General features: G+C 39.5%; 1 long non-coding RNA gene across 1 annotated transcript; it reads left to right on the top strand.

The window, feature by feature from the left end:
- Positions 1-70,433: 70,433 nt before the first annotated feature.
- LOC125099632 (uncharacterized) lies at positions 70,434-203,259 on the top strand. The gene is made up of 4 exons (XR_007127300.1): positions 70,434-70,580; positions 90,451-90,509; positions 174,444-174,985; positions 202,238-203,259. It is a non-coding gene; the product is annotated as an uncharacterized LOC125099632 (long non-coding RNA).
- The last annotated feature ends 85,099 nt before the right edge of the window (positions 203,260-288,358 follow it).

Below are 288,358 nucleotides of genomic sequence, written 5' to 3'. Positions count from 1 at the left end.
TTTGTTTTGAGCATACCTCCAAAAGTAGGTGGTGTATGCATGCTTTCTAGATTTCAAATGAAGTGCTGACTGGGTAAATCGGTAAACTCTCTTAAATCAACTTTGCCCCTCTTTGACTTCCCATTCCCTTCTCTGGGACAAATCATCACAGCCTCATCCCTGATCTTCATTCTTTTGTTGGCTTAAACCATTTAACAGCCTTTGCATTAATAGTAAGTGGTAGACCTCAGATTATACCTTTGATTTATGATTAAGATGACAAATGGAAGATGATTTTTCCACGTGTGGCACAGGAGTTTAATAAGACACTCTCCCCAACAATACCTCAAGACCCAACGCTGGGCAGAAAATACTATGCTACTGCTCTACTCACAGAACTGAAAATGTCGAACAGCTGGATTTGTTTGGACAGAATGTTCTATGTTGTGTCTTTGAACCAAACACAGTCTCAGAAAAGTTATTAAGAGCCTCACCTGTTCTTAATGCCAGGGACAGTTGGGAGCTGAAAGGATTTTCAGCTCTAATGTCTTTGCCAGGTTTGAAAAAGCAATTTAATAGTGCCTGAGACCTCTTTATGAATGTGAAGTTCCCCACTGCTTTTGAAGAGCAGCCTATTGCCCCCGAATCTTTGAACAATCACCAAAGACAGCGCACGAGGGGTGGGGCGGGGGAGGGGGAACGTGGTGCATATTACCCGCAGCAGTTGCGCACCATCCAAGATGAATGGTTCTTTCTCCTCTCCCCTCATCCCTTGTGATTAGAAATAAATTTGTTAGGTATGTCTAGGAGACTAATTACATCATCATGAGGAGTATCCCAGTGGGGAGATCTTTTCTTTGCAGATCAAAAGGATGGCCAGCGGCTACTGTGTTCAATCCAGCAATCTGCAGGAGACAGGGCCAGGGATGGCAAAGCAGCTCGGCTCCTCGGGAACATCTGCTCCCAGAAAATGATGGGAAATTAACCATGTACTGGAGAGGCAGCTGCAAAGCATCCAGGAAACAGAAATGAGGGAAAAGCTCGCCAGGTCGGAGGAGGGAAAACCGGAAAGGAGCTTACTAGATGCCCAGTGCATTTAGAAGGATCTCGTTTTGTGGGGAAACCACACAGAGGGGCAGGAGTCCTGAGTTGAAGGGTCAGCTCTGATCCTTACAGACCCATTTTTGCCCCCAGAGACTTCGCCAGGTTATTAGGAAGATTCAGTCAGCTATATACAAAGCACCAGATGGGGCTTGTTTTTAGAGAGTGATAGCCAATCTCCTTCCTGGTGTGTGAGCTAATGGCCATTCCTTTTTCTCGCACTCACCGTGTGGCATGCGGTCAATAGGCATATCAGTCTTAGGATGGAGCCCTCAACATGGAGCTCTCCCTGGGCACTGAATGTCATGAGCAGTCAAGGCTCCGTCGATTTTCGGATTCAGCACCAATGGAGTGATGGTCATTATCAAGAGAATACATGGGGGAATGATAATATACATTGAATGCTTAAAATAGCCTTAGAGAAAGTCACCTAGTAAAAGTAAAAATGTTCATGCCCTGAAAACTGAGTCCTAGAACTTTTCATGACCTGGGAATGTCTGGAGATCATCTAGTTCAATAGCCACAATTTCAAGAGAAAGGAAGGCAAAAAAAAAAAAGCCCACAAAAAAAAAAAAAAAAAAGGCTGTATGGTGTTGGTAGAGAAGGCTAGGCATAGATCAGAGATATTTTGTCCCCTTGCACAAGGTGGAACAATGGTCAGAAAGCGACAGCATGGCCAAAGGTGTGTCCCTGCTCTCTTAGCAAGTTGGGGCTGGTTCAGCCAAATCTTGCCAGTAGAATATGAGTCCATGATGTCAGTCAGTTGAGAGACAAAGCAGGTAGGGAGCTGGTGTGACTGTATTCCCTTCCTTGTCTATTTGGCTGGATTCCCAGGCCACGGATAGCTTTGGAAGCCATGTGTTGAAGATGACACAACCATCTTTGGGTTGTTGGATGGTTGTGTGAAGCAAGGCTTTCACTCTGCTCTGTGATTGCTTTTCCAGTGGTTGATATTTTGGAGTGAGACATACGCTTCTTTTGCGTGAAGCCAGGATTTCCTTGTTTGTAGTAGTTAGCTTTACCTTAATGATGTGCAACTGGGTCCCAGACTTAGCTAATTTACCTCTACAATGACTATTTTTTTCCCCAAATAGAAAACATGTCGCTAGCTATGTAAGCTATACCTCACTTTTTAGGCACAATTTTGGAGCTATGTGCCTTATGGAGAAAGTCTTTAAGAAATTAATGAAGGAAAGGAATGGATAGCTTCTAGATGGACCATGCCTATCTATTCAGCTCCTGAATAATTAGGTTAATCATTAAACCTCACTGTATGATTTTTTTTATCTTCTGTAAGAAGGAAAGTTTAGGGGCAATTTGTATAAGCATTATGGTATTTATTTGTATATATTTAGTGTGAATCATTTCTACCATCCATTTGTATATTTACTGTAGACAGTATGAGAAGCAAGGCAAAGTCAAAGGCAGGTTTTAGTGTGGCCAAACTGGTAATCATGTATACTTATTGGCTTAGGAGCCAGATTGTCAGTGGTAGATCTTGAAGATAGCACTTACCAACTCTGTGATATGGGAATATCCCACCTCAGTTCTGTGGCCTCAGTTGTTCCTTATCTGTAAAATGAGATTGTGATGTTTCATATTTAATAGAGCTTGGTAGGAGGGTGACATGAAAAAAAATCTCTATAAACTGCCCACATAGCATACTCAATAGATGTTCTCTTGGGGTGGAAAACAATGAGGCAGCACCCTATTTGATTAATGGCTTTCATTAAATCATCAAATATAAAAAGCTAAGAATGCTTATCACCAAGTATATGAGGCTTACCAGAAGCCAGTCCACATGTTGATACTTGCGTTCCTTCTTTGAACATTAGAGATATCAAGGGGATGTCCTTACACTTTCTTGAAGGTAAAAAACAATAAATGGCTTACCCTCAGCTTGTTGTAAGGCATAACTGAATCCAGGAGGTGGTTTTCTCTTCCTGCTTACCTCCATGATTTCCCACAGTGACTAAATGAGATCAGCTATGGGAAAGGCTCTTTATAAGCTGTAATATTCTATTACAAATTCAACCATTTCTTTTCCCATTTAATACAGAGTTATCAAGCCTCGATTAGATGCCCTACGTTGGGTTATGGACTTGAGTGGTATCTGAATGGCATAGTCAGGGGTTCTGCTGCCAAGCAACACCCGGTCTAGTGACAGGTTACAGACAGAGACGCAAGGTTTTATAATCGAATGTGCTATACTGCAGGAATATACAGAGCAGCATGAAAATAGGAGAAAGTGACCAATGATTTTATTACTGCTGAAATAACTTCACCTTCCTCTTCAGAATAATCGATCCTAAATCTAGATTTTCCTTCCACGAAATTTCAAGGTCAGGGTAGGGAGATTATAATATCTTTCTAAAACTATTAGTAATGCTTATAGCAGAAAACAAAATCTGGGCTTTCTGGATATCACAGTTTATTATATAGGATAAAATACTGGTTTGGGTTTTACTTGGGTCAGTATTTGGCCCTGTGTGGCTCAGTTGCTTGGTGTCATTACAGAAATGTCTTTAATCTCTTATTAACAAATGGTTGTTAAAGAAGCTTGGATTTTTTCTTGAGAATTTGTCTCTGGGTAATAAGGAGATGGGTAACAAAGAGTCTCCATGAGTTGTGCATCAAGTTTGGAATTCATATAGGGATCTTTGTGAGCTCAGGTGTACTATCCTCATGAGTGAGCTGTTGGAATTCCTTCAGAGTTTCCTGTGACCAGCTGGCCTCCCTTCTCCTGACTTGCTGTCATTGAGGTACACTCTCACTGCCAGGCCAACGACTAGATCTTTAGAACAAACCCAGAGACATGCAGCCAACAAGATCCATAGCCAGAGCAATTTGGGGACGAAACTGAAATGATTTTCCAGGGATGCATTTTCTGTCCTGTTGACCAGTATACTTCCTTCCCAGAGCGTATGACTAAAGTCACTGGGATCATGGATGCATTTGGAGAGTAATTCACTGGCAATAAAGTTTGATATTTTATTCTCATAACTTTTTTACTATATAAGTAATGCCCACCCATCTACCCATTATGGAAAAAAAAAACCCTATAAATGAAGAAAAACATGAACAAAAATTACCTACTTCTTGCCTCCAGTGGTTTTTAGTCTTTTTCTTTGCATATATACTACATATGTATGGAGACACACACACACACCATATATACAAATATACGTATACATTTATACCATACATACAAATATATATCTAAAACATATATATATTATTATATATACTATTATAACATATATATATATATATATTATTAATGTTGTATTCTAAGCCCCACATTATTAGCAGTGAGGAAAGATCTAGAACTAGAGAATTCTGTAAATAATCACAGTGTGCCTAGGATATATGATGTTCTAGGATACCTTTGATATATATTATGTCAAATATGGCTTTGAATGAACTCTGGGGTGAGATGTCTGCATATTTCTGTTCACCAAGTACTCTGTAGCACGGTGGTACAGTAGGAAGAACATGAGTTTTGGTATTAGAAAGAAATGACTCAAATTTGAGTTTGTATACGCTGTAGTTGTGTGATCTTGGCAAATGATATGGGTCACAATGGACAAGAGACTCCCAACATCTGACCCTTTTGACTTACAAATGGCTATTGCAGATGGTTCAGTCCAAATCTTCAACAGTTAAAAAGTAGCTTTCTTTTTTTTTTTTTTAAAGATTTTATTTATTTGACAGAGAGAGATCACAAGTGGGCAGAGAGGCAAGCAGAGAGAGAGAGAGGAGGAAGCAGGCTCCCCACAGAGCAGAGAGCCCGATGTGGGACTTGATCCCAGGACCCTGAGATCATGACCTGAGCTGAAGGCAGAGGCTTAACTCACTGAGCCACCCAGGTGCCCCTAAAGAGTAGCTTTCTTAACAATTAAATATAGAGTAACACTAGTGAACAGAGCTGATGCAGTAATTAAATCAGACCTATTTGTGAAATACCTATAGTAGATTTTCAACAGATATTAATGCCTTAACCTAAAAAATCTTCATTGGGAATACAAAATATCCTTGGGGGATGGGTGAGTGTGGGTCCTCACATGAGCAAATGCCAAAAATGGATTAAAGGTGCAAGAAATTTTTTGGGAGAATGGCTTTTCAGAGAAAGTGGGGATGTAGTCAGGAAAGGCTGGAGAACTGTCACACCATGATGGAGCTCTGACCTTGACTGAAGAAGAGAGAGAAGGGAAGGTTGGGTGCAAGTGTGTTAGACCCCTGTGCAATTCTGAGTGAAATCTGTCAAGGCTGTCAAGACAGGAACTAGGGATCCTTGGTCTGTTACACTTGATTGTTCCTTGGGACCAGCCCATGAGAAGCTTCTCATCCCATGAGAAGCACAGCTTTCACACAGAAGCCAGTGGAATTCTCAGAGGGCAGCTCCTGGAGCTTCCCCAGCAGAAATGAGGGGGGCACGTTCTTGTGGCCACCATTTGTGCATGCCAGACATTAGTCAGTGTACTGTGTTCCTCATTATTTTTAGAAAGATTGAAATTAGAATTTGGGAATGATGAGGATTTGGAGAATGTATAATTTAAATTTTTTCCAGCATAATTTATGCCATCTTGTTGCTATCTACCCCTCATTCCCCTTACACCTTGACTTGACTCTGACACTGTACTAGATCATGACCTGGACCCCTTCTGTTTTGGTTTCTCCTCCCATGTACATTCCTAGAGCTTTACAGATGGTAGAGAATGACAATGACAATAATCATTGGTAGACCATCTCTTTTTGTCTTGGTGTTTGTTCTTCCTTTTGAGTTTGGACACAAAATGATCATTATTTTGTCTCTGAGTAGAGGAATCCTGGAGAAAGTAAATAGAAAAGCTGTTGGGGATAACCCAGGAACCAGAATTACCACGACTCCCCAGTTATTGCCAGTGATATTACTGACTGGAGTAAAGATAATGATGTTATAGTTTCCTGAGTATTAATAAGCTGATGAGATCGTGTGATGACTCTGGATAGAGTCTCTGGCTTTATTTATTTATTTATTTGGGGGTGTTATATAAAGATACAGGAGGAACCCATAAGGAGTGACACAAAATTGTAGTTTTGGGCTGCTAGGAAATACTGCAATGTCATTTTTCTAGTTAAGAAGTCACATGGTAATGTCACATAATCAGAACAAGAGGTGATTGACAAACCTGTCACGCGTATGCATTTTTTTCCAGCTTCTCTAGAGATTTAATACATTTCGGCAGTCATCGTAATTGTGTTGGAATTTATTCTTTGCCAAACCATCAAAGTCAATGAGCTAATATCAAAGTTTATATTAACAACTCAAAATAGTCCCAGCCTTTAAATTGTTGACATGGAAACACATCTTTCTTCACCTTATCAGAACTCTGCACATGTGCCTATGTGGACAGGGTCCTGGATTAATCAGAAATGTACTTTTTGATCATGCCTTCAAGTCAGCAAGAGTTATGAGGAGAAAATTATTATTCATATATTCTGTATATCTACAGAAAACAATCAGTCTAATGGTGTTAATGTGTTGGCAGTTTCTCGGGCCTGTTTTATTAAACTGGTAAAATCCTTACACAACCTGAATGTTTCCAGCTCCAGCACTGGTGTAATTAACAAACATTTATGTTGACGAAGTAGAAACCCTAATACTCTGTTGATGTTATATTTAAAAGTTGAATTTTGTGTGTGTGTGTGTGTGTGTGTGTGTGTGTGTGTGTGAATTTAGTATACCTCATTGAGAAGAAAATAGGATGAGGGAGAAACCATATTCCAAACAGCAGATTCTTAAACCAGGTTAGAAAAAGATCATGAAGGGATTGGGGTTGACTGTGTAGCTTCAGGAATATAAATGTCTGATCTGTGGTTCCTTGTTGTGCTTTTTCCCCCTTTGAAATTTCCCATTTACTTTGGTTTTTATGTTTATTTGAGTTTCGTTGACACACAGCGTTACATTAGTTTCAATTATACAACACAGCGATTGGACAGATGTCTAGGTTATATTACACTCACTAGTAGTGCTGCTGTTATGTGTCCCCATTCAATGCTGTTATAATACCATTGACTATAGTCCCTGTGCTTTTCCTTTTATTGCTGTGACTTCCTCATCCCCCAACCGGAAGGCTGTGTCTCCTGCTCCCCTTCACCTATTTGGTCCACATCCCCCCTACCTGTCTTTCTCTATCAACCTTCAGGTTGTTTCCTGTATCCTGGTGCTTTATATGAACTGTTAGACCAATCATTTGGGAGGGAGAGTGAGAAATATGCTTGTCAGAGTTGCAACTTAGCTGTCATGGCCGGAGTGAGGATCTTAATGCCCTTGTGTAACTGTATTTCCCACCTGGTTTGCTGTGTCAGGATTGTTATTGTGCAGACAGTGTTTGGGAAGGGGTCTGGTGCAACTGTCTATTCAGTGTTGGACTGTTTTCCAGGTACCAATTAAGGAAGGTGGGATACCTTATTCAGAAGGAGGTGGGCAGATCAAGGGATGAGTCACCAGTTTACATAGGTCAAAATGCATTTTTGAGATTTTCTCTTCACTGTATCTAGGTGGATATGAAATTAAAGAGAGTGGAAGCAACTTCCGGCCCATGACCTTGGGACATAATGTAATTAATATTGCCACCTTTGTAGACCTTCAGAAATTTTGAATAGTGGACTCACTGTGATTCTACTCTAAGAACCTTATCCCTTTCAGAACAGAATGTAAGTTTCCTTTTTTTAAATTCATAAGAGTATCAGAGGAAGGATCATGACTGACGCCCCACGTCAATAAATACAGAGAAAGGATGAATAATTTTACACATGACCTGAAGTGGGGGTGTGGTCAAGGATTAATTTGAGTTGGGTTTCAACCTTTATTAATCAAATAAAAAGCTGCCTCCCCTTATTTTGTTAGCAGATAGGTCCACAGGCATTAATTCATCCATCCATCCATCCATCCAACCATCCATCCATCCATTCATTCAGTCATTTATTCAACCATCACATACTTATGAAGTATTTGCCATATGTCACATACTGTGCTTGATTTGGGGATGCAATAATTCTTCCTTTGATGGATTATAGGTGCTAATGGCTTGGGCTGTAGGGCCAACAGAATATTGAATCTCTGTCTCTTGTAACTATATTGCTAGGTTTTAGAAAATAGGGTTCATGTGTCCTCATTGCCTAGCCCAGGACTATGTGTTACTAAATGGTGTGTTGACTTGGATACACCTGGAGTATTTTTCCTTTCACTTAGAGCATGAAAAGTCTATTTATTTAGATTCTTGCTGCAGTAATAAGACAATCAATGTTATGGTAGTTGGCACAGATCACACTTCCCCAGTCACATTCCATCAACTCCTGCACACATTCACAGAGCCGGTGGCTAATCCAGAATTCATTCCACATAAGGCTTTCTGTGTGGGCCTAAAGAGTCACATAAAACCATGTGCTCCCATCAGCATTTTAGCAGCTGGAATGAATCTGAGTTGTTATTGTCAGCTCTGATAATAGCTTATAGACTTTAATTAATTAAATCAAGAATAAATCCCCATACAATTATCTTGACTCAAAAGGCATTTATTTAATTTTGGGGAAAGTATGTAAATCACCCCATTTTAGGTGTGTTTGGTTCACTAGGTCCATGTGGTTAGCTTCATATTAGTCTGTTTTTTGTGATAAATTTCTTATTTTTGTTGTAAAAATTACTGTTGGCCAACAAAAAGATAGCTGTCTGATTTTATTTCATGGGGTAGAACTGAGTAAGCAAAAACATGTGAAGAATCAAATCAAAAGTTCACATATTTTAATGTGAATCTCCACATTATTTAATATTGGCCATATATAGATATTTTAAAGACACTGCTGTGGCAGAAATTAAAAAAAAAATGAAAGCTTGCAAACTTGGCTTAGACAATTCAGGTATATTTATAATATTAGTAGCCATCTTCTGGAAACATATACTTAATGGAACCAAATACCTGGTTCTTAAGAATTACCTAAAGGTTGAAGACTTCTGTTGCCTTTGGCAAAGGGAAAGCTAGGCACCAATGTAAGAAATTCACTTGCTGTTCCTTCTGCCTTGGACTTCTGGCAAGGAGCCAAGTGGCTTAACAGAAAACAAGAAGTCATTTTAATTTCCGAGAAATTTGGGACCAAAGGATATTGCAGTGAAGCCACCAGCTTCCAGTGCTAGAGTTTGACAGGTGACAAGTAATTATACATTACCAATCTTTCTCTGAGGTGTCTTCGAACCCCAACCTTTCTGTTGTCTTAGTAATTCAAAAAATTCTTCCACAGGCATTGGTTTGTCCATTAGTTTCTCCTCTAGAAGGGGAAGCATCATTATCTCTGTATTACAAACAAGTAAACTGAGAATACCAAAGTGAACTCATGAGGCATTTTCTCAAAACAGATAAGTAATGACATGGAAAGCCAAGGGACTTTGCATCAAATCACTCAATGTCTTTCTGTCTTCCTGGACACACACGACCCAGTTCTCTGTGGCTAATCTCCCACTAGGCCACGCAGAGGGAAACCATTCAGGGTCATAACTCCAGAGATGCTGACTTATTAAAAGTTGGTATTTTCCCAGCCAAATGACTATTTTTGACAGTTGTCACCATATGTGTTCCCTGGCAGAGTACAAAATTAAAAATGAGATTATTAAGAAACAGCAAAGTCATTCAATGACACACTGGGACTTCACAAATACTTCACAGAATATAAGATATTAAAGTCCCAAGAACGTAAACATTGATGTTAATATTATTGATTAGGGGGCTACTTTATGATTAACAAATCACTATATTATTCTGGCAAAAAAGTAATTAAATGATAAGAACTTAAGAGGTTTATTATTTTTTTGCTCCTGCGTGTCTTCAGGGCTGCAAAGGCAGGCAAGCACTCCTCTTTTCTTTTAGTGGTTTTCAGACCTGAATGTGCATGTATGTTACCAAGGGATATGTTGAAATACACAGTCTGACAAGTAGGTCTGGGATGGGGCCTGAGACCGTATTTCTCACACGCCTCCGGGGATGACTACTGCTCTTGTTGCTGCCTCAAGGGCTATGCTGAGAGTGACACATCACCCTAGCTTTCTGGGCTGGACTGACCACTAACGTTTGAGCAAGCTCCTTCCACATTACCTATGAACTTTGCAATCGTTTTAAATAAATGGTTAAAAATGAAGTCTTCTGTAGAGGTTTTGTGTAGTTTTTTTTGCATGCTTTGTTGTGATAATATATGACTTCATTCAAAATGGGTTGGTATCATTTCCACTCAACTTGCATGCCAAATGAACTGACAACTCATCTCCCCATTATGTATGAATGTCTTCTATAGCTGGTGATGCATATTCTCTTATTTCTTACCTTCAGAAATGTTCTTCTTCTGGTCTGAAGTGTTCATTCCGAAATGTGATGCAATTTCGCCTTGCCTAGGCATTTCCTCCTATGGTAAGAAAGTCCCTGTTTCACATATACGGTTGTCTGGAAGACATTTATGGACTGTAATCACATTCCCTGCTGAGTCTCCTCTTTTCTAGGCCATAAAGACATAGTCTCAGACTTTATATTCTTTGTTTCTCTTCCTAGTCCTCGTTACATGTGTTCAGTCTTTTCTGTATTTTTATGTTCGTTCCCTGTTTCCTCCCTAAATTGGGGGTGGGAAAAGTGAAGAGAAGTTTCTGTATAATTGAGAGGCTGTGCTGATTTAGTCCTTAGAAGGACTCTTTCCCAGGGTTCTGAGGCATGGCAGGAAATGGGGCTGTAATTGAGTGGCTAGAGCTCTGGCCTCTTTTTGCAGTCCAGCCCCTGAATGCTACTCACATTGATTGTTCATATTCCCATAAAGCACATAGTAGACTCCTTGTACATAAAGATAGCTGTTTTATAGACTTCTTCTCCACTAAGATTCCTCAGGGTCTTAAAATCTCTCTCAGGCTATTTAGAATAAGGAAGTAAACACAAGTTTCGATGTTTGCCAATACTTTCCTTTGCATATGTAAAATAAAATCCAGTACAGAATGTCATATATATATACATAAGTCAGGGCTCAACTTAGAGAAACAAAACCAGTAAAAGATACATATTGCTAGGAATTGGCTTATGTGACTGTAGTGGTAGGCTAAGTGGTGACTCTGGAAGCCACGGGTAGACTGTCCAAGGTGTGAATCTCAAGTACGGGTGGAAGCTACAATCCACAGATAAAATTGTTTCTTCTAGAAGGAGGCCTTAGTTCTTCTCTTAACTCCCTTAAACAATTCTATTTGGTCCACCCAGATGATCTAGATCAGTCTTCCTTACATAGAGTCAACTGATGATAAACTTAAATCACATTTATAAAGTACCTTAGCAGTGACACCTGGGTTAGTGTTGGAATGATGGACTCTGTAGGCACACCAAGCTGACATAAAGCTGACCATCGTGGGACATGTGTAACTTGTAGCTATGTCTCTGTAATTTAAAGTGCCAAGCCACTTATCTACCGATGGGGAGACATTGAAGATACTCTGATGTAGTCTACAGATCCATTCCCTTTTGGTAAATAGTGGTTTTGGTCCTCTTTTTGTAGTTGAAATCCTTCACATGTGTGCAGAGACTCAATCCATGCACGATAGTGGTTTCCCATTTCTCAGTGGCTGTAGGTCTAGGCCATGGCAACAGATGAAACCATGACATAAAGGAATGTTTCTTGGACTTGAATCATTTTAATATAACCTTCATGATTTTTTTTTTCAAAGATTTTTTATTTATTTATTTGACAGAGAGAAATCACAAGTAAACAGAGAGGCAGGCAGAGAGGAGGAAGCAGGCTCCCCGCTGAGCAGAAAGCCCGATGCGGGGCTCGAACCCAGGACCTGGGATCATGACCTGAGCCGAAGGCAGCGGCTTAACCCACTGAGCCACCCAGGCGCCCCCATGATTTTTTTTTATGTCAAGATGAATTATAGCTTCTAAATATATTATATTCTAAATAGATTACTTCCAAGTATATTTTCTGTGTTTCCCGTTTTGGCAGATTGGGGTAATGTTAAATACTATTAATTTTATGCAGTGAGTTAAATACTGCATAAAATTCTGTATTCAAAAATAGTCAAGTTTGAAAGGGATTGATGAACATCAAGCATCTGACTTGCTGCTAGGGAAACTCAGAGTATATTGGGTCTGAATAGGATTTTCAAGAGTAAGAGATTAAGGGTATGCCAGTCTTAGAGGAGCAGTAGATGTGTCCTAGATCTGAAGGGGACAGGGAGCTTGACTGAGACTCTTTACTTAAGTTGAGATCCTAGAAGTCTTGCCCTCTCAGTGCAAGAAAAATAAGTATCTCCAACAGCCTAAGGTGAGAGACAGGAAAGCTGAAGTTAAAAAAAAAAAAAAAAAAAGAAAGAAAGAAAGAAAGAAAGAAAGAAAAGAAAAAAAATCCACTAAGAAATAAAAATTGAGCTTGGTTAAACACAGACACAGAATTCAAATGTATTTTACTTAAAATATTTGAAACTGAAACATTAGTGTATAATCTGGTCCCACCATGATGAAAAGCAAACAAAAGTCCTCTGGAAGGACACTTCAACAACATAGGGCACATAGGAATATTTCCAGAAGTATGTGTTGAGGGGCACGTAACAGTGAAGATGAGCTTGTAATAGTGGAAAAAAAGGAAACACACTCACAAACCACGCGAGGGAATGTATACAACCAAGAGTCAGAAGACAAGATATAATATCTTAAGAGCTTGAGTTAGTGGTCTGACTCTGTAAAATACAAAACTTTAAAGTGATTAAAGAGATAAAAGTAGGAATAGAAACTACAGTGCGAGAACTAGAATCTGTTGAAGGCAAAACATATTCGTAAAGATCCAAAAAACTTATGGAAACAAGAAAGAGACACTGAAACTTGAAAAACTGGTGGATAATTTAAAAATCCTTCCTATTTTAATGGTGTAGTGGTTTTCCTGTGTGGAGTGGGATATTTGCTACTACTTGGCATTGTTGAATATTCGGAATATTAGGCTTTTAAATCTCTCAAGCACAGATAACCTCTGAATATTTAAAATCACTAATGATGAGAAGGTAGATATTTGAAAAAAATTTTTTTTGATGAACATGGCTTTAATTCAAATTTCCCAAACCTTTAAAAAAGTTGACAAATCAGTTAAGTCATATTTTCTTCCATGCTTTAGACATTTTATAAATAACACATACACCTCTTTATTAATGGTTATAAAACATGGTGATAGGACAGGACTTCATTCCTGTACTTGTTATCTTGTGTGCCACTCATGAAGGGCTTTTAAAGATGTCATTCAGGTTACAAATCAGTTGCTTTTGAGTTAATAAAAAAGGAGTTTATCCTGATTGGACCATACTTAATTGTTGAAAGCTCATTAGTGATTTGAACCTTTCCTTAAGAGGGAGGTATTTTCCAGTAGGCTTTGCAGAAGCAAATGGCCATGTTATAAACTTCTTCCATTTTTGGGGGGAACTATGAGCAGCCTTGGGACTTAAGGGTGGATTCTAGTTTATATCTAGTAAGAAAAGAAGTTAGCCATCGAGATGCATGGAGAGGAATTCTACCAACCAACTGAGGGAGCTTGGGAATGAATTTTCCCTTAAGACTTTGATGTGACTTTCATCCAGTCCCAACAGGATTACAGCCTGATAAGACCCTGAAGCAAATAACCCTGTAGAACCACGCCTGGACTCCTGAGCCATGGAAACCATAGGATAAAAAAAATAGGTTGTTTTAGCCACTGAGCTTGTGGCAGTGTGTTACACAGCAGTGGCCAATGAATGCATTCATAGTGTTTGTGCCAGTGGTTTGCACACACTGGGACATCTCCTCTGAGGTTGAGGGCTGTTGTTATATTCTCCATCTCTTGACCTTTTTGGGTGTTGAAGTCAGAATGTACTGTACTTGACATGAGTGCTCTCTGCCAATCTTGAGTGACTCTCAAGGCTACCAGATTAGAATAGGACCTAAATTAAGAGGTCTCTACAGCAGGTGCATGTGTTTGCTTCTACGTCCGCATCTCCTAGCAGATCTGATGAAGTTAAAGCTATCTATGATTGATAAGGATGCCATGAGGCATCTCTGACAAATGCCCATAAGATAATTTTGGCAAGGTCATGCCTTGTGTAGGAGATAAGTACTTTATGTAGACCTAGTTACTGGGTTGCTTTACCATAGTAAAGACGGAAGGCCTAACTAGGAGATACCCACTGTCTATACAGCTAAAGCTACTTATCAGGGACTGTGTATTATTAGATGCACCAAGTCATGAGATCTGGCAAGGAAATAGCCATGTGTTGCTTAATAAAAATGACATAGCCTACTTAGGATCAGGCCTGGATAGAATCAAAAGACACTAATAAATAACATAATAGGTGAGCCAGACCTGTGTCTCCTATTAGAGCTGCCCCTCCATCAGCTCCCAGTGTGGCTTCTGAAGGGTTTCTCTACAGCCAACTCATGAAGCTGAAAACTCCAGAACAGTTCCCAGATGGATCCCTATGGTAGACAGGAGCTAGCCTGGAGTGAACCACTGTTACATTATAGTTCCACTCAAGGCTAGCCCTGCAGGCCATTGTAAAGATACATTCTTTTATTAGGCAGACATGTGAATGATACACTCAGTCATTCACTTCGGAAAGAGAATTGTCTAGAGATATGGTCATGTACTGAGAGCCTGGGTAGTGGCAAAAACTCGGTCCAGCTGGTAGAGAAATTGTGGAAAAGCATGAGGGTAAGCTAATTGGATCGGCACAGAGCGTATGGATCTTTGTGTTTCATCTTAGATGATGCTCTCAGAGACCAAGTGTGTGGGATGACTCATTCAACCCAGCTTCTCTCTTCAGTAACTTCTATATTGCTGTGGGCACATAGACAGTGACCATGATGGTAGGGAATGAAGGCTCTTCTTGTACCCAGTAAAAGGGCTTCCTCTTGCCAAGGCTGATGTAGCTCCTGCCACTGCTCAGTGTCCTATGGGCCATCAGCAGAGAGAGATATTGGGTCTTTGATCTTTGATCTTCCACCATTCTTTGGGTGGACCAGAGAGCTACCTGAACTAGAGTTGCCAGATAGAGCAAATAAAAATAAAGGATACCCAGTTGAATTTGAATTTCAGATTAACACTGAGTTACTGTTGAGTATAAGTATGTCCCACGCAATATTTGGGACATTGGCTTATGCTAAAACTTGCTCATTGTTGATCTGAAATTCAAACTTAAGTTGGGGTTGTATTTTATCTGGCAACCCTAACCGAGAGTCAGTCTGTTACACCAGATCTCTTCCATTTGGGAAGGGGACAGGAAGCAAGAATTGTTTTTCCTGGAATCTGTATCTATTTCTGGATATGGGTTGGATTTTCCCCACTCATAGTGTTCATAGAACACGCAATGTTTCAAAAGATATGCATACACATTGTCTTCGATCGATAAACTCATTTTATGGAAAAGGAAATAAGAGAAAAACTAAGGGATATACTAGTCTTACCTGTGCTGGATCTCCAATGAGTAATCAGATTCATAAAATGGCTTATTAATGTCTTACCTAAGGTACTAGTTTGGTGCTGATAATCTGGGGAGTTGAAAGCCCCGTCTTGTCAACATGTGTATATTCCCTCTTAGACGCCAGGAAAATTATTTGGTAAAATTCAGCCCTTGTTCGTTATTTCAAAAAATCCAAAAGCCTTGACAAAGGGAAAAACAGAAGAGAATTTCTTTAATTTGATAGAACGTATTTACCATGAATGTCTAGCTAGCATCATTTGGTGAAAAGGTAGACATGTTCTGTTACCAATAACGCCTTTCTTCCAACTTGTCGTCTTGGAGGTCCTCTCTGCCACAGAAAGAAAGGTCAAGTGAGGTATGGGCTGAATGTCAGACACCGGGGCTGCACTGGAGTGTTGGAGCAGAAAGTGAGATTTTGGGGGGCGGGGGAGTGAGTGGGTGTGAGACAGTTCATGCAGGAAATCCGGCTTTGAGGAAGAGGAAAGAGGATAATCCCTTGAGATGGGCATGACATTTAGGGAGATTTGAATGTTGAGGTAGGAAAGAGTAAGCTATATTCAACTATGAATAAGAAGGAACCAATAGGGGAAGGGAGAAGTAAAGGTGAATGAGATGGCCACACTAAGTGCCTAAGCTGGAGGAAAGAAAAGGGGCCCAAGAGGGAGGGATATGTTGAAATTCCAATCTTCCAGAGTTCTAAAACGTATGTCTTTCAATACACAGTAAGATTTTTTGGGAACTCATTTGTTATTCAGACTCCTTCAGAATTTGGGATTGTTCTAATGGGGGCAGAGCTACAGTTTATAGTTTTGTGGCATGTTTTATTATTATATTATAATTGGCTTTTCCAATGAAATCAATAGTGTAAAGAGAATGTGAGCGGAATGTTTATCCCACTGGAAAAAAAAATCTTAAACAATAGCGAAAACTTACAGCATTCTATTTGCATACCAGCAATGGTGTGCTAATTACAAATTGCTCTTTTGGACTACAGATATTAAATAGGCTCTTTGGTTAATAGCAATTGTTAGCCCGGGGCTATAAAGCAATACGATGGCTGTATTCCAAAAATATTGTGCAATTGTGCAATTCCTTATTTCAACTTGGAGAGCCTAACACCTTCCTTCTTCCAATTATTCCAAATTAATGAGGTTTTGCTGCAGTGCAAAGACGGGGACTGGGAGAACACGGCCCAATTTGCTGACCAGTCCTAGAAACTTGAAGCTCTGTTTCTCTTTTCCTTTGTTTCTTTTACCGCAAAGCACTTTTCCAGAGTCTAATTCAAGCTGAGCGCCTTTCACTCACACCTGGTACAACTGTTGGTCTCCACGCGGCTCCGTTAAGGGGACCTTGCCTGAGAGTATAATGTCCTTCCAGACTCAGGGCTCTGGATGCAGAAAGCCAATTTGCTTCTTGCTGCTCTGTCTTGGGCACCTCACAATGTGCTCTAATGACAGCTCAGCAGTTTTAATAGCCCTTTCTAATGGCTAAAAACAGACCCAGTCTGTCCAAACATAGCCTATTCACCAGCTCTCGTCAAAACAATTCAGTTTTGCTATATGATGATGCAGCCGACCATGGAAAGCAGCCACACAGACTCTATTCAAGTCCCAAGTTGGACCCCGGGGCAAAAGCAAGTCAACCCAAGCCACAGTCATATTAAATACCACACCCCCCCAACCTTTTTTTTTTTTTTTTTTTTTAAAACTCTCTGTTTCTGAAACAGGGCTTGTGTTTCAGGACGACAAGGCAGGCTCCATTTGCAAAAGCAACTCGGCGTGAGTTAAAAAACGAGTAGGGAAATTTCTTCCTTGAAGGAGGTGAGGGATTTTCATTTTGATGGTCATATATCGCTGATACACAAACACCTTCATTTCATAGCACAGAGAGGAAAATGGGAGGCTAGTTTGTAGGTACTTTAATTCTCCAGGCAAAGGATCAGTGACCACTCTGTTTTTCCTCTTAAACCAATATGTAAGTAAAGTATCTATCATCCTTATTATGACTTTTTGACTTTTACATTTTGGCCATCAGGTGGTTATCTTCTCAAGTTCTTCCCATTGTCCTGACCTACAAAAGGATAGCAATAAAGGGAATACCAAATGACACTTAAAATAAGAAATAAGTAGTTTCCCCAGGCTCCCTTAGGGATGTAATTTAAAAATGTAAATGTATTAATGATCCTTCCATGAAAAAGTTTCTTTCCCTTCAGTCCTCTAGGAATTGTCAAGCCATCGGAAAGTTATGGAGAGCGGAATGGTTGAGGCGAAGTCATCGCTGACAGTGGGGCCTACCTCTGGCTGCCTGCTAAGGGGAATGTGTCTCAGGGATCCGTGAAAAATGGGTTCTTGACCTCAACTTCTATGCTCATGGGACCATGCACTTCTGTTGGGTCTTCTTGTTAAACTGGGACTCCTGATGCTTGTAAGGACAAAGAGCAAAGGCAAGGAGCAAATCATGTGTCTAATTTAGAAATATCCAGAATCCCATGTATTAATACATCAGGGTTTTGGTGCTGGGGGAGGGTCTGGCAGAACGGAGGCAGATTATTCTATTTTGTCATGCCACGATCCTGCTGTTCTGTGCTTTGAAAGGGGGACAGCTCCCAGGTTCCCTAGCACTGGAAGGCTTCAGGCAATATATCAAGTTCACCTAGAATTGGTGGTAAAGCAAATAATTTATAGTATCTCTACTGCTTTGTCCTTGGTAGTGAGTTTTCCTTCAAGCTAGTTCTAAAATGTGAACAAGAATGTCCCAAATAGCACCTAATGGGGAAAGAGAGCAAGTGGGAAGGATCTGGAGCACATTTTATATTTTAGCACCTTTAATGAGATACTCAGAGCCTGTCATGTGATTGACTGGCTGCCTTCAGTATGCTTTGCGAGGCATTTAAGGACTGCAGTATTTTCTTTTCTCTGTTGCCTATATTACTGACACTAAATATTTAATCACTAACTAGGTCCACAGTAGCTGCTCCTCAGAAGTGATGAATAATGGGCCCCAGTACACTTGTGAACTCCCCGTTGTTGGCTGATTAGGTTGACTTTACATGGAGAGAGCGTACGCTGATGGCTCACTGCTTGTCATGAAAGACTGAAAATGTAATGCTGAGAACCTGGTGAAATTACTCTGGAGAAGGCTGCTTTGTCACTGCCATGTAATCACAACACTGGCCGGAAGAATTAGGTTCGTCGATTTTCTTTTTTCTTTCTCAGATCCAAATGTCTTTTAAATCCATTCTGAATTTATCATCTTCTGTTGCCCTGATCTCTTCTTGTACCCAGAGTTGTAATACCTTGTTTTTAACAAAGAGACGAACTACCTCATGGAGAAATGAAATTAGTAATCCTTAATTATACATGAGTAACAGTGTAAGATGAGCCTAGGGCAGTCTGATTTATTTTAAGAGGCGCGTGCCACAAACTGAAGATGTAAATCTCACTGCTCTGGTTGTATGTACAGAACAAGTGAGACCAAGAAAGTTAGCTACCTTCCTTAGCTTCTAGTCTTCTCATCCATAAACTCGGGACAGTAACACCTCTCACAAATGGAAATGTGTTACCATAACTGTAGATAATGCATGTCAGTTGCCTGCCTGGTGGCTGCACACAATGGGCATTGTATAGATAATCGTTTCTTTGCAGTTGCTGACATTAACTATGCATAGTTTACTTGTGCTTCCAATACAATGGTAATAGCAGTTTCTGACTGTGAGTTTGCTGGGGCTGCTTCAGCAACCTGTCACAGAGTGTGGGGCTTAAACAACATCATTACTTTCTCATCTTTCTGGAGGCATGGCGGCATTGGTTCCTTCTGAAGCACTGGCTCAGGTCTTGTCCTTGACTTGTCCTTGGCTTATGGATGGCCATTTTCTCCCTGTGTTGTCACATGGCCCTGACTCTACACAAGTTTGTGTCCAAATTTCTGATTCTTTTTTTTTTTTTAAAGACATTATTTATTTGAGATCGAGAGAGAGCATGAGTGAGAGGGGGAGGGTCAAAGGGAGAGGGAGAATCAGACTCCCCACTGAGCAAGGAACCCAACACAGACACACGGCTGGATCCCACAACCCTGAAATCATGTCCCGAGCCCAAGACAGATGCTTAACTGACTGAGTCACCCAGATGCCCACCAAATTTCTTGTTAAAAGGACACTAGTCATGTTGTTTCAGAGGCCACCCTAATGACTACATTATATCTTATTTACCTCTTTAAAGATCCTGTCTCTATATACAGTCACATTCTGAGATGTTGTGGTTCAGGCCTTCAGCATATGAATTTTTTTTTTTTTTTTGGAGGGGAGCAACACATTCAGCCCATAATATTAATTTTGCATAATAAGCAACACTAATCCAGTTTACTTCATTATCTTTTTGGCATATTTACCATACGGTGGGGGGGGGGGGAGTAAATAACTTATTTTTGTGGAATATGAAAAAGCAGTTTCTACTTTCTTGGTATGTATGAAATAAAGTTGGATCCTTAAACAAATAATTTCATCTTGTGGGGCAACTAAACCTAAACATTTTGAGCGGGGAGGTGATCCCAAGAAGTGTCAGTGAGGAACTGGAGAAGAAGGGTGCTGCTGATTCAAGGATAGCTCAGTTCCTGAGTAGGTCCTGGGTGGGCTGCTGGAGCTCATTCCTCCTGGGGAGACCTGGTGGGAAGGCTTAGAGAATGCCTCAGAGTTCTCTAATGGGGAGGGGTGGGGGAATGAGGAAACTAGGTGTTTACATGTGAACTCCTGGCTCCTCTTTTGAGAGTGACTCACGGAGGGATGGACATTGCTCACGATTCCTTCTATTCCTCCTTGACAGGGTTGAGGATAGTCTAGTGAGTGCAGGGAGACCGAGATGGTGGTTACAGTAAAAGTGGTGAATGCAGAGGGGACCTGAGCAGCTCAGTATTCTTTTGGATTGACTCTTATGCCTTGGCTTTATGACTGGGCTCTTTTTTTGGGAGGGGAGTCTCTGTTGGGTACAACTAGTAAATGTCAACATTGGTGGTTGATCAAAAAACCCCCACAGTATGAAGGATTCTAGTACTGCCATAAAACCTCTTCAATGTCAAGTACAACTACCTCTTTTGTCATGAATGGCAATACAGGATTCAAGCCACGTTGGATGGAGAGTAAAATGGGATAAACTGGCAAACCACAGTAAAACAGAGTCGTCAGGGCTACTGGCTTTGAAACCAAACCAACCCGAATTTATATTTTAGATTTCATACGTTTTAGCACTGTGAGCCTGAAGAAGACACTGCCTGAGTTTTCTCTTAAGTAGATGATTAGGGATTAAGGATGTCTCTTCTGATTTAGTGTCAGAGAATCTGCCTTCTAGTCCTCAATAACCCAATTGTGAGTCAAGTCATATGCTTTCTTCCTTTGTCAAAAATAAACAGCTTCAAAACCTGTGGATATTTGCCCTTTTGATCGAAGAGATTTTGTGAGGGTCAGTCATGTCGATGAAACTTTTGTACTGTAAGTGATGTATGAATACAAGCAGTTTCACAGTCACAGTGGAGGGACGCTAGCCTTTCCCTCCTCTTAAATTCATCAAATTGGTATTGAGATGCAACACTGAAGTCTTTCTAAGATCGTGTCCCTTCTTTGCCACAGATCCTGATTACATTCTGTTCCTAGCTACACGTTTAGAGAGCAAAAGCACGGAGTTTAAATTTGAGAAACCTGGGTGTTCACCTATGTCCGGGTAGATAATGTGTAAGTTCAAAGAATATCCACGGAATCTGATTTGCAAAATCTTAGCAGTCTGGTTCCCTACGTTCATCATCCGTGTTACCTTCCATCTCTGTGAAATCCTGTTCTTTTGTCTCTGTTGCAGGTATGACCTTGTGATAGCAGATGAAAATTTCACACTTGTGCGTACCATGAACAAATGTTTTGCCATTTTGTGAACTGCCCCCAGCTTTGTGTTAGGAAAAATCCCTTCTCCGGGCTGTTGTGTGCTCTCCCTCGCTTTCTCTGTCTCTCTCTCCCCACCTCTCCCTCCCTCTCACCCTCTCTCCCTTTCTCTCTCTTCCCCTGGGCACATTTCCTTTTTGCTTGGATAAAATCATTGTTCTTTTTGATCCACTCTACAGCACTTTTTTTTTTTTTAAACTATAACCACCTTCTGTGACCCACATTTTCCCACCAAATTCAATTTGCCTGTCAGTCAAACCCAGAATTAACCTTTCTAAAACAAACCTTTGTATTTGCTGAATGTAAGCTGCAGGAAAGTTGGGTGGTGGTTATATGATAGAAAGTGGTGCAGGGGTATTTCCTAACAACGATGAGGTTTATTTTTTAACAGAAGTACTATAGAGCTTGAGGTCATACGTGCCATCGTGCTTAATTGACTGAGTACAGCCCCCTTTTGTCCTTCCCTGAGACAAGAATTCCATTCTACTTGAGTCATTCTCTTTCGGTTAAATTGGCTTCCATCCCATTCCATCTCATCCCAGGCCACCCTGCGCCATCCCGTCTGATCCCTTCCTAATGTGTGCTGGGCACGAACCTCGAGCAAGGCATTTTTCTAGGTAAGAAAACTTGTGAAGTCAATCTGTAAGATTTCAAGCTCTCACAGGGGCACGAGGAGGTCTTTAACAGTAGGAGAGCAGGAATTTAAGTTCAAGTTTATTTTCCGTGCCAACCAGGTAATTCAAAGATGGCTCGTGTGAGTGTGGGTTAGGAAGAAGTACAACTCCTTCAAGGTTATTTCCAATGTTAACTCAAAGTGAGTATTTAGTCTCTGTTCTTCATGGGGGCGTGGAGAAGGCATTGGCGAGTTAGGTAGCTTTTCACTAAGATATAAAATTTGGTTGTGGAAATACGAACAAAGAACAAGAGCAACGAATAGAACACGGTAATGAATACGACTGAGTATCATGACACTTTAGCCAATGACCTGGGAAGCTGATGTTCTCTCCTTTAGGTCATGGGCTCTCCCTGGCTTATCTTCTCCTCCTCTTCTAGGATGCTCTCAGTCCCTAGGGCAGCCCAATACACTAAGCTGGGCTGTTGTATTCACGGACTGAGAATTGACACAATTTTTTTTTTTTTTTTTTGGGTTCCTAAGAAGTGAAGATAGAAAAGGATAGCAAAGGGTACCTGGGTGGCTCAGTGGTTTAAGCCTCTCCCTTGACTCAGGTCATGATTTTGGGGTTTTGGGATCGAGTCCCCGCATCAGGCTCTCTGCTCGGCAGGGAGCCTGCTTCTCTCTCTCTCTCTGCCTGCCTCTCTGCCTACTTGTGATCTCTCTCTCTGTCAAATAAATAAATAAAATCTTTAAAAAAAAAAGAAAAGGATAGCAAATATCTTTAAGTCTAGAAATCATTGAATAAATGAAAGCATAGTACTATGGGAAAAGGGAAAAATAATTTCAGGTTTGTTGTTGGAACTATTTTAATGAAAGAGATTAACACAGAACTGGTACTTGAAAGCCTTTACATATTTACTGAAAAGATTTAACAGCCCCTAGACTTAAGACAATTTAACTCAAAGCTCCATTATGTATTTGCAGAAATAAAGGTATGTATTCCATAAAAGGAAATAGCCTGCTGGCGAAATATGGCTGTGCTGTGTTATGATTTTCTGACTGAGTTTTTGATCACTCACAGTTCATTCCACATATAATACATATGTTACAAATGGAAAAAATTCCCTCATGTCAGTACATTTATTTTGGACCATGGTAAAAATTGCTAAGATCATCATAGTTAAGTTTACAGAGTTTATACTTTTGAGTTGATTTGTTTGCTTTGGGTTAATAATTTTATTTTGATTAAAGTCCAATTTAAATTTGTGAGAGAATGCAAAAACCCTAATAGATCCTTCATCCAGATTCATCAGTTCTGAACATTTGGCCCCATTTGATTTCTCATAATCTCACTCCACATACCAACATTATCTCTTTTCTCATCTACTTGAGAGTAAGTTGCAGATAACACTTCTCTTCCCCCACGTACTTTAAGACAGTACTCTTAATCAGTCGATGGAATCCATTCAGATTTTGCCAATTCTACAAATAAGCTCCTTAAAGATTTTTTTTTCTTTCTGCCTGTCCAGGACGTAATTCAAGATGATGCATGCATTTTGTTGTCATGCCCCTTTGGCCTCCAATCTAAAGAACTTCCCCAGCCTCACTTTGTGCTGAATGAAATTGACATTACTGAAGAATGCACATCTATTTCATACACCATCCCTCAAATTGGATTTGTGTCAAGTTTCCTTTTAATTACCTTCACGCATTTACTGAAAATGCAAAGCCCATGTGGTCACCTTTCCTGTTAATTTAGATCACTTGTCTAAGGTAGTTCATACTAGATTTCTCAACTCGAAAATGAATGTTCTACTTGTAGAACTTAAAGGTAATTTGAGAAGAGATACTTGACGGCATAGATGTGCCATACCTAGTCAAACACTGACTGACTAACTTTAGTGTCTGCTAGTAATTCTGGCTTGAATCCATGATTACAAGGGTGGTCGTGAAATGTAGTGCTATTTTAATTGTCATTTTATGTTTATCAAGGGACCTTCCACTGGCTTTTTAATTTTTTCCTTATTCATATCAATATACACTAATTTATTTTACTGAAGAGATTATAATCCATTACACTATCTTGTTTCAAATCTTAAAGCGTCCAGGCATTATGAAGCATGGTTGATACCATGGTTAGTCCACAACTTAATTTAAACTTTGTTATAAGATACCATGCAACTTGCAGGACTAAGTTGCTCTGCGTCTGTATTCCTCTCCACCTACTCTCTGTCTCGGGAACCCAAACTCTCTGTCCTGCAGCCCATAGGTTCTTTTTTTTCCTGTCATTTCCATGTGGGTTTGGCTCACCAGGTGGACTGCCTGTAGGTGGAGGGATGAAGCAGAAGGTGATTTCCTATTCATTCATTAAGTGTTACCATTAAAGACAATTTATAGAAGTATTTTTAATTTTGGACTAAAGGCTTTAGAATTCAGGCCTGCCAGTTACTTTCTCAGTTCTTCAAAAATATTTTTGTATGGTTCTCTGGCTTCTCCTGTTCCCGGTGAGAATTCTGTCAGTGTACATGACAGAATTTGTCTTCACAAGTAAATGTACAATTCTTAACTCTGGGTGACTCTGAGATATTGTAACTGTCCTTATTGTTATGCCATCTCTGCTGTGTCTAGGTATGGTTTCAAAATTGATCTCGGTGAGGATTTGTTCTGCCTTCTGGAATCAGTACTCTAAAAGAATTCAGGTATTTTCTCTTCAATATTGAGTTTTGCCATTCTCTTGAATGACTCCTTTTAGAAAGAGTTTGGAATTTCTCATGCTCTTCCTTGTGTCTCTCAGTAGCTTTTCCTTCTTGTGACTTGATTTCTCTCTACTTAATTCTAGACAATTTTCTCGTATCTACCTCTGGTTCACTGGTTTTAACTTCAGGCTTATTCAATTTGCTGGTGAATCCAGCCACTGCATTTAAACATTTTCATGACTGCTTTTCTAACTCAGAATTTCTTTATGGTTTCTTTAAAATCTAACTTGACTCATGTGAATATTCTAAACATGCTTTTTAAACATTTTTAACTTTTTTAGTAGGCTCCATGCCCAGCATGGAGCCCAATGTGCGTCATAAATTCAAGACCATGAGATCAAGACCTGAGCTGAGATCAAGAGTCAGACACTCAACAGACTCAGCCTCCTAGGTGCCCCCATTTTTTTTTTTTATAATAGTTGCTATCACATCTCTCAATTTTCTAATGATATCTAGACTAATAACTTGTTTTGCTGTTGATTATTTCCTCAGGGAAATTCTGTGGTGGTGTATTTTGTAACTTGAGGAGGTGAGCTTAACTTCAATGGTGATTTTGATGTGGGAAACCCTGGGAGGTCTCTTCGGTGTTGGGTTCTGCCAGGAGTCTAGGCTTCTCATGAGCCCGAGACAAATTTTTATGTCATTCCTCAGCTTGGAAATGACTAAACTAGATGAATAGTAGAAACTGGAATTCTAAAGTGACAAGAGGTAGGTCATTCTAAGGTGTTCTCCCTCAGTCCTGGATAAGACAGGCTGATGTGTTGGCAGATGCGTTGTTGTAGTCGACCTCTTCACTGCGAACCCCAAACAGCGTCTGATTTAATGCAGAGAGGCTTCCCTTTAATTCTGATTTTCTTTGGTCCATGGTCTTTTCTTGGTGCTTAAACACCCACGTGGAGAAGAGATTAAAAATCCTTTTGAGGGGAAATGGCACCCTCACACATTCACTGCTCTTATTCCTCATTGACCCCTTTCTTTCCTAATTTTTATCTACTACTTAGGTAAACTACACCTACCATAAGTTCACCAGTTTAAAGCAGACATTTCCATGGGTCATACAATGTTGAGTTCTTACTCTGACCACAAATTATTTTAGAATATCATCATCCCCTCAAGAATACACCCAAAATCATTTAGTAGAGTCTGCTGATTTCCCCAGGGTTCACAGCCTCAAGCCACTAATATACCTTCTGTCTCTATAGATTTACCTATGCTGAACTTTTCATGTAGATAGAATCACAGTATGCAGTCATTTGTGATAGATGTCTTTTCCTTAGTATAATGTTGTCAAGGTTCATCTGTTTCTAGCATGTTCTGGTACCTTCTTTTTGTTGCCAAGTAATAATATTCCATTGTGTAAGTATACCACATGTTAATTGTCCATTTATTAGTTTATGAGTGTTGAAGTAGTTAGTACTTTTTCGTTGTGATGAGTAATACTGATAGGAACATTCATGTACACATTTTTGTATGGATGTATGTTTTTTAAGATTTTAGAGTAAGTGAGAGAGACAGAGAGAGAATGAGCAGGGGAGGGGGTGAAGGGTGAGGGAGAAGCAGACTCCCTGCTGAGCAGAGAGCTCAATGTGGGACTCGATCCCAGGACCCTGGGATCATGACCTGAGTTGACAGCAGATGCTCAGTCGACTGAGCTACCCAGGTGCCCCTGGATGTATGTTTTTATTTCTTATGATTATATACAGAGGAGTAGAATTGCTGGATCTTATGCTAACTCTGTGTTTAACCTTGGGAAAACTGCCAGACTATTTGGATCACTATATGTTCCCACCAACAGGGCATGAGGGTTGTGCTTTTTTCACATCTTCTCCAGTACTTGTTATTTTTCTCTGATTTGTAGCTATCCTGGTGGGTGTGAAGTAATATCTCATTGTAGTTTTAATTTGCCTTTTCCTGATGGCTAATCATATGGAGCACTTTTTCATGTACTTATTGGTAACTTGCATATCATTTTTGGAGAAATACCTGTTTATATCCTTGGCCCATATGGGGATATTTTAATAGGATATTTGTCGTTCTAATAATGGAGTACTAAGAGTTGCTATGAGTCCAAGTTCCTTATGAAACATTTCACTTGCACAAATTCTCCCCCATTCTTTGGATTGACTTCACTTGATATTCCTTGACATCCAAAATTTTGTAATTTTGATGTCAAATTTACCTTTCTTTTTCTTGGACCATTATTAAAAAAAACCATTGCCCAATCCAAGATCACATGTTTTTTCTTCTAAGCATTCTGTAGGTTTAGCTTCTACAGTTTTGTATAATTTTTGTATATGATGTGAGGTAGGGGTCCAAATTCTTCAGCATTTGGACATCCAGTCTTCCCATCAGCACTTGTTGGAAAGACCATTCTTTCCACTTAGAATGGTCTTGGTAACCATGATAGAAATCATTTGACCATAAAAGTGAAGGCTTAGATTTGGACTCCCAATTTTGTCCTGTTTATCAACAGGTCTATACTTATGCCAATGTCACACAGTCATGTGTACTTGAGCTTGGTAGTCACATTTTTTTTAAGGTATTATTATTTTTAATTAATTAATTTATTTATTTATTATTTTTTATAAACATATATTTTTATCCCCAGGGGTACAGATCTGTGAATCGCCAGGTTTACACACTTCACAGCACTTACCATAGCACATACCCTCCCCAATGTCCATAACCCCACCCCCGCTCTCCCAACCCCCCTCCCCCCAGCAACCCTCAGTTTGTTTTGTGAGATTAAGAGTCACTTATGGTTTGTTTCCCTCCCAATCCCATCTTGTTTCATTTACTCTTCTCCTACCCTCTTAACCCCCCATGTTGCATCTCCTCTCCCTCATATCAGGGAGATCATACGATAGTTGTCTTTCTCCGATTGACTTATTTCGCTAAGCATGATACCCTCTAGTTCCATCCACGTCGTCGCAAATGGCAAGATTTCATTTCTTTTGATGGCTGCATAGTATTCCATTGTGTATATATACCACATGTTCTTTATCCATTCGTCTGTTGATGGACATCTAGATTCTTTCCATAGTTTGGCTATTGTAGACATTGCTGCTATAAACATTCGGGTGCACGTGCCCCTTCGGATCACTACGTTTGTATCTTTAGGGTAAATACCCAGCAGTGCAATTGCTGGGTCATAGGGTAGTTCTATTTTCAACATTTTGAGGAACCTCCATGCTGTTTTCCAGAGTGGTTGCACCAGCTTGCATTCCCACCAACAGTGTAGGAGGGTTCCCCTTTCTCTGCATCCTCGCCAGCATCTGTCATTTCCTGACTTGTTAATTTTAGCCATTCTGACTGGTGTGAGGTGATATCTCATGGTGGTTTTGATTTGTATTTCCCTGATGCCGAGTGATATGGAGCACTTTTTCATGTGTCTGTTGGCCATCTGGATGTCTTCTTTGCAGAAATGTCTGTTCATGTCCTCTGCCCATTTCTTGATTGGATTATTTGTTCTTTGGGTGTTGAGTTTGCTAAGTTCTTTATAGATTTTGGACACTAGCCCTTTATCTGATATGTCGTTTGCAAATATCTTCTCCCATTCTGTCAGTTGTCTTTTGGTTTTGTTCACTGTTTCCTTTGCTGTGCAAAAGCTTTTGATCTTGATAAAATCCCAAAAGTTCATTTTTGCCCTTGCTTCCCTTGCCTTTGGCGATGTTCTCAGGAAGATGTTGCTGCGGCTGAGGTCAAAGAGGTTGCTGCCTGTGTTCTCCTCAAGGATTTTGATGGATTCCTTTCTCACATTGAGGTCCTTCATCCATTTTGAGTCTATTTTCGTGTGTGGTGTAAGGAAATGGTCCAATTTCATTTTTCTGCATGTGGCTGTCCAATTTTCCCAACACCATTTATTGAAGAGGCTGTCTTTTTTCCATTGGACATTCTTTCCTGCTTTGTCGAAGATGAGTTGACCATAGAGTTGAGGGTCTATTTCTGGGCTCTCTATTCTGTTCCACTGATCTATATGTCTGTTTTTGTGCCAGTACCATGCTGTCTTGACGATGACAGCTTTGTAATAGAACTTGAAGTCCGGAATTGTGATGCCACCAACTTTGGCTTTCTTTTTCAATATTCCTTCAGCTATTCGAGGTCTTTTCTGGTTCCATATAAATTTTAGGATTATTTGTTCCATTTCTTTGAAAAAGATGGATGGTACTTTGATAGGAATTGCATTAAATGTGTAGATTGCTTTAGGTAGCATAAACATTTTCACAATATTTATTCTTCCAATCCAGGAGCTTGGAACATTTTTCCATTTCTTTGTGTCTTCCTCAATTTCTTTCATGAATACTTTATAGTTTTCCGAATATAGATTCTTAGCCTCTTTGGTTAGGTTTATTCCTAGGTATCTTATAGTTTTGGGTGCAATTGTAAATGGGATGGACTCCTTAATTTCTCTTTCTTCTGTCTTGTTGTTGGTGTAGAGAAATGCAACTGATTTCTGTGCATTGATTTTATATCCTGACACTTTACTGAATTCCTGTACAAGTTCCAGCAGTTTTGGAGTGGAGTCTTTTGGGTTTTCCACATATAGTATCGTATCATCTGCGAAGAGTGATAGTTTGACTTCTTCTTTGCTGATTTGGATGCCTTTAATTCCCTTTTGTTGTCTGATTGCTGAGGCTAGGACTTCTAGTACCATGTTGAATAGCAGTGGTGATAATGGACAACCCTGCCGTGTTCCTGACCTTAGCGGAAAAGCTTTCAGTTTTTCTCCATTGAGAATGATATTTGTGGTGGGTTTTTCATAGATGGCTTTGATAATATTGAGGTATGTGTATAGTCACTTTTGAAGTGAAGAAATGTGACTCTTTCAAGTTCATTCCTTTTCAAGGTTGTTTTGATTTGGGTTTCTTGTATTTCTGTATGATTTTTAGGATCAGCTTATCAACTGCTCCAAAATAGAAAAACCAAAACAAAAGAAAAAAACCAATATGTGAGGTTTTTTTGTGTGTGTGTGGGGGGACTTATTTACTTATTTTTATGGAAGTAAAAGAACATACAGTGTTATTAGTTTTAGGTATAATATATAATAATTCAGCACTTCTATACATTACTCATTTCTTATTAAGATAATTGTACTCTTAATCCCCTTGATCTATTTCACACATCTTCCCAACTACTACCTCTCTGGCACTGACCATTTCTCTATAGTGGAGTATTTTCTGGGTCTCTTTCCTTGTTCATTTGTTTTTTTTCCTTAAATTATACACATGAGTGAATCATATGGTATGTCTTTCTCTAACTTAGTTTACATAGCATTATACCCTCTATGTTCATCCATGTTGTTGCAAATGGCATGACCGCATTTTTTGTTATGACTGGATAATGTTCCATTGTGTGTATTTACCACTTCTTCTTTATCCATCCTCTGTGAATGGACACTCAGGGTGCTTCCATGTCTTGGTAATTGTAAATAGTGCTACAGTAAACATAGGGTGTCTATATCTCTTTGAATTAGTGTTTTCATTTTTTTGGGTAGACACCAAGTTGTGGAATCACTGGATTGTATGGTAATTCTATTTTTAACTATTTGATGACTATCTGTACTGTTTTTCACAGTAGCTGCATTTTGAACAAATGTGCATGAGGGTTCCTTTTTCTCCATATCCTTGCCAATACTTATTTCTTGTGTTTTTGATTCTAGCCATTCTGTCATGTGTAACATGGTATCTCATTGGATTTTGATTTGCATTTCACTGATGATGAGAGATGTTGAACATCTGTTCATTTGTCTGTTCGCCCTCTGCATGTCTTCTTGGAAAAATTGCCCATTCAGATCCTATGCCCATTTTATATAGATTATTTCTGATATTTATATAGATTATTTCTGGTGGGTGATTTGTTGTTGTTGTTGTTTGTATTCTTGGTGTTGAGTTATGTAAGTTCTTTATATATTTTGGATATGAACCCCTTACCAGATATATCACTTGCAAATATCTTGTCCCATTCAGTAGGTTACATTTTTGTCTCATTGATGCTTTCTTGGCTGTGCAGAAACTTATTTTGGTGTAGTCTCAACAGATTTACCTTTGCTTTTGTTTGCCTTGCCGGAGGAGACATCTCTAGAAAATAAACTTCAGTGACTGATATCACAGAAATTACTGCTTGTATTTTCTTTTAGGAGTTTTATGGTTTCAGGTTTCACATCTAGGTCTTCAATCCATTTTGAGTTTATTTTTCTGTATGGTGTAAGAAAGAGGTCCAGTTTCATTCTCGTCCATGTAGCTGTCTATTTTTCTCTATGCCATGTGTTGATGAGTATTTTACCCATTGTATATTCTTGCTCTCTTTGTCTTAGATTGAGCAAGTGAGATTTTAAATGGATTGTATAGAATCTGTAGATTAGTTTGGTGAATTTTGCCATCTTAACACTGAGAGGTCTTTCAATTAATGTGGCATGTCTTGGCATTTACTTACATCTTTACTTTCAACATTCTTTTGCAGTTTTCAGAGTAAAGTTTTTGTACTTGTTTTGTTAAATTCACAGTTTTTTGATACTTAAACGAGATGGTTGTCTTGATACTTACTACTATCAAGTGCAGCAGTACAGGAATAAAATTGATTTTTGTATACCTTAATTATTTTATTAATTTAATTCAAAGATACTTAAAATATTAGTATCCTGTAACCTTGCTGAACCAGTTTTTTAGTTCTGGTTTGAGTGAATTTCTTAGGTTTTTCTCTATATAACATCATTTCACCTACAAATAGAGATAGACTTAGACCTTTCCAAACTGGTTGTCTTTCATTTTTTCTTTTTGCCTAATTGCCCCGGATACAGCCTCCAGTGCAATGCTAAGTAGAATTGATGAGATCAGACATCCTTACTTGTTTGTGACCTGAATGTTAAAACCAACTTTTCACTCATGGGAAAAATCTCACTTAGTCATGGTATATAATCACTTCAATTAGGCTAGATTTTGTTTGCTTGTATTTTGGCGAGGATTTTTGCATCTGTAGTCATAAGAGTAATTGCTCTATAGTTGTTTTCCTTGCAATGTCTTTGTCTGTTTTGGGCATCAGAGAAACCATCCATCATGGCTCAAGCCCCACAGACTGCCTGTTGTAAATGACATTCTGTAAACTTTCTTAAATAAGTGTTCTTTTATTTGCCCTGTATATGTTCCATATTGCAGATGTAGCCAATTACCTGCAACCTGGTGGCTTAAAACAAAGAAAGTTACTGTGTTGGAGTTCTGGAGGCCAAACGACCTAAATCAGTCTCAGGGGACTAAATCAAGGTGTCAGCAGAGCTGTGCTGTTTGGGGGGCTTTGGGGGATTCTCCATTTTTTTGCTTCTTGAAGCTTCTGGTGGCTACTAGGTTTCCTTGGTTTGAATCCACATCACTGTGCTCTCTGTGCTCATAGGTCACAATACCTTGTCTGCCTTTGTCTTAACAGATCTTCTGGCTCACTGTTATAAAGATACTTCCAGTTGAAACTAGGACCCACCGAGAAGATCTAGGTTAAATTTTCCATTTTAACACAATCACATCTGCTTAAAACTTTCTCCTTATAACAGTTACAAGTTCTGAAGGTGAGGACATGGTGGCTTTGGGTGGCCATTATCCAGCCTACCACATGCTGTATGCTCTTAGGACAATTTCTAGAAACTTAAAATGTTTCTCTGTTTAAATGATTTTTTTTTTTTTTAAAGATTTTATTTATTTGTCAGAGAGAGAGAGGAGAGCGAGCGAGCACAGGCAGACAGAATGGCAGGCAGAGGCAGAGGGAGAAGCAGGCTCCCCGCCAAGCAAGGAGCCCGATGTGGGACTCGATCCCAGGACGCTGGGATCATGACCTGAGCCGAAGGCAGCTGCTTAACCAACTGAGCCACCCAGGCGTCCCTGTTTAAATGATTTTTTATTAGTTACGATTGTTTCTCAAAAACAGGTTGCAGGACTCTTCACATTGCCATTCCAAGAGCATTTGTTTTTTTTTTTTTTTTTTTTTTTTTTTTTTTTTTTTTTTTTTTTTTCCTTTCTATTCAAATTCCAGTTAATGTACAATGTCCTAGTACTTGCAGGTGTACAATTGAGTGAGTCAACACTTCTCTATCTTTTTACTCTAGTGTTTTCAACTGTTTTTAGTTTTTAGTTTGCATTGTCCGGCACCTTTGGGGAACTGGAACTCATTAATTTTATAAAACTCAGAGTCATGTAAGCTTAATTCAAAATGGAACAGTCCTTATGTAATGGCAACGTGGTGGCAGTAGGTATACATTCATTTATGTATAAACGGGTTATTTCAACTTTGCATTCTAAGAAATGGATGACGGTTTATCCTAATGGTTGATACAAGCATCTTACAGACCAATATTTTTACAGTGGGCGTAAACATTTCATTATAGGTAGGATTTCATAATGGTATTATGGGGAAAAACATACCATGAGATAAGCTATGACTATTGGAAGTTTGAAATCTATGGGTTGGAAGAGATCCTCGTGTTTGCATTCCCAACATGCATTTTCTTCTCTTTAGTTAATTAAAGCATAGTTCTCCTTTGAGGAGAGACTCCAACCTCATTCTGTGTTCTTATGGTATAAGATGGGCTTCTCTCTCTTTCGATCCTTGTTCCGGATGTTGGCACATAAATCAGCCATGGAATAATGGCATGCCACCCTTGGCTATGACATAAATTCGAACAAAGAGTGTTGCTGCTGTTGATGGCAGCAGTATTTGTGTGGCTTGCTTGTGTATGTGTGTGCAGTGTATGTGGATGTATGCATATGTATCTTTTCCTGGGAGATTTAAACTGGGAAGTTTTCCCTGGAACTATGTGAACAGAGATGCTCTTTTTGTTCTGTGATTGACAAGGTAAGAGGGTATAAATCTGTCAACTGCAGTCATTAGTTTGACTCCTATTTGAAAAGTCCTATGTGAAAATAAAGTCAAGAAATAAGATGGTGGATAGAGATGGTTCTACAGAACACCATGTGATAGGATCTAGCATTGTCCAATAGCCACAAAATTAGAGGCTTATCATTTATGCAAGGAAATACATCTTTCCCCATTTCCAACCTGCTTTTGTTTTCAGATTTTATTTATGTGACAGAGAGAGCACACGACAGGGGAGAAAGGGCAAAGGGAGAAGCAGACTCACTGCTGAGCAGGGAGCTCGATACAGGGCTTGATCCCAGAACCCTGGAATCATCACTTGAGCTAAAGGCAGACACTTAACCGACTGAGCCACCCAGGGGCCCACCAGCATGCTTCCACACACAGAGCCCTTCAGTCTCTTGCAACTGGGCCAGTTTGGGTTGAACCTCTGTCACTTGAAACCACAAAGTTCCCGGGAAATAAATGCATGAATATTAATTTCCTTGAAATGGATCAATCCTCGGTCTCGACCCAAGTAGGTATTGTGCAATTATATTACTCAGTGGTAACAAGTCCGAATCGCTTTCTTTGAGCTCTTAAAACACACCGGATCCAAATTATCCTGAGAGCTTCAGAGGATGTTGGATTAGGAATTGGCATAGAATAGGATATGATTGTAGCTGTATCACTATTAGAGACCAGTGATAGTTTTCTAGAGTCTATTTCTCCCAAGCAGAACCGCACCTCATTCGTCCCCATGCAGGAAAAGCATGCCCTTCATAAAACTAGGCACTCGGGTCATTTCTAGGGACACCAATTACAAAGACCCCTTGTCAGCAGGTTTCTTAACCTGTAGCAGCCAAAGCCAAGAATAGCTTAAAATCTTCTCTTGAGCCTTCATAACTACCAAGAATTCCACATACGAACACCTATGGAACCAGAGCAAAGATCTGAGTCCGGATTCCTACAGAGCAGCAGACACATTTATGAACAAGTTTGAGTTTCCTCCTGTAGGGCTCACTGGGAAAATAAGAGGCTGCGTGTCTACAGTGGAATTATTTTAATGCATCTTCGTATTGCATATTGTGGGCCCTCATGCTTCTGAAGTTTGGGGAGCAGAGCGGGAAAGGTGGGCCATTTGGCTTTGCAGGGACCCTGACACATCAGGGCAGAGCACACGGTTGCAAGCCCTCCCTGGGGAATATGAGGGAACTGGGCCACCAGAAAGTAAAGTTGGGCCCAAGTGCAGTGACCCTCCCTCCCCCTGGAAGTAGGCACAGTGGGAAGGCCCAGGGGTGTCGGTGGCACCAAAAGAGCTATCTGTGGGCAGCAGCTCATTTTGGGAGAGAGGAGGGAAGGATTATACTAAATTAGGAGATGAGAGAAAGAAAAGGACAAAATAACTCTCTTGTAACTCCCCCCAGCCCCCAGTGGGATAAGTCTTCTATAGTGTGGTATAAGATCTTAGATAGAGGTCATTTGTCTTTACTGTTGGAAACTCCCCCCCCCCCCCACCGCTTCTTTTCTTTCTCTTTCTCATTTCTGGAAAACATCCCTGGTACCTCAGTTATTACTTGTATATTAGAAATATTTTCTCCTGTTTATTTATAAATTAACTGCTTCTTACACAGATCCCCGAACACTTGCCCACCCCCACTACCTCCCCAACAAATCCCTGTGGATACCTGTGGATATTTGAGTGTTGCGATATTTCTGCTTAATTTGTGGGAAGTTGACTCCTTCAAGACAGATGAACAAGAGGTTAAAAAAAAAGTTTACGTGGCTTCACGAAGGTTTTATTGCTTCATAATTTCGAGTTCTCTAGGGACAGACTGTAGGGATAGTCACAGGAGTTGAGATTTTAAATGGTAAGATTTAACATAAAACACTTCAGCATAAACACCTTCAAAAAGAAAAGAAAAAGCTTAGCTTTTAATGACTCAGCAGCAAAGTTTGAGTCTCACTTGCTCTAACATTATTATTTTTCCTTTTGGGTCATATATGGCCCAGAAAAGCTTTTTTTTTTTTTTTTTAATCATTTTATTTAAATAGGCACTGATTAAAATAATCATTTTATTTAAATACAATTAACATAGAGTGTATCATTAGTTTCAGATGTAGAGTTCATCTGTAGTTCTCCATCGCCCTGACACCCAGTGCTCATCACATCACGTGTCCTCCTTAATGTCCGTCCCCCAGTTATCCTGTCCACCTACCCTGTCCCTTCCAGCAGCTCAGCTGGTTCCCTAGAGTCAATCATCTCTTAGGGTCTTAGTTTATATCATTAATCTGGTCATCAGCAATACGTCTTTGAGATAACAGTAACAGGGAAATCTCAGCCTCCTGTCTGAGAACGGGTCATCTGTTTGATGAGTTGAGCTAGAAAGTATGAGTTTTTTTAATTCTTTTCCCCTACCCTTTTCAATCTCCAGTCTTTTGGTTACAATTATTTCTGAAGCCTCTACATTCTTGGTTTCCTGCCTCTTTCTCGGTTCTGCGTATCTCTCTTCACTCTGCGTGCTCAAGACCTTGGAAATGTAATCTAGAAGGAATCCTACCACCTCAAAAGCGGGGAAGCGTTTCTTCTTCTATTACCTGTCCAAGTACTTGGATCATTAGTGCTACTCACGCTGTGATGACCCGGGCCTTAAATTGTTCCTTTGGTTTAACCTACACGATGTCTGTTACTTTTGCATTCGGCTTATTTTTGTTTCCTAAATGCTAGCACCTGGATTTCACTCGTAGTGCTTTCCTGGCATTATTTCTAGCATGTGTATCTTGTCTCACCTTGCGCCTTCCCTCTCTGCCTCTCAGGAGAAGGAGAAGTAAGAACGCCAAGAGAGAAGGCATCTCGGAATAGAGTCAAAAATCTTGACAAGTGCTACCTTCAAACTCCTCCGTGGGATACCATCCGAGAAAGAGGATTATGTCCATCTGACCAAGGGGGAGTCTGTATAAACAGAATCTGCCCTGCATTTTTCTGCCAGGCAAACTGTCATTTGACAAAGCTTTTTATCACATCACCCGTTGGTTCAAAACCCTACCCTGACCCCATTCTGTGTCACTTTGAGATTCCCAACTGACTCTGGGGAACTTTCTTGCCCAGCTATGTTCCCTGTGGGATCCAGCTGTGCCCTCCTGCCCCTCGGGGCCCAGACCTCCCTAGCTGGGCTCTGCTCTCTTCTTCGCCTCTCTTGCCTTTGTTCAAACTTGTCCCTCATGCGGCCAAGGGGTCTTTGCCTTCTCTCTCTGGCCTGACCCTGGATTTTATTCACAATTCTATTTAAAATTATTTTACCTCGAAAGACTTGGTGACTTGAGACAAGTTGCATGAATAGTTTACAGAGTTCCTGAATGCCCCCTCCTGCAGCTTCCGTGAATGATAACATCTTAGGTGACCGTCCTACCATGATCCAACTGGGGAAATAAATTGATCTAAAGACATTATTTAGATGTTGCCAATTGTCCCTCTTAATCTGTCTATCTTTGTCTGTCTGTCTGTCTCTCTTTTTTTTCCTTCCTGGTTTATTATCTAGAATCCCACTTTTCATTTTTTTACCTCTTCTTAGTTTCCTCCAATCTTGGGACAGTCTCTCATATTTCTTTTTCCATCCCTGACATCCTTCATGCTATTAAAGGGTCCTGGTGGTATACGTCATAGAATGTTCCCCAATTTGGATTTTTTGGATTTCTTATTAGATGGATGTTACATGGTTTTTGTCAAGGAAGTTGCAAAAGTGAAGTTGTAGCCTTCTCACGGCATCCTAATAGGAAGATGTCTTTTCACTATTGATACTCTCTTCAGTCACTTACTAAAAGTGGGGTCTTCTGTGTTTTCTTCCTGTGAAGTACCTGCATTGGTTTGTCAGGGCTGTGTGACAAAGTATCACAGGTTGAGTGGCTTAAAACAATAGAGACCTCCTCCCTCACACTTCTGAGAGGCGAGAAATCTGAGGGCCTTGCTCCCACCAGAGCCCCTCGGAAACAATCCTTCCTAGCCTCTTCCAGATTCTGGCAGTGTCATTCCAACCTTTTGTCTCCACCGACACATGGCATTCTCCTCGTTTCTGTCTCTGTGTCTTTCTCTTCTTACAAGGAGGCTGGTTAAATTATATTACGGGTCTCAGGAAGAGCATGAATGTGAGTTTTGGGGCAGACTGTCCAGTTCAGTAGTGTTACTGTTTCTCTTTCCATATCTTATGCAATTTGTGGGGAGTTAATTTGAGACGATGCAAATAGCCAGTCTCTCCTTAGACTTCTGCCCACTGGTTTTAGAATTCCAAAGTGATTCTTGCCTATAACATTGACCGCTGTGGTGTTGGCAAAGCAATGAATTTCATTTTCCACTGTCCCTTTTGCACTTATCAGTTAGAATTCTACCATAAATAAGGCTGTCTCTTTTTTCCCATGCGTGCATTTTTTAAAGGCTTTTATTTATTTATTTATTATTTATTTGGGGGGGGGAGAGAGAGAGAGAGTGTGCGTGTGTGTGTGTGTGTGTGTATTTGTATGTGTGTGTGAGAGACAGAGAGAGAGAGAGAGAAAGTGTACCTGTAAGTTGGGGGAGGGGCAGAGGGAGAGGCAGGGAATCGCAAGCAGTTGAGGACAGAGCGCCAGACAGGGTTTGATCTCATGACCCTGAGATTGTGACCTGCACCAAAACCAAGAGTTGGACGCTTAACTGACTGACCCAGGCACCTCTCCCATCATGTGTTTTAAAAAAAAATTACTTATTTGGATTAGTGTGGTCTGACCAGTTCCTATTAGGTTCATGGATTATAATACATTACTTATATATATATTACATATATATTTAAATATATATGTATATATATATTATTCTTTCTTTCTTTCTGTCTTTCTCTCTCTCTCTCTCTTTTTTTTTAATAGTTGCAGCTTTGGGCAGTGGGAACTCATTCCTGAAGTCTGGCAGTGTGCTGATGAGTGAAGCTTTCCTTGATGACTTGGCTGTTAAATTGACTGTCTCTTTCTGAATTTTTACCCTATTTTGAAGTTAGGACCATGTGTGCTAGCCCTTAGGTTTGTATACTTTTATTTTCCCTTAACTGTTTTTTTATCCTCTTATCTCATCTCTCAGACCAGAAATGTTTGTTTATATGCTTGGAATTTTATCTTCACTTTTAGGATTAAAAAGTGAGTCTTAGGATTAAGCACATAGTAGGTACTCAGATTTAATCCAGCTTGCCTGATGAGTTCTGTTGATTTGGGATATCATAGTCCTGTTTACTCAAAATCTAAGATTCTCGAGTTCTTCGAGAATCACTGAAGGGACTGGGTTTATGATGTTCCTTTCTGAATCTAACAACACTCTCTTTTTTTCCTGCCATCAATGTCTAAGCACCTGGGTTTCTTTGTGTTAAATACTAAATGCTACTGACAATGCTTGCTTGGTTTTAAATTTCCTACTAACTTTAATTAAATACACCAAGCAGCTTTTTGCCTACATCTCCAAAGCCTTAATTACGAGAGCACATCAGTACACAGAAACAATTACTAGTTCCTTCCTGTGACAGGGGTGGAGGAAGTGCATCTGGGTAAATGTTTGCTGAAGGATTAAACCAAAGAGAGCCAATTCTCATCTACGTTTTTGTGAGTAAGTGCGTTTGTGAGCAGCTTTTGCCAACTTCGTTTTAGATTCAACTCGTGAATCCCTGCATCCCCGCAATCACTTAAGGACGGGATTGTTTGCAAGCCTGGGGCGTCCCTTGCATGAAGCTGCTTAAGGAATGAACAGAATCGATCAATAGCGCAAATGCTAAGAAAAGTCACATTAAACCCTGGGTGTCCTTTCTATTGCATTTTGGGAAGACAGAACGTACCTCTATTGAAGACGATATAGGTGCCATGTAAAAAGGTAGAGCGTTTTGCCTCAGTCTCTGTCCTTCGCAAAGAAGTAACAGCACCAGTAGAATGAAAGAGGGATTACTTGTTACACATGGCCACCTGCTTATCCACATGGACGCATATTTTCATAAACACCGGAATACAGAGCCAACATACTGTGACCTACCGGACAGGATCTGTTTGTGAGCAGGAGGCTGGATGTATTCAACATTCTCTAACCTTATCTTTTTCTGTGCAGCTACCATAAAGTAAATCTTTAATAAGTGACAAACCTATTCAAAAATGAACTAAAAATTCCACTGACAGCGGCAATGGTTTTCTGGGGAGGAAGACCATTGTGGATTGGAATGTCATCTATATGTTGGGTACCTGATTAGGCTTTGCAGACTTAGGAGTCACAGTGGGGAGAGCTCAGTTGTTCAGAAGTTGGTGTTGGAAGGGCAACGTGGGAGACAGGACAGCACCCTCAGCTATGAGATGGGAGATAGGAAGCTGCTTGGGGAAGGAAGGGTCAGGAGAGGACCAGTGGGGGTAAAGACAGGCCAACAACCCCAAACCCATACAGATAAGAAATTCAGAGAAGAGGAACGTATGATGTGGATTTTGATTTTGTTTTTGTTTTTTTTTTTGTTTTTTTTTTTTTTTTTTTTTTGCGGGTTGTGCCATGAATGCTATACTGTCTGTTTTGCTCATTGGTTTCATGCCAACTATGACATTAAACACACCATGAAAAGCAATGTTTTCACACTTCTTTGTCATCTTGGAAATAATAGCAAACTCTAAAGGTATGACTCTGGGCTGCGGAGCTAGCCTTATAGCTAGGTTTATTTTATTATGGGGAATAGGGAGAAAATGCCTTAGCTGATACTTCATTTAACACAAAAGACTATGAATTAGGCATTCCTGTCCCCTTTTTTACATGTAAAAGAGCCCACACCTCGAAAAATTATATCCAGCGGGTAGCCAAGCCAGGCCTTGGACCCAGGCTATCAGACTCCCAAGCCACGCTGGCCTCCTAATTTCTAGGATCTATAACACAGGGAGTTTTTACTTAGTGTGAGCAGAGTTATATAAGAAACGTGTGAACAGCTCCCCTCAAGGTCTGATTTTCTGTCTTTGCAGTAGAATTCCTCTGAATTGTCGAAGTGAGGAAGAAAGCGAACAAACCATGGAGTGCCCCACCCTAGTTATGGAGGTGGACATAGCCCAGCTGTGAGGGAGTAAACCTCTTTTCGTGTGGATTGTAACCCTCCCATGGTCGTGCATTCCAACTGGCCTCTTCTCCATCCTTAGCCTCATTTCCTTATGAGAGCAACAGCCAACACAAAGATTCTCTTCCGAATGAGCTGGCAGGACTGTGAGTGCGCGGCTGACTCCTCTCACTGACAACTCTCCCAGTTGGGATTTTGGCAAGAAAACCCACCGCTCCTCCCCCGTTCCAGCCTAGCAGACGGTGTGAGGACTTGTTCATGGAGGATAGTAGACGGTCGCCTCTAGAAAAGCATGGGTGGCTTGGAAGGAGTTAACGCCAAATGGTGTTGCTTAAAACAATAGTGGGAAGGGTGTTGGTGATGGTGAAAACACACACCGTTGATTCTTGGGCTGTCTTATTTTACTTGGCTGCTGTCCGAAGCAATGAATCTTCTCTTTTGCGTGAGTGCTTGGTGTCGTCAGAAGTTGTGTCCTCTTCCTGGCTCTGCGCTGATTGGACACAGGAGCCAAACGCTTGACCACAGTGGCCTCTTGGCCTTCCCTTCTCCCAGAGAGCAAACATGCTGTCTGTCCTTGGGCACCTCTGTCGTATGTTTTTTATTCTGACTTAACGGCCTTGCAAACACAGGGCTCTGAATGGTGATAGAGAACAGGAGGCTAGTATCGGGCTGGCATGGAGGAGAGACTTCATTAAATGACTGAGTGAATTTAGTGTTCTACACTGGCCCGTTTGGGATGGATTCAGCCACTTCCAAGAGGCAGAAACCGGGGTCCTCTGAGGAGAGGGAGAGCTCTGAATTCAGGTCTTCCCTTCCCTGCACGAGTGGTATCAGCACACCATGGCGTGGTCCATCTGGTCAACAAGGAGGCCCAAGCAATTCGTTTTCCTTCCTCCCTCCCTTCCTTCCTTGATTTTATGTACGTATTACAGACAGAGATAGTGAGAGAGAGTACAAGCTTGGAGGAGAGGGAGAAGCAGGCTCAGCAGGGAGCCTGACATGGACTCAGCCCTGGGGCCCTGGGATCATGACCTGGGCCAAAGGCAGATGCGTAACCAGCTGAGCCACCAGGGGCCCTTCCCCCTCCCCCAAACAACTCTTTCTCCTCAGGGAGAAAGAGAAGTAGTAAAAGGACAAGCAGTTGGGAATAGATCACTCATTCATAGAACTTATAAGTACATATGGGAAACTGCCTACACAGATTCTGGCGGGATTAGAAAGTGTGCACTGTGGAGAGCTGTCACTTGAGAAATGCTTCTCCATCTGCTCCTTCCCATTTTAGGATGTGGTCCCCGGAATAGTTCACCTCAGCCACATTCCGTGCCATGTGGGAGTGATTCTGAGTGTGGGTCGGCAAGGAGGCGGGAGCCTGGTGTGCAAAGAGATGGTACGAAGGACTCCTAGAGTGACTCCTCCCTGTACCTTTCCATCTTTTCTAAAAGGGGTCAACAGGATAGGGCACTCCCTGAGGTGGCAAATGTCAGGAAGGAGTGGCATTTCCGTCTCCAGCAGGCTTGTCCCAGAAGAATATCTGCTCCTTTCCTAGAAGGACTATAGGCCTCTCATGATGAATGTGGCTGTGATATGACTACTAATGATGATGAGGTAGTAAAACAGAAGAGAGAATTAATTAAGACTTTACTTAAACAGCTGACTCTTGAACAATGCAGGGGTTGGGCCCCCTTGACAATTGAAAATGGACGTGGAACTTCAGATTCCCGCAAGACTTACTAGCAGCCTCCTGCTGACCAGAAGCTTTGCTGATAGTATAGCTAATGGGCACACATTTTGTATGTTACATGTATTAGACACTGCATTCTTAAAATAAGGTAAGCTAGAGGAAGGAAAACGTGGCTAAGAAAATCATAAGGAAGAGAAAAAAACATTTGCAGTACTTGACTGTATTTATCCGAAAAAATCCGCATGTAAGTGGATCTTATCCGGTTCAAGTCCATGTTGTTCAGGGGTCAACTGTGTGTGTGTGTGTGTGTGTGTGTGTGCGCGCACGCGCGCATGTGTACACTTATATGCATAGATACACAACACACATATGTATATGTAAATATATATGTGTATATACATATGCAGATATAATGAAACACATACCTGTGATATCTAAACCTTTAATATATTATACAGTGTACTGAATTCTGTTGTCACTGATATCTGTCATAATGGGCTTTCCTCATTACCTACCAAAAACCACGTTAGAAATAAAAGCCAGCTTTAAAAATGGACACGGTTATCAATGCCTCTGAAGATGTTTGAAGACCAATAAGGCTGACAGTCTTAACATGCTTGCCCTGTGTTTTTCTGAGGCTTTTATAGTCTAAAGACTCTTTACGGAAATCATTTGGAGCCTTAGTCAGCATTCCTTCATTAGGAAAGCAATGTTCCTTCAAAATAGCATTTTTTAGAGAAACAATGCTTCTGCCCACCCTTAGACAAACTGTGCGCTCTTGGCATGGGGTCTAGTTAAGGAAATGTCTGGATGCCTGTACCAGCATCACAGCCTGGCCACCGGCAGGAATTAGGGAAAGCTCGTTTAGTACCTGATCCAAAGAACTGTTGTCAGAACACGTATAAATCTACCAACCTTGGATTCGCTTTAGTCTGCTTCTGTTTTACTTGGTCTTGTTTTCCTAGTCTGTGAAAGGGAGAGAGATTCTTTTGATTTTTTTTCCCCCCTCATATTTGGTTCATTCCAGTCCACTTAGGTGACTTTCTGGAATCTTATATTGTTTTCTTATTTTCCTGACCTTTCTAGAAGCTCAAGGATTCAAACCCAACCTTTTTTCTTTTTTTTTCTTTTACCCACTGAGATCTATAAGTATTACCAGTGCAATGAGGTGTACGATTGCTACGCTACCTATTTAAACTCCCATTAGTTACAATCTTAGTTGTTAAGCGTCATTAAGTAAGCTTTCTCTGGCCTGAGCTTCTGACACCTCAAAGTCACACAAATGCTGGTTCACGAATTCTGATAGATACCTGTGAATGTTTTTGGGCACTGGCCACTATGGTTTTCAATCAGTGGGAGAACGTTTTAAGGAGAGCTGACTGAAGTCAGGCATAAATATTTAAAATGCCTTTTCCCCCCAATAATAACTGGGAAAAGGAAAATGTACCAAATACAGCCATCTTCAAACCCTGTTTTCAACAGTAGGAAGGGTACGTCTGGGTGATGGTCGGTACGTAGGATGCTCAGTCATCCTTTGGGGCTGTTCAAAGATACTACACTTGCTGGCAAATGATAGGTGAAGGTGTGTATGAACCGAGCTAGAAGAGACCAAGAGGTTCAAGACAGCACTCTTGCCTGTAAGGAATGAAGGATTTTTAAAAAAATTTTTTAAAGACCTTACTTATTTATTTGAGAGAGTGAGCAAGCAGGGGTAGGGGCAGAGGCAAAGGGAGAAGCAGACTTCCCACTGAGCAGAAAGCCTGATGCTGGACTTGATCCCAGGACCCCAAGATCATGACCTGAGCTGAAGGCAGACATTTAACTGACCGAGCCACCCAGGTGCCCCAGAAATGAATCCTCTTAATCATCCAAGGTACTGTAACAATTTTTGAAGCAGGAGACCAGCAGGATTGAAGAACTAGGTACAGAGAATCAAGAAACCAGTGTAAAGAAGACCATGATTTCTTCAAACCCAGGCAAAGGACTTTGAAGTCTTCCTATCCCTTAGCCTCAGAGCCTACATCAAGGTCATAGACCCTAAGTCTACCGATGACAACAGTGCTCGTTTCACTCATAGTAAAGACAGGTGGATTATTCTCCTTGTTTCTTTACTAGTTAGTCCCTTAGCAACCAGCATAGTGAATTAAATTTCTCTTCAGCTAGTGATGTTATTTCTAGTTTTGCAACAGCTTATCCTAAAACCCCCATTTTTATGTTTCCGTTAAGACAACCAGGGGCGGGGCGCCTGGGTGGCTCAGTGGGTTAAAGCCTCTGCCTTCGGCTCGGGTCGTGATCCCAGGGTCCTGGGATCGAGCCCCACATCGGGCTCTCTCCTCAGCGGGAAGCCTGCTTCTCCCTCTCTCTCTCTGCCTGCCTCTCTGCCTACTTGTGATTTCTGTCTGTCAAATAAATAAATAAAATCTTTAAAAAAAAAAAAAAAAAAAGACAACCAGGGGCTACTATGTTTACTTTTTCAAAAACAGTCTCCGTGTCTGTTTTCAAAACCTGTTAGGAAGGTGTGGAGCCGAAGACAATTTAGAGATTGACTCTAAATGACAGGCTGTGAGTAATTATTTGTATAATGCAATATAACAACATCTTATCATTAATCTGAATATTTAGCTGAAAGTGACATTTTTGGCTTTTATTATGCAAATTACTCTGCCTCAGACCTTTATTGCAACTTGGAGTACAAAGCCAATAGCTTACTTATTATGTAGTCAGGTGGTAGAAATTTAATTCTTTTCATCTGATCTCTTAAATCAATTAATTTCTGCCTTTTAATAATTTCCTTTCTGCCTTTCACCATTTCTTTTGTTCTTTTTCCTGTGGTGGTATCTTGGAGGATTGAGGCAAGTTTTTGAAAGTTGTTCTACTGAAAGCATGAAAGGAAAAAATAAAAGGGAATAGATAGCAAACATCAGTCTATGTAGGACAATTATCAGGAAAATAAATATAGCCAAATATGCAGCTCTCCTAGAAAGCCCTTCATAAACCACAGTACTGTCTCACATAAATTTAATAGAAACCAATCAATTTACTCTCATTATTTTTTAATGTCTATGCACTGCAAAAGTATACACATGATTCTAAACTAAATGTAATTGTGTCTAGAAACCAATAAAATAGGGCTCATTTAGCATCTAATTCCAGGGAGGATTATTACCCCTGGATGTAGTGTAAGTACAATGACCCTTTCCTGATCTATAAATGAGATTATCTCAGTTAAGTGTATGTAGTTGAGATGAGGAATTATAATTTAATAAATGTTCACCATCTCGTGTAATTTGTGGTCAGGAGTTTTATTGGAACCACATAGTTTAACTTAAAAAATTCCGGGGCACCTGGGAGGCTCAGTGGGTTAAGCCTCTGCCTTAGGCTCAGGTCAGGATCTCAGGGTCCTGGGATGGAGCCCCACATCAGTCTCTCTGCTCAGCAGGGAGCCTGCTTCACCCTCTCTCTCTGCCTGCTGCTCTGCCTACTTGTGATCTCTCTCTGTCAAATAAATATATAAAATTAAAAAAAAACAAAAACAAAAACACCAAACTCCATCACTGGGCAAATTTCAAATGGAGTTTATCTGATGAGAAATGGCAATAATTCAGTTTGTCAGAACGACCCCTCCCCCTATGACAAACAAAAGAATTAGGCATTTGGACTAAATATGACTTGCAGAAAATACCTGTTAAGCCCCCAAAGGTTCTTCTCACAAGTGGTTCCATAGAATTTTGATTTTAAAAAAGTGTTGAAAACGGAAGAGGAAAGAAATTGCCATGGCAATTTTTTTCTTTTTTTTTTCCCTGAAATTTAGGGAGTTGTGTGTAAAGACCTAGTGGATTCACCTGCAGAAATTTGCAAGCCGTGATGCTCCCTGGGAAATTATTTCAAGATGTTGAGAATAAACATTCTTCAACTTGAGTGACTACTTACTTACCTTTAGAAAAATTGAAAGGTCTCTAGAGCTCATTTTTCCTCCTTTCTCATCGGGGAAGACTCAAGTTAAACCAGGAAAAGAATCTGTCCTTTCAAATTAAAGCTGTGAAGATGTCACGGGCCCCTTCAAAACCATCTGAAGTGTCTCACACCTTGTATTGTTGGAGATCTAAAACTCTCTTTCGCATACTCTGGTTGTGGCAGGAGAGAGGTTTTGAAAGAGGCCTCTCATATTAGACCTGGTAGAAATTCAACAGTGTCAAGCTAACCAGCTAGCTGGAGAAAAGTAAAAAAAAAAAAAACATCGATAACGATAATGACTAAAATGAAATGTACAGCCAGTGAAGATTTTTCTTTTAAAACCCAGGTTCGCAGATTTTGAAACAGAACAATGTTTGCTTATGGACTGTCCCTGCTCCTGCCTTTTTTTTTTTTTTTTTAAAATTCTTAGGTCATTTTTCTGTAAAATTTTTCTGTGTAGCTTGGTTTGAATGACCCAGGTACCTCATCTCTGGGAAGGGAATAATAATAGGAATGAATTAGTTTGATTATTGTGATCTGTAAATGAGGACCTTTATGTCTTCAAAATGTTGATTGCAGTGCCTCGAACATAGTAGTACTTAGTACTTATTAGTAGACCATTTTATCTTATGCTGGGTCCCCAGCTGCAATTTCAGCTCACTTGTGCATTTCTACTGTGCTAGCATTGGTGTTTGACCTTGGCATTTCACGTCCGTGCTGAAGCTCCTGGGAGTAGCCTGGAAGATGGTGAAATAAAGATCTGTAGCTTTGACTCATTTCAAGGTGCATAGCAACAGTTGCAAACTGAATCTGAATCTGTTAATCCCATATATGCCTCCACCTAAGCACATGTGAGTCCTTCCTTCCCTGCAGTTTAAAAAAGTCTAGTGGCCCTCCTCCTGTGTAAGGCAAAACTCTTGAACATTTGCTCTTGAATTGATGGGCTCCCTCACCCTGATTCTCAGGGATCCTTGGTCATCTATCATCAAAGCTCTCACCTTGCGAATATACTCCACTCCTCCCATTCAGATAAAAGACAAGAAAAGTGTGTGCCACTTCATGGAAGGGGTAGGGGTGGGTGTGGAATTCTTGGTTCATGTATTCTGACTAGAGAATATTCACGTTAAATATCAGATATACCTTTAAAACGAGTCCCTGTCCTTTGTTTTTCTCAACTTCTGTTGATCCATTTCAGAGCACGAAAAGTGCCCCTCCCCCACCCACCCCCAAGTCCCCGGTGATCTTGAAATCTGTAAAGAAAATGGCTCCAGTTTTTACTTGACAGGAGACAACCACTGCCAGGATGATTTTGCCCACTCTGTCCTTGAAACTCCCACTTGCCTTTGGCTTCTCTAGTTCTGTCTCTCCTGGTGTTCCTCATTGCCTCTGAGACAGTCTTCCTTGGTCTCTTTCCTTGGTGACCTGGCATGTGTCAAAGTCTCTTGTCTGTGACCCTTTCTGATTGCAGTTCTGCTTAACACCCCTTCTTTGATTTCAGTCTTGTCTTTTAATCACTTTACATAATTGACTCCTGATGTAGACTTGCTTTCACTCCATGAGATCTTTACCAAGAAGTCCAACTTCTTCTTGGGCATCTCTCGTCAAAAAGTAGAGTGATCTTCAAGGCTGCATCTTCCTTTTGTTTTTATTTTTTGTATTCTCCTAGTTGATGGGACTGTCACGCCTCTAGTCACACACTGAAAAAAAATCTCCTTCTCTTGGCTGTGGAACCATTCAGTACAATTATGTTGATTTTTTTTTCCTTACAGATTTGCATTTAGTCAGTCTTTTCTCTCTTATCCCCTTCTATCTCTTCGTTATGTAAATCCCGATCATCTTTCACCTGTTACTTATAGTACCCTCTTTACTAGCATCTGAAGGGTGTCACAGGTTGTGGTACTCCAAAATATGCCCCTTTTGCATAGGGGTTATTTTGAGCTGAAGGTAATTGAGAAGAAGCAGGTATAAGAAAAACTCTCTGTCCTTCCCCCATGTGCAGTGCATAAATTTGTAAAGGTGTCTCTTCTTCCCCCCTTTACCAGGAAGCACAGAATTTAATCACAAGAAACAACTTGAGACCTTTCTCAACCAAGAGATAACACCTAGAAAGAGTCTCTATAAACCTTGTTAACTAGTTCTTACCTACCATTATTTCCTCATATTTTTGCTTTTCTACAGTTTATACCCCTAAAAGTCCAAAGTCCATTTGGCTCTGTCAATTCTCTGCAAAATTTTTGCTCTTAGCTAAGATGTTGTATACGTTCTAATCATCCCTTTGAGTTACTCATCACTGAGTACTTCTATGTGTATGAGCAATATACATGTCAGTAAACTTTTTGTTAGTCTTTTGTTCATTTCTTACCTGATTTACAAGGACGCAGCCAATAAATCTAATATGGGTAGAGGAAAAAGATTTTTTTTCTCCTTTACATATCTTTACCTTCAGTCTTTGCCTAAATTTTGTCACTAATGTGATTTATCCAAAATGCATATCTATTTATCCTATGATTTCTCGAAATCTGCAGATGAAGGTTCTGATTCCTTATCATGATGTCCTCGGTCCTTTACTACCAGGCCTTGCTCATGTCCCGAGTTCCATTACTTGTCTGAAGTTTATTCTCTGTAACTCCAAATTCCAGAAATGCTGACCATGTATTGTTGACTTTAAACATTATGCTGCTTCAAAACCTGGTGTTTTGTGTGAGCTATGTATTTTTTTTTTCCTGAAATATTCTTTACCCATTTTATTTACCTTGATAAGAATCTACTCATTCTTTAGGATTCAGTTCATGAGTTATTTCAGGCAATAGTTTCTTGACCTGCCCTCCTGCCCCATATATCCCAAATTTGATTCAGTCCTCCCCCGACACCCCCCATATTCCTTAGCACTCTGTAGAAACTGTGGTTAGAATTATCTGCTGTCTGTGGATTGCTCACAAGGCTACTGAGAAAGAGAACATTATCTTTTTCTATGTGTATTCCCATTGATTAGTTCCAGCATAAATAACTGTTGAAGTTATGTGAATTCTAGCCAGATAGAACATATTTGACTTGTCTTAAAGCAATTATCCCAGAGTATAAATTGTGCAAGTATTTTCAAAAAATATGGCATACATAAATCACTGTGGATATTTTTTCCCCAAGGTTTTTTTTTTTCCCCCTTTTTGTTCTTCTTGCTAATTTTTTTCCTGTGTAGCGAGAACAAAGTACTGATTGGGCAATTCTTAGATTGTTTATGGCCCTTTAAGGATGTATGGAATAAATTAGTCCATTTTGAAAGACCGCAGATCTTTCTCCAGTAAAAAGTACTCAGTCACTGTAGAAGTTCTCATCCCCCCAGCTGCACTCGTGAGGTCGGAATGAACTGTCAGGGTCTGAATAAAGTGTCTGTCCAACTGGTCAGTCCAAAATGCCATCGTGACACTTAAAAGAGGGGGTTTGTTTTATAAGACAGATTTGTGTTCTATAAATGCGGTAGGGTACAGATGCAAGGGTTAAAAATAAGCTTCTAAAAGTTGATAGCTAACAGAGTTGCCCTCATAGAAGAATGCTGTGGGAAAACAACTTGAGAGCAAGGAAGAAGAATAAAACAAGAAATCAGAAGTATGTGGTATGGAAGGCATAGACATTTCCAAACAGAAATACTTCAGGAATTCTCTGGAGCCTGTTAAATTTGTTTAAATATATGGTAGTCCAGTATGTGCTGTTAAAAGTTTGGTAGTTGTCTTTAGCAACAGTGTAAATGAATGCCATTGGAAATTTGTTTCACTATTTGAATTGAGTCAAGGTAGTTTTTTGGGTTTTTTTGGATTTTTTTTTTTAAACCAAAGTAGAAGATTTGTTTGTTGTTGTTGTTGTTTTCCTTTTGGTGTTTTTTGTTATAGTTGACTGGGAAAATGAGACTAGCACCATAAAATGCCATACTAATACCGTACAGAGAAACAGAAACACCATTTAATGCTTCTTTCAGTTTTTAAAATCCAGCATATGTGGTAAGGATTATATATAAAAAAGAAATTTAGCACCTTGTCTCCCAAAGCTTTTTTTTTTTTTTTTTTTTTTACCAAAAAAAAAGGACAAAGGAAGGCCACTGAAGTGATACAAATAAACTTGCTTTGTCGCTAATGAAATGGGCAGTCTCCTTTCAGAGTGGTGAAATGGGCCAGAAAGCAAGAACCTTATATAGGACAGACAATAAATAGCAAGGAAGAGACAAATAGCAATTATCTGATAGGCTGGGGTCCTGTAGTCAGTGTGTGGGGTGAGAAGGCCCAGAATTGGCTCCTTTTTGGAGAGTGGCTGACCCAGTTACACCCAGTTCCTGGTCAAGCAGAGATTTGATACAGGGACACAAAAGTTCTTGACGGTTCTGTTGGCCCTCTGGGACCTGGAATGTTACTTCAAAACCTTCAGTATCTGGGGGTGAAAAGACAGCTTTCTATGCATTTCTTTCTAAGATTGAAAGAAAATGAAGCTGCGTATTTAAGTTCAGAACGCGGCAATTAGTTTTAAGAAATAAGTCTGAGGAAGGTGGAAAATCGCTTCCAAATGTGCTTATCAAACCTGACATAGAATTGTAGAATTGGGAATCAAATCTCTGCACTCATTTCCGAACATCCTTTAGCAAGGTAATAATGTTCGCAGGCTTCCTATGTTATGAATGTCAACAGCCCCACTGGGAATCCCAGGCTCCCCTCCCAAACCTTACCCTCACCTCACGGACATTTGTCAAAGTTAATTATTTTGTAATCTAACTTGAAACATTTTCATCTGTGTTGATTATTTCTCTTGCCTGTGCTCTTAGGAGTCCGTATTCTTTGGCTCAGGAAAGAAGGTCTCAAAGCAGGTTAAGGGAAGTGTAGGGTGGGGAGAAAGCAGAGATATTCAGGGAGGAGTTTGGAATGCTACAGAGAATGTGCCAGAATCATGAAGCCACCCCTGACCCTCACAATTGGTTAGACAGCTTTAGCCTGGTTTCTGGGTATGTGTCCTCCCCTCTGCCCCCATAAAGCATGTGGTTCTATTGCTTTTCACCTTGCAATTAGTGTCCCCCACCAACCCTAAGGTTTCTTCTCCTCCTACCTCCCCCAAAATCAAAAGCAACAGCACTTGGCTTTCTGTATATTCTTCTGTTCTTCTCTCTCAGCAATGATTAAAAAAAAAAAAAAAAAAAAACCAACAACACAAAGAAAACATTGATTCAAAACTGAAGAAAGAACGAACGGTACTCTATTCTGTCCCTTCTTCTGCCCACCAATCATGACTTGTAAGTTAATGAGGTAGCTTAAAGGATCATTCTTTTCCGGACCTTTTAAAGACACATGCTTTATCATATGTTTGTCTTAACTTTTACTGTCTCCATTCAAATTCAAATATTTCGTATCTATTATCAATGCTGGATGATGAGAATTTTGTAGTGATTACTTTCTGTATGGCGTGAGGGTAGGGTTAACCCAGCCAAATGTCAGAGGATAATCAGGACAAGTTGAACAAGTTACACTTGGATGGATGTGTATCTTGTCTAAGCATCCTTCCTTTTTGCTGGCTCCCTCTTCATCCAGGCTCCTCACAAAGCTCATACAGAAGCCTAAATGCAGCTTTACTCAGACTCAAGTTTTCCTGGACACTTGACTCTGCCAAGCCAATCCTTGTCTTCTATGAGAAACCTCCCCCCACCAAAAAAAACCACCCCCCACAACCTGCTCTAATTATCATTTTCATTTATTTTGTAAGACACTGAATGGAGGAAGGCTTTTGAGTTTGACTTTCCAGAACATGGTGTTTGTCCTGTGATAGTATGTTCTTAAAAATATGCAAAGTTTGAGCCCTAAAGATGCTTAAATGATAGAATTTGAGGCAGTTCCAGGGGGATAGGGGCCATGAGAGTGAGGAAGGGATAGAAAATTGGGTGTAGTGGGGCAGCTGGGTGGCTCAGTTGGTTAAGTGTCTGCCTTCGGTTCAGGTCATGATTCCAGGGTCCTGGGATTGAGCCTTGTATCGGGCTCCCTGCTCAGTGGGGAGTCTGCTTCTCCTTCCCTCTGTCTCTGCCCCCACTTGTGTTCTCTCTTGCTCTCTATCTCTCTCTCAAATAGATAAAATCTTAAAAAAAAAAAAAAAAAAAAGCAAATTTGGTGTAGGGAGGTCTTTTCTGATGAATTTGCCCCTGAGGCTTCAGGATGCATTTTTAGGGGACAGGAAGTATGTGAGGAGTTAAATAATCTATTCCCAAGAGCTACATTCAGCCCTAAATCTCCACCAACCAGCCTTCAGGAACTTGTTGCATTTCGAAGTCGAGTTTGCTCTGAGCCTTCTTAAGTGTCTGTTATTAGAAGTATCAATCTTGACTTGGCTGAAGCACTTGTGTGTTGGCTAGAACTTCTCAGCTTATCATTTTCCGTCTTTACATAGAGAGCATGGAAAATGTCAAAATATTATCATAAACTGCATAGCCACCCTTTTCTCTATGAAAGAAAGTGATTTGGGGGGGGGTTGTTGTCTGCCCCCCCCACCCGCCCACCCCCATGAGGCAATGTGGGTTCCAACCTCTATCTGCAGCCTTACAATATGAAGTTCTTTGGGAGAAAGAAGTTCAGTAATAGTATCCTTCTGAGAATGAATAAATATGAGGATGCTCATAAAAATGCACACATTCTTCACTTCTACAGAGAAGCAGAATGTGGGAGAGTAGTACGCAGAGCATATGTATCAAGAAAGTTTTTGCCTTTTAGTAAAAAGGGAAAATGTGTTGAGGGATTTGGTGCCATGGTGCCTTCCTTTCTCGTGTTTGCCTACAGTTTTACCTGAGTTTTTCCTCTTGGTGTTCTCCAAAGTCCTTATTAGGATTTTACTTACTTTTTTTTTCTGTCATATTGTCTCTCAGGTTCAAATCTCTCTCTTCCCTCCTCCTCTAGATGACTTTCATTCACGACTCCCTTTCTTTGGGTGTTTCCCTTATGTTCACTTCTCTTCTGTTCCTATTTCTTGGTTGGAAGACTGCTTTGGGCTTCAAATCCTCTGCAAATTGTAAAATAATGACAAAGATGTCTTTGTCCTGCAGTGAAGGATGCTTCTAGTTTCCATTAACATTAGTCATTGTCTACATTAACTTCTTAGATTACATCAAGTTGGTTAGGCCGATGTAATCCTCTCTCTTTCTAGAAGAGGACAAACTTGGGGGCCTAAGACATTACCACTTGATTAAAATCACACACTTAGCAGTGCCCAGGAGGTCCTGGAGGTTAAACATCCAACTCTTGGTTTTGGCTCAGGTCGTGATCTCAGGGTCGTTGGATCGAGCCCCATGTTGGGCTCTGCCCTGGGTGTGAAGTATGCTTGAGATTCTCCCTCTCCCTCTGCCCCTTCCCTTCATGCACTCTGTTTTTTTTTTTTTTATTTTATTTTTTTCTCTCTCTCTCTAAAAAAAAGGAAAAATTAAAAAAAAACATAAAATTACACATTTGGTCAGCATGAAGATAAGAGCTGGGCATTCCTGACTCTGTATTCTGCTTGGCCCCTGAGCCTCGACTAGAACACAGCATCCGCTTTCAATGTATTCATTTTCAAATGTATTTCAAATGTAATTGATACATTTTCAAATGTATTTCAAGAATACATTTGGACAAAGTGTTCATCAGTATATTCAGGGAACGCACAGAGGATTTTCTCTTAGAGAAAATGAGAGGGAAACTGAGGCCAGTACCCTCTGTAGTTTATAAGTGAGCAAGTGTTGATCTGCAGATCTTAAAAACTTGCTGTGGAGTAGATTACTGCACCTTGACAACAGATGTCATGATTTTTCACACACACACTAGGGACTTCTTCCATGTCTATATTGTAGAAATTTAGACTGGAAGGGATGAAATATTTTCCAGTCATGAATATTAGAGTAGTGAGAGCTTACCCCCTCAGTTAAGCTTGTGATTTTCCATTTGTAGTGAATTTCCTTCTATATGACAAGTCCACTCAAGCCTAAGTAGCTTTGTCCTTGCTGTTACCCCAACTCAAATTCTTGTAACCTAGATTTTTGGGCTCTGATTTGTCAGGAAGTACCCAGTGCAGTTGTAATATGTCATCTTAGAGAGGGCTTTATTGAACAGCTGCCTCGTCATGATTGGTCTTTCAAAGTATTTATTCAAAGTATTCATCATCAAAAACTAAGTTACTCATTATTTGCTAACTAGTTAATTTTTTACTTATATTTATATTATATTTATTTTATTTTATTTTTATTTTTTAGAGTGCGTGAGAGAGCGTGTGCACCGGAGGTGGTGGGGGTAGTGGCAGAGAGAGGGAGGGAGCACAGGGCCTGGCTCAGGGCTTGACTCCGTGACTCTGGCTGGCACTTGGCACTTGATCCCAGGACCCCGAGATCATGACCTGAGCTGAAATCAATAGTGGGCCTTAACCGACTGAGCCACCCAGATGACCCAGCTTACTAGTCTATTTTTCACCCTCTCTCCAGAATGAGACTTTTTTTTTTTTTAAGATTTTATTTATTTATTTGACAGAGATCACAAGGGGTAGGGGGAGCAGGCGCCCCACCGAGCAGAGAGCCCGATGCGGGGCTCCATCCCAGGACCCCGGGATCACGACCCGAGCCGAAGGCAGAGGCTTTAACCCACTGAGCCACCCAGGCGCCCCCAGAATGGAACTTTAAGAGAAGAGTCCTGTCTCTTATTCAACACTGTGTTTTTTAGTCTTAAAATTCATTTTATAAATATGTGCCTTGTGTCTTGCCCGGCATGGCACTCTCAGCATGTCAAAGAATGTCTGACTCACAGTAGATGCTCAGCTCATCGATACCAAATAAATGAATAAGTCCAGGATAGCTATTTCTTATACAGATTCCCGAAAATTGACAGTCTAGCCACTGTTTGAGATGGAATTCAGAAAAGCCAGGAACATTTCTCAATAGTTTTAATTATAATGTCTGTTTACATATTAATGATTATTAATTATTAATGCATTAGTAATTTATTATTTATATATCAAATTATTTATGTACATAGTTATATGATACATAAAATAATATAAAATTATACATGATTTATTTTATAATAATACATTAATAATTTACATCCCATTTTTTTTTTTATACATTTCCCCCAGCAGAGATCAGCCTTCTGTATGGATTGAACACATCCAACCTCTCTTCCACTTTGTATCCCTTGGGTTGATGGACAATAATATCCTTGTCCTGGCTGTGTCTCCTCCATTCAGTGTAATCCCTTTTTTAAAATTATTATAATTATTAGAGAGAGAGTGAGAGAGGAAGATCACAAGTAGACAGAGAGGCAGGCAGAGAGGGAGAAGCAGACTCTGCCAAGCAGAGAGCCCGATGTGGGGCTCGATCCCAGGACCCTGAGACCATGACCTGAGCCAAAGGCAGAGGCTTAACCCACTGAGCCAGTGTAATCCTTTGCATTTCATTTTGTCACTACTCATACTGTATAGTCTAAAAATCCTATCATCCTGACCCCACGCTGCCCCACTTCCTTCTTCCCCGAGCGGACATTAGGTGGTTCATGCTCCTCTTAAAAAGAATTCCACCAAGTGTGGGAAGAATCCTAACCTCCCGCCTCTAGGAGGCATGGAAAAGTGTAGTTAATGGCATTGGATTTAAAGCCACTCAGATCCAGGCTCAAATTCTACCTTGGCTTACTGGCTGGCATTGGTAAGTAGGTCAAGTCTCAAAATCTCAGTTCTCTCATTTTATAAAATGAGAATAAGAAGAGAGGAAAAAACCACAATCAGGTATATCAACCATTTGTTTGGGTTGGATCAGAACTCTCTCCCCTATAACCTCTGATCCAGCTGAGAAACCAATACAAGTATAAACCAGGAATAAAAATAACAGCTTTGTGATGCCTGGGTGGCTTAGTTGATTAAGTGTCCAACTCCTGGTTGGCTTTTTGGCTTTTGGCTCTGGTTGTGATCTTAGGGTCATGGGATCCAGAATTGTGTTGGGCCCCACGCTCAGCAGGGGGTCTGCATGAGATTCTCTCTCCCTCTGCCACTTCCCCCACTTGGATGTGTGCACTCTCTCAAACAAATAAATCTTTAAAAAAATTAAAATTGTATGCTGATAAAGGTGCATTAGAGAGCTCTCAGATGGTGCAGATGTTAAAAGGACCTTCCTTATACTCTCTTCATTTGTCTAGATTGTAAAGTAATAGTTCATGGATTTTCTTACTTATTTTCTTTTTTTTTACTCTAATGGTCTTTATTTTTTCTTTTTTTAAAAGATTTTTATTTATTTATTTGGCAGACAGAGATCACAAGTAGGCAGAGAGGTAGGCAGAGAGAGAGAGGGGAAGCAGGCTCCCCGCTGAGCAGAGAGCCTGATGTGGGGCTCAATCCCTGGACTCTGGAATCATGACCTGAGCCTAAGGCAGAGGCTTAACCCACTGAGCCACCCAGGTGCCCCCTCTAATGGTCTTTAGACCAAGATTCCCACTCTTTTCTTTCATCGGTTAATTAGGCACATAATTTTATAAACCAGCTACAAGATTCTAGATACATCTACTTTATTTTTTTTTAAATAACCTTTTTAAAAAGATTTTATCTATTTATTTCACAGAGAGAGAGGCAGTGAGAGAAGGAACACAAGCAGCGGGAGTGGGAGAGGGAAAAGCAGGCTTCTCGCTGAGCGAGGAACCTGATGGGGGACTTGATCCCAGGACCCTGGGATCCTGGGACCATGAACTGAGCCAAAGGCAGATGCTTGACGACTGAGCCAACGAGGCGCCCCAAGATACACCTACTTTAAAACAAAGTTCGATCAATCCAGCCTGATTATTTCGTGGATTCAGGCATTCCACCAACAGTATTGTCCTCCATCAATTCAATAAGCTTAATTTCCAAGGGTTCTTTGATGCCATTGAATGTGAATGCCCGTCAAGACTACAGTCAGTAGAGGGCGCTTGGGGGGCTCAGTTGGTTAAGTGGCTGCCTTCGGCTCTGGGTCCTGGGATCAAGCCAGGTATTGGGCCCTCTGCTCAGCAGGGAGTCTGCTTCTCACTCTGCCCCTTGTGCTTGCTCTCTCTCTCTCTCTCAGAGAAATAAATGAATTCTTAAAAAAAAAAAAAAAAAGAATGCAGTCAGTAGAGTGACACGGCACATCAGGAGAGTTTTTGCTCTCCATCGACTTCTTGAGTAAGCTTAAGCTATGAGTTATGCTGATTTCATCTCAGCAGTGTTTCCTCAACCTGTAAAGAAGAATACTGTTGGAAATATTATGGGATTCTTGCTTTGAAGTACACTGCACCGTGTATAATTCTTTGCCTTGTTACAGCAGTAATTGTAGTTTTAAAGTTTTATTCCTTAATCACAGTATAGTTTGCTGTTCAATTCTTGAGTGCTGACTATGTCCCTTTCTAAATGCTCAGAAATAATTCTGGAACTTGGTTGGGATTCCTTATTAAGCTAATTAGTGGATCTAAAAACTGTTCCTCTGCATCAGGGAACATTTGCCCATAGAAGCCCTTTCACTTGATTCCTCAAACATAGTCAAGAGTAGGACAGCCAGACACATCTTCTAAGTCTTTTTCTATATTGTAAGAAGGAAGCTGTATGGGCTAGAGACTCAGCTTCACCAAAAGGTGGAGTATAAGTTTATCTACTATCCTTTTCCTTATCTTTGGCCCAATTTCCTTTTAACCGTGTGTGTTCTGCACACTTTGAAGGGCAGACATTGTTCTCTTTGATGGCCCACCTGGAAAAAAGTTAATTCTCCTTCCTGTGAGTCTTTAAACATTTACCCCAAGCCGTGGGCCAAATCCTTCCTCCTTTCTTGATTCAGGCTCTTCACACAGGAGCAAAATCTCTCTGTTCCTTAGCTCTAACTGTAGCTTAAGAAAAAAAAGCATTTTTTTAAATCTTTTTTATTTGTCTTTGAGTTTCATGTCAATATTTATCTTTCCTGGGTGTCCTGTCATTAGTACCATCCATCACGTTACACCAAGCCAAGCAGAACAAGGATGCTGGAGTTTTATGGAACATTCGCTGTGTTGCCAAATGCATCTTTTCGTAGATAGTTGTGATTGTATTAACATTATTTTAATTTTACTCAACTTTCTATCCCCACTAAGCCACGCTGCCTCTCTGGATCTCCAGAAATGGGTTTTTGTTAATCATTTATTTGTTTTAACATTAACTTCTATACAATTTTTTTTTAATATTTTATTTATTTATTTGACAGAGAGACTGAGATCACAAGTAGGCAGAGAGGCAGGCAGGGTGGGGGGGAAGCAGGCTCCCTGCTGAGCAGAGAGCCCGATTCGGGGCTCGATCCCAGGACCCTGAGATCATGACCTGAGCTGAAGGCAGAGACTTAACCCACTGCGCCACCCAGGCACCCCAACTTCTATACAATTTTAACACCATTCCAACGGTACCCAGAGTTTTCCCAGCACTGTTATAATTTCTAAGATATTGGAGTCGTTAAAAAAAAATTCTCTGCATTATCTCTTTTAGTTTTAGCTAGTACAACAGTACAAGTTGCCACAGTGATTTCATCCCTTTGTAAAATAGTACATGATTAGAAAAGTAATTGAATAATGTATGAAATCTCAGAAAGAGAGAAGGCAGATTACATATTGAACATTACATATATGATAGAAAGTTATGCAAACATTAAAATATTTATGAGAATGTTTAAATAATGTAATAACATATAATGAATGAAAATTATGTAAAGTGATATAATTGAAAGAGGGGAAGGTAACAAAATGTTTACTGGGTGTGTTTATGTGGGATTGAGGGATGGGGAGTGATGTATGTGCTTTTATCTCTATTACCCTAAGACAGGATTACTAGGATTGTTTTGTTTTTGCTTTTTTTTTTATTACAGAAACAATGAAGTAAATTCATTAACATTATAAATGATGCAATCAAAATTATACTTACTAAACTGTGAAACTATCTTCCTCATAATTACTCATTACTGTTAGTCCAATCAATGCCAGTGTTAGGTAGCTATGATTAAAATGTTAAGAGGTAGAGTTTTGAATGAAATTTTCAGTTTTGCTTATGTTCCTTGGTTTATTTAAGCTTTTAGCACGTGTAATTTGGTCTTTTATATTTTCCTGAACACATCACCTCTCATATCATTGATTTTGATATACAGGCTCTCTTTCTTTTTCTCTCCTCCTCTTTTTCTCTGTCTCTATCCACCTACCCACCTCTCTGTCTGTGATGAAGACTGATAGATGATAGATGATACATAGATAGTTAGATAGATATTTACACAATATACAATATCAATGCTTTACTTTTCCTATTAGAGACTTACTATTTGTCCCAAGTACAAACTTCTGGAACGATATTCTAATGCTATGGCCTAGGCCACTCAAAACTTATCTGAATGATACATATGGGATGTTAATATTAATCATGAAAATTTTTTTTCTGACCTTAATACCTTCTCTGGTAAGTCCGAAGGCAAGTATATGATGCTGTAACAAGTGTTCCTGGGTCTCAGTCTTGCATTCTCATGAGAATTTTTAGACTTGTGCACCCTTTTGCAATCTTGGTTTATAGTTTTATGAAGACCTTTCTCACCTTCTTTAATTTTCATTTTAACTCTTCTGGTGAAAGTGGTCAGACCCCCTCTTAAACATGCTTGATAGCCCCTGAAATTACACTTTTTAAAATAGGAAATTATCGCACAATCTTAAGTGGGTGTTTCTCAAAAGCTAGTCTGAGTACCAATTTACTGTCTTGAGTATCAATCTGAGTGTTCGTAGGAGCCCCCCTTCCTACCCCTCCCCACAAAACCCAAACATTAATTATTGGTGACAAGACCCAGGAGTCTGCATTCTAACCACTCTTCTGGGGGTTCACTGTAACCAACGAAGTTTGAGACCCGTGCATTCAGCTCTCATTCAGACAACTAAAGTCCATTCTCTAGTGCCGTTTAGAGGGCCAACTTGCTGTCCTTGTCCTCCTCTTCTTTCTTCTCTCTCTGTTGGCCTCTCTGACATGTTTTCATGCCCATACTCGTGGACTTGAGCTAAAGTGAAGACAGGAAAAATGCCCAGTCCCAATGCTGTCCAACCGGGCTTCACAGAAAGCAGAAACATTCCAGCTCTCATGTGGTATAATTATTTGGTTTCTTATGGATTAGTTGATACATAAATGTGTGGAATACTGAAGGGCGTGTCAAAACATGTTCTCACAAATACCCACCTCTTAATGAGTCATGTCATATTTTCAGAGAACAACTTGCACTGGATTCAGTATGATTCAAGTTCTTTTTTTTTTTTTAATTTTTTAATTTATTCTTTTTTTTTTTTTAGTATTTCTTATATTTCAGTTTCAGGAACTACGATAATTTTAGATTATCTATTTCACAGAATTTAGATCTCTTTAAAAACGGTTTTTAACTATGAGCTATGCCTGAAACAAATTGGATATTGTATGTCAAATATACTCCCATGAAGAAGGATGTGATGGTCCCTATAAAGGAACATAAAGAATTTTATAGAGAAAAACACAAAAAGTGAAGTTACACCTATAGTATGATTATAACTATATAATAAAAGAGGGAAAATGCACAGAAAAAAACCCAGATACATTATTAGTAAAAGTTGTCTTTCACTGATGGTACTATTATTTTTTCTTTCCCTTTCTCTCTCTTCCTTCTCTGTACTTCTGTCTATTCTTTACTGAAGACATATTATCATTTTATATCTATATATTTTATAGATATATATTTATATATTGTATATATAAATATATATTATATTTATTTATATATATTGATATATATATCAATATAGACATATTAGATGAAGACATAAACTTCACGATTTGAAAGGTCCTCTAAATCTCAGAATTAAATTAGGGAGTAACCACAATCTCCTGTTTTTTCTCTTCACCCTACTACGCCTAGAGAGCCTATGTCGAGAATTTGGAAAATTGTTAGCATATAAATAAACCAAATGTTAACCTGCAAATAGGTGTGGTTTTGTTTTTGTTTTTGTTGTTGTTGTTTTTAAGGAATACATCATTGTTTCAGGGTTTTTTGAAATTTGGGAGAAAGGAAAAAAAAATCATACCAGCTAATCAATAAGAATTATGAGCGCTAGCATACACTTTTCCAATTTATTTTTTGCACATATTCTGTATATTCAGTTTGATTTGATAAGGGGTTTTTAAAATTTAAATTTGCAGCGAATACTTTGCTGCTTTATCATAAACTTTTTATGGAGATACTTTGACTGGCTGCCTGTTCAACCTTTCTAGGATTTATGCTATGGGTTATATAGCCATTGTCCCCCTATGAATTTTGAGCTTGTATTGGTGTTTTTTTAAAATGTCATAAATTATTTTTTAAATTATTCTTAACATTATTTTAATTTTTATTTAATAAAAATATTTTTAATTAAATTAAATTTTAAAATTATTTTTAGGGGCGCTTGGGTGGCTCAGTGGGTTAAAGCCTCTGCTTTTGGCTCAGGTTATGATCCCAGTGTCCTGGGATCGAGTTCCGTGTTGGGCTCTCTGCCTGGCGAGGAGCCTGCTTCCTCCTCTCTCTGCCTGCCTCTCTGCCTGCTTGTGATCTCTGTCCGTCAAATAAATAAATAAAATCTTAAAAAAATTATTTTTAATGTCATAAATTATTCTAATTATTAAATTATTTATCTTTAAATTTACTTAATGTCATTAATTATTTTTAAAATTTTAATAATGTCATGTTATTTTTAAAATTTTAATTAAAAAAGTTGTTTTTTTTTTAATAGATCATGTCTATTTCTCTCTTGACCTCTCAGCTTCCTACCCCCATTCTTTCTCTTTCTTTTGTATCTTAAAGATTATTATCTTAGGCTAGTTTCTGAGTGGTGGCATTATGGAAGCAAAGGGAATTAACATTTTTTAAAGGCTCCTAACACACACTGAATTTTTTTTTTTTTTTAAGGAGTTTACAGATTGAAATTCCTACTGGTAGCATGGAAGAGTGATCTGGAAACTTAAAATTTTGAAATTGGAGATTCTTTTGCTGTGTCTGTTTTTTCTGAGTGTGTCATCATGTTGACTGGTACCTTGTTATAGACTTTTACATAAAATCTGAAAAGTTGGTCTTTTGGGGACATTTGCTAATAGATGACCCAACCTAAGAGATTTGGGAAATAATGATGTTTTCTTTTGTTGACGTTTCTGAGAGCCAATTCAGCCAGCCAGGATTTTTAAGGTACAGTGAATGTCAGATCAGAATGTCCATGTATGTTGTAAATTGAGGGTATGTTTTAAGGTCAAAGGGGCAGCCTAGCTAAATTTTATATAGCTATAATCATACCACAACTTTTTAATAGACACCACTGTAGTTGCCTGGCACCAACAGACAACTTTGAATAGCTCTGAGCCAAATACTATGAGAATTGTTGAATTTTTATTCCCAATAGTAAATGAAAATTGTATCCATTTATCAGCACCTGGCTGGCTCAGTCGGTCAAGTTTCATGGGCTCGAATCCCACATGGGGCTCCTTGCTCAGCGGGGAGTCTGCTTCTCCCTCTTCCCCCTGCTCATGCGCTCACTCTCTCTCTCTCCTGTTCTCTCTCAAATGACAACAATCTTAAAAAAAAAATTGTATCCATTTTTATGTTTTGTATTCTAAGACATCACAATTCAAATTTTCTTAAGTCTCAGAAATGTTAAGGCTGGTTTCTTCTCCTTGTGAAAATTCCTGGTGGGGTAGTTTTCCTGGTATCAGACATCAATCATTCTTTGCCATGACAACAGCTCATATCCCAGGGGATCATCCACTCAGCTCTGTCTCCTTTTCTGTAAAAAAAAACGAAGTCAGTACTTAAACTTGTTCTGCTGTGGACTTTTTTTTTTTTTTTAAAGATTTTATTTATTTATTTGACAGAGAGAGATCACAAGTAGACGGAGAGGCAGGCAGAGAGAGAGAGAGAGAGAGGGAAGCAGGCTCCCTGCTGAGCAGAGAGCCCGATGCGGGACTCGATCCCACGACCCCGAGATCATGACCTGAGCCGAAAGCAGCGGCTTAACCCACTGAGCCACCCAGGCGCCCCTCTGCTGTGGACTTTATGTATGGGTTTGGCTTTGGGTGCTTTTTGGGTGGACATTGCTCTGGATGGATCAGCCAGTTCATGGAAGATTCTACCACTGACCCATCCTCATGACCCTATAAAACAGGAAACTAAACCTGAGAGGCCTCAAGTGACTTTTTTTTTTTTTTTTAATGGCTTTTTCAACTCCTACAAAGAAGTACATAGCGGGGTCCAGAAAGGTCGTCCTTCTAACCACAAAGACAACCCATACCACAAACGGAGATAAGCCGGCACTCGCTCTTGAGAAAGATCATTCTAATCCACTAAGATGTGTTTCACAGAATCATTCACAGTTGAGGAAAAAAGGGGTTAGTACAGTCTTTAAGAAGATGAGCCTTGCTGTCAGACCTGAATTTGAATTTCGCGACCGAGCATGGTAACCTGGGGCAAATAACCACTCAAAGCACGGATTCCATCTGTCCAAAGAGCACAAAGTGACATCGTTCATATGAACTTGTAGAAGACTGTTTTTGCACATGACATGTGTTCAGTAAAGGATCTTATTTTTATATTAAATTTCTTATTTAAATTGCATGTTTTATTTTTATAACAGTAATCCAAAACAACTTCACATAAATATTACTGTAGGCAGATAACATTACTGTAATATTAACCTATTGCAAAGTATTTCAGACTATTGCGGTATGCTAAGAATTACTCCTTAGCCTTAGATTTTAGTTCCTACTAAAATTAGAATGTGTATCATAAGATTATTTATATTGTAAAACTCAACAGAAATCTTTTTCACTTAGGACTGTTTTCCAGTGTCTAGGTTAGAGTCTCAGGCACCAGATAATTTTTAGGAGAATATTTTTTTTTTAAGATTTTATTTATTTATTTGACAGAGAGAGATCACAAGTAGGCAGAGAGGCAGGCAGAGAGAGAGAGGAGGAAGCAGGCTCCCTGCTGAGCAGAAAGCCCAATGGAGGACTCGATCCCAGGACCCTGAGATCATGACCTGAGCTGAAGGCAGCGGCTTAAACCACTGAGCCACCCAGGTGCCCTTTTTAGGAGAATATTAAGATGGAGGGCCTTAGTCAGTCTTTGCTGACCTGGGGAATCATAGCAAAATGAAGCTGAGAATTAATGTTTTGTTGATGAGCTTGATCCCAGTGCTATGTAAGAATTAATAAAACCTAGGACGAGGAGGCTAAAAATAACTAAGGTATAACTTTTCAACTATTTACTGTGATTCAGACCTAATTAATACAATGAGGAACAAATTATCCTCTGTTTCTTTGTGAATGTGATGTTTAAAGGGAAGAAAAGGATAGAGGTCAAGTACATTTGAAATCCAAGGATTTCACTTGGAGACCTGAAAATCTTCATGCTCCCAGTCTGTTAGTCCATTAATTATAGGTGATGAACTTTAAAAGGAATTAAGCCAATTAGTTCTTATAGTGCCAATCTAAAAGGCTTTAGAGCGTAGCTGTTAGCTTGAGGAGAGTTTAGAAAACACTGTAATCAATTCTTAGATTATCTGAGATTTTATTTTTTTATTTCCTTAGGCCATGTGAGACCCCACATTGAAAACATTTCTTGTTTCTTGAAAGCTCTTCATCTTTTGTGGCTGAATATTGAACCCCCAGCAAAAGAATTTTCTGTTTATAGCATTCAACTAGTTTTTTGGCAAAGGTCATAAAGTAATAAATTGAGAATTTAACTTCTGTTGGACTAAAAACTAAGGAAATGAATTTCTATCTCTATAACCATAAATCTACTTTGGTACTGGCCATAGAGTCTAAAACAAATGACCACTTTCCATGTCACATGTGAAACATGGATTGTTCACAGGTGGCCGGAGTGAACATTTGGCTCTTGGTTGGATTAATAAGCAATCAGGGTTGCAGGGTTTTTTTTTTTTTTTTTTTTCTTTTCTTTTTTTCCTCCAGCCTACTTATCCCCATGGGATATTATTTGGCTCCTACATAGATTTTTGAAGGTAATCCAATGATGCTTTGATACGTAATTTAAAAAAAAAAAAAGTCTCTTAGTGAAAGTTTTAAAAGTCCTTTATTGTAGTTCTCATGGTATGATACTTAGTTTTTGGTCATAGATCACTCAAAATGGAAAAATAAAGTCACACCTGATTTATACTCTAAGGGACTGCTCACTCTTGCAGTGGTTCTTAAAAGTGCCTGAATTTAAAATCACCTGGAACCTTTGCTGAAAAACTGAAATTGTCTTCACTATGGATTCAGATGGATTCAGAATTACTAATCCTTGAATGGGACCAGGAATCCAAGCTTTTGCAAGGCAGCTCAGGGCTTACTTGGATAGGAGGAGTTTGAGCCATGTCTTAACTGACAGGCAGTGAAGTCTAAGTGGGTAGTTGATAGAAGTCAGTAACTTATATTTTATTATTATTTTTTTAAAATTTCAATTCAGTTAGCCAACAGACAGTACATCACTAGTTTCAGATGTAATGTTCAGTAATTCATCAGTTGTGTATAACTTCTATAACTTCTATTTTAGATGACAAAGTACATCCCTGATCCCTTGAGCTCAACGTGCTCACACTAATTGTGGTGAACGATGGCCGCCACGATAGACAGAACATTGGGCGTAAGGAGCCACCACCCAACTGCAAAACTTAAGGGAAGTGACACAAATGTCCTAACGCCTCATTCTTTTTGAGTAAGAAAACCCACCAAGCTCTGAAGCAGTTCCTTTAAAAAACCTGTGGCGTTCCTATTGCCAGAAGAAACATGCCTGTTTTTTTTTTTTCCTTTTCATGTAGAGCTGTGTGTAAGAGAAGCTGTGTTTCCACTCTGCTTCTCCTGAAGAAAGTAAAGCCCCAGAGATAAATATTGTGAAATTCCTCAGCTGGTAGAATAGCAGACTATGAAGGAGTAAATGCAAGCAGGTGAGAATACGAGAAATGGTTGTAGATACTCTTTTTCATGAAATATTTGAGCCTAGATTAAATTAGGATAATGTTTCAATTGACCAAAGAGGACATTTCTTCTTAACTATATTTTAAGCACAGATCGTCAGTTTTGTCACATTTCTTTCATTTTTGTCCCCTTTGAATTGTACCACAGTGCCTCTTTCATCCCTATTTCTCTCCTCTTTGTTTCTTTTTCTCTTTGCCATTTCTCCTCCCTCCACTCTTTCTTCATACTTGATTTTCTCATTTACGCTATTCTGGATATCTCTTCCCTTACCCTCTTTGGTTTTCTCTTTCAGATGATGCAACCATATGGCCCTAACCAGTCAGAGACCATCTTTCATTCAGAAGATCAGTTTAAGTGCCTAGGAAAGTGGTTATAAAAAAACTCATCTGGAAACCTGAGTTTGAAGATGCTTTCTGTGAATGTTGTTTTCTAGAGTTAACAGAAAGTGATTGAATGGATTGTTTAAAAGTTTTTATTAAAATTCCGGTCAGTTAACATACAGTATAATATTAGTTTCAGAGTAGAATTTAGCGATTCTTCACATTCATGCATCAGCAGGGGCTTACCACAAGTGCCCTCCTTAATCCCTATCACTTACTTCTTCCATCCCCTTGCCCACCTCCCATCTGGTAACCTTCAGTTTTTTTCTCTAGAGTTAAGAATCTGCTTCTTGGTTTTCCTTCCTTTCTAGTACCCCCTCATATGCTCATTTGATTCTTAAATTCCACATATGGGTGAAATCAGAATATTTGTCTTTCTCTGACTTACTTCTTTTACTATTATACTCTCTAGCTCCATTCATGTCTTTGCAAATGATAAGATTTCATTCTTTTTTTTTTTATGGCTGAGTAATATTCCTGTGTGTGTGTGTGTGTGTGTGTGTGTGTGTATGTGTGTGTGTGTACACACAGCCCACATCTTTTTTTTTTTTTTAAGATTTTATTTATTTGACAGAGACACAGTGAGAGAGGGAGCACAAGCAGGGAGAGTGGGAAGGGGAGAAGGAATTGGCTTCCTGCCAAGAGGGAGTCCAATGCGGGGCTCTATCCCAGGACCCCGGGATCATGACCCAAACCGAAGGCAGATTCTTAACTACTGAGCCACCCAGGAGCCCCCCACATCTTCTTCATCCATTCATTAGCCAATGGGGGACAGTTGGGCTATTTCCATAATTGGGCTATTGTAGAGAATACTGTTATAAACATCAGGGTACATGTATTCCTTTGAGATTGTGTTTTTATATCCTTTGGGTAAGTACCTAGTAGTGTAATTATTGATCATAGGGTAGTTCTAGTTTTAACTTTTTATTTACTTTTTTTAGAATATAATTTTTTTAAAGATTTTATTTATTTATTTGGCAGCCAGAGAACACAAATAGGCAGAAAGGCAGGCAGAGATAGAGGAGGAAGCAGGCTCCCTGCTGAGCAGAGAGCCCGACTCGGGGCTCGATTCCAGGACCCTGAGATCATGACCCGAGCTGAAGACAGAGGCTTTAACCCACTGAGCCACTCAGGCGCCCTTAATTTTAACTTTTTATTGAATGGATTGAATGGAGCTATTGCAGCTCTCCTTTTATGTCCTCCAAGTTCATGTCTGAATCATCCCAGTGGACTTCTCTTCTTCGCTCCTAGTCATCTTGGGCTTTGTGTCCTCCTCTGAGGCTGCTTTATTCTTGGTGGATGGGAGTGGGTGGTGGGTGGTCCAGACGTATTTCGACACTTAAATTCCCATCCCGTACTTTCCGGTGTCAAGGCAGTAACTCTGTCATCACTCACCTCCCTCTTGCCTCAGCATCTTATTTTTCAGATACTTGTTAAAAAATTGCTCTTTATGGAGGAACCAGATAATCCTTAAACTAAATTCTAAGCCATATTTTGCCTTGGATACTTCTACCTTGCTTGGTGATGGAGTTTTTTGTCAGACGTTGCCTTTCTCTCAACAATGCCCCCTCCCCAACGCTGGGCTTTTCAGTGTTAAAATAAAAAAAAAATACATAAACTTTGGGGTGTTTCCTGACTTAATTTCTTCATTATAGGCTTGAAGTGTGCCCCTTCTAATTGCTGACCAGTCTGTCCTACAGAGGAAAGGAAGCATTTGGGAGGAAAGTAGATAGTTGTAAAACAGAGCAGGAAGGAGTCACAGACTTGAGAAATCATCCATGAAGAAATCTGATAAGACCCCATTCGGGATTATGTTCACAGGGGAAGAGTAAAAAGTAAAGTGTTTAACAGGGTTTACCTCATTAGTGAAAAGACTGTTAGGAAACAGAGAATTTCAAGGAACTAGACGGTTGAGAGGGTGAAGACAGTCAACGGAGAGTAACTGAAGATTTCAATTTAAGGTTGTAATACTACATGGACTTGAATTAAAGTTTTAAAGTTTCAGAGCCAGAATATTGGGTTGTCTTAGAGATGTCGGTTAGTTGCTCTTAGCTAAAATCCGAGAGCGTGGATGAACCCAAATTGTTCCCATGAATCCTAAAGTCCTTTATGGATGAACGGTCTGATTTGCTGTAAGACTAGGCCATGTGGACTGTTGTGTATTCTGCCTACTTATCATTCTTTATAAGCCTTCAGACATTAAGTCTTTGCGTTAAAAGATGTGAGTTACAGAGGACTATAAAGTTCCCCAGCTGTACTGAGAAATGTTTTATGTAAGTGGGTATTTGTTTCTTTAATCATCTAGAAAAAGTTGTCCTCATACCAGGTCAACCAGCTTTTCTTGGTCTTTCTTATGACAGACTATTGAACTGTTGAAGCGTACAAGATATATGAGAATGTATTTTTATTATTCCATGAGCAGTACTAGAGTTTAGTGTCTAAAACATAGACTTCAAAAAAGGCAGAAATACAGACTTCCACATTTAACACATCCTCTTTTTTTTTTTTTTTAAAGCATTTTGTCTCTTTATTTGACAGAGAGACACAGCTCAAGAGGGAACACAAGCAGGGGGAGTTGGAGAGGGAGAAGCAGGCTTCCCACCAAGCAGGGAGCCAGATATGGGGCTCAAATCCAGGACCCTGGGATCACGACCTGAGCCAAAGGCAGATGCTTAACAACTGGGCCACCCAGGTGCCCCTTAACACATCCTCTTGCAACAATTTTACCACTTACTAACCATCTCACAAGCTGCTTCACATTTTCCTTTGCCTTCCGTTGTACGAAAGTGCAGTCCATTTCCTACTCACCCTTGGATCATACGTAGGAGGAAGCTGTATTTGCTCAAACATGTTGTAGAACAAAGATTCCTCAGTACTTAGGTTCTCTATTCCCAGACTCTGGGCTACCTCTCTTGTCTCTCTCCCCAAAGTCTTCTCTTTGTTCTTCCCTTACATAAGCACTGTTCTCTGACGTTTGTTTCTCTGAATACTTTTTCAACTTGACATTCAGCAAGAGCTAAACATCAAGAGAAAGGGAGGAGAAGATAGATGATGTGTTATCCATTAGGAAAATGAGGACCCCAGATCTAAACTATATTGGAAAAATTTAAACCTACTGCCATACGTTTCTATAGAGAGCATTTGTATTTCTTTCCCTCGTTAAACACAGAGGTTAGGTGAAAGGTAGAATAATTAAATTAGAAATTCTTTAGAGGAAGGGGAGAAGAGAAAAGAAAAAACAATCCTCAGAATGCTGTCATCAATGAAACCATAAAACTGCAAGGAGCAAAGACTATATAGAGGTCAGGGGAAATGGAGCATGGGTCACGGAGAAAAAAATCCCCCAAGGAGTCATATTTCAGACAACTGCTGTTTGGATAAAACCACGTCTGGGCCCATGCTTCAACTTTATCTTTAGTTACTGGTGTTTCTTACGAGATCCAGTATTGGGGGGGGCAGCATAAAATAATAATAATAATAGTAATAATAATAGTAATGATAATAATAATAATAATGATGATGTTGTCTCCATTATATAGAACTTAACATTTTCAGAAAATTCTCTCTCCATTAATCCTGTGATGATGTCACTTCTTGGAACGACGCTCATGAAAAAACTGCGAAGATCTTTCCACATTTGTCTTAGGCAAATGCTTCTCTTTGTTTTCTCATTTACAAATAGGGAAACCAAGGCACAATGGAATGAAATGCAGCTAAAATTAGTCGTCGGTAGTCGTCGGTGAGATGAGTGCTCCTCGCCTTCCTGGCACGGTCTAAAAGGTGCAGGGACCTCAAGACCTGGTCACTTTCTGAGGTAAGCTCTGCAGGTTAGAGTCCTACTCGTTAAAATGATTTTGCCAGATGTTCTGGTCTGTCTGTTGGCAGAGTTACATGGGGAAATTTGTAATAAGAGAATTGCCCATATGGTTATTACTCTGTTGCTTTTGTAACCTCAAAGGGGTATTACCCACAGAGGGATCATTACCCAAAATACAATGTGTGGGAGAATGAATCTGAGAGCCACTGGAAAGAAATGTGGCATGAAAACAAGAGGACTGTTGGTGCTGCCCATTGCTTTCTGACTTCTAGTTGCTTCCAGACAGCTGCGAGAGTCCCCAGTAGATTCGCTGTGTGGCTGTGATGTCTGTGATTAGATTCTGTGTTAATTCTGTGTCTGAGATGTGGGCTCGCTCCACACCCATTAAGGCTGCACTTCTGTTGTGTAACATTAGAAATTTTCTAAGTTGGGCTTCCATGCTTTGTAACTTGAGAAAAAGCTACAGATCGAGTAGATACTTGGTTGGATTCTCCTAGAACCGTGTACATACAGTAAGATTATTCCTGAACAGTCTTCGTTACTAACTGAAATTAACACATGTAATGAGAATTTGGCATCAGGAAGATGTTAAAAAATGGCTTCGTGTTTTAAGAGGTGGGAATAAAGTTGGAAACTCTCAGACAATTGAAAGTCACTCAGCTGCCTTTTAAAATCTTCTTATTGGATTAAGTTACGTGTTCTACACACATCTCAGTTTTAAAACTTTTGGCTTCTTTGAGTCATGTCAAAATTAGCTGAAGAAGTAAGTCCAGCTCTTACACAATAGGTATAGAATGTGTGGTAGAAGAGCTGAATACCCCCCCACCATTTTCCTTAATTTTCATAATTCTGCTCACATAATTCATTCAAGATCACGTTAGGTGATTTCTAAAACAATGAATGGAAAGAAGCAGGAAAAAGTCAACCATAACTCCTATTCCCTACCCCACCTCCCATTGTTAAATCCTACCCCAACTCCCATTGTTAAAACTTTTGACTTCATGGTATGATTCCTTCCATTCATTTGTGTGTGTGTGTGTGTGTGTGTGTGTGTGTGTGTGTGTGTGTGTGTCTTTTAAGGTTGACATTATGGTATATATTAACTGTTAATCTGCCAAAATCTTCTATGTCTCTGAATGCCAACTGTCCAACCTGAAAAATGGTAACAACACTTGCCCACTTCATTGTTTTTTCCTGAGGGTCTGATAGTAGTACATTGTGTCCTGTAGAAGTTTCATGGGTATCAATACAAGGTTTACTTTCTCTCCATTCTTATTCTCATCTACGTGAGGTTGAATCTTTCTGTCTCTTTAATGTTTGAGGCAGTCTTGACTACACTGTGGTTATTTTCTGCTAAAAATGTCAGTGTAGTTCAGTTTTAAACTAGGGATAAAACTTCAGGTCTTACAAATGATAAGGAATGGTCTGCACTTCTACTAGTCCAGTCAGGGAGCAGGGAGAAAGGATGGAAGTGAAAAACACAGTTGGTACATATCTTGGCTTTGGGACCTTCTTCTCATATTCTTGTCCTAGCTAAAACCAGTTGCCCACCATGAGTGTCTTCATTGTGACACTCATTCAAATGTTTGCTTTCTCAGTGGGTCCTCCTCTGTGCTTCTCATGGTGTCTACAGGATTTTCCCATTGCTGGTTTCGTTTGACTCTATTCTCACTTCTTCCATTGCCTTCAAGCTCCACCAATGGCTGACTCTTAAGAGTTTCTAGTTCCTGGAGTTCCCTCACCTCGTACGAAATTCAGTAAAGTTGGAGGGGAGGGTTGGGCGAGATTCTAGTCAGACTGTGCTGGGATGTTCCTAGATCACTGTTCCCCCAAAATAATAGTCCTGGCTGCTTGTCTGGTGGATAGCCATGTCACACAGACTTGTAGAGTTGTGGCCTATATGATTGTGTGGACGAGAGGGAATTCTTATCTTCATTTGCAACAGAAACATCTCAAGAAATAGACTAAAAATGGTTGGAGCTTAGAGCCTATTGGGTGTGACCTTCAGCCCTGGTCCTTCAGCTTCCTACTTTTTAGGTATGTGACCTTAAGAATATTGCAGAAATCCTCTGGCATTCAATTTTGAGAACTTCTTAACTGTATTTTGTGGATAAGAAAGGCCAAAGGATTGACATAAGGATTCAGTGATGTGTGGTATTACCATAAATGTCTGTAGATCACTTCTTCCATCTCCTTGTTGATTTTACAAGAAAGCATGCAACATAAGGCTTTCCTTTCTCTTTCCTTGTGTTTTTCTCCCTCCCCTCTTCCTTCCTTCCATTGTTGGGGAATATAAACAGAAAGGTATTTAGGTAAATGGGTACATGAAGTGAGGGAGGGATGCCAGGAGATAAGCAAGGGTACCATTGTGCTGTAATAGCCAATCACTTACACTTGATGGGTCCCAAACACAGAACTTTCCATGCCTTCACTGGAGTCAGGAGCTTTGAGAGTTGGTTTGGAGAGAGCGTAATGATTGGAGAGGTGAGCGTAATGATTGGAGAGGTGTACCGAAAAAGGAGATTGGTCCCATTTGTTCTGTAAAGGATACAGTCTCAAGATTAAAGGATGGGATCACGTAGACTAAAAATCCATTTCAAGTGACAGGAATCTAAAATCTATACAAATAAATTCACAGAGATTGTTTTCAAATTGTTTTCAAATAAATCTTAAAGAAGTTTGCAATTTCCCTGGTTACAGGCAATTCAGAGTCCTGTGTTCATTCACTTTAATATTTATAAGAAATAGGTAAGGCAGAAGTTAGAAAGTAAAGAGTGAGAATTGAATCCCCAGTATTCTGAGAAGCACATTAAAACTTGTATTAACGGCCTTCGGAATCCATTTTTTTATAGAAAAACCCAAGCTGAAAGTTTTTCCAAGTTGCCCAAATAACTGTACTGGCAATAAACTTTAGCATTGTTTTTCCCTCAGGGAAAATTATGCTGAGTGCGTTTGATAGAATTTTATATTGAGAAATAGGGAAGCAGGGGAAGCCAAGGGGGAAGGGATGATGAGAAGAAGAGAGAATTAACACATAGCAGAAGCATTAAAGCTTTAACTTAAATACGAATGATTTTCCGACTGTTGGAGAATACAAGGGTGATAGTCATAATTGCCCAGCTGTTGTTCGCAGAGCATCACAGCTGCACATAAGTGACTACACAGATAGGGGATTTTATTGTCTTTTTCTTCGATTCTTATGTGACTCGGGGTCGGGGGTGGATATTATTTTACCCTTGAACGAAGGGAAGAAAAACAATGTTTTTCTTAAAGGTTTAGACAATTGAAAGAAATGAGAGAATTCAGCTCCTTCTTCACATCCTTTGGTTGCAATTCTGATTCAAAGAACAATTCATTATACCTGTCTCATTAACACCATTTAGAATGCTCTAACTCTGGATTTTTGAATGGCTATAAGCCGTGTAGATGTTGAAGAAAATAATCTGTTGTGTGTCTTCATTTCTCCCCTCCAGTGACCTACTGAAGAAATGAAAATGGAGGAAGATTTTTTTCCTTTACTTGAAATGAACAGTACTTTTTGGCCTGCGGTCTGTGTAGCAGTACAAATGAAGAGGTAGTGAAGGGATGCTCTGATTAAAAAAGAATTCGGTGGACATAAAATAAGCCTCATACCTGAATTGGAGAGCTACGTGGCCAGCATAGGCGATGGGCTGTGTGACCTAGAAGCGAAGCGATTCCTGTGCAGGGCTGGTCTGTGGAAGAGAACTAACATCTCTCTTGTCCACAGAGGATAAAACTTTAACATCCTACCTAGTTACCTTCTGAGGTCCTTTTCTCCTAAACTGTTTCCGGATTTACTCCTTCATAATTTTCTTCTTTAGTTTGAACCAAACCAATCTGATTTTTGTTTTTTTTTCTAGTAGGCTCCTTTTGCTTGCTACTGATTTCATACCAAATTGTAATTAGAGATCTTCGTGAATTGACGATGGGGTTACATGTTGATCAACCCAGAGTTAAGTTGAAAATATCTTAAGTTGAAATGCACTTCAGACACCTAACCTACTGAATGTCATTATCTTAGCCTTGCCTATTGTAAATGTACTCAGAACATTTACGTTGCCTACCAATGGGCAAAATAATCTAATGCAAAGCCTATTTTATTAAGTGTGTTGAGAATCCCATGTAGTTAATGCCTGAATAGAAAGTGAAAAACAGAAAGGTTAGAAGTGTATCACTTGTTTACCCTCCGTTGGGGACTGTCTGTATTTCTGGTTTTCTTTTCTCAGTTTGCATATAACTTTGTTTTCATTGACTATTCAAAGTACTTTCATTGCTTATAAAGAGTTCAGGAAAACTGTGGCCATCTTTGCAGGGCAATAACAAGCAATTGTTGAGCACTTTGTGTTGGAGACGATGTTCTCCACTTGAATTATGGTTACTTTTGTGAATCCTCCAGTCGAACTTGGGAACTTTTATCATGTACAGCTGATAAAACCAAAGAGCAGAGAAGCTATCGTGTGTACGACAGTAGAGCTGGAAGACTGCAGAGCTAGGATTCAGACTCTTGTTCTGTCTCTAATGTTTGCCTGGCCAAGATTGAGCTCTGCCCCTCCTGGCCCTGCTTCCTTCACAGCCTGGTCTCTCGTGGTAAATATTAACTACATGATTCCAAAATAGAGTTTCCAGACCTCACCTCTCCTGGAATTCTGACATCACATGCATACTTGGTTGGTTGATAATCTTTACTTGGATATGGAAGTAGGCCTCTTAAACACAACGAGTCAAAGCAGACGTACTGTTTACTAATAATATCTCATATCCTGCGACGAACTTCTCGCTCTTTCCAGTGAGTCGGTATCATGATCTTCCTCCTAGCTGCTCAAATTAAAATTAGCAATATTTTTACGGGATTTTATTTATTTGTCATAGAGAGAGCACACGCAGGGGAAGGGGAAGAGGGAGAAACAGGCTCCCTGCTGAGCAGGGAGCCCAGCACAGGACTTGATGCCAGGACCCTGGGATCATGACCTTAGCTGAAAGCAAATGCTTAACCGACTGAGCCACCCAGGTGTCCCTAGCGATCTTTTTATTACTCCTGTCTTTTTCATATCCCTGTATTTAATCATCCAACAGGCGCTATCAATTTTACCCCTACAATATATTCCAAATCCACTCACTTTTCTCCATATTTAGTATCACCACCTTGTCCAAGATTTCATTGCATTTCAACCTGGTCTAGAGCAGGAAGCTTCCCCTACGTCTCCCTGATTCCATTACTGCCCCATATGGTCTATTGTCAACCCAACACTTACAGTGATACTTCTAGAGTGGAAGTTACATTGTAAGATGTCTCTGCAGTGGATTCCCATGACACTGAGGATAAAATAAAAACTCCTTTTTCGTTACCTTCTTGTCTGAATGACATTTGTGCTCATTCAGATCTTTGCTTAAGTGACATTTGCATTAAGGGACTGCTCCTGACCATTCCCTGTAAAAGTAGCCATCCTGTTACTTGCAGATCACTCTAATTCCTCATAATTTTTCTTTCACATTTGGCTACTGTTTTTCCCACTCCCAGTAGAGCCTCCATGAGTCAAGTGGCTTGCCTGTCTTGGCTATATCTGTACTCCCAGGTACTTCATGAATGTTAATCATAATCAGACACATCCCAGCAGAAAAATTCGAAGTCAACACTTCTAAAATCCACCATTTAATCAACATGACCGATCAAGTGCACACATCTTTGCACATTTGCTTTGAGATACACTTCTCGATGTAGAATTGTGTTCAAAGGTAAGTGTACTTAACTTGTTATAGACATTGAAGAATTGTCCCTCCGAAACTTGTGTCGTTGTTTTCCAAGAGGGAATAAGAATTTCCGTTACTCTATTGTCTCATCAGCACTAGGAATCATCCATTTTTCCCAATTTTCTTTTTCTGATCTGAAAGGTGAAAAATGCTATTTCATTATTGTTTGAATTTGTACTTACTTCATTTGTAAGTACATTGAACATCATTGAACATCATTTTGGAATTTAAATGCCACCCACACTTCTTCTTTCGTGGATTCTCTGTTTTAATATGGTGACTCTTTCTGCGTGTTTCCTTTTACTTTTGATAGGAGAATCCTCAATAGGTATTTCAAATAATTTAAGTAATTTTAGCCACTTTGCATTTTGATTTGACTGTTCTTAATGTTTGTGTCCTCTACAGAAGTTGAAATTTTTGTTCAGTGATAATTGTCTTTGAGGTCTTTCTTCAGTGTTAGCTCTAGAGAGATTTTCTCTTCTTGATGTTTTAAGCACATTAACTAATGTTTGGCTGTATTTCTTTTAAAGCTTTAGTTTTCATGTTTAAATTCTTATTTGCCTGTAATTCATTTTGGTATAGGAAATAAGGTAGAGAACTGCCTTTTTTATTTTAAATTTCAAAAATATCAGTTTTTTCTTTATTTTTAAGTGGTCTCTACACCAAACATGGGGCTCATACTCATAACCCTGAGATTGCGTGTTCTTCTGATGGAGCCAGTCAGGGGCCGCTAAAAATAAGTTTTTCCAGTATCCATTTTCTTCCAATTGTCCTTTACTGATCAATTCTTCTCTCAAATTTTTTTTTCCACATTGTCTATTCCCATCCATACTTGGATCCATTAGTGGATTCTCTATTTCAGCATACTCCAAGCAGTGTTCTTTGGAAGATAATTTTGGGAATTCTCTTGAGAAAAGTATCATGCCCATGTGAGTTTGGGAAAAACTTAGGTTATGAAAATTTAGACAGGTTTCTACAGAACAGTGCTTCTCAGATGGTTTAACATGCTAAAACAGGTTGTAAATCTCTAAGAGGGGGATAAAGAAGGTCATATTTTTGAAGAGTATTTGTCCATGGAAGTGATTTTGGGAAGATTTCAGTTGGCTTTTTTCGACAAACCTGATCCATGCTTTTTCATTGGTCTGTCGTTGCATTGGCCACTGCCACAGTCTTTGAGTTAATGTCCTTTATAATGTATTTTATCATTTGATAAGGCATGTCCTTCCTCCTTAGTGTTCTTTTTCAGAATATATGAGATTTCCTAAACAGCTTGCACATGTCTCACACAATAGACATTTTTCTTGATTCAGTCACGAGGGGCCATGAGTTAGTCACAAGAACTTCTATGCTTCCATAGAACAGCACTTCTCTGTGGTTTATTCTTTTTCTTTTCTTTTTCCCTCTTTTCACTTCCTTCCCTTTGTTTAAGTTGCTAGAAAGCAAGGCCTTGGACAACACTAAGGTTTTTCAAAGGCTAACTCAAGCTAATCTGAGATTAGTTCAGATAATTCTTATTAAGAGAAAAGAGAAAAATCCCTGAGATGAGAGGGGGAGCAGCTAATCAGTTAGAGATAAGCAGAGCAGGACAATTGGACAATAACAATCCTGAATGTGGAGAAGGAGCTAGTAAACTTCGGGATTGGATAATAAGAAATTGTTAGTAATATGAAATTGTTAGGGAGGCCTATGTCAGAAAGCCTATCTTAGTCATTTTTTTGTTTCCAAAGTTGTTCTAAAATGACTCTTAAAACTCTATTAAAGTTTAAATTTTTAAAGAAAATAAAAATCTTGCCTTAGGAAAATGAGTAGAAAGTGGACACTGAGATTAGACAGACATAGCTGGGTAAAGCACTACTAACTGATAGCTTAGGACAAAAATGTACCTTCATTAAAAATCTTCATTTATGCACCATACAGCAGTGAGAGGATGCAGACACCTCAGGTTGATTTGCTATCATGGTGCAGCTCCTCAACTTGAATCCAGAAAATGTGGCCCTGGTCTTCAAGCTCCCACTAGTTGTACGACTTGGCACAAGTCAGATAGGCTCTCAGGTCTCCTCTCTCTCTCTCTCTCTTTTTTTTTTTTTTTAAAGATTTTATTTATTTATTTGACAGAGAGAGATCACAAGTAGGCAGAGAGGCAGGCAGAGAGGGAGAAGCAGGCTCCCCACTGAGCAGAGAGCCCGATGTGCGGCTCTATCCCAGGACCCTGAGATCATGACCTGAGCTGAAGGCAGAGGCTTAACCCGCTGAGCCACCCAGGCGCCCCGAGGCTCTTGGATCTTCTTGTGTCTCAGCCCACAGTGTGCTAGAACTTGCTCTTCAGACACAGCTGGTGGTGAGCATCTCCTCCAACCCCACATGTGGTGACCTCATGGTCATGGTAGCTGGCATTGGCCACGGTGGGAGTTGATACACCATGGAAAGCAACACATGCTATAAATCAAAGTAGTCTTGTTGTTACTGTTGTCCTTGCCTTTTTTCAGAGGGGCTCTGTGAACACTGCTGTGTGCAATCCCTACCAATTCTTACAAATTGCTGGAAAACCAAAATGATTTAATAAATAGGAAATCTCTTGGTTATTACGAATCTTCGCCAAATGAAGACACTGCATGTAACTTAACCTCTGTATACCTCTCTGAGACTAAAACTAAAAAAAAAAAAAAAACCAAACAGAACTGTGGGTTTCTAAAGAGAGCAGATTTGAGAGTCCACCAGTGTCGGTCTTTTATCTTTGGTTAATTTTGGAAGTAGTTTAAGTTATTTTCATGGAGTAGGTATTTTAAGTTTTTAAATATGGAAATAAAAAAAATGGGTTGTTTTGTGCAGCGCAGTTCTTGAAATTTCACTTACTGATTGAGGCATAGAAAACTAAGGAGAATACGAACACTGATGTTAAGAAAGATCACATAGTGTCTTGGAAAATTGGGCATCGGTATATTTTAGATTTTTCACTCTTGTTGATTATGTCATATGTAAAGACTTCTATCATTTAAACATCTCTAAGCCGTATTCCTAGCTACTTTCTGATTTTGACTGCTCTGGGGATATTAACAGAGCACCAAGTGACGGCTTCAGACAGGGATAGTAAATGCTTTCTGGTGTAGTGGAAAGAACATGAAATTTGGTCAGAAGAGCAGGGTTCTAGTCTCTCCCAGAGCCTTAATAAGAGGATGGGGAGGAAAAATAGCCATAAAAGGAGAGTTACCTCCACTTCAGAATCCTGTCTCTAGCAATACTGCACAAAGTATTTTCCTCCCCTTCTCTTCCCATCCTCCTTCCAAACCAGCCCATTAGCACACCGCTTTTCACACTTTCACTTGTTTATGGACTGAGTGTTGCAAGTGCTTTGACCATATAGACAGAATTAATAATAAGTCTGACAAATACGTAAAGAAATCCGAAAAGAAATTTGTGAGAGGGCTTTGTGAAAGGTGAAAGTAAAAGGTAGAAGCTGATATAAAATCAGTTGGCTTGACTGTTGGTTAACATAGTGATGGTATTGATTGAATTTGAGAATAATAAAATGGCTTCCAGGAAGTTTTTTCTTGCATAGTTCCTTAGGAATTGGCTCTAACTTTGCTGTTTTTGGATAACATTTAAAGTCAGGCTTTTATTATTGTTCAGCCTCATTTCCTAAAACAAGGAAATTGATATATTTCATAAAACCTTTATTTAAATATGCCAGATAATGAAAGCATTTCAGTGTATAGCGATGAGAACTTGTCTGATGACATTTTCTGCTTATATTTTTTTCATTGACTTCTAGTGGCATATGATTGGTTAAACATATTTAAATTGGTGAGATGGACTTTTCAAGAATTGATATTTTATTAACATTGTACGGTTCTTCAAAAATTCAAATGCTAATATTGACAAATCACTAATCAAGTGACAGTTTTCTATATAATTTTCATTCACTTACTTTGATGAAATAGCACAATGTTCTTACAATTACACACACACACACACACACACACACACACACACACACACATTTAGTTTGATGTTATGGTGGATAAAGAGCCAAGTTTTAAACTCAAATAGGGATTCTGTGAAAATCAGATTGAGTTTAGGAAGCCCTAGGCTTAGAAAAAAGTTTTTGGTTTCATAAAGTTCTGCCCCCTTAAACTAATTTAACTTGATACTCAAAATCAGTTCCATTTTACTTTGACAATTAAAGTGTTAAAATAGTAAAAATTCAATTATTCCTTTACTTTGATGACACTGTTATAATACTCAGAACACATCCTCTCAGGAAGCAGGAAGTACCGGATATCCAACAGAGGGGTTGGTTTCTCTAAGATTGCAGTGAAAGAGGTTTTAATGTTGTGTATGTATCCTGATCTTGGAGGAATACAAAATTTCAACCTCTCACCTAATTTGTGTACCACAAGGAAATATTTTAAGTACACTATTAATGTCTTTCTTTCTTTCAGCAAAAAGGAGAGGTGTTTTAGTAGGTAAAATGATAAATTTCACTTCAGTATATATGCTGCTGAAGCAAGCATGATAAATTTCACTTCATACATTTCCATATCTACTGATCTTTTAGTTAGATCCTCATTTGAACCATTCTGAAAGTTTGAGAGCTTTCCCAGTTGAGAGTTTGTTGTCTAGCTCTCCCCTTTATTGTTAACATTTCCGCTGTTCCTTTCTGTGTGGCTGCAGTTGACTCATTTTTCAGAGGTTTTTGTGCAGAGCCCTTACGTGGTCTTTCATGACCATTCCAGCCCATATTGCAACTTCTCACCTCTCAATATGTTTGGAAGGTAAACTTTTTTATCAGTTATCTTAGCAAGAAATAGTCATGAGGTTTTATAGTATCGTTAAAATGTTCTGCAATAATATAATGAATTGTAATGTGTATGTAGGAAATTTATAGGTTTTTTTTTTTTTACCTTAAACGTCTTCCTTTAAATCTAGTACCTTATTCATTCATTCATCATTTGACATAAACTTGGGAACTATATGTTATTTATCAGGCACTGTTGTAGGGTCCTGAACCTGATGGTAAATGGATAGACCTGTTCTCTATTCTTGTTTATATGGACAGATAACGAAGTAAACAAATGAGGAAAATTATTATGGCTTATGACAAGGACTCTGAAAAAGAAGAGATTTGCAGAATAAGAGATCATAAACTGGTGAGGAATTGTTTTTCTTCTCTACTTTATAGATAAGGGTATGGGAGAGGTCTTCTTCTTCTTCTTAGCAAAGAGGTAGAATACTCAACCACATGTTGATGGCCCCTGGCCAGCTAGGATTAACCAACCGAAGTCCCTGCATGTCCCTCTAACTATATGCTAAAGCTAAAGAAAATTCAGTGAATTTGTGACTCTAGTCACAACTGAATTTTGATGTGGGGAATTTGGGCTAAATCACTTGTTAAAATCTTTACTTATAATTTAGCAAAATCATCATCAGTGTCATTAGCTCACAGAGAACAATGTATCAATAAAACAGCAGATCCCAGATAGGAGTGTGTGAGAGCTGGACATACAACAGGTCTGGCTTCACAAAGCAACAGCAAGAGGACTAACTATTCTACAAAGTCTAAAAGGACTGACAAAAAGGCACTGGCACAACTAGTTACTCACTTGGGAAAAATAAAATCTGACCTCTACCTGACATTATGCACAAAAATAAAATCCAAAAGAAGTAAAGACATGACTTTGAAAAATTTAACTATAAAATTTTTCTGGAAAAATGAGATTCTTTATGATACTGGCTTAGTAAGGGAATTGTTAAGTCTCAAAAAGCACAAATGATAAAGGAAAATACTGATAATATGGCCACATCAAAAATTTTTCATGAAAAATTCCAGCCACAGACTGGAGGAAATACTTATAAAATATACAACTTAACAAAGAAGTAGAATCCACAATTGATAAAGAATGCGCAAATAAGCGGGGAGGAGTCAAGATGGCGGAGAAGTAGCAGGCTGAGACTACTTCAGGTAGCGGGAGATCAGCTAGATAGCTTATCTAAAGATTGCAAACACCTACAAATCCAACGGGAGATTGAAGAGAAGAAGAACAGCGACTCTAGAAACAGAAAATCAACCACTTTCTGAAAGCATATTTTCCTGGGGTTGTTGCCACCCTTTTAGTATTTTACTTGCTCCTTCATATACTCTTATCTGGACAAAATGACAAGGCGGAAAAATTCACCACAAAAAAAAGAACAAGAGGCAGTACCAAAGGCTAGGGACCTAATCAATACAGACATTGGTAATATGTCAGACCTAGAGTTCAGAATGACGATTCTCAAGGTTCTAGCCGGGCTCGAAAAAAGCATGGAAGATATTAGAGAAACCCTCTCAGGAGATATAAAAGCCCTTTCTGGAGAAATAAAAGAACTAAAATCTAACCAAGTAAAAACAAAAAAGCTATTAATGAGGTGCAATAAAAAATGGAGGCTCTCACTGCTAGAATAAATGAGGCAGAAGAAAGAATTAGCGATATAGAAGACCAAATGACAGAGAATAAAGAAGCTGAGCAAAAGAGGGACAAACAGCTACTGGACCACGAGGGGAGAATTCGAGAGATAAGTGACACCATAAGACGAAACAACATTAGAATAATTGGGATTCCAGAAGAAGAGGAAACAGAGAGGGGAGCAGAAGGTATATTGAAGAGAATTATTGGAGAGAATTTCCCCAATATGGCAAAGGGAACAAGCATCAAAATCCAGGAGGTTCAGAGAACCCCCCTCAAAATCAATAAGAATAGGTCCACACCCCATCACCTAATAGTAAAATTTACAAGTCTTAGTGACAAAGAGAAGATCCTGAAAGCAGCCCGGGAAAAGAAGTCTGTAACGTACAATGGTAAAAATATTAGATTGGCAGCAGACTTATCCACAGAGACCTGGCAGGCCAGAAAGAGCTGGCATGATATATTCAGAGTACTAAATGAGAAAAACATGCAGCCAAGAATACTATATCCAGCTAGGCTATCATTGAAAATAGACGGAGAGATTAAAAGCTTCCAGGACAAACAAAAACTGAAAGAATTTGCAAATACCAAACCAGCTCTACAGGAAATATTGAAAGGGGTCCTCTAAGCAAAGAGAGACCCTCAAAGTAGTAGATCAGAAAGAAACAGAGACAATATAGAATAACAGTCACCTTACAGGCAATACAATGGCACTAAAATCATATCTCTCAATACTTACCCTGAATGTTAATGTGCTAAATGCCCCAATCAAAAGACACAGGGTATCAGAATGGATAAAAAAACAAAACCCATCTATATGTTGCCTACAAGAAACTCATCTTGAACCCGAAGACACCTCCAGGTTTAAAGTGAGGGGGTGGAAAAGAATTTACCATGCTAATGGACATCAGAAGAAAGCAGGAGTGGCAATCCTTATATCAGATCAATTAGATTTTAAGCCAAAGACTATAATAAGAGATGAGGAAGGACACTATATCATACTCAAAGGAACTGTCCAACAAGAAGATCTAACAATTTTAAATATCTATGCCCCTAACGTGGGAGCAGCCAACTATATAAACCAATTAATAACAAAATCAAAGAAACACATCGACAAGAATACAATAATAGTAGGGGATTTTAACACTCCCCTCACTGAAATGGACAGATCATCCAAGCAAAAGATCAACAAGGAAATCAAGGCCTTAAATGACACACTGGACCAGATGGACATCACAGATGTATTCAGAACATTTCATCCCAAAGCAACAGAATACACATTCTTCTCTAGTGCACATAGAACATTCTCCAGAATAGATCACATTCTTGGTCCTAAATCAAGTCTCAACCGGTATCAAAAGATTGGGATCATTCCCTGCATATTTTCAGACCACAATGCTCTAAAGCTAGAACTCAATCACAAGAGGAAATTTGGAAAGAACCCAAATACATGGAGACTAAACAGCATCCTTCTAAAGAATGAATGGGTCAACCAGGAAATTAAAGAAGAATTGAAAAAATTTATGGAAACAAATGAGAATGAAAACACAAAGGTTCAGAATCTGTGGGACACAACAAAGGCAGTCCTGAGAGGAAAATATATAGCGGTACAAGCCTTTCTCAAGAAACAAGAAAGGTCTCAGGTACATAACCTAACCCTACACCTAAAAGAGCTGGAGAAAGAACAAGAAAGAAAGCCTAAACCCAGCAGGAGAAGAGAAATCATAAAGATCAGAGCAGAAATCAATGAAATAGAAACCAAAAAAACAATAGAACAAATCAACGAAACTAGGAGCTGGTTCTTTGAAAGAATTAATAAGATCGATAAACCCCTGACCAGACTTATCCAAAAGAAAAGAGAAAGGACCCAAATAAATAAAATCATGAATGAAAGAGGAGAGATCACAACGAACACCAAAGAAATACAGAAAATTATAAGAACATACTATGAGCAACTCTACGCCAACAAATTTGACAATCTGGAAGAAATGGATGCATTCCTAGAGACATATAAACTACCACAACTGAACCAGGAAGAAATGGAAAGCCTGAACAGACCCATAACCAGTAAGGAGATTGAAACAGTCATCAAAAATCTCCAAACAAACAAAAGCCCAGGGCCAGACGGCTTCCCGGGGGAATTCTACCAAACATTTAAAGAAGAACTAATTCCTATTCTCCTGAAACTGTTCCAAAAAATAGAAATAGAAGGAAAACTTCCAAACTCATTTTATGAGGCCAGCATCACCTTGATCCCAAAACCAGACAAGGATCCCATCAAAAAAGAGAACTACAGACCAATATCCTTGATGAACACAGATGCAAAAATTCTCGCCAAAATACTAGCCAATAGGATTCAACAGTACATTAAAAGGATTATTCACCACGACCAAGTGGGATTTATTCCAGGGCTGCAAGGTTGGTTCAACATCCGCAAATCAATCAATGTGATACAACACATTAATAAAAGAAAGAACAAGAATCATATGATACTCTCCATAGAAGCTGAAAAAGCATTTGAGAAAGTACAGCATCCCTTCCTGATTAAAACTCTTCAAAGTGTAGGGATAGAGGGCACATACCTCAATATTATCAAAGTCATCTATGAAAAACCCACTGCAAATATCATTCTCAATGGAGAAAAACTGAAAGCTTTTCCGCTAAGGTCAGGAACACGGCAGGGATGTCCGTTATCACCACTGCTATTCAACATAGTACTAGAAGTCCTAGCCTCAGCAATCAGACAACAAAAGGGAATTAAAGGCATCCAGATCGGCAAAGAAGTCAAACTATCACTCTTCGCAGATGATATGATACTCTATGTGGAAAACCCAAAAGACTCCACTCCAAAACTGCTAGAACTTGTACAGGAATTCAGTAAAGTGTCAGGATATAAAATCAATGCCCAGAAATCAGTTGCATTTCTCTACACCAACAACAAGACAGAAGAAAGAGAAATTAAGGAGTCCATCCCATTTATAATTGCACCCAAAACTATAAGATACCTAGGAATAAACCTAACCAAAGAGACTAAGAATCTATACACAGAAAACTATAAAGTACTCATGAAAGAAATTGAGGAAGACACAAAGAAATGGAAAAATGTTCCATGCTCCTGGATTTGAAGAATAAATATTGTGAAAATGTCTATGCTACCTAAAGCAATCTACACATTTAATGCAATTCCTATCAAAGTACCATCCATTTTTTTCAAAGAAATGGAACAAATAATCCTAAAATTTATATGGAACCAGAAAAGACCTCGAATAGCCAAAGCAATATTGAAAAAGAAAGCCAAAGTTGGTGGCATCACAATTCCGGACTTCAAGCTCTATTACAAAGCTATCATCATCAAGACAGCATGGTACTGGCACAAAAACAGACACATAGATCAATGGAAAAGAATAGAGAGCCCAGAAATAGACCCTCAACTCTATGGTCAACTCATCTTCGACAAAGCAGGAAAGAATGTCCAATGGAACAAAGACAGCCTCTTCAATAAATGGTGTTGGGAAAATTGGACAGCCACATGCAGAAAAATGAAATTGGACCATTTCCTTACACCACACACGAAAATAGACTCAAAATGGATGAAGGATCTCAATGTGAGAAAGGAATCCATCAAAATCCTTGAGGAGAACACAGGCAGCAACCTCTTTGACCTCAGCCGCAGCAACGTCTTCCTAGGAACATCGCCAAAGGCAAGGGAAGCAAGGGCAAGAATGAACTATTGGGATTTTATCAAGATCAAAAGCTTTTGCACAGCAAAGGAAACAGTTAACAAAACCAAAAGACAACTGACAGAATGGGAAAAGATATTTGCAAATGACATATCAGATAAAGGGCTAGTGTCCAAAATCTATAAAGAACTTAGCAAACTCAACACCCAAAGAACAAATAATCCAATCAAGAAATGGGCAGAGGACATGAACAGACATTTCTGCAAAGAAGACATTCAGATGGCCAACAGACACATGAAAAAGTGTTCCACATCACTTGGCATCGGGGAAATACAAATCAAAACCACCATGAGATATCACCTCACACCAGTCAGAATGGCTAAAATTAACAAGTCAGGAAATGACAGATGCTGGCGAAGATGCGCAGAAAGGGGAACCCTCCTACACTGTTGGTGGGAATGCAAGCTGGTGCAGCCACTCTGGAAAACAGCATGGAGGTTCCTCAAAATGTTGAAAATAGAACTACCCTATGACCCAGCAATTGCACTGCTGGGTATTTACCCTAAAGATACAAACGTAGTGATCCGAAGGGGCATGTGCACCCGAATGTTTCTAGCAGCAATGTCTACAATAGCCAAACTATGGAAAGAAACTAGATGTCCATCAACAGATGAATGGATAAAGAAGATGTGGTATATATACACAATGGAATACTATGCAGCCATCAAAAGAAATGAAATCTTGCCATTTGCGACGATGTGGATGGAACTAGAGGGTATCATGCTTAGCGCAATAAGTCAATCAGAGAAAGACAACTATCATATGATCTCCCTGATATGAGGGCGAGGAGATGCAACATGGGGGGTTAAGAGGGTAGGAGAAGAGTAAATGAAACAAGATGGGATTGGGAGGGAGACAAACCATAAGTGACTCTTAATCTCACAAAACTAACTGAGGGTTGATGGGGGGAGGGGGGTTGGGAGAGCGGGGGTGGGATTATGGATATTGGGGAGGGTATGTGCTATGGTGAGTGCTGTGATGTGTGTAAACCTGGCAATTCACAGACCTGTACCCCTGGGGATAAAAATGTATTATATGTTTATAAAAAATAAAATTACGAAAAAAAAAAAGAATGCGCAAATAAGAAAAGGAGGAACAACTCTTTGAAATATGGGCATAAAGCATGAACAGGGAGTTCACAGAAGAAAGGATGACCAATTTACACAGGTAAAGTTGTTCAACCTCCCTTGTACTGAAGGAAATGCATATTGAAATCACTGAGATATATTTTGACCCATCAAATTAGTGAAAAATAAGACTAACATTATCAACATTGAGAACATGAAGAAACATTAAGTCTCATATTCTATCCAAAGAGTGTGAATTTTGCAAGAATTTTAAAGAGCCATTTGGCAATTTTTTATAGAATTGACAAAGCACCAGCAATTCCTTACCAATTCCTATTTTTGGTATAGACCTAGGAGTATGTCTTGAATACAGACTGGAAAAAAAAAATGCATGTGGGTGCAGTGACAAAAAATTAGAAACAATCTATCAATAGAATAGTGGATGAATAAATTATGAATTATTTAGATTGAGAGAAACAGATATCATGTATCGCCATGGATTACTTTCAAAGCCATTTTTAGGAAAAAAGGCAAATTCCATTATGATGGTAAAATGTAAATAAACAGACTCTGTATATGCTTACACATATTGGCAGAAAAATGTGAAACAGAAAGATCCATAGACTTGAAACAATTGAACTCAAAGAAACAAGTGAACTTGAACTCAAAGTATATCTGAAGAACTTAGTTCCTTAAAAAATATAGCAATGATAAAGTAATTTCTTAACAAAAGTTGCATCTGTTACCTAAGTAACATTTGTTAAATCTGTCTGGTGAATAAATACATTTTTATTAAAAAATACTAAAAAATATGCTTCACTCACCCATACTTTGCAATGTTTTCTAACAAAAATATTTCATGATTTCGTAATTCTCCCTAATATTGCATTTTGTTATATCAGTCAGATGCTAACTTCATCACTTAAGTTTTCAATTCCTATAAATTCTAAAAACTTTTTTCACTTTATCATATATTGTAATGGTATTATAAATGAGTTTTTTACTTAACAATAAAAAAAGTCTGTATATTCGTATATTCACAGTGGCTTTTATTTAGTAAAGAAATACATAATGGAATCTTTTTAGAGACAATTGAGGGTGTTGTAGACTACAATTAAAATATAGTTGCAAGGAAGGGTACCTGGGTGGTTCACTCAGTTAAGTGCCTGATTCCTTTTTTTTTTTTTTAAAGATTTTATTTATTTATTTGAGAGAGAGAGAGAGAACATGAGAGGAGAGAGGTCAGCGGGAGAAGCAGACTCCCTATCCCGCAGGGAGCCCAATATGAGACTCAATGCCAGGACTCCAGGATCATGACCTGAGCCAAAGGCAGTCGTTTAACCAACTGAGTCACCCAGGTGCCCCAAGTGCCTGATTCTTGATTTTGGCTTAGATCATGATCTCAGGGTTATGAGATTGAGCCCCATATCTGGCTCCACACTGGATGTGGAGCCTACTTGAGATTCTCTCTCTCCCTCTTCCTCTGCCCCTGGTCCACATCTCTCCCTCTCTTAAAAAACAAGAACAAAAACAAGAACGAACCCAAAAACAACAACAAACAAACAAAAAATGACATAGTTGCAAGGCAAGTATAAATATTGATGATGAGTATGATTATGGACCCTGCAGACACATGGAGAAACTTTATGCACATCTTCCTTTTCTGTCCCTTTGGACAGTGCTGCCAATATAGAGGTGAAGGTTGCGTAGGTAATACTCTAGCTGTATAGCCATGGCTATTGATAGGGCAGTGGAAACATTTGAGTCACTGAAAATCCCTGAATTTGTCATGCTTCCTCCCCATTTGTGGTCAGCCTGCTTCTCCACTATCTGCACCACCATTCTTGAGGTACCCTGATGCTAACCAAGTTTAAGCTCCTTAGATGTCTTTGAAGGCTTTGCATGAATTGACTTTGCTTTATCCTTAAGCTTCATCTCCCGCCACTTCTTAGAGTTCCTCCATAGACACCAACCTATGGTACTCCCACCTGCCTGTGCTTGTGCTCTTCTCTCTGCTTAGGATGTCTTCTGCTCTTCGTATCTCCTTCTCCTTTGGTCAGTTCTCACTGTCTTTCAAGATCTGCCCCAGACCTTCTCTTGTTTATTCAGTCTTGAACTCTGCACTGAGCCTGCCTCCCATGTTGTTCTCTGGATGACAGCCAAACTTTAGGAAGGTCCCAACCATATATTTTTGAGTCAACTCTTGAGACTCTACAGAGAGCATGACTGGAATCCCTGGTTTGGGGATGGTATGGGAGGAAAGAACGCCTCCCCTTGCTTCAGTAAATAGCAGAGAGAGCCAAGGACTTGAAGGTGCTCTATGGACAAAAGCAAGAAATGTCTTGAGTAGTACTTAAATAGACACCTCAAAAACAAATAAATGAAGGGAGGAAGAGTGTCCCCTCCCTATTCCACCTTGTCCTTTGCTACCTCAAATTTGACAGAAGCCCTGAAAAATATGTGGTAAGAGTCTCAGAATAGATGGCTGTCTGCTATTTGGTGTAACAGGAGTATAAAAAAAAGAAAAGTATCAGTAGAACAATTCAAAAGTTGTGTTTCTTTCACCCCTGACTTTGTGGACTATGGTCTAGATCATACATTTTTATGTATATGTGGTGATAGAGTTGGGAAGTGATATCCTTTGAACTTGATGCTGCCACCTCCCTCGTGCTCCTCACCCTCTATCCCATCTAATTCTTCCCCCTTGACATGCTAACAGTAGCATTGGCACCCCCTGGACCTCTTCTGTTCTTTGTTTTAATTTTCAGAGATGTAAGTGATCCCTTTAATATTGTAACGCAAGGATTTTTGTCTTCATAAAATTTTATTTCCCCACGATTTTGTCTTCTAGCTGTACTTTCAACTACTGATCTTTGCCATAGCAGATAAGAAACAGGAACACCAAAGTGAGTAAGTCGTCAACTTCATTCTACCGGGCAGGCATTGTTTTACATGATACGGTCTCGCTTGGAATTCCTTGTTGCTAAGCTTATCAAGTGATTCAGACAAGAAGTGGAACATTGAAACTGTAGGACCACAGACAGATCTTGACACCAGAATGGGAGGTCGTCCCTTTGCCACTTCTCACTACTATGCACAGAGACTCCACTGGGTAAAATATACCTCGTTGTAAAAAACAATACTTCACATTTTGACACAAGGCAACGCGAATGAACAAATTAGACCCAGAAGGCTGTCTTCTGTCCTTTGAGTTACTCCAAGTTCAAAATGTTAAGTACAAAAGAAGAAGTCATAAACACCTTTCACTCAGTGGCCTGGCTATTGACGACTGTCCTTTTAGATTCTTGAGCTCTCTTTATAGCAGACAAGCTTTAGAAATGTATTTCTTTGACTCCTTCTCATCATACCACAGGGCACAGGGTGAAGGCTGGATTGTCTTGGATAAAATTATAAAGAACCCGACTTGACCCTGAATTGTCTTTGAAGGGGTACGATTATATGGGAACTTCACTGAATTGTACTGGGGACAGTTTCTGATTTCATGTAATACTGGGCTTTTAACGTTTTGAGATTTGAGATTTTTTTCCATTTCTAGTGAAGAGGAGGTGGGAAATGGTATGTTCAGAAATTAGGAACCTAAGGCTCTGGGTCACACAGCTGCCTTGAAGCATAAACCATTCCATTGGGAAATGGGGGTCTGGCTGAGCTGTTGTGTGCTGACAAGAATTTTGTGGTACCCTGACATTGTCCTTCCTAAAGTCCGTGACTCTTCCTGATTGCCTCTGCCTCTCCCTCTGACCGTAAACAGCTGAGACCACCTGTCCAGCCAGCGCCTTTAAAAATGAACAGTTCAGGAACTGTAATTGTGAAATTTGCCTCTTTGGAAGAGTCACCTTTAAGGAAATTTAAAAATCTGAAATTTTTCCCAACACCGTGCTTCAGGTCACTAGTATCCTATTTCTGGCTTCCCAGGGGAAATAGGTCCATTAAATTAACCTCTCTGCTTCTTATGATAAAATTATGATGGTCTCTGCATCCATGAAGTCCCTTTTGTTTTCCATCTTTGAATCTATAGGATTTATAGAATTCTATATATAGAAGACTAAATTCAGGTGCGTGTGGATCTCTTCAATAAATTTTCTTTAGTTAGGTGGAACTATTAGTTTTTCCAGATCTGAGACTTTAATCAATACTTGTAGGTATTTATATAATCTAGGTATATTCTGAGTCTATATTTTATCTCCTGTCATTGAGGGACTCTCCTATGAAGAACTGTTGACTTGTGCTTCAGAGGTAATTTCTTAGAGATAGCATGAGGTGAAACTTGATCCCAGTTATGAGATTACAGTTGTAGGTCTACTGGTGTGTTTTTTCTTGTGTGCACAACCCCAGCAGAGTTCATGCTTCCCATGTGCCATCTAGTTAGCAGGGCTACACAAAGGCTTCTGATTTATTTTGGGGCTCATTTATAAACATAGTTTAGCATTCCCTTCATTTTATGCATATAGAGGGACTATGTTGGTTGCAGATAGGAGTGAGAGAAACATAAATCATGTGAAAGGTTCATAGATGATGGTGTCAGAAATGATGACTGTTTGGAAGACTGGACCTGTGTGCCCTGTGCCCAGGAATGCCTGCCTCCTATCTGACATGACCTGTAGGATACACAGCTGTAATGAAGTTACCATGAAACAGTTGTCTATATATTACAGCACTTTTCAACCTGATCATTCTTTTGTATGTTGGGAACAGAGGGTGGTTAATACAGTATTCTTATTTACTTTCCTGATAAGTAACAAAATCTCTGGAACTATCTGAAAGGAAGAGACAGAATATAACCACACATTCAAGATGGACGCTGCTGTCAAGAGGCCATTTTCACAGATTTACAGGAACTTATTATCTATGATGTAAGATTCAAAGAGGAAGACTGTTAGTCATGGCAATACTATGCTATTCCTATACCCCTATAGGAGTATAGGAGAAGAATGTGCTGGAATGTAGACTGACATCACATTATTTAACAATGTGGAAAAGCAACATCAGAAATACACTGAATTTGGGAGTCCTAGCCAACCAGAGGTTAAATGATCATGACACAGGCTACTTAATTTTAGCTGAAATAAGTAATTTTTGCCACGGACACATGAGGAAGAAAACAGGATGCTTTTATGGTAGGATGCTAAACAGATCCAAGCACTTGAGTTAATACAGACCAACTGAGGAGTGCTATGGCTTTGACAAGGAAGACTCACTAGGGACTGTTACTGAATGAACTCCAGTGATGAACTGAGAAAGGGGATCATGAGAGTCTAGGAAGCAGAAGCCAAAAAAGGTGCCCTGGGCCAAAGAAAAGACCAGGACAATGGGACACCAGAGTTGAGAAACCGGGTAATCCAAGTGAGGTAGGGACAAGAGTTTCAAACTTCTCTTTTACCTGGGAATCATCTACAGCAAATGTTAAAAATACGTAAGCCAGTTTATAAAGCTGTAAAAAAAAAAAAAAAAAGAAAGAAAGAAAGGATGAATACCCAAGTTTTGTAGCAACATGGACGGGACTGGAAGAGATGATGCTGAGTGAAATAAGTCAAGCAGAGAGAGTCAATTATCATATGGTTTCACTTATTTGTGGAGCATAACAAATAGCATGGAGGACAAGGGGAGATGGAGAGGAGATGGGAGTTGAGGGAAATTGGAAGGGGAGGTGAACCATGAGAGACTATGGACTCTGAAAAACGATCTGAGAATTTTGAAGGGGTGGGGGGTGGGAGGTTGGGGGCACCAGGTGGTGGGTATTGTAGAGGGCACGGATTGCATGGAGCACTGGGTGTGGTGCAAAAATAATGAATACTGTTATGCTGAAAAAATAAAAAAAAATAAAAATAAAAATAAAAAAGCAAAAAAAATAATGAAATCTTAAAAAAATAAAATAAATAAACATCCTCAGAAAAATGTGCTCAGTAGTGGTGACATGCAGCCACTCTGGGACCAGACAGATCCCTTAGTCTGAGTCTCAGATCTGTCCTTCAGTAGTTGCATGATCTTGGATTCGTGACTAAACTTCTCTGTACCTCGGTTTTCTCATCTGTAAAATGGGGATGATAATGGTACCTACTCTCAGGACTGCTGTAAATGTGAAATTTGAAGAAAGCTAATAAAGGCTAATTGGTGGTGGTAAAAAAAAAAAATACGTAAGCCAGGACTGTACCTCTGATCCTCTAAATGTGAACCTCTGGAATGATACGGGTTCTAGTTGTTGGTGGTTTTTTTGGTTTGTTTGTTTTTTTTTAAAACCACTAGGTAACTCTGATGTATAGAAAACTGAGGTTTAGAACATCGAGAACTCTCAGGTATGTTGACTGAATTTCAAAGTTGTTCTCTGAAGAAGCCAGCATTTCTTTACATGAATATTTCTGCAACCATCTAGATGATAAAATGGAGCTCCAAGAGTTGCTGAGAGTATTGTGGGTTAGTACACTGTGGGAACCCTGCTCCAAATGTAAAAGGAATGTGGGACTTGAAATGATTAACTGTCTCAGCTGGGCTTGCATTACTATGTCCTATGCTGCTTCCAAGGCTTGAGAATAAACTGAATTGGACTTGAAGGTCAGAGAATTATTGTGAATATTTGTTCTGCGGTACCTGGTTTGTGCATGACGTGAGGCAAGTCACTTAACCATTTCAGCATTATTTTGTTTCCTCTTCTATGAATGGGATAAGAATTCCCCCTTCTCCATTAGGTAGGAGGAATCACTTTGAAAAATGTGCTCTCGGGGAAGATTACATGGATCAAAAGTTTAAACCCTAAGATGCAGCCATGCAAAAATCTAAAATATTAATGGATTCTATATAACTGAACTCACCTTTGCTTGGAAGAGGTGAACTTTCCAAGAAAAAAAAACAAAAACCAAAAAACTTCTTTTTTGCATTTTAGTGCATTCAGTCTGATCTGATCTATTTTTTATTCACAGGTGTATATTAATATCTCAGGTAGTGTGTGGTTTAAAACATAGTCACTTTCAGGAAAATTCTCAACCATCATGGTTTGTTTCCTTCTTTCTTCCACCTTTTTTCAGGGGTGTCTTGAATGAGAGAAGCTTCTGGAACAGTGGGCAGTTGGTCAGGTGCTCCTATCCTCTGAGATATCCTTCATACCATTGTTGTCTCTGCCGGAGTTTGGCAGATTCCTGGATCTGCTGGTGTGGACAGATGTTTGTATCTGTGACTGGTCCTACCTTGACATCTGAAGCATTACACCAACATGGGGCCTCTCTTGTCATGCAGATGCCAGGCTCTGTGACCTTCAATATCCTACTGTGCTCATGCCCTATTAGGGACAGACAGTCGTACACTGAATATGGAGCATTTTAGGATGATATCTCCCAGAAACAGACCTCGAGCCAGGGATTTGAGTGTATGTGAATTCTTAAGGAAGAAGTCCCAGAAGAAACTGATCAAGAAGTGGAAGGAACAGGTATGGAAGGGGAAAAAGCAAGCAAGGATTCAGGGTCAGGTAAAGTTCTAGCATCAGCAGCACAAATTATACTTCATATTTTCTTTGATCTTGCACAAAGGGAGCTGACACTTTTCACTTCTGCACCAATTACTCATTGGGTATAAAGCTGGGGGTGGGGAGGGGACAATTGGTCATAAGCTCCCAAGCGCTTCCAACATGGTTGTCCTTGCCTCCCAAGGGCATTCTTCTCTAAAAGGTCATAGACGAAGCTTCAGCAGAATAGCACAGGCTGAGGGATGGATGGACAGAGCTAATGGAATCTGAGGGTATTTGGGCAGGGAACCAGGAGTGTATATTACATTCAAACTCATGCTCCTTTTCAATACTTTGAAACCTTTTTCAAAAAAACTGGTGGGTCCCAGTTTCTGCAGAACATTTCTAAGATGACTTGGAGTGACAAGCTTTATTCCCCACCACTAGACTTGGTTCCAAGGCCCACGCTGACAACTGTCATCTTCCCACTACACCTCTTTCAAACTTAGCTTTCCCTAGCACATCTGCTCTTCTGGTAGATAGCCTGGTGGGCTCAACCAGACCATCATTTGAGGAGTCTGAGCTCTGGTCACCTGTCCTTCAGGTTGCTGTAATGGTTCACACACCATTAAAATTTGTCATGGGAGTCACGGCCATGTGTGACCAAGTGAGCAGATAGGCAGCACTCCCACAACTGACAAGCATATACTCCAGAAAAAATAAGAAGAAACAACGTACAAAAGTGGCTACCTGAAGGCATTACAGCAAACCTGAAAGACTGAAGATTTTGGAGAATAGTCAGCATTTGGGTAAAGGGATTAGTAGTGTATATGGAAAATTTTTTCTCTTTTTCATAGCTCTTAGCCTAAAGGCAGCCCTCTTTCTGCAGCAGGCAGAGCATATGATACTGTCCTAGAACATTCTGCATTTTCTGTGGCATGAAGAACTGGATGACCAAGTTTGAGGAAACTGTAACAGCTGGTCATGGAGAGGAGAACACAGAAAGAAGGGAGCCAAAAAGAGAAAATCCCACATTTTCTGCAAATGTTGTATATAAACTCTAACACTCTCTGAAAAACTCCTGAGCCATGTATGTTTGGGGAAGCATCATCTAATCTGCCATGTTGAAGACAAAAACAAAACAAAACAAAAACCCCAAACCCTGAACTAATATTTGAACTATTACCCAGCTGCCAGAGTTTCCGGTTCTAGTTCAGTCAAGTTAATTGCCTGATAGAACAAACAGTAAAGATCAACATTTTGGGGCACTATATAACAGAATTCAGAGTGTCCACAGCACAGTATTTAAAATGTCCATGATACAATCCAGAAATAACTTGGCATATGAAGAAACAAGAAAATGGGACCTGTTATCAAGACCTAGGACAATCTAATGGAGACTGTCCCTGAGACAAAACAAATTTTGGAACTAGCAGGCAAAGTTTTTACAGTTGCTCTTAGAATCATGATAGGAAAATTTGCTCATGATGAATTAAAAAATAGGAAAATTCAGCAGAAAGTCCGAAACAATAGTAAAAAGCCAAATGGAAACACTAAAAATAAAATGTATAACATCTGAAATAAAGCTGGTCATTGAAACATTAAATGATGCTGAGAACCAAACCCTAGCTCTATCATGTAACAGTAACTCTAAATCTTTATAATGATCAGCATCAATTTTCCCTGTCAAGATGGTAACCCCTTCCTTTGTCTACTGGTCTTCTGGTGTGAGGAGTCCAAGAGACCCAGTGGCAATCAAAACTTCATATTTAGTAGGGCTCTTCTGTATGCCTTGCTGGATTCATTTCTCACTGGGAACTAGGAACTTTAGATACACAGAGCTTGAAGAGACAGAGATGGGAAGCATAGATTGTCCATGTATGTCGGTGGTTGCAGTAGTCAGCCAAGGAACTTACTTTCCACCCTTTGATCAGGGACCCATCAAATATACTGCAGGGAGACTCAGCACCATATAATGGCTACAACTTTAAGCTTTGTGTTGTGTCTTGAAGAATAATCCCCTTCCTTTTCTAGAAAATCATCCTTTAGATGACTTCTCCGAGGTTATTCCAATGCTCCGTTAGGCCAGCAGTTTCTAAATTGTGAGGTATGTGTTAAAACCAATGGATGTTCTGGTCATATGCCTTCTGTTGTACAACCTTCAAAATAAAGGGGGTCCAGGGCAGTTTTTTCATGACCTGTGTTAGCAAATGTTTGGTGAGCCCTCATATATGATACATTCCAACGCACTACTGTCAAGGGAGGCAATCTCTTCCCTTTTCTCATCTTGATAAAGAAAAGTTGCTTCACTTTCTAGAGTGAATAGGGTCCAGTAAAATCAACTTGCCATGAAGTGGTATGTTTGTCCCTTCAAGAGAGGGTAGTTTATCACATATTCTGCCTGGGTCTCTTCTGTTGACATATTGGACAAAATGATTTCATATCAAACACTACATTATCATTGATGAGAGAGGCCTATGAAGAGCTTCCCTCTCTGACACCGTGGCTATTCTGTTTGTGAATCCATCATGTAAGCTCTGGGTAGTCAAGGACAAATGTCAACTGATAGTAATTTATTGAGGCATCCTGGTCACTTGACTATGTAGTACCCCTTCTGGAATGGATGCTTTATGGTGGGCATTGAAGTGTGACACAGACATCCTTTTCTGCTATGATCACTCTTATGCCACAGATCAAAGGAGCAGTGTTGGGGTTTTATTAGAGTTTAGTGTGCCCATTCCACCAGAGTAATGACCATTGGATGAGTCTGTGGGTCCATGGGATGCTCTACCTATTGAACACAATCCCTGGCTGTCTTTGTCAGTAGATATCCACATGTCTATAGTGTACTAGCGTGATCAGGATAGTCATTTCCATTGCTGGTAACAGGATCGGTTGAGACTCAACCTCTCCAAGAATATCTACATATTTTTCTTCCTTGAATATGCAGGTACTGAGATGAAGGATTGCCGGTCCCACTGGGAAAGGACATAGAGAATCACTCTCGTTGAAACATGTTGTGGCATCGCATCTTCCTTTTTCAGGGACTTAATGTGTTTTCATCTTTGGATTCTAGATGTGAAAATTGACTCAGGTGTGGAAACTGAGCAAGCAACCATAACTTTTAGTCAAGGTGATTGATAGCAATGTTCTTGATCTATATCCACATAGAAACACAGTCTCTCTTATTTCTCTCTCTCCTTAGTTACCCATCTCTATTGGTCCTACACACACCATATTTTTTAGCCATTGACCTAAATCCCTTGAGAGCTCTGGCCCTTGGTTATCACTTCTATCTTACTACCCCTTACGGTGATTAGATGTACTTTGCCTCTGATGGTTAATGTCTGCCACTGGAATCTTTCATACTGATGGTTCCTTGGAAGCCCAATATCCAAAGAGCATCTTAAATCCAAACCTTTAGAAGACAGTCATTATAAGCTTTTCAACTATATGGATGGCCCCTACCAATTGATTTTTTTATTGTTTGTTTGTTTTGTTTTTTAAAGATTTTATTTATTTATTTGACAGAGATCACAAGTAGGCAGAGAGGCAGGCAGAGAAAGAGGGAGGAAGCAGGCTCCCTGCCAAGCAGAGAGCCCAATGTGGGGCTCGTTCCCAGGACCCTGAGACCATGACCTGAGCCGAAGGCAGAGGCTTTAACCCACTGAGCCACCCAGGCACCCCTGATTTTTTTATTGTTTTAAATGGAGTTTCCCAAAGGCCTCCCTGGAAATAGTCAACTAGTACTTTTTTGTTTCATTTTTTGCGTTACATGTATACTAATATGCCCCCTTCTCCGGGCCTTTTGTTCCCTTTCATACCATGTCAGGTCATTGCTAGCATTTTCATTTCATTTAATGGGGCTTTTTAAAAAAAGGTTAGATGATTGTTTTTAGAACAATTTAAGTTCAAAACAAAATTAAGGAGAAGGCAGGGAAATTTCCCATATACCCTTTACCCTCACATACATATAACCTCCCCATTCCCAACATCCCCCACCAGAGTGGTCCATTACAATTGATAAAGCTATGTTGACATGTCACAATCACCCAGAGCCCAAGGTTTATGACATCACAGTCCACTCTTTTTGTTGTATGTTCAACAGGCTTGAACACACATAACGATATATGTCCACCATTATGATACCATATAGAATATTTTTACTGCCCTAAAAATCCTCTGGGCTCTGCTTATTCATCCCATCCCACATCCCTGGAAACCGCTGATCTTTGAACTGTCTCTATAGTTTTGCTTTTTTCAGAATGTCGTGGAGTTGGAATAATAGGATATGTAGCCTTTTCGTGTGGCTTCTTTAATGCAGTGGTATACATTCAAGGTTTCTACATGATTTTTAATAGTTTGATACTTCATTTTTTAAAATTCAGTGCTAAATAATGTTTAATGGTCTGGAAACACCAGAGTTTAAGCATCCATTCACCTACCAAAGGACATCTTGGTTGTCTTCGAGTTTTGGCATTTATGAATAAAGCTTCAATGTACATCTATGTAGACTTAGCTTTAAACTTTTTTTTTAAAGATTTTATTTATTTATTTGACAGAGATCACAAGTAGGCAGAGAGGCAGGCAGAGAGAGAGAGAGGAGGAAGCAGGGTCCCCGCGGAGCAGAGAGATCGATGCGGGGTTCGATCCCAGGACCCTGAGATCACAACCCAAGGCGAAGGCAGAGGCGGAACCCACTGAGCCACCCAGGCACCCCAACTTTAAACTTTTTTGAGTAAATTCCAAGCTGTGTGATTACTAGATCATGTACTAAGCATATGTTTAGTTTTGTAAGAAACTGTCAAACTGTCTTTCAAAGTGGCTGTACTATCTTGTATTATCTTTAGCAGTGAATGAGAGTTACTGTTGCTCTACCTGCCTGCTAACACTTAATGTTTCCGTGATCCTAATTTCAACCATTCCAATAGCTGTTTAACGGTATCTCATCATACTTTTTTTTTTTTTTTTTTTTTTTGGTGACATGTGATGGGCCTCTTTTCAAACCTTTAATTGTCATTTGTGTATGTTGTCTGGTAAGGTATCTATTAAGATCTTTGGCCCATTTTTAAATCTGGTTGTTTATTTTCTCATTGTTGAATTTTAGGGATTCTTTGTATATTTTGGACAGCAGTCCTTCATCAGTTGGGTCTTAGTGAACATTTTCTCTTAGTCTGTGGATTTTTATTCTCTTGACATTGTGTTTCACAAAGTAAGTTTTTAATTTCACTGAAGCCCTGCTTATCAATTGTTTCTTTTACAGATTATGCCTTTGCTGTTAAATCTAAAAAGTTATCCTGATAACCAAGGTCATGTAAGTTTTCTCTTATTATTTTCCAGGAATTCTATAGTTTTGGATTTTACATTTAGGTCTTTGATCCATTTTTGAGTCATTTTATGTGACATGTGTAAGGCTATGTGTAGATGCCTTTTTTTTTTTTTTTGCATGTGAATGTCCAGTTCTTTTCACACCGTTTGTTGAAAAGACCTCTTTGCTCCATTGTATTGCTTTTACTTCTTTGTCAAAGATCAGTTGACTAAATTTATGTGACTGTTTGTAGGCTGTTTTGTTGCATTGTGATTTATTTTTCTGTTCTTTTGCTAGTATCACACTGTCTTGATTACTGTAGCTTTACAGTAAGTCTTGAAGTCAGAAAATGTCGGTTTTCCAACTTTGTTCCTGTGTATTGTGTTGGCTGTTGTGAGTCTTTGGTCTTTCCATATTAACTTCAGAATTAGTTTGTTAATGCCCCCAAAATAGCTTGCTGAGATTTTGATTGGGATTGCACTGAATCCGTAGATCAAGTTGGGAAGGACTGACACTGTGACAATACTGAGTTTTTCCTATCCATGCTCATAGAAATCTATTTAATTAGACCTTTGATTCTGATCATCAGATTTTTGCAGTTTTCCTCATACAGATCATGTACATATTTTGTAAGATTCATATCTAAGTATTTAATTTGGGCATGTAAATGCCATTATATTTTTAGTTTAAAATTCCACTTGATTATAGTTGGCATATAGCTAAGCGTTTGACTTTTGTATGTTAACCTGTATTCTGCAATCTTGCTATATGATTCCTTAATAGTTCTAGGAGAGTTTTACATCAGTTTTTTCAGATTTTCTACACAGCTGACCATGCTGTCTACAAAGAAAAATAGTTTTATTTCTCCCTTTTTAGTTAGTGTGCCTTTTCTTTTTTTATTGCATTAGCTGGAAGCCCATTGTTCTTTCTACAAACCTGTAAAAGCAATTCAAACTGCCTATTAGATTCTGCTTGAGGTTTTCTATGAAGTTAAATCCAGAGTCAGAGGAAGCTGTCCCTGTATGAGCAAACTTTGCCTTTTCCAGCTGTCTTTTCTAACTATCCTCTTTCCCCAACTATGACCCTCAAGATGCACTCCAAGGCCTACTTTTGCACTTTTTACTGATACACATTATGTCCCAAATGTCATTCAGCGTGTATTCCCTTTCCTTCTTTAACAGGATAACTTTCCCCATTGGGTTATCCTTGTTCTTACTTCTTGGTTTGCTGTCCAGGGTGGGAGATGGGAGCAGATCTTGAGAATAACATTTTTCTGTGTGATTTTTGTCTTGATTGAGGCATCTGCAAAGTCTTTAAGCTTGGAGGCCGTTGGTTCTGATCTCTAATGGGTCTAGAAGTTGCTAATGAATCTGTGGGTCTCCAGCTGCCACTGTTTCCCTACCAGGCACCTGACTTGTGAGAGTAGGAGACTTGTCAGCATATACATTCATTCTTCTCTGAAGTTCTGCTTCTTTACTATTAAGTCTTGGGGCTGGTCATCAGTTTGGTTTCTTCTCTTGCTGTAGTTGATAAGGGTTTCTTTATTTTATTTTTTTCAAACTATTTTTATTAACATATAATGTGTTATTTGCCCCAGGGGTACAGGTCTGTGAATCGTCAGGCTTATACACTTCACAGCACTCACCATAACACATACCCTCTTCAATGTCCATAACCCAACCACCCTCTCTATACCCCACTCTCCCTAGCAACCCTCAGTTTGTTTTGTGATATTAAGAGTCTCTTATGCTTTGTCTCCCTCCTGATCCCATCTTGTTTCATTTTTTCCTTCCCTACCCCGCAACCCCCCAGCTCTGCTTCTCAACTTCGTCATATCAGGGAGATCATATGATAATTGTCTTTCTCTGGCTGAGATATTTCGCTCAGCATAATATCCTTTAGTTCCATCCACATCATTGCAAATGGCAAGATCTCATTTTTTGATGGGTGCATAATACTCTGCTGTGTGTGTGTGTGTATACACACACACACACACACACACACACACACACACACACACATACCACATCTTCTTTATCCGTTCATCTTGGTTCTTTCCATAGTTTGGCTATTGTGGACATTGCTGCTATAAACATTTTGGTGCACGTGCCATGATAAGGGTTTCTTTAAATACTGCCTTGGAGACTCTCTGCCTTTCACAATTTCCTTTAGGTGGCTGACTGGCTAACTTGAACCTGTCCTTTGCTCTTCTTGGTTCATCAACACCACTTAGCAACAACCACCTAATTTTATAGTACTTACAATGTACTACTTCCCTTATACAGCTCAGATGACAAAGATATTGCAAAAGCCATTGTATCTCTTTGTATCTCTTTGTCTACCTGTAGTCTTTCCCAGTTCACCACAGGTTATCTCTACAATAAGAACATAATGGCAGCATGCCTGGCCTTGAAGACTTTCCACATGCTACCATGATAAGAGCCTTATTGATAGAGGTCCTATATGCGACCTGTGTCTAGAATCCCATTCACAGAGTCTAATTTCTAAAACCACTTCATGCACTGACTGTTTTAGATGAGGTTTCTGAGGAGCAGACCCTGAATCAAGGATTGAAATGCAAGTGATAAATTGAAAAATTGTTCCTTGAAGAGAACAATGAGGATGTGGGAATATTGGAATATGGAAAAAAAAAGCAGGTAAGACAGATAGGAAATTTCAGTGACATTCTAGGCTCAGCCTGATCCTATGAGACATTCACATTTGACCTTGTAGCTTGTTTCATCTTTGGGGAAGAGAACTGGACTTGTGTACTTCTCTACTGGCTCTCATCGTTGGTTCCTAGCCATCCTTAAGGATTTGTAAACTTCCAGGCCATTGGGGCTGCCCACTGGGACAGCCACCTGGAGGAAAATGGGCACTGAGAAAAACAAAGCACACACCATCCGGGGCATAGGTACAGTGCAAAAGAAGTCAGAGAAAGTCTCACTAGGACACAAAGAATACCCCCCGCAGAGCCTCTGCGTGGCTTACAGTACCCCCAGGAAAACTAGGTTCCAGCACACTGTGTTTTTAAATTCCCCCAAGGCAATATGAATGTTTCCAGGATTTCATTACCCTTGATGCTCAACCCTGAGGTTTGGAAAGAGGTGACAGTCAGACAACGTCACTCAGATCCAACCCTTTCTGCTTCTCTTAGTCTTTTTCAGTTATCCCAGAACCAGAAAGGCATTTCCGTTTCTTTTCAGGGAACTGTCTTTGTGGAATATCTTTCTTCTTTCTTGCTCTGCACCTTCTGGTCTCTGATCTTAAACGCCCCACGGCATCACACCATATATTCAAAACAACCTATCTCTGTGTTGTTGAGAAAATGATTTTCACTTTCACTAAAGCCTAGCTCCAGCAAAATTAAACAAACAAACAAAACAAACCAAAATGTTGTTGCAACCTGGTATCGCATATTGGCCTAATAATTCTGTTTTGAAACTTGAAGCCAACCATTGGTCCTCTTGAACTACAGCTGCCCCTTGAAGGAATGGTTGCTGTTGATTTCAAAGGTGGTCTTGCCAAGGGGGCAACTATGATGAATAAAATGTTGGTTTGCTAGTTCAATAATGTCATCCTTATCAAAAAATTTTATTAAGACATTTTTGAACATTTATGAGTCTTCAGTGATAAAACGTTTTTATAGTTCTGCTTATGCTGTTGAAATTTTCTTCTGCTTGGTCAGGCATTGCCAGTTGACTTCTCTCAGTTCTTTTTTTCTCTTCGCCTCTAGTATCCTCCTAAGGTCATCCCATGCTCTCTTTGTTTATTCTAATTTACTTAGGACTGGGAAACCATATACAAAAGTATGTTGGAATCCTATGTTTAAGAGTTTCAGCAAGGGGCACCTGGGTGGCTCAGTGGGTTAAAGCCTCTGCCTTCGGCTCAGGTCATGATTCCAGGGTCCTGGGATCGAGCCCCATATCAGGCTCTCTGCTCAGCAGGGAGCCTGCTTCCTCCTCTCTCTCTGCCTACTTGTGATCTCTGTCAAATAAATAAATAAAATCTAAAAAAAAAAAGTTTCAGCAATTTAGGTGAGAGATGAAGGCTTCTTTTATGACATCACATTAATGGCTTGTTTGTGAGTCATCCAGACAGAAACTCTGAAAGGTGCCAAGAGCTGTGCGTGTATGTATGTGTGTGTGTGTGTGTGTGTGTGTGTGTGATTGTTGTGTTCATTTCTTCTAGATACTTATTTCTAGATACTTTTGATATGTGATTGCCTTGACGTTGCTAGAAATAAGACCATTTGTGAGTAGAAAGAATCTCCTCTTAACAAAATGGCATTATCAAATATTCATCAAGTCAGCTCCATCTTTTACAAATTAAAGAAACTTAAATATGGAAAATTCTGGAACATTTTAGGTCTGTCTTTATTAAAAGACCGAATTTACATACATTTTGCATGCCTTTGAAGACAGGAAAAAAAAAACAAAAACAAAAAAATGGTGTGGTTTAATTGCTGGGGGTGAAGACAAAGGAAATATACAGAGCTCCAGGAACATGAATGAGGAAACCAATATGACAATCAAATTAACAGATCATGTGTGAGGCTGATTGTAGATGTGGGGTCTATGGCTTTCAATTAACTAGACCACACTGAGACATCTGGTGCTCCAAGTTTATCACATCATTACCACTGGTTTCCAAACTAGAGAGTAGACCTAGGTTTTCAAGTTTATCTTTAGAAAAATATTTTTCTGTTACTCCATGGAAAGCACCACACCCAAAAGTTTATCATGAGCTGGCTGATCTTGCCCCATTCCTACAAATGACACTACTGGTGTTATATTAAATGGATTCCATTAATGTTGCTTGCTTGGTGCCTACATGGGTTCTGAGGAAACCAAAGAATGTTCAGATAATTCTCTTACTACAGGAGTTGTGGTAGTGGGTTTTGGACTGGTGGATAGAAGGTCATTCTGGAAGTGAATGGGAAGGCAGGGAGGCTCCTGCTGCTCTGTTTAGCAAATCCATGATGTTCTGGTAGGTGCGATTTAGTGGTGGCAGGAATCCTTTCAAGGTTATTGTGAATGATACATTTGCTTCTGGATCGAGCTTTCTAATGATGAGTTTCTCCCAAGCTGCTAATCTTGCTCTTGGATGGTTGGCTGTAGTAGTCAAAACCATCTTACTCTGGGAAGCCAGAGTCAGTCCCCTTACCTCTCTCCATCATCTTTGTTTCCAGGTCTGTGCAAGGGTAGCAGAGGATTTGTTGGTTGGTCTCAGACCTTCTCCTACTTAAAATTGTCCTGGTTAACATGTATGAAAAATGAAAAATGGCAGTTAGTCTAGCTTCGCTTATTCTGTTTGAATTCCTGTTAGTGTTTTACTCACTGTTACAGTCCCGTTCTCTACTCCAAAGACTCAGGGGCCAGAGTAACCAGGGGAGACTTGTGTCAATACTATTCACAAAGACCTCCTTACTTTTTGTCATTGACTTTGGAGTTGACTCCCCACTCTCATCCTAATCATTTTTGCAGGTATGGATCCTAGGCCCCAGAGAAATGGTGGCATGAGCAACAAGCTTCCTCTTTGATTATTTATAGTTAGTTCCCCATAGTGCTGGAAGCTGCACAGGAAAAAGAGAATATTGATGTTCCTAGAAAGTTTTTCATGGCTCAGCTCAGGATCTTACAAAACAAAATCCGGGGGTTAGATACATTTTAATGGGAATGCTTAGCGTTCGACTATGAGAGATAGTTGAGGGTGATAGTCTGGAATGTTAATTTGTGAACATTAACCAAGGTATTTATTTTGGTTATATTTCAGAATGAAGGACTGCTTAGTGGTTATTCATTTAAAAGCGTTTGCAGTTAGGAAATACTTAACTTTCGGAGAAGGATTCATGCGGTGATAAAGGACCTGTCTTTTAGATTACTGGGAGGAAGTACAGATTAGTGGAATTCTGTCCCTTTATAACTTCTGTTTGCTCCAACTGATTGGAAAGAACATTCACAGGAGTCACACAAACTCCCACAAGCGTGCTGGGATCTGAAGGCATTAAATAGAAGTAGGAACTCTGACATGAGTTTTGTGGCACACTTTTGACATGAAGATAATTATCGTGTCACGAACGTGAACCTGCTAGTTGTGGGTTGAACAAGTAAGGCCTGTGTGGACAAGTATATAGTGTTGTGGCTACCTGGAGAGTTAGATGGGTCTCTTTGCTTGTGGAAATGACACAAATGTGAATACATATGAAGTTTTGTAAACATAAGAAGCCAACCCTTATTCTGTTTCTTGACAGACGCAGGTAGTTGAAGGCTAGTGAGCAACTTCAAAGGGCCTTAAAAAGTACCACTTTTGAGGGTCCTTTGGAAACTCTTCTTGTCTCTCTATATTTTCTCCTACAACCTCTTCTTTTCCTCTCCTCTTTACCTTTCCTGTTTTGGTTTCGTTTAGTTTTGAGATTTCCCCTGTGGAAGGTTCTTGCTCTGACTGCAGGAAGTTCTTTTTTTTTGCACAAAGATGCTCCCTCTCATCCTTGCCCTCACAAGTCAGGGAGACCTTGGGCTTTTTGCTGGTTTCTTTTCTTTTCAGATGTTTCTCTTGGGGGTCGAGAGGAATTTCGGTTTTTGCAAATGGCGGCCCATATGTGTGCCAAGTGAGCCTGGCACAGAGCATGGCTGCAGAGGAAATGGACACAGCATTTATTCTTTATGATGCACAAGTGTGTAATTGGGATTACCCGGAGAGCAATTACAGTACACCGTTGAAAGAGTCAGGACAGGGATTGGCTCGTTAGCTTCTCCCCAGTACCGTTAAATAAAAAGTCCTATTAATTCACATCCTTGTTAGAAAAGAGTAAGTCAGGGAGTGTCGCCGCCACATTCTGTGGCTCCACACAGGGGCAGTTTGTAGGGGGCTGAGCAGTCGGCGGAGCACCGTCCAGCCACGTGGCTGGGCTGCCATCTTTGCTTTTGGAACGCCTGCTTTGTCCGTCTGCTCTTAGTTCAAGGGCTTAAGCTCCCTCCAAATAGAATTGCCTCCCAAAGGATGCTCTGCTCTCTCCTTAACATTCCAGTTCTCTCTCAGACTCCCGGACCCCTTCACCTGCCTGCATCTGAGCTGATGTACCTCAGAGCTTGACGGGAACGATGCCCTTTGGGGCACATTTGAGCCATTTCAATTGGCAAGTAGAGAAAAATAAATATCACATAAGAAGCAGTAAAAAGATTGACTTTCAGGTTTTTTTCTTTTTTTTAGAGCTTTATGTTGGAGGAAAACGATTTATTATGGGGGTAATCAGGCGTGGAGATGGGCTGTAGGTAGAGCAAACAGTGGGTGGGCTTAGGTTTGCTAGCCCAGCATGGTTCAGAGCCTGAGAAAAACCAAGATGTTTTTAAGTGGAGGTTCTCATCGCCGGATAACATCTTTCTTGTTATTGAAAGAGGCATTTCCGGAATGGCACTTGTCCGTGGCACGGGAAGGAGGTGGGCCTGGGTTGTAAGTACCCGAGGGCCCACGCATCTGTAATCCAGACAGGTTCTCTGGGGCTCAGGAGGAGAAGGCAATGGAATCCAGCCTGCCAAGACAATAAAAACTTCTTCAAAACTGTGATCTGTTAGATAAACAGTTTTCCTTCTGTTCCCCATCCCATAAATCCACTGCTGACTCTGACTTATTTTTGTGTGTATCTCAGAATATAAAATCTTTTATCAACCACAAAGTAATGGGACCTATTCATCTAATTGATCACTGTTCTGCAGTACAAATATCTAAGGCAGTAAAGTAATGGGATGAACACAAAGCTGAGAGAGATGAGCAGAGCTCTAGCAGCTTTTGAAACTGGTCAGTGAATATTTGCTTTTTTTTTAAAAGATTTTATTTATTTATTTATTTGACACACACACACACACACACACACACACAGAGCATAAGCAGGGGGAGCAGCAGGCAGAGGGAGAGGGAGAAGCAGGCCCCCTACTGAGTAAGGAGCCAGATGTGGGGCTCGATCCCAGGACCCCGGGATCATGACCTGAGCGGAAGGCAGATGCTTAACCGACTGAGCCACCCAGGTGCCCCTAAATATTTGCTTTTTTAAAGCAACGTGCACTTTTAGATTTAAAAAAAGAAAAGGTATGTAGAGGGCACAGATTGCATGGAGCACTGGGTGTGGTGCAAAAATAATGAATACTGTTATGCTGAATAAATAAAAAAATTTAAAAATTAAAAAAAAAAAAAGAAAAGGTAGAGGCTTAGATATTAAAGGTTGTTTTTTTGTTTGTTTGTTTTTTTTGCTTGTTTTCCCCCAAGACAACTTGTTTTTTTTTTTTTGTCTGTTTTTGTTTGTTTTTTGTATTCATTTTTTGAAGTCCAGGAGCTGTACCATATCTTTCTTCCTTTTCAGACTTCTCAGCACATTTATATTTGACTTAGAAGGGGAGAGACAGGGAGAGAGGAAGAGACAGAATGTGAAAAAGGAAGAAGTGCATAGTACCGCCCTTGGCATTTATCGACGTGGAAATTGGTCCTTGTGGAGTCTCCTTGTGTTTGGTAGTTAACTGTAGTTCCCTTATAGGGAAGTAAATATAGTCCGTTTGCACAAGGGATGCCTTACACAGCTTTCACTTGTGACTCTGACTTTGCATTTCCTTTCTCATCTCCCCCAAATCAAGCAATAAAATGGGACTTCTGTAGACCATGAGGCATTCCCTCTACTAGTGATATGGATGACTCTCTTAACTCTCCATCTGAAACTATATGTTAATTAATTGAGTTTAAGTGAAATAGCAAAGAATATTGAAAAAGAACAGTACTCAGCTGGGGATCCGTTTACTCCCTCAAATGAGTAAAGAACAGAAGATTTTAGTTAACTTCATTTTAGGTGTGGAATCTAGTTAGTAAATACTTCAAAATTGAAAAGAGTACAGAGCTTGTTTTTTATTTTTAGTTTTTTTAAATCCTTAAGGATCCCAGGCTTCTCAAAGCTCTTATTACATGGAAGCACAGTTGGCAGTCTTCAGGCCAACAGAATACCAGTGTTCAGAGGTTCTGGACCCCTTGTCATCTCTTGGGTGTGGGTCATTTGGCCACATAGAGAATGAGTTAAAAGCCCAACTGTGAACCCTTGCCAAAATAGGCTTGTACACTTAACAGGGTCCATAATCATACCCAATACACCTTCATTTCCTTTCTCCCCCGCACCCCTCCCCCAAAGACCCAGGATATTTATGTTTATTGTTAGGGCACATGATTTCTATTTTCACCAAAATTAAAGTGGATGAAGGGAAAGAAAATGAAAACTCCAACTTGATGAAAATACTAATGCGAGAATACGTCTTGGCTTTTACAGGGGAGTGTTAAGGGGGAGATGGTGTGCCTAGCTCAGATGCGAATGTATAATTATACTGTTTACACACAAATGCCATGAAAATACATGGAAAGCACTGGTTGAAAATTTTCTAGAAAAGCCTTGCCTAGGTCTGAACTTCAGAGTTTTGTTTTCTGTCTTTTCAGTGTCGATATCCTTTCTCTGAGCCATAGTCTTTAAGGATCTCTTACTTGAGTTTAATTTCCTCCCCAATTCTGGTTGATCTCTGTATCCAGTAATTCTTGGATTTTTCTTCTGAAGATTTTATTTGTTGAGAGAGAGAGCGAGCGAGCAGGTGAGTGAGCGAGAAAGAGAGCATGAGCAGTAGGAGGGGCAGAGGGAGAGGGAGAAGCAGCCTCCCCGCTGAGCAGGGAGCTCGACTCAATCCCAGGACCCTGAGATCATGACCTGAGCCAAAGGCAGATGCTTAACTGACTGAGCCACCCATGCACCCCTGTATCTAATAATTCTTATATTATCCTCAGATTTCTGACTGCGTTTTCCTACATGTTGTACAAGATATGAAATACCTTTATCAACCAAATATACCTATTGTATGTTTGGACTTTCTTGAGGCTTCCAGGTCCTCACTCTTGCTTATAGAGAGCAGATGTAATAAATAAGACGGGCTTTGGGCTAAGGTAAGCTCCCCTGAGGCATTGTCTTCCTGAATTTCATAGCCTGTCACCCTGTTCTCTCCTGTAAGTCTGAGCCCTGCAGCTCAGTAGGTGGTCGTCCAGAGTTTTTTTATTCCAGAACTAACACAGTGACTAATGGTGGCTATAAACAAGAAAATAATTGAGCTTGTTGTGTATCTTGCAGTAATAAAAGCTGGATGCAAGAGTAATTTGACCTGATAACATGTGTTTCATTATTGAAGATTACATTTACATTTAGGAGTTAAGATTATGTTTAAGACAACATCTATTCTGTCATTTAATCCTTTTGTGATTAATATTTATTAACCTTACTATATGCTGGACCCAGTCTTTGAAACAGTGGGACCCCCCCAATTTCCCCAATTTATATACATACATATAGTGTGTATCATCTAGGTGTTTGGGGGTTACATGGGTAAAAAAATTATAAATCTATAAACTATTAAATAATAAAGCAGTGTATTAAATATAAACTATTAAATTAATAAACTATTAAGTAATAAAATACACCTATAAACTATGAAATAATAAATAAAGCTATTAAATAATAAACTACTAAATAATAAAGCAATAAAGACCAAAGGAAAATCTTACTCTTAAGGATAGCCACAGTTCTCAGTGGTACAGACAGTAAATGAATAGAGTTTATAGTAATAGGAGACAGTCTGACTTGGCTTCAAAGCCTGGTTCTGCTTGTCAGTTTCTCTCTCATGTTCCATGGGACTGTCTCCTTTCTTTCTCTGACTTGCCTTCACTTCTGCATACATAATTACTTGGTTATTCCTCAGCTTTTCTATTGTAGATTTAGTTGATTAATAATCATAGATGGATATGTATATAAGTATACATACATGAATATATAATTAAGGGTATAGGTGTGTGTATACATATATATCTACATGCATGTATAGACTTATCCATACACATATGTATAAATATGCACACATGCATATATACACATGTGTAGATACACACATGCACACATTAATGCGTGTCCGTGTGTGGTGTGCATGTATATTAAGTGTACATATGTATTTGTGTATGCACCAGGCATTGTTCTAAGTGGTTTATAAACTATTCACTTACTCCCTGTAGCCATTCTCTAAGGTAGGTTGCTTTATACCACTGCTTTTTACCAGTGGTGTCACCACAACACAGACATGCTCGGTAACCTGCTCAAGATCTCTCAGCTGTGTGGCACACTGGGATTCAAAATCAGATGTTGTTTCCTAGTCTGTGTTTAAATCACTATACTTCACTGCTTCTCACATCATCTCTTTATGATTATTTACTTGGTTTTGTTGTCCTGCTTGTGCTGTCATCTTGTAAGCTTTTTGGCTTTTTCGTGTTTGTATGGTCAGAATATGGCAGGGTATGCGGAGTGTAGAAAAGGTGCAATCTAATATAGAAACACATCTGGATGTTGGGCTTCCCGGGAAGAGGGGCTGCCAGTATGATCCCAGCATGGAGTTCCAGGGAAGGTGGGCTTAGAGCCAGTGGAAGCAAGGGAAGGAAAGCAGGGTGGGTAGGTTGATGCTGGGAGGGCTTTTTATTCTATGATGATCTTTTTGTAGGAAAAGAAATAATTGCAGGTGTTCAGTTGAAAGGTAACATGTTAGAAACACGGCTGGGAGCAGTATGATGTACTTGTGGAAAAGGAAAAGGACCGGAGAGTGAGGCATCAGTGGGTCCTTTTCAAGAAAATTGCAGGAAGGAAGCACTGAGACTGTAGAATGGTGGGTGCAGATGGTGGGAGATAGAGAGGATGGCCAAGCATGGAGAGTCATTTATGAGATGGAATTTGCAAGTTGATGGGTCAGAAGGAAAGGAAGGAAGTAAGGTTTCTCAGGGAGTAGCCAGCTAGTTTTGGAGCTAATTAGGAGGCATGGCAAACTCGTAGGGAAGAAAACGAGTTCTAATTTGGTCATATTTAGGTTGATGGATGTTGATGTTTGTTGGGTAGAAGGTTTGTAAAGATTTTGGTATGGTGCTCTGGTATTTAGGGGAAGGATCTAGACTGAAGGAAAAGTTGGGAGGTTTTTTTCTTTTTTTAGATTTCTTAAGTGATGAGTGAAGACATGGAGAAGGTTTAAAAAATGGATCCCCTCAAAAAATTAGGCCAAAGGAAAAACCTCTTTGAAATACCATTTTATTTATGGGGGCAGATGGAGGAAGACCTTCTAAGGATGCCTAGAAGGAACTTCATGTTTTTAGCAAAAAAATAAACAAACAAATAAACAAACAACACTAATCAACCAACCAACCAACCAACGAATGAAACATCAAAACTGCACATAGAAAACTATCTCTTTCATTAAATATTCTAGGCCAGAGGTTTGCCAGCTCTGGCCAGTGAGCTCGATCTGGCCTACCATCTGTTTTTGTAAATACAGTTGTCCTGGAATAAAGCCACACCCGCTCGTTTATGTATTGTCTGTGGCTGCTCTTGGACTAAAACAGCAGAGTTGAATAGTTGAGACAGGGACCGTATGGCTGCAAATCCTAAAATATTTACCATCTGGCCCTTGACGAGACAAGTATGCCGACCCCTATTCTAGGTAGAAACAAGAAGAAAAGGAAATAGTAGACAAAATGCATTTTCTACTTACATTTTTAGAGTAATGTTCTACAAAAGATCCTTAAATGAAGGTTTCTGTAAATGAAAGATCACTGTTTCGTGTGTGGTAGGATCAGTAGAAGCAGACATATATGCTTACACGTACACATGTCTATATAAAATACATGCACACATATGTATCATGTATGTGAATGTGTGTATATACACGTGTGTGTATATACACAGTATAGGTATATGCATTTCTGCAGTAACGCCTCAGAAAAGAAAAGAAAGAGAAAGCATTTCATATAGGCCCTATAGGAAAGGTATTCCAGTATCTAGAGGGGGTCTGCTGGTTCCTTCCACATCACAAAAATGAGTTATGTCATCCACCCATGTCAGATGGTTGAAATTTGCACTTATCCTTGGCTCCCTCTTTAGGAAGACACGGCTCCATTCATATTCATAAATCACACTAGGAAAAGACAGTCAAGAAAAAGGCTCGCGTTACGGACTCATTCAATTAAACATTCTGGAGGGCATGATTGCTTTAGGCCTGAAAACGGAACAACATCTCAGTAGAAATTAAAAACGTAAAGGAATGTGTTCAGGTAATTGCTTATTAAATTTTCAAACTCCAGTGACAATAACAAGTTTGAATTGATTGCTCAAGATGTTTCAACTAGATGATGCCGCGCGTACAACCAGGCTGCTCCAGTGAGGTCTCAGTAAACCTTATTGAATAGCTAAGGGCGGCCGTACATTTCTGCCTCTGGGAGCTTGGAGAGAATTCAATAAGGCTGGCCGAGATAGTCCAAATTAAATTGGTTCGTGGTGATCGCAACTGCTTCTAGTTCGTAGTGACCCTTAGCTCAGAGAGCTTCAAATCAGCTCGTGGCTCTTAGCAAGAGAAAGACAAGGCACTCGAGTTCTGCCTCTAGAGCGCCTTTGGGGTGTTTTTAATTATCCCCTCCCCCGCCCCCGGCAGGACCCTCTTCTGGGTTTCTGCTGATTTTTTCTTACCACTGGCCCATACATTGAAATCTACAACACTTAGATGATGGCGTGGTTGTGTCCATCGTTGTGAAGTGTCTAGTCCGCACCCACGTCCGCTGGACAAGGGGCCTTGAAGTCATTACTAGGAAGAGTTCTGTAACCGTTCTGATGAGTCAGTATCTACAGAATGCTTGTCTGAACATCAGTACAAGAAGGTCTCCCTGAAGCAGAACTTGGAAAATTAAGATGCTTCTGCAACTCTGTGTTGATGGTGGGTTCCACCTACTCTCTCATCTTTACAAACACTGAATAATTCACATCTGAGTTTTTACCTTCACACTTTGAGGCATGGAGTGAAGCGCCTGGGTCTATTCAGAGACTCTCCTACCCTATTTGGAGCTAAGATTAGAGTAGTCAGTGAGGTACAACAGTGATCTAGAGACCTTCGATTGCATGAAAAAAAAAAAAAAAAAACATGGTTACATCATCAGATTAACTATAAACTACAAGCTTAACTCTGGAAATAAAAAAATACCATTTCATCCTAAGTTGAAATGAGTGTAGATTGTCTCCCTCTGGTAAGTGAGAAAAATCCAGTGTGTTGAGAATCCCACTCTCCTTGGCTAAAGTGGGGTTGAGTATCCTGCACTGTTTCCTATCTTGTTTTTGCTTTTTTGTCTTTTGTTTTCCTTTTTATGGCTGGAGAGACTGGAAATTGAACTGTGATAGGCAGAGAGAGCTGCTCTGGGTATAGTCTCCATGATGAGAAAGTTCCTTGTACATGCTCAGAGGCTCTTAAAACCTGAAGACTAAACCAGGGGAGAAGAAGAACAAATCTCAGAGTGGACTGGAGAGCAGTTGTTAGGCTGAAGGGAAAATAGAACTATGAAAGTTATTCTAATGAGGAGTATCGTGACACCAGCAAAACTTTAAAAAACACTTTGAAATCAAAACTGGTCTTGGTGGGCTCTCCTTTTATAAGATCCAGCACCTGTCTGGGACCATGTTTGAGCTGAAAATTTTTTTTTTAAGATTTTTTTGTTTTAGAGAATAGGGGTGGGGATAGGGAAGGGCACAGGGAGATGGAGAGAGCCGGTGGCAGGGCTTGATCTCACCACCTTGAGATCACGACCTGAGCCGAAATCAAGAGTTGGACCCTTAACCCATGGAGCCACCCAGACACCCCCAGCTGAACGTTCTTAAGGATCAAACTCTCCTGGATGGATGAACAACTTCTTTGCTTTATTGCCTTTCATGCAGGTGGTGTTTTTTTTTTTGTTTGTTTGTTTTTGTTTGTTTTTCCTGGCTGTTTCGTATATAATCAGTGAGGTCTTCTGATTTTTGGCTTACACATGAGTCACCACTAGGATCCTCCACAGATAGCCACTGTACATCCTTCTTAGTTATATAGGCTGGTCGTGCTGCAGCCACAAAGGGCTTGGGGTGCGTGGGTGGAATCAGTGGGTTAAGCATCTGCCTTCAGCTCAGGTCATGATTCCAGGGTCCTGGGATCGAGCCCTGCATTGGGCTCCCTGCTCCGTGGAAAGCCTGCTTCTCCCTCTCCCACTCCCCCTGCTTGTGTTCCCATCTCTCTGTCTCTCTCTGTGTCAAATAAAAAAATAAAAGCTTAAAAAAAAAACAAACCCAAACAAACAAAAAACCAAAGGGCTTCCCCCCAAATCTAAGTTAAAAATCCCCAAAGTCTGGTATTTTCTCTCAGGTCTAGCATAGGTCCTCTGGGTACTCTGCTCTCTGTGGTTTTTACTCTAGGACCCAGGTTCCTAGAATGGCATTCATGTGGACCTTCTCCAAAAGCCACAGAAAAGGAAAGGAGAGACAGTGGTGAATTGCACTCTTCCTCTTAAAATATCCACGTGAAAAATAATCACTTCTGCTCACAAGTCATTGGTCTCAATTAGCCGCGTGATCATGACAAAATGCAAAGGAGCTGTGAGGTCCCATTGTCCTTTGTGCTCAAGCAAACTGGGTGTCTCGGAAGGAGAGTATGGAACAAATAACTATTCCATGTACTTAATACATTATAAGGGAGTCAGAAGGGGTATCTCTCTTTAAAGGGCTTGGGACTTGTACAAGGTGATGAGAATTCTCTGTAAATGAGATACAAATGTGTGCCGGCGAGGATAGTGAACTAAGGAGCATTGCTAAGAGGTCCTGAGGAGGAAATAGTCCACCAACGGCCTTAGGTTTGAACGCTTCCTCTATCACTTGATGACTGTATAAAAATGGGCAAGTGACTTCATCACACAAATGACTCTGTTTCCTCATCCATAGAGTAGGATGATGGATAATGCTTTCCTCATAGGTATTTTGTGATAGTCACGTGAAGTGTACAACGCGCTTAGACAGCGTCATTGAGCATGAACGGGAGTGAGACTCTTGGATCATAGGCTTATCTCAGAGCATATGGATTGACAGGGCTGAAGAAGATGAGTTGAGCTTATCCTTGAAGTGAGGCTGGATGGCATTCGTAAGAAAGAATTGAAGACAAAGGGCGCCTGGGTGGCTCAGTGGGTTAAAGCCTCTGCCTCCGGCTCAGATCATGATCCCAGGGTCCTGGGATCAAGCCCCACATCGGGCTCTCTGCTCAGCGGGGAGCCTGCTTTCTCCTCTCTTTCTCTCTCTCTCTGCCTGCCTCTCTGCCTGCTTGTGATCTCTGTCAAATAAATAAATAAAATCTTTAAAATCTTTAAAAATCTTAAAAAAAAAAAGAAAAAAGAATTAAAGACAGAGGGAGCAAAGAGTCAAAGTCAGGGTATAGCTACAGTGTTTCTGAAGAGGGATTGGAGCTGCCTGGTTAGATCAGACAGTTTGTGGAAGGACCTGCTTTAGTGGTCAGTCAGGATCCCACGGAAGTTTTCAGGAGCAGGATTTCAAAAACAGAGTATAGGAAAATGAGCCTGCCTGAGCTGTATGGGATACATCGGAGAAGCAACATAATGCAGGGAAGGAGTTATTTGTGTAACAAGAGGGAATGGGATGAGAAAGGAGACCAGGTCTCTAAGATATTTTGCCTATTAGGACAACATGGAATCTAGTTAACCCTAGTTAACTGACTCTGAAGTAATGACAAGGAGAGAGAGAGAGAGAGAGAGAGAGACAGTCTTAGGGAGCAAAAAGTCTTGTGTTTTTTGCTTCGATACTAAGTTCAACAAGGCATGTTAGAGCTGAGTGATCACCGTAGCTTAATTTCCTGTCCTTAGGTGACGTATCACAGTTCTAAATACTACCCAGATGCCGTTTTCCTTGCAGACTGATGCTCTACAGAAAGTCAAAATGAGCCCATGAAATTATGTATGTCGACTCGTTGGTTCCTTGGAGAAAACGGCAAATAAGAGGCTGTCAAATAAACAGAACAAAATCGAGGGGAGAATAAACAAGTATCACCAAGTAAACCAGTCGGCTTGAAGTTAAGAACCAACGTGCGTTCGGTGGTTAGAGCAGCAGTACCTCCGCCATTGCGAACGCACCAGTGACTGGCTTCGTTGGCAGGCGTCGTGAGGTATCTCCTGCGGCCAGCTGCCCTATTTAAAGCTGCTTTAGATTAGAATGCAGATGTACAACATTTAAGGTTTATGGTTCAGACACAGATTCATGGATCACGTTAAAGGCAGCCCAACCAGTAAAGTTATAGAACGGCTCTGGACTAAATTACAGATGAACCTGAGATTTCAGATGTCCTAGAAATTGCCTCGCTTGGGAAGGACAGGAGTTAAAACCTGATGAGCCCTTTGCTTCCAGGGGGGTTCTGACTGAAGGACCTGGGGAGGGTTAGGGCAAGAGTTGAGATAAGCTAAGAGGTTTTCCCACGTATCTAAAGGAGGACTAAAATTCTTGGGTGTGAGGGTTACAAAGAGCATTTACGAGAGCTATGTGGATTGCTTGCAGGGCCATATTGAGGTCTTTCCACGTGCCTTACTTGCCTCTGATGTGGACCAACCAAGGAAGGTCAGCCCAAGGTCATGGTGGACGCACCTGGGGAACAGTGAACACTTTTTATTAGTTGGTATCAGCATATGTTTCTTAGATAGACAGGAGGGGAGAGAGAGAAAGCTTACTGTGGAAATGAAAAAAAAAAAAAAAACCAAGTCAACATTATTATATGAGGTTAGAGTATATATATATATATTTGAAAATTCACAAGGAACATGAATTAAGGAGTATCAAAGATTGTCTCAAGCCACCAGCTCCTCAGCTGTTGAATAGTTGGCTGTTACTTAGGATTTACTTCTTTACTGAAAGCACCCACTTCTCAAGTTTCAGTCTTTCTCACTCATAATTTCGATTCTGTCTTATTCATTTAAGATCAGAAGTTGTTTTGCATTCTCTTTCTCTGACTTCGATGTGCTGTTGTCCTGGAGGGAGAAAAAAAAAAAAAAATTGGTGATTCTCTCTCATCTTAGGGACTTTATGCCTTTACAGATTTTTCTTTTATAAACAGAGTCAGTTAATCTTCACTAACCTGACTCTGCCCAAATCTCTCTGTCCTACTGGCGCTCATGTCAGCCTCTGAGCCCCCTTCCCCAATAAGTGGCTGTCGCCTTTGGGGGCATGGACCTCATCTTCCATTCTTCTGCTTTAATCTTTCATTCCTACGTACTTCGATATTTAATGACCTGAGTCACTGTGATATTTGCAAACCTACACAAATCTTACTCAGTTCCTTCTCTCCTTGTCAAGGCAAGTGCATTGGCCATGTGTGTACACTCTCTCGTATATGGTCCCGCTATTTATTTCCTTTTTCTTTTTTCTTTTTTTTTTTTAAAGATTTTATTTATTTATTTGACAGACAGAGATCACAAGTAGGCAGAGAGGCAGGCAGAGAGAGAGGAAGGGAAGCAGGGTCCCTGCTGAGCAGAGAGCCCGATGCGGGACTCGATCCCAGGACCCTGAGATCATGACCTGAGCCGAAGGCAGTGGCTTAACCCACTGAGCCGCCCAGGCGCCCCCCGCTATTTATTTCTTAATGCCTGACACCTTTTGAATGGTGTACTGCCATCTGGGCAAACAGACGTAGCATAGACACACACGACACATGGACGTACACAGAGTGAATAGGTAATGTTCTGAAATGGCTTAACGTGCCCTTCTTCCCAGGGATGTGAAAGACCCCCCCATCGCTGGGCTGCAATTGACAGCTCGTAGGTTCTTAGACCCACTTGGGTCAGAAGGGATGTCGCCATTACGTTGCCTTTTAAATTTTTTTTTTTTTTAAGATTTGGCTGATTTTCAGTGCCTTGATGTGTGTGGTTGTTTCAATTTTATTTTTTCTCTTGGAATCTTACTACTTTTTACCTTTTAATTGAAGTGTGGTTGGCGTACAGTGCCCTATTAGTTCAGGTAACCAACACAGGGATTCAGCAGTCTGTACATTAGGAATGCCCACCAGAATCAGTATAGTTACCATCTGTCACCGTACAATGTTGTTGTAATACCATTGACTCTATTCCTGTGCTGTATTTTTCCTTCCCTGTGGCTCAACTGTTGTATAATGGGAATGTTGTACATCTCAGTCTCTTTAACCTCTTTGGCCCGTCTTGTAACCACGGGTTTGTTCTCTGCAGTTTTGAGTCTGTTTCTGTTCTTTGGTTGGTTGGCTTTGCTTTTATTAGATTCTACATATAAGGGCCATCATATAGGATTCATCTAACTTATTTCACTTAGCCTTATGCCCTCTAGGTCTAGCTGTGTTGCTGCAAATGGTATGATCTCATTCTTTTTCTGGCTAAGAGTCCATTGTATCTACCTACTACCTCTTCTTGATGGGTTTGTGTATCAATGGACCCTTGGATTGCTGATTTGAAATCGTAAGCCTTGAAGGTGTCAATGTTCTCCAAGGGTGGGAAGGGCCCTTACCAGTGGGCTTGTGTTGCTTGCCTGGGTTCTAAAGGCATTTTAATTTGACCCTTGCTGTCTATAACTATGCATTGTTTGGACTCCTCATATGAAGACAGTAATTTAGAAAGCACATGACAAGTATGAGGTCAAAAAAGATGAGTATAGGAATGCTTGTGTTCAACTACAATCATTTACCGGGAATGGTCACCAAGGGGCTACCCAGAGGGCGGTTTTTCAACCTCCCTGGATTGACCTGGTTCTGCCTTTGAAGTCTCAAGTCCCACACTCTATTTTTCCAGCAAATGGAATGCAGCTAGATCTCTGAATATTTTCATTGTATATCCCAGCCAGAGTTTGGGAGTGTCATACACAACGGGTTTACTTGGTGAATAGACAGAGAGAAAGGAACTAGAATGCCTCACTTACGGGACAGCCCAAGCTCTCCTTCTGGATGTTTGGGAGGCCATCTCGCATTACAAATGTCGATTTATTGTTTTATAATAATGAACTGACATGGAAACTCAGAAACTTGATGTTGATGTGATGCAGTGATCTCTTTTCCTACCCAAATTCCCTTAGTTACCACCACTTCTTTCCTCCTCACTGAAGTAGGGCAACAGATGCAAATGTATTAAATTTAAAAAAATCCATATTATAAAGCAAATGTTTTGGGCTCAATGTGGGCTTGCTTGTCCCTCTGGGGAAGTCCACATAAAGTCTTGCTCCTTTGGTCTGTGTGTGTGTGTGTGTGGCAAGGAATGAGCATAGTGTCCATTACTTTTCTCTTTTCCTCTCTCTGCTTTTCTACATTATTCCTTATTTTCCAGGAACATTTTACCCCCGTTAGCCCCAGTGTATAAGAGAATTGCACAGATACTGTGACGTTCTGCCTCTTCTCCAGGAGAAATAGCTCGGACGAATGTAGAAGGTTAAACACCAATTAAAACAGAAAATGCTGAGTGCTCATGTCATTCTTGTTAGTATTTCTCCCAAGAGGCCACATTCAGCGTGATGAAGGAGGTTAGCTTTGCTGTGCGTTTGGCAAATTTCTCATTTCTTCTTATTTACTGTGGGGAGAAATGGTTGCTCGATTATAGCAGGTGAAAATTCTTTTTTTTTAAAGCATTTATTTATTTTTTAGAGAGGGAGAGAGAAAGAGAAAGTGTGTGAGGGAAGGGCAGAGAGAGGGAGAGAGAATCTCAAGGTACATATTACCTCCCAACTGAGACTCCCAACAGAGCGCGGAGCCTGACATGGGGCTCCATCTCACAACCCTGGGATCACAACCTGAGCAGAAATCAAGAGTCGGGTGCTTAACCACCTGAGCCACCCAGGGGCCCCAGTGGGTTAAAAGTCTGAGACATTGACTGAGGATATTTAATGCAAGTGGTCTCTGAGTGAGGGTTAGTCACGTACTTGGCTTTTGCTTTCTGTCTCTTCTTTGTGGTAGAACAACAGAAGCCCTTCCTCTGTTTGAGAGAAGACATATATTTGGTCATGTATTTGGCACCTCAGGGTGCTAATAGTTTATGGGGCGGCTGGTGAGGGGGATAGGAAGGGGAAGGAAGAGGGGCATAGGGTGTGAAGTATCCCTGTTTCCAGAAGCCTAGTTGAGGGCAGATCCAGGCCAGCCTCTGTAGTCCTCTCCCTGGTGAAGCCCCAGTGCAATTATACTCAACCAGCTGTCCTTAAGACCCAGCTCTTTCCTTTATTACCTCTGACACGCTCTCTTCTCTTTCCTGACAGAAAGGCTTGAAAGGAGGCCTTTTTCCTCTTCCACATCTATGCTCTCTCCTGAATACCACTTTGGTCAGTCTGTTGCTCTTGCCTGGGGACTTAAATACCCCCTTCAGAATTTGCACAGGGAGGTAGTTGGGCCTCCTAATGAGCGCGAAAGGAGTTTTATTCACTGGGAAGTCCCTGTTAGCGGCAATTTCAAGATGGCTGTGTGTGGTTAAATTAGCCTCTGCGACGGGGAAAACCTGGCCAGCAAACTTCACCCTTCCCCCGCCCCAGAATCCACCAAGATCTCATCTGCCATCCTGGGGTCTTTCATTGAAAGGAGCAGGAGGAGGGGCGCCACCTGCCAGTCCCTCCAAGAGGAGCCTGCCTTCAGCCGCCAAGTGGAGGGGAAAATGGAAATTGCTGTGTTTGACAGGTTGCACGGCTGTTGTGTGTCTTCTGAATCTGGATCCACTATTTATAAAACGGAAGGAATCTGTTTTTTACACGACATTACATCGTTATAAAACATTTTCCTATTAGGTTTGCTAGAATAGAAAAGCTTCACATTTTTAGGCTTCACTTAAATTTCTGTCTACTGTAAGCAGAGGGCTGGAAATACCTGCCTCTGTGCCCCGTCTGTCCATGCTTGGCAAGACAGAGAGTGTATTGTGTTTGTGTTCAAGATTGGTTATCATAGAAGAGAAGGAGGTATTGTGGGCGCCACGGATGGTCCCCTAGCCGAGCCGGCCATGAAGAGATAGGTGTTTTTTACTTAGGGGGACCCCACTTGTGTCTTTCTTTGTATTCTTCATGGTGGTTCTTTTCTGAGTGGAGGAAGGAGGAACTCTTTCTAAAGTCTATTTAGGGCATTTAGAATGTGAAATCAGACTCCCCTGAGGAGGAATCAGACAGAGCAGACAGTGTGAACTGTGAGCCCTACCACAGGCTTAGACAGAAAAAGATCAAATATCTCTGACATATGGTGGGAGGATTTTCAGGTCCCGATATTAGAAGTGCTAGCAAGGGGGGAGAAGGTGGGGGTGGGGAACGCCCCATGCCGGAAAAGGGAGAAAGATGTGGAAAATTGTTTTTTGGTTACAGATCATTTGCCGTATGTGTTTCTGAGAGCTTCTAAAGCCGTCGTTATCAAGTACATTAAAAATAACACAGTATTTGATTGAGATGCACAGGGAAAGGGAACGGTCCAGTCAGAAATCATATAGGTAATTCTGTTGTGCGTCAAAAATTGGAAATAAAGCACAACCTGAGGTAAATGTAAGTAAAGCAAAGATCGGTCAGAATAATGCACTTGGTGGATGGGCATTTGTTAAGGCTTCGTACTCAAGTGTTAGGGAGTTGACTGCGGTGTACATTATCAGAGCTAATGGAAAGATTTTAGTGTGCTTTCAAAACACACTGCCTTCGCATAATACATTATGGTGACTCACTGGTTCCAATTAGGTAACTGGAGAATTAAAACCACTAAGAACAATCAACATTAGGACATTTGGACAAGGGACCTATAAAGTAGGTTTATTCTATTAAACCTCTGTTATAGAATTGTCAAGGAATCTGAGAATTGTTTTTCTCAGACACATCTTGTAAGAACCCAGAACCCATCTTTTTTTTTTTTGTAATTCCTTACCTTTTAAAAAAAAAATATGTATATTTTCAGTGTTCCAAAATTCATTGTTTATGCACCACACCCAGTGCTCTGTGCAATACGTGCCCTCCTTAATACCCACCACCAGGCTCTCCCAACCTCCCACCCCCCTCCCTTCCAAAACCCTCAGTTTGTTTTTCAGAGTCCACAGTCTGTCATGGCAGAACCCATCTTTGATGATCTTTGTGTTTACTTACTGTTACTAATTCCTTTCTTGACTGGACTGAGGGGAAAATGGACAGAAAAATCTAGGGTTTTGTCCAGTTTCCCTTAAAATTCTCAACCATTAGAGATACTGAGTTATAACAAATTTGGAAATTTTTTTTTTAAGTAAATGAGCATAATGAAATTTCAGTGTAAAAAATATTTAAAACTAAATATTCTGCTTTGATTTAGAGGAACTGATTATTGCAATGCATATGGTGCTTTGTAATGACTTATTTGTCAAAGCAAGGCAGAGCCTTATAATAATATGTTATGAATGATCTGTCATAATTTTTTAGTAGGCCTCTGATTTCTGGTGAGGACAATAAAACAAATCTTCCCTTTTCAGTTGCATGGAACCTCGAATGAAATTAAGGTTTTCCTCTCATTCAGTCTCTCTGTTCTTGACAAACTTGTATAATGAATCATTGTTCTTTTTGCATGTCTGCCAGATTCCACTCCTTTTTTTTTTTTACCCCAACTTATGTTTTATTTTCCAAACTTCTGTATCATCCTGACACGATGCTGATCTTGTCTTCTATTACCAAAATCCCCCACATAAGTGATGAAAGGGATTTCAACCTCAAACAACTTTAAGATAGCAGTGGCCCGTTTTCTAAGTCTGACCCATCTAGGGGTCATAGCTTGGGATGGTTGCTCAGGAGTGAGATCTGAAAGACTGAGTACCAAATGAGCAAAAGCTCTGGCCAATGAGAATGGAAAAGAAGCCATCCCTGCTGAAGCAGAGTCCTGGAGGTCCCCTCATGTGCCAGGGAGGAGCATTTGAGTGGCTGAATTGATGGTGGTGTGTCAAGCTTCCTTGGAGAGGGTGCAGGCTAGCTGGTGCTGGGAGCTCGGAGACATGGCCATTTACCAATTTGGACAAAAAGCGTTCATTACTTGAACAACAGAAATGGCCCTGCATTTCAGTATGTGCCAGCCCTATGTCTCCCCTGGGGATGTCTTTGCAGACCTTGTTCCTGCCTTGGCTACGTGCAGAAGGCCATGGCTCATGAGCCCTCAGGACCTGGCTGCTCCAAGTGGGGCGTGTGGCCCGACCAGCAGTGTCATTAGCTCTACATAGAGCTTGTTAGCAGGACAGAACCTTAGGTGGTAGCTCAGACCTATTGACTCAGATTCTGCATTTTAAAAAGGTCCCCGGGTATCTGGGCACCCACTGAAGGGTGAGATACTTTGCTTAGCCCCAGTATCCAGGCCAGCCAGAAGGTACGGGTGAGTTTCAGTAGTTTCTGATGCAGACCACAGATCAGAAGAGCTTGGAAAGCATTAAAAAAAAAAAAATACCCATGACTAGGTCTTATTCCATGAGAATCTGATTTAATTTGTCTGGGATGGGGCCCAGGCAATAATTAGTATTATATTATATTATATTATATTATATTATATTATATTATATTATTAATGAGTATTCTTTAAAACCTCATTAGGTGATTATTTTGTGCATTGGGGATTAAGGATAACTGCCATGTCTATCTGATGTAACTTGAGTGGGTATAATTTATTTTTATGTAGAGCAGAAATGACAGGACCACACGGAAGGTTTATTTAAGTTTGTTACTGGGCTTGAAAATTGAAGTTGGCTTTAGGCTCCTCTGATAAAGGTACCAACAGACGAATTAAGCAACCAGTACATGTGACAACTTTGAATATAAATTTTTGTATAAAGGGTAGTTTTGTGCCTAATTTCTTTTCCTTTCTCTTCTTTTTAAAGATTTATTTATTTATTTTAGAGAGAGAGAGAGAGAGAGAGTTCGTTCAGGAGCGGGGAGTGGGAGAGAGAATCCCAAGGAGGCTCAGCGCTGAGCCCAAGGTGGGGCTTGATCCTACGACCCCAAGACTATGGCCTGAACCAAAAACAAGAAGTGGGCACTCATCTGACTGCACCCCCATGCCTAATTTCATTCATGGAGAAAACTAAGAGAGCCAGAAGGGATCTGCTCTTATTTTAGTTTCTCTGATGGTATCAGGAGTTAAAAATTTCTCCTCTATAATGTATAACTGACCTCCTATCTGAAACTTGCCTCTACACCCAGGGCTCCTTATGTATTCTTTGTTTATTCCCTTATTTATTTAATCTTCATTATGTAAAAGAATCTCCTCAGTGTTGCGAGCAGTATGACTGATAGAAAAGACTTAATGTTCACTGTATGAAGCTGGGTCTCCCATCTGCTTGCTGTCTCTCTCAGTACAAAAAGGTGGCCATTTTGTTTTCCCATCATGATGGGAAACTAGCCTTGACCAAATATAGATAAAATGAGTATTTTTTTTCTTTTGTGATAGGGAGGAATTATCCAATATGAAAAGGTAATTTTTTTAGTACCACACATTTTGTCTAGCTTCCACAGTCTTTTCTCAGCTTCCTGAGGTAGGAAGCACCAGAGGACAGGACCCACCCCTCCAGCTATTACCCGCACATTGTTAGCTCAGTGGCTGGAAATTGGGGCTCCCATTGTCAAGAGCGGGAGGATAGGAGAGGAGGGTGATTTTTTTTTTTTTTTGCCAACACCAAGAAAGATACCAGCAAATCAACTTAGCTAGAGATAACCCAGTAGTCAAAGGGCTCTAATCCCGGACAAAACTGGTTGGACTGTGTCTGTGGTCCTGAAGTCTTAGACCCATTTTCCACTGGTGCCCAAATCACCACATTTCATTTATTCATCCCAATTATATTGAATCTTTTCCGTATGGGTTGTGCTCTGTTGAATCTGGAAGAGACAAAGTAAAGAAATGTTCCCTGTTCTCACATTGTTTTCAAGCTTAGAGGATTGCTTTCATATATTTTCAATCAGGACACCCAAGTTTGGGAACCATGAGCCTGGAACTATGGGATGAGATGAAGTTCTTCTTCTTTTTTTTTTTTTTTCCTGAGAGACAGCGTGCATAAGTGGGTTGGGGAAGAGGGAGAAAGAGAGAAAATCTTAAGTAGGCTCCATGCTCAGCACAGAGCCTGACATGGGGCTCTTTCTCAAAACCCTGAGATCATGACCCTAACAGAAATCAAGAGTCAGTCTGACTGAGTCACCCAGATACCCTGAGATGAAGTTATTTTTACTCAGTTATTTAATGAGTGCTCACAAGTTGCATAAGGAACAGAGTCAGAAACCACAAAAAACAGGAACCAAAGCCAAAATTTCAAATGTGTTATATTGTAATTAATCAATTCCAAGTCTCTATTTCATCTACTAGACTGGGAGTTCCTTGATGTCTTACTCTTTCGTATTAGCCCAGTTTGTATTAGCATGATTCCTGATATCTATATATTCATTAAATAGTTTGTGGAAATGAATTCATGAATAAGTTTTGAAATCTGGGGTTCTGAATGATTTAAGAAAATGTAATATTAGAGTTACCTATGCAGTCGTGTCCACTTTCTAGATAATGAATATAGGAGAAAGGTGGGAATAAAGGTTTTCACTTACACTTTGGTTAATTAATATCCTATTAGTGACAGGATAGATTGTTATGCCAAAGCCTTTGAGATGAGTAGTCACAAGATTAAAAATGAAAATGATGTCTACCGACCAACATGGTTCCAAGTTCTTTGAACTTCTGAAGACCATTTCTTTTCTAAACAGATATGGAAGTCTATGTTGACATGGTATTATTATTAAAAAAAAAAAAATGAGACCCACCCCAGATGATCTCTTGAGCTCTATGTGGTCTGTTAGGTTTAGAAGTTAAACCATGGAGATAACATTGTTTCATGTGGACTCTGGATTCTGGCTCTGTGACTTTAAGATAGCACCTGCTAATAATTGGTACATGAAAAAAGGAGAGACTAAATCAGTTACTCCAGTTCCTTCAGTAGCTGCCAGTCTTCTTTCTGTCTCATAACTGACCCTGAAAACCACCCCAGCGTCTTCCGAAATGGCTAGATACGTTCACCTTCTTTCCTAGTCCTTTGTCCATGGGACACTCATTTTTCGACAAAACACAAGCTCCCATAGAAGGTCTCAGCCCTCATTTTAGCTACCATTCTTGAGTCCTTGGTCTCTGGCAGTCACCACAAATGAGCTCTGTCTCATCAAACTTAATCCTCAAAATACCCTTAAAAGACTGCTATTGTAGTTCCCATTTTTCAGATGAAAGAAAAAAGGCTCAGAATTTCTGTGCCCCATTCAGCTCCTAGTAAGTGGCAAAATTGGAATTGAGATATTCCTGATTCCAAAGTTCCATGACTTGGTGTGCTGATGGACAGCAATTATCTTTGTCATATTCAACGGAAAACGATGCGTTAGGACTCATTGCAGAAACTGTCATTTCAGGTTATTGGCCTTGTAAATTCTTTCTTGCTCTTGATTTGGCAGAGGGAATGCAAAAATTACAACCTGGTTAGTCTCTCTCCAGCATCAGGAAATTTGGTGACTCTCAGAGAACATCCATGTTCACTAAATAAAGTCCACTGAGTGGGAGGCCAAACCTTGTTGCAGGAGAACTTGCCTAAGAAGCCTCTTGGGCTTTGAGGCATTCAGATGAGGACAAACCCAGCTGTGTGCATTAGAATGTAACTAGACTGGAAGGCACACATCGAGGCGCTCATCTCTCTTCCCTCACATACTAACTTGGCCATCTACACACAAGTCCCTTCTCCTCTTCTCTTGTGTCTCCATGAGGAGGAAATGAGAAAATAAATATGAACATACTGTGTAAACGCTACAGCAGGCTACAGATGAACGGCATAGGCCTATTGCTATCTCAGAAGTGCCTGAGCATAAAATGTTGTGCCTCCAGCACTGCCATCCTCTATTTTTGGAAAATGTGAAATCTTGAAGGGAGATGAGGATGGTCTTTATCACCTCCTTCCCGTCCCGTCCTTATAATCACCTTGCCCAAAGTATGGTCAACTTTGTGTCCTCAAATCCACTTCTCTGTGTCTTTGCATCCTGTCCACAATTCCGTTTGTTATCTTAAAACTGGACCCTTCCAGTAGCCTCCTAAGTAGTCTTCTTGTGTCCATTTGTTATTGTTTCCAATCCATTTTTCTAACTGTAGCCGGAGTGTGCATTTCTTAAGGCAAAACTGCTTGGCTCCTTCAGGGCCTTCTAGTCACTTTGAGGATATTTCATAGACACTGACATCACTCTAAGCCTTGTAGGACCTCACCCTTACCAGCTCTCCCAACCCTGTGCTGCACCACTGCCCCCTGGCACTCCCTTGTCTTAAGACATGCCACATTTCCTCCCTCCACAGGACCTTTAGCCATGTGGTCTTCTGGCCTGACATGCACTTCTGGTTCATTCATTCATTTTTTGGATCCCAGCTCCAAGATCTCCCTCTACCATGGGGGCCTACCAGGCCTTTCTGGCCCAGTTGAGTCCTATCTCTCCATTTTGTACCCTGAGGACTCCTTTTTTCTTTTTTTTCTTTTTGCTTCATAGCCCTGTATTGATAGGTGAGATTTCTTTGAATTGACACCTAATTTTGCCTAGAGGAAAGGAACTCTGATGTGTTATTGCTTGCTTTGATGTATCCTTGCAAAGCCCGGTATCTTCCCAAATAGATGTTTATTGTATAACTGAATGTAAAAATACGTTTATGGGATGTATGATCCTATTTCTAAACAGCTTTTTGTTTAGGCGCATTGAAAGCCGCCCCTCCCCCATATATATAAGATTTTATTTTTTTTTATTTTTTTTATTTATTTGTCAGAGAGAGAGAGAGAGAGAGCGAGCACAGGCAGACAGAGTGGCAGGCAGAGGCAGAGGGAGAAGCAGGCTCCCCACAGAACAAGGAGCCCGATGTGGGACTCGATCCCAGGATGCTGGGATCATGACCTGAGCCGAAGGCAGCTGCTTAACCAACTGAGCCACCCAGGCGTCCCCCCCCCCCCATATATATAAATAAAAATTGAGGGCTTTGACTATAAAAAGTAAGTGACTACAGGTACTATTTAGTATGTGTGGCCTTTCAGGCATTGTGCTGAGCACTTCAGAAGCATCTCATTTAATTCTTAGGACACATCTTAAAGGTAGGTTCTATCATCTTCCCTGCTGATTAATGACGATGGTTTGATGACTTGGTCAGGAACACACAGCCAGTCAGGGAGGAGGATTTATTAGAAGGATATTAGAACATTCACCAGGTTGATCAGAAGAGTGGAGGAGGAGGCTGGAAGCCTAGCAAGTCTCTCTCTATGGCAGAAAAACACAGCCAAGATCAGGCCTCAGGAGAGATGGCTTTAGATGACACCCTTGGCTTTGCTGCTCTGGGCCTTTTTTCATCCCTGTCACTGACTTCACTCTGTTGCCTTGGCCGTGAATGATTTCTATAGAAGCAGCATGTTTTCTAGGTCCTACGTTCTACACGGGAGCTCCTCATTCATTGATTCTAGGACACATGTCTGTGCCATTGCTGGCAGGGATGAGTAGAAGCCAAGACCTTGCCTCCTGCTGAGACTCCAGAAATGGAGGATCAACCCCCAGTTCTGAAGGCAGCTGTGAACCAGGCAGCTGAAGGCGCCCACCTGTGGTGCTTTGATAACCTCTGTCTCTTGACTGTATCCCCTGCCCAGGGACACATGTCCTTTCAGTGGTGATGCCAATATGAGGCACTCACGTTGCTGTGTCCCAGGGGGTATCAGAAAGCACGCTGTTGATACCTCAAGAGACCTCCAGCCATAGAAGAGAACTGGGAGACTAAATTAAGATCCATCTAGGCCTGGGGTTGAACAGCAAAAGTTTGTTCCTCAGCCGCATGGCCCAGTGTGAAAAATAATGATATGGAGTCCGGTGATTCTCGTGCATTCTTTCTGAAAGCTACACCTGGTCTTCATGTCAGACTTCCTGTCCCGAAGTTCCCAGCAGGGAAATCTCCTGAGCTGGAGTCATCCAGAACTGCCTTCCCGGGACAGAGGAAGCTTTAAGATGAGGCAGTGTATGAAAATGAAGAGGACCCTTGAGAAAAAAATCCTCAAGGAGGCTGGGCCCAGGTTGTCTCAGGAGATTCATGCGTACACGGATTTAATCCCAGTGAGGAACAACAGTATTTCCTTCCCCGTGACAGGGGAAGCAGAGGAGACCGTGACCCTGGAGAAACTTCTCTGCAAGTGTGTTAAAATTCGAAAAGAAGGAAACCGGCTTAAAAACGGCAATCAGTGATCCTCAGAAATAGTACCCTACTTTGTGAATCCAGACAGTCTCATAAAGAAGATTCCCAGCTCAGAGATAAAACGAAGTGATTGTGAGCACAGGCTGTTTGTCCTTGTTTTCTCATTTGGGGAAGATTGTGATTTAGCCTTCCCACCCCAAACACTTGGGGTGGAGAAAATAAGAGCAGTGGAAATGGCTGTTAAGTGACCCATGATTCCCACTGTATTTAAAAAAAATTTCCTAAATTCCTTGGTTCTCTTTGACAGCCATTTAAGGGAAAGACTTTAGTTATGCCAAGGATGTGTATCGGGGAAACGTGGGGACCCAGTAAGCCTGGACTTAATTGAATATACTCCCTCCATTCAGACATTTTGGTCATCCATGTTATGCCCATGGTACCCAGTGGAGTGGCTGAGAAGAAACTGGAAAAAGAAAATTGTTGATGTATAATTAGCATTAAGTAAGAACCTTCATTTAACATCACTCTTATTTTCACTGCCACACTGAGAGCCAGGTGCCACAAATGATAGCGAATTTATAGAAGATTCGAGGAATAATTTCGGTGACTGGCTTTAGGATCTTTGCTGAAGTGACTTGACCCAGGTAGTAGCTATTAACCATTTGGAGAAAATGTTATTGGAAGATGTGTGACGTTTCCACCTGTGCATCCCACATTGGTCTTAGCGTAGCCTTCTGGTTTCAGAAGAAAGAACCCATGCTTAGGATGAAGAAAAACTATGGCACACAGGTGGCTCAGTCAGTTGGGCGTCTGCCTTCCGCTCAGGCCATGATCCCAGGGTCCTGGGATTGAGCCCCGTGTTGGGATCCTTGTTCAGTGGGGAGCCTGCTTCTCCCTCTGCCTTCCATTCATTCCTCCTGCTTGTGCTCTCTCTCTCTTTCTCTCTCTCTCTGACAAAAAAAAAAAAAAGGACAAGGAATAACTGTTCCCATATGGAGCAACTCTCTGACTCAGAGAGTTAGCTGCTTGCTTGGGTGTATGTGACTGTGTGGGAATGAAGGAACCCTCCACCAGGAATTAGGAGGTGTGGCTGTAGTCCCAGCTTTTCCACTCACTCCTTATGTGAACTTAAATCATTGAACCAGTCTGCTCCACCATTTTCTTACCTGCAAGGGAAGGTAAAGGAACTAATGCTGGTGTGAGGGTACAATGCACCCAGAAGCTAAAGACAAAGATGACGAGACATCTAGAAACCCTATGACAACAAATGGGTTAAAGGGATTGAGAAGGTTGAAGGTGGAGTAGAGGCTGTGAAAGGGACCTTGGTGGGTGTCCACAAATAATTGAAAGCAGAAGAGGGCTGGAAAGTTCTGCATGTTTTGTAAGACGGAAAAATGTATGTGGTTGGCAGGAAAAGAGACAAGGGCAGATTCTGGCTCCATAAAAGAACTTTGCAAATGACTAAGGCAGTTCAGATAGGACACAGAGTGTCTCAAAATGCAGACTTTTCCAATCCTGAAAATGATCTGAACCTGAAAGGATGAGTTCCTACAATGGACAAAACCTTCACCTACTTGAGTGATTCTTAGTGGGGGATAATATTGACCTCTAGGAGACATTTGGCAGTGCTTGGAAACATTGTTAGTTGTCCTGACTCTGGAGTTGCTACTGACATTTCTGGGTGGAGTCCTTGAATACTGCTGCTTAACATCCAGACACCAGGTCTTCCACAACAAAGAGCCCAAGAACTATCCAGTTGCAAATGCAAATAGCATCAAGACTGATAGCCTCTGACTTAGGTGCTTCCAAAGATTAGAGTCATTGATAGTATTTTTTTTTTTTTTTTGAGAGAGAAAGAGCATATGCGTGGGAGTAGAGGGTGGGGGATGTGGGCAGAAGGACAGAGTGAATCTCATGCAGGTTCCACATCTATTGTGGAGCTGACTTGGGGCTCAGTCTCATGACCCCGAGGTCATGACCTGAGCAGAAATCAAGAGTAAGATGCTTTACTGACTGGGCTGCCCAGGCGCCTGATAAAAACTTGGTATTTTTTTTTTTTAAAGATTTTATTTATTTATTTGACAGACAGAGATCACAGGTAGGCAGAGAGGCAGGCAGAGAGAGGAAGGGAAGCAGGCTCCCCGCTGAGCAGAGAGCCCGATTCGGGGCCCGATCCCAGGACCCTGGGATCATGACCTGAGCCGAAGGTAGAGGCCTTAACCCACTGAGCCACCCAGGTGCCCCAAAACTTGGTATTTTTTAACCTGAGTTTGTCCTTTGTCCATTGATACCAGTTTATCCATATCTAAGCTCATTTAAAAGGACTCTTGGTGAAATCTTACACATCCTTTGTATGTGTTATTTTATTTTATTGTTATTATTATTATTTTAAGATTTTGTTTATTTGAGAGAGAGAGAGAGCATGCGAGGAGAGAGGTCAGTGGGAGAAGCCGACTACCCGCTGAGCAGGGAGCCCCATGCAGGACCCACCCCAGGACTCCAGGATCATGACCTGAGCCAAAGGCAGTCGCCCAACCAACTGAGCCACCTGGGCGCCCCTGTATGTGTTATTTTATTTTATTTTTTTAAAAGATTTTGTTTATTTTTTTGACGGACAGAGATGACAAGTAGGCAGAGAGGCAGGCAGAGAGAGAGAAGCAAGCAGGCTCCCCGCTGAGCAGAGAACCCGATGTGGGGCTCTATCCCAGGATCCCAGGATCATGACCTGAGCCGAAGGCAGAGGCTTTAACCACTGAGCCACCCAGGCGCCCCTGTATGTGTTATTTTAAAGAACTCATTGTTTCTGGCATAAATTCTCATTAAATTAATTTCAAAACCTACCACTCAACTCTTTCAAAGACTTTTCATTCATTTGGTTTTGCAATCTGTCTCCTTTATCCCAATGTCTCTGGTTGACCGAGCGTACCTTTTCCCTCTGGTCTGCTACTCCTCAGAGTCCTCTGTCAATCTCCATTACGATGTGAGTGGGTAATTCTAGAGGTGGTTCCAGGCTAGGAGGGAAGAAGCCTGGCTCTGCGACTGGCTGGTAATGACTGGGTGAGTCCTGCAATCTTCAGGCCCACGTATAAAATAACAGCAGAGGCCGTTTGTACATCAAGCTTAGACACTAGCATTTTATAGGCAGCGGGACGGAAAGCATTTATTGAACATTTACATCATGCAAAGCGCTTTTTATGTTTAATCTTTTAATCCTCATAACAAACCTGGGAGATTGGTTTTATTGCGCCCATTTTTAATTAATGAGGAAGCCTGCTCAGAGGGAATTCTGCGAGTTGCCCCATAGCACGGAGTTAAATAGCGTCGAGCTTTGATCTACACGAAAGACAGTTCAATCATTATCTCTTGGAGGAAATCGTTCTTGATCCCATCGGCTGACCTGAAATCCCATCCTGGTGCTGTTTCTGCAGAGAGGGCCCTCAAATTGAAATTAACTGTTTGTGGTCAGATAATCCTGAGCCTGCCATTTCCTGGGGGTAGGGGGTGTGGGGGGAGGGCCATGCATTTTTTTCTTCTTTATATTTCCAGCCCCCAAAATAGTGACCAGTATGTACACAGTAGACAAAGAGATTGTTCTCAACTGAATGGAACCCATAATACCATTCTCCAAATGAACATTGGGCCACGGTGATCCTATCAGGACAACTTTTTCAATGTTTTCTACTCTCAGGTTGATAGCGGTCACTTGAAACTCTGTGTCATTTAGTTGTTTGTCCTTCTGCTCTCCTAAAGGAGCCTTTTCTCTACTCACTCTTGGCATTTTCCTCTTCAGATTAAATGTTACTGCTGGACCTCTCCTTTCTTTCACATACTTGGATTTTGTGTCCTTTTAGTGGACAAGTAATGTGACCCCTTCTGGGCTGGTAAGGCAAACTGGGCTCTCAGCAGCCCCTGCCCTACCAGGTTTCACGTGCCTGTGGGATCTTTCTCTCTGCCCCTTTTGGGACCGTTCCTAGCTTTCTCTTTGTTCTTAAGAATGTTTTTGGGAAGAAGCAAAATGTGATTGGTGTGTGGCTTCTCAGTTTAAGCAGAGCTGGGTCTGCTGGTTAGCTGTAGTGGTTGTGTCTGGGGGGCAGAGCTCAAGCTCCCTTGCTAAGCCTTTCTTCTCCACTTAAAGACAGGGATTTTACATAAAGAGAAAATACCCTTCAACCTCAAGAAGACGACCTAGCTCTTGCCGCACACAGGCTGGAAGATCATATTGCTCTTTTCCTGAGTTTCAGACAATAAAAGCGCCATTCTGGGGATTACCTTTCAAGGTGGTATTTTAAGCAGCAGTAACTGAACAAAACAAATCAAACCGATAGGCTTTTATTTAAAAAAAAAAAAAATAAAACCCAGGATATCGATAATCCAGTCATTGAAAGGGTCTTAATTCCCAAGAAAGGGTCTGCCTTTTTTTTTAATTAATTTTTTTTATTTTTTTAATAAACATATAATGTATTTTTATCCCCAGGGGTATAGGTCTGTGAATAGCCAGGTTTACACACTTCACAGCACTCACCATAGCACATACCCTCCCCAATGTCCTCAACCCCACCATCCCTCTCCCTCCCCTCTCCCCCCAGCAACCCTCAGTTTGTTTTGTGAAATTAAGAGTCTCTTATGGTTTGTCTCCCTCCCTACCCATCTTGTTTCATTTATTCTTTTCCTACCCCCGAACCCCCCACATTGAAGGGTCTGCCTTTTGAGAAGGCTTTAGTGACCCTTCTAGATGGTTAGAATGAACCTAATTAATTTTCTAAACAAATGCTCTGCCTTTGACTATAAACAAAACAACCTCCTAGGGCTCTTCTCTTTTACTAATGGAGATTTTAATGAAGAAGAGCAAGGGATGTCTTGCCATAATAAAATGCATAATTCAGGAAGAAAAACCATATCCTCATACCCATATGGATAATAAATAATCACAGAGAATCCAGAAAGGTACTGACCTCAGGCGAATGAGAGTAGAAATTTTGACTTGACTCCCTGTGTTTATGTAATTTAGAAACAACTTGATTGATGACTGATCGCAGTGAGATGGCCTTGTAAGCTGTTGTGTTCGCTGTTACTAAAGGTACTCAGAAGAATTGCAGAGTTTTATAGGAGGTAGTGATACTATGAAGGGGATAAATCTGTCAATTTCAGCTAAAGCTGATGCAAACCTGGAGGAGTCTACAATTACTTTTATCTCCTTTTAAAAATTTCCCTACAGGTACCCTGTCTCTCTTTCTGACTAAACTTAGTCGAACTCTATTCTCTGACATCACAGGAAACAATATGGCTACTTAGTGTGGGTGGAAATCTCCCAACTCATCACGAAACACACTAAGAAACATTAGCTGTGTCTAAAAAATGTTGATTCACCTTAAGTTATAATTATTTCCCTTTATCATAATATTTTGGATGAAAAATAATATTCTGGTTCCTTCGGGTACATTTTTAGCCTTATTTTCCTTCAAAGACATTGGTCCTTCTTGAGAAAACAATATTTTATTGTTAAGTTTCTAATTCCCACTTATGGTCTATGGTAATAGTAATCCTACCCAAGAGCAGAAAATGCTTTTTTTTTTGAAGGAATAGACACCCTAATCATGATACACACTTTTTGTTACTAGTTCACTGTTGGTTTCAACAAGACCTTGGACGGTGTCTCTGTGCTTCATGATCTTTTCAGTTAGTTGGTTTGTTTAAGCATTTAGAAAAGCCAGGAGTTCAATTCTGCCTTCATAGGCAATACTGTGACTTTTGTTTTAACTTACAACAAAACATAGCGAATGACAAATTTATAAGAATTAGTTGATTAGCCGGAAATTAACTTCAGACCTCATTTATGCAGGCTTATTCTTCACTTGATAAAAAATGAAGTCCAGTATGTTACGGTAGTTGGACACAATTATACATTTGACTGCCCTTGCAGACATGACATCCTTTGAAGTCCTCCTCCAATCAGAACATCAGGTTGGGACTACCTCTCACCACTGACCCAAAACAGCCCCAGAAACAGATCTTGATCATCCGATCAACAGCCCGAACTTGAGCATCCCAATCGGTGGTATCCTCGGCTCCATTTACCCCGAGGAACCCATGGGCTACGGGTCTATTTTAGCTTTCACTTCACTATTGTTTTGAAATATTTGGCAACATGAGCACAGGCCATATGTGAAGTACAGAAATAATTTATTATTCAGTTTGTCAGTCTCTACATTTAGCGGGTTTATGGCATCTCGAAAATTCTGGCAACAGACTCTTGTATAATTAGTTGCCTCATCCTTCAGAGCTAATGGGATGAGTTTGAGGCCAGAGTGAGATTGTTCCTGAGAAATATTTCCTCCCCTGGTGCTCTGTAAGAGTCTGTCCCTCATATCAGGGTAATTGTCAGCATAATTTTTGTCGGGTCTTTCATAAAAGGGAAAATATTAGGGGCAATATTCAGGAACCAGCCGGAACCTAATCAGCTTAGGGTATTTTGAATATATTTTTCTCTTCTGTTTTTTGTTTTTTGTTGTTGTTGGGAAGAGGGATGTAGAAAAAAAAACAAGGATGAGAATGGGAAGAAGAATATAGTTTTTCGTCTCATTTCTTTTAGGGTGTGTAATAAATTATTGCCAATGGTAGGATAATTAGGGACTTCAGAGAGCTGGACGAATTCTGACTTCCCTGATCCCATCATTGGGATCCCAAATCCCAAAATCCTCTTTGGGATGAGCAGACTCTCTTTCTTTCTCCCACATTAGACGCTTCTCATTCCTAGAGGCCATTGTTGATAATAAAGTCTAAACAGTCGTGTGAAGTTGATGACTTAAATCCAGCCTCTTCTTCGAGTCTCTTTTGTGATTTCCCCTATGATAGTAAATATAATCAGGACTTCCAAGGGTAGTTTTAGGAAGAGAGAAAATGTTCTAGGAATCCGTGCAGCGTAAGCCAGGAATGCTATGTCCCCTCTGAGAGTTGAGTTTGAGATACCAAAGAGAGGGGACAAAATTGCTTCCTCCCTTGCTTGATCCTAAGCAAAACCCCTATCTCTCCTGAACCACAGGAGATTATTTGAAAGTGCTATTGAAAAGCCCAAGTTACAAGTCCTAGGGTTTGCTGCCCCCATGGAGCCTCTGTCCTGCTCTGGCATTTCCCAGCCATGCAGTGGCCCTCATTGTGGTTTTCAGGACCCACCAGCCCAAACACCTTGTGTTTGTGGCTCTTGATAAACCTCCCCCATCTTCTCGCTATTGAGGAAATAACTCCATTTTCCTTCCTGATGAGTTCCTGCTTTCCTCAAAGCAGCCATCGCTTCTGAGTGCACCTTGGTGTTGAGGGTCCAGCTCAGCCCATCCCTCTGTCCCTTTTTTTACCTTGGTATTGTCTCCTTTTCTCTGGATGGTGACTGCATGTTGTTGGTGAGAATGTTGCTCCTTTCTGCTCCAGGGAGAGGCAGGCAGAGGCCTAGGGCTCCTGCCATCAGCACTGGGCTTTGCTGACAAGCTTGGGCTCTTGTGCTGATGTGCACGGCCGGAAACCTCATCTAACAACCATACCAACGGTGCTTTTCCTAGAGGAAATTGATTTTGTGCTGCTGAGGACTGTGGCATTGGTTGAGATCTATCTGTGGGGAATTTGGAGATTTTGTGTGTGTGGCTGTGTGTATATTTTTGTATTGCTGTATGTGTACTTACTTGGGGCTATGCGTGCACCTGTTTGTGGTTATGTGTATATGAGACTCTGTGTATGTGTGTGCGTGTGTGTGTGTGTGTGTACGTGAAATGAGTGTGTGTGCAACCAGAGACAGACAAATGATCTTTCCTGATCACCTGTCATCACATGGGTTGTGTGTCTCAGGGTTATACCAGTTCTATTTTTCTTGGGACTTTACTTTGATGTCTTCAGAGATTCAAAGCTAGTCTCTACCTTACCGACTCCTGCATAAAACTGGTGTAGTTCATGCATGAGAATATTCCTGATCCATCGGCTTCTGGAGTGTAGTCATCAGCCCAAATCCCATGCATTTTGTCTTACCCTGTAGACCATCACAATAAAAAAAAGTGTGGTCTGTGGACAGATTCTGATCTAGGAGCTGAGGTGATTGTTAGTAATGAGATAGCAAGATTACACAAGAACCTAAACCAGCACACTGGTTCCTTCACTGTGACAGAGTTATGCTATGGAAAAAAATATCAGCTGAATCACATGCTCAAAAACACAGTTGACTTCTGTTCTGGCCCAAGCTTCTTGTAAGATCAAGAACTGGAAATATCTAGTTCCGGGGGTAGTACTTTGTGTTGTCCTGCTACCTGAGAGTGTTCTAGTAGGTTTAAAATCATTTATCTTCCCCAGGAGACTGGGCCAAGTGCTCAGAGTTCACCCCCACCCCCCTCAGCTCTTCTTATCCACACAGCATGGCTTCCCAGCTTTCCAGGCACGCAGAAAAGTCAGCCAGAGCAGAGGCTTTTAACTCCTGGAGGTTCTCATAAATTTCTCATTCCATCCCCCAGCACCAAGAACAATTTTCTGGATCAGAAACTTAAATTGTAGTGTTTTTAACACCATAATACCATTAAATCAGAAGAGATTTGTAGAAAGTGGAGCAATTTGTTATGTTAATAAATATATATGTTCCCTTTTCCCTATCCCCAAAATGGTTGCCAAGCCATTACTTAATTGTATCTTCAAACCCAGTATGGATCTCTAATCCTAATTTGAGTTTATAAGCACTGACATATTTGACACTATTTTTGTGAGCATGTTATGATTTAAAAAAAAATATGAGGATTGAGTCAAGGTTAAGAGAAGTCTTTTCTATCTAAAGTAATTAAAGGGAAAACAGACTGCAAACTGTGGCTATATTAAGTGGAAACTAAAATGCAAGTATATATTTATGATGCTTTGAAATCTGTGTGTCTGCGCCTGTCTTCAAAATCTTGTCATCTTGAATTTTGTATCAAGATGGTAATACAACTGAAATTTATCTATGTCCAGGCAGGCCTTCCCCCACATCAAAATTCATTATTCTGAGCTAAATAAATAAAAATGCAAAGAGAATTATTCTCCAGTTTATTTGTCTGTAAAGTAGGAAAGCCCAGTAATGTATTAAGCATGAAAACCCATTACCATGGGTTGTTATTAAATTTATCATTTTTAAGTGAGTCCGTCTCTTTGTACTCTGAAGTCAGATCAGTGACTCTGCATTTTGATTTGCAATGTTGTTTGGAAGAGATGAAATAGGATTTATCATCTGCTTGTGTTTTCTGCTCAACCTCCATTCGTTCATTGCCTAAGCCACTTAAGAGCACCATCAGAAGAAGATCCTTGAAACTAATTTGAGTTGCTAGCCAAAGTCACTTTGTATAACCTTCAAACGATCGGACTTTTGAACTGGAAACACTGTGTCGGGTCTCTCTGACTTCAGGTGGATGGAAGTGACCTACTTTCCTGCACCCCGACCTAGCACAGTGCATCTGATACAGGAAGGATAGAAGCTTATGGCTCAAAGAAAAGCCACAGAGTTTCATAGCAGAGCTTTCAATGAAGGACTTCCTTGTTCCCAACCGGTTCTTACTTTTCCAGCCTTCATTGCTGTCGGGAACCTCGAGGATTTCCAAAGCAGACTCCTGAAATGTGTATTCAAAGTAAGAAGAATACAAAACACGGAGTTTAATTCCCCAAAGTACCCTTTCTGGTCAGACGTATCTCATCCTTTAGATCTAGCTTACGTGTCATTTTTTTACTCCCTGGGCTAACCTATTTAAAGTTGCCTGCCTGCTAACTTCTTTGTCCCCCTCTACCTCTGTCGCTACTTCCTTCGAAGCATTTATTAGAGTGGTGGTTTATCTTGATTTACTTATTGTTTATCTCTGAATAATAGAAACTCCATGAGGGCAATGAACCCGTATTTATTTATTTACTTATTTTTTAAACTCCAGAGTGTAGTGCGGTGTCTGGTCTTGACAGACTGCTCAAATATATTAGAAAATGTGGTGAATGAATCATAGAGGTGTGAGGTTGGGACTTTGGTTACTTGATAGTTTTAGGAAGTGTCAAAATATCTAAAAAAGATGGCTGAAGGTGAATGGGAAATGCATTTTGAAGATTGATTGATTGATTTAGAGATCATAAGCAGGAGGAATTGAGGGAGAGAGTCTCAAGGAGACTCCTTGCTGAGTGTAGATCCTGACGTGGGGCTCAATTTCAGGACCCTGAGATCATGAACTGAGCCAATACCGATAGTCTGGACCATAACTGACTGTGTCACCCAGGTTCCCCAGGAAATGTATTTTTAAAAGGCTTATATTACCCTTATCATTGGATACAGGAGCAGCACCGGCAAACCTTTTCCATTTCTGGAATACTGCACTGAGAGTAAGCTTCAGATGTGTCTCTGAATTTTTATATTTATTTTTATTTTTTAAGGTTTTATTTATTTGTTGGAGATAGCAGGGGGGGGGGGTATGAATGGGGTAGGGGGAGCAGAGGGAGAGGGAGAAGCAGGCAAGGAGCTAATTGCAGGGCTCCAGCCCAGGACCCTGCGATCATGGCCTGAGCCAAAAAGACACTTAACTGACTAACCCACACTAGCACCCCCATGTCTCTGAAATTTTAGATCATTACAGTTATTTTCTTGATATTTAGAAATGGCCATTTCCTAAGGAGCAGCTGATCATCAAGAAGCAAAAAATTTTTGCTTTCCCCACTTGCAACATGCACAAATGATTGCAAGACAGTGTCTATTTGCAATGTATATTCTTTCTTTCTTGCAGAAGTCATTAAAAAAAAAAAGCTGCGTTTTTGTTCAAAGATGTGGAGCAGGTCAGATAGTAAGGCTTTTATTTGAATTAAGTGGAACCAACTGTTTGCTGCTTCTAGTGAAATTGAACAGTTAGTCAATTTTGCTTTCAGTATGACTAATTGCAATCTTCCTTAAAGATCATGCAGGAAAGAGCAATAACAATTAAGACCTCAGAAGGAGAAAGCATAATTTTATCAATTAAAGTGTAAAAAATTGTAAACATTTTTTTTTAAACTGATCTGGTCTCTTAGGGAATATAAGTAAGAGGCAATGAATCAATGGATATTTTTTTGCGAAGAGCATTCTTAAGTTTGTTGATTATTTCAAAATATTATCTGGAAATCTGTGTGATTAGCAATCCTAGAACCAGGCTGGGCATTTGTTTTGTTCTTGGTACATCTCACTGTATCACTCCATAAAAAGCAGTGAGAGAGAGAAGCTATTAAAGGCAAGGATGGTAGAGTTCAAGATGGAATCCTGATGGGATCAAAGTGGCCTTACAGGTTGATGATAGCTGGGACATAGAAGTAGTGGCATTTCAAAGGACTTATGTTTCAAATGTTAGGTGGACATATTGGTGAGATGGTTATGACATTTTGCATATTGCTTTATAGATGGGATACAATTGCAAACATACTCCATCCAGGGTCCCTCCCCCATTTTTCGTAGAAATGGGCAAACTAATTTTAAAATTTATTCAAACACATAGGGAACTAAAATGTGTAAAACAATCTTGAAAAACCATAGTGAAATTTGAGGATCACCACTACCTTAACCCAAGAGTTAGCATGAAGCCATGTAATCATGAAGGTAGGGTACTGGCATGAGGATGAACACATGGGTCAGTTATGAAACTAGAGAGCTCAGAAATAGACCCACATTAATCTGATCAACTTTTAATGAAGAGAGCAAAGGAATCCAATGGAGAAAGAAAAGTCTTACCCAGTGGTGCTGGGACAAATGGATATGAATATGGACGTGAATGATTCTCAAACTCTAGTTTCAACTACACACAAAATTAATTAGGAATGGATCATGACTAAACGAAGAAACATACAAAAAACTAGACTAGTAGAATGTCTTGATGAGTTATGGGTAGGTGATGTTTTCTTAGAACAACAATCCTAAAAGAAAAAATCTGATAAATTGGAATCCATCAAAATGTAAAACTACTTGTCAAAGCTCAACAACTAGAAAATGGCAGCCCAGTTTATGAATTGGTAAAATATAGTCCTGAAAGTGACTGGGGCTGAGTATATATTAAAAATATCTCTAGAAAGGAGAACCCTCTTACATTGTTGGTGGGATTGCAAGCTAGTATAGCTGCTCTGGAAAACAGTATGGAGGTTCCACAAGACATTAAAAATAGCAATTGCACTACTATGTATTTACTCCAAAGACATAGAAGTAGTGAAGAGAAGGGGCACATGTACCCTAATGTTCATAGTAGCAATGTCCATAATGGCCAAATTGTAGAAGGAGCCAAGATGCCTTTCAACAGACGAATGGATAAAGAAGTTGTGGTCCATATATACAATGGAGTATTACACAGCCATCAGAAAGGATGAACACCCACCATTTGCAACGACATGGATGGAACTAGAAGGGATTATGCTGAGTGAAATAAGTCAAGCAGAGAAAGTCAATTATCATATGGTTTTACTTATATGTGGAGCATAAGGAATAACACGGATGACCACAGAAAAAGGGAGGGAAAACTGAAGAGGGAGATATTAGAGAGGGAGACCAACCATGAGAGACTCTGGACTTCAGGAAACAAGATGTGGGTTACAGAAGGAAGCGGGGTAGGGGGATGAGGTAACTGGGTGTTGGGTATTAAGGAGGGGACATGTTGCAATGAGCACTGGATGTTAAATGCAACGAATGAATTGTTGAACACTACAACAAAAACTTATAATGTCCTATATGCTGGCTAATTGAACATAATAAAAAAATACCTTTAAGTCAGCAATAAAAGGACATACAATGCAGTAAAAAAATGGGCGAACAAATGGAACTCTTAACCAAGAAATAAGCATGTGAAGGCATTAATCTTCACGAATCTTCAGGGAAGTGCAGGTTAAAACTGTAATGAAAGACTGCTAAATATCCATCAAATAGGTAACACTAAAGAGACTGACCACACTGAATATTGGAGAAGCTGTGAAACAAATGGAATCTATTCTGTTGTGTGTAGGAGTGTAAGATAATGTGAGTTGGCAAAACCATCCGGCAGTATCTCAGAAAACTAAATCTACATCTAGCTTATGGAATAGTTCTACTTTCAAGTATTTTTCAAAGACAGATGAGAGAATACACCCGCAAAATAATTTGTGCAAAATGTTCACAGCAACGTTATTCATAATAACCAAAATCTGTAAACAGCCCAGGGGTTCATCAACAGGTGATAAATGCATCCCCTGGAATGTCATTTAGCAGTGAAGAAGAATCAACTGATGCAAAAAATTTAAAAAATTGGGTTGAATCTGAAAAACATGCCGCTGAAAGAAAGTCTTCCATGAAAGAGGTTGTACTGTTTTGTCCAATTTTTATGAAGTTCTACTATAAGCAAAACTCATCTTGGTGAAAAAAGAACCAGGATTGTGGTTGCCCCTGGTGGGGGGGTCAGAGAGTGAAGGAGAGATGGACATGATTTCTGGGTGACGATAATGTTCCGTATGTTGGGAAAAGTTGGGATCACTTAGATGTATGTATTTATCAGAACTTATCAAATGATCTATTTATAATCGATGTAAGTAAAGCATACAAATAACAACTAAAACAAAAAAATGAAAATGCACATAACATTTTAGCTTTCTGTAAGATAGTTTTATTAATTTGGATCCCATGGGAGCCTGGGATCAGTGTCAGTGTATCTCTCAACAGTTTGAAATTCTATGCGAACCCTGGAAGGGGGTTTCAAAGTGTTCGTGACGTTGTCAAAAGGAACGCTTTGTGACTTCCCCCAAATTCAAAAAAACAGCTACAGAATTACCTTTCAGATTAATAAAAAGCTTTATAAATTTGTTTTTATAATGAAATACTATAAATTTTAAGTTGGGATTCAGAATTTGTTTGGTGTCATACTTCAGGGATCTCCCCCCAGTTTGTAGCGATGATGTGCCCATTGCTTAAGGGATCCAACAACAGTTTTGATGCATCCCCTATATCAATTCTGAAGGTGGTGGTTCTCAATAAATACTTTCATATCTTGATGTCTATTCTGCAAGCTAAAAAAGAGATAATATTGCACATAATTACATCAGTGTATATAATATTTGAGTATGGTCTATACATATATGTATGGACAGGCAGTAATGCTCAAAGATTCAAAATTGAGTTGCTCAAGGTCATTATGAAAACAGTGATTAGACTCTAAGGCTGATAATATTACTTGTTGGAATGTTTTTATTAGGTTCTATTGCCCACCCACTGTCCTTTGTTAATTATCAATTTCATTTTAAGCTCTGACTCTAATGATGAGTGCTAAATTTCTTTGTTCACGGAAAATCAACTATGTGTATGAACTTCATGCTTTCTCTATGTAGGAAGAATCATTAGGCTACAATTAGTATTTAGTAATGATTTCCAGAAATAGTTCCCAACTATTAAAACTTGCTAAAACTTAAGGTGTTTTATAATTACGAAAGAATATTACATTTGTGAGAACTCTCTGCTAACCTCTCCTGCCAATTTGCATCTAATTGTGAGTGGTTTCTTCAGACCTATTGATAAACTATAATAGCTACATTTGAGACTACGGAGCTACGTTGCTATGTTGGTTTTATAGCACATGTAAAGTGATTTATAAGCAAATAAAGTGATTCATGTGTTGTCATTAGTAGTGAAATACTTAGGTATAATACCGTCACAGAGTGGTGTGGATACTGGAGTAAAGGTCTTCAGGAAATGAGTCTAGCTAATGGTTGCTGCGTTTCCAGTGGTGGCAGAGGTCCTGGTTCTGTCTTTGGACCATATTCTCATTGTTTCATGTAATTATGGTTTTATATAAGCGATGTAAGTCTACACCTAAAACTAATACGACACTGTATGTTAATTAACTGGAATTTAAGTAAAAACTTGAGGCGGGAGGGCAAAAAAGGCAGGTGTCAAATCACTGCCTTCACATGAGCCAAAAAGAAAAAAAAAAGCAGGAAAAGCTTAATAACTAATGAAATCACAAGTTATTCTTCCTATATTTGATAAAGTACATGCTATTTATGTATCAAGAGCAATAAAATTGATCTTGTCAGAGAATGTAACGAAAAAAAGATACCTGTGTCCATTATTTGAAATGGTTCTAAGTGTGAAATATTTCATTCCAGTAAATTATGTTTAATAATAGCATATGACTGAATATCTTGCCTACAGATCTGATCAGTGTCCAAATGCTCTATTGCTTCTGATAAAGGGCAAATTAGGTAGATCCTGTATTCCATTTCAGATTGTATTAGCACCATGACCATCAGTTTCCATGGAGTGCCATATTTGACTTAACAGTAACATGATTTTAAAGGTCATCTTTAGCTATGCCCATAAAAATATTATGGAACAAGAAATGGTTAGACTAAGGGAGATACCCATTTGCTTTTTTAAAAGTAAAACTTTTAATCATGTAAAAATACATTATCCTATCCCTCTTTGGGTTTTTTTTTTTTTAAGATTTTATTTATTTATTTGACAGAGAGAGATCACAAGTAGACAGAGAGGCAGGCAGAGAGAGAGAGAGAGAGAGAGGGAAGCAGGCTCCCTGCTGAGCAGAGAGCCCGATGCGGGCCTCGATCCCAGGACCCTGAGATCATGACCTGAGCCGAAGGCAGCGGCTTAACCCACTGAGCCACCCAGGCGCCCCCCTCTTTGGGTTTGACTAGCTCCTTAACTTGCTCATGAAATTCCATTCCCCTTCAACAGTTAGTCTTTGGATTGTTAAATGGGTTGCGTGGGAGTGACTCATGTGTTGTCGTTACTAACGAAATACTTAGGTATAATGCCTTCACAGAGTGGTGTAGATACTGGAGTAAAAGTCTCCAGGAAATGAGTCTAGCTAATGGTTGCTGTGTTTCCAGTGGCGGCAGAGGTCCTGGTCCAGCCCCTGGGACCATATTCTCATTGTTTCATGAAAAATTCTATCTTGCCTCTCCTAATTAACAGAACAAAGGTTGCTCCTAATTATCTGGGTGAGTCAGCTAATCTTTGTCTCTCTAACTTCAGGTCTTTTTTCCAGCCTTCAAGTGTTTCCATGATAATTGACATAGGGCTAGTGCCTAGAAATGTGTTTAAAAAAATAGTCTGCAGGGGGGCACCTGGGTGGCTCAGTGGGTTAAAGCCTCTGCCTTCGGCTCAGGTCATGATCCTAGGGTCCTGGGATCAAGCCCCACATCGGGCTCTCTGCTCAGCAGGGAGCCTGCTTCCTCCCCCTTCTCTGCCTGCTTCTCTATCTACTTGTGATCTCTGTCTGTCAAATAAATAAATAAATAATCTTAAAAAAAAAAAAGTCCACAGAGCAGAAACTGTCGGTTAAGCTACAGAGATGTATGAATAGTTTAGACTCAGGCACACGAAATCAACCGACAGTTGGCCAACGACTGCTTCTACCAGAGCTGATAGTCTGACCCATACAAATTGAAGCAAGAATCACTTAAACTGGGGTCTGCGAAGTTAGTGATCTCTACCACTTACCAAGAGAAAGAGTGTATCAGTATATCGCCTTTTTTTTTTTTTTTAAAAAGATGTACTGAAGGTGTCCTGACATGAACATGAACTGGCAACACAAGCTTCTTTGAAACAAGTAGTTTTCAGAAGAAGGCAGTTAACTTCTAGCTTCCAGTTGCTCATTGTATCTTTTTAGTAGGGTCACATTAGTACATTGTCATGGTGCTCTAGACAGGAGACAGCTGGAATTCTTAAAGACATTTTGTCATTTTTTAATGTTTCCTTTTGTTTGAGATTAATAGGTAGTTTAGGAGTCTATACAAAGCAATTTCAAAGGGATCGCTGGTACGCGTGCATTTCAGCCGCTAAGAATGGGGAAAAAAAATGAACATTTCCACATAGCATTCTCTTGCTATAATGAAAGTTAGAACTCCTCTGTAATCCAATTATCAGCCTCAAATTTTTCACTCTGGCAAACCCATTTCTCTCATTTTTGTCTTGCAACTGGATATATTTTAATATAATTGGGCTTTATATCTACTGTAGTTCTAACAGCACTGTGCTCGGATGCCATCTAGAGAAAATGCCTAATTGTGTCCTACCCCTCCATTTCCACATATTTTCTTCCCTTTAGATTAGGTATGGGACAGAGTAGGGAGAAGGCTCAGATAATGTTTGTGTTTGCAGTTTATTTGGGCAGTAACTTTGTTGACATAGGTTAATTGAGCATGCTCTGAAGGGCTAAGATTAGCTCTGTAAGGATGGAAAATAGGACAAGTACATATAAATGTTAGAATAACTGGCCTGTGGGGTAACACCTAGGAAGCTCAGAGGGTTAAGCCTCTGTCTTTGGCTCAGGTCATGGTCTCAGGGTCCTGGGATCGAGTCCCCTATCGGGCTCTCTTCTCAGTGGGGAGCCTGCTTCCCTTCCTCTCCCTCTGCCTGCCTCTCTGTCTGCTTGTGATCTCTGTCTGCCAAATAAGTAAATAAAATCTTAAAAAAAAAAAAAAGATTAACTGGTCCACTTGCAGCCACCATCTTCACAAGAAGAAAAGTCTGTGATATCAGCTAGAGGAAGGGAAGCTCGAGGCAAGATGTCAGAGTTGGGCTTTATTTATTTGTTTTATGTCTCAGGGCGTGCATGAGTGTATATATGTATGTAGGTTTTTGAAGGTGTGGTGTGGGATGAGTTGGCTATAGACAGGTAGCTTAGCCTGAACTTGTTAGTCAAAAGCAAGGTCAAGGTTGAAAAATTGTTTGAATAGTAGATTGTGGCCTGGCTGGTTGTATTGTTAATGTAACCATTTCATATTAATTGAACCGGTTTCTACTGCATACTTATCATGTACATTCCATGTGCGAGACTAGACATTAGGGAAGATAAGAGTTTGAGCATTTGCATTTCTAATACTCCTTACAGTAATGTTATGATAGCAACAGGTACAAGATAACTTTTGGAGCACAGGGAATGGGTACCAGTTTTAAACTGGAGACTCAGAGAGATCCTTCTTAAAGAGTTGATTACTGATGATCCCATGTCCAGAGGTGACCACATATGTGAAAAGAATGCCTGTCCCATTTAAGGACCTAGAGGTGACACAGAGGGTTGTAGAGAGGGTGGCAGAGAGATGTAGTAACAGTTCCGTCCAGGGCTGGATCATACAGGGGCTGGTATGTGCTATTGAAAATTGGTGTCCTATAGCTTAGGACATTGACTGAGGGAATACATAGAGCTATGGCTATATGTACCTTTAGAATGACTCCTCTAGCTGTAAGGTACAAAGGAATAGAATAGAGACAGTACTGGAGATGTTGGGCCACTTAGGAAGTTGATTTCATAACCTAAACAAGGAAGGTCTGTGTGAGCAGCAACAGTGATGAAGGTAACAGTGAGTTCAAGGAACATAAATGCAGTAGAATTCATAGCTGTCATTAATGAATTAGACATGAAGGGCAAACCACAGAGGGAAGAAAAGGATAGTGCTTGAATTTCTCTCTTGGATTTGCTACTGGTTACTGACACTGGGGGTGTAGAAGTCATTGTGGTGGGGTTTGGAAAAGGTGGCGATCTACTGTGATAGGACTTTGAAAGACTGTGGGAACACAGCCTAACAGAAATCAGCCTCTCAAAAATGGAAGTGTAATTATCTGAAGAGATTCATTTAAAAAGATAATAAAAATACAGAGAACATCTGGGAAAACATCTTATAGATGGCCCTGTCTCATAGACATGCTCTGTTGCCTTTCTATACTTTCTCCTTTTTCTCTGTCTTTATCACAAGACAGAAATACAGGACATAGAGAAGAAAGGATGGAAAGAAGGACAGGACCGAGATGGAAAAACAGACAGCTCTCTAGTGAAGGGAAGATAGTAGTCATCTGGCTCTAGAGAGCAGACTTTTCCTCTAAGTGTTGAACATTTACTCTACAGGTCTGGCTAATTCAACATGTCTAGGGAGATTCTATCTCTAAATCAGTGTTGGTCTACTTGATTTCCATGGATTCTTTTAGCTCCATGATTGTCTCATAATGGGAGGTAAGGGTGAAATGAGTGAAAAAGGCTAATGGAATCAGGGAAGAGGCAAAGAGCCCCTAAGCTAGGCCTGTGCTCTGCACTTCCAATAACTTGAGGTGGGAAAAAAATACAATAAACATTTCTTTATAATTCTACCTAATAAGTTGGTTCAGGAGAGAATTTGGAGACTGGGAACGGGGTGATGGGGTTGGTGGAGGAAGTGAGGAAGATGGTGCATAGTAATTTGTCCCTTGTACGTTTTGCCTGAGTATATTCTGATCAGAGATCACAAGGCTCCAAATCTTTAGAATGATGAAGAGTCCTTCATGGTGCTACAGCTGACCTGGTAGATTTGGAGAAATTTCTCACAATTCATCTCTTAGTTATTTCTCATGATCTAAGATAAATATTTGTTACAACTTAGATTTTGCCAGATGACTCACACCCAGCATCCTTTTAATTTCATGAGATTTTTTTCCCCCCCCTTTGGCTCCAAGCAGAATGAAAAGACAACATTAGAGTAGCTTAAACAAGATAGAAGACCCCGGCCTGGGTTGTTGAGAACATTGTGGAGCCCAGTCAGCACACGGGCCCTAAATCTCTGTCTCTCCCACTAAGAGACTCAAAATTGGAATGTATGCTAAATCACTCTCATCTAGCTCTGCTATATGTGCCCTTCCTACCCACTGCTGTTCTGTGTTCAGCCCACTTAGCATGATCAAAGAAAGTGAGAAGGGTCCATGGCCATTTCTTCATGATCCAGAAATGGGACTCACTGCTTCCGCACTGTTAAACTTCCTCCCTCTGTTGGCCTAAACTTATTCAACATGGAAGCCCTTGGCTTTCAAGGAGGTCGGACCACACAGTTTTGGGAGGCATGGTCATCCACCTGGATTGTATTTTTTTTTTAAAGATTTTATTTATTTATTTGACAGACAGAGATCACAAGTAGGCAGAGAGGCAGGCAGAGAGAGAGAAAGGAGGAAGCAGGCTCCCTGCTGAGCAGAGAGCCCGACTCGGGGCTCGATCCCAGGACCCTGGGATCACAACCTGAGCCGACATCAGAGGCTTTAACCCACTGAGCCACCCAGGTGCCCCTGGATTGCATTTTTTTTTAAAGATTTTATTTATTTATTTGACAGAGAGAGATCACAAATAGGCAGAGAGAGAGGAGGAAGCAGACTCCTGCTGAGCAGAGAGCCAGATGCGGGGCTCGATCCCAGGACCTTGAGATCATGACCTGAGCAAAAGGCAGAGGCTTTAACCCACTGAGCCATCCAGGTGCCCCTGGATTGTACTTTTAAAGGAAAAAGAGGACGAAGAAAGTCAGAACAACTGGCAGTCTCTGCCACGTGAGTCAAAACAGTTCTCCGAAATATTCAGAAAAGGTCAAATGTTTTTAAATTGTTTTGGAGCCACTTGGAATATATATGTATATATGGCCAATTAGGCATGAGACTTGCCTATAGTTCTTTTAGAATTATTTTTCCAAGGTTGTCAGTATGATGAGTATGATTTTAATTAAAGATAAAGTTTTTTTTTAAAGATTTTATTTATTTATTTGATAGAGAGAAATCACAAGTAGGCAGAGAGGCAGGCAGAGAGAGAGGAGGAAGCAGGCTCCCCGCTAGGCAGGGAGCCAGATGCAGGGCTCGATCCCAGGACCCTGGGATCATGACCTGAGCCGAAGGCAGAGGTTTAACCCACTGAGCCACCCAGGTGCCCCTACTTTCAGGTTTTAGAAACTCTGAATTCTTAGCACAAAGCAGACTCGGCCTTGCAATCCATTTCCTTTAATATAGCCCTCCTTTCTAGAATAAAATCTTGGTAAAATATTAATCATTTCTCAATTAAGATGTTTATTCAACCCCTAGGTAATATCCATGCTTTCCCTGTTAATATCAAAAATAGATTCAGATATGCTAATTCCTACAATTGTTAGTCTTGGTGGTTCTTGCTTGATTTTCCTGATTCATTATATGTTTACAGGTTAAATGAGGAAGACTTCTTGATTCTTGGTGTTCCTATTTTCTTGTTAATTTTAATACCAGTGCCTTAACTAAAAATTGAAGACTGAGGATTAAAAGGTATTCTGTTTGGCTGTTGGCTTTGAATTAAATTGATAGTATTCAGTTTCATTTGCAAAGAAATTGTCTTTCTTTAGGGGGGAGATGGTGGAGGAGGCCCTGATCTGAATTATTTTTGTGTTTAATATGTTTCATCTGCATTTCGGCAACAAAAGTTGTGTGAGCTCAACATTTCACGTCTCTCTTGCATTTTTATATAGCCTGAGACCCAGCACTGGCTCTAAAACTGTTGAGAATTATTTATCTTTCTTTCCAAAGTGCTGCCCAGATCCTTGGGAAAATAGCCTTAAGTTGTAAGAGGTTAGAAAGGAAGTCAGAGAGGGGTCCCTGGGTGGCTCAGTTGTTCAGCGTCTACCCTCCGCTCAAGTCATGATCCTGGGGTCCTAGGATCGAGCCCTGCATCTGGCTCCCTGCTCAGCGAGAAGCCTGCTTCTCCCTCTCCCACTCCCCCTGCTTGGATTCCCTCTCTCACTGTCAAATAAATAAAATCTTAAGGAAAAAAAAAAGAAATCAGAGAAAAGAACTAATGAAATCATGGGTAGGCATAAGCAAAAAGGCCCTTACAAAAGTATCCAGCTGATGCCTGTATTTGGAGAGCTCTATGCCACCGCAGTTGGACTGATACCGTGTTTTTGTCCTGGTCCTATTATTGGAAAGCCTGATAATACACCCAGATGACCGATTCTCTTTTACTCAAGCTAATACAGCGGCTTCGTTCTGGAAGATCATTTTCTTTGGATTGCCATCTGCTGCCCGGGATTTTTCCAGCATGCTCTCAGTTCTCACCCTCCGGCAGAGTGTGCCATCCTGCTCTGGTCGGTTCATACTCGAGATACAGGGACACCATCCTCTTGAATCCAAGAAAGGACCAACCCAATGCCAGAAAGATAGAAAATGCAGCCTAAGAAAAATGCATTCATCCCCAAAGCTATTGAAAAGCAGAGGTAGGTCTAGAGGCAATTCATAGCACCCTTAAAAGTTGACAGATAAACAGTGGTAGCAACCCAGGCTCTAGTGCCCTGGCCCTGATCTCAAATGGATTTACCTGATTCCAGCTAATTGAATGGGAAACAACAATCGCAGGAGAGAGGCAGGGAGAGAAAAAAATTAAAAAAAATCTTATCAGTTGTTGTAACTCTTCTAAGCAAGGAAATGCAATTTCCTGATTGCCGAGAGAGAGCTTGTATAAATCTTGCTGACGTATTTTATATTGCAGCTAATGAAATGTGTTTTAGTAATCTAAGTGCTGTTAGCCTGGTCTTGGCTGTGCACGGTTGCGGGGTTTCAGAAGCCTGTGTTTGTTAAGAATGTCAAGTAGTTCTCAAAAAGTTACTAGTGGGTGTTGTCTCTGTCCGGAATGGGTTAGCAGGTTGGCTGTTGGTTTTTTTTGTTTGTTTGTTTTGTTTTGTTTTTAAGATTTTATTTATTTATTTGACAGAGAAGGAGATCACAAGTAGGCAGAGAGGCATGCAGAGAGAGAGAGGAGGAAGCAGGCTCCTTGCTGAGCAGAGTCCCATGCGGGGCTTGATCCCAGGACCCTGGGATCATGACTTGAGCCGCAGGCAGAGGCTTAACCCACTGAGCTACCCAGGTGCCCCTGACTATTGGGTTTGAAGAGTGCTGGCGCTGTCCTAATGGAGGAGAGTGTGCTGTTGGGGAGGGGCAGGGGGCTGGCTCACTTGGCCTTGATTTAAGGAGCAACAATGGTAAGGATTCAAAAGAAATGGAATCAGTATTGAAGCAGTCCATCACAAGGGCAGCAGAAGGCAGTGGAGGAGGCTCTTACCCACCATGGCTTGGCGGCTACTTGGCCATTTTTTATCTGTGTTACAATTGGAAGCTCTTACCCCTCCCCCCACATTTTCCCTTTTTAAAAATTGTAACTATTTCATAGTAGTCAGGAGGATGAAGTGAGATTATAAGCACAAGGGTCCCTCCAAGCAGGTACTGAGCAAATGCTAACATCGCCAAGCACCTTGTTTAGCGCATATTATGAATATGAATGGTGTTGTGTGTTTAGCTCCTACGCTCCAGTCTTTATAAGTGGCATAATCAACTCTAACCAACTATAATCAGCTATTTCACTTGAAAGGCGCTTTCCTCTTCATCTTAAACAGTTGCATAGCCCAGGCGTAGATAAGGATACAGCTTTTTTTGACTAGCTGCCAAAGTAAACATTGTTTGAATTAGTAATATATTTGCTTATTCATGACTTATTATATACGTAATATATCATGTTTCTGTGTTCCTAAAAGTTACTTTAAATATTTTATAGGGAAATACAACACATACATTACTTGATATTTTCATTTTCTGTCCATTCCTGTTTTGACATACGACTGAACATTTTGGTCCCCCACAGTGACTTCTAAATTTCTAAAATTGTAACCAGTTGCAGAGTTAATTTAATTAGAATTCTCAGTTCATTATCCTTATTGTGACTATATTATGTTTTCATTCTCCATCCTTCTAGTTGCTCTGCACTGGATATAGCTTTGAGAGAGAGAGAGAGAGAGAGACCATAATAATTTATATATGCCTATGCTTTATTTTTTTAAACTGCACTAAAAGAAATTATTTCATTTCTTTACCAACTATCTTTTTTTAAATTTTTTTTAAAAAGATTTTATTTATTTATTTGACAGACAGAGATCACAAGTAGGCAGAGAGGCAGGCAGAGAGAGAGAGAGGTGGAAGCAGGCTCCCTGCTGAGCAGGAAGCCCGATGTGGGGCTCAATCCCAGGATCCTGGGATCATGACCTGAGCTGAAGGCAGAGGTTTAACCCACTGAGCCACCCAGGCGCCCCTCTTTTTTTTTTTTTTTTTAAATTTTTACCTAACAATGTTTTTGAAATGTATTCATACTCATAAACATAGCTGTGTCTTTACTTTTGACTGCTCCAGTATATTCTAAGTTGTACATGTCAACATCCTTTTCCTTACCCGTTCTCTGCTGAAAACCTAGGTTGCCCGTGATTCCCTGCTATTATTACAACTCGGAAGAAAACATACTCAAGCACAGTCCTTTATGGAACTGTGAGCTTTGCTTTCCAGTAACGCTGATTGAACAGAGGCTCTTTATGAACACAGTTGACCTACATTTCACCAAATAGCTTCCTAATACAGTCTTACCACTCTTTTTGCAATAGAAGTACCTACAGCAGGTCCCTACTGAAAATTTGAAAATTCTTACTTTTTTTTTTTAAATTTTAAGATTTTATTTATTTATTTGACACAGAGAAAGACAGAGAGAGCACAAGCAGGGGTGGTAGGAGAGGGAGAAGCAGGCTTCCTGCTGAGCAGAGAGCCCGATGTAGGGCTTGATCCCAGGACCCTGGGATCATGACCTAAGCTGAAGGCAGATGCTTAACAACTGAGCCACCCAGGCACCCCCAAAATTCTTACTTTTCATCCTGAGTTATTGATGGGAAAAAAGGAAGACTTGCCCATTTTATTTAACTCAAAAATTTTATTTCAAGAGAATGGACACAGTCTTGATGTTATTAATGTAAGCTCTGTGGTTTCTGACCCTTTACATAGTTGATCTTAGCCTGTGTGGAGAACAGAAAAGCACCCAAACAACATGGATCTGAGGCAGGATATGCAAATAAGTGCTTTCCTTAATTTGACTTTGAAAATGCCAGCCCTGCTATGATATCATTATGTAACAAAAGTGTGTTTTAAAGTGAAATTTTAAATAACTGACCCACATGTAAGATGATGTCTCTGATTTCTTAACAAATTCCAGGAAGGATGTTGTAGAGTTGAAACCACACTTAATTGTGTGTGTGGTACTTTGTAGTGAAAATCCATCTCTTTTTTCTTTCTTTTTTTTTTTTTTAAGATTTTATTTATTTATTTATTTGAGAGAGAGACAGTGAGAGAGAGCATGAGCGAGGAGAAGGTCAGAGAGAGAAGCAGACTCCCCATGGAGCTGGGAGCCCAATACGGGACTCGATCCCGGGACTCCCAGGATCATGCCCTGAGCCGAAGGCAGTCGTCCAACCAACTGAGCCACCCAGGCGTCCCCCATCTCTTCTTTCTAATTCACTGAAAACATAATTAATGATATTTTGCTTTTGTATATGGGTATAATTATTTGGGTGCCTGAATGAAATTTTTATTTTCAATTCTTTTATATTGGAGATTCGGAATCTCAGATGCCCTGACAAAGTTGCAAAGGACATCAAGTTAGAGGACATGACTGAAAATATGTAACAGTATTTTACAAGTGAAAATATGTAACACTTGTGGCTACTGTTGGATTTTCCTATTCTCTTTGATCCACATTGTGTGATTCCTGGATTTTTTTTTTTAAAGATTTTATTTATTTAATCGACAGACAGAGGTCACAAGTAGGCAGAGTTAGGCAGAGAGAGAGGAAGGGAAGCAGGCTCCCTGCCGAGCAGAGAGCCCAATGCGGGGCTTGATCCCAGGATCCTGGGATCACGACCCGAGCCGAAGGCAGAGGCTTTAACCCACTAAGCCACCCAGGCGCCCCTGATTCCTGGATTTTGATCAGCTTCCTTGCTTGACTTCTTTCCAACCCCTGAAATCTAACTGGATCCTTAGCAGGATTCTGAAGCTGCTGTCTTCAAGAGCAGACCATTCTATCGCCAAATATAAAGGATTTTCTTCAGCCTTTCCTTTTTGAAACTCATTTCACTTAATTTTTTTTGGTCCTTGACCCTTCTGGATCTCCCTCTTTCTTCTCCATCATCTCTCCACTTGCTTTGCTTGGTCTACTTTTCCTATGTCCTACTTCGGCTGTTGCCTAACATCAGACATTTTCAGGGCATGGTGCTGGTCCTCAATTTAGGTCCAAAAGCCTAATTATGTAAGTACAGGGTGAGTGTCAATGGGATTGGACTTAATTCCTCTGTTGATAGATATCTGAGGTGCTTACGTATTAAAAAAAAAAAAAGATCCTTGTATTTGGGGAAAAAATGTGAGAGTTGAAGCAATCCCTCTATACCCCACACTAGTCATTGTCTTTCTTTCAACTTACGTTAACTTCTGAACAATTCATATCATCGGTAACCCTGCTAAACCTGGTGGACCCAGAATGAGGAGGATCTGGAGCCTATTTAATGAGAGAAATGAATAAAGAAGCTAAGAATATTGACTTTGGGAACAGAAGACCAGGCATGTGCCTGATAAGTGACTTCACATGTTTACAAGCATGTCTAGTACATGAGAAAGAAAGAAGACTTACTTTTCCATGCTCTTCCAAGTGAGAACAGCAGTACAAGGTGCTAAAACTTGTGAACAAATATGTAAATAAGGAAGTACTGAATGATAATGAAGGCTCTTTGCTCCAATAAAGCCTACTGCTTTATGGAAAAAAATGAAAAGTTTCATTTACCCGAAAGGAGAGCAAAGAAAATCCTCTCTCCCGGATGCATTATTGAATCCAACCTTGAATTAGATGACTTCTGGAATCCTGTCGCACTCAAAACTCCTCTCAGTTTCCCCTGATGTTTGCAGGCATGGGGCCATTTTTCTATTCAACCAGCTCCAAACTTAAGAATCATTTTCAATTAATCTATTTTTATCTGCCTCTTAGAGTAATTCAGAAATACTTACTAATTCTCAGAATGCCTTTTACAGCTGGCTCTGTTAAGTTATTTTTCCCAGTTTCTCTGTCTAGGTCACTGCTGTTGTCTTCTGGGGGTCCTCTCTGGTCCCCAGTCCTGCATGCATTAATACACGCGTCCTGTAAGGCAAACTTCCCTTCATGTTATGCTCAACAGATGGCCCTAGCTAAAAGCTCTGCAAAAAGTTCTGTTCTGCTGATTTCACCTAACTCACAACTCCCTATTACCTGACTGCACTGTCATGATTTTACTACATTGGATACTCCTTCTTTCCATCTGTTCAATCTCCCCAGGTTTCCCTCCTTTCCTCCAATAAGCACCTCCAGGGTTCTCTTTCACTCGCTTGAAGGGCTCGCTGGACCCAACACTTTTGGTACTTCTGGTTTCAAGACTGCTATTTCTGCTTCCAGCAGCGTATGTTTTGGAATAAAATCTTCACCTCTTTTCCTCCTCTTGAGAGAAAAACAGCAGCAGCGGCCGTAATAATAACCAGAACCCTACGGGACAAAATGGCAGCAACCCTCTTGCAAAACTAGGCTAAAATACCTCTTAAAATTTTCACTAACAGCCTTGAATTAAGGACAAGAAACACAAGTCACCATTCATCTTTTTACCCCCCAACTCGATGCTGATTTATAACCCGATGAACTAAAAGTTTGAGGGAGACAGAAACAGCAACATGCCTGTGTCAGGTGTATGCTCTGTCTGCACGTTACTGCCATCAGCCCTCATTATTTGTGGATTCTGTATTTGTAATCACTTCCTTGCTAAGGTTTCTTTGCCAACCCCTGTGCTGCTTTGGCGCTTATTCCTGGATGCATGTGCAGAGGGGCAACATTTTTGAGTCATGTGACTCCCATACCTGCTTGAGTTTGAACGCTCTGGTCCTCATCCTTCTTGTATCAGCTCTGATGCTATAAATGAATGTCCTACTCATCATGTGTTTAGTGCTACCGTCTTTACATTTTTGTGGGGTTCTTGTGTTGGTGTTTTTCCTGTCTTAAAGCCCTGTGGGTATACCGTGCAAGCCTATCTTGTGCTCCTAAGCTCCGTTCAAGAAGGTTGTGTGCTGGGGTACCTGGGTGGCTCAGTAGGTTAAAGCCTCTGCCTTCGGCTCGGGTCATGATCCCAGGGTCCTGGGATCGAGCCCCATGTCGGGCTCTCTGCTCAGCGGGGAGCCTGCTTCCTCCTCTCTCTCTCTCTCTCTCTGCCTGCCCCTCTGCCTACTTGTGATCTCTCTGTCAATTAAATAAATAAAATCTTTAAAAAAAAAAAGAAGGTTGTGTGCTGGGGTGCCTCGGTGGCTCAGTGGGTTAAGCCTCTGCCTTCAGCCCAGGTCATGATCCCAGAGTCCTGGGATCGAGCCCCGCATCGGGTTCTCTGCTCAGCGGGGAGCCTGCTTCCTCCTCTCTCTCTGCCTGCCTCACTGCCTACTTGTGATCTCTGTCTGTCAAATAAATACAATCTTTAAAAAAAAAGAAGAAGAAGAAGAAGGCTGCGTGCTATACCTCAGGGAGAAAAGAGTTGCGCTCAATCAGCTTCGTTCATTCATGAGTTAGAGTGCTTTTTGGTCAGGAGTTGAATGTTAATGTATCATCAATATCTATTAAATCAGGTGTCTTTCAACACACATAAAACAAGGTTAGGCAGTGATCAATTGAGGAGACCAGTATACTGTGCCTGGAGTCTCATAGGAACCCTGGTGTTTCCCTTAGGAGCAATGTTTCTGTGTTCACGATGACTTGACAGAATATAACAGCTACAAAAGGGAAGAATTGACTCTAGACTTTAGTACGTGCATAAAATACACAAAAATATGGAAAGTGACAGTTAGCATCCTCTACTCATTTAATTAGGGGAAAAAAAATCCCATTTGGAATAAAGGAGTAGAAGAACGCAGACCCACTTGTTTGCCCACCAGATGTAAAGTGAAGGCATCCTTCAGAAAAGGACCACTCCTTGGAGCTATGTACTTCGTGGACCAAAAGGGAAGAACAGTGTTGGAATTGAGAAAAAGAAAGGTGGGGGTGGGGAGAGGTGGAAGCCAAGGAGGAGTCTGGTAGGGAGGGAGGTGGGAAGAGGAGGGAGAATGAGGAAGAGAGCCAAGAAAATGGGGAGTCCAGTTAATCAATGGACAAATCTAAAGATGGCCAAGCTGATGAAAACAGAAACTCTAGTGCAACTGGCAAAGGGAATGAAAATGACTGTGCTGTTTAGAACCTGTGTTTCATTCAATCTTAGAGCAATAAAAGATAAGGAAAACAGAGTATAATGACAGCAATTGTATCTAGTGAGAGGAATGTGTCTTGAGTGTTTTTCAAGTTAACCGTTCCAACTTCCTGCTCACCTTCACACATTTTAGATCAAAGACTTGTCCTTCTTCCTCTAACACATGCTGACGGTTTGGGTAATTGGCTGGAGAAATGGGAACCAGAGGCCGAAGGAGAGGGGGCTTGAAGTGGGTGGGTATTTACGGGCAGATGTGCAGGGAGCCATGTTGCGTCTACACTCTAGAGGGCAAGAAAACATACACACAGCCAGAAGGGACTGGGAGAGAACGAAGAAGGGCGGAGTGGGGCGAGGCGGGGCGGGGGGCAGTTTGAAAAGTGACAGTAGCCTCTTGGCATTGAAATTGTTTTTCTCTTGTGCATTCTTTTCTTTTTTTTTTTTTTATTTTTAAATTTTTTTAAATTTTTTTTTCAGCATAACAGTATTCATTATTTTTGCACCACACCCAGTGCTCCATGCAATCCATGCCCTCTACAATACCCACCACCTGGTGCCCCCAACCTCCCACCCCCCACCCCTTCAAAATTCTCAGATCGTTTTTCAGAGTCCATAGTCTCTCATGGTTCACCTCCCCTTCCAATTTCCCTCAACTCCCTTCTCCTCTCCATCTCCCCTTGTCCTCCATGCTATTTGTTATGCTCCACAAATAAGTGAAACCATATGATAATTGACTCTCTCTGCTTGACTTATTTCACTCAGCATAATCTCTTCCAGTCCCATCCATGTTGCTACAAAACTTGGGTATTCATCCTTTCTTTCTTTCTTTCTTTCTTTTTTTTACAGCTTTATAAACATATATTTTTATCCCCAGGGGTACAGGTCTGCGAATCGCCAGGTTTACACACTTCACAACACTCACCATAGCACATACCCTCCCCAATATCCATAAACCCACCCCCTCTCCCAACCCCCTCCCCCCATCAACCTTCAGTTTGGTTTGTGAGATTAAGAGTCACTTATGGTTTGTCTCCCTCCCAATCCCATCTTGTTTCATTTACTCTTCTCCTACCCCCTCAACCCCCCATGTTGCATCTCCTCTCCCTCATGTCAGGGAGATCATATGATAGTTGTCTTTCTCTGATTGACTTATTTCGCTAAGCATGATACCCTCTAGTTCCATCCACGTCGTCGCAAATGGCAAGATTTCATTTCTTTTGATGGCTGCATAGTATTCCATTGTGTATATATACCACATCTTCTTTATCCATTCGTCTGTAGTTGGACATCTAGGTTCTTTCCATAGTTTGGCTATTGTAGACATTGCTGCTATAAACATTCGGGTGCACGTGCCCCTTCGGATCACTACGTTTGTATCTTTAGGGTAAATACCCAGCAGTGCAATTGCTGGGTCATAGGGTAGTTCTATTTTCAACATTTTGAGGAACCTCCATGCTGTTTTCCAGAGTGGTTGCACCAGCTTGCATTCCCACCAACAGTGTAGGAGGGTTCCCCTTTCTCCACATCCTCGCCACATTCTGTCATTTCCTGACTTGTTCATTTTAGCCATTCTGACTGGTGTGAGGTCATATCTCATGGTGGTTTTGATTTGTATTTCCCTGATGCCGAGTGATATGGAGCACTTTTTCATATGTCTGTTGGCCATCTGGATGTCTTCTTTGCAGAAATGTCTGTTCATGTCCTCTGCCCATTTCTTGATTGGATTATTTGTTCTTTGGGTGTTGAGTTTGCTAAGTTCTTTATAGATTTTGGACACTAGCCCTTTATCTGATATGTCATTTGCAAATATCTTCTCCCATTCTGTCAGTTGTCTTTTGGTTTTGTTCACTGTTTCCTTTGCTGTGAAAAAGCTTTTGATCTTGATAAAATCCCAAAAGTTCATTTTTGCCCTTGCTTCCCTTGCCTTTGGTGATGTTCCTAGGAAGATGTTGCTGCGGCTGACGTCGAAGAGGTTGCTGCCTGTGTTCTCCTCGAGGATTTTGATGGATTCCTTTCTCACATTGAGATCCTTCATCCATTTTGAGTCTATTTTCGTGTGTGGTGTAAGGAAATGATCCAATTTCATTTTTCTGCATGTGGCTGTCCAATTTTCCCAACACCATTTATTGAAGAGGCTGTCTTTGTTCCATTGGACATTCTTTCCTGCTTTGTCGAAGATGAGTTGACCATAGAGTTGAGGGTCTATTTCTGGGCTCTCTATTCTGTTCCATTGATCTATGTGTCTGTTTTTGTGCCAGTACCATGCTGTCTTGATGATGACAGCTTTGTAATAGAGCTTGAAGTCTGGAATTGTGATGCCACCAACTTTGGCTTTCTTTTTCAATATTCCTTTGGCTATTCGAGGTCTTTTCTGGTTCCATATAAATTTTAGGATTATTTGTTCCATTTCTTTGAAAAAAATGGATGGTACTTTGATAGGAATTGCATTAAATGTGTAGATTGCTTTAGGTAGCATAGACATTTTCACAATATTTATTCTTCCAATCCAGGAACATGGAACATTTTTCCATTTCTTTGTGTCTTCCTCAATTTCTTTCATGAGTACTTTATAGTTTTCTGAGTATAGATTCTTAGTCTCTTTGGTTAGGTTTATTCCTAGGTATCTTATAGTTTTGGGTGCAATTGTAAATGGGATGGACTCCTTAATTTCTCTTTCTTCTGTCTTGTTGTTGGTGTAGAGAAATGCAACTGATTTCTGTGCATTGATTTTATATCCTGACACTTGACTGAATTCCTGTACAAGTTCCAGCAGTTTTGGAGTGGAGTCTTTTGGGTTTTCCACATAGAGTATCATATCATCTGCGAAGAGTGATAGTTTGACTTCTTCTTTGCCGATTTGGATGCCTTTAATTTCCTTTTGTTGTCTGATTGCTGAGGCTAGGACTTCTAGTACTATGTTGAATAGCAGTGGTGATAACGGACATCCCTGCCGTGTTCCTGACCTTAGCGGAAAAGCTTTCAGTTTTTCTCCATTGAGAATGATATTTGCGGTGGGTTTTTCATAGATGGCTTTGATAATATTGAGGTATATGCCATCTATCCCTACACTTTGAAGAGTTTTGATCAGGAAGGGATGCTGTACTTTGTCAAATGCTTTTTCAGCATCTATGGGGAGTATCATAGGTTCTTGTTCTTTCTTTTATTAATGTGTTGTATCACTTGATTGATTTGCGGATGTTGAACCAACCTTGCAGCCCTGGAATAAATCCCACTTGGTCGTGGTGAATAATCCTTTTAATGTACTGTTGAATCCTATTGGCTAGTATTTTGGCGAGAATTTTTGTATCTGTGTTCATCAAGGATATTGGTCTGTAGTTCTCTTTTTTGTTGAGATCCTTGTCTGGTTTTGGGATCAAGGTGATGCTGGCCTCATAAAATGAGTTTGGAAGTTTTCCTTCTATTTCTATTTTTTGGAACAGTTTCAGGAGAATAGGAATTAGTTCTTCTTTAAATGTATGGTGGAATTCCCCCGGGAAGCCATCTGGCCCTGGGCTTTTGTTTGTTTGGAGATTTTTGATGACTGTTTCAATCTCCTTACTGGTTATGGGTCTGTTCAGGCTTTCTATTTCTTCCTGGTTCAGTTGTGGTAGTTTATATGTCTCTAGGAATGCATCCATTTCTTCCAGATTGTCAAATTTGTTGGCGTAGAGTTGCTCATAGTATGTTCTTATAATTGTCTGTATTTCTTTGGTGTTCGTTGTGATCTCTCCTCTTTCATTCATGATTTTATTGATTTGCGTCCTTTCTCTTTTTTTTTTGATAAGTCTGGCCAGGGGTTTATCAATCTTATTAATTCTTTCAAAGAACCAGCTCCTAGTTTCGTTGATTTGTTCTATTGTTTTTTTGGTTTCTATTTCATTGATTTCTGCTCTAATCTTTATGATTTCTCTTCTCCTGCTGGGTTTAGGGTTTCTTTCTTGTTCTTTCTCCAGCTCCTTTAGGTGTAGGGTTAGGTTGTGTACCTGAGACCTTTCTTGTTTCTTGAGAAAGGCTTGTACCGCTATATATTTTCCTCTCAGGACTGCCTTTGTTGTGTCCCACAGATTCTGAACCGTTGTGTTTTCATTATCATTTGTTTCCATAATTTTTTTCAATTCTTCTTTGATTTCCTGGTTGACCCATTCATTCTTTAGAAGGATGCTGTTTAGTCTCCATGTATTTGGGTTCTTTCCAAATTTCCTCTTGTTATTGAGTTCTAGCTTTAGAGCATTGTGGTCTGAAAATATGCAGGGAATGATCCCAATCTTTTGATACCGGTTGAGACTTGATTTAGGACCAAGAATGTGATCTATTCTGGAGAATGTTCCATGTGCACTAGAGAAGAATGTGTATTCTGTTGCTTTGGGATGAAATGTTCTGAATATATCTGTGATGTCCATCTGGTCCAGTGTGTCATTTAAGGCCTTGATTTCCTTGTTGATCTTTTGCTTGGATGATCTGTCCATTTCAGTGAGGGGAGTGTTAAAATCCCCTACTATTATTGTATTCTTGTCGATGTGTTTCTTTGATTTTGTTATTAATTGGTTTATATAGTTGGCTGCTCCCACGTTAGGGGCATAGATATTTAAAATTGTTAGATCTTCTTGTTGGACAGTTCCTTTGAGTATGATATAGTGTCCTTCCTCATCTCTTATTATAGTCTTTGGCTTAAAATCTAATTGATCTGCTATAAGGATTGCCACTCCTGCTTTCTTCTGATGTCCATTAGCATGGTAAATTCTTTTCCACCCCCTCACTTTAAACCTGGAGGTGTCTTCGGGTTTAAGATGAGTTTCTTGTAGGCAACATATAGATGGTTTTTGTTTTTTTATCCATTCTGATACCCTGTGTCTTTTGATTGGGGCATTTAGCCCATTAACATTCAGGGTAAGTATTGAGAGATATGAATTTAGTGCCATTGTATTGCCTGTAAGGTGACTGTTATTGTATATTGTCTCTGTTTCTTTCTGATCTACTACTTTTAGGGTCTCTCTTTGCTTAGAGGACCCCTTTCAATATTTCCTGTAGAGCTGGTTTGGTATTTGCAAATTCTTTCTGCTTTTGTTTGTCCTGGAAGCTTTTAATCTCTCCTTCTATTTTCAATGATAGCCTAGCTGGATATAGTATTCTTGGCTGCATGTTTTTCTCATTTAGTACTCTGAATATATCATGCCAGCTCTTTCTGGCCTGCCAGGTCTCTGTGGATAAGTCTGCTGCCAATCTAATATTTTTACCATTGTACGTTACAGACTTCTTTTCCCGGGCTGCTTTCAGGATCTTTTCTTTGTCACTAAGACTTGTCAATTTTACTATTAGGTGACGGGGTGTGGACCTATTCTTATTGATTTTGAGGGGGGTTCTCTGAACCTCCTGGATTTTGATGCTTGTTCCCTTTGCCATATTGGGGAAATTCTCTCCAATAATTCTCTCCAATATACCTTCTGCTCCCCTCTCTGTTTCCTCTTCTTCTGGAATCCCAATTATTCTAATGTTGTTTCGTCTTATGGTGTCACTTATCTCTCGAATTCTCCCCTCGTGGTCCAGTAGCTGTTTGTCCCTCTTTTGCTCAGCTTCTTTATTCTCTGTCATTTTGTCTTCTATATCGCTAATTCTTTCTTCTGCCTCATTTATCCTAGCAGTGAGAGCCTCCATTTTTGATTGCACCTCATTAATAGCTTTTTTGATTTCAACTTGGTTAGATTTTAGTTCTTTTATTTCTCCAGAAAGGGCTTTTATATCTCCCGAGAGGGTTGCTTTAATATCTTCCATGCCTTTTTCAAGCCCGGCTAGAACCTTGAGAATCGTCATTCTGAACTCTAGATCTGACATATTACCAATGTCTGTATTGATTAGGTCCCTAGCCTTTGGTACTGCCTCTTGTTCTTTTTTTTGTGGTGAATTTTTCCGCCTTGTCATTTTGTCCAGATAAGAGTTTATGAAGGAGCAAGTAAAATACTAAAAGGGTGGCAACAACCCCAAGAAAATATGCTTTAGCCAAATCAGAAGAGATCCCGAATTGTGAGGGGGGAGAAAGGGGATAAAAAGGGGTTCAGAAAGAAAGAAAAAAAAAAAGAAACTATTAAAAAAAAGAAAGCTGGTAAAGAAAAAATATAAAAAGAGGAAAAAATATATATATATATTAGATAAACTATTTAAAAAACGTTAAAAAAAGAAAACAGTAAAAGTTAAAAAAAAATTAGCAGAAGAAGAGAAAAAGAAAAAAAAAATTGAAAAAGAAAAAAAAATTAAATTACCTGCAAGGCTAAAAAATCATGGGGAGAAAGCCATGAGTTCCGTGCTTTGCTTTCTTCTCCTCTGGAATTCCGCCGCTCTCCTTGGTAGGTGAACTTGGTCCTGGCTGGGTTTCCCGTTGATCTTCTGGGGGAGGGGCCTGTTGTAGTGATTCTCAAGCGTCTTTGCCCCAGGCGGAGTTGCACAGCTCTTACCCGGGGCCGCGCTGAGTAATCCGCTGGGGTTTGTTTTCGGGAGCTTTTGTTCCCTGAGCGCTTTCTGTAGAGTCCGGAGGATGGGAATGAAGATGGCGGCCTCCCGGTCTCCGGCCCGGAGGAGCCAAGAGCCCGGGGCCCCACTCCTCAGTGCGCCCTCAGAGAACAGCGTCCAGTGACTCCCGTCACCCTGGCCTCTGGCCGCGCTCCGAGCTGACCAAGCCTGCGACCGGTTCAAGGCAACCCCGAGCTGAGAGTCACTCCTCGGCTCTGTCTCTGTAGCCGGCTTCCCTGTTCTAATACCGGTAAGCTCGGCGACACTCAGACACCCCCGATCCTTCTGTGACCCTGCGGGACCTGAGGCCGCGCTGACCCCGCCTGGGCTTCCAGTTAAGCCTCTGGAGCGATGTCCCCAGCGGAACAGACTTTTAAAAGTCCTGATTTTGCTCCGTTGCTCCGCCGCTCGCCGGGAGCCGGCCCCTCCCCCCGCGGTCTATCTTCCCGTCGCTTTGGATTCACTTCTCCGCCAGTCCTACCTTGCAGAAAGTGGTTGATTTTCTGTTTCTGGAATTGCTGTTCTTCTTCTCTTCAATCTCCCGTTGGATTTGTAGGTGTTTGCAATCTTTAGATAAGCTATTTAGCTGATCTCCCGCTACCCGAAGTAGTCTCAGCCTGCTACTTCTCCGCCTTCTTGACTCCTCCCTCCCTCTTGTGCATTCTTTTCTAAAAGTTCCCACCTACAAGGAAATAGAACTGTAAACCATTCTTAGTTTTCTTGAGAAAAGCAAATTATAACGAGATCAGGAAGATAAGGCGATAATTCTGTTTGGAGTAGTATTTTGACTGTCATCAAGTGAAAAGTCCCGGTTGGAGCCCCTTGCCTGACTCCCTCCCACTGCTCCCCACTGACACTTGCCCTCCATCTTTTCTCCTATTATAAGATTTTGACAATAAAACCATGGGAGTGTTAAATGGGCCTCTCTAAGGGTGGTCTCCTTTCATTATAGCAGCAATGTCCCCTGGGACTGAAATGATTTCTATGAAGTTAGTTCTATGATGGCTGCACCATTAGAAATAAAGGGCCATTGTAGCTGTTCAGGTGTGGGAGGGTGTAGTAACTTTTGATTGCCATGGTAACTTTTTCCTAGTGATTGGCATAGTACCTTTTCCATTAATAGTTTTCAGGCAGCAGAACAATTGTGGACAAGGAGTACTTGACGTTCCACGGACCTGGATTCTAATGTAAGAGGAAAAATTCAGGGATTCAAATGCCTTTTGAGTTTGCTCTCAACACAAGGGAGCAAAAGGACCAGGCAATGCCTCTCAATTTGGGGCCTGTTACTCAGTTTTGGCTTTGAGGACCGAGCTTCCCACTTGTCTACCACAGAGCATAGGAACAGAAGGCACAGGGCATAGTAAGAACTAGAAACACCTGTTATTCAGAGAAGCCAGGGCCTCCATCGTAGGGAGCGGTTTCAGACCTGGAGCATCTGTGGTCGGAGTTTTAGCTGCTTTAACCTTTTCACTCTGGGTTCTCCCTCTTAGTTTATTTTCTTTCCTGACTTGGTGTTTGCCTGAGGCTTGATAGAAACGGTTTCCTCCAGTTCAGAGCCTTCAAATGATTGATTTGTTGATCTTAAAGACTTACTCCACTCCCAGCCCGAGACTCCTGTGTTTGTCGGTGGCGTGAAGTATTTATGAGCTGCTCATAGCTGGCTCACGATTGGTTGGGATTGCAAATGACAGTAGCAGATGGGTTCCCCGTTCTTGGCTCGATGAGCTGATGGTGTGTCATGTGAGAAGAACAGACTTAGGGCATTGATCATGATTGATTTTAAAATGACATTTAATTAATATGGACTTTCATGGACATTAGTGTCCGGGCTTAAAGATTGTCAACTCCATCCTGTTATGAAACCTGAGACAGAGATACCTGCTTTAGACAGCTCATTTGCTTTTGAATTCTCACGAGCAAACTCTTTCCTGCAAAGCTGCATCCACATAGAGAGTTGAAGGAATTATTTGAACGTGTGTATCTGTTTTTCATTTCTATCCTTCAGGAGGCAAAGTTATTGTGTATGATTTCACTGAAGTGATCGACAGTTTATGAGCTAACTGTAGCTAATGATATCACATTGTATATCAAGAACCTTATTGTCATTTTCTTTTCCAGAATTGCTGGCTGAAATCCTTCTTCCTAGAGGAATTTTTCCTCAGTGACTAATTCACTGGGTTTTCTCTCAATTTGGAATTCTGTCTTTATGACCAAAAGCTATTTTCCATATGATTCTAGCTGAGATGTCACTTTTTCCAAACTTGCCGCCTTGTCCTTAACAAAGAGCCGTTTGATTTGTTCCTAAATATATCCTCCAACAACTGGGTTCTATTAGAAGATGCTGTCACATACCTCACTTAGAAATCTCTATAGTGTCCCTGAGGATAAGAAAAGGCTTATATTCAAGTAATTTCTCAGTGTGAATCCAAATGATTCACCGATTCATCAAGCACAACTCGATATGCTCTAGACTGTGCCAGGAATATTCTGGATGCCTATAATCAGAATTCATTGGATGATAAGGAACCTGTTACATATTTCATGATAGTGACTCCGGCCATCAGTGGGTGACAGTCATGATGATGGTGGTGGTGATGGTGGTAGTCATTTACTTTTGAGAACATTCTATATGTCAGATTCTGTGGTCAGTTCTCTCTGCGAATAGTTTCCTTGAATCACTACGTTATCTGTACTAGGAGATTGTTGTTATCCCCATTTTCTGGACAAGAATACGGGGTTCACCGAGGCTATATAAAATGTTAATGACACAGTGTATCAGTGTCAACACATTTCCCATAGGAGGTCTGATTAACTTCAAAGCCTCCTTTAGGGCATTACCAAGATAAAGCGTCTACTTGGGCCATTCAAGTAAATGAATGGAACTGGGGTGGGTGTAATAGAATGGAAAGGAGAAGACCCCCAGAGAAATAGATGATCACTTTTCAAACTGCATTGTGTGCAGAGTAACCTGGAGATCTTGTGAACATTTTAGATTTGGATTCAGGAGTTCTGTGCTGGTGCCTAGGATTCTGCATTTTTAGTAAACTTCGAAGAGCGGCCCATCTGGTGGTAGGTAGAAGGACCACAGTTTGAAAGCAAAGAACTTCTAAGCACGTGGCCTTGGCCACATGGAAGCAGTCAGCCAGCCCCCATAGCCAGGGTAGCAGTGATGCTTGATGGGAACCGGTTCTAGGCTAGAGATGTGCTGCTTGAATTGCAAAGAGTGCTTGTGATCTCTGTCTTTTTTTTTTTTTTAAACATGAACATCATCAGACAATAAAAATTAACCTGAATTTTCATACTTCACTGATGGCAGAGCTTGGAGTAGAAACCAAGTTTCTCCCTCTGGCTTGAATGATTTTCCACTCCCGCGCTTTGCTTCCTGGCTTACTCATGAGGTGGTGATGGTTTTTGGTTGACTTCTCTGATTGATTGAAACCAGATAAGTCTTTATGTCTCTCTCCTTCTGCTAAGAGTGGAATGCAAGTCGTGTATGTATGTGAATCCTGATTATTAAGGTTTCCTGTTACTCTGGTTCTGGTCTAAGGGCTTTTTGTTAGAAGACCAAGCTGTCTTTTGAAATCTACCTTGAGGATTTGGACACTCAAGCCATGGTCTTTTGTGCACATGTCCTTTCTTCCTTCTAAAAGTAATGACAGAATTACTTGGTGACATTCAGGAACATCTTTGCTTTGCCCATTCATTCAGCAAAAGATTTTGTTTGTTTGTCAGAAAAAGAGCACAAGCAGGGAGAGCAACAGGTAGAAGGAGAAGCAGGCTCCCAATTGAGCAGAGAGCCCGATGTGGGACTTGAACCCGGGACCCTGGGGTCATGACCTGAGCCGAAGGCTGATGCTTAACTGCCTGACCATCCAGGCGCCCCATTCAGCAAGTTTTTTATTGAGCATCTAACTCTGTAAAGCAAGCACTCTGCTAGGTGCTGAGTATGAAGCTGTGAATGCCTCAATTTCTCCCCTTAAGATGCTTCTAGAAGGAGAAAAAAAAATATGTGTGGCTCGTTGTTTGCTAGTGCTGTGTAATCATCCCCAACTTAGCAGCTTAGAACAATAGCCATTTATGACCTTATAGTTCTGTAGTTCATAAGTCCAGGCAGGCTTGGCTTCCCAGTAGTGGGCAAGTGAAAAGCCAGAGCTTCCTGTTTAAATATTCCTGTTAATAATCATAAAAATGTGCCTTACCGCAAGCATCCTTTCCCGCGTTCCGTAAAATCATTTCAGATTCCTCCCTCGTGCATGCCTCTGCTTCCTTTTGTGAAAAAGGCTTTCAGAAAAAAGCTGCTCTTTGTGATGTGGGAAGACGGCAGTCAAATTCCTTGATAGGAAAAGTTGGTACCTACCACCCGTGTGCTTCCTAATTTTTAAAAATCTGACAGTGGCTTAAACAGAACAAACACAGAAGTTTTCTTTTCAGAACGGAGTGTAAGATTTCATACCCACTCCTTGCTTTCCTTCCCCCCTCCCTTTCCCTGTGCGGGTATGACTTATCAATGCTGTCTTTGTGAACCAGGAGAGCGGTACACAAAGGGCTTGTTGAAAAATCCTATTTTTCATTTGCTAAATTCTATAGGAATAGAGCCTGAGGGCAGTCCACTAAAGGAAAACATCGAATGCTGTTCTGTTTCTCACTTCTGCCAGGGTTCTGGAATAACAGAGCCCATGGGGGACACCAACACAGATGTGGTCATGTCGATAACACTTTTGGGCAGTCTCTTGGTTCGCTCCTTTTTGTCCTTCTACAGGTAAGTATAATGGGTGCATAGCACTTATTCTCAGTCCCATTTCTATCTCAGAGCTAACAAGTTCTAAGCTGAGATTCTTTTCGGGTATCCAGCTGCCCACCAGAAAGCCTGAAATATTATGACAGGTGTCTACACATTTCCTGTGGGGTCGACAGAGGGCAGAGTTCAATGTGTCAGCAAGCTTTTATTCTATAGTAACCAGCAAAGGAAGCACAAAGTCAATAACTTCCATTGTTCACATAGCACCATTGGAAGAATTGTTTTTGCTTGTGGAAGAAGCCCACATAGGAGAGATGAAACAAACAAACAAACAAAAAAGCACAAGTATCCTATGTAGCGAACAGCTTCACTATCTTATGGGAAATAATAGGTCCTATTCAACTTTAACAGGACAGAATTCGAGATTCAAAGCGGAGGAGATAATGACCTACTCTGCGGCCTGTGTGCCGTCCAAGGATCATGCGGGTGATAGAAATGCTTAGATTTCCATCTCTCCTTCCTATTGACTATTACCTGTGAAATACAGAGTCGTTTAAAGTCAGCTTTGTTTTTTTCAGCATCTTAATGAAGGATCCATTTGAATTAACCACGTGCTCAAATATCAAGGTCTTACAAATAAAAAGGCTAAACTTAGAACCCATTTCAGATCAGAAGCCGGTGTTGTCACATTGCCCATGTTGTCCATATGAAGTTTAGAGAGAAACGTGGGTAAGGATTTTTAATGTGCCCTCACTCTCTAAGATGGTAGGTTCATAAATTGAATTAAAAAATAAAAATAAAGAATTAGCGGGGCGCCTGGGTGGCTCAGTAGATTAAGCCTCCTCCTTTGGCTCCGGTCATGATCTCAGGGTCCTGGGATGGAGCCCCGCACTGGGCTCTCTGCTCAGTGGGGAGCCTGCTTCTCCCTCCCTCTCTGCCTGCTTCTCTGCCTACTTGTGATCTCTGTCAAATAAATAAATAAAACCTTAAAAAAAAAAAAAGAATTTGCTAGTAGATTCTTGGAGCAAATGCTTGACTTACTCAAAAGATTCCAGAGGCGCTTCTTGAATTCATTCATGTCAGAACTGTTCTACTAGAAGTAGCTACATGAATTCATCTTATTGGGGAGCCTGGGTGGCTCAGTGGGTTAAAGCCTCTGCCTTCAGCTCAGGTCATGATCTCATGGTCCTGGGATGGAGCCCCACATCTGGCTCTCTGCTCCGTAGGGAGCCTGCTTCCTCCTCTCTGCCTGCCTCTCTACCTACTTGTGACCTCTGTCAAATAAATAAATAAAATACTTTAAAAAAATTCATCTGATTCTGTGAAAGCTGTAAGTGATAGTAGGTTAGTTCAGGCATTTGAATAGTAATATAAGCACATTTTTATTGTAAAAAAAAATTTAAAAAACCCCAACACACGACCAACAAAATTACAAAAACATTAGAAGAGAATAGCCACCCATTTCACCACTTACCCAAGCTCAAAGTAACTTCTAACTCATTTATATTACCTACTGATATACTTTAAATAGCTGCATTCATAATATACCTGTATATATTCTGACTTCTTTTTCCATTTAACATCATATAATGTATATTGTTCCTTGCTGACCCATGAGCCTCAAAATGATCATGTAACTTTTGTACAGTGTTCAGTTTGCTTAATAATGCTTTATTTACTTAATAATTCCCTAGCGAGTTATTCATTTGTTACTACTATAATTATTGAGAAAGCTACAGTGCATATATTTCCCTTATATTACCTAAGGCATACATTTAATACATTTTATTTTAAAAATTACATTAAAAAAATCCTTGCCTTTTAGACAGAATTCAAGCAACCCAAGAGAGTATATGGAAAGTAAAGAAGAAAAAAACCAGATAAGGGAATAAAACAAGCACATACCAACACTTGTAACTAACCACTATTTATGTTAGGAGACCTTTGATACCAGGCATCAGGTTTTTTTGGGGTATGTATATAATATAAATAGAAAGATGAGTAGGTATGTAGAAAAGTTGTTTGCTTTTCTGATACCAAATTATAAATTGATGATATTAAATTCTAATATTTAGGTCTAATTTATAATAAATTAACTGTATAGTTTATCGTATTATTTTTACAGATTTTTAAATTAGAGAAATCATAAGCAGTTTGTGGTTGGGGGGAGTGGCAGAGGAGAAGGATACACCCCACTGAGCAGACAGCCTGTCATGGAGCTCGATCCCAGGACCCTGAGATCATGACCTGAGCTGAAGGCAGAGGCTTAACTGACTGAACCACCCAGGTTCCCCACATAGTTTTTTATTTTTAACAATGAAAAAAAAAGGGGGGCACTCGAAGAACTACTATATTTCAAAAAAATATTTACCACAGGATAGGATTTTCTGAAAGATTATTCCAATCTAAAGAAAGAGATTTAGGAAACTCACAATGAAATTAGAGTCCTCAGCTTCTTAAAATTTGTATGCTTAAACTTTAGACAATTGTGATTGATGCCTTGATTTGTAAATGTAAATATTAGAACCCAAAACTACCTCCCCACTACCATTTTTACCTTAGTATTTTGTTACTTATATGTAATTAATACTTATATTGTGCCATGTTCATTATAATTCACATATTTAGTATTTATAAGAGCTTTACTTTTAAAAATATTTAGATCTCACCAAACTTTCAATTTTTTTTTTTTTATTCCCAAGTTATTGATTGCGTTTCCCTGGTGACAAGACAGTTGCCACTGTATTCAGTCATTGACAGTCACTATATAGAAATATAAGGCCTTTTTCAGTGCTTTATATTTCCTATTTAGTTGCCTGGGAAATTATCCCACATTTATACTTGCATATGTACAGAAATACATCTAGTCTGGATTATTAATTATCTGGTCTGCAATAGGAAAATGTTGAAAATGTCTCAAATGTTCATTGGTAAACACTGGTTAAATCATTGATATACGTGCATATGGAAGAGAATACTAGTGGTCAGAAAGAGACTTCAGAAACGATTTATGTATTATGTAAAAAGTTGTCTGAAAAAAACTGTTAAAAGAAAAAAATTGCAGAATAGTACAAAGTTTATGCTTCCTTTCAGTAAAAAGGGGAAGAAGAGAACTATGTGTGTTTTTTTTTTCCCTCTTTGGTATGTATTTGAATATAGAAACAACAGAAGAATTTTTAAGGGAAGAAAGTCTGTGTCATGGTGGTGCGTCATGGGTAGATGGTCTAGTGATGAGAAGCAAACTCGTTATTGTGTACCGTTTTATAATTTGATGTTTGAATCAGGAAAAACAAAACAATACAAAAAAAACCCCAGTAGATAAAAAGTAGTGATATTGTCATTTTTCAGATTAGTGAGAAATAAAAGAAAGAACACAATTGTGTCTCTGGCTTGTTCTCAAGCATTTTGATGACAAGGGCCATAGGTTTGTCATTCACTTGTTCTTGTAACAAATATTGAAACAGATTTGTAAGAGTTTACTCAGTTCCTGTAGACTGAACTTGGGCTAGGCTCATAAAAGTCAGAAGGCAGGATTTCTGTTTTTAAAAACCTGCTACTTTAATGTTGTGATAAGGATATAAGGAAAGAATCACTATAAAATTACAATAAAATAGCACAAATGTCATAATTGAGAAATGATAATGCCGCGCCCCCCCCAACATTTCTCATAAGGCTCGGCATTTCGGTGCCAGATCACTGTTTGTAAGTGTAAATTATTGTTCGCTGTTCTTCCTTCAGAGCAATGAATGAAGATGTTGTTAGATCTGACCCCCAAGAATAGGCTGATAAGATCTCAGCTCTGCACAGTGGTGACAGGCAAGGACGGCATGTGTCATTTATCTGTGTCCCGAGTCGGGCTGCTTTTATATCTCCTTCGCAGACTTGACAACAGATGCATTGTTTGCAATCCCAAAGCACGGCAAAATGACTATGTTTTTTTTTCAAGAAAAAAGCAGTGGCATTCACTAATAACTCTAGAGACAAGCAGGTACATGGTCGTGCTCCAAGTGCAAGCTCCCTCCGCCCCTCACGAGCTTCGAGCAGCCCATCCTCCTCAACGTGAACCTGCTTTTAGATGGTGTTCCTTGCATAGACCTTGCTTGAAAAAGGAGCGATTCTCCAACTCCTGCCCCCATAAGCGCTTTAGCACTGAAACAGTGAACAGTGCCCTTCACTCTTGCGCTATATAGCGACATTTAATAATACTAACCATCCGCTACCAGAGGTTGAATTCTAGCCCTTGAATCCTCTGCTTGCTGAAGCCAGGCTACCCCCATGTGACTGAACGGCTATGGGAGTGGGTTCCTCTCATTTCCTCTGCCTTCTGCTTATTGGCTTCAGGGAGTGACCTCTCAACGACTGGGTAGTGGAGCAGAATGAAGATGGAAAAGCATCAGAACTTGGCTCCAAAGTATGCTCCCCACCTGCCTTCTTCCAAGGCCAGAGAGAATAGCAGATTTTCCCCTTCACAGTGGAATTGGGCATGAGGTATGGTTCTTGGGGCGGATTGGGCACTGGGGTAGGAGGTGCCTTAAGTGTCTTAGCTGCTTGCTGTCCGCAGCAGCTAGGACCTGCAATTGACCAGCGTGCCTCAAGGCAGCTCAGGTCTCGGGGCATTAGAGGATGGCATTGATTTCTGGGACATCAGTCCAAGAACAGCAGAGCTCTCCAAGGAGAAACAGAGGACTTTACAGCTGGAAAGAGGATAACGGAGGTCCGGTATTGATTCACCATCCTTCACAACTCCATCAGGGACCCGGAAGGGACAGATTGATAGGATTTTAGAAGAACATTAAGATCCAACAGAAATTGTCAGATCCTCTGGGGCTCTTGTAGCCCTAGCAGAGGACTTGTGAATCACTTTACTATTTCTAAAAGACAAAAGAACAGAAACAAAAAAAAAAAACCCAAATTGTGTACCCATTAGGAATAAATTCCTGCTCTCCAGGTTTTGGTTAGTCTTGGGGAGTGTAACAGAGTTTTAGGCCCAGCACATCTCCAATTAGCAGTTCCATGTTTGTGATTAAGAGTGGCAAACAAATAGGTTATTCCTGAAATGTGGTGGCCAACATCCTTTAAAGTGTGTCGGAGGGGGGTGTCTCTGGAAGGAAAATAATCATTAAAGGTTGGATGGTAAAAGGTTAGGAACTATTTTTCTAGAGCTGCCCCGAACCATATGGTACACAGAAGACACATGTAGCCATTTAAATTTAAATTAAGAGTAATGAATTAAAAATGCACTTGACAGCCATTAAGCATCTCTTGGTTTCGGCTCAGGTGGCCATCTCTGGGTCGTAAGATCGAGCCCCGCATTGGACACTGCACGGAGCATGGAGTCTGCTCAAGAGTCTCTCTCCCTCTCCCTCTACCCTTCCCGCTCATGTTCTCTCTCTCAAATAAATAACTAGATAAATCTTTAAAAAAAATTCACTTCCTCAGTTAAATGAGCCACATTTCAAATGCTTAGGAGCCACCTCTGTCTAGTGGTGATGGTAGGCAGAGCAGACACAGAAGAGCTAAGAAATGTATAGATCGAATGTATAGACCAAAGTTTCTCAAAACGTAAAAAAATTATTTTTTTCTCCATATCATTAATTATAAAAGTAATAGTATAAGGGATGATTAAAAACTTAGATAGTACTAACCGCAATATTAAATCAATCCTGTGGTATCTTTCTCCTTTTCTTTAACATTGTCCTTTGTTTGTAATAGCTCTGGTGAAGCTAGCTTCCTCCACGATTATAAATGGTCACCTTGTACATATACTTCCTGATTTATCAAATTCATATAGTAGTAATAGGCTCTCATTTTCATTAAAATGAAAACTGTAAAAATTATTCATTCTGTTCTCTCTTCACACCCCTTGCACATGGTTTGTCAGATCCATATAAAAATGCTGTCATTATGAAGTAATAAAATATTCTGATGTAATTATTTACTCAAGATACCCTCTTAATTACTCCTATGTTTGAGGAGAAAATGTATGTCCCTCCATGACCCCCTACTTCTCTTCAGTATCTTGCAAACTTGATGTAACATGTTACTATTTTAGATAATCCACGTTTGTGATATACACAAACACACAAGAACTAGTGTTCTAAGCTTTGCCTATAGTGTGAGTCTAATATTGAAGCCAAGAACCAACATCCTATTGTGATTACATAAATATTATTAGTTATAAAATCAAGTAGTGTAAGTAATTTAAAGTGATAAATACTTAATCATTTGCCATAGACTTGTTCCCATTAATAAAAGATGATATTTACATAAATTAAAGGAGACGCTGGCTTCTTAAACTACTATTCTAGATAATCTGTGGCTTTCTATTCTAAATTGAGATATTATTTGCTGGTGTGGTGCACAGCTCATGCCCTGAGATTACTTTTCTCTTTATTTTTGAGAATTTCTATTTTACTTTCTGAACTCAGGGCACGTATCCCTCTTTCCTTTTTCATCTTGCTGTGAAAATATTTTTATGAAATTGTTTTAGAAAGGGTTTTTGGGTGGTAAGTTTTTTGAGTCCTTTTATGTCTAGTAATGCTTTACTTCCTCATACTGGATTACATATTGGGATGAAAAGGGGATTCTAGATCTAAATCATTTTTACTAGAACTGAGTATTGTGGTTGTCTCTTCTTCCACTAGGCTATCTTGATCATACCTGGTTCTTTACCTCTGGAACTATCATGCCTTTCTTTGCCTACAGTTCAGGTGATGTCCAACCTTCAGTACCTTCTCATTTGGCAAATCCTGCCATTTGCCAGTTATCATAGTTGTTGATGTGATAAGGACAGATCAAACAGATGAGGTCCTTTTTGTGCCCTCTGGCAAATGATTGTTAAGTCACTAATGGGTCTTGAAAGCAATGCGGGATATGTCAATTGCTTAACTCAGTGAGCAACTTAATTGGCTTCTTAGAAAGGATTTCATATGTCTGGTCTTTGTTGTATATTTCCTTGGTCTCCACACACAGAGTTCCATGAAAACATGTGGCACATAAAATATTTCCACTTTTGCAAGAGGAAAGGGAATGATTTCTCTCAAAACTCCCTACAAGCAAATGTTTTCTTTTTTCGGGGAAAGATGGGCATTGACAAATGAAACTTCTGGGAATAGATTTTAACAAAAAAACTGTCACAATAATCAGAGTTAGGAGATTTATAATGTAACAAGTTTTATCTGGTGTATTCTATTACTTCAGTCAAGACTATCCCATAGCATTTAGGGAAGCTGTCTTTGGGATATACCTGCGGATTCTCGGCAAAAAAACCAAGTGGTTCCTTTTGATAGGGTGTTTGTTTTGTCCTGAACATTCTTCTTTTAGATACTTTAGTATTCTCTGTAAGAGAATGAATAATAAAAATCTAGGCAAATGGAACTTTACCCAATTATATGCATTGAAAAATTCACAGTTGGCCAGAGAAAATGAGTTTTTAATATGTTGTTGCTGGGAGTAATTTAAAAAAAAAAGTGTAAGTCAAATAGATTGATTTTTGGTTGGTATCTGTGTGAGCAGCTAAAGAGAGAAAATGGAAGAAATTTTGATGGCATTCAGTAGGGGAGAGGGAGTGGGAAGTCAGAAAGCCAAAATAGACTGTGTATAAATAAATGTTAATGGTTAGAATGGTAAGCCGGCTTTTAAATATAACAGTTATATATACCATATGTATATATGGTATATATATATGGTACATAATCTTTCTTCATAAGAGGTGGATACAATGGAGAAACTCACTAATCTTTATATAAATACAAGTACATATATGGCAGTTATCACTTACAATTTCTGATATAAAAATGACTAATAAAAGGTATTGATTAATCAAATAAATAATTACATTATTAACTTGCTTTTGGCCTGGAATTTTTCAAGACATTTATTTGTCCCTCTGGCATACTCTTTAGTCAGGACAAGGTGCAATGAAGACTTTTAAGGCGCTTAGTAGACTCGGTGGTTTAAGTAGCTTGTCAACAGTAGAACTGACTGGTGGTAGAACTCACATTATTTACTACCACTTTACTGTTTTACTATAACTGTGGTTGTTGCTGTCTGAACCCCAGAAAGAAAGATCATGAGCTTACACTCATAGGAAATAATGATGCAGCATTTGGGTGCTCAGCTTTGCCATCATGGAAAAATAATTGCATAATTACAGATTTCTCAGAATTACTTTTTTCTTACCAAATCACCTTAGTAAAGTACAAATATAGTAATAATGCAGAAAAATGACAGAAATACTCAGTGTCGGGGAAGAGATTTTCATCATGGGAACAAGAATTTCTTAGATGAGATGTAGAAAAAAAGCATATATTGGAAAGGAAACAATTGGTGAAATAGACTACATTTTAATTTGAAATTTGCAGAGGCACGTTAAAAAGAGAAAAAGACAACTGATTCAGAGAATGTATTTGCTGTGGATATAAATGACAATAAATTAACAACAAGAATTTCTGCAAATGAGTAAAAAAAAAAAACAACCTTACAACTTAATTTACAAAAAGGGGCAAAGATTTAAAAGTGGGGTAACTATAATGACGGTAAAATATTTTTAACCTCATGAATAATTCTAAAAATTAAAATGAAAACTGTAAGGTAATATCTTTTCATATATCACGTTGGCACATTTTTTTTTTAAAGTTGCAGTAATGCATGTTGAAGAGACCATTGAGAAACCACTTTTTTTAACTCTTGGAAGTTGTATACATTGTTCTAGCTACTTAGAGAGACAGTATGGTAAAATACACTGAAGTTGAACATGCACATACCTCTTGACCTGGCATTTCATTTCCAAAGATATTCCCCAAAGAAGCTTCGTTACATTTGCACAAGGAGCTGTGTGTACAGAGAGAGAGCTCTGTTGTGGTATTTGTAATAGGGAGTCTTGGGAACCATACAAGTATCCATCAGCAAACAAAATAATAAATTATGATAGATTCATTAAGTAGGATCTCCTCTATAACAGTTATACTAGGTGTTCTAGAATACATTTGTAACATTCAACCTAGATTTCCAAAACATTAAGTAGGTACATTTTATGAAGATTGTGCTACAATTATGTATAAGCACATTTTAAGTCCAGGATTAGAGTATTTGTAAATTTTATACAATGCATGAAACACATTTGTACAATGTTTCTGGATGCATGCTCAGGGAAAGTATAAAAACATGTCCTAGTTATTTGCATGGTTGTTGTTGATGTTTGTCTCAAGAGGAAAAAGGGAGGAGCTAATAAGAGATTTCTGGTTTGTCTGCAATATCTTCTTTGCCTTCCCTCCCCTTGCCCCCCCCAAAAACCCTCCTTTAGAGAGCTAATGTTCTGCCTTAATACTACTTATTTTTGGCACAGGGATTCCTTAACTGTTTTTAATTAAAAAGAAAGGAGACTTGTTATATTGGGATGAGCAGGCAAGCCTCTGAGTACAGAACAGTTAGCACTCTTCACCTTACCAGTGTGCTCATGAGTCCTAGTCCTTCTGGCAGTATCCCAGGAGCACTACTGGAGAAGTATTCCAGCAAGTTTTTTATTAGAACCACTTTGAATCTGTACCCTTGATCACACCTGGGGTGTTGCTAAGGAAATGTACTTCTGCATGGTCTTGTTATGGAGAGTTGGTCGCCTTCATTTCTCTGTCTTATTTGAAGCCTGAGTTGCCCCCTCTTCCCTCACAGGTTAGCACCATATTATAAAACCTGCCTTTTTAAAAAAAAAAAAATTTTTTTTTTTTTTTTTTTGGCCATCCCCAAACTGCAGCATCTAAGAGGCTGATTAATCAGAGGTACCAGGTTTTACTTTGCATGTCTCTTAAGAGATGATGGTCCATTGTAATACCAGGCTCCGATCTGGGCTTTGTTTTGCTTCCTGAGTACACCTGTAACCCCCACCCCCCACCACACACACACTACACACAACCCTGAAGCCCAACACATTGTATTTTGCAAGGAGTCAGAATTGCACAGGGGATATACGTGGTAGGCTCTGTGTTTGGAGGCACTGGCTCAGCCCCTAACAAACTGTGACACTCCCAGCAAGTTACTTAATCACTTTAAACCTCAATTACCTCATCTATAAAATGGGGCTCACAATAGTAACCACCTCAGAAGTTTGTTGTGAGAATTAAATGAGTTGTTAGCATTTAGTGGTGGTCTTGGCACACGGTATGCATTCAATACATGTTAATGATCATTTGTTCGGAGGTTTGGGGCTACTTGCTTGGTGCACTGCATGGCATTGACTGTATTCATGTCCGCGGTGCTTGGTTCCTCATTCATTCATTGCAACTAACTCACCAGAATGCATTCACGCTCTGCAGTTCTGATACTGACAAATGAACAAGGAATACTTTTACACATTAGAGAGATGAATACCCGAGAATACATGACGTCGTGCAATTAAAACAACAAATTCCACGCAAAGACATTCCTTCCAAAAAACAAAACAAAACAAAACAAAAAAACCCAAAACCCTCAAAAGCCTAATCATTTTGATTATTTTTTAATAGCAATGTGGAGTTCTGCATTTATCGCCTGACGGAACTCCTGAAATGCATTGTGTATCTCAAAAGGAGGGGAGGTTTCTGAATAGGTCACTATAAACCTGATTTCAACAGATTGAAAACAAGATGTGACAAGCAGTTTGACACCGGCCCTCCACTAATTTCCGCTATTTGTAAAGAGGCACATCTGAATAGAAATAGCTCTGCAGAATGGATCGGTATGGTTGGGGCCGTGTCCGTCCACACATAAAACCACAGGACCGGGGGAAAATAAGCAGCCATTGATTTCCTGTGAAAGCCGCCCCCCCCCATCCTCCCCCCACCCCCAGTCTGGGGAAAGCAGCCAATACGGGGCACCAGCTGCTCTCTGCTGGAAATCCTTTGTGGAGCGGTTTGAGGAGCAGGAGAATGCTAGAGAAAGCTGGTGGATATAAAAAAGGGGGGGGGGGGTTGGGAAGCCACACACCAGAGATCAGGACAGAAGATGTGGTAGTGACTGGCAGAAGCAAGCTTCATCCCTCAAACTAAGCATGCTTCTTTCTCAGAAAATGAAGGGGGTGGGAGGAAAGCTTCAACAAACCCTACCTTTATTTATGCAACACGTTGGGAACAGTTCCAATGGGAATTTCTCATGCTCTTTCACGTTCTCTGAATTCTGTTGGTGGTGAGTTCTTGTTTTCTTTAAACGGCTCTGATCTAATAAGTATTTGCCTCAAAACCGGAACAAATACTCAGTGTGATTGCAAGTCCTCATTTACATAATTGCATTATGATAACGATTTTAGGAGGATACTAATGAGGAATATTTTGAGTTTGCCAGCTGCAGAGGGAGCAAACAAACCAACCAACCCTCCCAGATGACTTTCTGGGCACTTCCATGACGATTTTGCTGAGTCCATTGGACTCAAAATCTCTTTCAAGATCGAGCGTTGGGCAATCGTTTCCAGTTCAGACACCGCGAGCGGGGTGTCTTATAGTGAAATCAAGTATTCATAAAGGTGTTCCAAGAAAGCACTGAACAATAAGTTTCAGATGTCCTCTGAAGTTTGAAATATTTGGCTGTGTTTCCCCCATCTGAGTTTTAGCTGTGATCACTGTTGCAGGGTGAAGTTGGCCAGCAGTAAAAAGCATTTTTTCCATAGGAGTTTGGTCACCTGCCTAGAGAGTCGATGGGAAAATATGGATTATTCCAGGGGATGAAATTGTCCTATGGTATAAATAGCAAGCCATTAGAGAAAAATGGATTTTTCAAAATAAAAATAAGACATCTTACACAAGAATATCTGAGCCCTCATGAATTCTGCTGTATTTCTATTTTTAAGGGTGTGCAAATAACGTACTTGCCTGCTAAATTTAAGGAAGTTATTTATCTTAGCCTAAACATAGAATTTGTTAGGCAGGGGGATGCATTTAAAGCAATTTTAAAGTGATAGTATAAATGCATTTATTCGTATATTACTGATCACGAGTGTTATTTCTGTTGAAATACATGGGCCAAAATTCTAAATTTTACTCAGAACATCACAAATTTGGTAAGCAAGTTAGTATATCAGCAAATTTCCAGTGGGCAATGCTTTTAGGACTCAGAATCAGTCAACCAGCCGTTTCTAACATGTTGACGATAAATGATTTCTTCATTTTCTTCAAGAGACCTGCCACATCTTTATGTAGTGGCTCTTGCCTATTTACCAAAGTGAGGCCATTTCACTAAAAATATTCTGTGATTTAAGTGTTCCTCTAAATCATTTTGGCTTTCTTACTAAATCATGTAAATGAGTGAAATTTCTCTCTGCTGTCATAATACCATAATAATACCAATATATACCAAATACCAATATATACAATACATAATAATACCAATAATACCAAGATATCACTTTTCACCCCCTTTTCTCTTGTTATTCCAGTGACTTGAACCCTTCTTTCTACAACTCCCTTACCCAACCGTTAGTATTCCTAGTGCAGAGATAGGACTTTCCTGACAGTGGAGCTGGGACTTGTCTCCCATCACTAATCCTGGGGAGACCTAGCTAAGCCAGCTGCATTTTCAATAATGCAGGCAAACAATGGTTGTCCTTTGTGGTATGAATAGACACAACCTGCTTCTAAATCCTATATCCAAAATGTAGATATTAACAAAAGGGGTGAGTTTCAGAGCTGCAGTGGTAGCTCTAAATCCTAGAGAACACAGGGTTTGGTCTCTAACCAAAGACCACTTCTTAGCAAGTGGTCCTTCCATCTTTAGATAAAAGGAAGTCACCATCTAATAGTATTTGAATCAGCAAAATAGGAATGGATGCTTTTTTTTTTTTAAATTCTCATGTGCCATTAATGGATGTTGTTAGCCTATACAGTATGCAGGCTATTCCGAAATCCTGATTGTAAGCTTCCTTCCATGGGTTTGCTTAGAGGTGAAGTAGTGAGGTTTGTTTCTTGCTCACAACATAAATTGTATAGTTCTAAACCCAAAGTCACATGGGCAATGAGAGGTGCTCAGAAGTGTGACAGTCATTAGCCAAGGGCCAGCATCCTCCACAATCATAATCAAAATCATAAACTGTGTAGTTACCCTAGGAATATGTACTTATCTATAAAGCTGTAGTTTTTTAATACACCAGATAGATCAGTGATGACTCATTTCAAAATCCATCTTTAACATTTTTTATTTATTTCTTAATGCATCTCCAACATTCCATCTGTGATTCTTTTCATTCGATTTGAAAAGAGTCTGTAAAGTTACCTTAAATGCATGACTGATAGTCATGAAAGCATGAGGACAATCTTGGTGTGAAAATAACATTACTGCGCCTTGATTGTTGACAGACGTTTTCTTGGGTAAAAGATAGTTTACATTAAGTTATTTTCTTGCAGAGATTTTATGATATAATTGCACTGTCTCCTGCTATCATGGTTTATTTTGAGACATAGGCTATTTGTTGCCCTTTAAAGCTCTTTAAAAATATATTTCCATATTTGGAATGTCTTAAAGACTTGAACTTCATTGTGTTTACAGCAGTTATTGTAGAACGTGTGTGGATGTTGGCACTTCATGGGGCCTTTTGAATATGTGAAGTGATCTTTAGTCACCAGTTTTGGAGGGTTTTAGAAAGTTTTCAGCCATTCCTTCCGGCTGGAAAACTTCTGCTCCATTATTTCTCTCCCTATTTTTCCAGGACTTAAGTTACAAGTATTTCAAACTTTGTCTCTGTTATACTGTAACATTTTATGTTTATTATTTTCTTAAGCAGTTTCTATCATCTTAGCTCTTCATTCTTTATTCTAGAGACTTCCTTATGACTAATTTTTCAGTGTACTGATTCTCTCTTCAGCTGCTTAATCAACTATTCAACTCATCTATTGAATTCTTAATTTAGGCTATTGCGTTTTGTATTTCTAGTGTATAGTTTTAAGGTTATCTTTTTCCCAAAGAATTTTTGCAAGTGGTTTTTACTTTGTTGCATAGAACAAATCAACATTTAAAATCTAGCACATAAATCCCATAACTGTATTCCCCTACGGGACTGTTTATATTATCTCCTGTTTTGGGTGTCTTTATTTTCGTGGTTTCTCATCCCACTCTGTGCCTGGTACTTGATTTTCACAGTTGTTGGTAGAAATAATTTGAAGCTCAGGACAATGCTCTTTTCCACTAGAAGTTATGTTCTTTTGTTTCTTCCATTTAACTGGGAATCCAAATATTCTAGCATTACCTAATTAAAATTTAAGAAGTGAAATTATTTGAGCTGAGCCACAGTACTGACAAATACCTGTCTACATTGGCTTATTCATAATTCTAGGGACAGCCATTATGGTCTCCCTCTTGAAGAGAAGAAAGTTTTATAGCCCCTCATCACTCACAGGCCCTAGACTCAAATGTCTTTCCTCTTAGTTCTCATTATCTGTGACTCAAAAGTGACATTCAGACTGTCAGTATTGAAGAAGATGGGGTAAGAGTAACCTTGAAACATGGCTAACGTTCTTCAGCTGAAAGCTTTCTTAGGTCTGGGCTCCTAATTCTTAGCAGAATGGGCAGCTTTCTGAAGCCATATATAAATTAGTTTAAGGTGTGTCCAACTTTTATAGTGGTTCTTAGTGAGAAGGTCATCCTGGTTTTGTGGTCTAATATTAACACAAGATGGTGTACCAAGTTGAGCCAAATTTTAACTGATGATGAAACTTTTTTTCACTGTAAGACCACATCCCATTTTATTAACCAAAATACAGTACATATATTCAATCAGTATTAGCATGCAGCCTTTTTAAATATAGGGTCTCGGGGTGCCTGGGTGGCTCAGTTGGTTGAGCATCTGCCTTTGGTTCAGGTCTCGATCCCAGGGTCCAGGGATCGAGCCCCACATCAGGTTCCCTACTCAGTGGGAGTCAGCTTCTTCCTCTCTGTGAACCCTATTAGATATCACTCTCTCTCTCAAATAAATAAATAAAATCTTAAAAAAAAGTAGAATCTCCACTTAGTTTCCTTTGAAATTTTAAACACTAAATGATAACTTCTGGTGTACATTCCTTCTATTATTTCTTGTCATCTCTGGCTGCTTCTGATTAGAATCACTGTTTCTCCTGTCTTGTTTTCTTTACTCTACCTTCAGGTTACTAGGTGAGTCAAGCTGCTCATCAGAAGTTGAATTCTTTCAGAGCTATCAAGCCATAAAGCTTGCATAGGCCTGGGCACTCATCAGGAAATAAAAATAAGAGAGGAATTTAATGAAGTATATAAACTAGTAGTGAGATAAAGAGGCTCAATGTAGCAGAAGTTTTTATTTAAAAAGCTGATAGAACAGGCATAGCCCCAGAAAGATAATTGAAAGAAAAAATTTTGTAAAATATAAATATATTTAAAAAAGAGAATGAAAAATAGTTCAAGATGATGTGGAACTTACAAAGAAAAAAGGGAGAGATTGTGAATGCTTTCATAGACATCTTGATGGCAATAATTTGAAAGCATGGATGAAATGAATACATTTCTAGAATGTAACATTTTACTGAAGTGGATTCCAAAAAAGATTAGAAATTCTGTATGCATTATTTAAAACTTCCCATAAAGCAACCAAGAATGTAAAGGTCTTAAAGATAAGTTATTAATAATTCTTTCAAGAGTATAAACAGAGAGAATACCCCATGTGTATTCTATAAGGCCAGTATAATTTTGATGCCCGAATTTTAATTCTGACAATTACTAGCACAGATATGAAGAAGTGGAAGCTATGATATACACGGTTGCTGGAAGTACACATCAGTACATTCATTGTGCAAAAGTTGCACATGTAAATTGCATTCCTAGCCATATGCTTAAAGTAGTGCTCCTTCAAATGCCCTTATACTGTGAGCTTTATACTGTGACCATGTTCACACACACAGAGATAAAAAGTAATGAAACAATTTTTACTCCTATTACCTCTAATGCTTTAATACTTTTCATTCTATAGTGTTTGCATAAGACTTTGGTTATATATTACTAATTTGATTTCATATTCTACTAATGGTTCTCAAATCTCAGTTCAAAGAGCTCTATGCTAGAGAAACTCACAGTAAAGGACGCTATAAGCACAAAATACTATTAGTACCATTCATCAAAGTAGCAAAAATAAGCCACATATTCCACATGTCAATAATAAGATGCATAAATAAATGTTAGATATCTATGCAATGGAATATTCTAAATAAAAATGATATCAATACCACTGCATGCATCCGTAGGTATAAATCTTAAACTATAATATCGAGCTGTAAAGACAAGTTATAAGCAAACACATCATATGATTCCATTGATATCAAGTGCTAAACTCGACTAAATTAGATAATAAATTGTAAGCTTCTCTAGTTTCCCTGCAGAAAACCTTCTTTCTCTTTACTTAGAGGTTGGAGATTTCAAAAAATCCAAGTGCAAAGTCTGGTGCTGCAGGTAGCTGAATTATACTAGAAACTGAGTTCATGTCCTTGCACTATATCTTATTTTTTAAAGTTGGCGTGGAGCAAGAAAAGACTGGGACCCCAGAAACTGGGGTACATATGTCTCATAGATTCTAGGAAGGTAAGATTGTTACTTTACTTACAGTGGCCTTCAGGACCTTGATATTCTGCTGACTCTCTCATGTATTTCCTATGATAATGCACTCAGTATGAGAGAGTAGAGAAAATACAAGAATATAATGCTATGGTAACAACAACAAAAGAAAACATTGTCTTATATGAGATAAAATTGACATGAGACGATATTGTCAACATTGTGTCTTCCTTAGTTACTCACAGACAAGTCAACTAGTATTTACCTTAAACAGTAAATTCCATCAAAACTGGCATTAAACCAACCCGTCCTTTGATTTGACAAACACTTAAACACCCACCATGTGTAGGTATGTATTATGAACTCAATCACAAACTTTATATTTTAAAATAATTAAAAATAACTTCTTCATTATAGAAATGACATCACTTCCTTAAGTCTGAAATTATATCTTTATGGTTTCCCTCTAATGAACTTATTCACCAACGTGTAGCTAATTTTCTTGACAAAATGTATGCAGGCATCGGCTTTCTCCCTCTTTCCCATGCCATTCAGGAACCCCTGCCTTCAGCCTTGTAGTAATTGTTTGCAGACATTTTGTAGCCATGTTTTTATTGTAAGTCACTTCACAATAGTTTTGGAGGAAGGGAAAGTATAATGAAGTTATAATTAAAATGTTATTATTTAATGATTGTTATTAGCATCAAATGACATGTAGATAGTAGACTTCTTGACCTCTTGGAAGGTTTTAATGAAAACTTCATTGAACACCAAAATGAATCAGGATTAAAGAAATAAATAATAAAACAAAAATGCAGCCTTATTAAGACCAATAAAGTTAAGTGCCCCTGTGTGTTGAAGAGTGCCTGTAGCAGTTTATGCAATGTAGAAAAGAATGATCCCAGGTTGAAAAGCAAGCCTATCTTTGTGAGACATTAGAGGTTAGAAAAGGAACTACTAGAACAACAGTTACAATGTAGGTTGTCCTCTTAGACACATTAAAACCATTTATGTATATTCCAAATTTATATTTCTGAAAATAGACTGTTATGCATAGCTTAATTTAGCTATGGGTGAGCATCAAAGTCAAGGCCCAAGGAAGTTCAGTTAGCCCAGTTACAAGATGACTGTCTTATTGTCTAGAAAAAAGTTAACTGGAAAAAGCCACATAAACTTTAAGTGTCGTTGTTTCAAACAAACCAAATAAAAATAAATTGTACTTAAATATCGACAAAGCCGTGCTCATCTCTGTGCTTAACCTTCACAGATCAAAGAAAAATGGGATATTCTGATTTACCACTGTAGAAGAAATGTATAAAATAATTATCAGGTAGAACAAAAGCCTTAGAGAATCACATGAAAAATTGATTTTTTTCCACTCCTTTGTCAGATAACACTTTGAAATATGATCCCCTGGTAGAATATTGATAGATAGCTTCTCTAGTCATGTGGTCCTTGAGGACAATAATATCTGGAGTCCTAAGAAGTAAAGAGTAGGTTGAAGTTTCTATGCCTTTTTTCCCTCTGTTCAAGAATGCATAATAGATTTCTTCAATATTTTCCTCATTAATGGAGAATGCCTTCCTCTTCTGTTCTTAAATTGTCCCTCTGATAATATATTTAATTTGTGTCCTCATTCTTCCTACTCATATTTTCTGCCACCAAATATATCAGAGTCTAATTATAAATTTTAGGGAACTTGTATCATGGGTATATTTCCATTGCACACTGTAGTGCTGAGTTTAAGATGGTTTTTTTTTTAAAGATTTTATTTATTTGACAGACAGACATCACAAGTAGGCAGAGAAGCAGACAGAGAGAGAGAAGAGGAAGCAGATTCCCTGCTGAGCAGAGAGCCCGATGCAGGGCTTGATCCCAAGACCCTGGGATCATGACCTGCGCCAAAGGCAGAGGCTTTAACCCACTGAGCCACCCAGGAGCCCCAAGATGGGTTTTCAATAAATTCTTGTTCAACATAAGGTTTGTCAAACATTTTCTGTGAAGGCCCACTTGTAAATATTGTATGTGTGGTATGGTCTCTCTTACAACTCTCAGCTCTGCCTTTGTGTTGAGAAAGTAACCAAAGACAATATATAAACAAACAGAAATGGCTATGTTCTATTTATTTATTTTTTTATTAACATATAGTGTATTATTTGTTTTAGGAATATAGATTGTGAATCATCAGGCTTACACAATTCACAGCACTCACCATAGCCCATACCCTCCCCAATGTCCATCACCCAGTCATCCCATCCCTCCCACGCCCCTACCCTCCAGTAACCCTCAGTTTGTTTTCTGAGATTAAGAGTCTTTTATAGTCTTTCTCCCTCTCTGGTTTCATCTTGTTTCATTTTTCCCTCCCTTCCCCATGATCCTCTGTCTTGTTCTCAAATTCCTTCTATCAGTGAGATCACAATGATATTTGTCTTTCTCTCATAGCCTCCAGTTCCATCCACGTCATTGCATATGGTAAGAAGTCATTTCTTTTGATGGCTGCATAGTATTCCATTATATATATATATATATATATATATATATATATATATATATATATATATCTCACATATTCTTTATCCATTCATCTGTTGATGGACATCTAGGCTCTTTCCATAGTTTGGCTCTTGTGGACATTGCTGCTATAAACATTTGGGTGCATGTGGCCCTTTGGATCACTACATTTGCATCTTTAGGGTAAATACCCAGTAGTGTAATTGCTGGGTCGTAGAGTAGCTCTATTTTCAACTTTTTGAGGAACCTCCATGTTGTTTTCCAGAGTGGTTGCACCAGCTTGCATTCTCACCAACAGTGTAGGAGGGTTCCTCTTTCTCTGCATCCTTGCCAGCATCTGTTGTTTCCTGACTGGTTAATTTTAGCCATTCTGACTGGTGTGAGGTGGTATCTCACTGGTTTTGATTTGTATTGACCTGATGCCCAGTGATGTTGAGCACTTTTTCATGTGTCTATTGGCCAAGTGGATGTCTTCTTTGCAGAAATGTCTGTTCATTTGTCTTCTGCCCATTTCTTGATTGGATTATTTTTCTTTGGGTATTGAATTTGGTGAGTTCTTTATAGATTTTGGATACTAACCCTTTATCTGATATGTCATTTGCAAATATCTTCTCCCATTCTGTTAGTTATCTTTTGGTTTTGTTGACTGTTTCCTTTGTTGTGCAAAAGCTTTTGACCTTGATGAAGTCCCAGTAGTTCATTTTTGCCCTTGTTTCCCTTGCCCCTGACAATGTTTCTAGGAAGGAGTTGCTGTGGCTAAGGTCGAAGAGGTTGCTGCCTGTGTTCTCCTCAAGGATTTGGTGGATTCCTGTCTCACCTTGAGGTCTTTCATATATTTTGAGTCTATTTTTGTGTGTGGTGTAAGGAAATTGTCCAGTTTCATTCTTCTGGAATTGGCTGTCCAATTTTCCCAACACCATTTGTTGAAGAAACTGTCTTTTTTCCATTGGACATTCTTTCCTGCTTTGTGGAAGATTAGTTGACCAGAGAGTTGAGGGTCCATTTCTGGGCTCTCTATTCCATTCCAGTGATCCATGTGTGTCTGTTTTTGTCCCAGTACCACACTGTATTGATGATTATAACTTTGTAACAGAGCTTGAAGTCCGGAATTGTGATGCTGCCAGCTTCCGTTTTCTTTTTCAACATTCTTCTGACTATTCAGGGTCTTTTCTGGTTCCATACCAATTTTAGGATTATTTGTTCTATTTCTTTGAAAAAAAGTTGATGGTATTTTGATAGGGATTGCATTAAATGTATAGACTGCTCTAGGTAGCATAGATATTTTCACAATATTTTTTCTTCCAATCCATGAGCATGGAAAGTTTTTCCATTTCCTTGTGTCTTCCTCAATTTCTTTCATAAGTATTGTATAGTTTTCTGAGTACAGATTCTTTGCCTCTTTGGTTAGATTTATTCCTAGGTATCTTATGGTTTTGGGTGCAATTGTAAATGAGATTGACTCCTTAATTTCTCTTTCTTCTGTCTTGTTGGTGTATAGAAACGCGACTGATTTCCATACATTGATTTTATATCCTGACACTTTCCTGAATTCCTGGATGACTTCTAGCAGTTTGGGAGTGGAGTCTTTTGGATTTTCCACATAAAATATCATATCATTTGCAAAGAGTGAGTGTTTGACTTCTTTGCTGATTTGGATGTCTTTTATTTCTTTTTGTTGTTTGATTGTTGAGGCTAAGACTTCTAGTACTATGTTGAATAGCAGTGGTGATAGTGGACATCCCTGCCGTGTTCCTGACCCTAGGGGAAAAGCTCTCAGTTTTTCCCCATTGACAATAATATTCCCTGTGGGTTTTTCACAGATGGCTTTCATGATATTGAGGTATATTCCCTCTATCCCTACACTGAGAGGAGTTTTGATCAAGAAAGGATGCTGTACTTTGTCAAATGCTTTTTCAGCATCTATTGAGAGTATCATATGGTTCTTGTTCTTTGTTTTATTAATGTATTGTATCACATTGATTAATTTGCAGTGGTTGAGCCAACCTTGCAGCCCAGGAATAAATCCCACTTGGTCTTGGTGAATAATCTTTTTAATGAACTGTTGGATTCTATTGGTTAGTATTTTGGTGAGATTTTTGGATCCCTGTTCATGAGGGATATTGACCTGTAATTCTTGTTTTTGATGGGGTCTTTGTGTGGTTTTGGGATCAAGGTAATGCTGGCCTCATAAAATAAGTGTGGAAGTTTTCCTTCCAGGAAATGTCTATTGTTCTAATAAAACTTTATTTACACATACAGGAGGTGGGCCAGATGAGCCCATGAGCTGTAGTTTGCCAACTGTTGTTTAATGGTTGTTTGAATTAATAAATTGCTAATAATCAAAAACTGCATCCCTAACTTTAAGAAAGAACAAGAGGTTGTGTCAGTATTCTTTTGAAAGGATCATTGACAGATTCATGAGGTTTAATTAAGGAAAATATAAAGAGGTGGACATATGAAAATGTTAGCATTTTTTGGAATGATACCTTCACCATCCAGTGAAGTGTATTTTGCTTACTCAGAGACAGTTTGTCCAGATCAGTAATCAATCAGTGATCAGAAAGTGAGGAGCCCAGCCAGCATTGGAAGTGAACATTAATCACTTTCTTGAGAGAAGAGAGATGTTATATCCTTTTCAGGTTCAAAACACACACACATACACACACACACACACACACACACACACACACACACATACACACATACACACACATCATGGCCTAAAACTGGTGGAGAATCAACAAACTTAATGAGAGAACAAGAAATTACTTAAAATACAAATTTTATCGTGTTGACTTGTGGCCTATTCTTTTTAGAATTTCTCATAAAGAAGGTTGCCAGATTATGTCAATACGCTGCAAAGGCTTGCTTCAGTAACATTCCAGTGTTTCGTCTGTAGCATCCATGGTGAATAAAATAGCCAGTTATCCTCATACATCACATTTTTGGCAGTAATGACATTTTAACCGGTTCCAAAGGCCAAGCATTCTCTTCTGAGTTTTTCACTGGGGCGTGAACATGCCCAACTTCCAAAGGGCTTTGGCCAGATAGCCCACAATTCTGCTCAATATATGCATACTTACTTTGCAGAAGAACAGTGGATGTCTCTATTTGTAAGTGATAAGCTGTGTCAACAAAGTAGGTCTTCTTGTCCTGTCTCCTGTGACTGATAGCAGATTATAGATTATATAAAATAGTGTAGATGGCAGCGTGACAGTCCTCTGAGATGTCGTGCAGAGACTTGTCACATTGAAAATAGCTAACCTTGATACATTTAGTTTTCTTATTTCTTGGGTTGATAAAGTAGACTAGAAAACTGGTCACTTGCAGGATAAAGGGACTGCAGAAGAACACAAAATCTTTGATTAAATAGTCTCGAAGGGCAGAGCAACCGTTATGTTTCTTGTAGAGAAGAGAGATTGTAGAGCTTTTTCATTTTGAAGTAAACTGTTTACTCCAGAATTAATTTTGGTGGGTAGTCTCTCCACATCTGGTTAGATAGATAGATGTCTATGGACTTCCACTCAGGGGGGACTTGAACTGCTTTCAGCTTCAAATTAGTATTAATGACCACTGGAATCATTGGAGGACATTAAGAGTGTATCTGCTGAAGGACAGGAGAAAAAATGGGGAGAACCAAGATGCAAGAGCTCAGTGTTCCACTTAAAGGGAGCTGGAGCAGATATAAAACTGAATCATTTTATTGCACATGTTGGAGAGAACCAAGGGCTGATGGCTCTAAAACATGTGGGTCTGGGAAGTATGTATCATTCATGTGTGTGTGTGTGCCTACATGGCATGGAGGAGTAAAATTCTCCAAATTTGCCCCATGAAGTCTAATATCCTTAAAAGTTGCTATCTCTGAACTCAACAGACTTGGAAGAACTGTACATCTTGACAATGCCTAAGTGCACAGATTCTGGGAGTCAGAGAGTTTTGGCTTTCAGTCCATTATTTTACATTATGTTAGTACTTTTAGGAATAGACTATCAGATTTATCTTGAAAATCACAAGTAATCAAAATAATTGTATGGACACAGTTTTAATAACCATGTCATAATCAGTGCTACAAAAATTTGGGGAACTCATTTAAAAATTTTTTGAAGGTTTTATTTATTTGTTAGAGAAAGAGAGAGGGAGAGCAACAGACTGGGGTAGGGTCAGAGGGAGCAGGAGAGAATCTCAAGCAGACTCCACACTGAGTGTGGAACCCAACACAGGGCTGGATCCCAGGACCCTGAGATCATGACCTGAGCTGAAACCAAGAGTCTGATGCTTAACCCACTGAGCCACCCAGGCAACCCCATTTAAAAATTTTCTAATTTACAATTAGAAAAGAATAATACATTTCAACTTTACAGGGATTACTCAAATTAAGTAGAATATTTAGTGTGTGAAATAGTTTGCCATTTCAAAGGGAAGTATTAGACTTCACAGTTTGTATTCTATTTCACTATTTTATTTTTTTATTGAAGTGTAGTTGACCTACAATATATTTATTCAACATTTATTTACATTATAAAATGCTAACCATGATATTATCTGGAAACATACAAAGTTATTGCCATATTATTGAGTATATTCTCTATGCTGTACTCTCATCCTTGTCTTATGTATTTAAAAACAGAAGTTTCTACCTCTTAATCACTTTTACTTATTTTGTCCAATATCCTACCACCCCATCACTTCTGGCCACCACCCTCTTTGTTCTCTGTTTTTGAGACTATGTTTCAGTTTTGTTTCATTTGTTCATTTGTTTGTTTTATTTTTCGATTCCAAGAATCAGTGAAATCATATGGCATTTGTGTTTCTCTTATTTCACTTTGCATAATACCGCTCAGCTCTTATACATGTTGTTGCTAACAGTAAAATTTTATTATTTTTTTATGACTGAGTAATATCCCATAAGTGCATAATAAAATAAAAAATAAAAAATAAAAAAATCAACCAATAACAACTTTGTCCATTTATCTATTGATGGACACTAAGAGTGTTTCCAAAACTTGTCTACTATAAATAATGTTGCAGAGCTCATCTCTGTGCTTAACCTTCACAGTTCAAGGAAAAACTGGCAACATGAGGTTGCTTGTATCTTTTAAATTTGTGGGGTTTTTTTGGGGGGGCAGGTATCCAGAAGAAGAAATGCTGGATTGTATGGTATTTCTATTTTTTTTAACTTTTTGAGAAAATCTTCATACTATTTTATATAGTGGCTGTACCATTTTACATTCTTACCAAGAATGCATAAGAGTTCCCTTTTTTCCCACACCCCCAGTGATCACTTGATATTATTTTCTTGATATCAGCAATTCTGAATGGTGTGAGGTGATATGTCATTGTGGTTTTGATTAGTATTTTCTGGATGATTAATTATGTTGAGGATCTTTTCATGTTTCTGGTGATCATCTGTATGTCATCTTCGGAGAAATGTCTGTTCATGTCTCTCCTCATTTTTTTTTCCAGTTGGATTATGTTGCTCCTTAGGTGTTGAGTTGTATGAGTTCTTGATGTCTTTTGGATATTAACCCTTGATCTGATATATCATTTGCAAACATCTCCTCCCATTCACTAGATTGCCTTTTTATTTTGTTGATGGTTACCTTTGCTGCACAAAACCTTTTTAGTTTGATGTCCCCATTGTTCATTTTTGCTTTTGTGTCACTTGCCTGAGGAGACAGATCCAAAAAATAAAACTGAGAGTGATGTCCAAGTATTTACTGCTTATGTTTTCCTCCAGGAGTTTTATGATTTCAGGTTTTACATTTAAATCTTGAGTCCATTTTTATTTTATTTTTGTATATGCTATAAGAAAGTGGTCTAGTTTCATTCTTTTGTATTTAACTGTCTACTTTTCCCAATGGTAGAGGCTATATTTCCCTTATTGTATATTCTTTCCTCCTTTGTCATAATTGACCATATAAACATTGGTTTATGCTACCACCACATTGTTTTGCTTACTATAACTTTCTACTATACCTTGAAATCAGGTGATGTGATACATAGGGCTTCTTCCCCCCACCCCCCCAAGATTATTTTGACTCTTAGGAGTCTTTTGTGGATCCGTGCAAATTAAAATTTATCTGTTCTAGTCTGTGACTAATGCTTTTGGTATTTTTCTAGGATTGCATTCAGTCTGTAGATTGTTTTTGGTAGTATGGGCATTTTAACAGTGTTAATTCTTCCAATCCATCAGTGTGTTGTATTTTTTCACTTGTGTTGTCTTTGCTTTCTTTCGTCAAATTTTTATGGTTTTCAGAGTATAGGTCTTTGACCTCCTTGGTTAAATTTATTTCTAGCTATCATGGTCTTTTTGATGCTCTTATAAATAAGGTTGTTTTCTTAATTTCCTTTTGCTGGTAGTTCATTATTAGTGTATAGAAATGCAACATATTTCTGTATATTAACTTTATATCCTGCAACTTTATGGAATTCATTGATCAGTTCCAATAGTTTTTTGGTGGAATCTTTAGGGTTTTCTATATATAGAATCATGTGATCTGCAAATAGTGACAATTTTACTTCTTTGTTACCACTTTTGGTTGCCCTTTACTTTTTTTTGGTCTTTGATTACTATGGTTGGGATTTCTAGTATGATGTTGAATAGAAGTGGTGAGAGTGGGCATTCTTGTCTTATTTTTGAATTTAAAGGAAAAGCTTTCACCTTTTGACCATTAAGTATGGTGTTAACTGTGGCATTTTTTTCTATTTGACCTTTATTATGTTGAGGTATGCTCTCTCTGTATTCACTTGAGAGTTTTTATCAATGGGTATTGAATTTTATCAAAAATTTCTCTGCATCTGCTGTGATGATGATATGGTTTTTATACTTCATTTCATTAATGTGATATATCATATTGATTTGTAGATAGTGACCCATCCTTGAATTTCCATAATAATGGAATATTATGGAATCATGCCATGTTAATGGGTAATAATCTTTCTAGTATATTGCTGAATTTGGTTTGCTAATATTTTTGGAGGATCTGAGTTCATCAGGGATACTGGCTTATAATTTTCTGTTTTTCTACTGTGTTTGTTTGGTTTTGGTGTCAGGGTAATGCAAACCTTGTAGAATAAATTTGGAAGTACTCCTTCTCTTCTGTTTTGTGGAATACTTTAAAAAGGATAGGTACTGACTTAAGAAAAATGCAATGGTGAAGCCTTCTGGTTTCAAACCTTAACTGTGTGGGTCCACATACGCATGGATTTTTTTCAATAAATGAATTAGATTTTTTTTGTGGAGATTTATGACAATTTGAAAAAAAAAATGGCAGATGAACCGTGTAGCCTATAAATATAAAAATTAAGAAAAAGTTGTGTATGTCATGAATGCATAAGTCATTTACTCTTTTTTACCATATAATATACCCAAGTATATTAAAAAAAATTTAAATTTGTCAAAATCTATGCACACACACTCTTACAGAATGTACTTGACTCCCTTCACTGTTGAGAGAAATGTAAAAATGTGAAGATGTGGTATTAAATTATAATTGCATAAAATTAACCCTAGTACATACTATACCACTGTAATAATTTTGTAGTTAATTCCTGTTGCCATTATGACTGAGCTCAGATGTTGCAAGTGTGCACTTAAGTACCATGTGATCCTAATCATTTCCACATGAGCAGTTTGTCTCTTCAGTAAATTGTGTATTTGCAGTAAAAAGTGATCCCTTATAGTTCTTGTTATTAGGTACTTAAGTTTTGGGGATTCAAAAGTTATACATGGATTTTTCCGTACATAGGGAGTTGGCATCCCTAATTCTCCATTGTTCAAGGGCCAGTTGTAGTCTTTTATAATCCTTTGTAGTTCTATGGTGTCTGCTCTAAGTTCTCTTTTATTTCTGATTTTGATCCTCTCTCTCTTTTTCCTTGAATAGTCTGGCTAAAGGCTTATCAGTTTGGTTTATGTTTTCAGAGAACCAGTTCTTAGTTTCATTAATCTTTTCTGTTGTTTTTTGACTCTTTGTTTTATTTATCTCCATTTGTCTCCATTCCTTCCTTTTAGTAACTTTGGGTTTCATTTGCTTTTCTTGTTTTAATTCCTTTGGGTGTAAGATTAGGTTGTTTATTTCAGACTTGTTTCTTGACTTGTAGGCTTGTATCACTATAAATTTTCCTCTTAGGAATGCTTTTGCTGCATCCCACAGATTTTGGACGGTTGTGTTTCCATTTTCCTTTGTCTGAGGGTATTTTTTTGATTTCTTCATTGACCCATTTCTTGTTTTGTAGTGTCTAGCCTTCACCTGTTCATGTTTTTTCCACTTTTATTTTTTCTTGTAAGGGACTTAGAGTTTGATTCACTTGTGCTCAGAAAAGATGCCTGGTAGGAATTCCATCTTTTTGAATTTGTGGAGACTTGTTTTCTGAACTAACATGTCATTTAACCTGGGGAATGTTCCATGTGCCCTGAAAAAGAATGTGTATTCTTCTGTTTTCAGGGGAATGTTCTATATGTGTCTGTTAATTCCATGTGGTGTAATATTTCTTTCAAAGCCACTGTGTCCTTATTGTTTTTCATTCTGGATGATCTTTACATTAATGTAACTGGGGTGTCAAAGTCCTCTACTATTAATGTATTATTTTCATATTCCCCCCTTGCTAACATGTGCTTTATGTGTGTAGGTGTTCCTCTCATATTTTCCTGTTGAATTGATCCCTTCTTCATTATGTAATGCCTTTTTTTTTTTTAAATCTCTTGTCATACTTTTTATTTTAAGGGGTATTTTTTTTTCCAGATGTATTGTTCTACCAGCTTTTTGTGTTTGTTTGTTTGTTTCCATTTGTATGGAGTATTTTTTTCCTTCCTTTCAATTTCTATGTGTTTCAAGTCTGCTGTGAGTCTATGTGTTTTAAGTCCACAGTGAGTCTTCTGTGGGCAGCATAAACATGGGTCTTGTTTTTTTAAATCTATTGAGTTACCCTGTATCTTTAGATGGGAGCATTTGGTCCATTTACATTTGAAGTAATTGTGGATAGGTCCATACTTAACTGCCATTCTCTTAATTGTTTTCTCATTGTTTTGTTATAGTTCTTGTCTGTTCTTCTCTTATTCTCTTCCCTTGTAAATTTGAGGAACTTCCTCTTTAGTATTTTATTTGGATTCCTTTCTCTTTATTTTTTTGTGTATCTATCATTACTTTTTTGTTTATGGTTATCATATAATAGCTTATATATGTAGTCATCTATTTTAAGTTGATGGTGCTTAATTTCAAACACTTTCTAAAAGTATTGTCTTTAATTCCTTCTCCCCATTTTATGCATATGATGTCATATTTTACATATTTTTATTTTGTGCATCCTTTAATTATTTTAGATATGGTTGACTTTACTACTTTTGCCTTTTAAACTTTTTATTTGCTTTATAAGTGATTTATATCTTACCTCTGCATTTGCTTTCTATAAGAGAAGTTTTTTTTCCTTCATAATTCTCTTCTACTTAAGGTCTTGTCTTTTCTGCCTAAAGATATCCTTTTAACTTTTCTAGTAAGGCTAGTCTAGTTTGAAATTTTTGTTTGTCCGGGAAATTCTCCATCAATTCTGAATGATAACCTAGCTGGGTAGAGTATTCTTGCTTGTAGGTTTTTTCCTTTTAGCATTTTGAATGCATTATGCCACTTTCTTCTGGTTGCATAGTTTCTGCAGAAAAGACAGCTGATAGCTTTATAGGGTTTCTCTCCTACACACTCTTTGCCTTTCCCTTGCTGCTTTTTTTGTTTGTTTGTTTTATAATAATTTTTTAATTTTTAAAATAAACATATAATGTATTATTAGCTCCCTTGCTGCTTTTAAGATTTTTCTCCTTATATTTAATTTTGTCCATTTAAAAAATAAAAAAGATTTTGTTTATTTATTTGACAGAGAGAGATCACAAGTAGGCAGAGAGGCAGGCAGAGAGAGAGAGGGAAGCAGGCTCCCTGCTGAGCAAAGAGCCTAACATGGGGCTCGATCCCAGGACCCTGAGATCATGACCTGAGCCAAAGGGAGAGGCTTAACCCACTGAGACACCCAGGTGCCCCAATTTTGTCCATTTTTATTATGTGTCTTGGTGTGGACCTTTCTGAGCTCATGATGTTTGAAGCTCTCTTTGCTTTCTGGACCTGAATGCTTGGTTCCTTCCTGAGGTTAGAAAGTTTTCTGCCCCTTTATGTCTCTTTTCTCCTTTAGGAACCCTGTTATGTGAATGTTAGTAGATGTTATTTGGCCTGAGAATTCCCTTAGCTGTTCCTCAGTATTGCCTACTCTTTATTTTTCTTTTTGTTACTTAAGTTCTGTGATTTCCACTGCTGTCTTCTGGATCCCTCATCCCTTCTTCTGCAGACCCTAATCTGTTGTTGATTCTCTTTAGTGTTGTTCATTTCAGTATTTGCGTCCTTCAGCTCTGATTGGTTGTTTTTAAGATTTTTCTATCTCTTTCTATCTCTTTTTTGAAATTCCCACTGTGTACATCTCTTCTTGGATCTCATCTTCTTCTTCTTGGATGACTATCTATATAAAATTCCTTTGAAATCTTTGTGAGGTATATTGCTTGTCTCCACTTTGTTTCTTTTTCTGAGGTTTTGTCTTGTTCTTTTGTTTGGAACATATTTCTCCGTCTCTTCATTTTGCCTGACTCTCTCTGTTTATTTTTGTTTACAAGTTGATCAGCTTTGTGTCCTGGTCTTACAGGTAGTGGCCTTGTATAGAAGGAGTCCTGAAGGGCCCATAAGTGCATTCTCCCTGGTCACCAGAACCAGGTGCTCCAAGGATGTCTCCTATGGGCTGCATGTGCCTACTTACGGTAATTGGGCCATGACTATTATAGGCACACTGGTGGGTGGGGTTGACCCCCTCTTACCAGAGCAGGGGGTACAAATACTGTTGACTACAAAGGGTGGTGAAGTAGTTGCTTTGCAGGGGCATCTGCAGGGCAGGTGGATTGGGTGGGCTGGGTCTGCAGGTGTGCTCTGCCCAGGTGAGTGGTGCTAGCAAGGTAGATGGAGAGTGTCAGAACTGGCCCCCAGGAGAGCTAGGCTGCTGGAGGTCAAGAAGAAAGGTGCCTGTCCATGCTTCTCTTCCCAGAGAAATTTCCTACAGATCCCTGCCCTTTGGTATAAATCCTAAAGTTATTCCATAAACATCTTTCACATACACCCCAAGTGTTTCTCAAACTGTTGACTCTGTGCTGGGTCTTGGAGCAAGTGTGTTTATGAGAGCCCTTGAAGAGTAGAGGCTGGGCCTCCTGTCACCATCCAGTGTCCTTGGGTTAGGCACTTGTGATTTTCAAAACCAGCTGTTACACATTTTAGAAGGACTCATGTCCCTGGTCCAGATCACAGAGTTGGGGTATCTGATGTAGGGTTGAAATTCCTTGCTCATCAGGTGTTACCTCCATTCTATCATACCTCTCTCACTTGCGGGTCTCCACCCTTGTGGTTTGGTTCCCAAGCAGAGCAGCCCTCTGCCCTTCTGGAACCTTCTTGATATGGTTTATTCTTCCTATCTTTAGCTATGGAGTACCTATTCAGCTGGTCTTCAGGCTGTTGTCAGAGACAGTCGCTCTACATGCAGTAGCAGTTTGTCTGTGGGTTCGTGAATTCAGGATCTTCCCTCCTCTCCTCTATTTCACTCTTTTACATTTTAAAATAAGTAAAAACCCTATCAGGTTATAAACACAGAACTGGCATGCTCAACGTCAACTTCTTCAGCTTCAGTGTTGTAAGAATTTTTCTTTAGAATCAGCTGTTTAAACACAGGAATATGTAGCATCACAGAGGTGGAGATGTTCTTTGTCAACTTGTGTACTAACTTGTCAACACAAGGTTGGACAATTTTGAATTATAGAAATCTAGTGTCCGTGCACACCTGTATGTGTACCCAAGGCCATATCTGTCATCTGTCACAGTTTACAAAGAGGAGATGTCCAAATAGATTCCCATGTGTAACACACTTTCTTCTACAAGTTAGGTGAGAAAAACATGCCAGTTTGTAACTATATATATTATATAAAAATATTTAAATACTAGTTATATAAATATGGTTAAAACTTAGTACCAACCAAAACAATTATTCAGAACTTAGACTGATCATTTTTTAAAAAATGTATCTTATCACTGATACCAAAAAAGTCCATTGCATGGCAGTAAAGAAAAAAAAAACCAGGAGACTGATTTTGGTTATGTTTTTATTGTTTATAAATTCTCCAGATTGGATTCTCACTGACTTAGTGGCCCATTCAGGTTGATGGCCTGATGAGGGTACTATTCTGCACAGGTGTCTGCTTAACTAGAATTTATTACCTTTCCATAGAAAAGTGCTAGATTTCAGATAAAAAGACACATTTTCAGAAATTGTGGGCTTTGATAACAGTGAATTGGAATTTTATCTCACAGACTACTAATTAGGTGATCAATATTCTGATGTTTTTTGTTTGTTTTTGTTTTTAAGAGTTTATTCATCTATTTATTTATTTTAGAGGGAATGAGCACTGATGGGGGAGAGGGAGAGGGACAAGCAGCTCTGTACTCAGCACAGGGTCCAATGCAGGGTTCAGTCTCAGGACCCTGAGATCATAAACTGAACCAAAATCAAGAGTTCATCATTTGACCCACTGAGCCTACCCAGGCATCCACTGAGGGTTATATTAAATCACATTAAGCTTTTTTAAGAGGAAAGAATATGAATATACATATATGCATTGATAATTGGGTGAAAACCATTTTTTTTTCCCCTCAGTGATTATCAAATGGAAAAAGAGCTGAAATGAAGCCAAGAAAAATAAAGCTATCTTCGGAAGACAAATCAGATGTGTGTTCTTCCTAATCCAACATCCATCCAAGAAATGGAAGATTATGCATCTGTGCCTGAGAAGAGGGTCCAAGTTATTGGAATCTGGTTCTAGCATGCATTTGGTCTACGCACTGAAAGTTGTTTTTTTTTCCCCCACAAATGTGTGTAAGTCTGAACATTTGCATCACAAGAAAATCTAGTCTGTTTCTCATTTTTCTTCTTGAGTGGTATTTAAATAGCATGTTTATACTTTATGACCTCTAATCAGAAGGGAATTTAAGATGCTTTGTCTATCCACATTATTTTGGGCCATTTTATACTCAGGGCTGTAAATTGTATACTTAAAATCTTTTATTGATAAAGATGTTCTCCTTTGTTTATGAGTGCATGGACAATCATAGAAATAGGCAGCCCTGTCCCAAAAGGAGTGTGCTGACCAGGATCTATAATCTGCCTCATATGCCCCAAAGAGAGTCAAAACATTAATAATTTAAACCTGAATAGACAGAGTTCTCCACTTGTTTTCCATAACAGACCCTCAGAGAAAACTTTTGAATGTACTCTCAAATTCTATAACATCTTGAATGATGATTCCAAGTTTTTATTGTAGAGAATAAAAATGTATTAATAACCCCCAAATCTTTTAGAGCCAACCCACAAATATTTTCTTCATGATGCACTGTCGTAACAAAAGGACAAAAGTTTTATTTTTTAGTGTCTTTTCCAATCATATCAACATAAGTACAATTGGGAAAAAAATATCCACATGACTCACTTTTATATATCCTCTGCCTCTTTAGCATTTCATAATTGTTTTTCTCTAAACAATTAAAATTTTTTTCTTTAAATAGTTTTTAACTGTGTAAGTGAGACATAAATCTGCTTACAAAGATGAAGGTATTCTAAACCTAAGTACAGTTCTACTTCCCTTTTTTCAAAGAGCCGTTGAAATGCTCCTAAAAGAATTAAGAAAGGCGGGACGCCTGGGTGGCTCAGTTGGTTAAGCCGCTGCTCAGGTCATGATCCCAGAGTCCTGGGATCGAGTCCCACATCGGGCTCCTTGTTCTGTGGGGAGCCTGCTTCTCCCTCTGCCTCTGCCTGCCACTCTGTCTGCCTGTGCTCGCTCTCTCTCTCTCTCTCTCTCTGACAAATAAATAAATAAATAATCTTAAAAAAAAAAAAAAAAAGAATTAAGAAAGGCTTTCTAGCTCAGGTGACCAGAATAGTTTCTATTAAAGAAAACTAAGAAGTAAAGCAAAATATGAAAAAAGAAAGAGAAGAGGAACATGCAAATGGACACTCATGTTGACTAAGTTATGCTTATTGAGTTGACCATGTCCTTTTGCAGGCTCTGTGAGCAGGGCAAGGTTAGGACCTCCTTATCAGCAAAGAGCCTCATGGGTAACTTGACTTAGAGTATGGGTTTCATTTGCTCCCCGGGTGGTTAGACTGTTCCTGCTAAACACAAGGAGGGTCACCTATATAGGGTGAGCTCTCCCTCAGTCTGTTCTGTCATTGAGCGATAAGCCCATCCAGTCTTCATTTATTAAAAGTTCTCAAATGCATAAGGGTTTTTGTTCCATAGGACTGTGTTTTTCAATCAGTTTACCTATCTAGACCCCTCTGAATATCTGATGCAAATGATGTACAGACCCACAAAATGTAGCATACCGGCTCAAAGGGGTTCCGAGCCCCCCTGCTCTAGGAAACACATCATGCATCTTGGGTATTTCCTGGGCTCACAGCACCTCACCTTCCAGTTCTATGCAGATAAGGTGACAGCCCTGACCTAATAATGCATGCATGCATTCATTTATTTATTTTTAAAGATTTTATTTATTTATCTCACAGAAAGCACAAGCAGAGGGAGGAGCAGGCAGAGGAGAGGGAGAAGAGACACCCCGCTGAGCAGGGCTCCATTCCAGGATCCTGAGATCATGACCTGAGGCAAAGGCAGACACTTAAGGACTGCGTGACTGGGGTTCCCCTAATATGTCCTTTTTAAGTCGGAAAAGATGTAACTGAGAGACACATAAAAATAAATACGTGTTTTTTAAACTTGTTTTTAAAATCACTTTGCTAGTGTACTCTCACTTTCTCTCAAATAGAAAAAATAAATAGCCTGTTAGTGTAAGATAAGCTCATTTTATGAAGACTTCCTTTTTTTATTTTTGGTATTGCATGTTGCAAGTTCTGCCAAAACACAGTGACTTTTATAAATAGAGTAAGTGCTCAGGACATCACCTCCTTCAGGAGCTCAGCATCCCCAGGGTCACAGGCATTTCTGCAAACAAGCAAGGGAACTGGCACTGTGAAAACCAAACAGCCTTTGTCCCTCCTGCCTGAAATCCAGATGATTCCTAGAGCCCCTGATAGGCAACCGTGACTTTGTTACAAGTGAAAACACAAACTCCATGTGGAAGTACGAAATCACATTTACTTCTCATCTTGCCAACTCTGTGACTGGTTTTGGTCTCATGTAATCGGAATCAAAAGTTAAAATGTGCTTCTTAGCACACATAGCCACCTGGGTGGCTCAGTCGGTTAAGCATCTGCCTTCAGCTCAGGTCATGATCCCAGGGTCCCAATATCTAGCGCAGCATCAGGCTCCTTACTCAGCAGAAAGTGTGCTTCTCTCTCTACTTCTGCCCCTCCCCCCACTCATGCACTCTCTCTCTCATACACTCTCTCAAATAAATAAAATCTTTAAAAAATGGAATGTGCTTGATAGAGTGGGAGAGTCCAATATGTAAAACAAAACAAAACAATACAGGACATAATTTTTTCTAACAGCATTGAACAGTGCATGTCTGTTCCTTTTAGGGTGTGACTTTGGTCTCAAACCTGCAGTCAGGTACAATGAAATTTGTGTGCCTGATCCCTTGGACTTGCTCATGGTGTCTCTTTCCTTCATTACAACTAATGCAGTAAAAACCTAAATTCTTTATATATTTCCAATACTATATTTTTTAATGGGGCACTGGATAAAAAAGGCTAGCTCACTCTCAGGCCCTGTGATAGGCCCCCCACATCAGCTGAATTAACTAACACTCAGAACAACCCTATGAAGAGGCTAGTGTCACCTCCTATTGTTGCAGGTGCTATACTGAGTCCCAGTGGAGCGAGGTTGTAAGGCCAGACCCCCACCTCTCTAGCCACAGCTTGAGCCCTGGGCTCCCATCTGTCATGTGTGATCCGGAGTAAATTGTTTACCTTGAATGCTGGAAACATCCTTCCTCCCCCACATTCCTTCCCGCCTTGCTGGCGGAGGTGTGAGAGTGAATGATGATAAACACCAGATCTAAAAGGCCAAGATTCCAAATTCCCCCGCGTTTGTCTGCTGTCATCCGCCACCAACCGCGGCCCTGCAAAATGGATCTCTTTAAATTCTGAGACAAGTGTCGTGACTGGTGCTACACCGTTTCTTTATTGTCACGCGGCGTTCTTGTCCCTTGATTTATAAAGTCACCTTTTTAAAGCCGAGTCGTGGGTGGAAGTGCTATTTTTTCAACTTAACTGCTGTCATCTCAATGAGTGGTGATGTGGAAAGACCCACCAGAGAACAATCGATGAGTTGGTGATGCTGGAAGTTAAGAAGGCAGGTCTGTCTAAGGATGACTCAAAAATCAAAGGCTTCGGGACGCCTGGGTGGCTCAGTTGGTTAAGCCGCTGCCTTCGGCTCAGGTCATGATCCCAGCGTCCTGGGATCGAGTCCCGCATCGGGCTCCTTGCTCGGCAGCGAGCCTGCTTCTCCCTCTGCCTCTGCCTGCCACTCTGTCTGCCTGTGCTCACTCTCGCTTCTCTCTCTATGACAAATAAATAAATAAAATCTTAAAAAAAAAAATCAAAGGCTTCTTTCTTGAAATACTTGCGTATACCGATGAGAGCAAAGAAGCACAGTAGGAAAGACTTACCCATGTTTTATTTGTTTGTTTTTTAAATAGTGTGTAAAGCATTTCAATGGAAAGTTAATTGACCTTTGCCTTTTTTTTTTTAAATATTTTATTTTTCTGACAGAAACACACAGAGAGAGGGAACACAAACAGTGGGAGTGGGAGAGGGAGAGGGAGAAGCAGGCTTCCCACAGAGCAAGGAGCCTGATATGGGACTGGATCCTAGGACCCTGGGATCATGACCTGAGTTGAAGGCAGATGCTTAACGACTGAGCCACCCAGGCACCTCTCTCCTGCCTTTCTGAAAGTCTCAGGTGTGAATGATGTTAGTACAGAACACTACAATAAACAACATGTAAAAAACCCATTATCTCCACATTCACCTTATATAAATTAGCATGATATTTACGCATGTTTTTATGTGTCTCTCTAAATATCTATGCTTAGAATAGGTAAACCGTACAGAACGGCAGTAGGTGCAGAAAAGGCCTCTTTTCTTACACCCCAAAGACCTTTTAACAAAGGTACCCACTGTTAATCATTCTTTGTAATTACTTCCAGGAAAACATTTTACTTGTTAATGTATAAAAGAATTAAAGAAAGTTCACTTTTCCGCTCCTCAGTGTTCATTTTTATTAAAATACTCAAAATTTTCCATATTGGGGCAGCGGGCTGGTTCCGAAGGTGACTCACGTGACTTTTGATCTTGGGGTTCAAGTTCAAGCCCCACGTTAGGTGTAGAGATTACTTCAAGAAAAAAATCTTGAAAAAAATAAAATTCAAAAAAGTTTTTCTGTATTAGTAGATAGAAACAAACCTCAATCTTTTAAATGTCTGTTTATTTTTTCCTTAATTCAGATATTTCATAATTTGTTAGTGTCGTATAGGTGGTCTATGTGATTTATATAAGTCATATAAGTCCAGGTTATAGGTAGGTTTTTGGTTTTTTCTCAGCACAACATCCTGTAAGGAGTATTCTCTCACATGTATCTTGGAATAATTGTGTATGTAATTGGGCATGACATGCTGTGCGCATAAAAAATCTAATAGATACCGTCAAATTGCTTTACCAAAAGCGTGCAATTTATTTTCCACCCAGAATGCAAAAGATTGGCTTTTCCCCTCCAACTTGTGAGCACTGAACATTAAAATTCAACGTATCATTCTGATAGTTGAAAAGCATTGTATCTTATTTTAGTTTGCATTTATTTAATAATGCCATGTACCATGTTTTAACACATCTTTTGGTGATATGTATATATATATATATATATATATATATCAATCATTGTCCTATAAAGTGTCTTCTCAAATTTTCATCATTTTTCACCTTTTGTGTTATCCGTCTTCCTCTTACTCATTTTTTGAGCTTTTTGTCAGTTAAAGGAACAGCCTTTGTCGTTAAGCATTGTTAACTTTTTTTTCCAGTTTATCATTAATCTTTTTATTGTATTACTTTTTACCACAAGGAAGATAGATTTAAAAAGCCTGGCTGTTTTAAAGTATAATTAATATACCAAAATATTGGACACATTTAATGTACATAATTTGATGGGTTTGGAGATGGGCCTATACTCATGAAATCCTCACCACAATCAAGGTGATAAACATATGCTATTTAGAAAAAGAAACAAACAACTTTACTTGAATGTAATAAACTTCAGTTTAATAGAACTCTATATTAGTTTCCTAGGGCTGCCATAACAAAGTACCACAAACTTAGAGGCTTAAGCCAACAGATATTTATTCTCTCAGTTCTGGGGTCTAGAAACCTGAAATCAAGTTGTTGGTAAGGCTTTGCCCTCTCTCAGGGATCTTTAGTTATTTGTTCTAGATCATGGGCTTTCCAGATAATCCTTGATGTTCTTCACTTATAGAGATGCCATTCTGATCTCTGCCTCCATTCTTCTTTTTTTTTTTTTTTAAGTTTTTTGTTTTTTATTATCATGTTCAATTAGCCAATATATAGTACATCATTAGTTTTTTTAAATTAACATGTAATGTATTATTTGTTTCAGGGGTACATGTCTGTGAATCATCAGTCTTACATAATTCACAGAATTTACTGTAGCACATACCCTCCCCAATGGCCATCATCCCACCACTCCATCCCTCCCATGCCCCTCCCCTCCAGCAACCCTCAGTTTGTGTCCTGAGATTAAGAGTCTCTTATGGTTTGTCTCCCTCTCTGGTTTCCATCTTGTTTCATTTTTTTCCCCTCCCTACCCTCCATGAACCCCTGCCCTGCCTCTCAAATTGCTCATACCAGTGAGAGCATATCATAATTGTCTTTTTCTCATTGACTTATTTCACTTACCATAATATCCTCTAGTTCCATCCATGCTGTTGCAAATGGCAAGATTTCTCCTTTTGATGGCTGCATAGTATTCCATTGTTTTTATATACATCACCTTCTTTATCTAGTCATATGTTGATGGACATCTAGGCTCTTTCCATAGTTTGGCTATTGTGGACATTGCTGCTATAAATATTCGGGTGCACGTGCCCCTTCAGATCACTATATTTGTATTTTTAGGGCAAATACTCAGTAGCAGAATTGCTGGGTCATAGGGTAGCTCTATTTTCAACTTTTTGAGGAAGCTCCATACTGTTTTCCAGAGTGGTTGCACCAGCTTGCATTCCCACCAACACTGTAGGAGGATTCCCCCTTCTCCACATCCTCACCAACACCTGTGGTTTCCTGACTGGTTAATTTTAGCCATTCTGACTGGTGTGAGGTGGTACCTCCCTGTGGTTTTGATTTGTATTTCCCTGATGCCAAGTAATGTTGAGCATTTTTTCATGTGTCTTTTGGTCATTTGGATGTCTTTTTTGCAGAAATGTCTATTCATTTGTCTTCTGCCCATTTCTTGATTGGATTCTTTGTTCTTTGGGTGTTGAATTTGATGAGTTCTTTATAGATTTTGGATACTAGCCCTTTATCTGTCATTTGCAAATATCTTCTCCCATTCTGTCAGTTATCTTTTGGTTTTGTTGACTGTTTCCTTTGTTGTGCAAAAGCTTTTGACCTTAATGAAGTCCCAATAGTTCGTTTTTGCCCTTGTTTCCCTTGCCTTTGGTGATGTTTCTGGGAAGAAATTGCTGTGGCTGAAGTCAGAGAGGTTGCTGCCTGTGTTTTCAAGGATTTTGATGGATTCCTGTCTCACCTTGATGTCCTTCATTCATTTTGAGACTCTTTCCATGTGGGGTGTAAGGAAATGGTCCACTTCCATTCTTCTGCATGTTGCTGTCCAATTTTCCCAACACCATTTGTTAAAGAGACTGTCTTTTTTCCATTAGACTTTCTTTCCTGCTTTGTGAAAGATTAGTTGACTATAGAGTTGAGGGTCCATTCCTGGGCTCTCTATTCTGTTCTGTGATCTGTGTGTGTCTGTTTTTGTCCCAGTACCACACTGTCTTGATGATTATAGCTTTATAATAGAGCTTGAAGTCCAGAATTGTGATGCTGCCAGCTTCGGTTTTCTTTTTCAACATTCTTCTGACTATTCAGGGTCTTTTCAGGTTCCATACCGATTTTAGGATTATTTGTTCCATTTCTTTGAAAAAAACTTGATGGTATTTTGATAGGGATTGCATTAAATGTGTAGACTGCTCAAGTAGCAGAGACATTTTCACAATATTTGGTCTTCCAGTCCATGAGCACAGAACGTTTTTCCATTTCTTTGTGTCTTCCTCAATTTCCTTCATGAGTATTGTATAGTTTTCTGAGTACAGATTCTTTACCTCCTTTGGTTAGGTTTATTCCTAGGTATCTCATGGTTTTGGGTGCAATTGTAAATGGGATTGACTCCTTAGTTTCTCTTTCTTCTGTCTTGCTGTTGGTGTATAGAAATGCAACTGATTTCTGTGCATTGATTTTATATCCTGCACTTTGCTGAATTCCGGTACGAGAAGTTTCAGAGTGGAGTCTTTTGGGTTTTCCACATAAAGCACCATATCTTCTGCAAAGAACGAGAGTCTGACTTCTTCGTCACTGAAATGGATGCCTTTTATTTCTTTTTGTTGTCTGATTGCCGAGGCTAGGACTTCTAGTACTATGTTTAATTGCAGTCCTGATAGTGGACATCTCTGCCATGTTCCTGACCTTAGGGAAAAAGCTCTCAGGTTTTGCCCATTGAGAATGATATTCGCTGTGGGTTTTTCATAGATGGCTTTGATTATATTGATGTATGTCCCCTCTATCCATACACTATGAAAAGTTTTAATCAAGAAAGGATGCTGTACTTTGTCAAATGCTTTTTCAGCATCTCTCTCCATTCTTAAATGGCATTCTCCCTATGCATGTGTCTGTATCTTCATTTCTTCTTTAAAAACTGAAGTCATTGGATAGAACACACCCTTATCAATATGAATTCTTCTTAATTTAACTATATCTGCAAAGATCTTATTCCCATACAAGGTTTATTCTGAGGTTCTGGGTGGACATGGATTTGGGGGGGGGTGTTACTCAGTGCAATACAAACTCTTATTTTGCTTTTCTCATTTTAATTTTGGAACAGTTAGGCAGTTGTTTTTGTTTGAGACAGTGTTCTTCCAACTTTACCATACTTTAGAATCACTTGGAGGATTCGTGAAAATACAGCTCATCAGGCTCCAACTCCCAGGCAGAGGGAGAGGGAAAGGCAGGCTCCATGCTGAGCAGAGCCTGTGGGGCTGGATCCCAGGACCCTGAGATCATGACCTGAGCCAAAGGCAGATGCTTACCCCACTGAGCCACCCAGGTGCCACCAGCATTTGTGATTCTGTGTAGAAGTTTGAGACTGCTGCTGGTCTGGGTACCCCACCTCAATGACTTGTTATGGGCTGAATTGTGTCTTTCCAAAATTCATGTGTTGAGCTTCTAACACTCCCCCCCCCCCCCCCCCCCGCTTCAGAATATATGGAGATAGGGCCTTTACAAGAAGTAATTAAGGTAAAATGAAGTCATTAGGGTGGGCTCTAATCCAATATGACTAATGTCCTTATAAGAACAGGAGATTAGTTATATCTGTCTTTTTCATAACAGACTTCCTCACAGGTGTGGGATGATAGCTCATGGGGTTTTGATTTGCATTTCCCTAACGTTGAGCACCTTTTAACATACCTTTTTGCTATTCATTTATCCTGTCTTGGGAAAAATATCTGTTTGGGTCTTTTGTGCATTTTTAATTAGATTATTTGAGCTTTTTTTTTTTTTTGCCATTAAAATGTAGGAATTCTTTTTTTTTTTTAAAGATTTTATTTATTTGTCAGAGAGAGAGGAGAGTGAGCGAGCACAGGCAGACAGAATGGCAGGCAGAGGCAGAGGGAGAAGCAGGCTCCCCGCCAAGCAAGGAGCCCGATGTGGGACTCGATCCCAGGACGCTGGGATCATGACCTGAGCCGAAGGCAGCTGCTTAACCAACTGAGCCACCCAGGCGTCCCATAAATGTAGGAATTCTTTATTTTAGACATTAACTCCTTATCAAATGTATTGTGTGCAAACCCCATTCTACTGACTGCGTTTTCAATTGATTGTTTCCTTTGTTGTGCAGAAGTTCTTTAGTTTGATACAGTTCCCACTTGATTATCTTTGCTGCAAAGACAAGAGTTCAGAATTGTCATGGAAGAGGTGAAGGGAAGGGAAGGGAACCCTTAGATACTGTTGGTGGCAAAGTACATTGACACAGTCATGGACAACAGCGTGGCAGTTTCTCAAAAAATTAGGGCTAGAACTACTGTTTGATCCAGAAATTCTCCTGTGTATACATAATCCAAAGGAAACACAGTCAGTATCTTAAAGAGATTTCTACATTCCTATGTTCATCAAAGCATGATAGCCAGGACATGAAAACAACTTCATGGTCAGAACTGTGAGAAAATCACTTGCTTAAACCACCCAGTCTATGATACTGGTTATGGGAGCCCTAGAAAACTAATACAGAACCACTGGTTTAAGAAGTGAGTAAAAGATGCCATTTACACAATTCCCTATGGCAACTTGTTATCCACGTACCAATGACAAATTATTCTCTCAATCCCATGTTTACCCAGTGGTTTGCAATTCCATCCTTAGAGATGACCCAAGTCTCATATTTATTAGAGTTTATCTTGGTCTCTATTATGGTGCGTTCAGCCACTTTTTTTTTTTTTAATTTCTAGAGCTCTAGAAAGTTTTAATCTGTTGAAATCATGTGGGTTTATATGTTAATATGTCAAATATTTTAGTATTTGCAGATATTTTAATATCTAGTAGGATTATTCCCTTTTCATCAGCTGCCTTTACTCAGAGCTATTTTAGAAATGTCCCGTTATTCACCTGGGAACTTGATAACATTTTGCCCTGTGTTATTTAATTATCATCACATCTCATTTACATATTAGTTTGGAGTGAGTTATAGTTTTTACAATATTCCTAGCTGAGAACACATTATGTCTCCATTTTTTAAATATAACTTTATGTCATTTAGTATCTATATATTTTTAAAGATATTATTCATTCATTCATTCATCAGAGAGAGAGAGAGAGAGAGAGAGAGAGAAAGGCAAAAAGCAGAGGGAGAGGGAGAAAATCTCAAACAGACTGCACTGAGTGCAGAGCCCAATGCAGGGCTCCATTTCCTGATCCTGAGCCAAAACCAAGAGTCAGAGCCTTAACCAGCTAAGCCACCCAGGTGCCCCTCATTTAATATATTTTATAGTGTTCTCTATAAATGTTGACATGTTGCTATCTTTATTTCAATCGGTTGTATTTTTGTGTGTGTGCATAAGTGCCTTTGTAAATGAGGTATTATTTTTTATTCACACTCATGTGGTTGATCTTTATTTATGAATATGATTATATTTTAATGACTTCTGTTTTTTCCAACATTTTTCAGTTGAAGCCTAAGACGGCTAGGTAGACAGTTATGTCATCTCATAAGTTTTTTTAATATTTTTTTAAAAAGATTTTATTTATCACAAGTAGGCAGAGAGGCAGGCAGAGGGAGAGGGGAAAGCAGGCTCCCCACTGAGCAGAGAGCCCGATGTGGGGCTCGATACCAGGACCCTAGGATCATGACCTGAGCTAAAGGCAGAGGCTTAACCCACTGAGCCATCCAGACACCCCTCATCTCATAAGTTTTTGTCCCCCAATTCTGTATGTATCCCTAAAACATTCTCTGTCATGAATCTGAGCTGGCTAGCTCTATCATTGAAGGCTCCTACATGAAGCAAATGCTCCCAATCATGATTCTGTTCATTGAAAATGGATTTATACAATCAGTCAAGTGGAAAACTAGCAGAGGATTGGTGGCAAAAACCAGAGCAAAATTATATCCCATGATTTTTTGGTGGCAGCTCTGCTGCTGGCAGTGAACAGGGATGCCATGGAGCTCGGCACAGCCCCTCTGACCTTGCTGCCCCGAGTGGCTGAATTTTCCACTCCTTGCTTACTCTCCACTCTCCTTGCTTTTGTGCAATGCAAGCTCTTGTCAAAGTCAAGGGCCTCTTTGCTCTTGGCCACAGCAACTAAGCACTGACAGTGGTCTGCGCTGTGGGTGGTGAGATTCTAGGTCGCTGAAATGAGTCTCAGGTACACATTAAGTTCATACTTCTTTTCTTCTTTGTAAGATTTTATTTATTTATTTGAGAGAGCAAGCTCGTGTGGGAGAGAGAGAGAGAGAGCATGAACAGTGTGGAGGGGGAGAGGGAGAAGCAGACCCCTCGCTGAGCAGGGAGCCTGATGTGGGACTCGATCCCAGGACTCTGAGATCATGACCTGAACCAAAGGCAGACACTTCACCGACTGAGCCACCCAGGGATCCTAGGTTCGTACTTCTAGATTAGTGCTAACTCACTGTGATAATAAGGGGGCATTAGAGCTGCTCTTGCTGTTTGTATACTGCTACCTGGCCAAGTATTAAGCTTTACCAGTTCTCTATGTGCATATTTTCATACTTGCTCTGGCTCCCTAACACTTAGACTAGAAACCCTGTATTCTTGTTTTGTGTTCCTTGGAGTGTGAAGTACAAGGCACTTCCTATGTTATTATTTGACAAACACTTCTGGAGGAGGGAATTGCCAGGTTATCTCTTGTCTGTCCTATGGATTTTGTCTTCTCACTAGCTAAGTGGTAATAAAGCACTGAGTGAATTGTCAGTTTTATACAGATTGATATTGTTAAATATAGAAAATTCTGTATTGAAATAGAGCACTTGTGCTGTATAAAAGCTCCCATTCCTTAAATTTCTCTCTATGTTATAACAGATGAAGAGTATCGGCAAGTGAGCTCTTTTCATCTCTTTGAGGTCATCCCGAATGCTCCTCTAATGGTGATTTTAATTTTTATCTAATGTGTTCTGGAGATGCCTTAAAGCGTAGAAGGCAGCTGTCAGTCTGTTGACTTGTGACCTCGTGGCCCCCTGTAGGGTTTGGAGTCAGCCCAGCCGGAGGAACTGACACATGACCATGTAGCCTCAAGTTAGAGTATTTTTGTCACTTTACATAGGTCCTACTTTATGCTTTTTGTTTGCTTTATGTGTCTCCAAATTAACTTGGAACTTCTGAAATTAGAGTGCTCATTATATTTATCTGACATCCCAAATTTTATCTCTGTTGGTATAAATAAATAAATAAATCCTAGATTGGTTCAGAAAATTTGGCATTTAAACGGGATCATCGTGGCTTTCATGGGATTAATAATTCACCTATTTTATCACATTTGGGGCATTTCAGTAAGTCCATTATACCTATATTTTCTGTGCAGTCAGTAAATGTTGTATCTCTTAAAACCCATGAAATGAAATATAGGTTTGAAAAGCCATAACACTATCAATACATTAATATTTATGTAGCTCTTTTCATGACAAACATTCTAAAATACTCTCCAGTAAAGTAAGAAGAAATAAAGCATGAAGAGAAGGTGAATGATTACAACTCAAAAGGTCACTTGGAAAAGGCAAATCAGGGCGCCTGGGTGGCTCAGTGGGTGAAGGCCTCTGCCTTGAGCTCAGGTCATGATCTCAGGGTCCTGGGATCCAGCCCCACATTGGGCTCTCTGCTCAGCAGGGAGCCTGCTTCCTCCTCTCTCTCTGCCTATTTCTCTGCCTACTTCTGATCTCTCTCTCTCTCTGTCAAATAAATAAATAAAATATAAAAAAAAAAAGAAAAAGAAAAGGCAAATCAAATGAATCTGTTTGGCCAAGGGATAGACCAGTTTATGCAAAAGTTGCAACCCCGCTTAGGTGAGCTCAACCCTAGGAAACTAGAGAATTAGAAGTGGGCTCACCACTTCTAATTGTTGTGATGAAAAAGTCAAACCCAGCCCGGCATTTCCACTTAATCAGTACCATTCCTCTTGGACTATAGACAAGGAGGGCTCTAGCCCCAAATGGCCCCAAATGGACCATCTTCATGACTGTTCCTGTGACTTGGCATTTCTAAATGTAAATAGGGGAAAATCAGCAGATAAAATGCAGTCCTAAAAGCATCTTTAATTGATCATGGGGTATTATTTTCTTCACACATCACAGAAGCAAATTATTGATATAAATTATGCTACTTTCTTTCTATGATGAGGTCATTCATGAGTGAAACATAAATCTGGAGGACAAATGTTCTTTAATGTACACCTATTGCTTCTCTAATTGTGGGTTGTCTCCACCTAATTTGCTTTAAAAATGAATGGTTTGGGGCACCTGGGTGGTTCAGTGGGTTAAGCCTCTGCCTTCGGCTCGGGTCATGATCTCAGGGTCCTGGGATCGAGCCCCGCATCGGGCTCTCTGCTCAGCGGGGAGCCTGCTTCTCCCTCTCTCTCTGTCTGCTGCTCTGCCTACTTCTGCCTACTTGTGATTTCTCTGTCAAATAAATAAATAAATAAATAAATCTTTAAAAAAAAAAAGAATGGTTTTACAGAAAGATGTTATTCAATTTAAGATGTTTTTAGTTGTTCTGATTTGATGAGAAATGTTGAAAAAAAAAGGAGGAAAATTACTGGAGTGATAGCACAGGATGCTGTTGAAGTATGTAATCTTCAAGACACAGTAATGGAAGAGGCTGGAAAGTCTTGTGATCTTATTATTGTTACTGGAACAATGCAAACTAGTTCTTCCAATGACTCTGAAGACTGATGTCTTTTTTTCTAAGCTTGATCCCATTCATCCTTAAAATGAAGTTCCTCTAATCATAGGTGACTGATTTTTTCCCCTTTTGATCCAGGAAGTCTTAGGAAAAAGACGACTGACCACCATTTGTTGTAGCTTCATATTCACTTTTCTTTGGAGAAGGGACTAGAATGAGAAGTACCAAGTACGACCACCACACTTTATGAATCTGTCGTATTCCACTAAGGATCAATGTTTTTCTGATGTAATCAGACACTTGAGCAATAAAACCTTTGGGCTTAATTATCTCCCTCTTTAAGGGCCAACATTCCTTAAATGAAAAGAATACTCATAAGTCATTCTTTCCTGATTAAAATAGGCTTGTTTCCCAGTATATTGTCTTTGCAATGATTCCCTCCCTGTTCTTTTGAGAATTCCATTGACTGGCTCGAACACTTCTCAGGTTTATAAAGAAAAACACTCCATGATCTGACCCCTTCATGACTTTCCATCCTCAAGCCTTACCACTCATTTACTCTCACGTTTTTTTCCCATTACATGACGGTGATGTGGTCCCACCACTTTTCCTGCTGTCCCTCACTTATTCATCTGCTCCCTGTCTGAAGTCCTTAGATTGTCTCTCCCTCTCCCATCTCTTTTTCTCCCTTTAAGGTGGGGGGCACCTGGGTGGCTCAGTGGGTTGACCCACTGCCTCGGTTTCGGCTCATGTCATGACCTCGTGGTTGTGAGACCCCACATCAGGCTCCACGCTCATCTTGGAATCTGCTTGAGCTTTTTTCTCTCCCTCTCCCTTTGCCCCTGCCACCCCCCCTCCCCATGCTTCTGCACTCTTATTCTGGAAAAAAAAAAGTCTTAATTAAGGCATCATCTCTTCCAGAGATGCCTTGAGTTTTTGGCCTTTCTCGTGATGCCTTATGTGTGCCTCTGTTACTGTTACTCCAACTGAGTCACAGAATGTGAGCTTTTGATAGTAGGGAGTTGAGTTAATTTACCTTAGCTTTCTAAGTCCCTGTCAGAATTTGTGACATTAAATAGATGCTTAATGATATTTGAATGAATAAATGATGTCACCAGGCAAGAAGTTCACCTTCCTATAATTGCCCCACCTGAAAACTCACAGCATCAGAGCTGCCTTTCCACAGACGCCCATTCCTGTCTCATAAATAACCACCTATAGCTAATAGCATTGCCAGATCTTTGTATCTGGCCCCTAAAGTTTAAAGGCATTCCAGTTTATGCCCTAACGGTGTTTATATTAGAACCATTAGTTAACCCCAGAGGCTATTTGAGAATTAAATTAAGAAGCAAAACAAAACACAATAAAATCTTGGGAATAATAAATCTACATGAGACATTTAAATTTGGCTGAAAGGTCTGCTAATGCCCTGAAATTTGTGGATCCCAGGAAGCCTTTTTGCTGGGTTTTCATAATATTTGCTTATAAATCCTAGATGTAGCTAAGCTTCCTTTTTAAATGGCTGTGCCTTTTATTTGTCCGAAAGCGTAGACTTACTAGCTTAGCATCTCTTCTTTCTAAAACACTTGGCTTGATAAAATACAGACTTGAGTTTTTCAGGCAAGGGTTTACAAAAGAAGCATAAATTTTTGACACACATAGTCCCTTATGGACTTCTCTTTTATACTTGACCATCTTGTGTTGTTCTTAGTATTTGTGTGATTGTTCACAGCTCTTACTGACCTCTATAATCATTTGATCATGAATAAAAACTAGATAGGGGCTCAGACTTTGGGCTGGTAATTTTCCCTGAGAACCTCGGTTAGTATCTACTGCAGTTTTTCAAGCCTGAATTCCTGAATCGCTTGCATTCAAATGAGGTGGGATGCTTGTTAAAAATCAGACATTGGAGCCCCTCCCCACACTGAACCAATCCCAGTTTCTAAGTATGAATCAAAGAATATGCATTTTTATCAAGGGATTTTCTAAAACTTGTACCATTCATCAAGCAAGGCGGACTCTGTTGTATCATGATTATTCTCAGTGTGGGTAAATTATGACTATCTTATTTGGACCCAAATATATCATTCAGTCAGTATTTGTTGACAGTTGATTAAATGCTGAACTTTTGTAGGAGTGGGAGAATATAAAGGTGAAAGGGAATGAAGAAGCTTAGGGTTTTTCCAGATGCCAGAATAGACAAGTGGATACTTGTTAAATTAAATTAAAAAAACATGATGCCCCCACCATCCCATCCCATACACACTACACATTCTCTAAAATATTGGAAGCCAAGCATTTTCGTAGGGGCAGATGACAAGGTTGTAATACCAGACCAGAAATGGGCTCCATAGTAAAAGGGATCACACAGCAATTCTTCCAACACTAAGCTGTCAGGTTTGTTTCAACAGACCCTGGTTTCTAACTGGTGTGTAAATAATAACGCTGTACTCTGACAGGGCATCTCATCCACTTGATGCCTATGAACCAGCTTGCAACAGTTTTATCTTTCCAGGCTATGTGAGGAAATTATAGCCCAGAAAGCTCTAGACTTCACATGGGTGCTTTCTTGATATTTATAATTTAATGGGCAAGGTAGGTTGTTTGGTTTTAGTTGCTGTAGAATTTTCACAGACTGGACTAACAGTTACATTGGGTGGCGTCACATCTGGGGATCCCCTCTGTCCTGGTGCCCATGGGTTGTGGTCACTGCTCTTTATAAAGAGGCCCTTCGCCTTGTGGGTGACCCTCAGTCAGCTCAGGGAATGTGTGGCTTGGACTTCTGTGTGGGCACTTGCTCTTGTTAATCAGTTCCGTTTTCGTAAAAGAATGGCAGTTCTATCTCTGGCTTGGCAGGATGATCAAGCATTTGGCTAGTCCCTTAACTGTCCCCTGGCAGTTTGGGGAGACATTGGCGCAGATTACCTGAACTGCATTGCCACACAATGGCTACTAAACATTTGGTTGAGACACAGAATATTCTCAATAATGGAAAATGTCTCATTGGATTCAATCCAGTTATGTCTTTATCTACATCCTGTATATTGATTTTCTTACATTGCCCCTTTGGCTTGTCATCAGCTTATATTGAAGGATGTCATCAGAAACAAAGCTACGGAACTCTATGACTTACTTACTAGAAGGATTAAGTTGCTGGTTCAGCACATGACAGAGAATCCTTCGTATAAGAGTCTGGAAGAGGTATTTCTCTCTGCTTCTTCAGAGCAACTGGTATATCTTTATCTTATGAACACAGTAAATTACATAAGTAGTCATCTTTTCCCCTTCCTGCCGACAGATCGAAGGGGAGTAACAAATTAGAGATCTCCCTTTACTGTGTGCACAGGACTTTATGGCATAAATGTTAACTTACCTCCTGGCATCTTCACATTATTACCCTTAATTTTTCATTGCCTCAACCCTCTTCCAAATGGAGAATATATTTCATTTTTCTACCCAATGCGTTTCTTCATGAGTTGCCCTGTATTTCTGAAGCCAGGCAAAATAAATTGCTGGGGGTTTTGCTTGTTGGTTTAAAGATGAGTATTCACTCCAGATGAAATCGAGAGGATCCCGCCACCAAGAACACCAAAGAATCTGGAGAAGGTTAATGGGGTAAGAAGGGGGGTGGGCTAGAAAAAAGAGTATGGAGAACTTTGGTGGAAGAACAGACTTTGGTAAGCACCTGACATGGTGGCTCAGCTGAATGAGAGAATCCTGTGATTGTCTTTGATTGCCCAGTACCAGAAGGTGAAGAGTGACTTTCAGGAAGTAGAAATAGTTCAAGGAAAGAGGCCAAGGCTGTGTATTCCTGAATGTATCAGAGATTATTTTGCACAGGAAAAGGAGGACGGGTCATGTACTTGTCACAATTGACCTTTATAATATCAGTTGCTCTGTTTTCATCACAAATGTTGTCCCAACCGTTGAGAGGACCAGACTCAGGCATCGATGAATGAAGCAATCAACTTAAGTGAGTTTTGTCCAGTTTAGTATGAATGACTTTAGTGGTGGTGGCTGCTCTTCCTATGATGTGATAAAACCTAGTTGGACCAGTTAAACCTGAATTGTAACAGGTCGTATTCTTGGGAAAACCATTTCATTTTGCTGCTTCCATAAACTTTGAATATCAGAGCTAGAAAATACCTTCAAGAACATTCAGTCTCATGTATTTATTAACACTTGCTGAAACTGGGGCTCACACAAGCTTTGTTACTTGCTAAAGGTCACAACCAGCCATTCGAACCAGAAGAAGAACAGAAGCCCCTTGACTCACAGACCAGCAATAACTCAAAATGTGCCCATTGTTATAGTCTCCCACCCACCAGCACTTTGTGCCCTATTTTTTTTTTTTTTAAACAGCGAATCCTCTATCCACAGATGCTAAAACCAGAGAAAATGTTACTGGTGTTACTGGTTACTTGAAATTCCATTCACAGTCTGTACCGGTTCCAGTACCTAGAGGTAAGGTAGGCTGCAGGTTGGAACAGTTGGAGTGGGTAGTAAGGACATTTTAATGACAGAGCTAGGACAGAATGGTCCTAGTGATTTGAGGCAGCTAATGGAGGAAAATAAAAGATCTCTGTTTGCTTATGAAGTACACATTGAGGTAATTATCTTGATAATCTAGGTAAAGGGCTTTTTTTTTATTGACTAAAATTAAGATGAATGAATCTAATGGGATTTTAAGGATTTTATCATCTAAATAATTACCTTATTTAAAAAAAATTAGTTTTGCTTGTGTAGACAAAGCAATAGTTACTAAATTTCTCCAGTTATAAAGCAAGATGTTTTGTGCTTACACAGTAAGTTATGACTGAGAGCTTAGAATTTAGAGAATTTATTTATTGTAAATAATCCGGTGAGAATAGTATTGTTCTTTCTACACAGAAATTAGTTTGTTCCATTGTGGGTTGTTTTAATTGTCAAAATTTCTAATCATGTGGTTAATTGCCTCAACCATATTGATTTTATTTCAGTATGCAGACTGTATTTACATAAAGCTGAGAGTGTGGACCCCAGTGTTCTTCCTGGTCTTTGACCTTCGATGTCTGTAAATGTAAAAGACAGTGCAATTCTCCTTGTTCATATGTTCTGATGATTATAATGACCTCTCACATTTTACAAGAGGATTTCCAATACAATGTCTTTTGTCTCTTAACTTGATGAGGTAATAGAGGCAGGAAAATGGAGACCCAGAGTAATAATCACATGTTAGAGCTCAGAAAGTGAATGACGAGTGGCATATGGACCAGAACCCAGGTCCCCTGACTCCTGGCCCAGTGCTTTGCCAGTCCTATCATCACAGCCATGGTCCTTGTCCATGTGACCTCCCTGCTAAATCCATTACAATAGCATGACAACATACATTGCTGTTTCTAGTCCCCTTTTCATAACCTCACCTGCCATCTGCTTGCTCATTTCATTAGAGCAAGCTTCCCAAAACTTAATTTAATGTTGAAGATAATTGCCCTGGGGCTCTACTATTGCTGCTTTCCTGGGAGCCTGTTGGGTGTCTGCACTCAGACAAGTCCAACTGGCAGGTAGGGAAGAGTTAATATCACTCCTAGAGGGCTCTTGACCAATCGAAGTTGGACACCACTGTGAAAAGGTCCCCCCTTTCCCCACCTTGCTTCATCCATTGTCATTTGGTCATGAAATGAAGCTGGGCTTCCGGATAAGTGTTCCCAAGGATGGAGCGATTGGTTTTATTTGTCAACACCGGTTACAAAAATTCATCCTCATACTGGCTCTTCCCCCTCCCCAGCTGCATTCCTCTTAAGCCTTTACCCCTGTTGCCTAGGGTTGCATTTCTTCTTAAAGTAATACCATTTGGGCTCTTAGTCTGAGGCTTCAACTTCCGGGGAAGCCAGGCTGAGGTACCAGGTTCATCTCTGTCTCATTCTTGGGCTTCCAGAATTCTCCTCTATGCTCTCATCTGGATTACTCCTCCACTCCTCCCTGTGGATCTGAACCTTAAGCTTTCTTCAAGATAGACCTGACATGCTACTTGTTCCAGAATAATCTTCCATGATGCTTCACAAGATCTTCTTTCTCTCAGAAACCTCCATGTGTATACTTAATGAAGAACACCACAGTCTGCTCATCGCTCATGAGAAAGATTTGGAGATAGCTGTACAAGGAGACCTTCTTTGCTGACACATCAGTGCCTTTAAGTCCCTGGGTTATTCATCTTGTGGCCCTAGCAGCTGGCATGAAGTGTCTGATGATTATTTTCCAACTACACATGATACAAGGGAAGAGTGAATTGTTCGTTTTGCTCAACTTAATCACTCATGTAATTGACATAAGGTAACTTCAGACATAGCATGTCTGAGGGGGTATGACAGTGCAGATCTGCTATAGTCTTGTTGTTCTGTGTTGATGCGAGAAAAGTTGAAACTCATCCTTCTTGATGTCATGTTTGCTTTATATCGCAGTTTTTAGCTAACCTCAAACATTTGGAAGTCAAAGATGAAAGGGATATTTGAGGGTTCTAAGTATATTGATTCTACAAAGCACATGAAATATAATTCGCCTAAACTTTCATTTTTATCAAATAAAATGTTGGGCTCAAAAACACTGGTACAACTTAAAAAAGAACCCATATCGTTTGTACAAAAGGAGCTAATGGATGGCGGATATGTTAGGGACAAGATATACTCTGTGTAAACAAAGCATAGTTTGTTATACTGTGTTGGTGTGAGATATCTGGGAAGTGTCTTTTAGAAACAGTAATAAATACACAGTGGACGGAGCAACCCAACAGTGTGTGTGTGTGTGTGTGTGTGTGTGTGTGTGTGTGTGTGTGTGTGTGTGTTGGTTTTAAGCTGAGAGAAAAATAATTGTTGAAAGAGTGAAAAATTTAAAATCTATACCCATTTTCCTATTACGATACAGGTAAGGCTAATAGCAAAGGATCCATGCTAGTGGAAATAGGCTTAATATCAGAAATCAATGAGCTAAATTTCCCTAATATATAAATCACTTCTTTGTATTAAATTAAGAACTTACAAAGGCAAATTAATTATTTCAGACTGGTGAGTTTCCATTTAGAACACTTTTTTCCTGTACCCTGCTAGGAGAGGAAAGGCATGCATTGAGGTGGAGGGGGCATGCATTGAGGTGGAGGGGGTCCCTTTTTCCTTGTCTCCATGCTTCCTTCTAGATGGGGCCCAGGGAGAGTATTGTAGTTGGCCTTTTGAGCCACTGACTCCCCTCTCTACAGAAATGACTTGTCCAACTGGAAATTGGATGGAGAGAGGGAGGTTGATCTTACTCTCTTCCATCTTGCTTCTTTTTCAGGAGCCTACTGGCATCAGGATGCAGACCTTCTCTGAGCCTTGTGTTGTAGGTTCTCAATATGAAGGCCTTACTCCCCTGTGGGGCCTGTGGTGGCTCCGAGCAGCCAGGTACTGGGATGGGTGAGTCAATGTCATTCAAACATGAATCCCAATTGTTGATCTTAGCCAGAGACACCAGTACCCATGTAATGAAGTAGATATGTGATTGGGAAATTGATGTCTCTTGGACTCTCAGGCTTCTGCCTTGGTTCTGAGTACAGGCAGGTGAGAGAACAGGTAGTTGTTCACAGAGTACATGAAACCCAGACACAGTCATCTTTCCTTGGCCAGGGGTAGCAGTAAAGGTAGATCAGTGCCCAAGGAACTGAGCATATTCTTTGACCTCAATGGGAGCCCCATTGACTATACATCCCACAGAAAAATGATGATGGGTGGAGTGGAACGATTACTTACTATAGTAATAATCACACACAGACATAAGCCAGTTCAGTAATTCCAAAATTAGTTTCTTTCCGGGGTGGGCAGTGGTGATAGAGGTTAAAAATGCTAATACTTCTCTGAAAACAAACAAGAAATGTGTTTCTTTTGTGATTAGATGGATGGAGCATAGTTAAAAAGACAAGATGGTTTGTATTGGAAAGCTTGGTATCTAATGCGATCAGTTCACTCCACAACCTTTTTTTTGTAGGGTAACTTAAATTCATCTTTTAGGCTCAACATTTGGCATTGCCCTCCAGGTAACAAATCTGGAGATGAAAGGCATCTTCTATAAACTCGTCTTATTTGTCTTAGAAGACTCCAATTTAACCCTCTATCCCAGCCGTCCTTGACAGCAATTTGAGAAGAAAAGATGACTCAGCTTAAAATAGCATCTTAGAATGGATAAAGAAGATGTGGTATTTATATATACAATGGAATACTATGCAGCCATCAAAAGAAATGAAATCTTGTCATTTGCGAGATGTGGATGGAACGAGAGGGTATTATGCTTAGCGAAGTAAGTCAATCAGAGAAAGACAATTATATGATCTCCCTGATATGAGGAAGTGGAGAGGCAACGTGGGGGGTTTGGGACGTAGGAAAAGAATAAATGAAATAAGATGGGATCGGGAGGGAGACAAAACAAAACAAAACAAACTGAGGGTTGCCGGGGGAGGGAGGTAGGGAGAAGGTTGTTGGGTTATGAACATTGGGGAAGGTATGTACTATGAAGTGTGTAAACCTGGCAATTCATAGACCTGTACCCCTGGGGCTAATAATACATTATATGCTAATAAAAAAATAAAAAATTAAACAAACCAAAAAACCAGCATCTTAAAAACAGGAGAAATATTTTGTGGAATGGTATGTTTTGTTTCCTAGGATAATGGGTTTTCTTGTGGGGTTTGAGGAGGAACTGTTTGTCATATAAACATTGGTATTTTTGGACAACATTGATCGGTCCAACATTTTTGATAAATTGTTTGCTCCGGTCTTGGGAGAATCTTTTAAAATGTATTCCAGAACTATCTGTACAATGTCACCCAAAAAAGTAGGCAATGTCTAATACATACATACAAGGCGCTTTAATAGAGGGTGTCCAGGATAATTGGCAGACACAGTCTTGAGTCTTACTGTGGCTATTTGGTCAGGAACGTGCGACACAGACATTGCTTTTATACTCATTTTTTGCCCACTCTCAGACACACGTTAATACCCCCAGGATTAAAAGCTCTTGCAAAGACACTGCTTATGTCAATAATGCTGTGGCAGGATAAACGAGTACTAACAGCTTCCAGTGTTTGACCCCACACATGTAATTTGTGCTTGATTACTTCATAAGTTGCCCGCCCCCACTGACATAAATCATTTCACAGATTTAAATAATTCTTTGGTGCGGCTTTTATCTTGGGGATGTTCATCTTCCTTCTTGCTTTTTTTCTTCCTCGAACCCTCTATTTCCCTTTGATGCTGCAGGTGAAAACCACTTTCCTGAACTAAGCCAAATGGAGCAATAAGGCTGTCAGATGAGCCACCGTTCCTCCCCTGTCAAGCGTAAACCTTTTTTTTTTTTTTTTTTTTTTTTCAGCAGGGCAAGAGCGAACATTTGACCTTTGCCCCTGACTTACTAGAGAAGGAAGGGCAGCCGGCACTGAATCTTGCCACTTAGGGGATTCTGTGAAGGATCTCATTTCCTGAGCTATCTTGATCAGTGGGACGTTTTGATCACTGGCCTAGAAACTGTTTCGCATCCTCATTTGGAGAATAAATTGCTTGTAGACTACGTCTCCAACTTTGATAGGGGAGTGAGAAAATTAACCGAGCTCATGGGTCGGACCTGTAAAAATGTCTCCCTATGAGCAAGGCTTTGGTTGAACTAAGCTCTCCCTGCGGTAGAAGGCTTTGAGTCACACACAAAGCTCTTTGTCCATCTTTCCCTCTGGAAGATTTGTATGTGGCCGTGGTGGCAGTGACCGTGTCTTTTCAGCCATGGGTCTGGGGAATGTAAATGATTTTGGCTGTCAGTTTGAAATGCCTCCAGAAGGTGTTCTGGACTTACCCGAAGGAGGTGAGAAACAAGGCACAGGGGCCGTCGCCTTTGGAAAAAACAACACTTGAGGAGAGCATAGTTTCTGAGTGGGATAATTACACAGAATGGCAAAAGAGGAGGGTCTCAGGGTTGGAATATAAATGCCTTCTGTCAAACTGGGACAGGGCAGTTGAGGGGGAAAGGATCATGGGCTGCTTAGGACGGCAGTCCTCATTACTCATGTTTTCATCACTATTAAAATGCATCCCCTGGTCTTAAACCACATAAAAATGATTTTAGTCGAAAATGCATTGAAAAGAGGTTTGGAACAAAGAGAGAAAATGCCAGTTTTCTGTTGGTGGCTTTACTCAGATAGATGGTTTCGTCGGTTTAAAGTTAGTCCCTAAAATTCTCCTAGCAAATCTTGTGCATTGCAAGTAGCCTCTTTCTTAAGGAATGTCTTTTGAAGTTGAGTTTAGCTACAATGGAAATCCAACATGAAAACCCAGTAGGAATTAGAGTGGTTATTTCTCCGCATCCATTTCTGTGTTCCTATAGCAACCCCTTCACTTTCATCTGCCCCTTATTGACCAGATATATTTTTAGTGACTGTTTACTGCAGAATAAAAAATGAAGAAGAGGAAAAAAGATGGGGGAGGGGATGGCCATTAAAACCAGCCTTTGTTCCTTCCCTATAACAAGTTAACTGGCTGAGAATGCGCCCATGCCTTAAATTAAGTGTCATGATTGTTCCCCCCACCCTCACCCCCCATTGAATTAAGGCACCTGAGGTCCGAGGTCCAGGAGGTCCACGGACACAGTGAGGTCCATATTCAAGCCCAGTGTATTTTTAGACAAATAGGAGCCTCTGCCTGTATATTTGCCAAATGCAGCCTATATTTACCCCAACCTATGCTTGCGGCAATTGTGCTGTCAAGAGAAATGTAAATATTAATGAAGGATGTTTCTTAGGAATGGATATTCAGCGAATCCTCTTTATCTGTCAGAACTGCCTCCATCAGTGCACACTTTGTGGACAGATCGAATGTTTGAGAGTCGTAGATTGACGTTGATCTGACAATTTTTGCCTTCCTACCCAGCAGCTTTCGTTATGAGGCACGGGCATTGCAATACACCTTGGTGCGTCTGGGGAGAAATTAAACCTCATTTTTCTCGTAAAGATAAGAACAAAATAGAATGTATGGCTAGTGGTCCTTTCCAGGTTTATTCGGATATGAAATGTAAGGACTGGCTTAAATGAAATCCTAGTATATATAGACTTTAATTCTTGCCGGCCAAGGCATAAAGCAGTCCTATTATCAAAAGGGCTCATTATTAAAATGTGACATAGCATTTTATATATATGCATGATATATATGCATGAAGAGATGTCTTTGTTCTCCCAGATTTTAACAGGTGATGGGATTGCTTTCTTCTGTGTGCTTCTTTCTCCTGAAAACCAAACAAATTTACCAAAAGAAATAGGAAAAACACTTCATTTTCTGAAAAATGAGCACAATTATTTTAAAATTAAACTTGCATACTAAAGGTATACCTGAGCAAGCTTGCACATTCACACGCATTTTCTGAGTTAAATCATCCTCAAGAGCAAGAGGAAATGAGGTTTTATTGATGTTTACCATGTGCCTGTGAAATGCCCATAAAACGATCTATCATGAAAGTAGCCATATTATGTTAAGCTTATATATGTAGCAAGAGTTGTTATTGCTCCCCAGCAACAGGCTTGGTAAGCAATTCCAGTATACATTTGTGATAGACAGGATAGTTAAAATTCTAAAATATGCCACAGAATTTTTAAAAGACTTTAAATATCATTTGGCAAGGTTGAATTTGGAAGCTGAAGACCCAAGGAGCCAAAAGCTGCAAAGAAGGAAGAGGACTTGAGACTACACAGAGAAGAACTTGTTTCTCTTTCTGTGTTCCAGGAACATCCAGGGGACCTGGGAGAACACAGCCAGTAAAAACATCTACTGCCATGAGAGACTATAGTCAAGGTAATGGAAATATACCATGAACTCTCTCTCATGTCCTCAGTCTCTGCTTTGGGCTGTTCAGGGGCTACTGGTTAACAGACAGCAAGACTGGTCTTCAGGGTAGCTGGCCTGTTATTAAGAGTCTAGGAGGACCTCCACCACTTGCCCTTACTTTTCTTCGGAATATTTCTCTTTTGTCAACATCCACCATCTTCCCAGGTAATGAATGCCTATCACATATCTGATCACAGGAATATCCATGTTACTTTTGATTCTTCTCAAAATGCAATCTAGAAAACACTTTAAGCTGGTATTGACGACATGTTTGAAAGCAAGTTTAACAAAGCAATTAGAGAAAATTTTAAAATCCTGGCTAATGTTTCTGTACCTTCTATGTGCCTTCCTACCATACTGACCACCTTGTATTTCAATTTTCTGTTTATTAACATGTTCCTCAAATCCAGTGGAGACTTGGAAATTATTAGATGCTCAGAGATGCTCTGTGTTTCACTTTTTTGTTTGTTTGTTTGTTTCTAAGGACTAAGTAGGTCAGAGGCACAAAAAGGATAGATCCCTGAGATTATTTGATTCCCAAAAGCAGAATAAAGGAACGTAGTGGGTATCTGTTACCTTCTTCATCTGCTCAGCATCTTTTCCATTTAGAGCTTTCCTATTTCCTTTGTGATAGAGCTAGCAATCACATAGCTTCCTTGGGTACTAAAATGCTTACCAATTTTGCTATGCTGTCTAGAGCCTTCTAGACCTCCAAAATCATTGATTCAAGCAAGAGTGGCAAGATGGTTCAAAATAAGCCAATCAGAATTCTTTTTTAAGGGATTGACATGGACATTGAAATTTAAGGTTGTTCCTCTAGTGATCAGTATTGTTGAAGATTATTAAAGATTACCTCTGCTTCCACATTGCACAGAAATACAGTAGAGAATGAGGTCTAAAGAGGGAGAAGAGAACCAAGGAGAAAAAGAAAATTAGATCGATTTCCTGATGATACTGTTTAATTCCTGGATCAAACCCTACCTGAAGACACATTCTTTACTGACATTCTAGGCTTATGAGTTAATATGTTATTTTTGTTTATGTTTGTTTTGACTAGAGTATCTCACTTTAAAAATCTAAAAAAAAAAAAATCTTGACTATTGCATGGAAGATGATGAAGTTTTACAAAAATCCAAGCATAGAAAACAGAACACGTTTGGGTGGCACAGAACACCTGGAATCAGGGCCATCTTCTCCATTTCCCTGCAGAACTGGTGGCCTCTTGCCTCCGCTTCTCACTAAAAATTTGCTTCACTTTACATGGTTTGCAGAGCTGCTCTGTATGTAAACTTGTGACCTCTCTGCTTCTTTCTCACAGTAGATTATACCTCGCAGGTAACCTAGAGGAAGCACGAGCATCCCTACCATTCCTCACAGCACTGTCTTACTGTCCTAGCTTTCTGTCTGAGTTTCAGTTCAGGCTGTCACTGTCATTTCCAAGGTATCTTCCTTCATCTTTTCACATCACTCTCCCTCCGTCCCAGTTCAAAATCCCCAGAAGAGAGAGTTCTGCTGGGATGCCCCAGCTCAGGCCTCCTCCCACCTTCTCTTTCCACTTAGCCGTAACAAATGTGGGATCAATTGCATGCTTTGCTATCTTTTCTGGGTTCACCCCTTGTGTTAGGACTGTGACACAGGGCAATCTAAGGAAGGTCATATGGCAGGAAAGCAAGGATGAGCGTCTAAGGTATGGAGCACAATGAGAATGATGGCCTTGTCCAAGAACCAGACAGAGCTTAGGTACCTTCTCAGAGCTGTGATGACTCGTCTTTCTTCCACTGTGTGTGTGTGTGTGTGTGTGTATGTGTCTGTATTTAGTTTCAACTATTGTCTAAAATGATGTGATAACTCTTTATTTGCTCTTTCTGGATGTGGATGAAACACACACCAGAAAGCCTGAAACTTGGCTTCCCAAGCGGCCACAGACATGGCTGATGGCATGAACTGAAATCCTGGGGAGTTAATGCTCTTTGAGACCAAATTTGACCAAGGGAAAACCCAGAGAGGGTTATTCAGAAAATGCATCCCTTCCTTCTTCTCTCTGTCAGATTGCTTAAGATGTAGTTTTTCTGTTCAGCTTGTGAGGAGATTTTTTTCTGCCTGAGGTGACCTGCCAACTATTGGCTAGGTGTCTTTTCAGCTTGTCAGGAAGTAGCCAGGGAGGTTGACATGTCATCTCTCGGTCACTTCCCATCCTTCCGGGACCGTTTCCCACCCCCGCCCTCTCATTTTTGCTGATTGAGATTGCCTCTCTCTGAAGAAAACATGAACACATCAGTCTCCTCTCATAGCTGATTCCCTAGAGAACGTAGAGTATGACCTGAAGACTGGACCACCAATAGTTTGCTATGGAAATCTCGTCACAACCTTATGAGAGGGTTGTTGCTATTATCTACATTTCAAATGAGATTCCGCAGCAGGAAATCATGGCACTCCCATACTGGGAAAGTTCCAGAGAGTTTATTTACAAAGGCGGTGCTAGGGTAGTTATAGAGGTGGGGAAACCACACTGAGTGTGGAAATTGGGATGCGGAGAGAGCAGAGGAACTGTTTACCACCCTAGACCTGAGGGAAGCAAGCATCTACCAGAACATGGAGAGAATGGTATCAAGAAGAGCATTTTGGGTAGCGCTGTCACCCTTGATGAGGGGAGATGGACAGGGATTTAAAGACCCTGACGTCAGTGTCTTCGTGCATCTCTCTTCTTGTACCCCAGCTTCCATTCCGCAGTGCCCAGAGAGAGTCTGAAGGCAGTAGCTCCTGTGACTGTAACCCCTAGGGCCGGCATCCCAGGAGGACAGGCGGCAAGGGTAGGAGGGGAATCTGGGGTACGAAACAGCATTTACCTGACAACGAAGCAGAGGAAATTCAGGAAGAATTACAGAATTTGAGAACGGTCACGCGGCCAATAGAAATTTTGTTTTGTCTTTTTTGGTTTCAAAGACCTCCTTGCGCATGCCCTCTTGGAAAGAGTCTCATCAGTGGCGGGGAAGAAATCTCTTTTATTTGGCCAGATGCCCTCTTTGAGTTCTGAAGAATGTCTGTTAGCAGCCGGTTCTCTGGCTGGCTCAACAGGTCACGAACCACAGTCTCACGCACAGCCTGGAATGAGACATCTCCAGCCTTTGCTCTTGGTTCACCAGGGTGGAAATTCGTAACGACTGGGTGATTTCTCCACCTGCAAAATTGGGCTGCTTCTTCTGAAACTTAACTTGAGCAACTCTTAGAGTATAAAAGGAAAACATTTAAAAGCAAATTTAACTATTAAACTAGTAAGTGCTGTCTGAATGAAGTAGACTTCAAAATGACTAATACAGAGCATGGTGGTTTTATGAATAAATGTAATTTTCTATAATGTATATTTAATGCTTAGGTGTTGGGATTTGATTTCACCCCTTTTCTCTTGGAAAGAGTACATGGAAATACATTTGGCTAACTCTTTCACCTTTCGAGAGAACTAATTCTTTGTCACCAGCCCTACTGTGCCCTCCTTTCTTATGCCCCGTGCAGATTCTGCCCACAGTTAAATTAACTCCACCTCAGCTATTCTGTTCCCCCCACATCTCAGTCCTTTTCCACCTCAAGTAATATTATTTCTACATGTTATTTAAATCTCCTATTTCTCTAAAATAATCCCTTAAAGGGTTTTGGTGCCTGGAGCACCCATTCACACAACATTGCCCCACAGCCCTTTGGAACCAAGCTTTGAAATATGGCTACTCTGTGCGCCATTGCCATTAAATGACAAACCAGTAGTTCCCCCTGAGGGCCGAGGCTGAAGTGATTTTACATTATGGAAGTTCTACACTTTTCTGTAATTGTACTGATCTCTCTTTGCATTACTAACAGGCTCCTTCAGTTCACAGAAACAGAAGATTGCATATGTAGGTTATATATAATCCCTTCACTTTCCAGATAAAGAAGCCAATGTCCAGTCAAGTAAGGCGACTCTTTAAAGGTTCTATAGCTACTGATTGCTATGTGACCTTTCCTTTATGTAGAGTTTTTTAAAATAAAAGAAATAGTGTAATAAATGGCAATAGCTCAATATCCTAATGACCCAGGAGCGTAAGTCACACTGTACTCGGTGTCTAATTCCGGGAGCGACATAGAACATTCTAGGATTCCAAAGCCAACATCTTCAGAGTCACATTGCTCAGACTAGATTTTGTTTCCCCATGCATTCTTCCCTAAATGCTCTACAGAAATTGTTTTGGAGACTTACGTATGTGTCTTCTTGTACATACATAAGAAAGAATAGACAACTAATCATATAGCAAGAATTTTTTAAAATAATACTTATTTTAGAGAGAGAACTTGAGCGAGAGATCAGAGGCAGGGGAACAGGAGAGGGAGAGGGAGAAACAGACTCCCTGCCGAGCAGAGAACCTGATTCGGGACTCCATCCCAGGACCCCAGGATCATGGGATCATGACCTGAGCCCAAGGCAGACACTTAACCAACTAAGCCACTCAGGTGCCCCAACGTAGCAGGAATTTTAATGCCTGCTAATTTGGTGTTTCTCCTAAATCCATGTGTCAAAGACCATAATGTCAGGGGCAATAGACCCTGCTTCCGTGTTCTTCAACAATGGCAGCAAAGAGAGGCTTTGTATGAGAAAGATCTTCATTATAGGACACAAAGACCCTCAGGCATTTTCTCCTTCAGTGCAGTCTGGGGTTCTCCCAAATCCCTGGCCCTCTTAGGATATAGCAGCAAGAGTTTGGGTGCTCTCAAGCATCTGACTCACTTGGAAACTTTGATTATTTGTCTTCTATCTTCTTAGCATGTAATAAGGATTAGTCTCTGGAGATACTCAGGACAAATGAGAATACAACACAAATCGAAAACTGTAGAAAAATCTACTTCAACCTGAGCAGTATTATCACATCAATTTCCTCTATCTTGAGGATTTCATAGATTCCTTCCCTTTGCCTTTCCTGGCTCTCCCCATTTGAGGACACCTACCCCAGTGCCTTCAGGTCTCAGAGCCCAGAGTTAAATTAAGCTCATGTCTAGACTGCATCATTCTCCTCTTTTCCTTTTAACCTTTCTCGTCTCTCGCTCTTTGGATTGTCTCTGAGTGGTTGGGATATTTTCTCAAGGCCTCCTCGATTTGGCTCAGTCTGTCTTTCCACTTTCTCTGAACTAGGGTAAGACACTTTGATTTAGGCATAGAACTTTTCAAAGTACTAGTTGAACAGATCTGATGACATATGATGAATTCATTGTCCTAGGAATGGTATATATATTCAACAGTATATACTCAATACAAGTATATACTCAACACATACACGATTACAATCCTTAAGCCATTTATAGTCTATCAGGAGCAGATTTTTTTTAAATCTCTTGTACCTCACTGTAAAAAGCTCAAAATATGTCTGTGATTTTCATGGATTTCATGTGACTTCTGTGAAACATCTTCAGCAGAGTTGGTGAGTTCTGTAGTGTCATATCATTGGCTTTTTAAGTTAAGATAGGGTTTTGGGGTAAGAAATGACAAAAGGGTATGTTGTGAATGCGTCTGTGGAATTTCTTTTCTGAGGAAAACTTTTACCCCTAATTATTTGGGACAATATTTAGGGTTCTTTATAACTTTGACTTGCATTATGTATTGTATCTTCTAAACCTCTTCCTATCTTTGACCCAATGTCCTCTACTCAGACACAGTAAAAAAGAGTATTCTGGAAATAAAGAACTCTGAAATCAGTTTCTGGCCTTTTCTGAAGGGTTTAAATCAGTATGTGACCTGGAATCAGGGAAACTTATTTTTCTGTCTCTTGTTATTCAGAAAGATTGAGCTATTTCCTTAAATTCTCTAAATCTCAATTTCTTCAGACTGTAATCTGGGGTAATATTAATATTCTCTAAAATAGTGATAATCAAGATGATATATTTAAACTGCCTAACTTACAGTAAGTATACAGTAAACTAAAATGTGTTATTATATACCAAGCAAAGTATATGTCTACCAATTTAGAATATTGGCCAACTTTCCCTTTAAAGGACCATGTTAGACTTTGGCAGTCATAGGATCTCTCTTACAAATATTCAGCTCTGCTGTTATAGCATCAAAGCAGCTATATTCAATATTTAAACAGGTAAGTATGATTGTGTTCCAATAAAACTTTATTTAAAAAAGTAAAACACGTGGTGGGCTGGATTTGGCCTGAGAGTTTGAAGACCTCTGATTTAGATTACTCCCTCTGTGTTTTGCTGTTGTCTACTTAAATACCCCATTCCTACTTAATTTTCTTAAAATCAGTAACTGGTTTATGATATCTTTTTAGGTCTATCAGATGTAAAACTGTCTTCATAGTAACGAATCAGATCCCGATTAACAGCCATTCAGGTGATATAGTACAAAAAAACACTACAAATCCGGGCTGAGTGTCCTAAGTATTTTTTTTCCAGTTCGACTTTATCTACCTACACATTAGTGCTGTTCTCAGTCAGTGCTCGTCATTCCCTTAGTCTTATACTTCCACCAAATTAATGTATTTTCTTAATAAATAGAGTACTGTTAGACTAGCATAAAACTGTGTGTGAGGGTGCCTTGGTGGCTCAATCAGTTAAGCATCCGACTCTGGGTTTCAGCTCGTGTCTTGATCTCAGGGTTGTGAGATCTAGTCTCTCCTCGGCCTCTGCAGTCAGCACAGAGTCTGTTTGGGATTCTCTGTCCCTCTCGCTTTGCCTCTCCTGCTCCTGCACTCTGCTCATCTCATACAAAACTTTTGCGTGTGTCATGTGTCGGGATTTCTCTAGAATATGTATGCAGGATTAAATTTCTAAATCATCTACCACTGCTCATGACGTTGCCAGATAATCCTCCAAACCAACCCCAGGAATTTGCACTCTATTGGTGTTTTTAAGAGTTTCCTCATTTATGTGCGTTTCTTACTGTTAGATTTTTAACAGATTTCATGATTTCTTGGGCACAAAATGGCATTTTAAATGCTTCGGATATGCCTTTCTTCGAAAACTGGTGCTAATTTTTTTATGTATCTATTCTTATTCTCTGGATTGACCATATATATCTGTTGTCAGTTTTTCTGTTGAATGATTTGTCTTTTTCTTACAGAATATAAAGAGGTCTTTATAGATTGTAGGTCATAATCCCTTGACATTTACTTATCTTGCAAATCATCTTCCAGGACTCACAGAGTTTTAACATTGTTGCAAAGCTTTTCAGTGCACGAAAGAATTAAAATTTCATGTAGTATCCAATTTATCAACATTTTTCTCTGTGGCTGTGATCTTTAAATCACTTTTAGAAATATTTCCCTATATTAATGCCATTCCCATCCAAAACAAGTTTTTTGTTGTTGTTTGATTTGGTTTGGTTTTTAACCATATATTCAGACCTGTTATTTATTTGGATTTAAATTTTTTTAATGTAAGATAAGGATGGAATTTAATTTTTTTCTATATGAGCCACCAATTTTCCTAGTATATTTTATTGATAGTCTCTTTTGCCCATGATTTTCACCATATATTCGCTTATATATTTACTTGTATGTATTTTCCATTTCATTGATCCACTGCCCCATCTCTATGCCAATAACCATGTTTTTTAATCCCTTTACCTTCATGATCGCCTGATATCTCTAGGACACATGGTTTGTGGCTCAGCTGTTCTTGCTTAAAAACTTCCAGGCTCTTTGCTTTCCTATATATGATTTTCTTTTCATGCTTCTTGAAAAAGAAAAAAAAAAAAAAATCCCCGCTGGGGATTTTGATTGGAACTCCCTCTAAGTTTAGTTTAATTCGGGACGTACTGACAGCTTTATGCTGCTGAATCTTTTTATCCATGAACATGTATATCCTCCTAATGTTTAAACTTATTAAGGTAAAATTATGTAATTTTTCTTTCAATACTAGTCAAATCACTTATGTTTAGTCTAGTGCCTTACACTTCTCTTGCTAGAGAAAATGAGAAATTTAACCTAATAAGATTTTATATTTTATTTAAGAAGATTTCATCACTCCATGTGGTTCTGTATAGGAATACGACTGATGACTATCGCTTTTATATTCAGCGATCTTGCCAATTACATGGCTAAGAATGATTTCTCCGTAGAGTCTGTTGGGTTTTCTGTTCAGATAATTTTGTCAAATACAAAAATAGTGACAGCTCTGTGTCTGTCTCTCTAGTCCTCAGAGAGTTGGCGTAACTGGGGCTGGCCTGCATGTCTTTGGTCTTTGATGTCAGGGAGAAATAAGCCTCAGACTTTTCCCCAATCATTATCATTGTAACAGCGGAATGTAATTCCTAATGGATACACACAGATTTGTTCAGGGGGTGGGGGGGTGCCTGTCACAGAGAGTGCTTTGGCTTATCAATTTTTAATTGCCAGATGACTTAAAGATAGAATTTTCTCTTTCTGCTTAGATTATTAAACTAATAGATTATAAATTCAGAGATGTGGTAGCCCATCATTGCCACTAACCTCAACTTGCCTCTTAAAGGAGCCAGCACAAAGGAGTGTAAATCCTGGAGAAAAGTGAGAAATGGGTCCATGAGAACCTATTGAGGGCGTCATGAGCATGGTCTTGCCTGCCCTTTTCACTTAGGCAAGCCAGTAAATCCCATGTAGTCAGTAAATTGCAACTAAACTGCTTAAGACAGTTCACATTGCATTATTGCCAGTCACGCTGGAAGAAGAAGTCCCAAAAATCTTTCTCAGGAGCATTCAGATGCTCTCTTGCCCATGCCTACTCATTGGGCTGCCTCCCTGTCTGGGTTCTCCCATCAGCCTAATCTAACCATCAGAGTCAACTACCCTGCTCTGCTCTCTGAGGCCAATTCCTAGCCACCACTACCCTGGGACACTTGGAGTACTCAGCATTATAAAATTATCACCGTCACGGTTATTGACAGATCTGTCTTCCAAATGAACAAAAAGTCTTACTTAAAATTGCTCATTATGGAAGACATATGGCGTTTGTCTTCATCAATATAGTAGTTTGGTAATCCATTTCTCTCTCCTACTACACCAAGAACTCATTGAGGTTGTCCTTATTGTCTTTGTGTTCTTTTTTTTTTTTTAAGATTTTATTTATTTGACAGAGAGAGAGAGAGAGATCACAAGTAGACAGAGAGGCAGACATGGGGGAGGGGGAAGCAGGCTCCCTGGTGAGTCGAGAGCCCAATGCGGGGCTCAATTCCAGGGCCCTGAGACCATGACCTGAGCCAAAGGCAGAGGCTTAACCCACTGAGCCACCCAGGCGCCCTTATCTTTGTGTTCTGAAGATCAAGTGGGTGCTGAGCCTCTTGGAGATAGGTAGTAGTGGTTGAGTTGAAATTACTATAATTGTTCAATATTGTTCTGTAAAGGTAAGTAATTTGCATATAAAAGATTATTATTATTATTATTTTTACTGCTCCTAATGTTGAGCAAATTCTATTTTGTAGACAGAAAAAAAAATGCATTTCTGAGGTCATCTTGATATTGGCGAGATTTGGACCCTTCCCATTCAAAATTCTGTGTACTTCTGGTTGAGAATGCACCAATAATTCCATTCAGTTTCCAAGGGAACATTTTGTACCAGAAAAAGTTGGATACATCCTTCTCCTGTACCTTTCAGTATGTTTCATTTCTCATTGAGTGGGAAACTTGAGATTTGAATTCTGGCTGAAAATTGGAATCATTTATTTGCAAACATGTTGTAAACACAAAGGCAAGAACACTAGGTTTACCCTCAGGTTTTACTTGGAAGTTTGTTTTTTTTTTCCTCCTGCTCCTGTGACTTTTAGAAAAACGATAATTGTCTATCATCCTGTTTTGTCCTTAACTGGGCACTTGCTTTGCAACTGATCTCAGACACATGAAGACTGCTTCTGTTAGTATTTCTGCTCTTACCAAATTTTGCTGCTGACTTCACATTACTGTGGTCTCCTATGCAACCTTCCACAGATCGTGGAGAAAAGAGAAAACAATGACAACCATAACAGCACACGGCCTGGATACATCTGGACTCCCTCCCCCCACCTTTTTTTTTTTAGGTGTAACACAAAAAGTCAGTGATAGCCTTAAATGGCAAAGCTTAGTTTATTGATATACAGTTTTTGCTCCCTTGAGAGTATGATAATGGTGTCCGTTTTGTGCATTTTTTGAGGGGTCATTGATTTGAAATTGTTTGAGGCCATAAATCTTTAGAGACAATAAAGACAGTGGGAATGAATGAGGCATAAGGAGAAATTTATATTTGGATAAAATATGAAAAGCTTGGATACAAAATGCAATTAAACAACTCAATATGTTTTGTTTGCCATTTATAACACTACTCTTGGTTAAAAAAAAAAAAGAAAAAAGAAAAAAGAAACTGAACAAAAGCAAAACAAATCCTCTAAATGAAGAAAGCATGCTGGAAATTAAGGTCAGGTATTAAGGTTAAGGGTTAAGAAGAAGGGTTAATGTTAAAGATTCTGGAATTTTTTTTTATGGAAACTCATTTTGTTTTCCTTACAAGGACACACTTGATCTCTTTACTGTATAGTTGAGTAGATAATGTTTAACAGGTGACTAAAACATAAATAAAGTGAGGGGTTTCACCTGGGTTTTGGATCTTTTCCATGGTAATTATTGCCAGTGAGATAAGGTGTGTGTGGGGAGGAGAAGCTATGGGGTTATTATTTGTTCTGTGAATTCCCTAATTTTTCACAAAAGTTTATCAACATAGATGAATATTTCATTATTCACTGTTTCTGGAAGATACTAGACTCCTTGAATACTACATAGTTGACACATCCCCAGGGAAATGTTCCCTATCATAATATTAATCCAATTTTGTGGTAGTTAATTATTACCTGCCTTTTCTGTGAAGCTGGAAGTTCAAGGAAAGATGGGAATTAGTTTATTTTTGTGACTGTATCATGTAATCTGGTAGGTATTGGATAGTGAGTATTGCTCAAAGGAATGAATCATAAAGAAAGGATCATTGAATGGGGCTGGCCAGTACTATTTTGGTAATTTGTAGGAATATTTAAGATTGAGCATCCCTGGACATGTGTATACAGTGTAATTTTTTTCTATTTTTTATTAGGTAAATATTTAAAGACGTTTTCCTGTAACGACAGTCTTTATAAAGTCCTTCTAGGTAACTGCCTTTTTAGAAGAGGAGTCGGAATCAGAGCGGTTATTCAACTTCTTTAATTTCTGGATAGACCAGAGTTTGAACTATAATATAAAGACTTTTTTCCCAGAAAGCCCATGCTAATTTTGGCAAACTCTGGATGGGAAAATTAGGGGGAGTAAATGATAGGAAGGAGCTCTTATGTCATATCCAACTCCCAAAATTTACCTCAGAACATTCTAGAACCTGGGGCATCAGAGCGCTTTCCCAAGGATGTAGTCCTATTTTCAAAGGCCAGATTTTATACCCACAGTATTTTTCATTTGTTTGGTATTATAATAGAGGAAAAAAACCTCCTTCAGGGTCAGTAGCTTTTCACATGTTACTTAAAAATACAATTAACCTTGATACAAGTTTCTTTCTCATTTAACAGACTGTCATTTTCCATTTACCATTCTTAGCAATGAAAAAGAAATTTTCCTTGAGAAAACATTCCCCTTTTTTCCCCAAGGTGTAAAAGGAGGGGCAGAAAAAAAGGAAAGAAATGCAAGATAGAACATTAGATCCCAGCCCAGGGGTCATTTTTACAATGGTTGCATAAAATTTTAGAGGTAGATATTTATGCTAGAAAAGTTGACATGTTTTCTCTCCACAGAATCACAGAAAGTAGTACTGTAATTCTATTCATTCACTTTTCCTCAAAACTAATTATTAGGATCAAACCCCAGAGGAAGATTATTCAGGAAAGGAAAAAATAAAGAACCCATTGATTTCTCTATCACTGTGCATGAACAGTGTATACTGATGAATATAGAAGGGCCATTTGTGCACCTCAGAGAAAGAACCTACTCAAGTCGAGAAGGTCTCCAGGCAAAACCAAAAACACTTAATAAAATAGGAGCTGCTTATTCAAAACACCGTTGCTTTCTACATCTCTTATTCTGTAAAGGTGTGAGCTTGGGATGGATGATAATGGCTTTTGCTAAATAAATGTAAGATAGAACAAACAACGACTGTTGCATTTTGTTCTGAGCAGATCCCCTATACAGAAAATGATGGCTGTTAAAAGTGCCTCCTGCAACTTTTGGAGGTGGGGAGGACTACTAATGCATCAATTAGATGCCTTTTTCTTCCACTCCCTTTGTACTAAATAGGATCCAACAATTAACTCTCACCAAACCATGTTGGAAATTTCACGAGATAATAAATGGCACTTACAGGAGCGAACATTACTTCTGCAAGTGTTTTTATCTTATTTCAGTTTTTGTTATTCCTACGAACTTTTTCAAGGCAGATGTTTCTGGTGACATAGTTAAGGCATGTATAACTAAACAAAAGCAAAGGTCTTTTTCAGAAAAGTTTTTTCTTCATGCATCAGTTGGCTTTTTTAAAAATTGTTCATAGTGGATGTCTTTAATCCTGGAAACCTTGTTAGAAAACCTGAAAGTTACTTACCTGACTCTAAGGCAGGACTTTGAAACAGGAGCTTGAATTGAGGACTGAACAAAATCCTGAGTATAAAATAGAGAAATTTAAAATTATGGGGCGCCTGGGTGGCTTAGTTGATTAAGTGTCTGCCTTCGGCTCAGGTTGTGATCCCAGCGTCCTGGGACTGAGCCCTGCGTCAGGCTCCCTGCTCAGTGGAGAGTCTGCTTTTCCCTCTTCCTCTGCCTGTTGCTCTGCCTACTTGTGCTCTCTCTCTCTCTCTCTGTCAAATAAAGAAATAAAATCTTTTAAAAAAGCAATTAAAATCATGAAACATTTCTGAAGATACTGCTTCTGAACGAAGGCTGATATTTTCTGGAATACTTCATAGTACTGACATGTGAAATACAAATATTTTAGATATTAAAATTAATGAATTCATTTGAGCATCATGGAATCACTTTCTCTTATCACCAGTAGTGAGAGGCTACAATAATTACTACGGTTATTCAGAGAAAGTAGAGATCATTTAAATTTGGAACCCAGTGGTCTGGGTAAAAGGTTAGAATTAGGAAATAATGATTCTACTTTCCATAAAACTATTTCAAAGGTGGTTTTCCTAGATTATCTTTCCCTTCTATATGTATATCACTAACAGAAGTGCTCATTTACTTTTCTTTCCTTGATTATTCATCATGAAATCCTCATTGTAGAGTTTTATGTGTCAATTTCAAACTTGATGTAGGCTTCAATAAGATACAGATACTGGTTATCTTTCTTTGCCTTTGATCTTTTGTTTTAATGAAAAAACATCCTTTCATTCACAGAACTTGGCTTAAGATATTTTGTTGGCTTTTCTTCCCCAGTGTACCTAGATGGCCATGACTGAGAGAATTTACCATAACCACAACTATTATTGACAAAGGATAGCTCCGGGGTTGGCGGGGACAGTAACAAACCCTTTTTTCTCTGTTTTGGAGATGTTCTGTGTACTCCTATGAGTTTCAAATACATCTTTCGGTTATGACTTCCCTCTTTCCTCCATTTGCCTTCTCTTCCTTTTCTCCTAAAAGGAAATTCTCTGCAAATTTTCTGCAGTTTAAGTACCGGAAGCGGCAACATAAAATTTCATTAAGAATGTCAAAAGCTTCATCACTTTAAATTCATTTTGAATTCAGAGATCCTGCCAAACACAATCTCTAGCTTGATGCAAAGTACTTGCACGTATGACTGTCTAATCCATTTTGGGGGGAGGGTTTAATCAGCTCCAGTGTTTGTAATAAGTGGATAGTTTTTTTGTCCACAGATAATTCACCAAAGCAGATATTCACCAGCTGGGTATCACTGTTGACAGTTTTATTATGACAGCTAATTATTGAGGATGTTCTGTATATTTGGCTCATTATGGGACAAACATTTGAGACCAGGCAAAACAAAGTACAGGCAGAATGCATATCTGAAGCAGACTACTGTAAGAGAACGTGGCCATGTCCTGATTCAAGATTCTGATGATTTGGGCTCAACTGTGCTAATGGAACAAGATTTGAAAATGATGATTTATATGCTAGAGTGCACAGATGATCATAAAATTCAAAGTGATGTGAACTAAATGAAATATTATATTCATACATATATGGTTTTATTCTGTTAAAAGAAAAACTTCCATAAGCTTTATTTACTTGATTTTAAGAAATCATGGATGGACTTCCATTGTTGTCCTTGTTAATCCCAAACATTCCATTATGTACTCAAGAACAGCCTGAACAAGAATGAGTTCCATATTTTTATTTCTTCTCATGCACCAGAGGAAGGTTTGTTTGTTTTTTTTTTTTAAGATTTTATTTATTGGGGCACCTGCAGTGGGTTAAGCCTCTGCTTTCAGCTCAGGTCATGATCCCAGGGTTCTGGGATGGAGCCACGCATCAGGCTCTTTGCTCAGCAGGGAGCCTGCTTCCTCTCTCTCTGCCTGCCTCTCTGCCTACTTGTAATCTCTGTCTGTCAAATAAATAGATAAAATCTTAAAAAAAAAAAAAAGATTTTATTTATTTATTTATTTAAGACACACAGAGAGAGTGCAAGTAGAGGGAGCAGCAGGCAGAGGGAGAAGCAGGTTCCCTGCTCAGCTGGGAACCGAATGCAGGATTTGATCCCATATCATGACCTGAGCTGAAGGCAGACACTTAACTGACTGAGCCACCCTGGCATCTCCTGGAGCAAGTTTTGTTTTGAGAAAACTCACTGGTTGCATTGCCAATGACATTAGGCTATTTCTTCTTCATTCAAATTTGTTTTCCAGGATTTCAGTTGGCTTTCTTCCCTCTGACTTACATTCTGCTTTTTACGAGATGTTCGATCAAAATTCATCTCGACCCAGACCTGTCCAGATTCACACTCTAACACCCATTTCCCTTTATTCCAGAATTCTGACAGCGCGTAGGGAAGGAAATACGTGTTTCTGATTTACTTTGTGTTTTGCATTCAGATTTAAACTCCAAGATTATTTCTTCTACTCTGATTATATTTTCCCAGAGCTTGTGTAACATAAAAATGTGGAAATGGTGGGTTATCATAAATACTATCTGATAGACTAACTCAGGGATGAGTTCACCATCACCCCCTTTGTTTTTAAAAATTCCTCTATGACCTATAGGAATGTCATATGACATTTAAATTCCTATATGACATAACTGTGGTCAGAAGTGGTCACACTTGCAACCACTTCTGGCCACAGAGTTAAAGAAGCTGTTTTGAATGTGATGGTTATTTGGGATTGACCTCTTAATAATTCATTTTGCAGTCATGGTCTCTTCTACATGTACTTCCCTTTCTCCTGGGTGGCAAGGGTCAGAGGGCTCACGCTCTCACAGAGTGAGTGTGCTGTTGCTGTTAAGATTCCCATCGTTGATGAGAACAATAAGTGAGGCGGACATGCAGGGTGTGTGGTGTCTAATTAATAGGAACTGGAGGCTAAAAATGCAGTTTTAGTTTAGTTACTTCTGTATGTGTGCTCCTGGGTCTAAGGCTGGTTGTAAGGGGGAAAAATAATTGTATTTTTACCCAGATGGTTACTTTTAGTGTCTGATTATTACTGAAAACTCCTTGTCCATGTTTCAGCAGAGAATAGTTGCTCCCAGTAGACCAAAAGCTCCTTTCACACAACTGAAATTCAATTGACTTCCCAGCTAGAGCCCCTGTGGGAGCTGCCCAAGAGTATCTGAGGGCAGAGTTTGGATACTTGTGAGTTACAGCCTTGTCAATTTCAGCCTTCCCATTTGTTCCTCTAAGTTCTCAAGAGGCAGGTTTTGCCTGTGTCCTACTGACTGCACTGTCTTGTGGACACAAGACAAATGGCTCCAGGTTTACTGTGAGCCAAGCAAAGGCATTTTTAAAGCTCATTTCCTTTGTCCTCATATTATCACAGAATTATTATTGACACAGTCTCTAAACTCACCTTCTACAGGTCTTCAGTGGTATGTTAAAAAAATATTCTGGTACCTGTTGACTTTCTTCTTCTTCTTCTTCTTCTTTTTTTTTTTTTTTTTGGATGTCCCCTTCCATGCTGGACACTCACCATCCATTACTACTCAAGTGCTTGGACACTCCTCCATTGATGCTTTTTTTTTTTTTTTTTTTAAGATTTATTTGTTTAGAGAGAGAGAGAGCACGAGCAGGAGGGGCAGGGGGAGAAGGAGAGAGAATCTCCAGCAGACTCCCTGCTGAGCACGGAGCCTGATGCAGGGCTCCATCTCATGACCTTGAGATTATGAACTGAGCTGAAACAAGGTCACTTGCTTAACCAACTAGCACCCGGGCTCCCCCAGTGAAACATTTTTGATTAGCTGCAAAATAGTTTTTGCCATAATTGAAAATAGATCATGATAAAGTTTTATAAAATTATAACCTTCTTTTAAGTACCAACCAGGAAACAAAGATGAAATGTAACACCTCCTGGGGCATATGGGTGGTTAGGTCAGTTGAGCAGTCAACACTTTGTTTTGGCTTGGGTCATGATCTTGGGGTGGTGTGTTGAGCCCCACATGGGACTCCACACACAGCAAGGAGTCTGCTTGTCCCTCTCCCTCTCCTCCTCCCCCCACCCATCTCTCTCTCTCTCTCTAAAATAAATAAATAAAATCTTTAAAAAAAATAAAAGAAATGTAACACTTCCTAAGCTAAATATTGTCCTAAGTTCTGAATGTAATGATACTCAAGTTTACTGCAAAAATTCGGGCTCTGTGTGGGAACCATGTACTCAGGGAAATTGTACTTGAAAAAGATCGGGTTATCTCAGAGCCTTATAATTTAATATGAGGAAAATAATCAAGGGGAGTGCATTCTTCTGCCCCACAGGAAGTTTGGATCTTCCTGAATACCCCTCAGGATGCCACACTGGCATTTGACAAGAAACTTGCTCCAGTCTCTTCTTACAGACTTACCCCAGATTGGCAGTAGGGTCACAGGGCACAGAATTACAAGGTGGGCGGAGAGTTAAGGCCTTGGGATGGGACGCTCCAATAGATTGCTTATTTCTTCCAAACCATCTCTTTTGCCTGTAGATGGTTGCCTTTTTCTCCCTGTCTCTCCACATGGTCTTTGCCCTGTGCACATGAGCTCATCTCAATTTAATTAGTGCCTTTAAAACACTCTTTACAAATATGGACTCTTTGTGATATACTAAGGGTTAGGACATCAACATGTGAATTTGAGGGGAACATGGTACAGCACCTAACAGAGCCCTGCAGGGGCAGAAATATGTCTTTTCGGAATGTACAGATGCTTTTTCACATGTTACAGGAAAATCGTTATTTACTTGTTTAGTAAAAACAGAAAGGACAGGGGCACCTGGGTGGCTCAGCTGGTTAAACGATTGCCTTCATCTCGGGTCATGATCCTGGAGTCCCAGGATCAAGTCCCGCATCGGGCTCCCTGCTTGGTGGGGAGTCTGCTTCTCTAGCTGACCTGTCTCCTCTCATGCTCTCTCTCATTCTCTCTCTCTCTCTCAAATAAATAAATAAAGTCTTAAAAAAAAAAAAAACCAGAAAGGACAAAAAAATAGTGTTGTTCTTTAGATGGCTACATGTAACATCCAGATAGGAGAGAACAGAAAACGGAGGGCTCACATATTATTCTTTTCATGTATCTTGTCATCTGTACCAAATGCTTCTGTTTAATTTTCAGGGAAGACTTTTAAATTAATTTATCATGCCCATGTTTAGAAGCACAGAAATTATAATTTTCACGTGATGCCAAATGGAAGAAGACCTCCTCCAATGTGTAAATCTTCACGGTGTACAGCTGAGAATGAATTGTTTGGTTGGCATTGAATATAAATTTTTATTTGGTTCATGCTTGTTTCACTTGGGAAAAAATAGTGAGTTTTTTAAAAGATGAAAGTATTTATGTTCTGTAATTAGTCTCATAGATAATATTTGGAGTTCCAAGCTAAGCTTTGAATTTTTTTTCACTTTTTTTTTTTTCCATTAGTGTTACTTGTGACCCAGTTAAAACTGTCATGGTATTCATTTGCATAGCTGATACAGGCAGAAACCCTATACGAATTTTTTTTTCTGAGTTGCTGTCTTTTTAAGCTTATAATTAGGCATGTCATGCCTTTATTTCTTTGCTTTGTTTCCGATTTTAGTTTTATTTCAAGGGACACAAAATGTCAAGTGAAATTTTAAAAATATTGAGTCAATTGCAAAACTAATTAATTGCCCATGGCCCACTGACCCAAATTAAAATAATAAGGAATCAGTAATGACAAGCTTTTTTTTTTCCCTAAGATTTTATTTATTTATTTGGCAGAGGGAGACAGCCACTGAGGGAATAGAAGCAGGGTGGGTGGGAGAGGGAGAAGCAGGCTCCCTGCTGAAGCAGGGAGCCCGATGTGGGGGGCTCGATCCCAGGACCCTGGGATCATGACCTGAGCCAAAGGCAGACGCTTAAGTACTGAGCCACCCAGGTGCCCCAAGACAAGATGTTGTATAAGGAACAGAATTTCTTTAAAAGCAGAATAAGTCTAGCTATGTGACTAAATAAAAAGGAAAACACACCCACACACTCCCCTGTCCCCCACCTACACATCCCAAAGTAGCCCTGATAATTAACAAGACTGTGGGAAAGTAGAAGAAGCATTGAGCCTTCTTAATGAAAAATAACTTCTATTAATTAATTAAGACCCAGGAACAATGTGTGAAATTAGAGCTTTATTTATTGCTCTCTTGAAGGAAGAAATTTTTTTAAAAAACTCCTAATATTTGAATGCATTCTCCCTGCTATTACATTTGTCTGATCAGCTCAAATCTCTCTATTTATTCTTTTAAGATTTGTCTTCCATCACTTTTAAGACAATTTACATATCTTCAAAAGTCATAATAAAGGGGAAAAATTCAACTAATTGGTTGATAGATTGCTTCCTCCAATTTTTAAAGCTTTTTAGCATTCAAGAAAAATGATACGCTAAAGGGTGATTATACATTCTTACATAAAAAAAGAGATGTTATTTTTTTGTTCTGAATTGCTTGCTGACTATTATTCATGGCCAGCTAGTCCACCAACCCTGTGATCTACTGAGGTGGCATTTCAGATTATTTGCTAAGTGCCCATGATCTTGCTGTGTTCTTAAAGTCACTATATATATATATATATATCCTATATCCTATACTCTGCTGTATGTACACATATGTCCTCCTCTCCCCCACCGCCCTGCCCGGTATAATTGGTTGGAGTGAAGGAATTGATTAATAGGGTATCTCTTGTAGTGGTTTTCACTTGAAGATGTTATTCAATAATTTTTGAGACACTCACCTTACTTCGTCAAAGAACCATAATTCAAAATTACTACACTAATAGTACAGCTAATTAGACTGTAAAACTGTCTTTCCTTATCCCTGTGCATTTTTGAATGGTTTCAGTAAAAACAATGCAGCCTAGGGAAAATATTACAAATGTTCCCATGGTCTTCCCATGTGCATCTGCCTATGATGTGGGCTGAGACATGGAAAATGTAATTCAAAAGAGAATAAATCAGTTATTACCGAGGTTTGAATTTTCAGAAGATGGAAGAGTTTCTATCTCATTTATTAAGAAATCCTTCATTTTCTTTGGCATTTCTTAATGAAGTGTCATTAACATACAGTGTTCCATTAGTTTCAGGCATATAATACAATGGTTCAACAATTCTCAACATCATGCAGTGTTCATCATGAGATCTGCACCCTTCATCTCCTTTATTTCACCCAATCCCCCTTTTCATTTTGGTCTAGTCCCAATACTGTAATTTTGGTATTTTTCCTCTTGCCTCAAGAGAGAGATCTAGAACCATCTTTCTTTGACCAACATCAAAGTGATTTTCTCCTGTGTTTTCTTCCTCTCTGGCAACCACCAGTTTGTTCACTGTATTTAAGAGTCTGGGTTAGTCCTTTTTTTCTTTGTTGGTTTTGTTTTTTAAATGCCACATACGAGTGAAGTCATACAGTATTTGTCTTTCTCTGACTCATTCCACTTAGCATTATACCCTTTAGGTCCATTCATATTGTTGCAAATGTCATGGTCTTATTCTTTTTTATGGGTGAGTAATATTCCATTATATTACTCTTCTTGATCCATTTGTCTATAGATGGACACCTGAGTTGCTTCTGTATCTTGGCTATTGTAAATAACACTGCAGTAAACATGGGTTCATATATCTTTTCATGTCAGTATTTTCATTCCAGTAAAAGAATTCCTGGATCATAGAGCATTTCTATTTTTAACTTTCTGAGGGACCTTTGTACCATTTTCCACATGGCTGTACCAGTTTGCATTCCCACCAATAGTGCATAGGGGCTTCTTTTTCTCTACATCTTCACCAACACTTGTTATTTCTTGTTTGAATTTTAGCCATACTGACAGGTGTAAGGTGATGCCTCATTATGGTTTTGATTTTCATTTCCCTGGTGTAGTGATCTTGAGCATCTTTTCATATGTCTCTTGACCATCTGTATGTTTTCTTTGTAAAAATGTCAATTCAGGTCCTCTGCCATTTTTTAGTTGGATTATTTGTTTTTGATATTGAGTTGTAGAAATTTTTCGTATATTTTGGATATTAACCTCTTCTAGGCGCTATCATTTGCAAGTATCTCATCCCATTAAGTAGGTTGTCTTTTTGTTTGTTGATGATTTACTTCTCTGTGTAAAAGCTTTTTATTTTGGTCAAGTCCCAATACTGTGATTTTTGTTTTTTTTTTCCCCTTGCCTCAGAAGACAGATCTAGAAACATGTTTTTTGGCTGACATCAAAGCGGTTACTTCCTGTGTTTTCTTCTAGGAGACTTTTCTTTCTTTCCTTTTTAAATTTATTGATCCATTCATTCATTAAAATTATTTTTATACTTCATTTACCATGTGCCAGGCTAGAACTTTAAGCAATGTCCTTGAGCCTTGACTAAGTTGCTCAAGACCACAGTTTTGTTTTTGTTCTTTGCCAGGATTCCAGCTCAACGCAATTTATAGTTAGAAATAACATACAGCTGAGGAAGAACCATTGAAGGTACCAGACTGTGAAACTTTTACCTCATTTTAAAGATCTTAGATGTCAATGACCTCAGCACATGGAAGGAGGGATGGGTGCATTTCCAGAAGACCACTGGATAATTTGTTTAAAAATCAGGATCATGACAAAGACCAGAAGAGTGAAGCAACATGAGCTTTGTTTTGTTTTAGTCTGGTCAGATTCCAGATCTCAAACATAGACAACTGGAGTCCTTTGCAATATAATGTTTGTTAAACGAGAAAGAGAAAATTGCTCTGATGCTTTTACTTAGAGGGAATAAATGATTTTTTAAAAAATATATTGAGCAAAGTCTGTGTTGGGCAGATAATGGTCTGAGAGATCAAATGCATCATCAGCTTAGTTGCCCCAGTAGATGAATTTTCATAGATTTATGGCTGGGGAAATAGATCTTTCTGAATTTCTGAAGAATTTCAGATTGCCCTACAGTGGAATGATAATAATAAGTAACACTGATTGACAGATGCATGCACAAACCACCATGATAAGTGTCTCTTTCCCCCATCAAATTGCTTTGTGTTAGTCCCATTTTACAGATGAAGAAAATGAACCTGTTAGAACTTAAGTAATGCATCAGTACAACAAAATTGCCTCCTAACTAGTCTGACTATAGAGCACAAAGTTTTACCATCTACTGTAAGGAGAAACAAATAACAAATCCTTGAACAGGTGAGCCACACTCTGATGCACGATAGAGAGGACACCCTTGCCAAGTGTGATTGACACATGAAATCATCACCATCTGTCGCTTACATTGGTTCAGGATGTAGAACATTAGTGAAGAGTATCCCCCAGGAGTTTTATACATGCTTTGACAGAAAGAGAGAAAGGGGGGGGGTAGAGAGAAAGAGAGGGAAAGAGAGAAGGGGGTATCTCTACTAAGAGGACATGAGGGTTGGTGAGCTTAAAAAAAAAAAAATAGTTGTGATTCAGATGTCTTAGGTTTGCATTCTGGGTTTTCTGCATACCCAAAAGCATGTGGCAGCTACTCTAATGGAATCTGCAGATCTTCACCTCCAGGAAGCATAATGAACCAAGGATCCCAGATGGGGTTGGCTGTCTTATCTGCTAGTCCTGTTTCAGAATAAAAATAGGAGACCTGTTGTGCCAAAGGCAAGAAAAAGTTATCAAGAAAGATACTAAAATACATTTTTTTTTTCTTTTGGATTCACTCTTGACTTTTCATGGTGGTATTTTAAAAAATTTTTATATTTATTGTTGTCCTAAGTAAAGAAATATTTAAAATTTTAAATTTCCAGCTTGCATTTTACCATTCTTCTTGATGTTGTGTAATGCCAGTTTTAAATGCAAATATATGAACATTTAACTTATGTGTAGAATCCCTGAATGACACAATCCTGTCTTGTAGATTGTGCATGCATATGTATTTTGTCTTACCAGAAAAAGGAAAACTTGACAAAGTAACTCAAATGTTTTTATTTCACTTCTTGATACACACACATTTCACCCAACATTCTCTACCTTCAGTTTACTGAGGGGTAAGGAAATCCTTAAAGGAAAAGGAAACTGGTGGTCTTTTCTTTCCTCTCTAGGTCATTTTCAGCATAAGGGATTATGTAATCCAGAATAGCAATACAAATTACGATGTGATTCTCTGATCACTCACGTTTCTTGGAGTACATGGCCTTCTCTCTTACTTGAAGTGAGTTCTGGTTTATGACCCCTTGGCCTCTGACAGGAACCCTGCTGACTGTGTTGTAGACAAAATAAACTTACCTTAGACTGGTCCTGAGTTGGGCTTGAAAGCCTGTATGTCCTGGCTCTGCCAGAATCCTGTGCTTGTGGGGGATTCATGAACCCTCTATGGGAATAAGGCAACAAGGAATGATTGACATGCATGTTCCTTTCTTAGTGAGCATGCTCTATTGTCTGTACAAAACACAAGTTCAAAATTACATTTAGAAATTTTGGTACTGTAGCCAGGTACTTGAACAAATGCAGTGCCCTGTGTGACAGCACCGTCTGTCCGCATGCCCATGAAACTGGCCTGAACCCAGGTGCTAAACCATGAAACCCACCTCCACATTCTGGTCAAGGGCATGGTTCCCACTAGGAGGCTCTGAGGCAGGGAATGAGTGTGGCAGGGCTGTGACAACGGGCCCATTCATGAGTTACTAGGGAGCCCGTTGGCAGCTGACTTTGGTCAGAGGACTCCTGAATATGGTTACCAAATTTTGCTTAGACCAGACGAGGCTTCTTTCACCCAAATCTCCCTCTCCTCTCTTTGACCTAGTCACACATTCTGATCTGATGGCTTTCTCCATCTTCCTGGCTGTTTTCTTTCACATGGTTTAATGTGAGTGATACCAGGTGGTTTGAGAAAACAGGTAGTCAGATGGGGGTAGAGGACTGACTCATACCACCCAGCAGGTGAAGAAGGTGTTGGCCTGCTTGTTTGATGAGCATGGGTAGATGGCCTAGCTCAGTGGGTTAGGACCTGGGGACATGTCACAGTGGAGGGGAATGCTGTGGCATTCAAATGGGACAAATTTGAAAAATCTAATTTGCGTAAGTCTGTTCTCCATAAGCACTAAACACCCCCCTTCCCCCCTGCCCCGGGTCTGTCTGCACCTTCTCCTCTGATTCTGAGCCTGATAATTAGGCTTAAATCCTAACCTAACCTGGCTGGGGAGCTGCTGAGCTTTAAAAGGGAAGAAGGAATCTTTATCTACCTTAAAAAAAAATGCAAGGAGTAGTTGGCACATACCTGTTAGAGGTGGGAGAGTACTACTGGGATTAGATTTTGAACACGCTTGATCAGGGCGCAGGAATATCATTTTGGATGAACAAGATCTTTTAACTGGGGCCACTCTCCTGGAACTCGGTGTGTAGTATCTCAGCAAGGATCCCAGGGGAGGGGGCAAGCTTCACAGTGGCTCAGGTCTTAGAAGCCTGGAAGAAACAGTGGATCACTGTCCATGAGGTGGAAATACATGAGTTGCTATAGAAAAAAAGGGAATGAAAAGAGAGAGAAAACTGTGTGTGCTGGAATGGGTATACTGTATAAGGCCAGAGGATCTATCTGCCTATGATGTTCCTTCTATAAGGGGGCCCAGAGAACACAGGATACACCACGGCTGCTAGTAATGTGTTGTGGGAAGGGTACTGCCATTGTCTGCCAAGGTTGACGGTAAAAGACATGGTCATGGAATTACATCTCTTATTGTTCACATATTAATGTGGTCTTGAATAGCGCTTAACTTCTTGAAGCCATGAGTCCACAATGGGTATAACACCATAAGAATATGAGGGGCAGTCAAGGGAACTTGACCAGTCAGGAGTTGTGAAATGGTTAAAAGATAATTGTTACCTCAAAGAGCATAGTGTCTGAGGTTCTGCTTAACAAATATAATTTTGAAAGTTTGTATAAAGGTAGAAGCAAGAAGATGGGGAGTGGTCACCTCCATCAAAAGTCATAATCCATTGCTAAAGTTAAGAAATCTGAAACATGTTTTACCCTGAGAACTCATTAGGGAGGAACATCTTTGCCAACATTATGGCACGTGTATTCTCTAATGCTGTCTCCCAATTTTTCCTCCAAAAGATCCACAACCATTTATGCATAAGAATATACTTTAGGGGATGAGGACCTAAACGCAGATATTTATGGAGCTATAGAACACAGATTTTGAGTAGGCATTGATACCTAAAGACCCAACCCTCATCACAGCTCTCTTGTTGGAGCAGAGGCCTAGAGGGGCTGGAGAATACATGGAGATCTGGCTCACTGTGAGCACCCTGGGTCTACAGATGCATCCAGGGGTCATTTCTGTAATCCCTAAGCGCATATGTAAAGTTGATGTATTTGGCAGTTGGATCCACAATTCTATCTTTTGTCTATGGAAGAACAGCTATTATGAGAATGGCCAAATGGAAACCTCTCAAACTCTGTTCCCTGGATGATACAGTAAATAGAAAACAGTATGAAATCCAAGAGGAGATAGCAGAAATTAATGCCAGGACTAAAGACCTAAACACTGTAGGGCAGTGGTCCGTATCACTTCTCTATTTCATCAGGCAGTCTGACAGCTTTGGAATCTGGCATGTTCTGGAGAATGATTATAGATGACCATAGAGTTCCTTGAGTAGTAGACCTTGAAACAACTGTTGAAACAACTGTTGGAACAAAACTGTTCTTTTTTTTTTAATTTGAAATATAGTTGATATATAATAATATATTTGTTTGAGGTGTATGACATAATGATTCAAAAATTATATACATGATGAAATGCTCACCATGATTAGGGGAGTTACCATCTGTCATCATATAAAGTTATGATGGTATTGTTTACTGTGTTCCCTCTGCTGTACTTTTCATCACTGTGGCTTATTTATTTTATAACGGGAGGTTTGTACCTCTTAATCCATTTAATTTCTCTCATCCCCCACATCTTTCTCCTCTGGCAACCCCTGGTGTGTTCTCTGTATTTATGAGTCTGTATTTGCTTGTTTCTTTGTGTGTTTTATTTTTTAGATTCTAGATATAAGTGAAATCATATGGTATATGTCTTTCTGAGTCTGACTTCACTTAGCACGATATTGTCTAGGGACTGCAACACCCATGTTGTCACAAGATTTCATTCTTTGTTATGGCTGAGTAATATTTCATTGAATATGTACACCATATCCTCTTAATCCACTCATCTGTGGGTGGACACTTAGATTACCCTCAAAAGACAGATCTAGAATAATACTGCTAAAACCAATGTCTAAGACATTATTGCCTATGTTTTCTCTTAGGGGTTGTATAGTTTCAGGTCTTACATTTAGGGCTTTAATCACTTTGAGTGGATTTCTACACAGGATTTTTAAAAAGTGGCCCAGTTTCATTTTTTTGCATGGAGGTGTCCAGTTTTCCTGACACCATTCTTTTTTTTTTTTTTTTTTCCTGGCACCATTCTTGAAGAGTCTGTGTTTTCCCCATTGTATATCTTTGCCTCCTTGTCATTGATTAAAATACCACAGAGGCATGGGTTTATTTCTAGGCTTTCTGCTCTGCTCCATTGATGTATGTGTCTGTGTTTGTGCCAGTGCCATGCTGTTCTGATTACTATAGCTTTGTAGTATAGTTTGAAATCTAGACTGTGATACCTTCTGCTTTGCTCTTCTTTCTGAAGATTGCTTTGGCTATTCCATATAAAATTTTAGGATTATTTACTCTACTTCTGTGAAAAATACTGTTGGTATTTCGATAGGGAGCACATTGACTCTGTAGATGGCTTTGGTCCATACTATGGACATTTTAACAGTGTTCTTTCAAACGCTGAACATGGCGTATCTTTCCGTTTATTTGTGGCATCTTCAGTTTCCTTCATCAGTGTCTTATAGTTTTCAGTGGTCTTATTTGTTGAGTGGATTGGAAATGACTTGGACACATGCTCTGTAACCACAGATTTAGCACCTACTAAATTAAATCTTTTCCAGTTAGAAGAGGATCAGTAGTAGTTTGTATTCATGTGAAACAAATACCAGCCCTCACTGACAATGTTACCTCAGAGCTCTCTTGAGTCTCCTGCTCACTGTGACAGGATGGTCTGAGTGTATCTGGACTGCGTGTATATCCCACCAAAAATGATGCAGATCCATTATTGCATTGGTGACATCCTTCTGATGAGACAGACTGAGCAAGACATGACTAGAAAGCTGGAACCATTGTTAAGATCCATGCCCTCCAAAGGCTTAAACATAAATTTTACAGAGATGGAAGGAATGGCCACTTTAGTAAAATTGACAGGAGTTCAGTGTTCAAGAGTGTAAATTAGACATGCTTTCCAAGGTAAAGGACACACTGCTGCATCTTGAATCCTCTACAACAAACAATAACCTTAGAATGCCTGAAATCCCATGAGATTCATGGGATTCTCTAGAATCCCATGCAATATGAGATTCGAGAGACCCATATAGCAGGTGATGGAGAAGGCCACCAGCGGTGGGTGGGACCTGGATCAGGAGAGGAACCTGCAGTAATTACAGGCTGTGATGTAAGCAGTCCTGCCACTTAGCCTGTGTGATCCACCAGGCACTATGGTTGTAAAAATGTGATATGTGGGAAAAGTTACATTTGGGGCCTCAGTGGCAAGCCCCTGTGGGACACTTAAAATGCAGGCCCCAGAATCCTGGAATAAGACCATGCCATTCAAAACAAATAATTACATGCATGTTCAAGAACAGCTCTTGGCTTTCCTGGGCCCTGGTGGAGGTGGGATGCATAATGATGGGTACACAGTGACTGTGCATCTCTAACTTTGTTTGATCCAGATTATGGTGGGCTCACTAAGGTATAATTTGGGATGAGTCTACTATTAATCAGTCCCTTGTAAGACAGAAATTATACCTCGAGGACTCAGCCCCAGCAAGATCAGAGGTCCCGAGCAGACCTGCGTGCCACCTACCAATGGTGCTTCTCACCTTGCTTTCACCTGTACGATCAACCAGAAAAGGGAAAAGTCTGAAAGTGCTTTATTAGGTGGATCTGCTGAGCTCCTGGGTATAAGCCAAAAATGGATGTGATTTGCATTATAGCCACAGGTAAGAGTGATCTTGAAAGACAGTGGGAGTGGGACCAAAAATATGCCCTGTGGTAGTGCCATGAGCAACACACCAAGTTATACGCTTTGTCTAACTGGAGAAGTGGCTCAGAGTGAGAATATCTCTTATTCTTGGCAGTGGCCACTTTGCTTTCTGGCCTGGAAGATGAAGAACTGGAGGATTAGTGATAAGCTTATATAGAGTGTGGTTGGGTATATAGAGAGGTGCACCGACTGTGAAGAATTTTGCATCACTGCATATTGATCACAAGAAATCACCCATGACGGTAGGTGCATTGAACAAATCAACCAGCTGACATCAGCTGGCATTTGTGATTAGTGACCCAAGAACTGAAATGATGGGAACATGAGTCACTTGGCTCTAGTGGCACCAAGAGAGGCTATGTAAAGACCTCATGGCATTTTCTCTTCCTTACAAAGGCTGTTCCTGTTACTACTTTCTTGGAGTTTCATTTCATCAATAATACAAAAATTCAAAACAAATAGAAAAACATGAAGCACTGTTCGTTGAGGAGACCAACTGGACACTGGGTAGAATTGAGCACATTGAGTCCTTTCCATCCTGGAAGGGCCAGAAGTTCATCCTTAGAGAGAAAAATACCTATTTTACATATGGCCTGCATAACCTTAGCCATGTTCACTGTCTGATAGCTTGTAATGCCTAATCCATACAGGCATGGAATACTACACTATAGCTTCCAACTAGGGGACCTGCTGGACACTGAATTAACAAGGAGTCTGAGAGTGAGCCATGAGCATGGAAGAATCATGCAGCCACACAGAATGCTGAACTGAAATGCAATACTGAAATATTGGAGGAAAGATTTTGAAGTGAGGGGGATGTGCATCTTTGAGGATACAATATATTTATTAAATCATAGGCTTTTATAGTGCTCTATATCTCCAAAAGGAAGGATATGTAGATCCAGTCTTCAGGATGAGAGATGAACCCCAAGTAGATGATAGCCCTCTATAGTCACATTCTGACTACCTGGTTGAGCTGCTTCTCCCATTGCTAGGCAAAGATTGCAGAAGGCCTGCACAGGAAAGGCATGCAGGGCATAAATTTAATTTCTAGTTGATCAGGGCTAATACTATCACAAGTAAAAAACAAAAAAATTTTTTTCCCTTTCATGATAACCCGTTTGGCTACAGATAATGCAGGCTTTGTAAAGAGGCAGCTGCTCAGATAATAACCTTTGGCCACGATGCAACCAATTAATTACTGTGTCATCCCATAAAAGGCTCCACAGAGCCATGTTGTCTTTGGCATATTATCTGTCTCAAAATTATGATAATATTCCAATGAGGCAACCTCAAATACAAATTTGCAAATCACCACTTTTTCCCACCTTCCCCTCAAAGCCCAATTATCTGTAAGGCAGATCAATCTCCAGATGATGAAGGCTGTGGGTTTGCCAAACATATTTGTAATTGCATGACTTTTTAAAAAGATCACTCTGGTGTTGTGCAGCAACAGAAGCATAAAATGTGTGTGTGTGTGTGTGTGTATGCACACCCATATACACATCCTTTACGAAGACCCTTGGTAACTGGCATGATGGCGGCCATCGTGCAGCAACACGGAAAGAACACACACTCAGGAGCCATATGACTGGCCTGAGTTCTGGGCTGGATAGTTGTTACTTCACAATACATGCCCAGAACTCAAGTTCAACCTTTGTTCTGTCATTGTGATTTTACTACCTCATATGATGTTTTGATAAGATTACGTGGTAGGGCTGCCTATGACAGACAGTACAGGGAGGGCATTTTCAATCTTCAGACATCATACGACTATGCACAGATTTTTATTGGGTGGGGTTGAGGTGGAGCCTGGAATTCTAGGTATCTAGCCAAGTTCCCAGGTGCTGTAGATACTGGATCATCTCTGAAGCACAATTTAAGTAGAAAGACTGTAGGGTCTACTAATAGCCCTTGGACTCTTTCCTCCTTATTAACAGAAAGGTTTTCTTTGTGTGCATGTTTTCCCTATTTGAGGCAAGGATAAGTCCAAACTGATGGAAATCAGTAATGATGGTTTCATTCCCATTGCCAGTGATTGGTTCGAGACAGTCATATGAGAGTTCTGGCCAATGAGGTGTGAGAAGAAATGTGCTACAGCCTTCTGAAGAAAAAACTTTTCACGCTTCAGAAGGAGACACACCAGATCTATTCTCTGCTTTTCTGTGCTCTTATTTCTGGATATGATGACCGGAATTACTGCAGTATCTTGGAACCATCCTGCAGATGAAGTCAGCACAGAGAGAGGTTAGAGTCAGGATAATAAGAGAAAACTCAAGCACCATGCCTGTTGTCATGCTCTCTTTGGATTTGCCCTTATTTCAAGTAGAAATAATTGACTTTTGTTTAAGACAATTTAAGCAGGGTTTGAAAATTCCATTGATGACAGAAAGACATTTAGAAACCAATTTATTTAAAGTCTGTGTCATATGTACTAGGTTTATGTCTTTGGACAAGTTTTGGTTTCCTCTTTTATGAAGCAGAGAGGATTGTAATAGTGACCACCATGTAGATTGTTGTGATTTTTAGGTAGGATTTTGCTTGTTAGCTATCCCAGTGCCTGGTATATATTGCATGTTCTAGGAAAATGATAAATGATTGTCCATGTTCTTCTTGTGTACTAATAGTGTTGGGGAATTCACTAACCTATGTGATCGTTTTTCCGTCATTGGGTACTCTCCCTTGTCCAAAAAGGATCTTTTTTTATTGAGCTAAAGATCTATTTCCATCTTTCTTTCAAGCCTTAATCCTAGCTTTGACCTCCAGAAGCACAGGGAATAAGTATAACCCTCTTGTTTGTGACAGTCCACAAAGAATTTACAAATAGTTTTCATGACCCATTGCTAAATTCTCTCTTTCCTGGCTACATTTCTTCAGTCCTTTCAAATGTTTCTCCTATGTCATGGTTTCTAGATCCTTTTCTATCCCCCCCATTTTTCTGGATTTTGTTCCTTTTAGCTAAAGATTACATGCTTAATAGGACCTTTTTTCCCCCCAGCTAGAACTGTGGCTCACAGTTCTGCTTCTAACTGTGAAATGTCTGTTGCTTATATGTAGTTTTATATTCCTTGATTTAAATTTTCCAGTGTCCTGTTTGCATGTCCACTGTATTTATTTGTTCTGGAGTCATCTGCCTTACACTGGGTATGCACTGAGGGGAAAAAGTCATCTATAATTCAATTGTACATTCCTGTTGTGTCCATGATGATCCTGCTTTATTCCTAATATCTTGGTATAATTATTAAACCCTCCTTTTACTTTTAAAAGTACCTCTGTTTAGAGGGTAAATTATATGGGCACCCTAGTTATAAGCTGTGCTTATAGATTTTTATTTATTTCAATTTTTAAAAACATTTTAAGTGTTAACTCCAGTTAGATAACTTACAGTCTAATATTTGGTTGTTTCAGGTGTACAATGTACTGATTCAACAATTCCATACATCACCCGTGCTCATCACAAGTGCACGCCTTAATCCTCATTGCCTATTTCAATCATCCCACCCCCTTTTCCCCTCTGGTGACCATCAGTTTGTCCTTTATAATTAGAGTCTATGGAAAACACTGTGGAGGTCCCTCAAAAAGTTAAAAAAAAATAATAATTACCTACCATCCAGCAATCACGCTACTGGGTATTTAGCCAAAGAATTCAAAAACAGTAAGTCCAAAGGATACGTACACCTCTGTATTTATAGCAGCATTATTTACAACAACAAAGTTATGGAAGCAACCAAGTATCCACTGATTGATGAACAGACAAAGAGGGTGTGGTATGTGTGTGTGTATATATGTATATATATATATACACATACACATATAGAAAATTGTTCAGTCATAAAAAAGAATGAAATCTTGACATTTGCAACAACATGGTTAGAACTAGAACATATGATGCTAAGCAAAATAAGTCAGTCAGAGAAAGACAGATTTTCACACATAGATGGGATTTGAGAAATAAAACAAATGAGCAAAGGGGAAAAAAGACAAAGACAAATCATGAAACTATACATAGATTTTTAACTAGAGCTTTGTGCCTGATCCACCTAAAAGATTATTGATTTTGAATCATTGACTTAAATTTAACAACCTTAGATGACCTGTCATTTATGGAACACATGATATGGATTACCGGCTCTGGTATTTTCTAAAAAACTTTGTTTTATCAAGCACAGTTTCCAGACCTTATCACAATTTCTGTTCCTTTCAAGAAATTCAGTTTAATTTTTTTTTATATTTTATTGAATAGTCAGCTACCCTAACATTACTTTGGGTGTGAGAAGATGAATGTGGGGATCTTCATGACTCATTCCATTCACGCAGGGAATGGTTACAGTACTCTGGAAGGAAAAAATGCACCCAGTGACTAAGAGTCACAAGAAAAGTTTCCACTCTGTGTTAATTGCGAAGTAAACCATAACCTGTGAAGAAAACCATATTTCCACTTCATTTACCTGGGAGCTTATCCAGGTGGCGTTTGTGACTGTGATGGTACTCAAAGCTCCAAAAATCTCTACAACAGGCTCCAAGTTGAATTCCATTCTGAGCAGTGCAAAAGCGGGAGTGCTCAGTCTGAATCTGTTAGGTGCCGTGTCCTTTTTGCCACCTGCCTTTTGCTCCTAATGAACAATTCAGTACTGTGTTAGAGTGAGACTCCCGCCATTGAAAAGGATGACAAGTTGTGCATTTAAGTGGGTATCTGGCCTGAGCAACAAATATCCAAAAAATGGGAAATGATGCATCTTTAAGATACTCTTAGTAAAAGATAGAACTTTTTTTTTTCTTATTCTTCCCCAGTATTCAAAATAGTGTAATAGAATTGTGTTTTCTCCTTTGAGGCATGTAATAGGATGGAAATGGAGATTTTGAGAACCAAATTCTCATTAGTAATTGAAACACATATCGAATATTCTTCCATGTAATTAGAGCTATAACACTGATTCCAATTTTATATGGTTAACTAAAAATTGTCAGAAAACCACGTTGATTAATTAGTTACTTTATGGTAATGAAAATTTGCTTTTAGAAAAAGATCGTAGTAATTTTTTTGGTTGTTCTGAATAGGTGACTGAATTCCAAAACTTAAACACGAATAAGATGTATTTTACTTTCATGTTCCGCAGAAATGTTTACATTACATAGTAAAACTTCCAGAATTCTCATTAAGTCTGGTGTGTGTGTGTGTGTGTGTATGTGTTTGCGCGCGCCCCTGCCGTACTTGTTACTGGGACAGTACAGCTAAACTCTATGAACTTTTATCTGATATTCAGGGAAACTGGAGTGGAAATTAAGGATCATCCTGGCTCTGGGTAAATTCTCCAATCCCTGGAAATTAGACATTCTATGATTCAATGAAGCAGTGTTGCAAAATCCACAGACTTCTTTTTTTTTTTTTTTTAAGATTTTATTTATTTATTTGACAGACAGAGATCACAAGCAGGCAGAGAGAGAGAGAGGAGGAAGCAGGCTCCCCGCGGAGCAGAGAGCCCGATGTGGGGCTCGATCCCAGGACCCTGGGATCATGACCTGAGCTGAAGGCAGAGGCTTTAACCCACTGAGCCACCCAGGTGCCCCCACAGACTTCTTTAGTGAGCAGGATAACATGAACAAATAAAAAAGCTGTGTGGTTGTCAATAGCCTCACTGTAGCATCAACCTTTGGATCCAGTGGGCTTACATGTGTCAAGATTTGAAAAAAAAATTACATCTTTCTGGGGACTATTCATTAGTCTAATCAGGAAATGTTAATAAAAGATGTGTGTTAAATTCCAGATGATTAAGCCTTGGGAAATGGTCAGTTCTGGCCCTTGGAGGGATAGGGTATGACACTGGATTTCTTCTAGAAGGTCAGTCTCTACCAACTCATCAGGATAAAGGATTGACACCAGAGCTGCAGACAGGAGTGAGGTGTCCCAACCAGTGGACAGAGCATGGCAGTAGAATTATAGGGTGGATGACACAAACTAAGAACTTAGAGAAAAGATTTGGTTTAGTAGAATGATTTGGAAATTACAGCCTTAGCTCTGTCATCTCCCAGCGATGTCACATTACTTAACCTCTCTGAGCCATACTTTTCTCATTTAACAAAATGCTGATAATAGAATCTGCTGTATAAAAGTGCTTGTGCAGATTAATTGAATCGTATAGATAAAGCCCTAGGATCTAGCCTAGCTCAATGCTTAATAAATGGCAATTCTCTTCAGCCCCCAAGGAAGGCTATTGGTAAGGGTAGCACATCGCCCTAGTCCTCAAATGTGAGTAAATTAATTAAAAAACCCAAGTCATTGGAATCTCAGAATAGAATACTGTGAGGGTTGGCTATGTCATTTGCGAGAGTTAGCACAAAATGAAAATGCAGGGCCCCTTGCTCATAAATTCAGTTTTTCAAGACCACCATAACAGAATTGAACCAAGAGCAGAATTCTAAGTGTGGGATCTGGTGCACCTGCGTGGTTTGTGTGCCCATGAAGCTGGTCTTGGCTGTACAATTACTTTTTAACTGCTCTCCCTGCATTCATTCTTACTCATATATAATGCATCCTTCTCACAGCAGATGGGGTGAATGTCTCAATTCATAAAATAGATTCTGTGACAACATGCTTTAGTCATAAACTGAGAAGTATAACATAACAAAAAGCCACTTAACCCAGTGGTTAGGTGGGTGGGTTCTGAGGTAAGCATTCCTCTCTTGGCTGTTGTGATCTTATCTGCCATCTTGAACAAATTACTTAAGTTCAGTTGACTGTGCCATAAAATGGGCAGGACAGTAAATAGCTACCTGGACAGAGCTGTTGTAAGGATTAAGAGGAATAATTCATGTGAAGCATTGGAAATAGTGTTTGCTACAGGAACCACTTTGATAGACACTAGTTACTGTTTTGTGAAGGAAGACTCTGTTTTAAGGGTGATATTAATATGGCCGACCAGCTTGTCCACCACCTGCCAGCATCTACCCCTTCAAGCTTATCTCCTTCTGCTTTTTTTTTTCCTTGTGACCCATGAGGCTCACTCATTGTTTTGTTTTGTTATCTAGTTCCTCAAGGTCATCAATTTTTTTTAATTTTTTTAATTTTTTTTTTTTTTTATGTTGCAGTGTCTTTGCTATTCTCTCTACATAGAATGCTTTCTCCCAACTCTTGATGTTTTAGGTCCAACCTCAGGTATTCCTTTCTTAGGGCAGACATCCATAGGACACTAGTCTAAATTAGCTCCCTCTATCTTACCGAGTACAGTGCGTGTTCTTCTGACTGGTAGCACTTTTCATTATTGGAACTTGAATGTTTTGTTATGTGTTTGTTTCACGTCTGCCTTCCCAGGAGGGTAGAAGACCACATGTGATGTGTTTAATACTTTATCTCTGGTGCTCAGCAAAGTGCCTGGCACATGAAAAGCAAGTAATAAGCATGTAATGAATAAATTAATGAGCAAAGAATGGCAGAAACTTAGAAAGGAGGGTCATTTGGATAAATTAGTATCTGTGGCTAAGAGGGAGAGGTTGGGACGAACAAAAAAATACTATGAAGACTAGTGAAGAAGTCATATTAACACTGTAAATGATTGGCTAAATACTTTCCCTTGGTGATGATGGTGACTAGTTTTGGAGTCCTTGCTGTGTACCACGTGTTCTGTACTACACTTTTAACTCACTGAAGTTTTACATAAACTTTAAATGTGAGATAGTACTATGCTTCCCTTTTTGCACAGCCTGGATCTGGTGGAACAGACATTTTAACTTGTTCTCCTGGCTTTGGCCCAGACTGTACTTGAGAGCTGATGTGCTTATGTTTGTTACTCATTTTTTTAACCTCCTTTCCAGTGCTATCTAGTTTAGTCTTTTATCCCCTTGATAGATACTTACTGAATTTTTAATATCTGCTTTATTGAAATAGAGTTTAATACAGCACAATGGACCAATTTAAATGTACAGCATGATGAGTTCTGATAAATGTTCAGAATTGGGTAATGATTCCCACTAAGCCGTGAAATGCTACCATCACCACCAAGAGGTGGTTTCTTCCCTGTTACAGTTTACCCCCTTTCCTAACCTGGCGTCTGACCTTCTCTTTTTCTTTTCTGCCATTCTAGTTTACCTTGTCCTCAAGGCAGCATGAATGGAATGAGAGTTTGAACTCCTTTGTGTCTGATTTCGTTCACTGAGCAGAGTGGCTTTGGATTCATCTGTGTTGCAATGAGGGGATAGTTCATTTCCTTCAGCGGTCAAGTAGTATCCGCTGCATAGGGATGCCATATTCTCATTAGCCACTGACCAGCTGAGAGACTATCTTTGGTTGATTCTGTCTCTGAGCTAATGTGAATAAAACTGCATGAACATTGGTGTTGTGGCCTTTGTGTAAACATGCAAATAATTGCGCTTTAAGCAGTGATGCAAGTGTATTTAAAGATGAACATGAACTAGATTTTTAATGACATCATTAAAAATAGACCTTTAAATGAGAACCCTTAGCAGTTAATTTTTCAGCCCTATGTGATCTCTTCCCCCACCCCCCTCTTCTTTTTCACCTCCTCCTCCTCCCCCTTCTCTTCCTACTCCTTGTCTTCTTCCTCCTCCTCCTTCTTCTTTTGCTGTATTTGGATGATTTCTTAAAAATTTAATTCATCAACAGCTGAAACCTCCCCCTGTGAACATGAGTTTACCAGTTTTCCCCTGAAGACTTTTTGTTTGTTTATTATTGAAGTACAGATGATACACAATGTTATGTAGTTTCAGGCATACAACATAGTGAATCTACAACTTCTCTATGTTATGCTGCATTCACCGTGGGAGTGGCCACCATCTGTCCCCACACAATGCTGTTACGATACTATTGACTGTGTTCCCTTTGCTGTACGTTCCATCTCCATGACTGACTTATTTTATAACTGGAAGTTTGTACCTCTTGATTGCCTTTACCTACTTTGCCCATCCTCCTACCCCTTTCCTTTGGCAACCACCAGTTTGTTCTCTGTATTTATGTTTTTTGTTTTTTTTCTCCTGCTTTTCTATTTGGTTATGTCATTTATTTTGCTTTTTGGATTTCACTTATGTAAGTGAAATCATATGGTTGATCGCTCTGCTAAGAGGAAATTTTTCTTTACTTTTTCTTTAAAATAATTTAAAACATGATTTTAAAGCCATGAAAGGTGGTATCAAAAATCAGTAACTTAAATACCTTGAAAGTTGCTTTTCCCCTTATTGTGTTTTTAAGACCGTATTTATTTGAGAGTGAGACAGAGAGAAAGAATGAGCAGGAGGCGGGGCAGAGGGAGAAGTAGACTCTCTGATGAGCAGAGAGCCGGATGGAGGGCTTGATCCCAGGACTCTGGGATCATGACCTGAGCCAAAGGTAGATGTTTAATGGAGCCACCCAGGTGCCCTTGCTTTTTCTTTATTTTCAACTAAATTATGGTGCTATGTAGTAATGTTTTTTATATCCTTCATATTAGCAGAAAGTTTGGCCTTCAGTGAAGCTGGGCAGGATTTATAAGCTTGCATTGTGCCTGCCAGTGTCTTTAAGCACAGAGAAATAGACTCATTTACAAGGTGAAGGTGGGTGTCTCATGAATAGCTGTAAATGGGAGTGGGGGTAGGAGGCAGAATGACAGTTCTTATCCATAATACATGTTTTCTATGGTGCACTAGTACCTCTGTACCACAAAGAGCTTTGTCAAATTATACAATCAGGAAAAAGAGCACCTGGGTGGCTCAGTGGGTTAAGCGTCTGCCTTCAGCTCAAGTCATGATCCCAGGGTCCTGGGATGGAGCCCTGAGAAAAAGAGAATGGGGGAAAAAAAAAAGCAAGAAAAAGCAATAACCAATGGGAAAGTAAAAGATATAGTCTAGTGCATCTTAGATATTAATGTATCCCAGACATAATTCACATTCACCCAGTTTTATCCTGAGCCTTTTAGTAATAAAATATGAATAGAGGTAGTTCAGCTCCAGACATCAAGGCTAATCTCACTGGGTGTGATGTATGAAAGCCGAGGATAAGCAAAAAAGAAGCTGATTTTTATTCAACATTTCCAGGTTCCAAAGCATACCACACTGTCGTTCTCCCTGCTTAAACATGAATGGAAACAGTAAGGATTACCTGAAACTGACCAAGGCTCGCTCTTGTGTTGCTCGACATTCTGGGGCTGGGTCTGTGGGAGGAGAGTTGCTATCGTAGTAGGAAATCAGCAGGTCTCTTTGTGACACCAGAATTTTGTGACAAGGTGGAGCTTATCAGGGAACCAATCATGAAGGGGATTTCAAAGACTTAACTTTGAGCTGTAACTCCTGTAGTAAGCCAAAGCCATGACTGTGTACTTTGTATTAGGAAGAAATTAATACCCAAGGGAATTTGGATGCTATTTAGAAACTATTTAGAGATCTTTTTAAGAAAATAACTGGCTAAAAAGGAGTTTTTTTCTATGTAAATACAGTATGATGAGAAAGATCAGTTGTGGATTTTTGTGCATGATAATGACATTATTTAAAGCTCATTCTTGGAAAGAAAAATACACTTTTTTTCTTTGTTTTTCTTTTCCTTTTTTTTTTTTGGTTTTGTTTTTGTTTAGATTTTGTTTTTAAGTAGGCTCCATGCCCAATGTGGGACTTGAACTCAAAACCCTGAGACCAGGAGTCACACACTCTACCCACTGAGCCAGCCAGTTTCCCCCAAGATAAGCTTTTGTAAGACTTTAAACTCATCAAAATTCATTTTTGTAGATGATTTTTCCCATGAATGAATCAATATTTTTATCCATCTTAGATGACTTTGCATTTCTTCTTTGATTTTGTCTCGCCAGCGGCTCTTAATGAGGCTCTCTTGTACCAAAGGGTATATACATATATATATTTGGTTCATCTCAGCAGATGTTGGTAAAGAGCTCTCAGACATTTGCTTTCCCAGCAGAGTCCATTCTCTACTCTCTGGTAGCCTACAAAAGTCCATTGTTTGTATGTTTCATATTAATTCCACAAAGCTCTGTTTTTATATCTACATGCATATTAATTTTTCTGGATTTTTGAGTGTGATATTATGGACCTTCTTGTATTGTAAATATAAGAAAACAGTTTTGTTATCATTGTAATCCTGGTTCTAGAAAATTTAATATTGAGGCACACCCATGCATGAGAGAGAGCGTGAGCAGGGCAGAGGGAAAGGGAGAAGCAGGCTCCAGGGCTCCATCCCAGGACCCTGGGATCATGACCTGAGCTGAAGGCAAACGTTTAACCAACAGAATCACCCACTTGTTCCGAGAGATACAGTATTTAAATAGTTAAATATCTTAGGCTTAATTCTTTAAAATTCAAGTATGAGGAATGTGATGCCTGGAAAAAAAAAACAAAAACAAAAGAAAAACTCACTCTGCTCTACGTTCCAAAGCCATTCCAATACTTAATTATAGAAGCAGAGATTTCAAGCTGTGAGAAAAGACTGCTCAATCTGTCACAATTACTAGTGAGCATTTTGACCTAAAACCCCAGTGTAGTCTCTTGGACAGCAGGTAGGAATATCTATAGAACAAATTCGTTTGGTTTTACAGCCATATTAGTCAGAGGACCCTTTTTATACTCCTAAGGTCTCCAGGTTTGGGTGGTGAAGGATGTCTAGCCTAGACTACCTGAGGTAAAAGAAGTGTGTTTTCCTCTCTGTCTAGAAGATCACACATACCTGGTCCCCTCAGGTTGAGAAAAAGGTCTCTGACTCAGCTTGCCTTGTCAATCATGGCAAGCCAGAGAAAGAAAACAGGGAGGAGCCCAGGCCTCTCACTGGCAGATCTTTCCTTGGTTCAGGGGGCTGCCCTATCTTGTCCCTCAAGACTCACAGAGGAAGATGCATATGAAGAGAGAGAAACCGTATCTGCCCCAATACAATTGCCTCTGTTCCTAGTAAATCCTATCTCTAACCCATCCCAATAAATGTTTGCTGTCTCAGTGGCCCCTGGGTGACACGGTCAGTTAAGCATCTGCCTTTGGTTTAGGTCATGATCCCAGAGTCCTGGGATTTAGCCCCACATTGGGCTCCCTGTTCAGTGGGGAGTCTGCTTCTCCCTCCGCCTCTGCTTGCTTCTCTCTCTACTTGTGTGCTCTCTCTCTGTGTCAAATAAATAAATAAAATCTTAAAAAAAAGAAAAAGTTGGCTCTCTTGAGAAATCAGTAAGCAACAGTCTCCCTACTGAGGGGTGGAATGGGAAAGGAGGTGGGGTTTGAACATAGGTTCATAGGTGTAGTTGAGTTTTCTGAGCCTTGAGTGTAAGAGCATCAAATACCCACTGTTATGATTATACCAAAGGCTTTTTAAAAATTTTTGACATAAATCATAGTTGGAGAAGTAGTTAATTTGATTTGTACTCTCTTGTTTCTGTTACTTTTCTAAAACTTTACTCCAGTGGATTTGATAATGAAAAAGATAGCTAAACGCCCACCCTAGAAACTCTACCATGCCCCATCAAGTTTAAATTTGGGGCATCCACTATTTTGTTTTACCCATCTGTGCAGGCAGCCCTATAGAGCATCTAAACAGATAACACAGCTCACAGCTTGGTGTCTTCACACAATGCCCTGACTCTCTAATGTAGTACGTGCTCACACTCATCAGTAGCTAAAGAATGACCTGGATGTTTTCTGGGGAAGAACTCCTTAGGTTTTTATTAATTTATATGACTGCCTATTAGTTTGTAAAATATTCGGTGATTATTCCCAGCTAATGTATGTATCCATAGCTCTTACATGATGTCAGGAATCAATTTTATTTTAAATTGACCTTAAACTTGAATTTAATAAAATGTGTATGTCTCTGATGATGGGAGGAAAGAGGGATGATAGATTTAAATGACAGGTCCAGAGAAAGGAATTTAAAACTGTTTTCCCTATACTAGAATTTCTGTATGGCAGTGTGATAAAATCTGATAGTTCCACATACTGAATATTTTCTTTCTCTAAACATCACTGGAGTTAAAGCCATGAAGCTTATGACAAAGTGAGGTTTTATCTGCTTCTGTGTGTCATTTGGGCTGACTGTGATGGCCTGCCAGTGATTATACCTTTTTAAGTCTCTGTAAAGAGAACTTTGGTTTTTTTTTTTCCTTAATTCAAACTGAATTCACACAGGATACTGTACACCATGTTTCTACAAACTCCTAGCCTTCAAGCACTTTCCAGTGAATGAAGTCTTGGGCAGTGTTTTCTGGAATTAATGAGGTTTTTCAAGACACATGCCATTGAATGCACAATTCCTTGTTTCTATTGCTATTTATACCACCTCTTGGAGATTTTACTATGAGGTTTTCATTTTATTTATTTATTTATTTATTTTGGTCAGCTCAGCATGAAGTCACTTATAAAAATGAGACTTCCTTTTGACTGTTCTCATCATATATGAAAGCAGCTAAGTGCTTACTAAATTGAATAAATACTCTGCTGCCAGTATTGAATAAACTAATTTTAAAAAGTGCTTTAAAAAGGTGAAACACAGCCGTGTAATATTAAGAAGAGGAAGTAGCATTTGCAGAGGCAGAACATTCTACAGGGGTAATCTGAGGAGTTAAAAATTACTTAGTTCAGAAGAACAGAAGAAACTGTTACTCTACTATCACCAGAACATTTCTTTTTTTTTTTTTTAAGACTTTTATTTATTTATTTGACAGACAGAGAACACAAGTAGGCAGAGAGGCAGGCAGAGAGAGAGGAAGGGAAGCAGGCTCCCTGCTGAGGGGCTGGATTCCAGAACCTTGGGATCATGACCTGAGCCAAAGGCAGATGCTCAACCAACTGAGCCACCCAGGTGCCCCTCACCAGAATATTTCAACATCTTACAGTATCCGCTCAGTCTCATCAGTTATACTAAAGAAATCCTTCTTGGGAATCTGTGACTTGCTTCCCACTTGGGGGAGATTTCCTTTTTGGTGGTTAGATAGCCATTACTCGTGGCTTTAGTTTCTTTTCTTTCCAGTGTTACTACCACTGTTTTTGAGATTGGGTGTCATCCTATTATCACTGTTTTCTCCTGAAGTATATCGCTGAATGAATTTTTTTTTATTTTTTTTATTTTTTTAAGATTTTTTTTTTTTTTATTTGTCAGAGAGAGAGGGAGAGCGAGCGAGCACAGGCGGACAGAATGGCAGGCAGAGGCAGAGGGAGAAGCAGGCTCCCCGCCAAGCAAGGAGCCCGATGTGGGACTCGATCCCAGGATGCTGGGATCATGACCTGAGCCGAAGGCAGCTGCTTAACCAACTGAGCCACCCAGGCGTCCCTATCGCTGAATGAATTTTAGAGAAAGAACACATAGGAACTAATATTGCTGATTCTGTTCATGTCTGACAAAGTCCTTCTCTACTTTGCTCCCAGACTTGATGATATTTTGGCTGGGTATAGAATTATTAATCAGGGGATACATTTCCACCTAGAGCTTTGATGGATTCCATCCTTAATATTTAGAAACTGTAACGGTAGGTAAGATTATCAATACTAAACTCAATTTTAGTTCTTGGTGGGCAAGCATATTTCCTGTTATATTTTAGGCCATTCTTTTAATGTGCATTTTCTGAAATACCAAATTCTAGGTGGTGCAATTTTTGTCATCCATTTGGTTTTTTTATGGTGAAGATTAAGGTCTTTGGTTTTGGTAATTTTTAACTTATTATATGATTATTTTCTTACTCATGTTCATGTTTTTAGAACTTTCTTCAGAATGCATCATAATTATCCATATACCTTTTAAATTACTCCTCAGTATCTCTTTTGTTTTTGTTTTCCTCTTCTTTCTGCAGCTATTTCTGTTCTGTTTATAATTCTCTTTTTCTTTGAGTAGTACCTACTTATATACATTTTAACAACTTAAAAAGCAAGAGATACACCACACAGACTTGAAAAATAAATCTCTTTTCTCTTTTTCTAGTCGTCAGGTATATCTTCTTTTTTACCCAAATGGGAAGTTACTATGGTGAAGTTTCTCAGTCTTGTGGGCTTTTTTCCTCTTAATATATTTTGGAGAGGGTGCTTGGGTGGCTCAGTTGGTTTAAGTGACTGCCTTCAGCTCAGGTCATGATGCTGGGGTTCTGGGATCGAGTCCCACATTGGGCTCCTTGCTCAGTGGGAAGTCTGATTCTCTCTATGACCCTTTCCCCTCTCATGCTCTCTCTCTCATTCTCTCTCTCAAATAAATAAATAAAATCTTAAAATATACATATATTTTATAAATATAAATATATTTATATTTATATTTATAAATATAAATATAACATATAAATATAAAATATATGTATATTTTAAGATTTATATATAGATATATTATCTTATAATTTATAAAAGCTAATGTATATATTAAGATTTATATATATGTATTACCTTATAATTTATAAGATTTTATATATAATTATCTCATATACATATGAGATAATTCCATCATAGCTTGTATAAATAGATCTACATCTTATACCATGGCATAGCTGTAATAAAATATGCTTTGTTAATCCAATCTTGATGGCCATATACATAGATTTTACTCTTTGTCTTCCATAAACAATGATAACACTTTTCATTGAATTCTTTGTGTATAAAGTCTGCATATCTGTAAAATAAAATCCAGAAGTGCAAATACTAAGTAAAAAGATACTTGTATTTTAGGACTGTGGTATATATTTGCTTAACATTTTGTCAAGTTTCTTTCCATAGAGGATACACAAATATATAGTCCTATGAACAATGAATGTCTCTTTCCCTGCACTTTGCCAATCCTGGGTGTTAATTTCCTTTTTGATATATTCTATTCACAGTGGTAAAAAGAAATAGCCTTTTTGTTTTGATGTGCAGTGTTTCAATTATGAGTAAATTTGAACATTTTTCAAGTACTTCAGTGCCATTCGTGGTTTCATTTTTCCTGCATGTGAAAAGCTTTTTACATCTTTTCCCTAAGAATTTGTCATTTTTCCTCAGTGATTTGGGACCTATTTATATAGAACAGAAATAATTTTGTGTATCACATGTGTTACTATTCTTCTTCTGGTTTACAATATGTTTTAAAGTCTGTCTTCTGCATTTTTTAAATATATGATTTTGATTTTCTACAAAGTCAAACATATCAATTTTGTTTCTTATGGCTTTCCTTTGAAGTTTGTTTATTTATTTATTTATCTATTTATTTATTTATTTATTTCAGTAATCTCTACACCTCACATGGAGCTCAAACCCATTCTTTTCTGACTGAGTCAGCCAGGCACCCCTTTTATGGCTTGCTTAGTGGTATATACTTAAATTGACCATACTCAAAGATTAGTATATATATCTGGAGATTTCATATATATGTGTGTGTGTGTATATGTGTATGTATACACTTATATATAATATATATGCACACACATATATAATATATATGTATATATATAATATGGATATATGCACAGAAACATATATATAGATCACACACAAACATACATATAATTACCCTTTTAAAGCTAAAGCTAAAAAACAGGACTATCAGGTTTTTTTTTTTTTGAAGTTCGAAAGTGGTAAATATCACTTGAAATTTTCTTCAGTGCATTATATATAAGAAACATAGCCAGTTTGCTATTAAAAGTGTTTTCAGTTTAAGGTGATTTTCACCAAATTTTGGTACCTAGCCTATAACACACATCCATGATTTTATGTGCCTATAAGTTAAGCATGAGGCAACTAATTAGGTGTCTTTAAGATGAAGACCTCCTATCTCTTCTCTCGAGCCTATATACCTGAGAAACTTGTAAAGCTGTGAGAAAATATGAGCTGTGAAAAACCCTGAGTTAGCCTCTCTCAATGTACGAGGTATCTGTATCCATAACACAGGCGGTTCTTCTGCCTTAAGTGTTGCTCACATAGGGAGAGTCAGGTCCAGTGTCTTTGGAGTGTACGCTATGAATCAGGCTCTGTACTGAGCTCAGGACATGCAGCCTCATTCCCTGAGCTTCACAATAGCTTGTTTTGATAGGTAGTACTGTCCACTCCGTTCTACGGAAACCAAAACCTGGAGGCATTACGTCATTGCACAGCATCACACAGGTCGTAAGCAGTGTGTAGTAAGAGCGGATGGGAAGTTTTCCGGACTCCGTAGGCCTCTCCACTTATTGCTTATTTCATACTGCCTCTACTGTTGTTACTACGGCTGTAAACTTTTGAAACAGGGATTCAAGAAGGAGGTAGCTGGTTTGCTGGGTCTAAGTCTTTTTATCATAATAGATTCCCTATTTTTTCATTTTTGTATTTCATTGTTTTTAAGATTACGACAATTGCTACGAGTTCCTGGTCAACTAGAATGTACTATGCATTGAGTTTTATATTTAAAGTAATTAGGGATTCAAGCTCTAGACTCATAGGGACCTGGATTCACAGCCTATCTTGGAGCTTAATGGTTGTATGACATCAGGCAAATGAATTAACCTTTAAATCCCATTACACTATTCTCTAAGAAATGAGATTAGTAATAGCACCCATTTTAAGAGGTTGCAAAGGATGTTGTTAAATGAATGTAAGCTTTTCCAGTGCAAGAAGTTTGTTTTGCCCATCACCATATCCAAGCACCTAAGAAGGTGTGTATACATAGTAAATGCTCAATAAATATTCATTGAATAAGTATCACAAACGTTTATTGCACTGCCACAGGATATGTCCCTATTAGATACTGCAAATGATAATAGTCCACATTTATAGTCCTCTTTCAATGAGGAGGTGATTTGAGTTTCTTAGTTAAATAAAAATTTTTCAGTGAACATGAGCAGAGATGACATGATGTATACCCATTTCCTTATCATCCGCCAGCTTCTGTTGCTTTGATGCATCTGAGAGATGTTTACCCTCTCCTCATTGACTACATGAAGGAAGAAAGGACAGTGGGTGACACCATATTTAAGTCTATAATGTTGAGTAATGATACTCCACTTTCTCAAGCTGTGCTTTGTAAAATGCCGCAACTTAACTGAACCAAGTTTTAAGGATGCCAAGCTGAGTGTATTTCAAAGAGGGAGACAAAGGGAAAGAGGGTTTTTAAGAACTAAAAAGTGGTGGTCAAATGCACCTCCTCACTTATAAAGGTTAGATTGAGACTTTATCTCTGTATTAATTCCAGAGGAGGGGAAATGTTTTGATTGCCCAGAGTGAGCACTGGGGGAGGCAGGAGAACTGAATAATATCTCCGCCTCCCCCTCCCCCCACCCCCCGAGTGAGAGCCAACACTTGGATCAGGGTCTCCATTCAAAGGACTCCTGTGAATGAATTCAGCCACCAGAGTGTAGATTCGACTGGAGGGAGAAGCAGGCTTTTCACTGAGCAGGGAGACTGACGTGGGGCCTGATCCCAGGACCCTGGGACCATTACCTAAACCAAAGGCAGCTGCTTAACCAACTTAGCCACTCAGGTGCCCCATTTTAAAAAATATATATTTTTATCTATCTGGCAGAGAGAGGGTACTTCTATTTTCAAGGGAGAAATATAAGCAGAGAATACATATTCTAGGGAATTTTGTTAAAAACAAAATTTTTATTTATTATTTATCATACCAATCAGGGGAGATCAATGGAACTTCAGTTCTAGATATACTCAGCCGTGAATTAAAGTGAAAAATGATCGTTCCATAGGCAAAGACACATAATAAATCATTAACACCTTATAAATGAAAAAAAAAAATATTTGAAACTTCTGAAGACAAATGCCCTGTCTTCTTGGATGATCTGCAAAAGGGTTGGAACTTGGGAACTGGTCTTTAGGTCAATGCTTCTTTTCTAGAATGGCAATCATTCTAGATTAGTTTCTAATAATAATATAAATATAGTAATTTTGTATTTCCTGTGCTACAGTGATTTGGACTTTTGAGTATGGATATTTCTTTCATGTTGTTTACCAACACAGGGATAAAACCTGGCATATTCCATAACCTGGGAGAATATTTCTGTTATACGCAAGCATGTATCTTGAGCACGCATGTATAACTGCCTCACATGGGTGCGAGATGAGTTGCATTTGGGATTTAAATCATTGTTTTGTAACCTGACAAGATGCTTTGACAGACGGTTAAGACGGAAGCTACTGTGAAAACTATTCTCTCATTTACTTGCCATTGCTCAATTATTTTGAGCCTTAACCAAAACAGGGATTCATCACCTCCAGAGAGACGTCAGAAGATGTCGGGATGTAAACTTGTCTTTTTTATCCTTGCCTTGCAAATGAGATTCAATTGTCAAAATGACAGAAGATTCAAGTGGAGAGAAGCCCCCCTGTAAAATATCAGAACTTCATCACAACATGAGTTGCACCTGGCACATTGATAAGTGTTTATTCACGTTGGGCTTGACCTCAAGCCAACGATTGGACTTTTGGACAGAAATTATACAGTTGCCAATCAAACCCATGGGATATATAAATTATGTCGGGGTGTAATTTAAAAGGTATGAGACAGGCTCGTTACATCAAGTATTGATTTGTCCTCTTTTGAACTTCAAAGAACTTCTCTAGTGTGTAACTTTGTGACATAGAAGCCAATAAACACAAAAAGAAGTGTTGTTTATAGTGACCTCATTATGCTCAGTGTTCAGATAATGATCTGGGTCTTGCAGAAAAGACTTTGATCTGGGAAATTGTGCTGGAAATCTTTCTGAACCAGGTTTTCCTGTGGCATAAAAATAATTTTGTGTTGCTGTGTGTTCAGTAAAACAAGCTTCATTTGGTTGGGGGTGCTCTTTATCTGGCTTTGTTTACTCTGGATGTAAGAGCCTTAGATACTAACATATCAAGTGAGGTACGTGTTCTGGACACTGTGGTTGACTCATTGACATTGATTCCAGCTTGGATTATTAGTCTAAGTCAGCCATGGCGATTTCATTGCCATTGCCAGCAATGGGTTTAGCTGGGGCATGTGATCAAATTCTTGGTAATGAGAAATCAGTTTTGATACAAAGAATCCTCCCTCCCTAAGGAAAGCACCGAGGTACACTTGCCACCACTGAACATTGGCAGTGTGAAGGGGACACCGTGGACAGTGATAGCTTTCTTGGAAACAGAGGGAGGAAGGAGCTGACAGCTTGTTGACAGAAAGAACCTGGGTCCTTGTTACAATCACTGAGTATGTGGATCAATTAATCTTGGAAACCCCTGTATTCAAGTTTTTGGGGTTTTTTTGTTTTGTTTTGTTTTTTTTTGTTTTTTTGTTTTTTAAACAGGAGATAAAACATTTTCTTGGTCCTTAATTTAGCTTAAATGGATGCTTCTATTACTTAGAACCAAGAACACCCTGATTTAGATAGATCTGTTGCATGGACCCATAGTATGAACCCTTGGTTATCATTAATAGATGGGGATTCAAATTTTAGACTTTAAGAGGAGGACAAGAGGGTTCACAGGACTTTCTGCAAATAGCTTTTTTTTTTTTTAATTTTTAAAGATTTTATTTATTTATTTGACAGAGAGAGAGAGAGAGAGAGAGATCACAAGTAGGCAGAGAGGCAGGCAGAGAGAGAGAGGAGGAAGCAGGCTCCCTGCCGAGCAGAGAGCCCGACGTGGGGCTCGATCCCAGGTCCTTGGGATCATGACCCGAACCGAAGGCAGAGGCTTTAACCCACTGAGCCACTCAGGCGCCCCACTGCAAATAGCTTTAAAGGACAATAATTTGCATTTATATGTAATAAATTGAGAAGAAATATTTGCAATCCCTCCATCATCCCACTGGCCTGTGTGGCTAAGGGAATTATTGTGCCTCAAGCTACAACGTGCATAGTGGCTTGTCCCACCCAAAATGCTCTGACACAGGTGCCTCTGGATTTAATGCATTGATTAAAATGATGAAGGAGAGGGCGCCGGGGTGGCTCAGTGGATTGGGCTTCTGCCTTCTGCTCAGGTCATGATCTCAGGGTCTTGGGATCGAGCCAGGCATTGGGCTCTCTGCTCTGCGGGGAGCCTGCTTCCTCCTCTCTGCCTGCCTCTCTCCCTGCTTATGATCTCTGTCTGTCAGGTGAATAAATAAAATCTTTAAAAAAATGATAAAGGAGATACTGTAGCCCAGAGCTCATCAGTGTATTTCTTTAAAAAAAAAAAAAAAAAATATATATATATATATATATATATATATATATATATAATTTATATGACACAGAAAGAGATTACAGTTGGCAGAGAGGCAGGCCAGGGTGGGGGGTGGGAAGCAAGCTCCCCGCTCCCAGAGAGCCCGATGCAGGGCTCGATCCCAGGACCCAGAGATCATGGCCTGAGCCAAAGGCAGAGGCTTAACTCACTGAGCCACCCAGGCGCCCCTCATCAATGTATTTCTATCTAAGGATTTGCTATTCCAAACTGTGTCCTACCCTAACCTGAATAATGGCTGTGATCCTGCATTTTCATCTTTTTCTTTTGAGTTCACAGTGTCCTCTGTATCTGTATTTATGTGCTATTTGGCAGCTGCCTCTTCTGTATGAGCGCTGAAGGGTCACTGGATATTGGGGCGTTTGAGGGTGAATTTTAATCCTATTTTGGCAAGAAGATTTCCTACTTGGAAGAAAAAAAAAAAAGTAACCCTAAAAATGAATGTCACATTCAAACATGAAGACCATAAATCTCCCGATCCTAGCCTGGGTTCCCCCATGACAAAGCTAAAGAGACGGGTGTGCCTCCAGGTAGTTAACTAGGGAAGCAACCTCAGGGAGTAGAAGTAAGAGCCTTCAAAGAGTCAAACAGAGAAGAGAAATGTAATTTCAGAAAGGTGTACAATTACTACCGCTATGAGTGACTGGAACTTGACCTTGTTGGGACCTTCTGATGTACAGAATGAACCTCGGAATTGTCTGCTTAACCTAAGGAAGAACATTCACCCAATAGTTCTCATGCCCCATAGGTTGAAAGTCACCTGTACGTAACTCCCTCTCTCTTCTAGGCTGGACATATGTCACTGCCAGGAGAGTTCCCATAGGTGTATCATGCAGTGAACTGGAAGAAGCCCAGAGAAGGAAACAAGACATACAGGATGCTTTTGTGATGAGCTGCTGGAAGGGTACCAATTTATGAGTGCAGCTACTATCGTAATAATTAGGATAAAAGATGGTTTGAGAGGACCTGAGATGAGGAAGAAGGCATGTCTATCACACTTTATTTCCAGGGCTATGAACTGATGTTCTCTACCTCCCCCTGCTCCCAGGTAAGATACAAGGAGCTCAGAGACATTTCTGTTTTGTTGTTTTGTGACTAAAACCTCATGGGCAGCACTGATTCTGGAAAGCAAGTAGCTAAAAGGAAGGCTCTGAGAAAAACTGAAGGAAAAAAAACAAATGAATTTGAAGGCGGAAATAATAAACTATACACACACATAAAACACTGGAGAAAAGCTATAGAAAGTAAGAGGCACAGAAGAGTATTTCTCAAAGTTACTCTGCTGAAGTAGCAGGAAGGATTTGGAAACAAAGTAAGCAAGATAGGCATTACTGAGTGGCCTGGCCAATTCAAGAGATTGCAGATTCTGTGGAGTTATTATTACATGCTGTCTACATCAGATTTCTTCACATTGAGTCTGTAAATGATGCTTGCCACTTTCCATGTGTAGCTCCTATACAGAAAGCAGGCACACAAAAGCATCCTACCTGTGAGATAACCAGAAGGAAACAAACATGATTAATTTGAGGCCAGTGTCCACCAGAATTCTGGAATTTATTAATGATATGAGTGTGTGCGTGTGTGTGTGTGTGTTAGAGAGACTCATATATGTGTGTTTCCATATGTTTATATTTATCTCAGGCCATCAATGATGCAGGAAGTTTGACCAAACTAACTACGATTCACATTGTGTCAGAGATTTCAGACTGAAATCGATGGGTGAGCCAGTTATTTAACTCCTCAGGATATTTGTCTTATAATAGATCTAGTACCTTTCAGAAAGGGGGAGATTCCCTGGCAAAGGACCTAATAGGAGACGTGCTCGTTAGGTCCCCCAGTAATGGGTCTGTGGTTAAAGGAGCGAGACTGATTCAAAGCGAAGGTCAAGCAAAGCTTTATTTCGAGCCAAGCATCAAGACTCTAACCGACCAGCCGGGGCCATCTCTTACAAAGAGGCAACCCCTCCCTGCCTTACAGACTAACTTTTATAGAGCAAAGGCCATGTGGTTGGGCCTGGCCACACACAGGTGGCCAATGAGATTGTAACACACAAAGAAAGGTGCGCAGTCATGCCAGGTCACACACGGGTGGCCAATTAAATTACAATTCACCCCATAGTAGCTATTTGAACTAGCCTATCACCTTGGTCAGAAATGGCACCCAAAAGGTGGGACCCACACTCCTTGGTAGCTAGGGAGATGGTATGTGCGCCCCACTGATTGGATGTCTCCACCTGGCTTGACCCGCCCTTGTATTTGGGCTTTGTTGCCTGGGACTGGTTTCCCGGACTTGCCTTTAAGTTTAAGTTCCCTGAGGTGGGGGTGGGGGGGGCAGGGTCAGTTTACATTTTACTGCATAAACAACAAAATCACTGTTTAACTGGATGGAATTGCTCTGGCTAGATAGACCCTTACAGTGCTGCCTCTCAGAGCCCCAGTGGACACTGACATTGTAAGGGCTTTGACAAGTCTGGAAGGGTGAAAACCAAGTATATTCTCTTAAATAGTGGTGACCCAAATTCACTAACAGAATTTTGGAATTGCTGCAGACAGACATCATGTTTCATGTCCCAGCAAGCTTTTTGACAAAGTCTCTCATGGTATTCTTATGAACATGATGATGATGTATAGGTTGGACTTTGTCAAAATTAGGTCAGCTTGTGGCTGGTGGAATTAGTCTTATCGAGGTATTGACTAATGGGTCATTGCCAACACACAAAAAATGTTCTCTAGTGGCATGCCACAGAGCTCTGTCCTTGATCCTGCCATGCTTACCTAGTTTATAAATAACTCAGATACTGATCTGAAAAAAGAATAATGTTGGGAGGAGGAGGAGGGAGTATTCTACCACACTCTGAATCTGTACAGTGTTTTGGAAGAGAAAGGATTTTTTTGAATTAGATGGACCTGAGTTCAGTCACTAGCATTGCTATTTATTCTCTGTTTGGTCACTGTTGAATTATCTCATCTTTTAGAGTCTCTAGCAAGTAAATAAATATGGGGGTACTTACGTTAAAGATAGTAAATGACATGTAAGAATTAAAATGCTTTACTTGGGGTGCCTGAGTGGCTCAGTGGGTTAAAGCCTCTGCCTTCGGCTCAGGTCATGATCTCAGGGTCCTGGGATTGAGCCCCACATTGGGCTCTCCGCTCAGTAGGGAGCCTGCTTCCTCCTCTCTCTCTGCCTGCCTCTCTGCCTACTTGTGATCTCTGTCTGTCAAATGAATAAATAAATTCTTTAAAAAAAAATAAAATGCTTTACTCATTCAGTGGATATGGAAAATGCAGGATTATTACTCAGAGTAGAATTAACTTGATAGGTTATAATGAAAAATCAGAGATATACTGTAAAGTTGATACATGTACAATTAATTTTAAAGACCACATACGTAAGTATATATAAAGAATACCTGAACTTACCTGAATTTTGCTTCTTAGGCTATAGCTATGGAGTTAAAGTGATCACAACCCCACTATGAGGCAGAAACATAGGAACTCTGTGGTACCTTCTCAGAGTTTATACAGTCTGTCCAGCAGTTGTAAAAATTTAATGTAATGACCAAGGCAAACATCCGCTTTGTTCTGGCCACTGCCATGTCTGGATAATTCTGTTTAGGTCAAGGGCAACATTGACAATGTCTAGTATATTCATAAAAGGGTAACTTGGGTGGAAAACCTCAAAACGTGTTCTATGAAGATTGTGATAGAGGCTATAGAAAAGGCATTCAGGAACCCTGTCCAACCAATTGAGTTGAAAGGGGCAAGGATTTGTTGTTTCTTTTGGTGTCATTTTACTTTTATTCTTTTCCCTTCCCCCACTTTTTTTTTTTTTAAGATTTATTTGTTTTTATTTGAGAGAGGGCAAGTGTGAGTGCAGAGGGGAGGAGCAAAGAGAGAGAGAGCGAGAGAGAGAGAGAGAGCCTTGAGTAGACTCCACATTGAGTGCAGAGCCCATCTCAGGCTCGATCTCATGACACTGAGATCACAACCTGAGCCAAAAGTAAGAGTCAGATGTTTAACTGACTAGGTGCTCCTTCACTTTTTTCTTTTTTTAAATCTTTGTTGTGTGTTTAATATCCTAGTGTCCTAGTGGTCAACCATTCCTTCACTCAGCATTTGGCTCCCTAGACTCCGGTTTTATGCCACAGTAAATAAAAGCAGTTTGGAGTTTAAATGGCTGACAAACCTCTATGGACCGCCACTCAGTGTGTGAAATGCTCTGTGGATTATGTATCTAAAGATTCCATTTTCAAAACTTCTACACAGACTTGGAGCTGGACACATAGTAGTGACCTGAGTGCTATCGATGGAAAGGCAAACACTGTGGTCTGTGATGCTGGTTCGTTGCAACAGGCACACATATGGTTGATTCTTGTTTGAAAAAAGCTGTGTCTGGGTTTTAATAATTTCCATTGTGTAGATAGTATGTGGGTCCCTATAGATAAGGTAAAAAAAAAAAAAAGAAAGAAAGTAAATAAAAATCAATACCAATCCATATTTCTTCTTCAATTTGTGATGAGATGAGCCTTCCTAATCAAGATATAAATAGAAAGTCTTCAGAATAACAAAAACAAAAGCAAAGTAATAATGATGAATCATGTGATCCTCATTAAACCTGAGGTAGCCAATACTATTACACTCATTTTTTAAAATTTAATTTTATTTTTCAGTGTTCCAAGATTCATTGTTCATGCACCACACCCAGTGCTCCATGCAGTACATGCCCTCTGTAATACCCACCACCAGGCTCACCCATTTCCCCATTCTCCTTCCCTCCAAAACCTTCAGTTTGTTTTTCAGAGTCCACAATCTGTCATGGTTCATCTCCTCCTCCAATTTCCCTCAATTTAATTTTCCTTTCCTTCTCCTAATGTCCTCCATGTTATTCCTTATGCTCCACAAGTAGGTGAAACCATACAATAATTGACTTTCGCTGCTTGACTTATTTTACTCAACATAATCTCCTCCAGACCCATCCATGTTGATACAAAAGTTGGGTATTCATCCTTTGTGATGGCTGAGTAATATCCCATTATATATATGGACCACATTTTCTTTATCCATTCGTCTGTTGAAGGGCATTGTGGCTCTTTCCACAGTTTGGTGATTGTGGCCATTGCTGCTATGAGCATTGGGTATTATACCCATTTTAGAAAGGGGATAAAACTGATATTCAAAGTTAAGGGGTTTGTACATGGTTGCACAGGTGGTAAGTGACAAAGCCAGGGTCTGTCCACATAAAATCTGTCCCTGATGTGTGTGCTTATTAATTAAGCTCTGTGTTTCATCAAAACAAAAGTCACCTTTAGAAAGTTTATAAACAAGGGACAGAGTAGAAAATAAGTAAACACTAAGTTCACTCTATATATTGTATAAAAATATTTGTATCAGAAATACATACAGACCATAAAGAATGTGATAAGACATAGATTATTAGAAAAAGGGGAAGAAATAGGATGAGGTAATTCAAGAGATAAAAATACATTCAAGCCTCTCTGTGCCCTTATTAAGAAAACACAACGTAGAGGTAAAGTTTTATTTTGTTCGTTAAAAGGGTATAGTTTAAAAGAGGGTTAATAATAACAAGCATTGGCAAGATTGTAGAGAATATTCTTTACAATATAAATAGAACAGTTTTTTGAAGGAAAATGCATCATTAATATTCAAAATTTTAAAAATATAAAACTTGGGGGTGCCTGGGTGGCTCAGTGGGTTAAAGCCTCTGCCTTTGGCTCAGGTCATGATCCCAGGGTCCTGGGATTGAGCCCTGCACTGGGCTTTCTGCTCCATGGGGAGCCTGCTTCCTCCTCTCTCTCTCTACCTGCCTCTCTGCCTACTTGTGATCTCTGTCTGTCAAATAAATAAAATCTTTAAAAAATATATAAAACTTGTATTCTTTATCATTGTTAAAATATCTTATTGAAATATACATGTATAAACATACATGCTAGTAAATATTCTTGAGGATTGTATTTAACAGGAAAAAATTGAAAAGAATTCAGATGTGTAAAAACATAGGAATATATTCAAGTTGTGGTGAGAATAGTGTTAATATTTTTGAAATCTTTTTGTGTGTGTGTTCAGTTGTATGAGTTCTTTATGTATTTTGGATATCAACCCCTGGATATGTCATTTGCGAATAACTTTTGCCTTTTTGTTTTGTTGCTGGTTCCCTTTGCTGTGAAGAAGCTTTGCAGTTGGATGTAGTCCCAACTGGTGATTTTTGCTTCTGTTACCTTGCTTGGAGAGAAATAACCAAAAAAATATTCTAAGGTTGGTGTCTAAGAGATCACTGCTTGTGTTTTGTTTTTTTTGTTTTATTTTGCTTTTTAAGAAGTTTTTTTTTTTTAATAAAGATTTTTATTTATTTATTTGGCAGAGAGAGAACACAAGTAGGCAGAGAGCAGGCAGAGAGAGAGGAGGAAGCAGGCTCCCTGCTGAGCAGAGAGCCCGACGCGGGGCTTGATCCCAGGACCCCGGGATCATGACCTGAGCCAAAGGCAGAGGCTTAAACCACTGAGCCACCCAGGCGCCCCAACTTTTTAAGAAGTTTTATGGCATAGGTGTTACAATTGGGTCTTTAATTCATTTTGAGTTTATCTTTATGGGTATAAGAAGGGGGTCCAGTGTCATTCTTTTGTAGAAGCTGTCCACTTTTTCCAAGACCCTCTATTGAAGAGGTTCTTTTTTTCCCATTGTATATTCTTCTTTTGTTGTAGATTAATGACCATATAAGCATGGGTTTATATCTGGGCTCTGTAGTCCGTTCTTTTGATCTGTGTGTCTATTTCTGTGCCAGTACCGTACTGTTTTAATTACCATATCTTTGTGGCATAGTTTGAAATCTGAGATTCTGATATTTGCAGCTTTTTTTCTTTTTCTTTCCTGAAGCTTTAGCTATTCAAGGTCTTCCGTGGTTCCATATAAATTTTAGCATTATTTGTTGTTGTTCTCTGAAAAACACTATTGATATTTTGTTAGAGGCTGCATTGAATGTATAATGTGGACATCTTAGCGATATCAACTCTTTCAAACCATGAGCACGGTACATTTATCCATTTGCTTGTGTCATCTTTGTTTATTTCATCAATGTCTTAAAATTTTTACCTCCTTGGTTTAATTTATTGCTAGATATTTTGTTCTTTTCAATGCAATTCTAAATGAAATTGTTATTTTTTTAAAGAGCTTTTTGAATTGGTGCACAAACTTTTTTTTTTTAAGATTTTATTTATTTATTTGACAGAGATCACAAATAGGCAGAGAGGCAGGCAGAGAGAGAGAAAGGGAAGCAGGCTCCCCGCTGAGCAGAGAGCCCGACGCGGGGCTCGATCCCAGGACCCTGAGATCATGACCCAAGCCGAAGGCAGAGGCTTTAACCCACCGAGCCACCCAGGCGCCCCTGAAATTGTTTTCTTTAAGTTCTTTTCTGCTAGTTCATTTTAGTGTATAGAAACATAATAGATGTCTATGTATTGATTTTTGTATACTACAACTTCACCGAATTCAATTTTTAGTCCTAATGGTCTTTCAGTAGAATCTTAGGATTTTCCATATCCAGTGTCATGCCATGTGCTCTTGTTTGAAGTTTTGAATGGTATATTTTATGTGTGCTGAGGATCTCACATACCCCTCTTCTAGTATTTTGTTATTGATCTGTCAGTTTATTTATTCAAATAAATTCTACACCTGTATATTTTAACATCGGTAGATACTTCATGTGTTTGTGTGTGTTTTCTCCCTCTCCATGTATTTCTTATTAGAATCTCTTTATCAAATGGACTTTGTTAAGATAGACTTCTTGAGCGTGTATATTCATTCTCTGGCCAAGTTTCTCTTGACTGGCTGTAGTAGATCTCCTTGGATACTTTCTATTTTTCATAATTTACAAGGGAAACCAGTCCTTAGGTAATCTAAAATATTCTGTAGTTCTTAGTCAATTTATTAATACATCAGCTGAACAAAAAATATTATGTTGTATGCCTACTCTGTTTTAGAAATACTGTTAAAGGTTAAAGACACAGCAGTGGAAATTATATACAGTCCCTGCATTCTTGGGGCTAATATTTTAGCATGAAACAAAACTAAGTTGTTATTATTCATGTAATTTAAATTGGGAAGGATGTTAGCAAGACCATGTCTAAGGTGTTAAAGTGTGCTTTTTACAGGGGCATGATGTGCTGGGAAAAGATCGGGGAGGATTTTAAAATGAGTTCTGAATAATAGATAGGAGTTAGCTGGGAAGAGGAAAGGTGCATAGGGAGAGCCTTTGAGGCGGAAGGAACAAAGCTAACAACCAACTCCCCTAGATGAATCTTCAAACCTCAACCCATGAACCCTCATACCCTTGGATTCTGAACTCTGCCTCCATCTAATTCTGTTGTTGATGACTTACAGGAATTTTAGTCCTAAAACGGTTGTTAGGGAAATATTTTCAGCAATATATGCATCAGATTTTGGTAGTGCGGAGAATTCTCTTGTTACAAACTTCTGCTGCTCAGGAATTCTTGCTGAAACCCTCTATACCTGTATTCCTGGGAGCCTTTTCTGGTGGAGGGAACAGGCACAGCTCAGGCAAGGAAGTGCTAGGAGCTAATATCCTGGGAACATTTTTCTGCCCAGGAGTGCCATTTTCATAGGATGAATAGCACAGTGTCTCTGTCACTCAGTTGGGAAATCTCAAAGGGGTATTTTAAACTCTGTCCCAGTGTATTCCAGTCAGAATGACTGGAGCTGTTTCTTTCTTGAGGACATAGCTATTACTGACTTTGTTACTTCCTTGTTTAATTTCCCTATTCTCTTTCTAATGTTTCCTGGTATTATCTACCAAACATATTGCCACTCTCTTTTCTTTGTGTCTGGGAAAACCCAAACAGAAACAGTTGTTAATGAAGATAATAATCCCTGGAAGCAGATCCTGGTAAATGATTAACCTTCTTGATAAGATAAAGTTTTTAATTTTAATGAAGTCTAAATTATTAACTGTCTTTTCTTTAAAGGTTAGCCTTTTGTGGGTTTATTTACGAAGTCTGTTTACATCACTGTTGGCAAGATACTTCCCTTCTTGTTTCTAGGAGCTTTATATTTTTGAGTTTTGTGTTTAAGTCTGCAGTCCATGCTGAGCTAATTTTTTTAAGTGAAATTCAATTAGCCAACTTATAACAATCATTAGTTTTGGATGTAGTGTCTAGTAATTTATCAGTTGTGTATGAGCTATTTTTAGTATATGGTGTGAGCCATGAATTCCAAATTGAAATGATTGCTTGGACTGTTTTGTCATAGAGTAGTTGACCATATTTGCATGAATCTATTTCTGGACTCTTTTTTGTGTTTTTTTTTTTTGTCTTGTTTTGTTTTGTTGTTGTTCCATTTGCTTCTATTTATACTAATACCACACTCCTTAAAAGTTAAGTGTTGTAATAAGACTTAAAATCAGGTTATTTCATTCCTCTAATATTATATGTGTTTTTCAGGAAAGTTTTGAACAATTCAGATCCTTTGTATTTTCATATAAATGTTAGTGTTTGCTTGTCCACCCCACCAAAGCTGATAACATTTTGATCATGACCTACACCAGAACCAAGAGTTGGACATTTAACCTACTGAGCCACTGAGGTGCCTCTAGATACTGATTTCCTAATATAAAACTTTAAAGATAAAATTATCACTATATCCACATCCTATAAATTTTATGTTGTGCTTTTATTTCCATTTGTCTCAAAATATTTCTAATTTCTTTTGTATTTATTGACTACAGGTTCACGTAGACTTAGATTTTTAAAAAAGATTTTATTTATTCATTTGACAGAGATCACAAGTAGGCAGAGATGCAGGCAAAGACAGAAGAGGAAGCAGGCTCCCTGCTGAGCAGAGAGCCCGATCTGGGGCTCCATCCCAGGACCCTGGGATCAGGACCTGAGCCGAAGGCAGAGGCTTTAACCCACTGAGCCACCCAGGCACCCCAAGACTTAGATTTTTTAATTTACAAATTAGTGAGAATTTATTAATTACCTTATTCTTGATTTCTAGTTTTTTCTTATGCTTATATGTGCTTTATGATTTAAATTCTCTGAAATATATTGAGACATCAGTAACCAGACATAGTATGTGCCTTGAAGCATGTTATATGTACACTTGAAAATAATGTGTGTTCTGGAACTAAGTCTAGTGCTGTATTAATTTTTATTAGGCTAAGGTGGGTGATAGTATGATTCAGATTTTTTATATGTTTACTTCTTACCCACTTATTCTATCAATTACTAAGAGGAGAGTATTAAAATATTCAAATATGATTGTGCAAATGTCTTTTCTCCATTTTCTGTTTCCATTTTTTCATTTTTCTGTTTTTTTTTTCTTCATGTACTTTGAAACTCTACAATTAGACCTATGCAAATTAGTATATTCATGGCTTTGGGTTGGCACTTTATCACTATAAGTAGTTCTTTCTTTATCTCTAGTAATTTTTTTATGGTAACTACTTTTTCTGATAAGAATAGCAGATTTGTGTTTTCATAAAATATCTTATTACATACTTTGAACATATCTGTATCTTCTTATTTGTATCTTTATATTTCAGGTATCTCTCTTATAAATATAGTAGAGGTAGTTCTTTCTTCATTGACATTTTTAAACAAGTGATTCTCAAAATATCTGCTTCCTAATTAGAACATTTAATCCATTTACATTTAATGTTAAATATTGGTATTCTTTAGTTTAAGTCTACCATCTGGCTATTTTTTTTTTTCTTTTTAAAATTTAATTTAATTTTTTCAGTGTTCCAAGATTCACTGTTTATGGCCCACACCCAGTGCTCCCTGCAATATGTGCCCTCCTTAATACCGACTTCCAGGTTCTCCCATCCCTCCATCCCCCTCCTCTCCAAAAGCCTCTGTTTTTACTCAGAGTCCACAGTCTCTCATGGTTTATCTCCCCCTCCAATTTCCCTCAATTCACTTTTCCTTTCCTTCTCCTAATGTCCTCTTTGTTATTCCTTATGCTCCACAAGTAAGTGAAACCATATGATAATTGACTCTCTCTGTTTGACATATTTCACTCAGCATAATCTCTTCCAGTCCCATCCATGTTGCTACAAAAGTTGGGTATTCATCCTTTCTGATGGAGGCATAATACTCCATAGTGCATATGGACCACATCTTCCTTATCCATGTGTCTGTTGAAGGGCATCTTGGCTCTTTCCACAGTTTGACGATTGTGGCCATTGCTGCTATGAACCTGGCTATTTGTTTTTATCTGTCCAATTTCTTCTTTGTTCTTGAGATTCTCATCTGCTTGCTTTTGCATTAATCATATCTTTTTAAGTATTTTTAATCTTTTTTTTAAGGTTCTGTCTATTCATTTACCTATTTGCCAATGGTTGCTCCGTAGATGAGAAGGTGTACCCTTAAACAAGCACAGTTTGCCTTGAAATAATTTACTGTCATTTCATTCACTGTGTAAAAACCTTACCACAATACAGTCTCATTTAGCATTCCATCCTCTTTGCTATTTCTGTAATATCATTATAATTATAAATGGTGCAATACCATGACACCAT

Source organism: Lutra lutra, chromosome 5 (assembly GCF_902655055.1).
Source record: "Lutra lutra chromosome 5, mLutLut1.2, whole genome shotgun sequence".
Taxonomy (NCBI): Eukaryota; Metazoa; Chordata; class Mammalia; order Carnivora; family Mustelidae; genus Lutra; species Lutra lutra.
The sequence above is the reverse complement of the archived record's forward strand: the minus strand, read 5'-3'. Positions and strand labels throughout refer to the sequence as shown.